This window comes from Stigmatopora nigra, chromosome 2 (genome assembly GCF_051989575.1).
Source record: "Stigmatopora nigra isolate UIUO_SnigA chromosome 2, RoL_Snig_1.1, whole genome shotgun sequence".
Taxonomy (NCBI): Eukaryota; Metazoa; Chordata; class Actinopteri; order Syngnathiformes; family Syngnathidae; genus Stigmatopora; species Stigmatopora nigra.
The window spans coordinates 17,988,198-18,276,555 of record NC_135509.1 but is presented as its reverse complement, the minus strand read 5'-3'; the positions used below and the strand labels follow the sequence as shown (position 1 = coordinate 18,276,555).

Here is a 288,358-nt window from a genome sequence, read left to right as displayed (position 1 = left end):
CGGGTCACCCTGTTCAACATTTAAAGAAGAACATTTATAATTCCATATCAATGTGAAGCCGATTCCTCTAAACCCAAGATGGACTTCATTTAGTCTTCTCAGTCGTTTTAAATACTCATTTTGAGTCAAACCAGCTGTGGCGTTTCTTCACCAACTCTCTCCATTTTCTCCTGCTGCCACTCTACAAGATTTTGCACTTGAGCACTGCGTTGCCTGCAGCTTTTCCCCTCCCCACACCAATTACTGTTTCTGACATGGTACGATACTTTTTCTTTCCTAACTAAAAATGAATACATAAATAAACTTAATTGGGAATTCAGTGCTCTTCAATGTGCTTTTTTACACTACCAACCAACAAATGTTGAATATTACATAACAAGTGGTTAACATTTTTAAAACCTAGCTTTTTGCTCAACTAAATGTTGACTTTTTTAGTTGTAGTTTAAAAAATCAGTAGAGTTAATTAATTTTGCACGCAGTAGGTATTAAGGTTTCACGGTTTGAAATTGACCTTGGATTAACCTGTGTTTTAAAAACCTCCATGATTCATTCATGGCTTCTCAAAATGATGTCACCCCTACACACTATCAGTTGTCCTTATGAATAATTTACAGCACACCATTCGGTACAAAGCCTCATAGATACTAAACATTCATTTTTGGGCAATGAGTAGTACAAGGGGGCGGCCCGGTGGGGCGAGTGGTTAGCGCATCGGCCTCACAGCTCTGAGGTCCTGGATTCAAATCCAGGTCACGTCCATCTGTGTGGAGTTTGCGTGTTCTCCCGGGCCTGCATGGGTTTCTTCCAGGTACTCCGGTTTCCTTCCACATTCCAAAAACATGGATGGCTGATTGGACACTCTAAATTGCCCCTAGGTATAGGTGTGAGTGTGCATGGTTGTCCGTCTCCTTGTTCCTTGCGATCGGCTGGCCACCGATTCAGGGTGTCTCTTGCCTCTGGCCCGGAGACAGCTGGAATTGGCTCCACCAACCACTGCGACCCTCATGAGGATAAATCGGTTCAGAAAATGAGATGAGATGAGAGCAGTACAAAAAAACAATGTTTTCTTTTTTTTAAACAAGAATTTTACAAGATTTTTAGAAGTTGTTCACCATCCACAAATAGTTCATTCATTCTCAAAGCCGGTTATCCTCACAAGAGTTGCTGGGCTGCTGAAGTTTATCGCAGCCAACTTTGGGCAGCAGGCCGGGGACACCCCAAATTGGTGGCCAGCCAATCGGAAGGGCACAAGGAGACAAACAACCATTCACGCTCACACTCATACCTAGTGGCAATTTAGAGTGTCCAATCGGCCTACCATGGATGTCTTTGGAATGTGGGAGGAAACCGGAGTACCTGGAGTAAACCTACACATGCAACATGCAAACACCACACAGGCGCTAACCACTCACCCACCGAACCACCCAGATCTGACCTTGTATGTGACTGATTTGAACAGCACGGAACTTTCTCCAGTTCAGTCATGTTAGCCAGTTCAATCATAATGTAAAGAGCCTTTATTGTAACTTTGTAACTAAATAAATAAATTAATACAGGACTGAATAAAAGAAATACATTAAAATAAAGAATGAATGCTAAAAGAATATAGCGCCGCACACAATACCAACATTTAATAAACTTACACAAAATAATTTTCCCCTCTTAATCATTAAATTCAATTTCATAGATTAAATTTATTATAGGCAGTTGCAACAGAGACACATTCTTACATATGCAATTATGTTTCCTAATTTAGTGTGAGCTGGGTTTTACTATGATTTAAATTCATTGCCAGAAAAGCGTTCATTGAGGCTGAAATGGTTTTTTTTTTCTATCTCCAGATGTATCAGTGAGCCTCTTGTCTCTGCTAGTGACTACCTGTGGTCTGGCTTTGTTCAGTGTCTCCCTATTTGTATCATGGAAGCTGTGTTGGGTTCCTCTAAGTGGCCGATTTCTCCCAGATGTCCTCAAGGGAGCACATTTTTTGGGAGGGGACCAACAGCCTGTCCTAACAGAGGTAAGATGAAACATTTTTTATTTTGATGTATAGAACACACACAAAAAGAAAAAAAAGCTATTAAGACTTTGATCATCAAAAGTAAAGAGTAACACTATTGAGTACAAAATACAGCATAGACATGAGACTAAAAAATCTCTGGAGTTACGTCTTGACATTTTCCATTTTAAAACATATATTACTACACTAGAGATAACAATTGAAACGTTAATTCTAAAATCCTTAACAAATGTAAAAAGAAGTTGTGTTGCAGAAAGTCATTGAAAAAACACTTAATGACTGATATTTTTCGTAAAAGGAGGTTTTATTTTAATATATCTCTATTAATTATACTATATTCAAACATCTTTACCCACAGGTCGATGGGGATGATAGAGAGTATAGTGAGGATGGCTTTATGAAGGAGCCTTCAGGTCATCCCATGGCTGTGTCTGTCCCAGAGTCAGGTCTGAAGATCAGTCACACCTCACCTGACATCCCTCTGGAGACACAGGCCAAAGTGGACCACATCCAAGCTCACACCTTGGCCAGGGATAGAGTGCAAAGACAAATCACTGAACCCACATCATCAGTACGGTCAGTGCACCTTAATTCTGTTGCAAAACTGAAAACGTTATTATAAAGAGAAGCAAATGAATTTGAAATCTGAAAACCACAGGTGTATAGGAGAAACTTTTAAATGATATCTAATTGGATATAATTATTTCATCATGTTACGTATACTATTACTGTCTATTATTACAGTCATTTTATGAACTTACACTTGCCATTCAGCTAACTATCCAAATTATAGGTATTTTTTCGATATCTCAAATGTTATCTTCTCAATCAGAATACAGTGGTACCTCTACTTCCAAAATTAATTAGTTCCAGAAGTGGTTTTGGAACTTGGATTTTTCACAAATCGAGGGGTATTTTACATTGTATTCCCCTTTTTCATCCCACAATCTTTAGTACTAGCCATAAATGCTTTAAAAATCATAAACATATACCATTTTTTTATGAAATACGTATCCAAACATATACATGCAAATAAAGAGAGATATAAAAAACCATTCATTTTGGAAAACAAGGAACATAACACGGCTACAGTCCACTGTAGGCGATGCCAACAACACCCAGCCAACAAAGCCAAAATCAATACATTCAGCTCTTCCGCACGTCTCCCTCTGTCTCTTTCTTGTCCCTCACATGGTGGGTTCAAGAACAGCAATTCAATTACTACTTCAACATTACTCCATCCGATACAATATATATACATATGCGTAACCAGACAACTTAAAATTATGTTATGCACACTCAGAAAAACTCAGTGATAAACGCGGCTTGAAGGCACACAAATAAGGAACTCACTACCGGCCGGACCTGATCAGCTATTGTCCTGGGGAAACAAAAGAAACATTCCCTGACAAGGGGGTTTTGGTCATAACCTCATGCTCGGGTGCAAGCTACTCCGACCTGGTTGGTGCTGTCGTCTGCCCAAACGTTTTAGGGTCGGAATGGCTTTTCTTCCGCCATTCGTTTCTTTCAACATTTACAGCTTTTCGTAAACTGAATATTTTGTATGTACAAGAATTTGTCAGTAGAGGTACCACTGTACTTTCTTAACTCCTTTAACTCTCTTGTTTTGTATGTCCTCCATACTCTCCAACACAATTTGTTTTAAGGATAAAACCTTGAAAATAAATGTTTAAAGACAGATATTTTGCAATCCATCCAAGTTATATAACTGCATCTCATATGTTAATGTTGGTAAAACATTTAATTTTTGTTTCAGTCAAATCAGAAAGTGAAACTCCTGCAGCACATTATATCAAAGAAATTTATAGTACGTTTAAATATTTCAACTGTGATAGGCTGGCCATCAATTCAGGGTGTCCCCTGCCTCTGGCCCGAAGTCAGCTGGGATAGGCTTCAGCACCCCTCACAACCCTAGTTAGGATGAAGCGGTCTAGAAAATGAGATGAGAAATATTTCAATTCTCAGATTCTGATGAAAACCACAAATTGAATAGGTAATAAACCAGGGGTAGGGAACCTATGACTCGGGAAGCCATATGTGGCTCTTTCCGTGGGTGCATATGGCTCTCCTCTAACCTGTGAGGTAAAATATGGAAATCACTGGGGAGAGAGCTGAGTCCCGAAGACACTAATAAGAGCATCACTGTGGCGTTGACACTACTTCTACCACCATTTAAAAAAAATCACACATTATCATGTATTTTTACTTTTCAATTCTAAGAATGGCTCTCAAGAAATTATTTGTTTATGGCTCTCTCTGTCAAAGAGGTTCCCGACTCCTGCAATAAACCTTCATAAGACGGGCTCTGGTGTGTCATCTGCAAAGTCTGGGTAGTTTCTTCGTATTGAAAACTGCCTATTAATTTTCTATGGTGTTGACGTCTGGGGAGTTTGCTGTTTGTCGCTTATGCCTTGTAAGGTCAAGTCCTGCAAGAAAATACTAAAGGCATGAACTCCTTACAATTTCTCAGCATATATACACACAAAGATCTACAGTTCCTAAGTAAAAGGCAGAGGTTTCTTAGCCTGTGAACCCTAACCCTAACCCTAACTCCTCACCAGAAGTGTACAAGATACAAGGCAAGACAGTATAGTCTCCTATGGTTTGGGCTGGATTTAAAAATAATGTGAGGCTAACAACCAGAGACTAAATCTGAAGAAGCACAGATCCAACAAACGGAAAGATACATTGTCAACTGTCATCGATTTGTAGTTCTCAAACATTGCCGGTTATAGTCAATTTTGTAGTTCTTAAATTGTGCCGGTTGTAGTCAAGTTGTAGCTCTTAAACATTGCGGGTTGTGTTCAATTTGTAGTTCTTAAATATTGCCGGTTGTGCTTAATTTGTAGTTCTCAAAAATGTCCTGCTGGTCATAGTCAATTTGTTGTTCTCAAACATTGTAGTGAATTTGGAGCTATCAAATATTGCCGGTTGTAGTCAAGTTATATTTCTCAAACATTGCCGTTCGTATTCAATTCCTAGTTCTGTAACATTATCAGTTGTAGTCAATTTGTAGTACTCAAACATTGCCGTTTGTATTCAATTCCTAGTTCTGAAACATTATCAGTTGCAGTCAATTTGTAGTACTCAAATATTGCCGATTTTAGTCAACCTTTATTTCTCAAACATTGCTGGTCTTACTCAACTTGTAGTTCTCAAACAATCATGGCATGTAATCACAATAACTGCTACTTTTGTGTGAAGATTAAATGATGTATCGCCATGCACAGTGCTTGTTTCAGTCAGTTGAAAAGATTTGTGGAGATACTCTGTCTGACAGGAAGTCAGAGCAATTGTGCAGTTGTTTTGATTTTCTCTCACATTTGGAGCAAGGCTGCGTTGTATAACCGATTAACCTGGCACACCAGCTTGATTGTTCCATATATTTCATATATATATTGCTCATCAATCTGGGCAAGATCTAATTGAGACCTTTTGAATGCGAATAACCTTTATGGCCGGTAATATTACATTACCTCTTCTCATAGCACTCATGAAAACATAATTTCATGTCAAAATGCTTTTAACCCTCTGTGACCAGTTGTCCACATGAGTGGATATCACATTTTTGATTGTCAAAGACTACAAGGTTAAATTTTAGATTACAAGGAACTGGCGAGCACTTATGATGTAGACATACTTTTTCTCAGAAACTACATCTTGTAAAATGATAATTATTTGTTTTTACGCTCATCAGTTCCCAATTAGTCTAAATATCAAAGGGAAAATAAAATTCATGCTTCGCAAGAGTTTGGGTCTTAGATGGTTAAACAAGCTTTCTACTTACTTCTTTCTAAGTACCTCTCATATTTCAACGTTGTATAAGTCAACAGGGCCTACTTTCACCCTAACCCTAACCCTAAGCCACAGCACCTGCAATGCTCACAGTCTTTATCAAACTTTCTGCCGTTCAAAAAGCTTAATGCTTGCTCATAGAAGACATTCATCTAAAAATTTGAAGGTTTCAACCCTCATCTTGAATAAACCTACACATTTTGACCACAATGGGTATCCAAACCCTTCCAGCGAACTGTAAAGTTCTATGGGGGGGCCTAAACAATTCTATGTCAACAGCTGAGTACATTTGCCAAGTAACTCTCCATTATCTGGTAGTCTTGATCTACTAATCCATAGCCGCTTGCAATGCACCAAGTTCTGAGTGTTACTGACATACGTCTCTAGGTGAATTCAAACCACCAGCCTCTCGGTTAACAGCCGAGCGCGCCGACCGATTGCGCCACAGAGACAGTAATTTCCACAAATTGTGTCCATCTGAATAACCAAACAACTGGCTCTGTGGACCATAAAAATTGAATACAATTCCTGTCTTAAAAAAATATTCTGCTGAAATATAGGATCATGAAATAGACAGAAAAAAATGAGTTGTTGAAAGTCAGTGGTACCAAATTACCATTCATATCTCGTGATTTCAGAGGAAAGTTAGGGTTCAACCCTGAATAAGTGTATTTAAAACCTTTAGCTCACAGTCAACTGTTCTCGAGGGTATTTGACAATGCTCTCTGACCTGACCAAAGCAATCCATTGTCAACAGCTGGATACTTTGGCTAAGTAACTCTCATTTTCAACGTCATATAAGTCAACAGGAACTACTTTAATTGGATCTAGACGAGAGGCATGTCTTTTTTCAACATACTAGTTGTTTCAGAATGCAGCATGAAAGAATGGTAAGGTGCTGCTGGGAGTCGAACCCAGGATCTCCTGTTTACTAGACTGGCACTTTGACCAGCTAAGCCACAGCACCTGCAATGCTCACAGTCTTTATCAAACTTTCTGCCGTTCAAAAAGCTTAATGCTTGCTCATAGAAGACATTCTTCTAAAAATTTGAAGGTTTCAACCCTCATCTTGAATAAACCTACACATTTTGACCACAATGGGTATCCAAACCCTTCTAGTGAACTGTAGAGTTCTATGGGGGGGCCTAAACAATTCTATGTCAACAGCTGAGTACATTTGCCAAGTAACTCTCCATTATGTGGTAGTCTTGATCTACTAATCCATAGCCGCTCGCAATGCACCAAGTTCTGAGTGTTACTGACATACGTCTCTAGGTGGATTCGAACCACCAGCCTCTCGGTTAACAGCCGAGCGCGCTGACCGATTGCGCCACAGAGACAGTGATTTCCACAAATTGTGTCCATCTGAATAACCAAACAACTGGCTCTGTGGACCATAAAAATTGGATACAATTCCTGTCTTAAAAAATATTCTGCTGAAATATCGGATCCTGAAAGAGACAGAAAAAAAATGAGTTGTTGAAAGTCAGTGCTACCAAATTACCATTCATATCTCATGTGATTTCAGAGGAAAGTTAGGGTTCAACCCTGTATACGTGTATTTAAAATCTTTAGCTCAGAGTCAATTGTAGAGTTCTCTACGGAAATTGACATTGCTCTCTGGGATGATCGAATCAATCCATTGTCAACACCTGGATACTTTGGCTTAGTAACTCTCATTTTCAACCTCATATAAGGCAACAGGAACTACTTTCATTAGATCTAGACGAAAAGAATGTCTTTTTCCAACATACTAGTTGTTTCAGAATGCAGCATTAAAGTATGATCAGGTACTGCTGGGAGTCGAACCCAGGATCTCCTGTTAACAAGACAGGCACTTTGACCAGCTAAGCCACAGCACCTGCAATACTTGCAGTCTTTATCAAACTTTCTGCCGTTCAATAAGCTTAATGATTGCTCATAGAAGACATACTTGAAATAATTTGAAAGTTTCAAACCTCATCTTGAACAACCCTACACATTTTAAACACAATGGGTATCCAAACCCTTCTAGTGAACTGTAGAGTTCTATGGGGGGGCCCCAAATAATCCCATGTGAACAGCTGGGCACTTTTGCCAAGTTCCTCTCCATTATCTGGTAGTCTTGATCTACTAATCCATAGCTGCTTGCAATGCTCCAAGTTCTGTGTGTTACCGACATACGTCTCTAGGTGGATTCGAACCACCAGCCTCCCGGTTAACAGCCGAGCGCGCTGACCAATTGCGCCATAGAGACAGTGATTTCCACAAATTGTGTCCATCTGAATAACGAAACAACTGGCTCAGTGGGCCATAAAAATTGAATACAATTCCTGTCTTAAAAAAATATTCTGCTCAAATATCGGATCCTGAAATAGACAGAAAAAAATATGAGTTGTTGAAAGTCAGTGGTGCCAAATTACCATTCATATCTCGTGATTTCAGAGGAAAGTTAGGGTTCAACCCTGAATAAGTGTATTTAAAACCTTTAGCTCACAGTCAACTGTTCTCGAGGGTAATTGACAATGCTCTCTGAGCTGACCAAAGCAATCCATTGTCAACAGCTGGATACTTTGGCTAAGTAACTCTCATTTTCAACCTCATATAAGTCAACAGGAACTACTTTAATTAGATCTAGACGAGAGGAACGTCGTTTTTCAACATACTAGTTATTTCAGAATGCAGCATGAAAGAATGATAAGGTGCTGCTGGGAGTTGAACCCAGGATCTCCTGTTTACTAGACAGGCACTTTGACCAGCTAAGCCACAGCACCTGCAATACTTGCAGTCTTTATCAAACTTTCTGCCGTTCAAAAAGCTTAATGCTTGCTCATAGAAGACATTCATCAAAAAATTTGAAGGTTTCAACCCTCATCTTGAATAAACCTACACATTTTAAACACAATGGGTATCCAAACCCTTCTATTGAACTGTAGAGTTCTATGGGGGGCCCAAACAAACCCATGTGAACAGGTGTGTACTTTTGCCAAGTAATTCTCCATTATCTGGTAGTCTTGATCTACTAATCCATAGCCGCTTGCAATGCACCAACTTCTAAATGTTTCCAACTAACACGTCTCTGGGTGGATTGGAACCACCATCCTCCCAGTTATCAGCCGAGCGCGCTGACCGATTACGCCACAGAGACAGTGATTTCCACAAATTGTGTCCATCTGAATAACCAAACAACTGGCTTAGTGGACCATAAAAATTGAATACAATTCCTGTCTTAAAAAAATATTCTGCTGAAATATAGGATCATGAAATAGACAGAAAAAAATGAGTTGTTGAAAGTCAGTGGTACCAAATTACCATTCATATCTCGTGATTTCAGAGGAAAGATAGGGTTCAACCCTGAATAAGTGTATTTAAAACCTTTAGCTCACAGTCAACTGTTCTCGAGGGTATTTGACAATGCTCTCTGAGCTGACCAAAGCAATCCATTGTCAACAGCTGGATACTTTGGCTAAGTAACTCTCATTTTCAACCTCATATAAGTCAACAGGAACTACTTTAATTAGATCTAGATGAGAGGAACGTCTTTCTTCAACATACTAGTTATTTCAGAATGCAGCATGAAAGAATGATAAGGTGCTGCTGGGAGTTGAACCCAGGATCTCCTGTTTACTAGACAGGCAGTTTGACCAGCTAAGCCACAGCACCTGCAATACTCGCAGTCTTTATCAAACTTTCTGCCGTTCAAAAAGCTTAATGCTTGCTCATAGAAGACATTCATTAAAAAATTTGAAGGTTTCAACCCTCATCTTGAATAAACCTACACATTTTAAACACAATGGGTATCCAAACCCTTCTATTGAACTGTAGAGTTCTATGGGGGGCCCAAACAATCCCATGTGAACAGGTGAGTACTTTTGCCAAGTAACTCTCCATTATCTGGTAGTCTTGATCTACTAATCCATAGCCGCTTGCAATGCACCAAGTTCTGAGGGTTACTGACATACGTCTCTAGGTGAATTCGAACCACCAGCCTCCCGGTTAACAGCCGAGCACGCTAACCGATTGCGCCACAGAGACAGTGATCTCCACAAATTGTGTCCATCTGAATAACTAAACAACTGGCTCAGTGGACCATAAAAATTGAATACAATTCCTGTCTTAAAAAAATATTCTGCTGAAATATCGGATCCTGAAAGAGACAGAAAAAAAATGAGTTATTGAAAGTCAGTGCTACCAAATTACCATTCATATCTCATGTGATTTTAGAGGAAAGTTAGGGTTCAACCCTGTATACGTGTATTTAAAATCTTTAGCTCAGAGTCAATTGTAGAGTTCTCTACGGAAATTGACATTGCTCTCTGGGATGATCGAATCAATCCATTGTCAACAGCTGGATAGTTTGGCTTAGTAACTCTCATTTTCAACCTCATATAAGTCAACAGGAACTACTTTCATTAGATCTAGACGAAAAGAATGTCTTTTTCCAACATACTAGTTGTTTCAGAATGCAGCATTAAAGTATGATCAGGTACTGCTGGGAGTCGAACCCAGGATCTCCTGTTTTCAAGACAGGCACTTTGACCAGCTAAGCCACAGCACCTGCAATACTTGCAGTCTTTATCAAACTTTCTGCCATTCAATACGCTTAATGATTGCTCACAGAAGACATTCTTGAAATAATTAGAAAGTTTCAACCCTCATCTTGATCAACCCTACACATTTTAAACACAATGGGTATCCAAACCCTTCTAGTGAACTGTAGAGTTCTATGGGGGGGGGCCCAAACAATCCCATGAGAACAGCTGGGCACTTTTGCCAAGTTCCTCTCCATTATCTGGTAGTCTTGATCTACTAATCCATAGCTGCTTGCAATGCACCAAGTTCTGTGTGTTACTGACATACGTCTCTAGGTGGATTCGAACCACCAGCCTCCCGGTTTACAGCCGAGCGCGCTGACCAATTGCGCCATAGAGACAGTGATTTCCACAAATTGTGTCCATCTGAATAACCAAACAACTGACTCAGTGGGCCATAAAAATTGAATACAATTCCTGTCTTAAAAAAATATTCTGCTCAAATATCGGATCCTGAAATAGACAGAAAAAAATATGAGTTGTTGAAAGTCAGTGGTGCCAAATTACCATTCATATCTCGTGATTTCAGAGGAAAGTTAGGGTTCAACCCTGAATAAGTGTATTTAAAACCTTTAGCTCACAGTCAACTGTTCTGGAGGGTAATTGACAATGCTCTCTGAGCTGACCAAAGCAATCCATTGTCAACAGATGGATACTTTGGCTAAGTAACTCTCATTTTCAACCTCATCTAAGTCAACAGGAACTACTTTAATTAGATCTGGACGAGAGGAACGTCTTTTTTCAACATACTAGTTATTTCAGAATGCAGCATGAAAGAATGATAAGGTGCTGCTGGGAGTTGAACCCAGGATCTCCTGTTTACTAGACAGGCACTTTGACCAGCTAAGCCACAGCACCTGCAATGCTCACAGTCTTTATCAAACTTTCTGCCGTTCAAAAAGCTTAATGCTTGCTCATAGAAGACATTCATCAAAAAATTTGAAGGTTTCAACCCTCATCTTGAATAAACCAACACATTTTGACCACAATGGGTATCCAAACTCTTCTAGTGAACTGTAGAGTTCTATGGGGGGCCCAAACAATCCTATGTCAACAGCTGACTACGTTTGCCAAGTAACTCTCCATTATCTGGTAGTCTAGATCTACTAATCCATAGCCGCTCGCAATGCACCAAGTTCTGAGTGTTACAGACATTCGTCTCTCGGTGGATTTGAACCACCAGCCTCCCGGTTAACAGCCGAGCGCGCTGACCAATTGCACCATAGAGACAGTGATTTCCACAAATTGTGTCCATTTGATTAACCAAACAACTGGCTCAGACAGAAAAAAAAATAGTTGTTGAAAGTCAGTGGTGCCAAATTACCATTCATATCTCGTGATTTCAGAGGAAAGTTAGGGTTTAACCCTGAATAAGTGTATTTAAAACCTTTAGCTCACAGTCAACTGTTCTCGAGGGTAATTGACAATGCTCTCTGAGCTGACCAAAGCAATCCATTGTCAACAGCTGGATACTTTGGCTAAGTAACTCTCATTTTCAACAGGAACTACTCTCATTAGATCTAGACTAGAGGAATGTCTTTTTTCAACATACTAGTTGTTTCAGAATGCAGCATTAAAGAAAGCTCAAGTACTGCTGGGAGTCGAACGCAGGATCTCCTGTTTACAAGACAGGCACTTTGACCAGCTAAGCCACAGCACCTGCAATGCTCACAGTCTTTATCAAACTTTCTGCCGTTCAAAAAGCTTAATATTTGAAGGTTTCAACCCTCATCTTGAATAAACCTACACATTTTGACCACAATGAGTATCCAAACCCTTCTAGTGAACTGTAGAGTTCTATGGGGGGGGGGGGGGGGGGGGGGCCGGTTTCACCCAGAAACGTATGTCAGCAACATGGATTGTTTCGTTCATCCCAGACTGTGAGCTAAAGGTTTTAAATACACTTATACCGGGTTGAACCCTAACTTCAATTGTAGAGTTCTCTTCGGAAATTGACATTGCTCTCTGGGATGAACGAAACAACTGATTGTCAACAGCTGGATACTTTGGCTAAGTAACACTCATTTTCCAACCTCATATAAGTCAACAGGAACTACTTTCATTAAGATCTAGACTAGAGGAATGTCTTTTTTCAACATACTAGTTGTTTCAGAATGCAGCATGAAAGAATGATAAGGTGCTGCTGGGAGTCGAACCCAGGATCTCCTGTTTACTAGACAGGCACTTTGACCAGCTAAGCCACAGCACCTACTACACCAGTGGTCTTTATCAAACTTTCTTCCGTTCGAAAAACTTAAGGCTTGATCACGCAAGACATTCTTCAAATAATTTGAAGGTTTCAACCTTCATCTTGAATAAACCTAACAATTTTCAAAATGATGGGTATCCAAATCCTTCTATTGCTAAAGGAAAATTAAGAACAAAAAGATTAAATCACACAACAAAATTCTCTGAAGAAACACAATTCCAAGTGTGTTTAAAACTTCCATCTCACAGTCAACTGTAGAGTTCTCTCGGGCAACTGACCACACTCTGTGGGGGGACCCAAACAATCCTATTCCTAGATTTTTTAGGTCAATTGAGTCTTCCCTCTCAGTGGACTCAAACAACTAGGCATTGATAACAGCTGGGTACTTTGGACAAGTTACTCTCTATTTTAGATGGTTTCAAACAATCAGCCTATTTAATATACCATCTGGGAGTGCTGTTAGATCCTTGGAAACCACAGTCTCTCATGAAGAACTTAGTATTCCATTTAAATACATATACTTACATATATCTCTGGGTGGAATAGAACCACCAACCTCACGGTTTACAGCTGAGCACCCTGCCCGATTTCACTATAGACACTATTTGCTATGAAATGTGTCCATCTCAAATAATAACCAACCAACTAGCTCAATGGAACATAAACATTAAATTAAACGACTTTGTCTTAAAATAAATATCTGCTGAAAAATCATGTCCCGAAATAGATAGAAAAACATGTCAGAGTTTCGTCGTCAGTGGTAAAAAAAATTGCATTTACATGTCTTGTGTTGTCTGACGAAAGTTAGGGTTCAATCCTGTATACCTCAACTGGAACCACTCTCATTGAGGGATAGAAAACATCTCCTTTCAATGTACAGGTCATTTCAGAATGCAGCATGAAAGGACAATCAGGTACTGCTGGGAGCCTAACCAAGGATCTCCTGTTTTTCGAGACAGGCACTTTGACCAGCTAACCACCACAACACCTCCAATATCTGATGTCATTATCAAACTTCCGTTCATCAAACTTAATTAAAGCTTGTCAATACAAAATACAAGACTTTCTTCAAATAATTAAAACTACCAATTTTAAAGGCTCAGCGAGCCATTGCCAGTCATTTGAGTTACAACATGATTAAGGTGTCACATCATGACATAATATTGAACTTTTCCACAAATTCTTATTTTTGCAAGCCTTTCATGCGCTCATTACTTCTAACCTAGCGGTGACCGAACAATTCCACAATGGAAATGAGTGCAGTTTTTTGTTCACAGAAATTTTAACCAACAAAGTTTCTTCTGAAACCAGCAGCACCTGGCAGCAAACAAATGATTACACTTTTAAGACACCAGACTCGTCACAATTACGAAAACCTGCACCCACTGTTGCTCTTTAGGACCGGTTTGGACAACCCATGTTCTAAATTGCAAGTAACAAAAGCTTCAAAATGTTAAATCTGTGTAATGTTGAATACAATGTGTTTCACTTTCTGAAATGACTGAGAACTTTTTTCTTTTATTATTCAAGATATTTTAATTATATCTTTTTTTGTTTTATTTCATTTTAATTATGAGTTGCATTAATGAAAGTAACAGTTGTTCAACAAAACAAAATATCAACTTTGATGATTGATGAACAGAACATAATAGTTTTAATGTTATCCAACTCCACAGCCACAACTCCATTCGTCGTCAGATGAATTTATCCAATCCAGACTTCAACCCTACTCAGTTCCAGCGCCAGGATAGTCTGACTGGATTAGGTCGGATAAAACCAGAGCTTTACAAACAGCGCTCTGTGGACACTGATGATGGACGTAGAACAGACAACTGTGGGCGTCTCCATTTCATCCTTAAATTTGACTTTGATCTGGAACAGTTAATTGTTAAGATTCATAGGGCTCAAGACCTTCCTGCCAAGGACTTCTCTGGGACATCCGATCCTTATGTAAAGATCTACCTGCTGCCTGACCGTAAAAACAAGCACCAGACAAAGGTGCACCGCAAGACTCTCAACCCAATATTTGATGAGGTGTTCCTCTTTCCTGTGGCGTACACCGAGTTGTCAAATCGAAAGCTGCACTTTAGTGTCTATGACTTTGACAGGTTCACTCGCCATGATGTGATTGGTCAAGTGGTGGTTGACAACTTCCTGGATCTTGCAGACTTTCCACGGGAAACTAAATTGTGCCGGGACATCCAATATGTTACTTCGGTAAGATATTAATATATATTATCATAGAGTTCATCTTTCTCGTAAATTTCTGATTATATTATTGCTTTAATGTCTTCAAACTGTTTGTTCTGTATTATCAGCTGCAGCCATTTTCCTGACCAATGCATTTGAAAATGATTTAGGGCAGAGCTAACCAATTTGGTCGGAAAGCCTCTGAGAGAAACCATCTGCTGATTTTTTTTTAAAAAAAAGTGCAGGAGGCTGTCCACAGAGAAAAGGGGCAAGAGATCTATCATTGGACATGTCAGATTTACCCTCCAAATAGAACTCATCTGTAGTTTCAAGAGACAGAAACACTGAAATATACTCACAGAAAGTTAATGTTTAATGAAAGCTGTATGAATCCTTACGGGTGGTGACCCAGATATATCCAAACACAACGATAAAACGGTGTGACAGAAATACACATATTATATTAATGTATTGAATTATTCATTTGACAGTATCTACGTATAGTATTGGCACACTACCAGACAAAGTGAGGAGGAACGATCACCTGCCAAAGAAGCTCTGCTGTGGTTGCTACTACTTAAATATATAATTATTGAAGAGAATGCCATTTGAAAATGTGCTCCAAACCATAAAACAACTACGTATCACATCAAAACAAAAATAAATCTTTATTTGACTTGTAGTCAACATCCAAATGTAACAATGAATTTGGATAAAAAGTGAATACAGTGGAGAAGGAATTCTCAGTATTCCCTCAGCACTGAACTGTCTTTGTGGGAGAACTAGTTTAGTTTCGTTTACTTTAGTGTGTCTGGCTTATTCAGGTTTTGTAACATTTAATGTTTTTTTGGTATGAAGATGCCTTGCATCACTGACTGGTAAGAAGTTTTCTGAAAAAAAAACACACTTAAAATTTCATGTGTTGTTTATCTTCATCTGTCTGCTGGATGGTGGGTAGAAATATAGTAGGTAACCGTCTGTTCCTAGATGTAAAACTTGTCATTGAAAGGAATGCTCTTTCTTGCATCGAAGTCTGAGAAGCGCAAATTTAATATAAAGTACTTTTAGCATACTATATACATTTACACTTATAAGCATATTTAATCTTTTTATGTATGCCTTATTGTTTTTTTTTTTTTTTGCTGACTTGACTTGGTTTTATAATGTGTAAAGTCACACTAGCCAAAGAATGCACAGTGAAAGGAAAGAAAATATATAAATATATATGTTGCACTGGAGTATGAGTTATATAACATCCATTTACTGCATATCCTCAGTTATACAACAATATACATTAAAGTAATAGAAAAATAAGGAACAACAGTCAAAATAATCAGCTGTTAATGTAACACTTTTTTCGACATACTATATAACTATACCTTAAAAAAACCCACATTATCAAAAGCTGTTGGCGGTCAAAGTGAAACGATATATGTATAAGACGCACTTGGGTAAAGGCAAGGAAATGGAGAATAAAAGTTTGACTTATTGTCTGGAAAATACGAAAGTAAATAAATAAATTTGATTAGGGAATCTGTTACCCAGGCAAAAGTAGGTTACATCCACCGGGATAGCTAGCAAGGACCTTGTGCTAATGTAGTTTTCATACTACATGCATTAAAATAGACAGGCAGAAAACAATACAGATTTAAATAAAAACGTACTGAGGCGGCTATATGGTGAGTGGTTAGCGCGACGGCCTCACAGTTCTTGGCTCGAGGGTTTGATCCCAGGTTGGTCCTCATTGTGTGGAGCTTGGAGGTTCTACCCGGGCTTGTGCAGGTTTTTTTCGGGCACTCCAGATTCTTTCTATATCCTATAATTATGCATAGTAAGCTTCTTGAACACTCTAAATTGTCAAGAGGCATAACCGTAAGAATGAATGGTTGTCCGTCTCCTTGTGCCCTGCAATTGGCTAGCCACCGATTCAGGGTGTCCCCCGGCAGGTGACTGTAGTTAGCTGTGAAAGGCCCCAAAAGCCCCAGTGACCCTCAGTGTTTCCGAAAATGAATAAATTTAGTAATACATACTGACATGGATATGTACGTATACATAGTATGTATAACACTGTTACACAAATGACTCTGAAACAAATGAAATAAACCTACAAACATAGACAGTCCTACAATATATGTATGTGTGTGTGTGTTTTATGGAGAAAGTTGGATTATCTAGAGAAAACACACAGGCATGGTGAGAACCTACAAACTCAGTAAGTCAGAGCCTAAGATTTAACCCTTAAGCCCTAAAATCCAGGGGTGCTGGAGCCTATCCCAGCTGACTTTGGGCCAGAGGCGAGGACACTGAATTGGTGGCCAGCCAATTGCAGGGGCACAAGGAGACAAACAACCATTCACGCTCACATTCAGGCCAATTGGCAATTTAGAGTGTCCAATCAGCTTACCATGCATTTCTTTGGAATGTGGGAGGAAACCGGAGGACCTGGAGAAAACCCACACATGCAAACTCCACACAGATGGACCCACCTGGATTTGAACCCAGGTCCCACACTGAAGCCGACACACTAACCACTCATCCGCAGGGCCGCCCCCAAAGCTCGTTAGCCTGTAAAAATCCAAAGATGAAAACAAAATGATTTTAAATTCCAATATTGTACTTCCACATTATCAAGGGTTCCAATCACTTGAAATTGATATTAACAATTAAAACATGTTCATAGTTATCAGACTGTCATTATTTGGTCAAAATCATCAACATTACCTCTAACGACGATCTGAGCTGTCATCGGGCGCACAGCCCTTTAGCAACTCGATGTATTTTGTTTCACTGGATAGGTCATAGGTGTCAAACCCATTCAGGAAAGGGCCAAGTGGGTGCGGTTTTTCGTTTCAAACCATCAAGATGACATCTTTTCACCAATCAGTTCTCTTACAACTGTAATCAATTGATTGCAGTCAGGTGCTGCTTTGTCTAGCAGACCTGCTATTGGCCTAACTGTTTGTGGTGTTTCAGTAGGGAGGAAAACCTGCACCCTCTCTGTTCTTACTGGAATCAGTCTGACACCTGTGGCACAGGTCATAGTTTACTCTTCAAGTCAGTCGGCCCATTGCGCCTGTGCAGAACGCCGTGCAGGCTTACTACATCCAGTACGTATCACTACCCGATTGTAATTGGCAAGGCATTTGGTCCATCTATCTCTAAATTGTTACTCCTAGATTTGGCTACACAATTGTTTCTGAGCATGTGTGTTGGCTATGTCACTTACTGTTAAATCAGGACAGTGCTATACTAGTTAAATATTTTTAGAAACATAACTACACAAAACAAAGTGAGGAAAAATGTATGTATGGGCAGAACCAATCTTGTAGCCTTCAGGAACTTTTTAAACATCCCATTGAATTGAATTGAATTATTTTGTTGTCATTATAACGACATTTAAAACTTCACCATGAACAGCACAAATACAACAAACGGTGCTCGGACGTTTGGTCGCCGGTCTTTTGGTCGCCGGTCAAATGGTGACAGAGAGTTTACAGTTGAAACCAACTCTCAAAATTATATTCAGGAGAGAGAGTTTAATATCTAAGAGAGACTGTTTAATATCTAAGTACTGTTTTATATCTAAGTACATTTGACCGGCGACCAAATGTCCGGTCACTCAACAGACAGTAATAATAGATAGATAATCAACCAATTTTGGTTTGAGAACTACTGGACGGTAGTAGGCCAGATTTGCGGGTAACTGGGATGATGGTGGCTGATTTTAGGCAGGCTAGGATGGAGGCTTCTTCTAGTCTCTTATCATTCGTCAATATTGTTTTGCACATATTTTCTATCTGTAAGGTCACTGGCCCACAGTAAGTGACAAAGAAAAAGGGGAGAAGAAATGGATGGTTAAACTGTTGTGTTGTGATATCAGAAACTACATACAATACCTTACCATTTGTCCAGAAAATAAGGGAGAGTATTTAAGGTTGAGAAGATGAACTGCTCTGTCTTTCTCTCGGTCTCTTTCTCCGCTGTTTCTATTTCTCTCCTTTATTACTGGGCTACAGGCCACTAGTCTAATTTCATTGACTGACCGTATTATTGACCGCATGCCTCAATTTGAGTGCTCCAAAGACCAGTGACCAGCACTCTGCAGCCTGAAAGCAAACTGAATGAAAGTTGGTGTAGGAGGAAATCACATTAGCTGTAGAGTGCTAAATGGCAGTCAAATCAATTTAAGCTTGCCTGTTTAAAGATCTTTCGGCACATACAGTACATGCAACATTTTAACAGACATCTGGTGTTCCTGAAACTGAAAATAGGGTCATGTCTCAACCATATATCTGTTGTTGTAATAACTATCATCCTTCTTCACTTTTGCGGCTTCACTACATCAGGGATTTTTTTTAGTTAGGTTAGTAGAAATAATCGAAGGAGGTTAAAGTCACTCAATTGAGGAATAATGGTGGGCAGGGGGCGGTGTCAATCATTTTTATCTGAAAATAGTCCTTTCTTAGGGGCCGAGATTCTGTGTGAGGGGGTATTTTTATCAGTAATGCGGACCCCGTGCGACCTTTTGGCGTGGTGCTTATTTGCCAATAAAATTTGTTCGGCGAATTGAACGGCAGAGAAAACCAACGAGGGGAGAGGGGGAAAATTAGAGCCCCAGGTGACGTTACGGTGAATGGAATTGGCCTTGTCCGAAAACAGAGTGCGGTGGGACGTCGAGGTGAAGAATCGTGGAAGTTGAGATAATATTTAAGTCCGGGCAGTGGGCTGATTTCATTGCATTTACACGAAAACAGAGCTCTTTCGACGGTTAATTGATGGTTTGATGGCACTGAGGAGCAAAGTGGAGAAGAATGATACCAACTAGCTTTGAAATTCTAGTGGAATATGATTTTTTTTCCAGGACAACGTTGACCTGGGAGAGTTAATGTTCTCATTGTGCTATCTGCCCACGGCTGGCAGACTCACCATTACCATGATCAAAGCCAGGAATCTCAAAGCCATGGATATAACTGGTGCTTCAGGTATGTTTTCATGTCATTCATTATTTCATTTATTTTATTCAAATTTCTACATTCAGTTAGAAATGGTGCATTCCAGAGAAGGGTTTAATGGCTTCACTTTTCCTTAAATTTCTATTCAAGTACTATTCTTAAAACTTTTCTCTTGAAAATTGTAATATTCTTATTACTCGCTTATTTTGTTCTAGATCCATATGTAAAGGTGTCACTGATGTGTGATGGTCGGAGGCTTAAGAAAAGGAAGACATCTACCAAACGCAACACCTTGAACCCAATTTACAATGAAGCCATAGTGTTTGATGTCCCCCCAGAAAACATCAACCAAATAAGTCTACTTATAGCCGTCATGGACTATGATCGGTCAGCTTGTTACCAATGGTGCTCTTTGGGAAACCAAATATAATTTTCAACACTTTTATTCTTCTTATTCACTGTAGGGTTGGGCATAATGAAATCATCGGGGTGTGCAGGGTGGGTACAGAGGCTGACACTCTGGGAAGAGACCACTGGAGTGAGATGCTGACATATCCACGCAAGCCTGTCGCACACTGGCATCCGCTAATTGAGGTATGACATTAATATGCAATAGCTCTTGGTAAACTAGGAGGGATTCCTACATTATCATGACCTTTATGTGAATCAATAATTAATATTAGCACACTATGATCAAACCAAAACATAAAGAAACAGACAATGCATTAAACAACAAACTCTAGAGATGACTTTGGAGAAGTTAGTGTCATTTGCTGTTGTGATATTAATACATGGATGTATAGTGTTTAATATTTAGAAGGTATAATTTCAGTGATAAAATGATACATATATAACTATATAACTAGAATAATTCAAAGATTCCATTCATGTTTGCTGTTTTTCTGTGCTTTTCACAACAAAGACAGCTTTAACATTGACCATAGCTTTTTATAGATTTGAATTCCCAGCCCACACTCATTAAAATAAACAGAGCATGCCAAAACAGATGCCTGGCTGTTTCATGTAAATTTATATTCTGTTGTGAAATTTACACCTACTGTGTTGACTAAAATAATCCACAAGGTAAAAAAACATAATTAAAGTATTTTCATTTTGAAACAGTGTTGATAAATATAGAGGTTATGCACGTATATAGGTATCAACAATTGGGTAGCCACTTTGTGGTAGGCAAAACAACGATTCAGTCAAATCACTTAAATATTGACACACATTTAACATTAACTAACATTTATATATATATATATATATATATATATATATATATATATATATATATATATATATATATATATATATATATATATATATATATATATATATATATATATATATATATATATATATATATATATATATATATATATATATATATATATATATATATATATATATATATATATATATATATATATATATATACATACACATACATACATACATACATATATATATATAAATATATATATATATATATATATATATATATATATATATATATATATATATATATATATATATATATATATATATATATATATATATATATATATATATATATATATATATATATATATATATATATATATATATATATATATATATATATATATATGTATGTATGTATGTATGTGTATGTATATATATATATATATATATATATATATATATATATATATATATATATATATATATATATATATATATATATATATATATATATATATATATATATATATATATATATATATATATATATATATATATATATATATATATATATATATATATATATATATATATATATATATACATACATATATACATATTTTTCTGTCTCCCCTTCCATGTATTAAATAATGCAAACAGGTCATGTAAGCATGTCAAAGAGGAGAAAAAAATATTTTTGTACTGGTACTGAAGACTTTTGGAGAATGACACAAAAAACAAGATGTTGTTTAACATATTTTTTTATTTACTTACACAACCATTCATAAAATGCTCGTTAAACACATTACATTATTAGCAACTGCTACACTAGCTGTCACACTGGTTAAACATAGGACTTGAAATGTTGATTAGAGGTTATTGATCTTGACTACCAACAGTGATTAAATGAGATCGTGACCGGACATTTCGTCAAAGGACAATTCGTCGCCGGTCAGTTCGTCGAACAGACATATCGTTGCCGGACATGTCGTTGACGGACAATTCGTCTTAGGCTAGGGGATAGGGGTTAAGGTTAGTGGTTATAATTAGGGTTAAAGGATAGTGGTTAAGCTTAGTGGTTAATGTTAGGGTGATTATAATTTTGAGATATTGTTATCGTTTCCTCGCATACGATGCGAGTATCAATTTTCCAATAAGCAAACCAGTTTCTTTCCAGTTAATTTTTCAACGGTTTTAGTTGGAAATTTGCAATATTTAGGGTTACCTTGGAATCTTCAAAAGTTGTACTATCCATCATAAAAATGTCTGTCTATGAAAAAGCATTTATTTCCCCTGGTAGGTCTTGAATTCCTTCTCTTGCATGAAATTAATCCTGAGAATTTTTCCCAACTTCAAGCATCTAATATTTTTGTGAGTTTCATGAAAGTGAGGTTAAATTCAATAGAAAGTAGATGTTAAATGTATTTGATAATTGTTGAAACCACGATTTTGGCATTTTAACATTAAACATGAGGACGATTTACTTAAAAGGGACACGCAAAATGATAATGCCAAGCCTAGCCCTTGGGCCTTGAATTTGACTCCTGTGTAGTCGTGTAAATGGATTGAAGACATCCTTTTTCCTTGTCCAGAAGGCTAATAAAAAAAATCTAACTCCAAAGAGACTATTATACATATAATTTTCTGCTACAAACCTGTATTTGGAAAAAAATTCTACCATTTGCATTTGTATTGCAACTAACTGCATCATCTTTGTCTCCTTTGTTTGTGGTATATCAGTGGGTTGGACAAAGAGCAGCAGGGAGTGGAAGTCAAGGAGGATCAACCACTTCTTTAAAGGCACCGCCATCACCATGATGGCACAAGCACGCGCATACACGCGCTGACACTTGCACAGAAAGCTCCAGTTTGGTAAAATAATTAAGAATAGACCTGGAAAAAGAACCATTAAGGCATATTCCTACTTCTTAGATCTGTCTTATGTAAAACTTAACTACATTCCGAGTCAACTGCTGCTGTAAAAATATATATATTTATATATATATTTTAGCTATTACTAACAGTATTATTTGAAACTTGCTTTTGTAAAAGGCGAAACTTTAGATATTTTAATATGTGATTGTGAAGCTATGGTTTTCTCTAAAGTAATGCTTTAAAAAGTTAAACGTTGGTTTAAACAGAAATTACTTTTTTTTTCATTTCACCTTTCTGAAGTTCTTTTCTCATCTAAAATATATTAATGTATTTGCTTCAAGAATATGTCACGAGGTTGTCAATAATAATATACATATTTTTTTTCTAACTGCATGGTTTAATTAGTATTTTTCACAGTGTGTGGATAAAATAAAGAAAATAGATGCATAGTAGAGAAATGTCAACATGCTACATTTTTAAGAGAAGCTTTTTCTTGCAAAGATTGCCATTTGGTATAATCAAACAGTGTGTGTTCATGGTGGTTATTTACAAATTGTATGTGTTATAACAGTTTTAAAGTAAAAAAGCCCAAAGTCTGAAAAAAATAAATCTCTGATCCTACTTTAAAAAAAATTGCTAATTGTACCATATATTCAAAAATAAAATAATCAATTTCAAAAATAATTGAGATGGATTCATTTCAATGTTATCAATGTTTTTGGACCATACAGTAAATGAAAACTGTTAATTTCTAATCTTTGTTTGAACGGTCATTGGCGTAAATCTTCATTTTCAGGACTTAATAGGTGACACTGCAACCTGTTTTCAAAACAGCTTTCTGTATATTTGTGGAATATCTTTTTACATGGTTGCAAATATGACTAATGATTTTTATTTGTCAAACCTTAATTAAATTCATTCATTTTCTGAACCGCGTATCCTCACAGGGGTCATGGGAGGTACTACGGGCACTTGGAAGGGGAAAGGGCACACCCTCACGCTCACACTCATACATAGGGGCGATTTAGAGTGTTCAATCAGCCTATCCAATCCTGCATGTTTTTTGGATGTGAAATGAAACTGGAGTACCCAGAGAAAACCCACACAAGCCCCGGAAGAACTTGAAACCTCCACACTGAGGAATCACCTGGGATCAAACCCTCAACCCCAATGAGTATACCATCCACATTCACTTCTACTTCTTCATTTATTCAAAATCAACCTGCTCCAGTTTCACCTTCCTTCCTCACCCATTGCTTACAAGACATCAATTGATAACTTCCCTCAAACTCACCACTATTTAACAGGATCACAGATCGGTTTCTGAGTGTCCACATAGAGGAGACATTAACCTAGCACAATAATCTTGAGTTCAATTTTAAGAAGGCACCTGAGATACTGTATTTCCTGAGTGCTCTGCAAAAACACCTCTCTCGGGAACTGCTGTTTGCCTATTGTTACTCCATAGAGAGCATCTTGACGACATTTGTGTGTGGTTCGCCAGCTGTAAAGTAGCAGAATGGAAAATGTTCGATGGAATTCATCATCATTGGAAGCCCTCATCCCACCCTGGGAGACCTGTGCAGTTCCCACTGCTTCGGATAGGCCAACAACATCATCAGGGGCTCATCCCACACATGCCACTTGGACTTTGGACTGTTGCCATCAGTCAAACGTGTCGGGTTACTGAGAGCATGAATATATATTCTCGCAAGTAGTTTCTATCTAAAACCCATAACCACACTTAATAGAGCAGGTTGTTATGCAATAGTGAGTCATGAAAACCTGCAGATGTTAAGAAATAAAATGCTTGTGTGTATGTGGTATGATTTTTTTTAAATCATTCCAATACTCCGACTCCATCGTCTTCCGGGAAATTCAAACAATTAAATCCAAGATCTTCCTTATCATTTTAAAAGGTTTCCACAGACTGGACCCATTCAAAGTATCTGGCTTCATTTGTATTAACACACCTTTTCTACCCTACACCATTTCCAGAAGGCATTTTGTCACTCTTCTCTCCTACTCGGGAACTCCCTTCCCCCTAGCTTCATAATCTCACTGCAGGAGTTATGCACACACACATTATTATCATTTATCATACATTTTGTATAAGCTGTTCATACATTCGAATGCATTCTTGCTTTAGACAAAGTCACCATCATTTCATTTCTTATAATCGAAGGACTTTTTGTTTATCCTTATTAAAAACAAAATGTGCCGGTCGGTGCATCTTTGGAGTCATTGTGCCTTGTGTTTTGACAATAGCGATACACCTTTTGAAAACTCTGACGTCCCAATCGTGTAATCCACCCCTTTCGAGTTGGGAAGTTCATGTAATAAGGGTCTCTGAATGTAATAAAAGTGGACAGAAGAAAAGAAAGGGCAGAATGCCGTTGGGGAATTGGTACATGTGGTCATCAATGTCCTTCCAAAAATCCAAAAGGGTGTATTTCCTCTTTATTTATGCATGTTTTTGTGTAAAACTAAAACTTTACTTTCAAAGGAAAGTTTTTTTGTGTGTGTGATTGGACACCAAAGGCCACCATTTCACAAGCACTTGACATTGTGTGTAAATCAATCTAATAAGCCTGCCAAGGCTTTCATCTTATTAGATTCTGCCTCTGAGGTTTCTCTTTGTTTGAATTATAGCTTCTAATGAGAATCCAGTCCTCTGGCTTTTTTCAAACAATGTTCATCAATATTAAGAATTAAATCAGTGTTAAGAAGAGCTTTTTAAGCATGCAATTTCCAACAGTAAATGCACTAAGACAAAAAAACCCGGTCAAGTTATTATGATTTTTTTTTAAATTTTGAAATTTATTTATTTATCTCTTTAAATTATTGATTTTTATTCACCTTGCATACCACTTATCCTCTCAAAAGTTGTGGAGGATTTCAGAGCCTATCCCAGCTAACTACAGGCTATAGGTGGGGAGACCCTAAATTGGTTGCCAGACAATCACAGGGCACAATAAAACAGAAAATCACTTACACTTCCATCGGGTGAGAATTGAACGTAAAATGCCTGGACCAAAATCAGCCAGAGTAACCACAGAACCATCAGGTGGCTCTTAATATTGATATATTTGGTCATATAAACCTAAGAGACAGCAAATGATTACACACCAATCCCTCAAATATTGCGGATTCACTACATCACAGATTTTTTTTCTGGAAAAAAGTTCATAAAAATGTGAAAATCTACGCTGAAACTCATAAGCCACTCCCATCTTCCGCTTGTCACTAGGAAAATGGCGGAAGACAGAGGACTTAGCAGTGAAGAAAAAAAGAATGTATCCGAAAATAGAGCTTGATGTTGTTTTGCATATTTTTGTTTGTAATACAAAATTCCACCTGCCAGCTCTGGAAAAAAAACAGCATATGTCCATTTCTGGACCAGCTAGACCAGTACAAAAACACAAACCAGCAGAACCTTACTAGCTTTGTTGTGTTTTGGTACTGGTCTTTGGGCAGTGTTATGAATACACTAATAAGACAGCCAAATCTTGTTAAACTTTAATGTATAAACATTCCACTTGGCATGACTTTCCACAATGTCTTACATGTTTTATATAATGAATTCGTCGAATTTTGCACTTAAAATCCTGTTAAAATATACTATGCAATATCCTGTTTTTGGTGTTTTTTCTGAAAGTGGAAACAGATTAATTTGTATTTAGTGGAAATAATTGACAGGAGATACCAGTAAAAAGACATACAAGGCCGGTCCCGGAACACATTAAGCTCGTATCTCAAGGTATTGCATATTTTGCTGATTGTGCGTCATTGCAAATCTATCTTTGGCTATTTGGTGGAGTATTATTCCCATAGAAGACAAAAACAAAGCAGAATAAGATGAAATACAGTCCTTAAATAGATATGTATGTATATATTTTTATTGCAAATGTGGTTTCTTTCAAAGAAGTCACAAAATAAAAATAAAAAAGAAGAAATAAACCTAACAAAAAGCATCAAAGTTGACAAAAGTTTCTCACAAAAAATGCCGTAGTCATACAAGATTTGACAGACATTTTTCAATATGGGAAAAATATGACAATAAACAAGTTCCTAGGTCATGATATATAATACTGCATAGCACAAAAATACACTACAAACCTAAGCTTAATTGAGACCAAAACATTTTCCAATTAATTTGACAAACAACAATGTTAATATGATACTTTTGACATGTTCTGTTTTTTGCAGAAATACTCCACAAACCTAAGCTTAAGTCAAAAATGCATTTTCCAATTCATTTTGCAAACAATAAGGTTATTATGATACTTTTGACACGTTCTGTTGCAGATATAAAAAGGAGGATTTAATATGGATTGTTATGGAGTTTGTCATTGAAAATAGGACTACACGCTAAAATAAAATCGCTTCTGTTATAATTTTAATGGCACTCTGGCTGATTTGAAAGCAGCCAATGCAATGAAACACGCACCTTAACAGTAATTAAACCACATTGTAATTGGATGAATAAAGTAAATATGTTACTCATAAATGATGGTTAGATAACCTTCTCATGAAGAAATATTCCTCCAATTCTAGCATAGTTGATGTGGGGTACTGTGCTTTCAAATGTTTTTAAAATATAACCAATGATTATAAAACTTAATGTGATTCAACCAGCAGAAAATGGAAAAACAGGTTTAAAATAATGCAAGAACAATTCCACGTCAAACTACTGCTTTTTGTTTAACTGAACCATATAGAGGTTTTAAGTACATATAGTGCACACTATATTGTTGAAATATTGAAATTGGTGCCTGTTACATATAAAACCTGGCAGTTTTAATATCGGGTGGAAATCTAATTCCTTCTAAATCATATTAACCCATATAACTTCTAGTCAGTCTTTTTCATGCCCCAGATACCAAAGCACTCAAAATACAAGAAAACTGCAGTGCTAGCACACTTTAATAATTAGTTGGTGCTGTAAAGTATTAAAGTGAGAAGGAGGGTGGGAGGTTATTAGATAAAGGTGCACACAGGCCCCACATTATCATTTTATCATTATTAACCTTACTACATCCAACTAAACAGCGCTCCGCCTGTTCTGTGTACACAGAAACAATATATATATATACACAAAGTATATGTCAACTACACCCATAACAAAACATGAACATATCATAGCTTAGTACTTTCCTGTGTAATACTACAGCGCCCCCTAGCAGGGATTGACATTACAGGCACGTATTTCCTTGCGGTCCTTGCAGTTGGCCATCAGTGGACCTCTTGCTCTTTTCTTCTTCAACATGAAACGCTCCTGGATGCCCCCTCCACATGATTTGTTGCAGTCTGTCCAGCCAGTCCATGGCTGCATCCAACAACCTGGGGAGAAAAAAAAACAAGACTGTATCCTCTCTCATGTACTGTTTTCATGGGTCACGTTGAAAGCGTAAGTAAGTAATTTCAATTTCACCACTAAACTGACTGTCCCTGTAACATACCTGTCAACTTGTACGTTTTCCACGTATTTTATACGTTTTTTTACCATTTCAAATCATGTACGCCGTACACCGACTTTTGAACGGGGAACATTTTTGCTTTCAAAAAAATCGCCAATATATATGAAAACCAATCTCAACAAGACCGTTTTGGCTAAAATCCAGATAGTCTCATAGGCTGGTAGCCAACGACGCAACTGTCATCGATCGTTACCATTGTCACGGTATATCAGCAAAAATTATCCTCAATCGTATGTATTTTTTTAGCGGTGCGTACGGCAATATCGATAAAGGATGACATGCGCATGCGTAGATATACATAGAATAAATATCGTGGAAGCAAGCATGGAGGAGCCACCTAGTAAGAAACGAGTTATCGCGAGTAAACATGCGTCGTACGGTGTTTGTAAGTTTTTTGGGGGCTTTTTACGGGGAATCATAATCATTAATAAGGGCAATTATCGGCAGAGGTTGACAGGTATGCTGTAACAAGCGGTAAGTGAACACCAGGAAGGCTTCTGGCCCCGACGTAGTACCTGGGAAGGTGCTCAAAGCCTGTGTTGACCAGTGGGTGGAGTTTTCACAAAAAAATTCAATTGTTCTCTGTAATAATCCATCATTCCATCCTGCCTTAAATCTACCACCAGTATCCCTGTCCCCAAAAAGCCAACCATTGACAGCCTGAATAACTATAGGCCTGTTGCACTCACACCTGTGATCATGAAGTGCTTTGAAAAGTTGGTCGCCATATCAGGAATACAATCCTTCCCTCCGTTGACCATCACCAGTTTGCTTATAGAGCAAACAGGTCCACTGAGGATGCTTTCGCCATTGCTCTACACCAGTGCTTCTCAATTATTTTCTGTTAGGCCCCCCCTAGCAAGAAGAAAAACTATTCGCCCCCCCCCCCCCCCCACACTTCTCACCGTGACTATAAATAAAATCATTTTATAAAATTGTTATAAGTACAACATTTTATCCTTATTAACATTAAAGAAAAGGAAAAAAGAAAGAAATATAGTCAAACTTACAAAGAATAACTTTATAAAATCTTGTTTTAAGTCTGCAACAGAAAAGATTTTAAGTGCATCAATGCCTGAAATAAAAAATAAATGAGAACGCCACTGCCAGCTACTGTAGTGGAGGCGCAATTACACTTTATACTAGTACGGCCAAATAAAATCCTGTTCCCCAGGGTTACACGCCCCCCCCCAGGTATCGCACCACGCCCCCCCAGGGGGGCGCGCCCCACTATTTGAGAAGCACTGCTCTACACACAGCACTGAGCCACCTGGATCACTATGGGAATTACGTGAGGATGCATTTCATTGACTATAGCTCAGTTTTTCCCCACATCCATCAGGACTCTAAACTTGCGGTAATACGACACACAATCCCTTCTGTGTAATAACTTCGGGGTGAGGTAACATGAAAAGACATTGGGCGGTGATCTGCCTCCTACTGGCTGACTGAAGGTAAGTGAGAAACAGTGAGAGGTAAATGATTCGCTCGGGAGGTGATGCGATGTATCCATCATGGCAGAATGCCAAATTACGAGTCGGAAATGATCACTTATTTGGGTCTTTTGCCTGGAAAACGCACCTTATGGAGAAGGACTACTAATTTCGTCATATACAGTTGGGTATGATGACAATTTGTTTTTTGTCGAGTCAATGATGAAGAAAAAAATCCATGTCCGATTATTATATAAAAAAAGCCTCATTTTCCTGTTTACCTCTTCTCCTCCTCTTTCCTTCCGCTCTCTTCTCCTTTGGCTTTGATCGGCACTTCCTAATTTTGCACTTCTTCCGCTGAATGGTCTCAGGACACACGTTTCCCCCAAACTGTGGCTCCAGTTTCACCATGCGGGTTCGGATGGTGTGGCCTTTACCACAGGACTTGTTGCATTCTGACCACTCTGACCACTCTGAGACCATGCAGTCAACAGCTGAAATTAAAAAAATAAATAAATAGTTTTACACTCATTCGATTGATTGTGTTTTACAAGGGATATTAACAATAGCGCTGTGGTTAATCATCCCAATAGGACCATAAACATACAAACATGGCAGATATGGATTGAAAAGGTTATGTTCAAACTATAATAGTGTAAGGCCCGGTGTGTGAGTGGTTAATGCGCTGGCTGTTTTTTTGTGTTTGTCTGTCTGTTTTGGCAGGGGACTGTGTTGTAGCTCTTTGACTCTCACAGTTTAATTTTTTTTTGCTCTTTGTGTCTAACTTGTTCGCCACTACTGTTCTAAATTGACCCTGTCTCCTGCAATTGGCTGGCCAGCAATCCAAGGTGTCCCCTGCCTGGTGGCGCTAGTTGGCTGGGATAGGCCCCAGCACACCATGTGACCCTTGTGAGGATAAGTGGAACAGAAAATGAATGAACGAATATAATGTGTTTCAAAGTCCCTGTAGTAACCCAAACTATAATTTCATTGAAAATATGTTGCAAAATGGCTATTTACAGTCACCCAATGTGACTAAATGAATAGTATTAGTAATAATGTTTTACAAAGAAAAGGCAATAATACAGAAGAGTCTTATCCTTATTACACTGATTATTTTTCTTATTTTTTTAGTGTTTTTTTTTTCAGTGTCCATCAATCAGACTGCAGAGGGGCAACTTATATCCAAACAGATAAAAACCAGTAGAAACTATTAAAATAGGTATAGGTACGACTGTAGCACATTCACAGTGGAATACTTACGGCATTCTGGCAGCATACACTTTTCTGTTTCCTCCAACTCTTCATTGCACTCTGCAGGGTCAGACTTGAGCATTCGCTGGCGGGTTCGTAAGCCAAGCCCACAGGTGACGCTACATTCACCCCAGTCAGACCATGGTGAAAACATACATGGTATTGCATCTGTAAACAGCACAAATACGCTATTGAAATTAATTTAGAAATAAATCATGTCACTTAGTAAAAAGTCAGTGTTAACTACTATATTTTCTCGCATATAAGCCTTTTTTTGTTGCTAAAAAATGATGACTGATTCCAGAGTGCCGCTTATACGCGCATAAATTAGACATATATGAAAAGTGATGGACATCTATCAGTCTGGAAAAGGTTAAAAAGCAATTTCCAAGGCTTTGGGGCTCCAGCGAACCACCGTCAGAGCCATTATCCACAGATGGAGAGAACTAGGAACAGTGGCAAACCTTCCCGGGTGTGGCCGACCAGGCAAATCTATTAAAGTGAATGTTCATGACTATACTATAAGAAAAATACTGGCCAAAGCTGGCATGGCAAAGTTCCAAGGCGAAAACCATTGCTGTCCAAAAATAATATCAAGGTAAGTCTTAGGTATGCCAACAAGCATCTTGATGATCCTCCACACTTTTGGAAGAACAGTATGTGGACCGATGAGTCAAAAGTTGAAATTAATGGAAGGCTGTTACATTTGGCTTAAAAATGGCACAGCAATCCATCAAAAGAATACTATAGCAAGAGTGATGCAGTGTGATGGTCTGTGTCTGCTTTCCTGCCTCAGGAACAGAACGACTTGCTGTAATTGATTGAAGAATGAATTCTATTGTTTATCAGAACATTTTGAAGGAGAACATCTGACCCTCATCTCATGCACTCAAACTCAAGCACTTTTGGAGCATGAAGCATGACAATGATCCAAAGCACACCAGCAAGTCCACCTTTGGATGGCTAAAAAAAAAAAAATAAGGTAACGTTTTGGAGTGGCCAAGTCAAAGTCCGGATTTAAATCCTATTGAAATGCTCTGGTGTGATCTGAAACGGGGTGTTCATGCTATAAAACCCTCTAATATTGCAGAATTTCAACTATTCTGCACAGAAGAGTGGGCCAAAATTCCTCCAAAGTGATGTGAAAGACTCATCACAAATTATCGTAAATGGTTAATTTCAGTTATTGCTGCCAAAGGTGGCACAACCTGTTATTTCGTTCAGGGGGCAATTACTTTTTCAGAGGGCCAGACAAGTGTGGAACTTTTTCTGCTTTGGTAAATAAAATCATCATTTAGAAACTGTATTTTCTATTTTCTTGGGTTGTATTTGTGTCAAACTAAAATTGGTTTGATGATCTGAAACCTTTGTAAGTTAAATATGCTGAAAAAAAAACAGCAATCAGGAATGGGGCAAATACTTTTTCACGGCACTGTAAACATTTTCAGAGCCGCCGTTATGAAATAAATATTTTAAACTCACAACATTCTGGCATCATGCACTTGTCAACTTCGGCCACCTCCGTTTTACACATTGATCCATCTATTGGAGGCATTTTAACCATACGCTCACGCCTTTTCATGCCCATCCCACAGGAGACACTGCAGGGATCCCACTCAGTCCACTCTGTCACCACACAACTGCTGGTTGCTATAGGTTGGAAATAAAGACACATGATTGCAAAAGACACTTTGTTATTGCAGTGGTTTGGGAAATGTTAGGTTTATCGTTATTATATATTTGCTTGTAATTTAATCATTATATATATATGTGCTTGCAATGAAGAACGCTTTGCCTTATTTTGTATATTAAACATTACATATATGAACGCTTTGCTTATTAGGAATGTTAGGTTCATCATTATTATAAAGGAGACATTAATTCAATGGTGTTTTAATACATCTCTTGCAAAGGAAATGCTCGCTCCAAAGTTAAACAAAACACCTTTGGAGGTCACTTCTCCTTCACACCTGGACTTCTCCAGACTATGGATCAACAACAAGCTCTTGGGAACTGTGGATTTGTTTTAGGAAGCGTGGCTTCTCAAGGTGTTCCGCATCAACTTTCTCTTGGGAAGATTCAACAGACCGACAATAGTTTTGACTCTAAATAATGTTTAGACTTCTGTTATGCATGTTGTTTAAATCTTCATCCTTATGAATTCTATGAAAAAATGGACACCGGGATCTTCAGAATCTCTTCTTGCAAGAATAAAAGGATACGATGTCAGATGCCTCCATTATTGAAAGTTGAACTTGGGAGTACTTATTGGTAAATCTATCAGGAAATTACACCATTGGCATATTATATTTTGAGTATATATATTTTTTTCTTGTTGTGATATCAGACCCCCGCAAGCCCTTGGTGGAAGGATGAAGAAAAATTACAATTTCAATGGGCATTAATTATTGTATTTAAGTTTTTCATTAGTTGCTCAGCATCCTCAGTCCAGTTTACACTATGTTGCTATCGTAATTACAGGAACGGGTGTTCATTGGGCATGCAGAAACTGAAAAAGATTACATCCCGCTTTCAATCATCATTTTGCCTCCAAAAAGTACTTTTCAAAAGAGCAAAGAGATCAAACAAGGACTTTATCAGAACGCTACTTACAGTTTTCTTAAACTACTCCATCAAAACTGCGTACTATATGACCTAAGCATAAGCTATTTAAGGGTACTGATCGTTGACTATTGTACATTGTCTCTTGTGATATGGATCTTTATGTAAAATGATGCAAGTATAAAAACAAAGAACTCATCTAAAATAATACTCTAATTTATGTGGGGGATTTGTGAAGGGTTTAAACGCATTCTGTGATGCTCTGATTTTAAATATTCACAATGAAAAGTAGAGCTTTTGGGGGAAAGTTATTGTTAACAGATTTCTCTAAAATTGCTTGGTGATAATGAAAATGAAAGTCGATGTTTGTGAATAATGGATAATCTCGGCAAAATGGTGCCTGAGCATGAAGATATACACTACTAGGCTAAATTTGGGGTCAGGGCACTAACCATCGAAGTACGTACTAATTAAATGAAAATACAGGGACAGTAAATTCTCAACAACAAAATGTGCACAAATTGATTCATGTCATCAGGGACTCACAGCATTCTTCATTGACGACACACTTCTCAACTTCTTCTGTGTTGAGTTGACAGAGCGATCCATCCTCCGGGTACTGTTTAACATAACGCTCTCTGGACCTCATTCCCATTCCACAGGACAAACTGCAGGCCGACCAGCTGATCCATTCTGACATCATGCATGTCGACGGTTCTGCAAATTAGAAATTAATGTTATTTAAAAATTCCACTGATCTTATTTTTCAGACTCTTACGTTTCACCTGAGTATAAGTCACTCAAACAAAACAACATATGTAAGTCGCATTTTTGAGGGAATTTCATCTTATGTAATCCAAAACAGTACGACCTGGCGGCTGACCTGGGTTCAAATCCAGGTCGGTCCACCTGTGTGGTGTTCTCATGTTCTCCCGACCCTATGTGGGTTTTCTCCATGTACTCTGGTTTCCTTCCACATTCCAAAGACATTAATGGTAGGCTGATTGGACACTCTAAATTGCCCCTAGATATGAATGTGGGCGTGAATGGTTGTTTGTCCTCTTGTGCCCTGTGATTGGCTGGCCACCAATTCAGGGTGTCCCCCCGCCTCATGTCCAAGTCAACTGGGATAGATTCCAGGACCCACCGCAACCCTAGTGAGGATATAACAGTTCAGAAAATGAGAAATGAGACAATCCAAAACAAAAAACAGATGTGATCTTCAAAGGCATTTAAAATACAAAAAAAGAATAGAGGTGACAACATTTGAATGTACTTTTTTTTTTTTTATACAAAAAACGTTTTTAAAATAGCAATAATAATTTTTTGGTAAGCCCTTCTCAGTTATGATTAGAAGTTCCATGTGTTTATTCTATGTAGTGAATACAATATGTTATAAAAACACTTTTAAAAAAGTCATTACCCATTTTTTGTAGGGCATTCTCAGTTGTTTTGGAACATTTCAGGTGGTTCTATAGGCCTAAAACACTCTGGTGGTTCAGTGTAAATATAATTTAGTTGTTAGATGTTTCGGTTTCAAATCTGTATCCAAATAATTAGACTGAGTCATTTTTACAGTCAGTTAACTTCTACTGGTAAATGTCAAATGTAAGCATTTCCCCATAGATTAACCTCCTCAACACCTAAAAAAAATTCACGAATAGCTGCAAATACAACAGACATCACCCAGTTGAGAGGCTAGTGGTTACCGCATCGACCTTAAAGTACTGGGGTCCAGGGTTCGATTCTAGGTTGGTCCTCACTATGAGCAGTTTGCACGTTCTCTCTGGGCTTGTATGGGTTTACTCCAGGTCATTGCATTGTAGGCCAGTTGAACACTCTAAATTAGCCTTAGGTATGAGTGTGAGTGTGAATGTTTGTCTGACTCCATTTGGCTGGCCACTGATTCACGTTGACCCTTGCCGGGTGCAATAGTTAGCTGGGATAGGCTCCAGCACCCCACTTGTGAGAATAAGGGGTTTGGAAAATTAATGAATAAATGAATCATACAGTTGATCAGATATTTGAGGTTCTGTTCATTTGCATGATAATTATTTGGGGATATGTGCCTCTCAAAATAATTCCGTTCATATTTGCCACCAACATGTTAGACAGGAGACAAACTCTCAAAATAACACATGCCCAATTTAGAAACAGTAAAATTGACAGTTATAGTCACCCTGCTTGATGTCGGTGATATATCCTTGTCTACAAGGACAATAACAATCCCCTTTGTTTTCATTTGCCACTGATCAAAATTAGATTCAGCTAATGTCAATGGGTAAATGATAGCTAGTAAATCATAGTTCTTGCAAATGTTTATCCTCATGAGGCCTCATTTGTTTTGCAGCTAACCTTTACCTTTATGAATGATTCACTTAGTTCTTGCCCAATGGACCAGGACTTTTTGATTAGTGAGTGCCGCCCAATTATAATAAAGTGTTCTTGTGTTCTGAAGCCTTGCAAATTAAATTGCATTAAAATGGCTGCATGCCGCTTAGGGTTATTAATTTGGGAATGCCTGTTGGAGAACCTATCAATAACTAATTGTTATTTGCTGGAAAGTCATCATCGATTTTGCGAAAAAGTACAATTTCCAATTGTGGATGTACAGCAAATGGTCAACATTGATTAGTTTTTATTAGTAGTTCATATTAGTTGCATTAGAAGTTCCTCAAAGATATGTATAAGAATGGATTCTGCCAATTAGGTTTCCATTTAGAGACACCAATGCAAATGGTGTGGTGTTTTCTTGTAAAAAAATGAACCTTCTTGCTAAAGGAAATTGCTGAGGGAAAAAATTGCAATAATCCATCTTTTGATAATCCCGTAATTAAAGTGCTGCCAGCATCACTCTTTAATTACCGATCGACAGCATTGTGTGACATTCTCTTCATGGACAATCAACTTCTGGAATGAATCCTGTCACCTCCTTTGACACCTTCACGTAGTGGTCTGTTTATTCCATTTGTAGCATCTGTTTCTTCAAACTTTATTATAATCTTTCAAAACAAACATGGCCCCAATTAAATTTTGGATCAAACAATTCAGACAAGCTGTAAAAAAAGGCAGCAGTTTTCTTGTTGCAGTCCATTGTATTGGTTTAACCAAAATAAACAACAAGGAGTCCACACTGCAGAAGATAAATACAAGTAGCTAGGCTATTGTTGGCACATCAAGGTACTGATGAAGGTGATGATTTTGTATGTTGCTTCTTCTAACTGCATCTTTCAGTCAGTTGCTGTTGTGTTATGTACTATTTAAGGCTGGAACCAACCGCGGAATAAACCCTCTTAGAAATGTGAGGTGGACCTGCTAACCACTCTTTCACTCTGCCACTGTTATGTGTTAGTGTATGTTAATACAGTATATCATTTCTTATTTTACAATCATCTCTGGCTGAACAGTAGCACAGGGAACAATATATATTAACACATTCCGGTCTTATTAGAACGATAAATTACTATGACATACAAAGAAAGAAATACATCTTTTGAGGGCTTTCAGCCCCCCCCCTCCCCAATAATGATCAACCATGCCACAGGGTTAGATAAAAATTGCATAGTTTTATTAATGTACGGAGCAACATGAGCTCACCTTGCATACTGCATCCAGGGCCCATGCAAGGCTGGAAATCTTGGGTGTGGGGACATGGAACGCTGAGATCCAGCTGAGCCTTAAGCATTCTTTGCCTCATCCGTCGGCCTTTATCACATGATGCACTGCTGCAGGCCGACCAGGGAGACCAACCAGAGTAGATGCATGTCTCAGGGGTGTCATCTAAGATAAAAAATCAAGAGGTTGTTTCATGGAGAAAATAAACACCAATGGCCATTTACTAATAGTTTTATTTTATTTTTCATCTAGCAGAATCTTTGTTCCAACACTTGTTTGAAGCAGCTGTTGTTAGAAATAAACTTGGGAATGCATGAGAAATGTACTGTAATAAAGAGCAATACACTAGGAAACACTACAAAGGCCTACTGGACTTGAAATCTTAAAAATAATAAATTAAAGTTAAACCAATTATTTGCAGACTCCAAATTGATAATTAGTTGGCCCCTTTGCTTGGCAGATTTCTCTCATTTGGGTCTGCAAAGTATGTTTGACTTTTTGCGAACAGAGATATTACATGGATGGTATTACATGATATGGCGACCAGGTGACTTGAGTTGTTAGCCTCACAGCTCTGGGGTCCTGGGTTCAAATCTAGTTCGGTCTACCTGTGTGGAGTTTGCATGTTCAATGTGGGTTTTCTCCAGGTACTCCGGTTTTCTCCCACATTCCAGAAACTTGCATGGCAGAGTGATCGGACACTCTAAATTGCCCCTAGGTCAGAGTGTGAGAGTGAATGGTTGTCCGTCGGTTGGCCTCCAACTGAGGGTGTTTCTGAAGATGTCTACAGGGAGTAGTCGTAAGTAATTAAACAGGTAACAATATTGTCTTGTCTTTTAAAAAGAAAATACAATTTGCTATTGAGATTCTTGGAAGACTATGAGTATCCTTCAAAGTGTGAATGAAAGAAAGTTTATTTGCTCAATACAGTTGTGCTGCAGCCTATCCTAATACTTTACCTTTGTCATTTTCCTCCTGACCAATGTCTGCTACAATGTCATCAATGCTGTCTGGCACCACATTACACTGCTCACCCTGAAAGAACAGGAACAAATGGCATTAACATTAAAACTACAAATTTAGACAAAATACATGGTATGTCACTGGGTATCTAAAGCCAAATGGCACAGCATTGATAACAAGTGGCAGGTGCTTATGATGCATGTTTTAAAGTTTGACTTCATATACGTTGTCACTGCTGTTGTAACAGACACCTTTTATTTGCCTAAAGTTTAGCAATATCAGCTGATTAGTTTGAATATAAGAAAGCAAAAGAAATTTAATATAGAGTAAGAAAAACGCATTTTACCTTCCTGGCGATACGCTCTACCACTACCTTGGCCAGTGGGGTAATCGCGCCACCTTCAGGGTCATAAAAGGGGCTAAGAGGATGATCCAAACTTGTTAAGGGTCGAATCTTTTCTTGGGGTACCAGGGGCTTATTTGGAGACTGAGAAGAAAAGGACAAAAACAGTTGCAATGAATTAAAGTTTGTGGTGGACAAAAACAGAGAATGTTATTACATCAAGATTATGGATCTAGCACAGTGGTCCCCAACTACCGGTTCACAAGCTTCTTGGTGCTAGCCCGTCAGAGAAATACTACATATTAATGTTTTAAACTTCAAACACATGAGGCATGCATTCAAGTATGGAGATCAAGAGTCGATGGTGCGCTGCACCCCAGGGTAGCGAGATCACATAGACTCAAAACCAATCACAAAGTCACAAACTAGCACTCCGGTTTCCTCCCACATTCCAAAGACACGCAGGGTAGAATGATTGAGCAGTCAAAATTGGCCATAGGTATGAGCGTGAGTATGAATAGCTGTTCGTCTCCTCGTGCCCTGCAATTGGCTGACCACCAATTCAAGGTCTCTCTTGCCCCATGCTCAAAGTTGGCTGGGATAGGCTCCAGCAGTTCAATAAATGAATGTATTTTTGACAACAACATATAATTTAATGTGTACAAAAACTGATGATAATGGCACTTTAAAGGGCAATAAAATTGTAACTAAATCACATTACTTCATATGTGATACCACTATCCGTGCCGGCATCCCAGGGAATAAGATCTGTCACCAACCGCTGAACCCAACCACACTCCTTGGTACATAGGTCTTCTCCTGACAGGCCCACATTCCAGTCAGGACTGGGCCCGAGCATGGTAAGGAAAGACATTAAGTGGCGGGTCTGGTCGACAGAGAACTCAGCAGAGGGAGCTGCTCGCCTGTTGAGAAAATGAAAGCATATAAGACAACAATGAATGTGTTTATTTTGCAATACGTTTAACCAAATTAATAAATATTGTGTTTGAGTGGTGTACGAAACTTAGCTGGGCTCCAACTCACCCTCTACTTAATTGTTGAGATATTTACTATGGTAACTACTTCATCCTCAAGTAAAAGTGACTACATTGCAACAGGATGACAATGTTACTAATACTATCATTAGTTGTATTTGAGATGCACAAATTGCCTTTTTTAAATTTGGGGAGTGATTAGCACATTGGCCCCACAGTTCTAAGTCAGGTTGTAGGCGGGGCAAACAGAGCCAACCCGGCCAGGAGAAGAAAGGTATAAAAATGTGAAACAAAATTAGAATTAAATTTAGTGTAAGGTTAGATTAAACTTATTTGAGTGTCTGCATCGTAATCCAAGTTCATTTAAATTTGTTTATGTCATATTAAGATTCGCCGGTGCAAAAAGTCTCCCCTGCTCGCCCACCCCCCACCCACCTGGAAATATGTTGAGAGGTTGTGTCAATGGCCGTTCTCCTTGCAAGTGAAAATTCCAGAAGGCTGTCTTTTCCTCTTTATTTGTGTGTGCATTTGGAGAGTGCCAAGTGGTGAACCTTACACTATGCTATTAAGTGTTTCTGTCTACCAGTGTCTTTCAATCAACTAGTTTATTGTTTTCCCTATATTTAACTGGTAACATAACTGTGCATTAATCCCACATATCCCATATTAGATGTGCCTTTACCCACTTGTGAAAGCAACAAAATTGAATACTTACATGTTCAGGGGCTGCCATGCTGGCCATTGAGCTTTGGTTTTAATGACAGTCAGAACTTCATCACCCTGAACAACAAGAACAATAAAAAAGAACATATTTTTTCAGTGACGGAATTAAGTTCAAACTCTATGCACAATCCACTGCCATAGGAGTTGAAACACATTTATTATTTTATATTATAATAAAACCATGTACAGTGTGCTTCAAAAAACAAAATGTTACTGTTGTGAAAAAAATACTGTTTTGTTAACAGAATATTATTGTAAATTACATTTATAGAAAAGAAGCTGAGCATTAAATTACCTTTACCTGTTTGAAAATACTCTGACAATGCCATTTCAGATAGACATTTATTCATTTTCTGAGCTGTGTTCAATCTTTTTAATGCAGAATATTACCAATCCTAGAACTTTTCCATTTGTGGCTCCCAGAATGCTGGAGTATATAACAACTGACCTCGGGCAAAATGCAGGTAGCTACACCCTGAACTAGTTGCTAGAGAGTAGCAGCGCAAATAAATTAATTACAAACATTCACACACACATTTGGAGTGTGTGTGAAATGAACCCACGTTGGCTGGATCAAAGTCACATCCCAGCTGACTTCACATTTGAATTGATGGCAGCCAAATTGCAGGACATGAAGAGATGGACAACCATTTCCGAACACACTCATACCTTAGGGCAATTTAGAGCGTTCAACCAGCCTACCATGCATGTTTTTGGAATGTGGAAGAAAACCCTATTGCAAGTCTGGGGAGAACATGCAAACTCCACACAGGAGGACTAAACTGGGATCAAACCCAGGCCCCAGATATGTCAGACTGATGTGCTAACCACTCAGTCACCATGCCGCACTCTGGTATGTTAATTTTTTTGTCATTGCCCTTGAACATAGTGCTGTAGTGTGTGGTTTATTTGGGCTGCCAAACATTAATGCGTTAGTCATCTAATTATGAAACCAATGTTTTCACATTAACTGGATGGCCACCCAAAAACAAGAAACATTGAAACTTGTGTGAGCTTGTCTTTAAATACATGCTCTTTGCTGGGTGGGGAGAGAAAAAACAAGATCTAGTATGTTTGCTATAAACATCTAATATACTCATGCAGAAGTCGTCTCTTATGGATCATATAATTATATTGTTTGTTACGTACTTTCATGTTGTAAATATGGGGGTCGCTGAGTGTTTTTTAAGCACAGTACATATTTATTTAACGGTAACATGTCTGTTTCTATATCACAGATAGGTCAAGTTTGATGGACTACCAATGCACTAAAGTGTGTGGATTGCATTTGACAGGCAATCCAACAAGTGTCAAATGGTGCCCAACAAACCATGTGAGACATTTGCTTTTGTAGTCTTTGAAAATGCTGAAAGCCACTTTTTTTTTTTGCTACCTCTTCATTATTAGAATTGTTTCTCATTTCTACAATCTACGATATCTCGATCACAAATCTTAAATACACTAATCCCTAGTTTTTCGAGGATAATAATCGAAAAACCGGGAAGTAAGATAACTCGTTATTACTACGTATCATACTACATATTTGTTTTTACGCATATACAGAAATAGTTAACAAGTACAGTTATCAAGAACTTTATTTATTATCACAGTTACAGGCGTATGAAGATTGTACTGTATTAATATCTAAATATAACCTATGAATTAAAAAAAAAGTAAATACTTTTAAGTACTGTACTCACATTGAAAACGGTTTCTATCCACTTGCTTTAAATAAAAAAAACTGGTTATTTGTGCTTTAGTGCAAGTCCTCTTTGTCAGATTCGAGAAGCATGTTTCTTGTGCAAATATTGCTGTTGTTGTCTTGACGCTGTGAAGACGATTGCCAAATTCAATGGTTCTGACCATGCTGTCATCAGTCTCTTTCTGAGTGGCCCCATTCAGCGTCCTATCGCAGACCTTGGGAATTTGGTCCTCGAGGGCTGCTGTGGTTGCAGCTTTTTGTTCAAAGCAATCCAACACAGAGTTTAACTAATAAAATTTCTTCTGAAACAGGAACCTGACAGCAATCCACTGATTGTATATCTCACATACCAGATTGGTGGAAAGGTTTCCTCTTATGAGTTGGAACGAAAACCTGCAGTCACTGCGGCCCTTTGTGGAATTAATTGCCCACCCCTGTCTTATTGTCATACCTGCGCCACGGCCGTATCTACGGTGTAAATCCATCATAATTCTGGTTCATTTTTTTATGCCTTGGAGGCGCGTTTCAGCATGAATTTTGACATTTTTATGATTTGGATACGTAATCTAAAAAAAAAACGTGATGTACTGAAGCCACGAAGTGGTGAAGGATAACACTAGTTGCTGCTGATGGCTCTGCGATTGGCTGGCCACCAATTCAGGGCGTCCCCTCCCTAATGCCCATAGTTAGCTGGGATAGGCCCCAGCAACCCTGACCGCGACCCTTGTGAGGATAAGCGGTTCAGAAAATGAATGAATGAATGAACATTCACAGAAACAACATTTTTATTAATGCTGATTAACTGGAATTTAACTCAAAATGAAAGCCACTCATCAACTAGGATAGTCTCCCCACGACCCTAACAGGATAAGCAGTGTTGGAAATGAATAATAAAAAAAATGTATATATCCTTAATTGGTGATTAGTTCTCATACTTTTTCTAGCTTGAGTTTCAGTTAGAATTGAGAAACTATCTTCTCGGTGCAGAAGCCAGTCAGATCAATGGCGTTGGTATATTTTAATGGTGGAACTCTTTGCAAAACTTTGAGCTGTTTCCTTTGAGTCCCAGGGTAATTATCTTGTCACAGACCTTTCTCGGTGTGCTGAGCATGGTGGAATGATGGACACAAACTATAACTAGCTTCTGAGTACTTAATGAAGAGGGATGGATACATGCATCAATAAGTTCACATGATCTAAATGCCACCACACAAATACGAATGGAGGTTCTTGATTAAAATGACTTTTCCAGAAACAGCAGGGCTAAAAATTGGTATGGTGCACGCTCCATCAATAAAAAAAAAGTAAACACCCCATCGTTTGGAGAAAAAAATATCATCCACACCCACCATAAATGCAGTTTTACGCATATTTAATGAACGTACGAGACTCTTAACATGATCTAACCTGCTGTACAGCTTCAGTTCAGAGTAAAGCGTGTCACCCCATAATAAAGTGGCTAATGTCTTAAGAGTAAGCAACAAGAGTAAATAGTTTCTCCTGGGTTTGAGTCCCTCTATTGACACCTGACTTTATTTTAAAAGAAGAAAAATAAAATAAACCATTGATGTTTTAGCTTTCAAATTCAATGAGAATCAGGTTATTTTATAACGCAGATTTAATCTGTTCTCATCATTAGAATCTGCAGAAACAGCTAATATGACGTTGGATATTTGAAGGAAGGCTATCCCTCGGATGTGGAAGAGTAATGATTATAGAACTGTTCTTCACATTTACCTTTTTCTATGTTCTCGATTGCAGTTCACGAAAAAAAACAACAACAACAGACAAGCACCTGGACTAGAGGTGCCGCCAAAACCTATGAGTCCATTTTCTCTGAACTGAAACAGGTCGCATATATTATTTGTCAAAAAAAGGTTGCAAAACAAAAAAAATATTTCTCTCCCCCATTTTCAAACATTTTTGAAAAGGTTCAAAGAAACCAGTAGGGCAGCGCTAAAGAGCCGCAAGAGCCTCCAGAACCTATGTTTGCCGACCCCCGCTCTAACCAATTAAAGTGAATTTTGAGACAGAACTGTCAAAAGTGCTGTTAAATGCCCAAGAAAAGATTTGATGGTTTTTACTCGAGTGTGGGGAAAGTAGAGTATGTTCTGATGCCATCACTTCAAATATTCCCCATAGAAACAAAGTACACATTCCCACAAAACTAATATACTAACAATAGATAATTCACTCTGGATGTCTCATATCATAAAGCTAGCAAGACACACATGCAAATGCACACCCATGGACACACCAACATGTACACATACACACAGCTTAGACCAGGGGTGGTCAAGTCCGGTCCTCAAGAGCTCCTATCCTGTCCTTTTTCCATATCTCCCTCCTCTACCACACCCGAATCAAATGATCAACTCATCAGAAAGCTGTCCAGAAACTTCATAACGATCCCAAATATTTGATTCAGGTGTGTTGGTGGAGGGAGACATGGAAAACAGACTGGATAGGGGCTCTCGAGGACCGAACGTGGCCATCCCTGGCCACGACCAAGGGTCAGAAAAGCGGTCTTGAGGGCCGCTGTGAGTGCAGGTTTTTGTTCCAACCAATCCAGCACAGACACTTTTACCAATTTCTGCAAAAAACAAGAGGCATCTGACTGCAATCAACTAATTCCATTTAGAGGACACCAGATTGGTGAAAAGGATTCCTCTTTATGGATTGGAACGAAAACCAGCACCTCCTATTGCAATTTGTGAAATACTCTGCCCACACCTGGCCTAGACTAAAAAGTTTGTAATTTCCCACTGCCTCTTTCTGACAAATCTGACAGCGGCTTTCAGAGTAACCTGCCTATTGACCAGCTCAAGAGACACTGTCACTTCAATCCCAATGGCAGCAATTTTATTGAAGCAAGCCAGTGATGGATATCCATAACTACCGTTTATTATTGAGGCACATGTCTCAATCATCATACACACAGCTCCATAACATCCCAAATAATTCAGCATGTGGACACTTAAAGTGTAATCACTTTTAAGTCAGATCAAATGCTCACATGTTGGTGAGGGTGTGTTCCTTTCCAATTCTAATTCAGCCCAGCTGTGGTCGCCTTGACTGTTGGCTCCTGCTTTATAATCATTTGACAATTCCAACACCACAACGGAGGTTAAAAGAAAAAACGGAAAAAAAACACCCTGTTTGTCAGAAAGCTTGCACTCAAGATTCATGACTGTATACTTTTTTTAATTGAATAGGTTATAAGTAAAGTTTTTTTTTTAAATTTCTATTAAAATGAATTAACCAAGTGAACAGTAATTGATCAAATTAATCAAAATATTTTAGGAATAATCGGTTAATAACCTGTAAACATTTTTCAGAACTTTAGAACATTCCAAATCTCTGAAATTTTTAATGACTGTTAAAATGAATAAACTCTCATTCATTTAGTCTTTGAGGATATCAGACTGATTATGCTTACTGTTTGATCAAAACAAGACATATGCTTTTACTTTGGACAATGATGATCAGAAAGACACGTCTTACAAACATGAAACCCACCTTCTGCCGAATCTGTTCTTCCATTTTAATGGGGGAGCCAAATTCAGCAACTTGTCGGACTCCCTCGCTGGCATAACCTCCATACTCCCAAAGCACATAGCTTTTTGAATGGGATGCACCAATCAGTGCAGACCAGTGGTTGGCCCGTCCTGTTGGATAGAAACATAACAAATTCTGAGTAAAAACACTATGTTGTCAGTAATTTGTGCTTTACAAAATTTAAGGAGGACCTGTGGTAAATAGTTAAAATGTATTTCGTTTTTCATGAAAGGCATACCTTATTTTCTTGTCTGAATCCCAATAGGTACGGTAAGACCCTTTACATTATGACATACACTTGCGGTCGAACAGTAGATATCTCATTAGCTGCTTTGGTGTGTTGCTTAAATTTTCATCAAACCGATTTAAATGTTGATGAATAGCAAAGGAAATGGCTAATAATCCAAATAAATTTGATTGCATTGTGACTTTAGATGGCAGCAGTGACACGAACAGATTCATCTCACATTAAATTAAGGTCTTTACATCTTGTCTTTGGTCAGAGGTATATATTTACATATACGAATGTTGTGTTTTAATACCATTTTGTGAGATATTAAGTCAAATCTTTAGCATTCATGACAGTGTGCTTGGTATTTAAACTCACTAGGATAGTCTTTAGGGTGCACCTTTTCTGACCAGTTGCCATAAAAGGTGAGTCTGTATTTGGCCGTCCCACAGGCACAACACTCTAAAGCAGGATCTGCTGTTGCAATTCCTAATGCAGACTCTGCAATAAATACAGCATAGAAAAACAAAAGTCAACAAAACACAAAAGATGGAGCTATTTGGTGTTGTAGGTCAATATAAGCTTTTGGCAATGATATTTTTCTGAATGACAAATTATACCCAAGGTTTTTGACAGATAAATAGGTAAAAATCCAATAAAAACAACAGGGTTGAGTAGGGGTTACTGATAATCAACATTATAACAATAATAATTGATTCTTTTTTAAACAAGACATTGAAAGAAGGCATAACCTGTGAGAAAAGCTATCTGTCACCTTGGAAACAGCCTTTTCACCTTAAAGTGGATGAAAGAGTTCAAACCATAATTTCACACAAAAAAAAGCCTTACCCAAACAGGCAATATTTGATTCAGAGCATTATAGAGGCTAAACTGGAGCTCAGTGGTACAACACAAAATTTTATTTTAATACAGGTTCCAAAGAGATGTCCACACAGCTTTCTCCTTTCGTGTATATTCATTTTAATATCATTGGGAAAATGCAGTTTTCTCATTAAATGAAATGAGACACTAAAGCTAAGCCCCATGTTCAGTGGTCAAAAAATATAATCAGAAAATAACGATGGATAGGACGGTTGTAAATTACCTTTCTCACAGAGCCGAATGGTTAGAGAGCCCTCATCTTGGAAATATATTATTTTCTTCTGCACAATGCTTGCTCTGCAGAAAGATAGATGTACAGGAAAAGTCAGATGGATTTAAAGGCAAACTGAACATTTTGTGTTAAATATAATTTTTTAAATGTCATATTAAAACAAAGAAAGTCAAATGCTTATTAATATTTCTTCAAATTTATTTTGATGACAGGCCATCAAATAACATTTCATGTAACCCAGTTGATGACTGCTGTGGTAAAGAACAAATGGAAAAAAAGAGTCATTTATACTTTAGCAATGCTGTGATAATTAAATTCCAAATATTCACGGGTGCAGTGTGGGTGTCAATCGTAATACAAACAACAGGAACAAAACTAATTAACAAAAGATTCCTTGAGTTGGGAAAAGAATATGATAGCATTTTGGCTGGTGTGTTATGCATGAAGATTCAAGGCACCAATCCATGAGGTAACATGATAGGACTTCAGAACTCATTATCATGCACATTCCTGCGAGCATAAATCACTGTGCGGGGAAAAAAATAGTAAACGAAGAGCCAATGCCACAACTTTAATTGCAACAATTTTACCAAGACATCTGCTACACAGTATATTGTATTCACATTTCCCTTGAAAACAATTTCACCCCCAATACTACATATATCACAAACATGCCCAGAGCCCTGGATGGGTTGTCTTCTCTTTTTTTTTTTGTGCATTCCGAATTCTCTAAGTAGCTTTATATGCACTTGCTATCAGTTTTATGGTGCTATAAAGATCACTTTTTTTTTAAATTCTCAGCATCATTCTGTTTTTTAATTACATTCTAACTTGGCTAAGTGGTCAATTTGTAAATGATTTTGCCTCAATATAATGACTGAGGATCAGATATGTAGGATTCAAGTAAGGTAGCATGATCAGCCCATATTTTGAATGAAAAATAACTTGATTATAATTGTTGTCAGTGCATATTCCATTTAAATTGGTCTTTACTTGTTCTCAAATCCAATAAGTATTATCCACAGTTGAATGTGATTAAATTGCTACATTATTAACTGGATTAATATATACATCTATCAAGCACCTACCTATATCAGACATAGATGTATAACAGTGTATTGTAACTCAGAGTTCATTCAATTTTAGAATAAAAGAATATTTGCAATGAGAGTCCAATATTGTGTCCATATGTTGGTAACGGGTGTCTGCATTTGTTCATGTAGAGACACATGAAATCATGTTTTTAAAGTAAGCAAAAACACATTGATGGGAGGAACTAGAGACATTATATTGAAGTTATTGTTTATATTGCTAGTAAAAATCTAAAAGAACAAATAGTGCAATCGGGTTGACTGCTAAGGTGCCTGCCCGCACCAAAACTAAGGCGAGTGAGTGAACCTCTACACCACGGACATCTTCAGTCTCGTCATTAGTATTCTAATGCTGTTGCTGCAAGAACTACACGTAGGATCAACAAACCATCAGCTCGCCGGGTGGCAGCACATCAAACTGTGAGCTGCTGTTTGACAGTGTGGTTGAAACTCTTATGTCATAAATGCAGAAAGACACATGGCCTAAGTTTTGACCGTGACCTCCTGACTAACAGTAGTTCAAATTTGTCCTCTGTAGAGGACATTTGTAAACCTAAATATCTTTCATCCAGTGCATCCAATCGCATTAACTATTTTTGAGCTCTAAAGAGAACATTCAGAGCTTTCCAATAATACCAAATTTATTTTGCAGTATTCCAATTACTTCACATAGATTGGGAAATTTCAAAATAAATGCAATTGGACAGCACCCCCCGCAATCCTAAGCAGGAAAAAGTGGTTAAGAAAATGAGATGAGTAAAAAAAAAATAATAAAAATAATTATATATATATATATATATATATATATATATATATATATATATATATATATATATATATATATATATATATATATATATATATATATATATATATATATATATATATATATATATATATATATATATATATATATATATATATATATATATATGTATATGTATATGTATATGTATATGTATATGTATATGTATATATATATATATATATATATATATATATATATATATATATATATATATATATATATATATATATATATATATATATATATATATATATATATATATATATATATATATATATATATATATATACATACATATACACATACACACATATATTAATAAATATACGGGTGTGCGTGCGAGTGTGCAAATTTATCAGCCAAGTTACGAAAGAGAGTGTGAGGAAGTAGGACAGACATTTTTGGATGATGGTCTGCTAAATATTTATCTTCTTGTTGATAAGATGGCAGTAAAAAGAGGAGAATTTGCATAGCAGATGTGTCTCATTTTTGCAGAGTTAGATTTATTGGTCAACAAACACTGATGGATGGATGCCATCTGTCAAAATAGCAACCGATAACATAAAACACAGCTGGGAGTTTGCATGGGGGGCATGTTAGCGCATCTCACTACTTGAAAGAGACATTAAAAGTATTTCCATCAGGAATTTAGGTAAGAAAAATGGCAGAGTTGGTAATTTTAAAAGAGGAACGGCTGTTTGCAGTTAACGACAAGTTTCTGACTATAGTTTTACATTGTCAAATTCATTTTTATAGTACCCAAACTGACCAACAAGTGATTGAAAAAGGCTTTCAGGAAAGGCTTTCGGGGCCATATGAATCCAAGATCAGTATTAGATCAGGAAAACCCGTGTTAAAACGAAAAGATCCACCAGTAATTGGAATGGTTTTGTAAGAGATTCTTATAGGGAAATCATATGGTTAATTATTTTCTGGTGAATAATCTGTATGGGCCACTTGGAGTATGTACATACACAAATTGTATCAAATCTCCAGGTAAAATTTATAATTTTTAGTATACGTGAGATTTGTAGAGGAAGAAAAATGCGTATTGATTATTTTTAAAAGGTTAAAACACGCTTTCTTCTTCTTCAGAATTGGATTTTGGCATGGTTTAACGCTAGCAAGTATCAAAAGTGTGACTGACAAGTGCCATAAACACACCTACAGAATCCCATGACTGTCATTTGTATCCTTTTCAAAAGCCTTATTACTCCTCCTTATTACTAATTATTTATTTTATTAATTCAAGTTTGTCAGGGATGTTAACAGCAGTCATTAGATTTACCAAAATCCAACAATTTATTCTTTTTAACTTGACTTTTTTTAACTTGAATTTTTAAGTTTCCTACTCCTTGAATTAGAAAAATAATTCTGTCACATTTTGTTGCAGTTTTGTGATTTGATCATTGTTCCTTGTTTGTCCTGATTACTCATTAGTTTTACCTGCTGTGTTTCTCCTGCTGGCCTTCCCTTGTGTGAAGCGTATGTTTCTAATTGTCTTGTCAACCCTTGTCGGTCGGTGTATTTAAAATCAATTTCTCAGTCAACCCTTTCGGAGTATTGCTTGAGTTGTGTCAAGTTTTGCATTTGCATTAGGTATGGTCATGTTGCAAAGCGTCTTGGTGTTTTTCCTCTGCTTTTCTTATTGAAACCTTTATTTTGTAAACCACCTTTTTGCATTAGAGCTTAATGCACCCGCATTTCTTTGTGTCCGCTGTTTTCCTCTTCATTTTGGTCCAACAATGTTCCACTCATACATAACATATCCTTACATTCTTACAAGGTGGAAACAATTATGCTGCGTGTATTGAGTGTCGGAATACACAATCACTAAGGTAGAGTGCATCAAAGAAAACTGAAGTGGTTGAGATGATTTCAATCGCCCATTCAATAAGAGGCTTGGTAAATTATAATTAGTGGGATGGCAGTGACTAATGAATGTAGCCCTCATTTATTAATTTAAATTTCAATTCTACCTTCATATTAATAGGCAAATGCCAGGTCCTAAACCTTTATGGAGTACATGTCAACCTAGTTCACCATCAGAAACAACTTTCCTTTGAAGTCATTGATTAAACATTTTGTGTTTTTGATGTTATGTTCATTAATGTGGTTGGCAATAATGCTCATATGAGCTGGTTTGCCAACATAAATTCTGAAGAAATAGTGTTGAACAAAGTGGAGATTGTTTATTAAAACAGTACAGGATAATTTCTGTCTGAAACTGTTTGTCAGAAATGTGACTTGAATTGTAATTCAGTCCAAATTGGACTGCTCGATTGATTGATCAATTTCTACTAAAACATAAAAAAGTAACACAGTCACAATTAAGATATTTCTGGATATCTTATGCCGGAACAATACCAGGTAACGGGACTTTAATCTACCTGGTTCATGACTTTCAAACATAAAGTCATGTTGTACAGTGTTCCCCCGCTACTTCGCGCTTCAGCTATCGCAGACTCAGAGCTTCGCAGATTTTTTTTTAGAAAAAAAAAATTAAAAATATTAAGTTAAAATTATAAATTACATCATTTTACAAGAGGTGGAAACAAAATATTCAATAAGAATTAGTAATTGCATCAAAGAAATGGTCAATGACATGGTGAGAGTTCAGGAATCGCATTGATGACGTCATGGCTGTTTACAGGCGCATCTTCACCGCCCAAAAAAAAACAATGTTCACAACTCCCAATAACAATGTTTCTTACATGCAAAAAAACTGCAGAAGATCCTCCATACGGACTACTATGATGTTTTTGCTTGGTGGTGCTTTTGTGCCTGTGTTAGACGTTTCTTTAAGCATTTTTGAAGGGGCACCCCTACTTCGCGGAAATGCACTTATTGCGGGGGGTCCCGGTCCCCATTAACCGCGATAATTGAGAGAACACTGTAGTATGTTATAATTATTCCATTGGAGAAATCAAATCAATATTCAGGGTGGCTTGGTGAGAAAGGGGCTAGCACATGTGCCTTACAGTTCTGGGGTCATGGGTTCGATCCCAGGTGGGTCTGCGTGGAGTTTGTACGATTTTGCCGGGTTTGCATGGATTTTCTCTGGGTACTCCGGTTTCCTTCGATGCATTCTAGATGGTTGAAAACTCTATATTGCCCCCAGGTGTCAGCGTGAATGGTTGTCCATCTCCTTGTTCCCAGCAATTGGCTGGCCACCAGCTCACGGTGTCCCAAGGCTGGTGCCAAAATTAAGCTGGAATAGGCTTTATTGCTATTCTTATTTTCTTACAAACCAGATTGAGTTTTTGGTTGGAAATTTCCATTTAAATACACCATCGTCCTGGTGTGTATAATAAACTTTTGGAAAAAGTATACTCAAACAATTGGAAAACAATACTTACTTGAGTATCACACAACCACTCCCAGTTGGTGGCGCTGTCCATAAAACCTGAATCCTAGTGCGTCTGCGAGGTGTGCTCTCCGTCACTGCGGGGGGACAGTTGGTCATGAACTGTGTGTCCTCCTCATCAATGAGCTGACAAACATAGGAAAAACATGCATCATTTTACATGCAGCAATGTTTTTATCTGCTTAATGAATTTGATCTCTTGCCTACCCTGATTTGGCAATCTTGTGTTTATATCTTCCATTTTAGATTAAGTCTCAGAATATCTTTTAGGTTTATCAACTTGTAAATTAAATCAGAGTGGATCATTTTTAAAATCAGTTTACTAGAGCAAAAGTTGTTTAGGAGTACAGTCTAATAGTTTGTTAGGTCAGTTGTGAAGCCCAGTCCATTGTATCAAATTTTAGCAGATTAGAACATTAGTGTCTCTTGTACATCAATGCATGACTCTCTGGGCCCCCTGGACGAGGGGGTCAGCGGCGACTCTCCAGGGCCCCTGCAGAGGGGGTCGGCAGCACCTCGAGCAGCAAGGGTAAGGTGCCCAAATACTTTTCTAAGATTCGGGTGTCTGTCAAGGACAGGGGGGCTTGGCCATCACTTAAAGGGCCAACGCGGATGCCCGCCGGACTGGCCACTCCCACTCCTCTCAAAATACCGGTGCGAGCTTCCGCCGGATCGGCCACTCCAACACCTTGTGACTGGCCGGCACGGACGCCCGCCGGACCGGCCACTCCCTCGTCTCATCTCAGGCTGGCGCGGATGCCCGCCGGACCGTTCACTTCCCCTGTTCGTCGCAGAGTAAACGCTATTTTGCTGCTGGTTTCATAGCTTGGACGGGCGAGGTCGAGCGAGGAGCTTGGACGGGTGATATCGAGCGAGGAGCTTGGACGGGCGAGGTCGAGCGAGGAGCTTGGTCGGGTGATATCGAGCGAGGAGCTTGGACGGGCGAGGTTGAGCGAGGAGCATGGACAGGCTTGGTGTATCGAAGTCCGAATTGGCTGAGGGAATCACAGTCCGAGTCCGAATCTCCAGCCCACAAATCAATTAGCATCCTCTAACACAGAAAAATCAGAGTCCAAACCGAGATAGCTGAGGCGTTCAACCGGGGTTGATGGAGGCTGGGGATTCTCCCTCCATTGAGAAAAAGAGTAGGTGGAAATCGAAACCAGATAACTCGGGCGATGAACAAGGGGCATCGGAATTAGGGTATTCTCTCTTAGTTCTCTTAGTGCTAGTAGCCCAGCGCGGCGGAGTGAGCGATGGGGCAGGTTATCAGTGACGATTGAGCTGGCTGGCGTCGGTAGCTTCCCGCTGGATCCATGTGGTCAGATCGGACCAGGAAAGAACAAGTCGGATCGCGGAGCAAGGTAGCGTGGCTGCACGGCAATGGAATCAACGCAGACGATCCGACAATGACATTAAACTCAGTGGTGTTTAAATACACAACTCAAAGACTAATTACGAATGACACGCAGCTACGTGAACACAACGGCAGCACAGGAGGGACAAACGAGAGTGGGAAAAGTTGCAGCAGGCTGCTCCTGACAGAATTAACATGTTTATTGTATAGTTTTCAGTGAAGCTAAGAGAGTAGCTGGCAGTCAAATATGAACAATGAAAGAGGTCATTTTAAAGTCACCCATTATCAACATTGTAGAGGTTTCGGTCATAATCCCTACGGTGAGTAGTCGAAGGCTTCAAGGTTTACTACAAACTAACACACAAACATTCACACATAACCTCTGACATTATTGCTACATTTTCCAAGTCACATTCCACCCAAATGTCTTCAAAAGACTTAAGGAGTATTATGTCACTGAAAGCTTTCTCTCCTTTGTCAGTTTCCTTCTTTGGCAATTCAAAAAACACCCACACACTCAAAGCCATCATCTGTAACACAAAGACATCCACATGCAAATTCACAAATGCGCAATTTGTATACAGCAAAAAGGAAACACATACCCGGGAAAACATACATGGTGGTCCTGGATTTCAATGTTGACCTCCCCCTGTCTCTCTCTCTATTCGAGCCATTGCTTTGGTTTGTGTCACTTAGCTTGAATCTGTGTCAGTCAAAAGTCGCTACAAACAAGGGGCTAAAAGGCATTCAAGAGAAACAAAGCAAGCTTAGGAGTGTGAAAAAGGACATGGAAGAGTTGCAGGCAGCAGGGAAATGCAAAACAAGAACAAAAAAAAACTGAAGTTCTCAGAAAGAGTAAAATGTGAAACAAATACAAAAAAATATATGTATGTATTTTTTATTTCAGACTTCTGTGCTGTTCATGGGAAATTTGATTCTCACATCAATATTATCAAGGTTATATTGTTCATATGTTATTTCTTTAAGCTTCGAAGGCACAATGTATTTTTTATACAAAAATTCACAAGTATTGCAACATTTCACAACTAACAAGCAAGTGCATTGTGTTGAAGGAAGAGCGCTGTGTCTTCCTTCTCGGGTTCGATTAATTCCGGATGTGCAAGATATTGATTGTCCAAATACAGGCTGGCACAGGTAGACCACAGGCAAGGCTGTCGTTCACAAATGTGCTCAATATTCTGTAATAAAAGCTTCGAAGTCACTGTTCATTGCCTCCCAGCCTGTATTTGGACAACCAACATCTTCCACATCCGAAATTAATCGAACCCGAGAAGGAAGACATAGCGCTCTTCCTTCAACATTTGGTGCATTGGCCCGGGAACTGCAAGAGCTGCAGCAATGGAAAGATGTTGCTTTAAGCAAGTGAAGTATGTATCTGCTTCTGTGGTCCAACAAAGAGTTTTGGAAAGGTTTTGCATACCCTGAGCATTAACCATCTGGCGGCATGGATGGGTGAGTTCAGTAAAATCGGGAACACAATGTCTGGAGTAGTTGCAAAGGCCAAGAAAATTCTGCATGGATTTGATATTTGTTGGTTTGGATGATGGAGGATATCATCTTTGTGAGAGGGCGACATCCCAGTGCCGTGGCGCGAAATCAGGCAACCGAAAAAGGAAACTTGTGGTCCTGCAATCTGAAGTTTGGATTTGGAAAACTTCAAACCAACAAAGACCAAGTGGCTTCAAGGCAACATGTTTCAGATGGAGCAGCCAGCAAGGGGTCATCCACAAATTGCACCAGGAGAACACCAGGAAGCAGTACAAGTGGAGAGACCAACTGGCGGAAACTCTCGTTGTAGAGTCCAGGTGAAAGTACAAAGCCTTGAGGCAGAAGATTGTAGGAATAACTTACACTATTCCAAGTAAAAGAGAACCACAGGATGGAGAGGTATGCAAAAGAAAGCATTAGCCAAGTAAATGCAACTGAAATGAGTGTGGGCAGATTTGAGACAATGCTGAGTGGGGATTCGGACAGGTAAAGTGAGAGTCACAACGGCCGCATTACTTGCACGCAGGTCATGAACCATGCGAAATTTTCCAGTGCCTTTCTTTTCAACGGGTAAAATGGGCGCCTTCAATTGTGTCCGAAATGCCAATCATCCCAGCCTCTTTTACAGAGAATTGGAGAACATACACTTGTCCTGGTTTCATTTGAAATGCAACATTATTTTGTTGGCGTGAAAGTGAGGGATAATCATTGAAAATAGTTTTTCTTTTCTCCATTATAGTATTTTGTTTTCTCATGCTGCTTTGAAAAATGCATTTCAATAAAATGTTATTTTTGTTGTTGTTGTAAAATATTGGGGCAGTTGCTGGAGACAGAGGATGAATAGTATCCCAGATGAGCCCCAAGAAAACCAGTCAGTAAACGTTTACACAGACCCAGCGTATGCACACATAACAACTCATGTAACTTTAAAAGAATGGCAATGAAATGATTCGCAAACTGCAACCGGTATACCCGTTAAACATCTAGATGGCATTCTCAAATTGCGAGATGCTTTATTGCTCACAACACAGATGGCAGTCATAAAGTGCAAAGGTCACTGTCGAATTAATGACTTTGTGTCGGCAGGAAATGAATCAGCAGATCGAATGGCAAACTAACTGTAGTGGGTCTGAATGTGGCAGTCCACTGAAGGTGCCGGTAGAAACAATAAGATTATGCCAACAAAAAGTAAGTCCACAAGAAAAGTGTGTGGATATCGAATGGGGGCCTCAAAGATGAGGATGGTCTATGGCGAAAAGAAGGTAAATGTATTCCATCTCAGACACAACTGAGAAATCTAATTTCTGAAGCCCATGGAACATGCTATGTAGGTGTGGATGAAACACATGGCATCCTTTCATGGGACAAATTGTTAAAAGTGAGCAACAGTATGCCTACAACAAAACCACCGCAGGGGGTACAGAATCCAGACGTGGATGCTCCTGGCCAGGTGATTTCACTGACATGATTAAAAATGTTTCAGGTAACCGATATTTACTAGTCATAGTGGATTCCTTTTTGGGATGGGTAAAGCCTATCCCTGCAAAACTGAAACAACAAATATAGTGATAAAACATTTGGTTAATCATTGCAATCCAATGCATGGATTTCCTAGAAAATCAGATCAGACAATGGGACTCATTACAATCACCTGCGCACACACACATAATCATATAAAATATACATAAAATATCCATATATATATATATATATATATATATATATATATATATATATATATATATATATATATATATATATATATATATATATATATATATATATATATATATATATATATATATATATATATATATATATATATATATATATATATATATATATATATATATATATAATGTGTGGATATTTTTCAAATATATTTCCATCCTGTTGAGTTTGTGAACAAATGATAAAAGGATTCACACAGGATTTCTCACTCTTTCTGAATAAAGCACCCGTTGAATAATACCAGGAATCAAAGATTTAAGTGGTATGGGAGATGAATGAATGGAATCAAATGGTCTTTGCACACTATTGTCATAGAGGAGTGAGAGTAAATGGGAAACCACATTCAGTGAGAACACATTTGGTAAAGCCCTATGAGGCAACTCTCTCTCTCTGCTGTCGAAAGTCTGTCAAATGAAATCAGTTGCCCGAAATACTTATGCATAACATATGCAACCAGGTTATTAGAAAAACTATGCCGATACTGTAAGCGGTGTTCAACAGGAAATAATCAGGCTGTATCCAAACATGAAAATAAATTTAAATTAATTGATATTCAAATCCAAGCTAGCTTGCCAAACTTTCTTGTGCTGGTTTGTTGTCAGGTACCTATGTGTGACAGACTAAACCTCAGACAGAAAAAAGATTCTTTTTGAGAAAGAAATGGGGGAGGTGTGAGAGATTGGCAAAGGAGCGTTTGTTTTCATTGCAGAGGCTGGCATGTTTGTGTGTGTCCATGGTTTTCCTATCTCAATCTCCCCCTCTCAGTCTCTCGCTCCCTGTTGAGACGGTAAACAGAGGCTTCAGAGCGCCTGCACAAGCAAATTCAGACCTTGTTCAAACACTATCACAAACACACATGAATGCTCACCAACACACACGAAGCAGCAAAGCTCGAGGGGGGCAAATTCAGGATAGAACATATAGCCAAGATCCCAAGAGAAAACATAAGAATGATACAATGTGTAAGGATGTGCACTCATGTTGTTAAGTGTAAACAGAATGCTAGGGGTTGGAACTGAAAAATAGAGAAAATAATTGAAATTACACTTTTTGAGTAAAACCATAGGGAAAGATGGAAGTTTGAAATGCCACGTCAACACTTAATGATGAGCTGACTTTTAAAAGTAACAAAGTCTTGATGAAGACCTGGAGGACTGGCATTTTGCCTTGAGCTGTCCATCAATCAAAGCCCGGCTTTTCATGCAAAAGTCCAAGAACAGTTATTCACCAGTATTGCAGACCTTTACACAAGCCATGAAATGATGCAACGACAAAAATTAGTTATCAGAAAGAAGTAACATTTTTCAGACTGACAAATTACAGCACAGAGCAGCGTGAGAGATTAATTGCTTTACTGTAATACCTTGAGATACAAGCTTAATGCGTTCCCGGGCCGAGCTCGTATGACAATTTACTGGTATCTTAAATAAACCTTTTGAACAAAATACAAATTAATTCATTTCCATGCTATGAAAAAACACCAACAACAGGATATTATAATGGAAAAAGCTTTTTAATGCTTCTAATTCACCATTTACTAACAGAGTAACCAATAACTATCTAGTGGTTATAATGTTCAATACAAAAATGAGACATTATTCAGTACAACGCGGAGTGCGCAGAGGGAAGAGAAAGAGACTTTTTGGTTGACAACCTGCTCATAACATAACAAAAACATAAATTCAACTTAAATTAATTTAGATTACGATACAGACACGTACAAATATGTTTTAATCTTACCTTAGACTAAACTTAACTCTAATTTTGTTATATTATTTTTTGCTTTTCTTCTTCCAGCTTGGGTTTATTCGCCTCGCTTCCACCTTCAGTTTTAGTCAGAGTTTTTAAAAGGAACCTATCTAGATATGTAGATATTAATATGTGCTTGCAACGGAGACAAACGCTCAGTATAACTGTTACCGAAGGACACTTCCCCCTGCAGCTGGCTCCGAGGACGTTTAATTGTTTTGGCCTATTCCGAGGACTATTGACCTGACATCTCACCCAGTCCCGGTGATGTATTTTGATGAACCTAACACCTAACACATGATTCTTCGCAATACCCTTAATTGCACCTGCTTGCTTTGGACTCATTTTTCCTTTAATTCTGCATTGACTAACACAAAATAAAAAAACACTCAAAATTGCAACATTCTTTAAACAAGGGAGATGTGGCAAGAACGACAGTGCATTGTTATCATAAGCAGGCTCTCGCGTCTCGGCCACCTGGCTGTCTCGTATGCTCGTACCTCAAGGCAAATATTTGCTCGGGATTTTACTCGTATCTCAAATTACATGTATGTTGGGGCACTCATATGTCGAGGTATGACTGTATTAATGTTTATTACAAAATACACTTTATCCTGATAAATTGGTGGGATTGTTTTCTGCATTTCTAAAAACTGAAAACTAAATGTAGACAGTGATGTCAGATACTTGTTGGGTACTTCAAGCCAGACCAGCGCAAGTCAAGTTCAACATGACTCCTTGGTATTGTCCTCTGGTTGACTTTTGCGTTTGGATTTTTTATATCTTTATGAAATTCTACCTTTTGTTGTATTTTTGTTCTGTTATTTTTTTTATATCTCTGAAACCTGGCACTTCAACAGGGTGTAATTCCAATTTCTACATCCGCTTCATGTAGACTGTGATTACCATATTTTCTCACATATTAATCACCTTCACGTAAAATTGCCATAAAAGAGTTTAATTTTACAATTTCTCTCATGTAAAATGTCCCCTGATTCACAATTTTTACCGCCTTATTCATGGTTTTGATAGGGAGTACAAGTGTGTTACTTTAAAGAGCAAATCTTAAAAAAATCATTGCACGTGGTATTTCTGAGTTACAGTTTGAATCGAAAGGATCATCTGCTGGATTGCACACTCCGAAAGGGTGTTGCCTGCACGTAGACAAATTCAAAAAGGTAGTCACGTGAGCAGTACAACCAGGAAGTGTGTTCGTAACAGTCTAGTTTGTCATTTCTAGGCAAGATAGCGATGCCCTGAGCGAACAATGGCAGGTACGAGAGAGTTTTTTCACGTGTTATGCAAGATACGTTTTTTTTTTTCTTGAATTTCATTCATAGATGTCTAAATATATTTTGTTTAGTGTTTTATCTATTAATCTTTTCTCTATTTTGAAATAAATGACCGTATCTACCGCATTGTCTTGTGGAATGGTGTTTTGTTTTTATCACCTTGCAGTTTCAAGCATGTCAAGTCTAATTTATGCGTATTCAATCTTTTTATTTTAAGCGACAAATAGAGCGTTTATGCAAGAAAATACAATAATTCATTTTGGAAATGAAAGCAATTAGTGAGCTATTAAGTATTGTTTATTAACAATTATCTTCCAAAATGGACAAGGCATACCAATTTAAAGAAGACCAGTATTCTTCTAATGAATATTTAATATTCACATCAATGCTGTATATCCCATTTATGCGTACACATAAAGAATCTGACCCATGCATGTTAAATTAAGCACTGAAAACAACAAGACTGTTACCTCGGCGGTAAAGGAAATGACCATAAATTATTCTTTGGAAATTCTTGATAATAGGAAAAAAGGAAGTTCTTGCATTGCGTTTCCAACCTATTTTTGTGCTTTTGGGTATTTACCAAGAAGATAATTATTTTCAGATCTCATTCAGATGTGATTATCTTTCTTATCAGTTCACTATCATTCCAACCCTGCAAACATCTGACGTAGCCGTGTCCTCAAAGCGCACTAAGTTCTGTTTAGTCTGTTTAGCTTACTACATAATTGCCTTGGATGCGGCATTTTATAATGATCGTTTGTTTATCCCCAGCTAAACCAAGACTCTTGATAATATGTGTTTGACAATATATCAAGTTTGCTCATCGCTCCCCTAATCCAAACATTTTACATCTTCTTCCCTGAGCAAAAATATGCTGACCTGGATAAATATGACCCATGTCCCTATGTAAGGCTGTCTGGGAAAAACACACAGACAGCCTACACATCTACTTGTGAACATTTACAACACACAGGTTGCCTCTCACCTGCCCCAAAAATAAAATTAACTCATGGTAAAAAGATTAGTTGTAGTAGCTTACTGTTATTTAGCATTGTTGAGTGATTTATATTACTAATAAATAAGTGAAAGACAGGGCATAAAAAATGATTGTTTTATTATTACAGTAATGCCTTGATATACGAGTGTCTCAACAAATTTTGGATCCGACGATCATTTCGAGCACATTTTTGCCCTGAAATACGGGACAAATTTGAAATAGGAGCATATAAGTAAGACCGTTCCTGATAAGGCTGTCGGGTGGCCGGGTATGCAAGATGCAGCTTATGAAAACAGCATCACTGTCTTTCTCGTACATTTTTTATGCATTGATCTGTGCAGAATTGCGTGAAAAAAGACATAGCAATATTATACGGACAAAATCACAAATGGCTTTTTCCTATATGACATTTAAAGTCCAATAAAGTGTACATATGGTGCAATATCGGCGTTCCTCTTCTCTATGCTATTACACTCTAAACCAGCAGATTCCAACAGTTCTTAAAGCTGACAATTATTCTTTCATGTTATAAAAATCAAAGACAACACATTTGATGCAAACTTCTAAAAAAAAACTATTCGCTTAAAATACCCTCACTAAGAAAAGTTGTACTGATCTTTATGAGAAAACTAATATTTTTGAACATTTTCCAGACTAATTATCAACAATAATTTCATAAGGTACAAAAAAATATATATATTTTTAGAACCATTGCAGTAAAGAACTCCATAAAATATAATCAGTTTTATCATGCCTACAAAAGTATGAGATGCACAATAGAAAATACCTGATGGGTAACTCCAATATGTATTCAACTTATTACAAAGCCAGTATGTCAACTTTCATTTTGCTCAAGCTCATCCCCCAGTTTGTCTATTCTCGGCCTCCCATAAGACTGAGGTGTTTGCTATGCACATCCACGTTGACTGTGGTAAGAAGGAGACAATAGAGCTGACGTGTTTGCATTTAGAAATGTTTCAAAAGTATTGGAGCGTGGGCAGCAAAGTGACAGAGTGGGTTTGTACCACTGCCTTTCAGTTTTGGGTCAGTTTTGCTATGCATTCACAAAATGGTTTCCACATTGGTTACTGCACCGCTTGAGGATTTTTTTTTACTACAAAGTAAACGCTCTCATATCTTGGTAACTTGGGTTCCAATCTGGCTGAAACTTTAAAATTAGGGTGGTTGTAGGTTTAGCATTGAGACTTGAGGATGGCTATAAATAATTTCCTGGCAGCCCGGTGCGAAGTGGTAAGAAGGGTGGCCTCACTGTTGTCGGATTGAGGGTTCAATCTCAGGTGAGTCCTCACTATGTGTTTTCATGATCTCTCTGGGCTTGCATGGGTTTTCTCCGGGTACTCCCACATCCCAAAAACATGCAAAATCGCCTAGTTGAAGTTGAAATTAGCCTTAGGTATGAGTAAATAGTTCTGGCTCTGCGATTGGCTGGGTACCAATTCAAGGTGTCCTCCGCCCTGTGCCCATAATTAGCCGGGATTGGCTCCAGCAACCCCCACGACCATTGAGAGAAAAAGCAGTACAGAAAATGAATGACTAACATGCCTGTTTAAAAACAATTTACCTTTAGTTCTATTATTTTTTAAACTTAGCTTCTCTTTCCAACAGCTGTCTGCCTCATAAAAAAAATGTCTTTTTTATGCACTGAAAAATCGTCAAAAGTACAGATGGCCACCTGTTAAACCTTGAATCTAATATGGATTATTTAGTAGTGGTGGATTAACAGAGATTTACCTGAAATAATTCAATACAGAGATGCGTTAAAAAACAACAATTTTTTGTTACTTTTTACTTTACTTTTTTTACGCATAGGATAGTTTAAGAGTGGACTTTCTCCGATTTTTGTGGTCATGTTCATTACGATCACGGGCAATTTAAATACAACCTCTGCTTCATATCCAATGATGCAGTAGTCAGCCGCCAAGGACAATCGCACGGTTGGTTAGGACTCCATTAAGTTGCATAAATAACCAGCAAGCATTGATTACAATAATTGTGACTCTTTTTTACACCACTTTGGACATGACAATACCTTCCCGAGTTGCCAGTGTTAAAATACTATGGTGTTATTAAACATAATGCTTTTGGGGTGTTTTTCAGCCAGGGAACCCAATCACAGGAGACTACTTCATGAAAAAAAATGCAATATATTAAGACTATCAACAACAACATCAGGCATTCTGCAGACAAAGTTGGCCTTGAGCCCCAGTGGACATTTCAGCCTTACAAGGTGAAGAAATGATTAGTAGACAAAAAGGTTTTGCAATCCTAGCCAGAGTACAAACTTCAACACTTCCTATTCTTTCTAACGAGCCGTTTGCATCTTCAGTGTAAGCATTTATACTTTCCGTTCTTGACATTTTATTCAGTCAGTACTGGTACTGCCAAAACTATAGGCTTTGGAGGTTTTTACTAATGTCATTAACAGTTGGTTTGGGACCTTCCTCACAGCTCTAAAGTGTTTTTTGCAGCTACTCCTTGATTTATTGATCCAATATCTTTTATTTGGTACAGTAGGGTTATATGCCCATACGATGTAAAGGTGATGAAAAAAATGATTCTCTCTGGCGACCCGTCATGGGACAAGCCAAAAGTGCAGCAGTAGTAATAGTAATAGGGTACATGCCCAATCTTTGTCCAAAAGCTTCAATTTCTTTTCCATACGCACATAAGATTGTTTATTTTGCACAGGCAGTAGGCAACAGTCAGTTTTTAAAGAAGCTACAAAGAAGAGGTCCCCAAACTATAGCAGTCAGGTAAACTTTTGGCCACTATGGCGCTTTGAACGACACCCAACCCAACCCACCATCACCACTTCAACTGGACCGCCGAAACCACAGGTGTCAAAGTGGCGGGCCAGGGGCCGAGTCTGGCCCACCACATCATTTTGTGCGGCCCAAAAAAGTAAATCAAGAGTGTCGACTTTCTGTTTTAGGATCAAATTAAAACGAAGAGTATGAATGTATATCAAATTTCCTGATTTTCCCCCTTTTAAATCAATAATTGTAATTTTTCAATATTTGTTTCTGTTTTTAGTTCAAAAATCATTTTAGAAGATCTAAAAATACATTTAAAAAAAAGTAAAATAATATTGTTATAGAGCTATAAAAAAACTGAATATTCAGGGCTTTTAATCCAGTTGTTTTAATCCATTTATAAAAAAAAATAAATCTAAATATTATATCTAAAATGGTCCAGCCCACATGAAACCGAGTTGACGTTAATGCGGCCTGCGAACCAACCCGAGTCTGACACCCTTGGCCTAAACTATGAGGATATTGTGTTTGGATTTTATGGCATAACCATGAGCTCATGCCCCTGCTATCTTGCTGACCGTGTGCTTTGTACCATGGCTGCCGACCATGTCTGCCACGACCTTTTTGGTATTTTTAACACCCCTTCTTAAACACGTCCCATTTGACTAATCATTTCAACCTGGGCCTTAGTGAACCTAATCACAGGATCATAATGCTCTGCTCAAGGGCTGTCATGGCACGAGAAGGTGCTGCTGATGTGTAATGACATGTCCTCAGTTTCACTCGACCCATTTGCATCATTAGAGGGTGAACATTTCTTAATATTCCTCCCTAAAAAAAAGAGGCTAGTGCAACAGTCCAAACTTTCTTTTTCCAAGTTGGGCGGCCAGTAGATAGCAACACACCAGAGATGTGTGTTCCTGTTTATGCTTCACAAGGAAGTATTTGTGGATGTATTTTCTTTCTCCGCAGCAGCAATGTTTCAGCTGGAGCTTTAGTGCTACTTATCAAAATCTCTGTGCCTTCTCAAACTCCCTTTATTTAACTCTCTGTCCAGTATAACTTACTCTCTATCATCATCTCCCACTCACACACTTCCTTTCCATCTTCCGCTAGAACTGATACTCTATTGCTTGTCTGGAAGAACACCAAGCTGCACCAAATACTCAACAACATTTTAGTTACTTCAGACAAGCAATTCTGCCTTTTGGCTTTCTTTCACAAAGTGTATCATATATTTTGGCCACACTCTGTCATACAAATTGCAAAGGATATCCTCCAAAATATCTCACCTGAAACCGACCAGTGTAGTCATCATCTGTAGTGCCCTCCTTCCCCTCCTTCAGTGCAATGAGGGTAAAACCTCTGAAATATGCAGGGCTGGTCGCCAAAAGGATCACTGTAGGGAGGACAGAGTGTATATTAACAGCTCAGTCGCACAGGGAAGGACAGAGGCGTTACATTCACACATCAGGGGCAATGATGCGGGATCAGATTGAGCGATACTGGGAGAAACCAAAGTTCTTGTCTTCATTCTCATGATAGGGAAGAGTTAATACTGTAAATAGAGATTTAGCATTTCACTATGGAAGGATAAGGATCCAAATGTAGACTCCTTTAGTAAAGGCAATCTTTTTTTATGTACATTTATTAGTGGTTGTTGTTGTTGTTACTCGCTATATAAGTATTATATATTGTACCTACATCATATCAAAACAGATACAAGGGAAATAAACAATCAAGAGCTTTGCAATCTAAAATCCTCCAAATTTCAAACAAGAATCACATCCTTCACTTTATTCTATTTAATTCTACTTTTCTACTAAAACGTTCAGGGTGTTAAATAGCCCCCTGCTCTCCCAACCCGGTGACCCTCATAAGTATATGCATTTCAGAAAAAAAGATAAATAAATGAAATGTAATCTAATGAAACACGACTGATTCTGTTTAGTTCCACTGCGTGTCAACTGCTAAGTGTTCAAACATCTTGGAGCAGGATGTTTTGAAGGCTGAATCCAAGTAGTCAGCATAATTGGAGACACGCATTTGACTGATCTTCTGTTCTGTGTGTGTGAGTGTGTGTGTGTGGTTGGGTGTGTGTTTGTGTGTGTGTGTGTGTGTGTGTGTGTGTGTGTGTGTGTGTGTGTGTGTGTGTGTGTGTGTGTGTGTGTGTGTGTGTGTGTGTGTGTGTGTGTGTGTGTGTGTGTGTGTGTGTGTGTGTGTGTGTGTGTGTGTGTGTGTGTGTGTGTGTGTGTGTGTGTGTGTGTGTGCGTGCGTGCGTGCGTGTGTGTGTGTGTGTGTTTCTCCATCCACTCGCCTGCCAAAAAGAGGTGAGGAAGTGAATATAGGTCAGGATTCAGAACACCTAATTTGACAGAATTTCTGTGTGACATTCAATAAAAATCCATTTTTCACTGCCAAATGTGAACAATATATTTTTAAATGAATCATATATTTTAGATCCCCCGGGTTCTGACCTTCCTGTGTGGAGTTTGTATGTTCGTCCCGTGCTTGCGTGGGTTTTCTCCAGATCCTCCATTTTTCTCCCACATGCCAAAAACATGCACAATACGCTGGTTGTACACTCTAAATTGCCCCTATGTGATTAGGCGTGAATGGTTGCCCGTCTTCTTGCGCCCTACGAATGGCTAGCCACCAACTCAGGGTGGCCCTCGCCTGGTGCCCGAAGTCAGCTGGGATACACTCCAGCACCCCCTGCTAGTCTCGTGTAAATGCGCGGTTCAGAAAAGGAATGAATGAATGAATGTATGTTGACTTCAGATGCAGATTAAACATGACAATTTTATCATCTCATCTAATTTTCTGAACTGATTTATCCTCATTTGGGTTTCAGGGGGTGCTGGAGCCAATCCCAGCTGTCTCTGCTAATCACAGGGCACAAGGAGGCAGACATCCATGCACACGCACAACCATACTTAGGAGCAATTTAGAGAGTCCAATCAGCCTACCGTGCAAGTTTTTGGAATTTGGATGGAAACTGGAGTACCCAGAGGAAACCCACGCAGGATTTGAACCGACCCGGATTCGAACCCAGGAACCCAGAGCTGTGAGGCCGACGTGCTAACCACTCGCTCCACCGGGCCACCGGAATAAATAATAATTACTTCTTTTTTTTTTAAACAGAAATATATGTAATGTCTGCTGGCCAAATATGTTAGGAAAAATCATAAAACACCTTTAGGTCAATGCACAACATACATTTAGAACAAAGACGAAGTGTTGGGTGCGAGATGTTACAAATAATTATTGTGATTTTAGGCAGAATTTGTTTATGTCTTTTGGCTGGCATAGGCTCCAACACCCCCCGCGACTCTTGTGAGAATAAGAACGAATATCTTTAGATCTCGTGAACTTACAAATGCACTTTAAGTAGGGTCAATGTTACTTGCGCTTCTTTGAACTTGAACACAGACAGTATGTAACTAAGCGCACCCCCGTTTTACCTCTGTAGGTGCTGCCCGGTTGGTAGGTTTCCGGGTCGCCTTCCATTCTGAGACGGAACTCATGGTACCCATCACGCCTGGTCCCGTGGGTCTGTGCCCGTAAGATCCTCCCGCAGTACCCGTCCGCTCTCCCTCCGGATGGTTCCTCCACAAAAGCGACCGCGTTGCACACAAAACCCGTCAGCACATAACACTGCAAAAGCAACAGCAAAAATGCCATCTTGATGCCTCCCACAGTTTGCTTTTTATCGAGGTAAGAAAACGTCGCAAGGCTCCTCTTTTTTCAGGAGAAGGGCGCCTCGACCACGCGGAGGAGCACCATTAACTGACAAGAAGGGAGCGCACACCCTCGTCTCCATGCCTCCGGGCAAAGGAAAGTCTTGACTTGAGCGAGTCTCCTCCCCGACAAACACGCACGAACACTGTCATTGCAGCTGTTTTCTTACAGCCTTTCCCCCCCTAAGATACGACATCGTATAAAATCAGGCCCGTAAAACTGCCTACTGTAGTTTTTAATGCATGTTCTAATATTCAACTTAAACCCCCTGTTATTTTTTTTTCTGAACCATTTTATCCTCACTAGGGTCGCACAGGGTGCTGGAGCCTAAATTGGTGGCCAGACAATCACCAAACAAGCATTCACGCTCACACTCATACATAGAGGCAATTTAGAGTGTCCAATCAGCCTACCACGCATATTCTCGGAATGTGGGAGGAAACCAGAGTACCCGGAGAAAACCCACAGAGCCCCAGGGATAACATGCAAACTGCACACTGGTGGACCGACTTGGATTTAAACCCCGACTATGAGGCTGACGCGGCCATCCACTCATCCACTCATCCACCGGGACACCCCCACTTTGTTATGGAGTGATAAAAAGAACCCAGCACAATAAACTGTAAATTCACCCAGTCATCTTTTCCCCAAATAATTAATTCAGTGTAGTGGGCGGCCCGGTGGGGAGAGTGGTTAATGCGTCTGCCTCACAGTGGGGGTCCTGGGTTTAAATCCAGGTCGGTCGGTCCACCAGTGTGGAGTTTGCATGCTCTCTTCGGGCCTGCGTGGATTTGCTTTGGGTACTCCGGTTTCCTCGAAAATTGCAAAAACATGCATGGTAGGCTGATTGGACACTCTGAATTGCCCCTAGGTATGAGTGTGAGCGTGAATGGTTGTTTGTCTCCTTGTGCTCTGCAATTGGCTGCCCACCAATACTGGGATTGGCTCCAGCACCCCCGTGACCCAAATGAGGATAAAGCAGTTAAGAAAATGAGATGAATTGAGATTAGATAATTCAAAGAAAAAGTGCAAGAGTTGCTAAATGTCACAAGACATCCTAGTCGTGACACACTCACAACACAGAAATAATGTATTCCCAAGAAATATTGAATTTTACTTTAATTTTCACCTCAAAATGTCCATCGCTAATCGTCTGAGAACCCTGAATTTATTAAAGACCACTGCATATTTTAACCAAGACTATGTTTACGGCTTTAAATTCTTCGCTACTATTTGGTAGATTATTGAAGCAACTCCTTCATTCTTCCCACTTGTTTATATTGTGGTATCTAAACAGTTATTGGGCAATTCATTCATTCATTATTAACACTGCTTATTCTGGTCAGGGTTGTGGGGTGCTTAAAACTATCGCTACTGACTTTGGGTGAAAGGCAATCTACCGTCTACACCTTAAACTGGTTTCTATTTGGCAAATATTATTTAAAGTGGCGGCCTGGCAGACTCGGAGTTCTGGGGTCGAAGGTTCGATCCGCTGTGTGGAGTTTGCATGGTCTCCTCCGGCTTGCGTGGGTTTTCTCCAGGTACTCCGGTTTCCACCCGCATTCAAAAAAATCATGCAGGGTAGGCTGCTCTAAAACTCTCAAATGTAAAAATGTAATAACAACCTCGGCCAAACTGTTATTATCATGTTTTTACATTCATTGAAATATTGCATTTTTACAAACTATTGAAAAAGTACAGCATATTGAAAATAAGTATATCTTTTTGTTTGGGTCATTCTACCTTCATTTTACAGTCACTAATTCCACTATGTGCCACACTGAAGTCGCACTTGCATGTTGTGCAATGTGCAAATGTCAGTCCTTCTGAGGATAGCTTCAACATGGGATATTTTGATGAATACAAAAAAAACAACTGTTTTTAAAGATTTGTCCAATTTTTCCGAAACTCTGAGCCGATTCCTGAAAATGCCAAAGTCAAAAATGTCCACACACCTGATTCTGCAGTGGTTGTTTGCTTCAACATGGGATATTTTGTTGAATACAAACCTATCAACTTCTGCGAGTGTCCACTTAGAAGTTTCATCCAAATTTCGATCCAATTTGCCATCGAAATAGCCATCCAAATTGCCATCCATTTTGCGCTTGTTCCTGTAGAACAACATCGTAAATTATAGAATTTGTTTCAAGACAAAAGACTGGTGGTTTAGTCAGCCTTAACAATACTTCATTTGTGAAAAAAAACAAAAAAAATTAAAGTGATAGAAGCTACCTATTCAATTGATTCCGAATCAATTTCCACGATGAAGTCACACAAGACGAATCATTCGCCAGAACTTGTAACTCGGATGATTCACACATTTTTGGGGGATTTCCAGAGATCAGGGAGGGTGTCAGGCATCCCGGAGTTTGCGTTACTTGTCCAGAGAGAATTTTGGAGAATTTTGCAGCTCTGTTGTCTGTGTCTGTATGCTCTGCAATTGGCTGGTCAGCAATTCAGGGTGTCCAAAGCCTGGTGCCTGTAGTCAGCTGGGATTGGCTTCAGCATCCCCCGCGACCCTTGTAAGTATAAGCATTTTAAAAAAATAATGAATTTCATAAAGTTATTCCTGTAGTAGTTAGGTTAACTGGGCTCAAATGTATTCACATGTCAGTTTTAAACACTTTTAAACTTTACATAGTGTGCCACTATGGGCCACACCCACCTATGGGGTGGACACCATTCTGTTGGCCAGGTTGCAGAAGAAGGGAAACTCGAACATTCCTGGGGTATGAAAGGTAAATTAAGTGGGTGGATGTACACTCTCCAAGCCTCCTGGAGAAATACAGCTGTTATATAAGGATAAACACGGTTTCTGTGTAAATAAAGCTTCCACTTGTTTAACTAGAACCATAGTGTACTCTCTTTTCATTTCCACATGAATCCCTTTTTGGGACTGGACGTAGACTCTGCAAAGAACCTTAACATGCTCCAGAAAAAGTAACACTAAAGTTAAAAAGTTAAAAAGAAAAAAAAAGAGAGATAGAGAGAGGGAGACAGCCAATAAATAGCAGCCTAGCAGTTCTCTGGTCAAAGGTTTGATTCCAGGTTGGTCCTCATTGTTTGGCGTTGTGTAGCGTGAATGGTTGTCCATGTCCTTTTGGCCCGCGATTGTCTGGCTACCGATTCAGTGTCCTCTGCCTGGTGCCCATAGTTTGCTGGGAAAGACTTCAGCACCCTCTACAAACCTTACTAGGATAAGCGGTTAAAAAAAAGAATGAATAAATAAAGTTTTAGATGGATCATTGTCTATTTTGGCTGGCTAAAAACTAAACGTGCTAAACTTTGGTTGCTTAGAAATATTTTATTTTATGTTTTAACTTTCTAATAACTTTTAACATCTCAGTGCCTGTGTCTAAACCTTTTACATATTTAAGTAATTGAAACAAGTTCTTAGCTAGAGCTGGAGATGGTTCAACTAAACAGTTCTGACGTGCCTCGCTTTGTGTGATGGAGCCCATCTGGAAGAACTCTTTGCACAATAAACAGATGCGTGACAGAGGTCTGGTGTATAACCTTGACCAATAAATGGAGTCAACAATTCACTCAGCTTACAGTGTAAGTTTTATTTAGCTGCAACTTTGCAACAGTGTAACCTTTGATTTGGTTATTTCAATATAAAACCAACTAAAATATGTATTTTCTCAAATAAGTCTACAATAAATGAGCTAAAAGACACCAATGTCTGGTGCATAATACACAAATACAGTATGTAGTTCAATTTGGAGGGTTAACTCAGCATTGTTGATTTTGAAGGACTCTTGTTTGTAAGGTTTTATTTTGTCTTTGTGTGACTAAAGAAAATATATACACATCTTTGTTTTGGCTGCTTAGTTTAATATCAACCTTAATGGCCCAAAAAATAGCAAATTTAGTTAAAAAACAGGGGAAAATCCCCAACATTCACCAGTGTTTAATATCATAGAGAAGAAAATGACAAGGATAGAATCTCATCATAGCTCTCATAATCTCATCATATATATATATATATATATATATATATATATATATATATATATATATATATATATATATATATATATATATATATATATATATATATATATATATATATATATATATATATATATATATATATATATATATATATATATATATATATATATATATATATATATATATATATATATACATATATATACCGTATTTTCACGACTTTAAGGCGCACTTAAAAGTCTTACATTTTCTCCAAAATAGACAGTGCGTCTTATAATCCAGTGCGCCTTATATATGGAAAAATCTGAAAACCAAAAAACCACCACTGTCGGATATTAAAAAAACACAAACGCCTGAACTGAAACAATACTGTTAAATATGCAGATGCCATCTTAATTTACAAAATCTTCCATCATATAGCTCCTCCCCCAATGCAATATTTTATACAAAAAATCCAAAACATCAACAATGGCTGGCTCTAGAGGTGACTGTAGTGAGTGCTTTATACCTGGAAGTCAATAGCAATTACCGTATTTTCACGACTATAAGGCACACTTAAAAGTCTTAAATTTTCTCCATGTATTTAGTTCAATTTGGAGGGTTAACTCAGCATTGTTGATTTTGAAGGACTCTTGTTTGTAAGGTTTTATTTTGTCTTTGTGTGACTAAAGAAAATATACACACATCTTTGTTTTGGCTGCTTAGTTTAATATCAACCTTAATGGCCCAAAAATAGCAAATTTAGTTAAAAAAGAGGGGGAAATCCCCAACATTCACCAGTGTTTAATATCATAGAGAAGAAAATGACAATGATAGAATCTCATCATAGCTGCCTGAAATATTTTGTGTCATTTGGGATAGTCTATGGCAACCGTAACGAGTATGAAAGATGAATGGACAAAAAAGACTCATCATAAGGTTTGGATTGAAGGAAGGATTGTTTCAGCTTCTATTTAAATGTTCACGAAAATTGGAATTTAACCTGTAAATTAAAATCAACCCATTTGTCAAGGAAATATGCTCAACTCCATCCAATTTAGTCTAAAATTAACACAACCTCATTGTTGATCTATTAAGTTACTGTTATGACAGAAACTCTTTAACAATGTAAAACTGTCAATCCCATATTCATTAGCCCTGATAGCAAATGGCATAAAGAACAATATGAACTAAAATTGGAATATAACCTCGAAATTAAAATCAAACCATTCATGAATGGAATGTGCTAAAATCCAACCAATGTATTCTAAATTTAACTTCACAACATCATTGTTAAAGTATTAAAGCACTGGTAGAACAGAAACAATTTAACAATGTAGTATAACTGTTTACAGAGGTCTGGCATTCTGGATGAAGGTGTCAAAAATGTGGCAGTTCTCTCCCCTAGTTGAAAGCAAAGTCATGTGTGTTCACCTTGTCTTCATAACCTTGATTCAACGTACACAAATGAGCCCATTTCAGTGGTCTGTTTTTCATTTGCATGCCATTTGTGTACTCTTTTGTTCTGTTAGTTGAACATCAGAAACTGCACGAATTGCGTGAAAATTAACCATTTACTCTCAGCACCAGGTAAAATTGATTCTTCTTAAAATCGCCATTTGAAAACTGTATTATGGCCACCTCATAGTGAAGTGGCTCACTTGTGTGACTTCGAATGGGCGAGCGTGGAATCAATTCCCGCTCAGTGGTGGTGTGTTTGTGAGTGTGAATGCTTGTCTGTATCTCTGTGTCCTCCAGCTGACTGGCAACCAGTTTAGTGTGTAGTCTGCCTTTCGCCTAAAGTCAGCTAGGATATGCTCGAGCAACCCCTGGAACACTTGTGAGGATGTGTGGCACGATTGATGAATGAATTAAAACTGTACAGTTAGTTGTGTTCTGTCATGTTTTGTTGGGGTTTTGGTGTTGGGGGGTTTTCCCCTATATGACCTGTCCTTCTGATTGCCCATTGAGTTCACTTTCCCCGCCTTTGGTGTCACTTCTCATGTGACCCATGTTCTGTTCTTGTTTTTTGTCTGTCTATTTAAACCCTGTGTATTTGTCTGTCCCTGTTGGGTCGTTTGCTGTTCATGCCTGTTTCAACCCTGCCCTGTTGAGTCTTGTACCAGTTCTTCATCCAGTGCTCCATATTTTCCCAGTGTTTTCCATGTAAGGTTTGGTTCATTTGTCTTAGATTTTAGTTTGTCACTTTCCATAGTTTTTCTATATAAGGCTATACGTATTGTTTTTGGGAGTAAGTCCTATTTATTAACGTTATGTTAGTGAACCCTCAATCCCCGTGTCTGGCTACTTCCTGCATTTGGGTCTCACTCCACATACCATGTGAAACCGTAACAATTATAAGCTTAATTGCTTTATATTGTTATGATATTCACATGTTTGGTCATCTTAAACAAGGTAAGAATTTATAGTGTATTAAATAAAAATGCCACATTATTTATATATATATATATATATATATATATATATATATATATATATATATATATATATATATATATATATATATATATATATATATATATATATATATATATATATATATATATATATATATATATATATATATATATATATATATATATATATATATAAATGGGGCAGATTATAATTCTTCTTACTTGCCAATATAAGGTCGGAGATGACACAGATATAGATGGGTTCTCTCTAGTAAGGATATGAAGATTATATAGATGGGTAGAAAGTAGAAAATGATAGGATTAAAAAGGCATAAATGGAAGTGAAAAGCTAATTTCTATAGGACCTAAAGTCAAGTGAGGATGAAGGGACACAGATTTCATATTGTTAAGAGAAAGGAAAAACGATTTCAGAAAATGATTACAGTAGCCTAGAGTAATTCACTTTACAATCTCCAAAGGAATCATTTTCTCACTAAACATTTTTGTTCACTCTAAAACGCTTGAGTGTTTGTTCATGTTAACTTTTCTAGCACCCACACACACTAAAATGGCCCAATTCGTGATCATAAATCCACGACTGGATACCATTACGACCCCCCCACCCCATGTTTAATTCCCAGCTGTTTCCTCTTCCCAAAGGCGACTTCCATCGACCACATTGTGATGCACATATTTGACGCAGATGTTGTTCAAGGTTATTCATTTATTTTCCGACCTGCTTATCCTCACAAGGGTCTAGCGCTGATTCATTCCAATTGCTTAAAGGCATATAATTTCCGGCAAAATGTAAATGCCATAGACCCCATATCTCTAATACGTATGGAAATTATGTTGCTTTCCACGACTTGTGAAATAATATTTCTAGTTTGGGAGAATTTGTTTATTATTACTATTGCTAACACATTTCAAGGCAAGATTTCCATTATGTGCCACTCACTGTCTTAAATATGCATTTATGCTTGGGGACACTCAACATATAAACTACCTTATAAAACCTCATGCTCCAAACTATATACTTCCTGCATTTATAACAACGGTTTTAAAATTTTCAAAACATTTAGTACTAAAATCTCAAACAACAACAAAAATATGGTTGTATAGTAGACCTAAGTCAGAGGAAAGTCTGTTACTGTCAGATGCAATAGCTAACGCTGTCAAAACATTGGGTAAATGACATCTACATTTTTTTCTTAACGTGAGGAAACATAGGACAGTGTTGCCCTGGGTGATGCTATGACAGATTGTACACATATACATATTTTTTGCACATTTCAAGAAAGTTTCTTGAACTTTCTACAACTGACTGCCAACTAACTGTTTTAGAAGATAGTCTCCCATTTCCCTAGGGTCAGCTAGGATAAACGTCAACACTCTGGCTGTCTGAGAGGAACAAGCTGTGTTGAAAATGAATGAATATTGAGGAATTCTGCTTTTTCTTTTCGAAATAAACAATGATCCAGAATCCGAGAAGACAAAAAGCCATGAACTGCAGTTTGCTTGCTTCATCTCACTATAGAAAGTGTGTATTTCCGCCTAGGACGTTAAGGTAGATGTTATTTTCAGCCAGCTGTGGTTTGTGATGACAGGAGACTTCTAAATAAAATGACATTCATGCAAATAAAAAAATGTGTTTCATTCTTTTTGAACTGCTTTTGATTTGCAAGAGAAATGCTGAGCCTGCCTGCCTGCCAACATCATCAAAGGAAAAACTATTACAATAGACATTCTATCAGTGATTCAAAACACCCTAATATCTGTTTTTCATTGGTTCATTTTCTTTAATTTTCATTTAAATTGTATTTTTTTAATTAATATTTTCTGGGATCACAGTGTTTTTTCTCTTACCAACCTCTTCAGCAAATATATATATATATATATATATATATATATATATATATATATATATATATATATATATATATATATATATATATATATATATATATATATATATATATATATATATATATATATATATATATATATATATATATATATATATATATATATATATATATATATATATATATATATATATATATATATATATATATATATATATATATATATATATATATATATATATATATATATATATATATATATATATATATATATATATATATATATATATATATATATATATATATATATATATATATATATATATATATATATATATATATATATATATATATATATATATATATATATATATATATATATATATATATATATATATATATATATATATATATATATATATATATATATATATATATATATAACCTTTTTATTTGAAAATGCTACCATCTAGTGGTTTGCTAAAGTCAATTGTGGAGGTGAAATCTACCCATGAATTCAACAAAATATATAATTAAGTCATCTTTATTGTTTCAATTGACCAAAACTTTTCTTTATAACTACATCCAACAGCATTCTAAGTCACTGTGACATTAACAGCAGTGTGACAAAATGTCACATAAAAAAAGGAGAAGAAACAAAATCTTGACAAAACTATTGACAATCGGTTAATCCCAAAGTCCATCTTAAATTATTACATCTTGCCCCAACCCGTCGAAACCACGTACATTGCACATCAGTTCAACACAGCATAGCATCAATTCTCTTTCGTATATACTTGCTTTGAAAAGACCACCCACACACCTTTGTAACTTGAATCAGAATAAAATGAACAATGAAATGGTAAAGGAATATTTTTTCAACTTGTATTATAAAATAACTGGCTTTATATTCAATTTGTGAACCTTTGTATTCATTCTTAACTGCTAATTTGATAATTCAGTAAGAAAAAATAAATCATCAGTCATAATGCACCAAGACACACCCTGATTTTATACTGCAATAATCAAGCAAAGACCAAAAATGTAATATTCTACCTTTTTCATGACATATAACTAGGTTTAAATCATCACGTCATTTGACCGGAATTATGATTAATATATATCGAAAATTTTTGGGTGTTGAGATTTACATTGTAAAAAAAAAAGAATATTTTATGACTTTATGAGTTCAGATAATCAATACTATAGGCCATAGGCTACGGTTGTGCATCTAATTTTGGACTAACTGTACATAATGAAATTTCCTTTAGAAACTAAATGCTATACAATAGCATTTTTTGCATTGATTCTGCCAGTTTTTTTTTAAAGTGCTAATTGCATGTTGAACTATTTAATAAATTTGCTTCTATTCTACCTCTCTCCAGTGGAAATGTTTTATCCTTGCCTTGTAACTCACTATCTGGTACTACACATGCTCTTCTGGTATTCTATTATATGAGAAAAGAATATTGTACATATTGGCTGCTTTATTTTACCATGGTAAATCTATGGCTATTATCTCCTTTGGTAACCATCTGGCTGATTAGAAGTTCTTTGCAGTACCATACCTGTCAACTGGTACGTTCTCGCCGTAATTGGTACAACTGAAAGCCCATTTTTATATTGGTACGCTGTACACATGAAAATGGTACGCTAAACGGTGATTTTGAGAAAAAAAAATAAATTAAGGCACTTTCTAGCCATTTTTCACCATCCGCCATTGTTTCTTCCCGGAAACGCATGTCTGCCAAGTGATATATGTACCGGCGCCTCTGATTGGCTAAAAAAAAAAGATCATGATAAACATTTCGTTTTGTAACACTTTCACCATGTGATTTCCGTTTCCTGTTCCCTTGTTTATGTTTACTTTCATTTTCACTTGTTGTTCGTGATTTTTTACAAAAAAGTAAAGTGGTAAGATTTTCCATGTATTTATACATATATGTAAGGGCGAAAACAAAATTTGGTAAGATCACAAATGGTTCGAGGTTGACAGGTATGCAGTACTCAGAACTCTCCTTTTGAGACAATAATAGTCAATATTTAGACTGTGACATTCTTGTACAAATGATTGCACTATGTTGACTTGTATGGCTATATTAGTTTTGTCTGAACATAAAAAAATGAAGAAAGGGAGACATTACAACCCTAAATTGCCAGACAGAACTCAATATCTTGTGCATCATCATAATTTTTTCACAATATAATATAATTCGGTCTTTTGAGTAAAGATTGACTAAACACTAGGATGAGAAGTTGTAGGGGGTAGATCCTTTACAAAGTCAAGGAGTTTCATAACAAGTCCACCATAAATGTTGTGAACCAAATGATTAGAAAAATGCCAACAAAAGAAAAAATCCTCAACACAATTTGCATAAATCTCTTCAATAGATAATCTGCTTTATACAAGAGTACATTAAAATGGTACACTTACAACTTGCCTAGCAACAGAAAGTGACTTGCACTGCAGTAGTACACCTTTTAGTGTACCTTAGACTTAATATGCCACCATCTAGTTCACTCAAATAATGAAATAGGCCAAAAAAAAAAATCAATCAAACGTCCTTACACAGTAGACAATTCAAGTAAATTAGCATTTACCTCCTTTCCATAATAATGGTGGCAAGTCTTAACTTCAAAGCTGACTTATATGGAAAAATGTTAAATAGAACATCCGTCACCATACAAGTGAAACGACGTGTGAACAAGTTTTGACTTTGCAACCAGGGTCATCTAGTTTTAACAGAGAAAATTCATTAACAGATAGAGCATTGTGAGTAATTTTATGATATCATTGTTCACTCAGGAATGAAGTACAGAAATGTGGACCACAAAGCTTCCGTTTTCTGTTTTTAGGATTTTTTTTTTTGCCTTGAAATACAGCAAGTGAATAAAAAGTCACATTTTTTTACAATAATCAATGCACAAATGTAAGGACAAAAGCACAAATCTAAAACCAAAAAATTGAGACAGATCAAGACAATTCTTTTTTTTTTATCCCTCTATTTTTCTTTTGATTTCTTTCATTTGGGATTAAAATACACAATAACCAGCGTCAAAGGGTTCACAAAGACATTTGGACTTAAATTTAAAAAAGAAAGAAAGAAAAGAAAAAGAAAAAAAAACATGAATTTTAATCCGCCACAGTCCCTACGCTTAATGTGGGATGGCGACCTCGAGCCCAGGATCGCCCAGCCGGTTGTTTAATTGTTGAATAAACTAACTGGTATTTTTCGGTCAACGACTGATAATGTGGCAGCATGATTGTGCTGTGTTCGTGTGAGGCAGTTAACAGTTACCATTTGACTGTAGTTGGTCACCACTACGTTGTTGTAAGAGAGGCACTGCATCACACCATTCACACTCCATGAAATTGTGTGAGGGGATTTTTGCTGTACAGTGTTCAGCACACAGGTTAAATCAGTAGTGACTCACGCTTTACCCTATCAGGTTAAGGGTTCAGAGAGCAGAGAAACATGGCTGTAAATCTGTGACCAAGTGAGGAGGCATATGGGAGGATTGGTTTCAGCAAAGGCGGGATAATAAAGCCCTCTGGACTGTATGTCCAGCCAGCCGAACTGGGTAAATGGAGAAAGGGAAGTATGGGACATAGTTCATGTGGTGGATGGGGGTCCACAGGTGAAAAACACATTTTCTCCAGACAGAATCCATAAAGATTGGAGGCCGGATTTCCACCCATAAAGACACCTGCAGACCAGACAGCAAAGATGTAAATCATGTTTTCTGTCATTATTCTCAGGGGATAAAAAGGGTTTTGTTGGAGGTCTAATAGGCACGAAAGTATTATTCACATTGACTTTAAAAAATTGACAAATGGGCTGGGTCAGCACAAGATACGATACATATAAAAAACTGCATCCGTTAACAGTACATAAGACACATAAACAGAAAAAAAGGACTAAAGTATTAACATACTCATCACTCATCATTCAAGTAGGTCTAATAGGCACGAAAGTATTATTCATCACAGTGGGTAAAATAATTTTACTGGGGGCCACATTGACTTTAAAAATTTGTCAGATGGGCCGGGTCAGCACAAGATACGATACATATAAAAAACTGCATCCGTTAACAGTACATATGAAACATAAACAGAAAAAAAGGACTAAAGTATTAACATACTCATCACTCATCATTTAAGTAAAAACTATAAAGTGCAAAGTAAAATAAAAAGGAATGTATTAAGAAACATTAAAATGTAATTAAAAAAAAGATAGAGTGGCTGTAAAACACAAAAAAACAAAGAAGAGTGGACAGAGCTACTGCCATTGGCTTCCGCGTGACGGCGCCATCTTGGGGAAAAAAATAAAAAATTATTTGGACAACATCGGCGGGCTGGATTAAAACCCCTTCCGGGCCGGATGTGGCCCGCGGGCCATAGTTTGCCTATTTTGTACTAAAAGATAACCATGCAACATTGCAATTATGTATATTCGAGTATAGTTAAGATATATTTAATAGCCATGTTATTTTAGGAATTAAGGTAGTATTTAATTCATAATCTAACATATTTTTTAACAGAATTAAGATATTAATGCATCAGTATTATATTAACCATTTGGATATAGCATCACCAAAATAGGCAATCAATGTGAACTGATAGTTGCATTAAATAAATAAACCAAAAATGCCATTAAGCATTAAAAAATAGGAGGGGCGGGACAATAACATCGCACAACTAAGTTATGAATATGTCTTGGTGTAGCATGACATGATTATACTTACAGAGCTACTTATTGTTTCCACATGAGGTTGGGAAGGATAGCTTCAGCAGATGGTTTCAAGGTGTCGTGAGCTCTGCTGGAAAAAGGTAAATGGACCGAATCATATACTCGTCCACAAATAAGCACATATTATGCAGCAAAAATGTGTCTCTCACAGGTGGGTCATTCCATTGCTGTGGAAGATCTTCTGGCTCAGGCGGGTAGGACATCCAAGATGGACTGCGATACGAAGATGGTGGGGACATGACGAAGTAGTCTGAATAACCTGGGTGGTTTGCTGATATAGCATACACTGCTGTTATTGGGTTTCCTTTAGGCAAAAATAAACACAGAATTAATTGTTGAATGAGCCCACTTTCTGGATTGCTAGACATTTTCTGGGTCATTTTCATGTATTTTTACAGCAATTTATATTGTTATACAAATAACTGTGACATAGCAAGAAGAAATATATTCCGTATTTTACATATATTACAGATACAATTGAATACAAGTCAAAGTTATTTGATTTTGCCAAATTAACATTAAAGATTAAACCAACTAGCGTATTTTTCGGACTCTTAACTGTGAAGAAATAGTGTTTAAGTCGCACTGTTGTATCAGTCTCATTTTTTTTGAGAGGGAAGAACAAACATGTTTTAAAGTAACAGTGGTAAAATGGGGAATAACAGGCTAATTAGGCATTTGTTAACATAACAGGCTTTCAGAAAACTACAAAACTATAAAAAAAAGTTGCCTCAGAAGAGTCCAAACATAGCAAAGACTGATATGTTCAAGTGCATATGTTACTCAGATATTGTTTTCTTTCCAAGACACTAACCAAATTGCAGCTATTTCCTGCCTTTTGTAACAACTGAATTCCAAATTTGATGCAAAGTAACAAGTCAGTAAGTTCACAAATCTGAAAATTCTGTTGTTTATTATTGATTTTTATCTTACCTGAGTAGGTGCTGATGGACTGGTCAACAGTAACAGCAGGGAACGTGGTCCTAGTTAGCGGCAAGTAGGGTGCGCCGTTGTGCTGTTGGTCTTGCAGATCAGAGGCCTCAGAAACTCGAGGTTTCAGACTAACATCGGGAGTAGAACTGGAAATCAAAAACAGTGAAGGGTGTTAGCTGTTGGTTAGTCAGGTGAGCTAAAGGTGATATTGTGAAATATACACCCCTTAAAAGCTTTTAAGCAAGACAAGCCAATCCAAATGTGATACAGACAAGCACCTGAGCTTCCATCACAACTAGAGTATATTGAGTCACAGGTTCAAGGCCAGGGCACAGTGACGGAGTAATTTATGCAAAATTTGTGCTACCCAAATATTGAGTTCATTAAAAATGACCCGACACGGCAGTCGGGTGGTTAGAGGGCCGGACTCAGAGTTCTAGGAGTTAAGGGTTCGACCCCAGGTTGGTCCTCACTGTGTAGAGGTTGCATGTTCTCCCTGGGCTTATGGAAATTTTCCTTCCACATCCCAAAAACAAGCAGGGCAGGCTGGTTGAGCACTCTAAATTGCCCTTAGGTATACGTGGAAGAGTGAACATTTGACCTCTGACCCCTTATGCCCTGTGATTGGCTGGCTACTGATTCCCAGAAACATTTCACATTCTTTCATATTTAGGAGTTTCATTTCTAAAATGTGCTGTGTGTATGTGTGTATGTGTGTATGTGTGTGTATGTGTGTGTATGTGAATGTATGTGTGTGTATGTGTGTGTATGTGTGTGTGTGTGTATGTGTGCATCTGTGTGTGTGTGTGTGTGTGTGTGTGTGTGTGTACATGTGTGTGTGTGTGTCTAGTATGTGTCATTGTTTATCTTCAACCTACACAAGGGACTAAAGATAGGAATTAGCCCTCAGCACCAATCTTACATATTTACATGTTTGTTAACATAAATATAAATATGTTCATTAATATGTGTCCCCTATTAAAAAAAATCTAACTCGAACATGTCTCAGAAGAAATGTTAAATATATTCATGATCCCTATATGAGTTTAACTAACTTAATCGATTACGTATATGAAGCAGCACTGTATTAAATTATTTTTTTTCCCCACTGTAATTTCCCTTCTCTTAATTCCTGACCCTGCCATTATGTTCGTGAAGTGGTTATCAAATGGAATATTAAGCAAGAAGTAGGGGATCCGGCAATACAATTGTGCTGTACTAACTCTGCTATTTGACTTCCAGCCTAATATTTGTGATGTAAAAGTACGACTGTTTTTGAAAACAAATCCAGGAAAACTTAAGGCAACAAAAAATGAATGCAACTTTAAAGGCACTACAGCTTTGTTCCACCAGATGGCAGCATGTGTTCAGTGCAAGTGCTGCAAAAGGTAGGTCGCGTGTTCACCAAAAAGCCTTGCAGCGTAGGATTTGAGCAAAGAAGCTGTTTCTTCAAGTGATACAGACTAATTCAAGATGGAGATAGGTAGATAGGATTGTGGGGAAAGGGTGAATTGGGAATGTATTCAAATGCCACTCTTCTTAATATTCTACCCCATCTTTCCACTCTTCTCAAGCACTTTTTTACACAAACTCTCTGTTGATGCGAAGGAATGATTACACTAAATTCAAAATTTCAATTCATGCCACATTCTTTGTGCCAGTAGTCTATGTGAGGATATGAAAATGATTAATCCTTTGTTTAATTTTAATATTTTTATAGCCATTTTAAAAGATCAAGAGAGGCTTGAGCACATCATTGGCTGGGAAAGATTTCCAACTTGATCCCATAGTCAATTGGGATATACTTTTAATAAGGAAAATATTCTCCTTGTACCCTGCGATTGGTTGACCAACGATTCCCCGCCTAGTGCCCATGGTTAGTTTGGGATAGTCTCCAGCACCCCCCACGGTCCTTGTGAGGATAAGCAGTTCGGATATTGAATGAATGAATTCAATGGATTTTTTTTCCCTTTGCGACATGTCCATTTGATTACCCATTGATTTCACCTTTATTCCTGTCTCTTCAGCTCGCTGAATCTTGTGTTACCCCAGTCTGTCTACATGAACTCATTTGTTAGCCCCTGGTCGGATCATCTGTTCTGTTTTTGCCTGATCACGCCATCTTACTTCTCTTCCCGTATGCTCATTTCTTCTCCTGTCCCTTTGTGTTCTCCTCGTGAGTTTGATTTTTGTGTTCAAATAGCTGCTTTGTTACTTTCCCCTAGCTTTGGTATTTAAGGTTTAATTTATGTGAACATGTCTATGTTATTAAAGATGACGTTAATGCACCCTCGCTCCTCTGTCAACCTGCTTCTCAGCACGTGGCTCCAACTCGCTGCACACGTCAAAATTAGCACACAACTATTAGCATGTAATTAAATGCGATGCCTGCAATGTTTAATAAATAAATAAATAAATAAATTGTATTGTTACATTTTACAGAGTTACAAAGGTAACCCGGCAGATGCGTAGTTAGCGTGTTGGCCTCACAGCTCTGGTGTCCTGGGTTCAAATCCAGATTGGTCCATTGTTGTGGAGTTTTCATGTTCTCCTCGGACGGGCTTACATGGGTTTCCTCAAGGTACCGTATTTTCACGACTATAAGGCGCACCGCATTATAAGGCGTACCCTGAATGAATGACATTTTTTCCACATATAAGGCGCACTGTATTATAAGCCGCACTGTCTATTTTGGAGAAAATTTAAGACTACTTTTAGGTGCGCATTATAGTCGTGAAAATACGGTAATTGCTATTGACTTCCAGGTATGAAGCACTCACTACACAGGCACCTCTAGAGCCAGCCATTGTTGATGTTTTGGATATTTTTTGTATAAAATCTTGCAGTGGAGGAGGAGCTATATGATGAAAGATTTTCTCAACTAAGAGGGCATCTGCATATTTAACAGTATTGTTTCAGTTCAGGCATTTGTGTTTTTTTAATATCCAACAGTGGTGGTTTTTCGTTTTTGGTTTTCAGTTTTTTCCATATATAAGGCGCACTGGATTATAGGGCGCGCTGTCTATTTTGGAGAAAATTTAAGACTTTTAAGTGCGCCTTAAAGTCGTGAAAATACGGTACTTCGGTTTCCTCCCACATTCCAAAACATATGCATGGTAGGATGATTAAATGAATGTTCTCATCTCATCTCATTTTCTGAACAGACGGACATGACCAGGATTTGAACTGAACACCCCAGAGATGTGAGGACCAGACACTAACTACTCGCTCCACTGGGCCACCCTGAATGCATGTTTTTACAAAATATATATTTTTGTATTATTAAATAAATAGGGATATAGAAGTAAAAAACAAAAAAAAAAATAATACCCAAAATCCATTCATTCCTTATTCATTAAATTTTTGAACTACTTATAGTCACAAGGGTCAGGAGCTCATCCAAAATATTTCAGTCATTCATTCATTTTCTGAACCGCTTTATCCTGACAAGGGTCGTGGGTGGAGCAGGAGCTTATCCCTGCTGACTTCGGGCACCGGGCAGGGGACACCTTGAATTGGTGGCCAGCCAATCGCAGGGCACCAGGAGACGGACAACCGTTCACGCTCACGTACCTAGGAGCAATTTAGAGTGTTCAACTGGACCACCATGCATATTTTTTGGAATGTGGGAGAAAACCAGAAAACCCATAAGAAAACCCACGCAAGATTAGGAAGAACATGCAAACTCCACACAGTGAGCATCCCCCTGGGATCGGACCCTCGAAACCCCCCAGAACTGTAAGACCAACGTACTCAACACTTGGTTGCCAGAATAATATAATATTAAATATTAATGACACTTGCTAAAAATGTAACCTATTTGCTTCCATGCCCTCAAAGAAGCTGTGGTGGGAGGTTCAGGCTCGCGGGTAGCTGCAGCCTATCCCAGTTGAAAGGGTGAAACATCCTAAACTGGTGTCCAGTGAATCATAGGGCACACACATGAACAGACAACCAGTTGTACTTGTTGTGTGTTTACGTGTGTGTATTGTAAGAATCAGATCCTCATGTTGAGGTTGTCTTTTGCATGCTGCCCTTGAACACACCATGTGAGTGTCAAGAGAGAGAGAGCGAAACGTGCGGAAGAGTTGAATATTACTATCGGCTTTGGCGGACATTAGCATTGTTATCTTCTTTGAGTTCCAAAATAAATTAAATATTTTAATTTTAATACTTAAAGTTAGTCTTTGTTGATTTAGTATTTTGTTTACCAATTGGCAAATGTCTTTGCATTATTCATTTATTTTAATGGCTTAGTAATTCATTTTGTTATCTCTTATTCCTTATTTTTTCATATATCTAAAATCAAACTAACACGATCATATTCCGGTTTCTGTAGTATATCGGTACAATATAAAAAACTAGCAGAGCTTTCCACAGGCTTCACTTTATATCCGTCAAAAGCAGCGCTTTGTGTGAAATAGGTTATCTTTTCTGCGTTTTTAAGACACCATATGATTGACTATGCAGGCGTTATCATAGTGTCTGAGGGATAATACCAGGCGGACCATTTTTCTTTTAAATGAAAAAGCGCAACTGACGTATTGTAAAAAAAAAAAAAAAGATTAAAAAAAAGACCTGACTGATTGCTATAGTCCAAATATAACTGCATATTGCACATGTAGTACTACCGTCTCAGAGAAAGTCCAGGAGGAGGTCCAGGTCTTGAGGGTACCAGTGGTGTGGGAGACCCAATGCCCATATCAGGGAGTTGAGTGAACCGGAAACCCTGAAAATATGAAAGTATAATTATTTGTTGTGACTATTACACATTCTCCTATGCTTTTTAAAAATGTATGAAATGTGACTTAGGGCTATGTCGATAGATTATAGCTTTATCATAAGAGCAAGACAAATCCCAAAACTCAAGCAGGGTACGTGGTGCAAATTTACTATACAGAATTTCATCTCATCTCATTTTCCGAACCACTTTATCCTCATTAGGGTCGCGGGATGTGCTGAAGCCTATCCCAGCTGTATCCAGGACAGAGGCAGGGGACATCCGGAATCGGTGGCCAGCCGATTGAAGGGCACAAAGAGACGGACAACCATGCATATTCACACCCATACCTAGGGGCAATTTAGAGTGTCCAATCAGACTACAATGCATGTTTTTGGAATGTGGGAGGAAACCAGAGTACCCAGAGAAAACCCACGTAGGCCCGAGGAGAAGATGTGAACTCCACGCTGGTGGACTGCTTTGGGCTTGAGCGCAGAACCCCAGAGCTGTGAGGCCGACGCACTAACCACTCGCTTCACTGGGCTGCCACTCTAAAAAATATATATTCCAAAGGTTGCTTTAATTCTTCTTCATGCAATGACAAAACTTTAAAATAGGTCATTCTCAAGAATGAAAACATATTTTTACAAGACATTGTAATCTTTGAGAAACATATTCCAAGACTTGATAAATGTCATGGAGGGCATAAAGAATAGCTTTGGTTAAGGGTGTATACTCACTTTTGTACTAAACAATATAAATAAAGATTTAATTTTGTGTTCAGTGTTTGACTTAAACTGATATTGAATTAAATGAAATGTTTATTAAAATGGTATTTTCCAAGATTGGTGTAGTACTCAATTAAGTTAAATCTTCAACATAGTTGAAATTTAGAACTACCGCTTAAGAGAATATGAATAGTGTCAAGAAAAATTATACCATTGCATCAAAAGAGGGAATATTCTTTTTCATTAGGTATTTTAGCCACGGCATATATGATCTCTATGCAGTTTAAGTAAAGTGAATACTCCAGGGCATGAACAATTTTAGTTTTTTTGAGGCGTGCAATCCAAAAGTATAGCATTTTGTATTTGTACTATTATGAGTAATACTACACAATATAGGGGTGGCCCGGCGGCTTGAGTGGTTAGCATGCCTGCCTCACAGCTCTCAGGGTCTTGGGTTCAAATCCAGGTTGGTCCACCTATGTGGAGTTTGCATTGTCTCCCAGGGCCTAGGTAGGTTTTATCTGGGTACTCTGCTTTCCAAAAAACATGCATGGTACGCTGATGGGACACTTAATTCCCCCTAAGTATGAGTCGGAGCATGAATGGTTTTCCGTCTTCTCGTGCCCTGCGATTGGCTGGCGACCGATTCGGGCAAAACCTCTGGCCCAAAGTCAGCTGGGATAGGCTCCAGCACTCCCTGCAACCCTAGTGAGGATAAAGCGGTTCAGAAAATGAATGACTGAATACTCTTACAATATATGCTGTGAGAAATTTGAATATCAAATGATCAAACTGGAGACCCCTGCCACAATGAAGTTTGTAGTATGTTCTCACTGGTTTCGGCAAGCTGCACTGGTGCAGATCCTCATAGCCAAGGCTCCTTTGTCTATTTCCACAGGGATGGTTCATGGTTCCAGGGGCGCTTGTCACTCCATCACTGTAGTGACTGGTGTGAGATGGGTTATAGGCGCTGTGGACGTGGTGGTGGTGATGGTGGCGTCTAAGTGTAACAGAGGTTAATATAGTGAATATACCAGCAATCGTGTTGCTTTCCAACTATTCTCCTGCATATTACAGTGTTCCCTTGCTACTTCGCGGTTCAGTCACCGCGGAATCAGAGCTTTGCAGATTTTTTTGTGAAAAAAAATAAAAAAATACATATATTACATTGAGACAACATATTTTACTGTTTTTTTTTGTTATAACATGTATTTCACTCTACCCGTATTCTATATGGTGTACTGTATACAGGGGGCGGGGGGTGGGGGGATGTTAAAAGATATTATTAGTAATTACATTCAAATTAAGCATTTTTGAAGGGGAATCCCTACTTCGTGGAAATTCACTTATCGCGGGTGGTCCCGGTCCCCATTAACTGCGATAACCGAGGGAACACTGTAATTGCGAACAATAAGTTACAAATACTTTGCTTGCTGTGTGAATTTCTTATTTTTCTATTTAAAGTTAAAATCTCTTGAGGGCACTTGTATTTTTTCTTCAACTAGAAAAATATTGTAAAACTTGAAGTTGCATTATTGTGAAAAAAGTAAGAAAAAAATTACGTAAAGCAAACTTACTTAGTAAGAGGGGAAGGTTGGTCATGTTCCCCAGGCGCCAGACTAAAGGCGTTGCCAAGCAACATATGCATTTGTGTGCAGACGTCGTCAATGGATGGCTGAGAACTCAGTGTGGAGGAGTCAGAACCGCGGTGAGCTTTCACCCCCAGGCTACCATTTCCTGTGCCAGTAGATCCACCCCCAAAGCCAATAGAGCTCATCAGACGGTCTACATTGGTTTCCTCAAACGGCTCTTGTTCACCCTGCAAAGTGCAATGAGAAAGGATATATGTAATTCTTCATAATGAGAAGTAAATAAATGTTCTTTGTTAATTATGACAACTTTTAAAATACAACTAGTTCGATTACAAAATTTTCCTTAGAGTTATTCCACTAAAAATGAGAATTAAACAACACAAACAAGATAATTATGTCCAAGATTAAAAAACATAAAAATAACAAAAAAAAACCCATTATTTTTCAATGGGTGGTTTATTTCTATTTAAATGATTCTTCCATTGTTTTCATGTTACAAAAATTTCAATATTAACAGCATTGTTGAGCATACTAAAACTGCTTCTCAGCCAACACAAATTTCTTTCATATTTTACTGTAAAAAGAAAATGTAACGTCTTCGCAATCACGTACAAAGAATTGACAAAAAGTAAATATTCATGTTAACTTATGTTAACACCTGTCCACAATGTAAGATCAACGTGCATCGACTGAGATTCTAGCTTTTTTTATTTCCATTAATTGAAATCTTCTCATCCGTGAAAGATGATTTTATTTTTTTCTCTCCATCTTTTTTTAATTACATTTATATAAGAAAACCATCTGTTAAATTGCTGCTCACAGTAGTGACCGCTGTCCCTGAGAGGACTAATTTTTTAGGTTCAGCTAATGCAGGGGAGCAGACGGAGTGAGGGACATTAAGGGTGCTGTCTTCCTTTCGTCAGCTTCAGCCTGATTATAGTTAAGTCATAGCTTCTCTGCTTTACATTATGCTTTATTTATTTGCTTATTTCGGTATTTTATTTTAATATTTGTTCAAAAGTAATATATTAACCTGCGTGTGTTCGGGTACGTATGGGCATAAATTATTCGAGTCAGAGTGAATTTAAAAGAAAGAAAGATAATTAATACACTGCTCTGGGAAGATATTCTATATCACAAGTGTCAAAGTGGCGGCACGGGGGACAAATCTGGCCTGCCGCATCATTTAGTGTGGCCCGGGAAAGTAAATCATAAGTGCTGACTTTCTGTTTTAGGATCAAATTAAAATGAAGAGTATAGATGTATATTACATTTCTTGATTTGACCCCTTTGAAATCAATAATTGTCATTTTTTAATAACTTTTTTTTGTGTTTTTAGTTCAAAAATCATTTTGTAAAACCTAAAAATATATTAAAAAAAGCAAAATAAAATAAAATTGTTTTAGATCTATAAAAAACAGAATATTCAGGGCTTTTAAGTCAGCCCTTTTAATCGTTTATAAAAACAAGTCTAAATATTATATCTAAAATGGTCCGGCCCACATGCGATCGAGTTGACGTTAACGCAGCCAGCAAACCAACCCGAGTCTGACACCAGTGTTCTATATATTGGATATTCACGCCAAAATATGAGGTTTCATCATATCTTACAGCGATTTTTTGACCTGGGATTTTATGTAATGAATTATTCCCATACTGCACACTTACATCGTAGCCGTTGTTGCGGATGCCTCTTCTGGCTCTTTCTCGAAGAACCAGAAGGTCCATTTCGGTCTCCACTGGGCTAGGGCTGCTGAGGGACTGCCTGCTCCAGTAGGTGGGCTCTCGTGGGTGAGAATACCTGGCATAACATTGAGCGGGAGGATAAAAGATACATATAGGTGTATTGCAAAAAGTTTTAAAATAATAGACAAAATAAAGAGTGAAGTACATTAATGGTGATTTTTCAGAACTATTATTCATTTTTAAAATTATAATATCATATAATAATATATTTTTTTCATCTTTAGAGTATATGAACATTTTTAACCCCCTTTTTCACTTCATTATCCTGCCAAGAGAAGTCGGTTGGATCAAATTTGAATTCTATTGCCTTTTGTTGTTTTTGCTATATGCAAAATAGTACGTGTAAGGTATAATGTTAGGCTACTTTGCATTGCAATGTGTGATGGAATTCACAATTTTATATCATATTTTTTTACTATATTTCCGCTTTACCTCTTATGACAACCAGCAAAGGAGGCCCTCTTTTCCTCTGCTGTCATTGGCTCCTTGACTCCGTTGTCATGCCGACTATGCCGACTGTGACCATAACCGTGGCAGCCTCCTTCCGAAAGAGAGAATTCTCCGTAACCCTTTCTGCGGCCTTTTTGGCGCAGTTTATTCTTGTAGTGCTCAATATCCGACTTCTGCTTCAACCCACCATGATTGGCCTGCAGATGATATATTTGACAAACCAGAAATATTATAATAATAATAAAAATGTGCCTCAAACATGCCTTCACTTTAGATCTTGTGAAAATTTACCTTAGAGCCTGTATGTAGAAATATGTAGTAACGTTAATATAATGAAAGTTAAGTGGCCTTGTTTACATATGCTTTCTCCATCTAGACAGGAGTAAGACTGTACCAAATGAAGGATAAGGATGCTTTAGTAATTGGAAGAAACATCTTTGACTTTTTCCCTTCCAAAAAAATGCTGGGGCGTTTCTTAATAGACAGATTACATGAATTGCATCAAGGGAGATAGATCAGTGGCGTGGGCATTCAGAAACTGGCTTCACTCACATCAAACAAACCAAAGAAAGGGATGAGGCTTGAAATGTAATGGAGAGGATAACACCAATTACCGTATTTTCACGACTATAAGGCGCACCGCATTATAAGGCGCACCCTCAATGAATGACATTTTTTCCATATATAAGGCGCACTGTATTATAAGGCGCACTGTCTATTTTGGAGAAAATTTAAGATTTTTAAGTGCGCCTAATAGTCGTGAAAATACGGTAATTGCTATTGACTTCCAGGTATGAAGCACTCACTACACAGTCACCTCTAGAGCCAGCCATTGTTGATGTTTTGGATTTTTTTGTATAAAATCTTGCAGTGGGGGAGGAGCTATATGATGGAAGATTTGGTAAACTAAGATGACACCTGCATATTTAATAGTATTGTTTCAGTTCAGGCGTTTGTGTTTTTTTAATATCCGACAGTGGTGGTTTTTCGGTTTTGGTTTTGTTTTTCCATATATAAGGCGCACTGGATTATAAGGCGCATTGTCTGTTTTGAAGAAAATTTAAGACTTTTAAGTGCGCCTTATAGTCGTGAAAATACGGTACATTGAATTTACTGTATACAATTGATTCAGGATAGTTCAGGTCAGGTCAAATAATCACAAGTTGTGAAACATTACAGCATTTAATATTTTAAATTGAATGAAATAGCACTAATGATTAAAAATATAGTCTAGTTGCTAGACTCTAGTTACTAGACTTTAGCCTGAGAGATCATAAAAATCGAATAGGAATGTTATTTGATTGTGTATGGGTCAGGATTTGGGTTTTTTCCTACATAAATGAAGGAAGTGTGGGGGTGAGTAAGTGAGAAGGTACGTGTCTGTGTGCGTACATGCATATAGAGTAGGCGTGGACTTACCTCGCCATTCGGCATCACAGAGTCTTGGCTATGAGAGGAGGTTGAAGGGTAGGAATAAGTTGGCTGAGCTGTCATGGGTTTGATGGTGATGAGCCGTAGAGAGCTTGTGTGGTCATCATATGGGTCTGTGAAGAATAGGATGAAGGTGAGCTGTCCCTACAGGCATCTGATATTGCAGTCAGAAAGAATGTCGGCACATTTTTCAAGCTTCAATTTGTCAATGTTTAATAGTGGTTATAGCATAACATAAAAACCAGAATATATGTGTACTTTGTGTCATATATGTCTTCTCAGTTATTTCTTTTTTTTTGTTCCATTATCTGGTTGAGCAGAATGGGTGAGGCAGTGCTGCATTAGGTGCGCTTAGCTCAGTTGCTTTTGTACTGAGGCTTTGCCTGTGTGCATCATATTGATTACTTCTATATTACTATGCATATTATTTCTGTCTTCAGAATATGTTTTGGAATCCACCCCAAATTTCTCACACATTGACATAGTATATGTTGCTCATAAAATCTAAAAAAGATGAAAAGTAGAAAAATAATAGTTTTTTTTATTTTGAAAAGGATCATCATCTGATTTATTCAATACTTTTGGGGATTCTCATTTGAGAGTCCCGATTTCTTGAATTCTTATTACATTATAAGTTGTACTCGCACTGGCATGTGTTTTTATAGATCTGCAGTACTGTGCCTTATTAATAGTTTTAGACTATTTGTTTACTATTTGTATAATGACCCCTAAATCTATTCTCACTCATTTATTGTAATTGTGATTGTAAATTGTGTAAATGGATTTAAATGTCTGTATGTCTTGTGATTGATTGAGTGGCAACCAATCCAGTGTACAGTTTGGCTTGGGTATTTTCCAGCTTTCCCTCAAATTTCAAATGGCACTTTAGTAAGAAATTTGTCAAAGTGGTTAGCCTAATCTACACTCTCCGGTGAAAACTCATTTAAAAAGACCGCTCAGTGTGTTTCTGGATCCTATCAAGAATTAGTACTTAATTAGAGGGATTAGAAGATTGTGATCAAGTGCATTCCAGGAAATAGAATCTTGTTTAACCAATTGAATATTTATTTTATTTTATTTTTTTATGATGTGTTGTCATGGACAAAAACATTGTTAAAAGACAAGAATTCTGGAGAGTAGATTTGTTGTTTACTGCCATAACTTAAAAATAAAGCAAAACCAACCCAAAAGAAACGGAAGAAGGTTTTGCCAGTCCACCACAGTGTTCCACCTTTGCTGTATCAACAGGATGGCCAAAGTTGAAAAGTAAAACAACCATAGTTTACATCCCAGATTCATACCATAGCAGGTATTTCTACAACTGTTTTAGGAGTTTATCGGTTTTCACATGCTGTGTGCTAACAGTACATGTTGCTGTTATAGCCTATGTATTTTGAAAGAGTTCACACAAACATGAAATTATTTGTCATTGATGTACAACGGTGTATTTTATAAGTATGATAAACTATTACTTTTTATATTGATTTATTGCTTTACCAATTCAATTATTCATCTTCAACACAGCTTAGGCTGGCCAATGAAGACACTAAATCCAGTGGTCTTCTTGGCTAAAACTGTTTACCTGCAGACCACAGCTTGCTTTGGCTTTCCAACACTACTTAAGAAAGACTTACTTGAACTATCTGAGTTAGGCACGGCATCAGCCATTTTATTTGGTCTCACAAACCAAAATCAATCAGCCCACAACTTCCTGTGGCTTTTGCACACATCCTGACAGGCAGTGAGTAAGTTACACCCAGTAAACAGCCTGCAATTAATCAACATCACGTCCCAAAATGGCAGCGTCTATTACCTGGGTCAATTTGTGCATTCATGTTGACACATTATTTTCTCAATTATCATAGTTCCAAGAGATATGTGATATGTGATTTGCATATTTAAATTCTTGGAGCAACCATGAAGATCATTTATAGCAAACCTTTAGTCCCTTTAATTGTATGCGTGCACATTATCACAAGAAGACCCAGATGGACAACGTTGTGGTATACTCAGACACATATGACTCATTGCCTGACATTATAGAGCCGACAATTTAATGGCAGGAGTAAAACTGTCTGCCATCATGTATGTGTATATAAATATGAAATAAATACCAGTACTATTTAGTGTTTACTACATGTGTTTGAGTGAGGAAACTCTTAAAAATAAAAATGGTTAAACATCAACATCTATTACTATTTAGTGATTATTTATTTATCATTGCTATTTAGTGATTATTTCACATTACTATGTATTGATTTCTATGTGTTTGCCTGTTTGTTATAGCGTCCATAAACTCAGCAGGTGGTGCGATTTGGCACTGATTGTCTCCAAAACTAACCATGGCACTCATCCTGGACTTCAGACAGAACAAGTTTAATCTGCTGACCTACCGTGGACTAATTATGTCTTGATTTATTTGTCTGTCTGCTGTTATTAGTGCGATATGTGGTGGAAGCTTTGAAATCTCATTGTATTTGTATAATGACAATAAAAGCATTCAATTCAATTCTATTCAATTAATGTACCTGTGCGTGTCTTGAGAACATTTGGTTTCAAAATATTAAACAAATATATTCATGTGTAATTAAATTAAATGTGTATTAACTTAGGGGTGAGGTAATATGAAAAGACATTGGGCGGTGATCTGCCTCATACTGGCTGACTGAAGGTAAGTGAAAGACAGTGAGAGTTAAGTGATCCGCTCGGGGGGGTGATGCGATGTATCCATAACGGCAGAATGCCAAATTACGAGTCAGAAATTATCACTTATTTGGGTCTTTTGCCGAGAAAACACACCTTATGGAGAAGCACTACCAATTTCGTTATATGCAGTTCTGGGTATGATGACAATTAGGCTTTTGTTGTTGATGATGACGACAAAGCCTATGTCCGATTATTATTATTTTTATTATTAATTAACCCCCCAAAAAATTAATGTTGTACTGATCAACGACTCCTGCCAACAAAAGTATTTTAAAATTACTAACCTCCCACGACTTACTACGTACTACCTCCTACTAATTTCACCCACACTATGGTGATAGAACGCATACTGAGTGATATGCTTTGATGAAATTATTGCAGCATAGCACACAGAATAACTTCCTGACTACCAGGAAAAAAAATGTTGTCCAATCACATTTATTTTGAAATTCCCCAATCTATATGAAGGAATTGGAATACTGCACATTGATATCACTGGAAAGGTCTGAATGGCTTCTATAGAGCCCAAAGCGATTGGATGCACTGGGTGGGAAATATTTAGTTTTACAAATGTCCTCTATAGAGGACAAATTTGAACTACTTGTAGTCAATAGGATATGACAAAAGCAGATACAATTACTAATTTACTTTTCATCTTTATGTGTGGGTTATGGGACATATACTAAATCTTTTATGATTAGAAAATGATTATTTGCATAGCAGACCCAAGAAAGGCCTCAAAAGAGATGCAAATCAGAGTAATAATAATACAACAGTATGTTGCAACTAATAATAAAGAAACATAAATCAATTAATGGTCATATTACTAAATAAAAATAATAAAAGGTCATGTTTGTAACCTGTAAAATGAGTAAAATGTTATCCAGTGCAGTAAAAATACTTTGAAACAAGTTGTCAATTATTGTTTAATGCTAAAACTGCAAAAAGAAGAATGTGAAAAAGCATTTTTAAACGGATCAATTTCCCACAGAATCTAACATTCACGTCACGGTTGAGCTGCAATCCTTGCCATTTTAGGTACAGCCTGAAACCTTTTACAATTTTAGATTCATGCGCTTGTATGGCTTATGACTTATCCAGACACCCAATGAAACAATTCTTTCATCCTCCTACTTTGATGTTTCTGAAAAGTAACCTAAGGCAAAAAAATGCACTTGCTGTGTTCCTGTAGAAATGTAAGAAAATTGGATTTTTGTGGTAGAAAGACAAAACATATCCCTTGATATGGCTGTCAGAGTGTGTCATTCTATACAACTAAGCGGTGTCATCAAGCGGGAGACTGAGTCACTGTTTGGCTATTTGGGTTTTCATCATGTACACTTCATTAGGTCACAGAAATTATCCTCCGGGAAAGATGCCATCTGAATTTTGCCCATGGAAGTGCAACAAATGTATGTGTAAGAGATGGCTCAGTCAACAAAGTAATAACTGTACGGAAGTATCATTTACAACCCACTGGTATTGAAAAAAGTGAAGTGGACTACTACTCTCATTTTGGTTGATTTTTTTTATCGTTCTTTACCTCTAATTTACTTAATTAGCGATATATATATATATATATATATATATATATATATATATATATATATATATATATATATATATATATATATATATATATATATATATATATATATATATATATATATATATATATATATATATATATATATATATATATATATATATATATATATATATATATATATATATATATATATATATATAAAAATAAATAAATAATATATATATATATATATATATATATATATATATATATATATATATATATATATATATATATAAATAAATATATATATATATATATATATATATATATATATATATATATATATATATATATATATATATATATATATATATATATATATATATATAAATAAATAAATAAATAAATATATATATATATATATATATATATATATATATATATATTTATATTTATATATATATATATATATATATATATATATATATATATATATATATATATATATATATATATATATATATATATATATATATATATATATATATATATATATATATATATATATATATATATATATATATATATATATATATATATATATATATATATATATATATATATATATATATATATATATATATATATATATATATATATATATATATATATATATATAAAAATATATATTTTATACTTAGTTTTCACTTAAATGTTCCCGCTCACCGTTGGCACTCCTTTTGTGGAGATCATCCTTTCCATTTTTCCAGCTTCCGCCAGTGGCTGTCTTCCTAGCCGAGGAGCTCTTGCTGGCATTCAGCTTTCCTGAGCTGTTACTCGACATTGAACCATCCTCACTTGGCAACCTCCTGTGGTATCCATGGCAACACAGAGAGGAGGTGAGGAATTTAGTCTCAAAGGCACAAACAGAACAACATGTCATGGGTAGTAATTCCAAAATACATTCAATAAATGATTATAAACTGTAATTATGTCGGATTTAAAATGTTTGATGAATAGAGTATCCTATTTTAATGTTATTCATGCAAGAACTAAATGTGAAAATAAAGAGAGAAAAAACTCAAATGAAGGGTTAATAGCCTTTTATTGTTTATTATTAGTAGTACTTTAAACACTTCTGTTGTTCATAGCAATATTTTGTCGTAAGAGCCCCAAACTCGAGATTATTCCTTCAACAACATCCAAGATATCCCTGAATTAGCAAAATCACAAAATAAAAATGCATGTGAATTTTTAAATTGATCTTTTGAGAAATTTTTAATAATACATAATACTACTGAATTTTTCAGCTGATAGGCTTTCTCAGATTTTGAATAGGGCTGCCACCAATGAAATATAATGTTGTTGTTTTTTGCACTCTGAAAGGTTGCTCTAAGCTTAGCCATTACTTCCGAAGTTGGCAGAGTTGTTCAAAAGAAATTCAGAAAGTGAAAAGACATAAAAAGTAATTATACACTACAAAAATGATCTGTTAGTATTCATTCATTATCGGTAGCACATATCCTCACTAGAGTGTTCAACCAGCCTACCCTGCATGTTTTAGGGATGCGAGGAAACCATAATACCTGGAGAAAACTCAAGGAGGCCTGAGAGAAATATGCAAATGCCACGCAAGAAAGTCGGAGTCCACTAGGATTAAATCTTGAGCTCAATCGATTACATGCAAACCATTCTTCCACCTACCCCCTTATCTTAATAAATGTTATGTTAACAAATGCCAGTTTATTACGTCGATAATCAATGGTTGTGAAACAAAATTCCCCAGAAAAAGGAAACTCATCCTTTAACTTATATCATAACCAGTGCGTTTTTCAGCTAATGCAACTTTAAGCATTTTTTATTTATTCCTTTATTGCCCCTGAGCGCATGTGAACTGTGCACAACGCACAAAACATACAGGCGTATTCACCCATAAAAAAACACGCAGATATACACACTGCCTTGAGCCATGTATACCAAAATAGGTACACTATGTGGCAGGCATATCTAGTCTACAAGTGGTGTGATGTGCACATATTCTGTAGATCAGACATCAAGAGCCTCTGGCAAGGCTAACACAAATACACACAAACACACACTATTGCCAGTGTAGCGGTCAATACACAGAGTCACATTTGAAATTATGTGGTCAAAGGCAAAGTGCTGCAAGCTTAAAAGAAAAAATACAATGCATGCTCGATGAAACTTTGAAGAGTGCCAAAAGGGCTGTAGTTACACATAATCAGCTATTTGTCCATGTTTTGAATAAAAGTGTGGAATGTTATTGTGATGATGGGGTCATTTTGTATTCTCATTGCTAGGTGTCAGAAAAGTTATAGAATAATGTGTTAGGATAAAAGCCATGGCAGATGTGTTACTTGCATGATGCAAGACACACGGGAGGCGACGTTCCTTACGTTCAAACCATTTTCTACGGCAGTACTACGCATAACCCCTCGCGGCGAAACGACACGTGGCAAATAGTGCTGGAGCACGTGCAGTAGCAAGTATGTGACAATAATATAATAGGAAACAGTTCAATTTCTGTTGCCATCACTGCAACCGACAAGCAACGGGTTTGTTGATCGACAAATCACCTGAGAGGACACTGGCCAACCCAAATGTTATAGAATAACAGTGTGCATCATTTTAACAATTTTGTTTCTGGACGAGCAAATCAAGTATACTGATATGAGATCGGCTATGTCAATTGGTATAAAAGTAATATATTACCACACCTATGTTTTTATACATCATATATTTATCTAGTTATGTATGTATGTACGTACGTACGTACGTACATACGTATGTATGTATGTATGTATGTATGTATGTATGTATGTATGTATGTATGTATGTATGTATGTATGTATGTATGTATGTGTGTACGTACGTACGTACGTACGTACGTATGTATGTATGTATGTATGTATGTATGTATGTATGTATGTATGTATGTATGTATGTATGTATGTATGTATGTATGTATGTATGTATGTATGTATGTATGTATGTATGTATGTATGTATGTATGTATGTATGTATGTATGTATGTATGTATGTATGTATGTATGTATGTATGCATGTATGTATATATTTTTATTTATTGATTTTATATAAATCCTTAAATATATATTTTAGTTGGAAATGGCCAATGTACTCTTAGTACTAATATTAAAACAAGCAATGAAGCATGCAACACGAGTACATCGATGTTGGTGCAGATCAGTCTGCAAAAAAAAGTGTGGCATGCTCTATAAAGGGAAATAAAATCCAATAACCATATGTCAAGTTTTATGTGGCGATGCTCATTGATGGCCTATCGAAATACAGCCAGACCTGGCAGGATGTTGAGGCTGTCATCGTGACTGGCCTAAAACCAAGTTGTTCCATGCTCTTAGTTTTTGGTTTTTCCATGCTGGCATATGTATTCTGCATGTATTTTGTTTCCCTCCCACATAACCTTAAGACTCTCAATCATCCATAACTTATATGCAAATTGGGAGGCTGGCAACAATTTTAGGCTCCACCTTTTACTCGCCCAAATTTCAATTCAGTTTGCCTTCAGCAAACCGAGAACCCTAACATGTCAAGTGTTATAGATGGATGGATGTAAATCTGAGGGTTATTTTTGTAACGTTCCTGAACAACATAAATACAAACACAAGCATGCTGTTACAGTTACAGTTAGTTTTGAAAATCTAATGATCCAGAAACATCAAAATCCAGTGAATGCTTGGTTTCTGTCGTCAAAGTCTTCTGATATCATTCGACTTTTTGCTAAATATTGATTCTGTTTAGCGTATTTGAGGCTTTTTTTCTATATTAAAAACAAGAATGTTTTTTCCTCTGCTGAAAGACTGGCTTCATATTGGTGTTTTATGGTGATAATCAAAATAGCAGCTGTTGTGACAGAGCCCATTTCACTGAGAACATGTGTATCAAAGAGCAGTTGTTAACTTACCCTCCTTTGTGTATGTCAGCAGATGGTGGCCTCTTGTTGCCAGTCCCATCCTGGTACACTTTCTTATCCAATGACATTGACAGGGGGGCATCTCTTACAGGCAGCCCCAGAACCAAAGTGTCCTTGTTTAAAGAGATGGTCTCATCACCACTTCGGCCCATATGTTTCTTGGCATAGTCAAAACCCTGAACAGGCTAAAGTAATAGAAAAAAACAAGAGTACAAGTAATTATTCATACGGGAGAGGTCATAAAAATATTTGCATTAATTTACTCTAAGGAAATAATGGTCAAAGAAAGACAGCAAAAAGCCCATGCTCTACAACAGGTGTGCCCAACTCCAGACCTCAAGGGCTATTGATTAATGATTATTTTCAACTTTTTATAAGTAATTGTTTGTACAGGTCAGCGTTTGCCATCAAATGCACCATACAGCAGAAATGAACAGTCATATTTGAAATGTGACAGAAATGTGTGCAAAAACTATTTAAACTAAGGCCAGGCTCATGCATTTAGGAACCCTAAAACGAAAATTACACCATTATTTAGTAAATCCTTCTTTGCAGAAATAACCTCTAGATTTTGGTTGTCGGTATTTTTGATCATTCTTTACAAACATCTCAATTTCAGTCAGGTTTGATAGTTATTTTAGCTTGAAAAGCTGACTTTAACTTCACACTAAATCATCTCACAGCACACAGTTTTAATACCATTTTGCTATTGGCCGGACAGCCAGAGTCATTGCCGGAAATAATGTAACGCAAGGTCGTGCTTTATCGTGCATGACTCCTTAATCTAGTTAGTTTCAGTGGTGGCCAATGATTTTACTTCACTCCCCAGGAAATCCAATACTTTTATCAGAAAAAATGGCTAATGTAGGAAATTGCTTCAACATGAACACAGCCAATGTAAGCCTCGTAGTTTTCTGTCGAACAAGCGGTGGTTTTAATGAATTGAGCACAGAGGGAAATGGATAAGCCAGTAAGTATTCTATTATTTTGATCAAAACATTTTATTGAAGACTTCTTTGACCAAGAGACACGTGGCTAATGAAAAGTCCTTAACCATGAGATGGGAAGCCGAAATGACAAGTCTTGGGCCCCAAATCGCTGTTTTAATCATTTCTAATGATAAATTCTTATTTTTCAATCGCTATAGTTGCTTGTAAAGATGTTGCTAATAATACTTGCCAATACAATGGAATGCCATCATTACTGTTTGCCATCTCATTCTAGTAATGAGACAATTTGACATTGTTCAGCTGATGAGTTTTTCCTATTGTCCTAAAAGGTCTGAAATTTTTATACCACATTTGAACCAAAGAGTGTAATTTGATCTTTTGCAAAAAGAAAACCAAACAAAACAACAGCAAAAACTGGAGACATAAATAAAAATAGTAAGAGTAAAAAAACTACTGATAGAATGTATTATTCTTGTTTTTTTATTTATATGGGGTATTAAAATGTCCACAAATTATTTTGAATAATTAGAACAGAATGTGGGCTTCAATTTGTCTTATGAGTCCTGATCTGCACCGGTTTGCACATGCTAACGAACTATGCACAGTTTTGACATTTCAGCACATATCCCAGGTGGTTTTCTGGAGCACTTTACTCTTTCTCTAAAAGCACTGGGCAAGAGAGAAAGAAAATAAATGTCACCGAACAGACACAATATTTCTGGTGCAATAGCAAAATCTGGGAAAAGTTTCCATCCATTACTACTTTTTTTTCAATGAAGACAAGGCTAGGGGATTGGGCTAACAAGGTCAACTTTTGATGGATATGCTTTAAAATTGAATAACCACTTATGAACTAATGAATATGAGGGCTGGCCTGATTGTAGGAGAGTCACTGCATCGGCAAGTCATTTAGCCCCCTATTTGCTCTGGGGCTTTACTCCTAATTGCATTTTTGAGCTGTTTGTGGGTGTTTTTGTCAATTATGTGTATCTTATGGTACCCAGACGTCTGGTCGAACGGACGTTCGGTCTAAGGGACGTTCGGTCGACGGGTTCCCTGCCGGACATTTGGTCGAACTGACGTTTGGTCGCCGGGTTCGTTTGGTGCCAAATTATAATCATGAGAAAGAGAGAGACAGAGTTTACTGTTGAAAGCGATCAACCAGGTGCGAGCCAATCCGGCGATGAATAACATGTACACACCCCCCAATAATAGGCAACCCCCCAATAATAGGCAATTATTGGTAATTTTGATATTAGATATTAATGCTTTGACATTTACAAAGTCTCTCTCTCATGATTATAATTTTGAGAGCGAGAGATTACCTGGTTGATCGTTTTCAACAGTAAACTCTCGGCCTCTCTCATGATTATAATATAAAAAAAGCTGCAATTGTAATGCATTTGTCAGGGTAAGACAGAAACTGGGGAAGAACTATTCAAAATAAAAAGGTGTGAATGACATATTCTTGAGTACCTATTTCCTCGATGGAAGGGGGTAATTGAATGGACTCTCATTGGAGGCTCTAAAATGGCATGGTAGACATCCAATTGTAAGAAAACAATGGAAAATCTACAATACTTCGCAAACACATCACATTCCAAGTCAGGTGTGAAGAATAGAAAAAGAGGCGAATACGTATTTTCCTGAAACCTCTAATGCGTTGACTCATTCTTTGCCTCGCCCCCATTTCTCTACAATATGGCACAGAGAAAGGAAAAAGAAGCTCAGATCATTTTCCTTTTGCAAAACATAGCAGATGAATCCCAGAATTTTTTCTTTGCTTCCTTTTTCTATTTCGAGCCGCTCTAAAATAGGATGCTTAATGTATTCGATGATGCATACTAAATCTTGAGTGCATGTGAGGTTAGGCGGCGTGGGCATCAGGCTGACAGCATTGTTAATAATTCATCCGTAATATACACCACTGTGCCATAAGATAACCTTTTAACACGTGGCTGAGTGTCAGGGAAATTGATACATACTCGTGTAGACACAAGCACGCATTGGTGAGAGCGCTCACAAGGTTTGTTTCTTTTTTATGTGGAAAATGCATTGAGAGTGCAAACATTAATTTGCTTGAGGGTGTTCACTGTTTCTGAGGGTGTTGAGCTTTGTGTGTTTATAACAAATGGAGCACTGTGTGTGGGGGGTGTAGCGGAAAGATACATTTGTATTTCTCAATAATGTAAATCCCATTAACATATAACGTGGTCAAAGTGCATAATCCATTTGAATTTGTCTCCCCTTAAAACTAAATTAAACTGTTTTTGAAAATCTATTCTGATTAATTGATCATGCTGATCAGGCTAGTACAAATACAACTAATCTATGATCTTATCGACTCCAGATGAATATTGGTGTCCAATCACCCTACCATTCATGTCTATGGAATGTGGAAGGAAACCGGAGTACCCGTTGAAAACCAATGCAGGCCCAGGGAGAAAATGCAAACTCCTCACAGCTGGATTTGAACACAGGAAAAAAACAGGATGCCGTTTATACATTATTTTATAAAGCACCACCATTGTAAAACAGTTAGTTTTTCTTGTTTGGTGTGTGGAATGAGTAAGAAAAAGACAAATAACAATAGTTATAACCTTGAAAAAGTAATTTTGTCTTTCCACTGATTCTTCATAACAATGATTATCTTTCTTTACTTCCTTTGCCTTCATAAATTTGTGCACCCCTCGAAGCAAAAAGAAATATTGTTAAATATGTCTGAAAGGCTCCCAATAAATGCCTCTGATACTACTGACCACTTTCTGCATTAAACAGTATTTTTTACGTATATAGAAAAGAAATGGCTGAATGTTCAGACCATCTGTATAAAAACATGTGCATATATATATATATACAGTGTTCCCTCGCTACTTCGCGCTTCAGCTATCGCGGACTCAAAGCTTCGCAGATTTTTTTCAGGAAAAAAAAAATAATAAAAAATGTAAAGATATTAAGCTCAAATTATAAATTACATAATTTTACAAGAGATGGAAACAAAATATTCAATATGAATTAGTAATTGCATCAAAAAAGGCCAAAGAAATGGTCAATAACATGGTGAGAGTTCAGGAATCGCATTGATGATGTCATGGCTGTTTACACCCTCTTGCTACTGTGACAGTGAAATTTCCCGAATACGGGATGAATAAAGTTATCTAATCTAATATAGTGTCAAAAAGGAGCTTCTCTTTCAGTCTAATTTTAACTCAGACAGCAGCTTGATGAGGTTGAGCAGATGAGATGTTCCCCCAGCAGCTATATTGATTTAGTTCAACACTCCCAGTGTTGATGACTGAAGCACACCACTAAGCTGCATGCACTAACACGTGATTTGATGGGCTTGCTCTTAGACAAGATGGTATACCATGCTCAAATCTGTGAATATTAATAGCTGTGGTGTCTGTTATGTTGTTGATCACGTTAGTAACTAATGCAGACTAACATAATCTAACGCAGACATTGGTAAACTACAGCCAGAGATCCCTATTGCCCTTTTATGTGTCCAAACCTTTTGTAGAATTTCATTGTATTCACTTATTATTTGATGCATTAAACAGGCTAAAATTAGTACTACTTCATACATGCCAAAGCCGCCAAGGTTAACCAAACCATGGACACGCTCCCACCAGGGTGTGAAGCCCACTGAAAGATGTTTTTTGATAGTTTCCTTTATTTTAATTCATTTCATGAAGCCATTTAAATTGCAAAGACGAAGACAGTGTTGCATTGGGATTCAGTAACTTGCTCAAGGATGATTAAATGATGTCACCAGGGAGGGGAATCCAACACAAAATCTCTGAATTAGGCAATGACTATCTTAGCACTGAACCACGCCTTCCTAAGTGTCTGTTCACATGAACATCCATCGATAGTTTTCCAGATGTCATATTTTAGGACGCATTGTGGCACTGGAGTCAAACCGTTTTGCCCACCCATGAAGAAGCTTAGGTTTTAATAACTTCCTATGGCATAAGGAGCCATTTCACAGAATGGAGTGTCTCTGCCTATTACCGCTTCATGTGAGTGTACATACACCAGTCTCACAGGGAACACTGTATTGACCTTCAAGTTTAATCGTTCAAACATGATTGATGTACATACTGTATGCTTGTGTGCACAAATATGCCAATGTAATTTCACTGAAGCATAACGCTAAGAGTCAATTGTCTGTCCTATGCTATTATCCGTGGGTATGTAGAATGTGTGACATTATATCGTTCCAATGAAGAGAAACAATGACTGAAATATTGTACTCAATACTGATGCCGGAATGATGATTCCCACTCAGGGGTGCAGTGATTGAGAATGGTTGTCAGTCTTTGTGTGTGCCCTACCAATGGTGTGGAAAAAAATAGTCCTACCACATCTATTTGAGTTTGACTTAATTGTGTTTACGTTTTTAATTTACAGTACAAAAGTGTTGACAATTAGTTCATCTGTATATATTTTTGGAACCATAGGTAGAAAGATCCCTTGATATTAGTCTAAAAAATGTGCATATGTTGGTAGAAAAACAAAAATCTAGTTTAAATAGTTAAAGTAAATGTGAATATGTTAAATATAAATTCTAATTTAATGTTCATTCCATTATGAAATACTACTGATAGTAGCTTTGTATCCCAATTGTGAAGGAAAAGACCCTTCCATGCAGTGAATCAGCTGTACTTTAATTTTAATTTGCCACTAGCTCTTCCTGAGCCAAATTTTAATTAAATATTCATGTCGTCTATGTGTACAAGCTCCATGTTGAAAATGTAGTTAGGTCAATACCACTGTGCAGGAGACAACCTCACAGAAATTCATTAACGTAACAAAATAAATGACATATTAACATAAGTGCTGTAACTGTAATGGTCAAATAAAGCTCTAATAAAGTTGTGTTTTAAACACTCTGTTGGTTAGCTTGACTTGTTTTGACGTACATTTTTGAAAAAGATAAATATTACAGTACAAGACATACATTTTCTGTACATATGCTGGAATGCACTGCAAAGGGAGACAAAAAACACAACGCGAGATATGGAAAGTTGCTCATTTTTTTATCTGTAACCTAAAACTACCATTTCTTTGTGGCTAGTTAATTGATTATATATGGCAATAGTTAAATGGACTTTTTTTGGAGAAAATCCAGGACTACTAGCTGAACCCAAGAGAGAGTAAATCCATTGTCTTAAAAGATAGGCCATGTATAAACAAATGATGCGTATTGGGCAGATATTAGGCCTCAATTCTATTCATGTTTATATGAGGTGGTAAAAAATGACTGTTGACGGTCAAAATTAAACCCATCTGGCTACTTTTACAGGGATTATGTTTAAACCAGACAGTTGACAATAGCCTATAACTTTAAATCTAAAGGAACAGACTGCCAATTTTACACACAATTTACATTCACTTTCACATTTCCTTATGGCCACTCAAAGTCTTTGACACCTGGCAATCTCTTATAGCCACTGAGGGTGATGGATCAAGATGTGTTCATGGAGCGGCAGTCACATGCATGATTTCACTCACTGACAGCAACAAAAGCAGCACAGCATAGCATTATACTACTATTGAATAGCGCACAACATTTACTCTTCAATTAATCCTGTGTCTAAGACAGTACCTGATGGTGGTAACTGCCCTCTCGTCGGTATGAGGTCTGAACAGGAAAGAGTCAAGGGGAAATGGTGTGGAAGGGATTAATAGGTTATAGGAAAGAATAAAATTAAAAACACTCAGTCATATCAAAGATTTCGCCAACAACTTTGAAATAAAAAAAACAAACAAGGAAAACTATGGTTAGACCCTTTCTGAATTGAGCTGGTTTGTGAAATAACAGTGCCGCTAGTGTGCGGACACATTGTGTTTCGGAAAAATAATATAAAAATGTAAATATAACATAATTACAGAAACATTTACCGACAGCACATGAGCTGTAAAACTCTAAAAACTGTAATGGACAACGATTTTTAAAAAATTAAGTTAATTTTGGACGTAGGATTTGGAAAATTAATTTACAAGACATATGTACTATTTAAACATCATGCAAAAACCTACATTATATAAAATAGTCTTTTTTTTTAATGATCCATTTTATTTGTCTAAGTTGAGCCCAAAATATTGGTGGAAGTTTTCAGTAAAGGTAAAGTATTTAGCATACTTGCGATGTACTCATGCATGAACGTGTGACTATAACAACATTTCTCTCATGTGATCAATATGGTATACAATTATCTCTTCAATCATCACTTATCATAACCATAAATAACTGTTTTTGAAAGTCAAGCTGTGTATTGAATACTTTGTTGTTGTTTTTTTTAAATATGTGCAAGTCAAACCAGTCAGTAGAATTTACATAACACACCCGATGCAGAAATGGATTCTTTTAATTAACCTCTGAATGCTGAACGCTCGAGTTTTAAAGGGCAAATATAACCCAAAGGTTCCCTTCTAGTGCAATGATCCTTGCTCATCTCCTCTCTGCTCATTAGTCTTTGCAACATGCATGATTAGCAATGACCAAGGGCTATTGGGCAGTGAGAAAAATAAATGAGCTAAGACCCACACAGATGGGATTCCATTTTCTTGTCCTGGAGGGACAACTTAACACAATCACTCCACTGTGTGATGAGTCACACGTTTAGGTTATGCAATTTTTATGAATTGAGAAGTGAAGCATGTTTTAGTAGTGTTTATCAAAGATGGGGATCAACAACCTCGGGATGTGAATGTAATCTTGAGACTTTCTTACCTTTGAACGGCTTTTGAAGGTTCTAAAGGCACCAGCTTTGAAGATGACCCTGTTCCTCTTACACAAAATGAAGACCACCATGCCGATTACCACAATCAGCAAGAATAGAGGTGTGAGGATTGCTATGATCCACAAGTTACTCTGCGGCATCTTCACCACAGCTGCACATAAATAAGAACCGTCATTAGCATGTGGAATTGGATGAATGTCAAACAGGAAAGGCAGCGCTGGGACAGCCTCAAACACACCGAAGAAAGTATTCTAAGAATATATAAATATATGTATGTATATGTATGTATGTATATATATATATATATATATATATATATATATATATATATATATATATATATATATATATATATATATATATATATATATATATATATATATATATATATATATATATATATATATATATATATATATATATATATATATATATATATATATATATATATATATATATATATATATATATATATATATATATATATATATATATATATATATATATATATATATATATATATATATATATATATATATATATATATATATATATATATATATATATATATATATATATATATATATATATATATATATATATATATATATATATATATATATATATATATATATATATATATATATATATATATATATATATATATATATATATATATATATATATATATATATATATATATATATATATATAAAGCGCTTACACTTCTGAATTTTGGACAGCACTGTGGTGCATGTGTGCGTCAGCCAAACTCAGGTTTCCTATTTAATTTTTCATGCTTCTTTTTACAAGATCTGTAAACCAGTAAGGTAATCACATGAAGATGGAGGTGGGGGGGGCAAAGCCCAGTGATTAAGTGGTTAGCGCATCGGCCTTACATCTCTGAAATTGAGGGTTCAATTCCAGGTTCGGACCATCCTGTGTGGAGTTTGCAAGTTTTCCCTGGGCTTGCCTGGGTTTTCTCTTGGTATTCCGGTTTCATCCCACAAAACATGCATGGTAGACTGGTTGGTCATTTTAAATTGCTCCTACGTATAAGTGTGAGCTTGAATGGTTGTTTGTCTTCTTGTGCCTGTAATTGGTTGGGATGGGCTCTAGCAACCGCACGACACTTGGGAGGATAAGCAGTATGGAGAATGGATGAAAAAAGGGGATGGCGAGATCCTATGTCACGCTTAAGAACAGGGACATACATTTGCATGCCAATTCTATGAGCTCTTTCATTGACTGCATTCATCAGGTGGATTTTTTTAAATGCATACTGAAAAGCCATTAGAGCATTGTATTCAAAAGGGAGTCATAAACTGCACATACTGTGGCTGTGTGCTGTGTTTGGTAAATTGTGTTCAGATGTCTTAAGCAGGCCTTCAAATTGGTAGTATGCATTTTAGGACTGTTAATAATCTAGTCTGACAGAGGCCCTTTACATTTGCATAGGTTCCAAACCTGACCGTTGGGGAAGATAAATGCCTTATTTTTTGTGTTAGGCTCCAGTTAATAAACCATAGCTTCTAAGAAAACAGATGGAGGAAAATAGATTGGAAAGGACATCAAGTACTCTTCAGCTTCAACATGAATAATATTGAAAGAGAACATGAAAAATCTCCGGGACCACTCAATGGCACTATTTCTCCTGAACACAAATACAAAGCAGCTAAATCAGTGGTCCCCAACCACCAGTCCGCCAGCCGACTTGTGCGGGTTATACTTGAAGTGACAAACGTTGTTTTAAAAATAATAATAATAATAATAATTATAATCCTGCATCGACCCAACCCCCACACAATTTTTTCTTTAGTTGTCGTCCTCCCCATTAATCGGTCCGTGAAAAAGTAGAAAGAGCTTTTTCAGTCCATGGTGAGAAAAAGGTTAGGGACTGCTGATCTAAATGATCACTCCTTAGTCTTAGATCATTTTGAGTTGGTCGTATAACAAGGCAAAAGGACCCTTCACCATACTATATATAAAATCCATATATACCAAAAGGCATGAATGATGTACTGTAGCTAGTAATATATTTTGAGAAACATCTGAAATATGATTGAGGATCTGCTTTACCCAATATTTCTAACAGATACAGTATGAGAATATTGACAAAGTTCCCCATTAAAATCGTCTTGAATTAGTGATTTCGATTGAAATAACCTTAAAAATCTGACATAGTGTACATATACAATATGGTCAGACGTAATTGTAAGCAAAAGAGCTCTTTGTGCTTCATCATCTAACAAGATAATCATGTTTTGCATTATTATTGGTTCCCACAATCTCCACCTATAGGTATTGTACCTCACCTTTAAAGAACATCTGCTGTAGAGCCATCTTTGTCATATACATCCGCCCTTTAACTGAACCATTTCTAAATTCAAGACACACTGTATCAATAAATATATAGTGGTTATGGCATGTTTGTTCTTGTTCATTCCTTATCGGTAGTTAACATGATCAAGCCAAAAGTGAGGAACAAGTGATGCAGAGAACTCCTCTCCCTCCTCTCCATCTGCTTAAGCTCATGTTGTATTAATGTACATTATGTTCACAACGCAGCATCTTTCTACTGATTTCTTTGGAGGCTTCTCCTCCTGCCCATCTCTTCAAGTTAAAGATAACAGTGTTTTTATCGACTGGTATGTCTGGGAATTAATGTACCACCGAAGTAAAAGTACTGGGCTCCATATTGTAAGGGTTAGCTATAAGTGAAAGGCTGGTAATATTCAGTTTGTCAAATATGTCAATATATAACTGTCTCCTAAAATGTAAGACTTTTTACAATTACCTTATGTTATTATGTTACAATGAATGAAAATGAGTCCATGTTTTTGAAGGGCAAGTTGAGTTTGTAATTAGCACTGTCACCTGCATACAAACGAATGTTTTCTCCGACGTCAAACTCGTTTACTTCTTTTTGGAGAGCTAACAAGTATGAATATGTCATAAATAAATGTCATAAATGTGTCTGGCCTGGGAAGACGAACTTGTGGAGAAGCACTATACAATTTCGACATACGCTGCTGAGGGTATGATGACTACTAGGCTTTTTGTCAAGTCAATGATGACGACAATGCCTATGTCTGATTTTTTTCATTTTTCATTTTTCATTTTACCAATGCAAAGGGCAAATGAAGTGGGGAAGCGAGACACCGACCTGTTGAATGCCTTATGGAGTTGAAAACCAGTCATTCATTTATTTTCTGAACCGCTTATCCTCAAAATTGTCGTGGGGGGGTGCTGGAGCCTATCCCAGCTAACTAAAGGCACCAGGCTGTGGACACCCTGAATTGGTGACCAGCCAATGGCAAGGCACAAGGAGACGGAGAACCATAAACGCTCACTCATACCTAGCGGCAATTTAGAGTGTTTGACCAGACTACCATCGATATTTTTGGGATAGGAGAGAAAACCGGAGCCCCTGGAGAAAACCCACACAGGATCAGGGAGAACTCCATCATCCATTGGGCCATCAGTTAGGAAATAATATAACACAATAAATGATACAGGTTCCTTATTATTTACATGAACATAAAATATAGCATTACTGAGCATTTTTAATAACAGATAGCTCATTATATCCTAATTAACAGAATCAAGTACTTTCTGAAAACCTATTAAACAGACAAAAGCGAACTTTCCTTCTCGTGCTTTGTTGCAGTGAGTAGAGAATAAGTATTTCTTCTTCCTAAATCTGTTTTGATTGTTAGAAATTAGATTTTTGAATCCAAATAAACCATCAAGGTCGCATTAAAAACACTGAAATGCAGTTCTTGATTGAAATTTCAGTAGATTTAGTTCATCATTTATCAAGATTCTGAGATCTAGCACATGTTTAGTTACAGAATAAACTTGTATCAATCATTGGGGGACAAAAATCTGCTCATAACATACTGACATGACACTGAAATTATGAAGAAATGGAAATAATGTATATTGGATTGGATTGGATTGGATAACTGTATTCATCCCATATTCGGGAAATGTTGTTGTTGCAGTAGCAAGAGGGGGTATCAGCTGTGGTGTTGGAAAGCTGAACTGTTCCCGACTGCATTGCTTGAGTGCTTCATATTTTTAAAGCCCAATTCCAGTGTTGTTTGAACAGAGAGTATTGTTTCGTGTATAAAAAACTGTAATGGGTCACTTCAGTTTGAGCACCAGAACATAAATGGGCACGAGAAGGTGCAATAACTTGACAACTTTCCCCCAAACCAGCTACACTCATTCCAATTTTTATATAGTTCAAGTGCTGCCCAAATCAAAATAGTATTTATAGGTCTTTTTTTTAAAGAAATGTACTCAGTTTCCAGGTGCAGAGCGTTTTTTTAGTAAACAAAACTCAATATACTACATTAATAAATGAACATAAACTTACGTTCAGCCTGCACTTGCACAAAATAACCCAGAGTCAGCGCCATGGTCTGGGAATCAAGACTGCTCAACGTCTTGGCTGCCGTGGTTCCAGTGATGGGCGCACCATTTAATTGTGCATAATATGTCATCTCTGCTGGGTTCTTGGGACCTGGCAGTCGACGCATCTTCACCATCTGAGAAGGAAGGATTTTATTTATTTATCAAATGCTTGATCTTTTGGTATATATGTATTGTAAATTGAAGTCACATCGACCATATACATTTATTTATTTTAGATATTCATCTTTTGCCGTTGTTTTTTTTGTATGGATGTACTTTTGCATGTACATTTGCTTTTACATTTTGACCCTTGGTCAAATGCTTTGAGACACTTTCTCATTGAATTGAATTGAATCAAAATTAATGCTTTTATATTCAATATACAATTATAATGAGATTTAAAGCTCTCACCACAGAGTGCAGAAATACCAACAGACAAACTCAAAATAAATAAATAGATTTAAAAAACAAACAACAACAATATATATATATATATATATATATGTATATATATATATATATATATATATATATATATATATATATATATATATATATATATATATATATATATATATATATATATATATATATATATATATATATATATATATATATATATATATATATATATATATATATATATATATATATATATATATATATATATATATATATATATATATATATATATATATATATATATATATATATATATATATATATATATATATATATATATATATATATATATATATGTCTCAACACTGTACACACCTATATTGCATGGACATGGGCACATCTTCTTTCCAATGGGCCATTTGTAACTTGTAATAATCTTTAATAAACTCAACACATTACTACAACCAAGGGCACCACTATTAAAAAAATGCATTTGTTTTACATAATTTCGTCCATTTGTGGTATCTTTATATTGTGGTGTCCAGCAGGACACTTTGCAGAGCACTTCCAATAACATTGCAACTCCATGTGAAATGACAGAAAAATACTTTTCTATTCTTGTTCTATGGTGTGTTTGTCAACTGTAGCTGAAAAAAAAACACCCTAAAAATACATTTAATAAAATGAAATGAACTGATTCATCCATCAATCCATTTTCTACACCACTTATCCTATTCAGGTTTTGCAATGTGCTGGAGGCTCGGACTTTTTTTAGAAGGTGGTATAAGCTACATGTAGATTTTTCTCAATACTGTATAACCAACCATTTTCCAATGTTTTCACATCAGACCAGGCCCTCTAATATGTATGTTCAATGTAAATTAGATATGTAGTTGTTGGCTCTGGAATATACAGACCAATCCATACACATGCAATATTTATGTCATCATAAAGTGAAATAAAACACCACTGTTTGGCGAAACAAACAAGAGAGGTGATTTAGCAATGGCAGATAAAGATGGAAAAATAGCTTTTGCTTCTTGATACTGCAACTAAAGCTATTAGTCTGAGAGTAATTACGGCTCCGGTAGAATAAGATTGTCAAATTAGCCGTATCTACTTCTGTGAAAAATGCAATAGGTGACGGCTTGTCACACAGCATAAATTCAAGAAATACGAATACCTACACAAAAATCATCCTGAATGTGATTTAGGTCAATCTAATTTAAAAGAAAAGATCATAGATGATGTTATGTTTTTTTTTTTTTTAGCTCAGTTGCAAAAGTTTAACCTAACACTAAAAGTATAAAATCGGTCATCTATGATTGCCCATAAAAGCTTTTGAGTGTGTAAAGCATAATACCAGAAGGAAAGCATTGTCATCCTAATTTTCACAACTTGGAGCACACGTAATAAATAATTCACACTTTTGAGGACCTTTAAGCCTCCTCCCGCTGTGAATGAGGAAGACCATTTTGGCAGGGTGTTTAACAATGTGGTCGTTAAACAAAAGACAAAGCACAATTTTACTAAACTTTCTGACAGTATATTGTCATTACACTGGCGTAAATGCGTATATATATATATATATATATATATATATATATATATATATATATATATATATATATATATATATATATATATATATATATATATATATATATATATATATATATATATATATATATATATATATATATATATATATATATATATATATATATATATATATATATATATATGTGTGTGTGTGTGTGTGTATGCAAGCAAATATCTCATCTCACCGCTTTACCCTCACTATCTCAGCTGACTTTGGGCCAGAGGCGGGGGACACCCTGAATCGGTGGACAGCCGATCGCAGGGCACAAGGAGACAAACAACTATTCACACTCACATCCATACCTAGACGCAAATTAATCTCCAATCAGCCTACCATGCATGTCTTTGGAATGTGGGGGGAAACCGGAGAACACAGAGAAAACCCACGCAGGCCCAGGGAGAAAGAACATGCAAACTCCACAGAGGTGGACCGACCTGGATTTGAACCCAGGACCTCAGACCTGTGAGCTGTGCTAACCACTCAACCCGCCAGGCCGCCCTGTTGTATTTTTATGTTTTGTTTTCTAATTTGCATGTTTAATACAGTCTACTATCCTTTAAAACCTAAATGCAATATGTAATATACAAACACCAGGCCTACCTGTACAGTGTAGCATCCCACTGTTGTTGCGCGTTTGGACCGCAAAGCTTGTGTTCCCTGCCGACCAGCAACATGAAAGAGCTCAGCTAGCCTCTGCTCCATCAAGCTGGCAAAGCTCTGGTAGTTGGCCTCCAGAGAAGCTCTTTCCACATCCTGAATCACTGGGTAGAGAAGCATAAGGATACAGAGGGTTAGGTGATGAAGGCAGTGAAGAAGCAAAAAAGAAAAATGGGCAAGATACATTGAAATTATTTAGGAGATCAAAAAAGTGCATATGAACACTGAATTCTTCTTTTATTGCTGAATTGACAATATACAATCTCATCTAATTTTCTGAACTGCTTTATCCTCATTTGGGTAGCGGGGGTGCTGGAGCCAATCCCAGCTGCCGGGCGGGGTACACCCTGAATCGGTGGCCAGCCAATCGCAGGGAACGCGGAGGGAGACAACCATTCACACTCACACTCATACTTTGGAGTAATTTATAAAGTCCAATCAGCCTAACATGCATATTTTTGGAATGTGGGAGAAAACCGGAGTATACAGAGAAAACCCACGCATGCCCGGGGAGAACATGCAAACTCCACACAGGTGGACCGACCTGGACTTCAACCCAGGACCCCAGAGCTGTGAGGCCAACCCGCTGTCCACTCACTTCACCGGGCCGCAATTGACAATATATTTGATTTATTTTTATCTATTTAACAATCGTGAAGACACACATCCGGAAATAAGCAAACATCAGTGAATGAACTCAAAATATGTGGAAATGTCTCATTCTTGCTCCCACGGGCATCTTCTACCGAAAACGAGGGTTAGAGCTGTGTACAAACGTCAGCATCACTCACACGAGGCCCTGATGTGATGTGAAGCGATCACTTCCTCTGCCCAACCCCTGAATTAAACATCAATAGGTTTTTCACACAAACAGTGTACCTAAAGACACTATGCACACTGTGAAGTGTGAGCTAGCACGCAAGCCAGCCCTTGGGTGAGTTGGCCAGGGGTTGTTAGGACAAATGATCTTTTTTACTCTGTCCCATTTGGTTAGGCTGAGTAAATTTTCATTAGTTTCTATTTTTACTGATGTGTGCCTTCACGCACCTTAACTAGATAAAAATAAATTAAATATACTGTGAATTGCAGCCTGGTAGCGCGAGTGGTTAACGTGTTGGTTTCACAGCTCTAGGGTCCTGGGTTCAATTCCAGGTCATGTCCATCTGTGTGGAGTTTGCATGTTTTCCCCTGAGTGGGTTTCCTCCGGGTACTCCGGTTTCCTCCCACATACCAAAAAAAAATGCATGGTAGACTGATTGGACACTCTAAATTGCCCCTAGGTATGGGTGTGAGAGAGCATGGTTGTCCGTCTCCTTGTGCCCTGTGATCGGCTGGCCACCAATTCAGGGTGTCACCCGTCTCTGGCCCGGAGGCAGCTGGGATAGCCTCCAGCACCCCCGCGACCCTAATGAGGATAAAGTGGTTCAGAAAATGATACGAGATATATAAATGTATACACCCTAATCCTGTTTTTACATAAAACAAAACCAATGCAACAAGAGAGGGAGAACGAACGTTAAGAGGAACTTATAGTCACACATAGCACACAGCGTGCCTTACCTGTCGTAACCCAATAACTTCTGGTTGCAATGGATGTGTTGAGATTGGGGTATTCAAGGGCTGAAGTGAAAGGAAAGTACATTGTTAAAAAGGTTTTAGTTGAAACAGAAATAATATCAACAGTAACTATAATTCAGACTGTTTAAAACATAGTAATTAGTCTTTCAATTTCCCTCTGGACGGGATGTCTACAATTCTAGTGAAGATACTTATTGTCAATCGATTTCTTACTGAAATAGAACATTTGTTTTTTCACTTTATTTTGTGTCTTTTGTACAAAATACATTTCCATTAAACAGTTAAATATACATATACAGTAATCCCTCGATCATCCCGTTTAATGTAGAACAGACATGGCCGCGATAAACAAAACAACGCTAAGTAGAGTCACTCACCACGAATTAAATTGTTTTTTCTTTGTTTTCTTTCTTTTTTACTTCAGCGCTGAGTTTTAGTAACAAGCGGAGGATAGGGGAGTGGGTTCCACTTGCAAAATTCAGCGTGGATTTCATATTTTTATGAAGTTAAAAAAAAATTATAAAAAGAATGTCCCCCAGAAAAAAATGCGATAGTTGAAGCTGCAATAATCGAGGGATTACTGTGGACACACACACATTTATATCCATATCACCCATGCCTAGTACATTGTAAATCAGTACTCGCACCTGTTACTAAGTAGCGAAAGTGAAAGTCAACTGAGTCTCACAAAAGTAATAAAGCCTCTTCATTATTATACAACTAAACTAAAATATACCAATAAAAGCTTTAAAGTTCTTGTTTTTCGGCAATTTACCAAATATTTTGAAGTAATTAAATTAATGAAGTGGCCGGTCAAACATAAACTAGGTCATGAATCATTACAGTGCCCCCCAGCAGGCAGTGGTGTAGAAGGCATGCTACATATGGAGCAAAAGGCTGTCTGACCCCAACAGCACATTGAGCAAAAGAATGACTGAAACAACAACTCTTACATAATAACTACAGGATTTGCATAATTGCAGCAGGCATAAACGAGTCTACTTTAGTACTACAAAACTAGATAAAGTTGCATCATCTCTGTTATTTAAAAAGGTTGGCTCTTTTCACAGACCATTTGCATCCACAATTTCAAATCCAGGAAAATGTGTGCTATCGCTAAATATGTCTAAACTGGCCTTCTTTCTTTCCTCTCTTCTGTTTTTTCTTTCAAGATTCAAACTGAGTCTAGCATTTATTCCCATCGGGGTTTGAACATTGCATTGTTTTTTTTCCTCAAAGTTGAGTGCTTAATAAAACATGAGAAATGTAGTTGCCTAAACTCTTTGAGATCCTCTGTGACTTACTCCACATGCTGTAAAAATAATTGTATTCTTCTAGTGAGCAGCATTGTGGCTAGCATGATCTAACCCAGCCAATCCGAGATCCTGAGGAGGTCCGATTGATTGCTGTCAACCCTCCCAGTTCGAATACATCTGAGGTTCACAATCAACATCAGCCAAGGTAATAGGGGTGTAGATTTAAAACTTTATAATGATACGATACAATAAAAAATGTTCGAAAACAATAGAATATTCGCCAATATTGAAGTCTGCTATCATTCAGATTTAAGTCTAAAGGAATTAAAAAATAAAAACCAATTTTAATATTTTTTATAATTTTGTCAATATATTTCAATAAAAGCCATTATTTTGGCAAAAAACGTGTATATACTATTTGGAAATTAGTATTTATTAATGTTTGCATTTTGATCAATTTCACCTGAAGTTTTTGCAACCCATCAATGCACAGATTCAGATAGATGTACAGAATCAGATCAACATATGCTCACACCCAATTTTATCTAGCAGTGTTGACATCCTTTTAATTATGGTTACAGGTCTTAGGCCATACGATATTTGCCAAATTTCCAATCTGCCACGATTTGATTCGAAACAAGGAACTTTGATCATCGAGCCGTCCCAATCGATTGAACATTACAACCCATGTAGTTAACAGACAAAGTGGGATAGTTTGTACTGTATATTTAGCTTGAGAAAGTACATAATTCTCCACATTCTAATGTCACTTTCCCACCCAAAAAACTAATTATTTATTGTATGTCCTCAAGCAGGAAATTACATTAGTGTGGTTTTTACACTGACCTTTCATTATGTTTCACAAATCATTCATCATTTATAGCTTGAGGTGTTTTCGCTCCTTGTAAATATATCAGATGAAAATAAATGAAAGGCATTTGAGTTTAATAATGTTTAACTAAGTAGCTACTAAACCTTCCGTTGAAATGCTATATGATCACCCAGGTATTCACTCAATATGCACAAACCAAAAGAGAAATAATATGCAGGAGATTTTTCAAAGGACTCTAATCACCTGATATTATCGAGAAGTAACTGCCCGGTGACAAATCAGTACATTTGGAAACTGCAAATGTACATAATGTAACCACATGTCAGAATCTTATTTTATATTATTATACATTTGCTTGCAACAAAGAATGTGATTTGCCCCTGAAAACCTTGATAAGACTAAACAAAGAGAAGCCAAAACACATTGAACTGCTGGGAGTAGACAAAACCAAGAGGATCTAGAACGCCTTGCAGTGCTGGAAATCTGATGTTGGAACTACATCTCCTTGCAACTAAAAATCCAGAAGACTGACTCTTTATGTCTGCGTGAATTTGGAATGTCTAATGGCAAACCTGACATCACAGATCAATATTACTCTATAAAAAGGAAAACATTTGAAAAATAAAATACAGTACAGAAAAGTGTTTTTACGTACGCTCAGCAATGATCAGAGGTGGGTAGAACAGGAAGTAGCCCACTAACTCGGCAGTGAGCTGGTTGAGGAGCCCGCTTGAGATGGTTCCGTTGAGTTCAGTGTCCTGATTCTTGACCACGTACACCAGCGAAATGGAAGGTGAGTTTGGTTCCTGGGCTACGCTTTGGATCTGAAAATTACCAGCAAACACAATAGGTCATTTTAAATGCCTGATAACAAAACGATTACATACAATCAATGTGCATTCCTGGAATCTTGCATGTATTCATATTTGCACTGCACTTTGAGGCAATTTAGAATTCAACTCGACATTTTGTACGGTAAAAGATTGTTTTCTTTTGAATATGTTGCCATAAAGAATGTATAAACCAACACCAAACAGAGTAATGTATTTTCTAGATTAATATGTTTTCATTCGATTCCTATAGAGGGATCTGTGCAGTGATAGCGAAATAACTGAAGTGAATCGCGACACTTAAGTGGGTAGTACTAAAAACTTCCATCAGATTTCACTGTGGTGTAAATAATTCAGAAGATTAATAATAAATGCCTCCTCTATATGTGCCACTTATGGCCTGCATATGTAGTATATCAATGTCAACCAGAGGGAAAGTGATAGGGGAGAAACATGAAATAAAAAATCTGAGAACATAAAAGGGCAAATAGCTCGACTGGTTGAATCAAATGAAAGGACTGAAAAGGGGAATTTAGCTCACGTCAACCAAAGTCCAAAATGATTTGTTAACGCACATTTGATTTGCATGTGGCATTTTTGCAGCATGAAAGAATAAACCACTATACTGTATACCTCCACAGTGAGCTTGTTGTAGGTCTCCAACACTTTGTCCTGAGCCTCGTCAAAAGCGCTTTCCAATCTTTGCTCTAGCATCTGGACAAAACTGCAGGAGTAGATGTTGTCTGTCGGGCTAACAAATCTCAAAACTAGAGGAATGAGATAAGAAAAAGTTAGAGCAGGGTGTAAGTAACATTCAAGGTGTGTTTTCCAATTGCCGGTTCCTGAACATGTTGTTGATCTATTGATTGCCTAAAGCGGGGGGTGGCCAAGTCCGGTCCTCGAGAGCTCCTATGCAGTCTGTTTCATATATCTCCCTCCTCTACCACACATGAATCAAATAATCAACTCATCAGCAAACTGTCCAGAAGCTTCATACCGATCCCGACTATTTGATTCAGGTGTGTTGGTGGAGGGAGACATGGGAGTGTGGATAGCGGCTCTCGAGGACCAGACTTCGCCATCCCTGGCCTAAAGCATAGTCGTCGAACTCATTCTGAAAAGGACCGGTGCAGGTTTTCGTTCCAACCCACCAAGACGACACCTTTTCACCAATCTGTTCTCTTACAACTGTAATCAGCTGATTGCCTCTTTGGCCTAAGTGTCTGTGCTGGTTCAGTAGGGAGAAACACCTGCACCCTCTTGGCCCTTTCTGGAATCAGTTTGACCCTTGTGGCCTAAAGCCTGGAAACCACAGACAATACCAAAGCAGAACTGGGCAATTAATTCCACAAAGGGCCACAGGGAGTGCAGGTTTTAGTTCCAACCCATAAGAGGAAACCTTTGCACCAATCTGGTATCTTAGAAGTGCAATCAGTGGATTGCAGTCGGGTGATTCTTGTTTCAGCAGAATTAAATTGTCTGTGCTGGATCGGTTGGAACAAAAACCTGCACCCACTCCGACCCTCGAGGACCAGATTGCCGAGGTGTGCCCTAGAGTATGGTGGTGAAGACGTAGCTCTCGGCCAAAATGAAGGCGGCTCTTTGCTTCCTGTCATATTTTGTATATACTATGGCTCTTTGCCTCGTTTCATGTTTATCTTATTTTTATTCTCTCTTAAAACACACACATTTATCAGGGCCCATTAAATGTATTATTTTTTGTATGCTGCTTCTTACATAAGGTGTGGCTCTTTGACTCTCACAGTTTAAAATTGTTGGCTGACTGTGTCTAACTTGTTCGCCATCTCTACCCTAGAGGCCTTCAAAGTTGACATCACCATTTTCTGTTGGTTGGCCAGCTTCTGTTTTGTCTTCAATAAGTAAAGAGCATGTTCTCCTGGCTATTGACTTGACATTTGAGAGCATACAGGTACTTTGTGAGCAGTTCCAATGAAAACAAACACCTCTCAGACAGTGTGAAAAGGGTTTTTAAATATGTTACCAACTACATTTTGTTGTTGTTGTTGTTTTTGACATCAACATATAAAATGTGATTGATTGGTCAAAGAAACAATTGTTGTTAACAACCCCACCAAATTTAAATTAGTAATAAAAAATTTAAAAAAATAACAACTATGTTTAATAAGACTTCAATGAATTGTTCCCACTGTTGACCACAGTCGAAGGAAGGATCTGGTCAGTCCATCTCCAGAAATGCATTTAGATTCTTAGGAAAATTACAAGACAGCTACATGTATTGTTTTCCAGAAATGACTGTCATGTGCCACTTATATGTGTAGGCATCTGTTTTTCCACCCTATTTGTTAATCATGTAGATTGTCTTTTTTATCCCCATCTAATTAGACATGACATCCAAGGCCCCATTTGGCATGAGGAATTGTGTTTCTTGAAAAGCTGCCTAAATGGACCGATTTGACTTTGCTTTGATTTAGGAGGGTTTGTATTGGATTTAAGGTATCAAAGAGGCAGTAGAACAGATGTAATGAATAAATCCTAGCTATAGCTCTTCTCTCCTACACTGTGTCCCTTTGGGCATATTCTATCCTTCCCACGAGTTATTCAACTCATTTTCCAAACCATTTATTTTCCATAGGTATATATAATTGTTGCATTTCTGCTACAGACTACTCACAAACAGCTTGAATGATTGCCCCTACATGATTCATGAGGACAAATTTGGGCACCTATAGTGTATGTAGAACATTTTTCAATTCGAATATGATATGTGTATGTATAATCACCAGTTTTCAGCTGGAGGTGAATGCTTGGAAGAGGAATCCATGTTGCCACAGGAACCAGAACAGCCTTAACCAGTGGAATGTGCAGCCTGATGTCAGATAACAACTTGTCGAAGCCATAAACAGTAAGTGCCTCAACCACACTTGAAGAAATATAGACAGTTTTGATACCAGCCACATAATAAACAAGTGTTACATTGTCTGGGTTGGAGTCATCACGTTCCACCTGTAAAAGAACAGGCTAAATTAACATTTGCATAAAAAAAATGATCAGAATGTAAGCACATTTCGCTAATACAGCACTGCATTAAAACCATATTCATTAATTTGAAGGGAAAAACATATCTTACTACATTTCATTACCAACAACTGTAGTATCAGTTGGGTGACACCCTAAATTGGTGGCCAGCCACTTGTAGGTAACAAGGAGACAACCATTCATGCTCACACTCATAGCTAGGAGTTAGTTAAAGTGACGACATTTCAACCTCACTAATCTAATGTAGTAGACACCTACCTTCAATTTAAAACGATTTTGTTGTGCCAATATCCCTGCATGGACAGTGCAAAAAGCCTAGTCCAAATATAGTGTAACATTTAAAAGAAGAGTAAAAACTATACAGGGTGTTGATAACTTTTCAAAGGTGAACAAACAGGTAAATTCAATGAAGTGTTTTGAGTTGCTTTAGGTACCGTTTCCCTTCAATGACTATTTATTCACCTTTAAATGTGGCATGAAGGGGTACTCGTCCTTGACACGACCGAAGAAACTGATTTGCTTGATTTCCCTTCCAGCCTTAATTAAATATAACAAAGCACTGATCAAGGCTTTGAAGTTCTCCAACTTAGTAACATAAAATGTGTTATACACAGATGTTTTTGGATGTTTCTAGTCTTTCATCTTGTTTTCTCTCTCTCTCTCTCTCCTTCCCTCCCTAATGTTTACTTATTAAATTTATCTTGTATTTTTAACGCCAATTTATACAAGGGACGAAAGATGTAAATTAGCCTTCGGCTGTAATGTTAAATGCTTAAGCATATTTATGTATATGTTCATCAATACGTATGTATCGTCCCTTTATTAAATAAATCAAGCTCAGACTTAAGAGGCAAACACTTTCAGGGCCTAAATCAATTTCTCAATTGGATTACAGTAGGTATTCAGTTTTTTTTTACTAAACATTTCCGGGATTTTGCAAACACTATCATTTCCCGTCTGTCTGCTGATATGCGATTGGTCAGATGAGACCTGCAGGCCACAGCGGTTTAGTGTGTCAGCTTGCACTCAGCACTGCATGACAACTAATTTGCAGAAGCAGTGCAGAAGGGAGCATCAAGGTTGTGTGTGTCATGTATCAGAGAGGCACAACATTCTCGGAAGTAATCAAGAAAACGACACGTAGATATCAAAACAACTTCTGGTAGTAATCAATGACGGAGGGCCCGAGTTGTTGCTTTTGTTGTCTTTAAATATGTACAAATGATTAGCCGGCCCGGTGACCTAGTGGTTAGTGCAGACTCGGGCAAACTACGGCTCGTGGGCCACATCCGGCCCGCGATGCATTTTAATATGGCCCGACGATGTTGTGCAAATAATGTATTATTTTTATTTATTTTTTTCCCAAGATGGCGCCGTCACACGGAAGCCAGTGGCAGTAGCTGTGTCCACTCTCATTTGTTTTTTGTGTTTTACAGCCCATCTATCTTTTTATGTTTTTTAAATTACATTTTAATATTTCTTAATACATTCCTTTTTACTTTACTTTGTACTGGGTTAGCGTGTGGGGCTCACAGTTTGGTAGTCGAGGGTTTGATCCTAGGTCAGTCTTCACTGTGTTAAGTTTGCATGTTCTCCCAAGTTGCTTGTGTGTTTTTTCTCTGGGTAGTCCGGTTTACTCCCACTTCCCAAAAACATGCATGGTAGGCATCAGCCTCACAGTTCTGAGATTAAAAAAAAAGATCCCAGTTTCGGACTTTGCAGTGTGGAGTTTGCATGTTCTCCGTGAATTGTGTGGGTTGGTATGTGTGTGTCTGAATGGTTGACTGTCTCCCTGTTGCCCTGCGATTAGCTGGCCATCAATTACTGGGATAGACTTGAGCACTTGTGAGGAAAAGTGATACAGAAAATGAATGCATGAATAATTTGTATTTGTTTAGTTTTTAAATACTACTTTTCACTCATAAAAGCATATAAAATAATACGGCAAATAAAGACAGAGTTTTGGTCAAGATGGCTGGACTGACCTGTGCATAAGCAGTGGAGTCATTGAGGGCTTTCTGCAGTGCATGACTTAATCCTTTAACTAGGCTCTGTTTTATGGCTAGATCAAGTTGGTTCTTTCGAAAATCAATGGACAAAACTGTGTAGGGAGAAACACAACAAATGCAGAGTATGTTGCTTTAACACATAATGGCATAAAAGTTTCAGAACTACCAGTGAGATCAAGTGCTCTTAAACAAGTCTACTGACAACTTTCATGATAAACTGCGAAGCATTTCTAACAAACCCGAAATTGAAGTTGTCTACAGGTTTTTTCTAATTATTTTTTTATGTTCTAAGAAAATGTGTGCTTGCGTGTTTTAGTTAATCCCAGTGCAAGTAATTACATAGCAGACCTTTCTTATGTTCAAATCTCAGTTGCTATAAAGGTCATTGCACCTGTCTATCTTGGGTTCATTATATTTTTTCCAGGAGAATGGTTAAAACCAGTTTATGTAGCAGATATGGGTAGATAAGCCATGGGTCTAGTAATATAGTAACATGACATTTGGAATAAAAAATGTAGCAACATATAAAGTACTGTGTTTATTACTTATTTTATCATGTAGTGATTCAAATCTAAAATAGAAATAAAAAATAAAATTCATTACCACATTTCAGTGTCAGTTTCAATATTTTACTTAATGGTTTTCAGTTGTTTTAAATGTGTGTAAATCGTTATACTACATCAAATCCTACTGTAAAAAGGTTCTTTACCTGTTTTGACCCAGTACTTCTCCGTGATGTTGCAAGGTAGAGGACTTTCTTCATTTATGGTGCTGCTTGGTAGTTCTGTAGTTGTAAGTGGTACCGTTTGGGTTGACATAAACACAGTAGCAGGTACTTTTGTTGTTGTAGTTGTTGATATTGTGGTCGTAGGGATGGCTGTGGTCGTGTCTGGAGTAGTAGTGGCAGGTGTTGTTGTAGTGATCACTGTGGTGGATGGAGCAACTGATGTGGTACTTGTGGGTGTTGTAACAGTGGTGGTTGTGGGCTGTGTCGTGGCTACTGTGGTCAGTTTGAGGCTTGTCGATGGCTGCATGGTTGTAGCATCTGTAACATTTTTTTCGGACACATTTACAGTGACTACAGTCCTCACCGCTGGTGTCGTAACAGCTACGGTGCTCACAGTAGAAATGGTCATTGAGGACTTTGTTGCTCTCAGGGTTTCCACCTGAACTATCTCCTCAGTCATGTTAACCAGGGTAGTAGTGTGTGGAGCCACAGTTGGCATGAGTTGCGTATTTACATTGGTGGTGAGCGATGTAGTGTTGGGTGTATTTTCTATTGTTGTTGTTCGCTGAGAGGACGTTCTGGTGCGCACAGCCATAGTGGTGTTCCATTGATGGGTGGAGAAAGGGCTAGTGACATTGGCAGGAAGGGTAATGTCATGGTCACCAACTGTAGACAAGAGAGACTCAGGAACTGTAGGGAGATCCCAGGCAGGAGGGGTGCTGACTGAAGACTCTGTTGATTGAGCATCATCTACATTGAATACATTAAACAATGGTTTATTTCTCATAAATATTTCTCTCATTTAGCTATGATGTAAAAAGATCAATTGTGAAAGAAACAAACGGGCACAGCAAAATGCTCAAAGTACAAATTTCTGCTTTACTCAGAAGCAAGCGTTTGATCAAAACCTGAACTGCTTAAAATGGTGAGCATGTAAAGATTATGAGATATCATTCCTGAGGCCTTACTGAGATAAGGACACTGGAAATAAACCCAGATTTGCATATTTCACAGGTAGAATCATTCATCTAAACGCACTTGAAAAAATGTAGCATACAATACTGTATTAATATACAGGATACTCTTATAAGACAATTAAATGTCACATATGAGCAAATAGGGAAGTTGCTGATGTGCTTCAACATAAAAGGTGTGCAACTGTTTGGAAGAATAAAATCCAATTTCAAAGGTGGAACGACAGATGAATTGCAATGCAAGCGTGTTGCTGCAGTATTCCATCACAAACATGAGATGCATGCCAATAGGAGGAAAAGAAGATGGTGGAGGGGACAAAAAGGTGTTTGTGTATTGTGACTGGGATTATTTCAATGTATTATAAACTAATACTATATCATATGGAACTGGTAATTTGGATTATTTTGATATATTTTAATGTAATATTGGTTCATATGGAATTGAAAACTGGGGTTGTTTTGGTATATTTTAATGACATTTCATAACATATGGAGTTTCTTTATATATATATATATATATATATATATATATATATATATATATATATATATATATATATATATATATATATATATATAAAAAGAAGCAAATATTTGACGCATATCGGCGTCATCCGTTTTTTAATCTGACAGGTCAATATGAAGAAATCCAGTTAACATTGAGTTATTTCCGCTCAGATGCACCCGCGCTATTCTCCTGCCTGTAGCCTCATGCTCTATTCACAGCCCCGTCTAACATAAACGACCTATCACAGCTGCTAGTTAAGTCAATCCTTTCATTTTGCACACATACAGAGGCTTACTGTAACTATGCTGCAATTTGATGCACTTTTTTTGATAGTGAAACACATCTAATCTGTTTTGCCTCATATCTTGGGACACGATTCGTATCATGATTCAATTCTATCTTGATTAATCCCAATACTGCACTTAAAAACGATTATTGCTATCTTTGTGTCTCATTTTGGCAAAACCTAATTAAAATAGAAGGGCGGCTCGGCGGCGCGAATGGTTAGCATGTCGGCCTCAGAGCTCTGGGGCCCTTTTTCAAATCCAGGGCGGTCCCCTTGTGCGGAGTTTGCATCTTCTCCCTGGGCTTGAGTGGGTTTTCCCCTGGTACTCCAGTTTCCGCCCTTATTCCAAAAACATGCACGATAGGCTGATTAGACACTCTAAATTGCCCCTCGGTGTGTGTCGGAGTGTTGTCGGTCTTCTTGAGCCCTGCGATAGGCTGGCCACCCATTCAGGGTGTCTGCTGCCTCCTGTCAGCTGGGTTAAGCTCCAGCACCCCTGTGACCCTAATCAGGATAAAGCCATTCAGAAAATGAATGAATGAATAATAAAAATAGACGTGGAAGTATATTTATATTAATATATTTCTTAAACCTCATTCAGCACTAAAATAAACATGTTTTGTTTTATGTTTGAACAACATATAGACAAGAGTGGAGTTGTTTATTTCCACCAAATGTACAACTGTAAAGATTCTTCAGGTGGATTTTAAATCTATACGAGAATTGTGCAATGTAGTACCGCAGTATATCGCAGAATCAATTAAAAACACACACACATTTTGTAAATAGAGAGTAGTACTTGTGTAATGGGTTTATTTACATGTAAGTGCAGATGCTCAAATCAGATGTTAATCCTCTGGGGGCATATTGTGTATAGAATCTTGCTCAAGAACACTTTGACAGTGGGCAGAGGTAGCAAGGAATTGAACTGTTGACCCATGGGTCTTAAGACAACTTTAGCCACTAATTGTACCACAGCCACAGTTTATCCTTCTTAAAAAATGATGGCTGAAGATTGGAGGATTTGTTTGTTAGGATTAATAAGCGATTGTTTAAGTAATATTTGGTGCAGTGACCATTCACATTCACTGTTGGCTATCCATTCAGAGATAGAAGTTATATATTGGTGTAGAGGTTCACCCGCCTGACTTCAGGCTTGATTCCTGCTGGTGGCGGTGTGATTGTGAGAGTGCATAGTCGCTTGTCTCTCTGTGTGTTCTACGTCTGACTGGTGACCAGTCTAGGGTGTATAATCTGCCTTTTTAACCAAAGTCAGCTGGTTTAGGCTCCAGCAACCCCCGAAACCCTTTCGAGGATGCGCGGTATGGAAGATGAATGAAATAATGAATTAATGAATGTTAAAAAAGAGTTTGTCTGGGTGGAGGTCTGTGATGGGTGTTGATTTTGTTTATCAAAACTTACCAAGAGTTGTGGTGCTGTTACTGACATCAACAAGAGATACAGTATCTGGCTTCACAGTCTGAATGTCATGGTTAATGGCTGGGATGGTAGATAAGGACGCAGCTGTGGAAGTTAAAGAGGAAGCTTTTGTTGTCAAACTAGAAGAGGAGGATGGTGACGCTTTGGATGGTGACGGAGAGGAGATTTTGGTCCAAGCAGCCTTAGACAACAGTCCTAGAGGCTTTCTCACGACTGGTGTGTATGGTGTCTCAGCCACCATTTTGAGAACGACCTTGCTTCCTTGGGTCTCTTCAGCCACTTGCCTAAGCCAAGTGGTTGACTTCCATGGTAAACTTGATAGGTGTTCTTTCTTTGTGTTCAGCAGTAGAGGTTCTGTCATGATCTTAGTTTTTGAGGAGTCCTTTGTTTCTTCTCTAGCAGCCACTCTATTGTCATTCCACACTGATACTAACGACTCAGTATTAATTTCCTGACTTGCTTCAGTCCTTACTATCGCCTCTTTATCTTTATTCCTATTTCCCCAGGTGGTTAAACTGGGAGCAGTGGGATTTGACGGCAAGTCAGACACCCTCTTTGACTCAGAAGCGTCAGCCACAACTACAAGAAACACAGAAAATAGAAAAATTAGATTCTGTTCTACGAAAGACATAGAGATAGAAATACGAAAAGTAAAGTTTAAGGAAAATGTAGGGGTTGTATCATTTTCTACACAAATTGTGTTAAAAAATGACTATTTTGGTTCAGTTCTCTGCCAATCTCATCTAGAAAACTGCCCTTAAGCACACAAACACATTAGGAAATGCATGTGCATAAGCTCTTTTTTTCTTTCTCTAGTGTGACATAGCTTTGAAGCTCTTAGACTGCAACTCTGGAAAAATAGTAATATCTAAAGTAGGTCGCTTAGCTTTTGGAGGATCAAGCATAGGGAATCTATTTAGATGTTCCAGAGGGAATGTATTATGTTGCAATAGTCCATGCATATACACCACACACCCGCATTTAATTGCTAACTATAGATACTAATCTGATGTGTTAGGATGTTCATACTAGGTTTATTTGCATTCGTTGTCAGGAGCAACCAAGCTGCGCTATTGTTTCAAAAGAAAGAGCAAGCTGAGGCATTTATTACGTATGTGATGCAGGCAGTTTAACAGTAATAGCATTCTCAGTGTTAGCATTTTAAATAATCAAGTGGCAGGTTTAGTACAATATACTCCAAAGTTGTGTAAGGATGTGGATAGGAGAGTGAAGAAGTCAGCTAAAGTTAAACATTTAAGAACAGCATTTTCAGTGGACAGAAGATCTACACAAAATCACAATTGCGGGGAAAATGCCTGTCTCCCATTTTGTTTTTTATTAAGAAAGCTGTTCCATTACAAAATTCCTGAACTCACATCTACTATGCAAATACTTGATTTTGTCAAACTTGCAGTGCTGTGTTTGTACTGACTGGCATCTGCCAATTATTTTCTAAATAGATTTGCGTGGGTGTGCAATGATTAGTTTTTGTTTTTTTGTGTTTTTTTCCCCCCTGCCATTAAAAGCACCCACCTATCGGCGTTAATCTCCTCACCTACACTTTCCTACAGATAATTACCTCATTTATATTTGACCACAAGCCCATATTATCATGTCACCACTTTGTTGTGCCTAATGGCAATCCTCATTTCACATCGTCCCACAAATTCTGTCTAGCAACAGGACGTTAATATGTTATATATGCAAAGGAATATTCTCTTAATTGTTTATTTATTTATATTCAATTCCACAATCAGGGTATCCGCCTCCATTAAAATTCTTTCCCATTTTCAACCATCATTTGTCACAATTTAGACAGAATAATAGTGTTTATAACTCTTCTCAACACAAGTGATCCCAGAAATGTTTAATAAGGGGTAAGAAAATGAGACCAAGATTATTTTTCCCCATTCTTTTAACTTTCAAACTCTGTTGGCAGTCATTGACAAGCCCAGATTTTTCCAGAGAGGTGGCTACCTACATCAACATGTGTACTTCATAGTTGGAGCTGTAACCAAAATATTATTCCCGCATTTATTCTTAGACAGACTGTGATTCTACAGGTTTACTACTGTTGGCAGAATATGGATATATCTTCAACATAACACTCGGAATGTGATGTTAGCACCAGTGAAAATGTGCTTGACCATTTAGAGCTGTCCTCCGGCAGCCTAATGAGACCAGCAATGCACTCTGTGCAGTCTACTACGGTGGATTGCCTTGCAGAAAGATGTCAGCCATAAAACTGCAAATTTGCATAGTCCCTAGGGGCTAAACGAAGTAGTCTTCCAGGCCAATCTTCTACTTTGCAGCCTGTCTCTGACATTCTCCATTTTATGAAACGTGGCCCCATTTGCAAATGCTTTTCCCTCTTACGCCAAATAATATTCTAACTTGAACTTGGCTTTGAGGAGAACCAAGTCTAAAGTTACCCTTTCTTATCGAGCCGATCTAGATCAGTCAAATATGTCATCATGAACCGTGGAGGACACAAATGCATGTTCCTAACAATAAATGTGGCACAATTTAAAAGGAAATACAGGATATATTCACAAAAATCATGAATTAGCAACACACACCTCCCTACTTTTTGTCCTTTTTCGTTCATACATCCCAAAAAAACATCCAGATTAGACTGGTTGAGCACTAAATTGCACCACGGCGTGAGTGTGAGCGTGAATGGTCTCCTTGTGCCTTGCAATTGGCCTGCCACCAATTCAGGGTGTCCTCTGCCTGGTGCCTGTAGTTGTTTAGGATAGTCAATGAATGAATATATATTATTGTGAAGACAATGTATTCTTCCTTGAGTGTTTAAATTTTTTGTTGGTATAAAGAGAATGAGTGCAGGATGAAGCAGTTGATGAAAAGACTGTACCATATGCAAGAATACTGTTTTCTCCTCCAACAGTTTGCCAACTGCTTTGCCTGAGAGTAACATATGTGGCCCAACGACCAACCTGTGACAAAACACTAGGAAAGAAGAACCTCTACTGGGAACAAATATGGACAGGATGGATGATTTCACAGATGGATGGGTTGTAAATCCTAGTTAAGAGTGAGGCCTGACCTGTTTTATTGGAAACTATAAAAGAGACACAATATTTCGATGTGCAGTGATGTAACCTCGTATAATATTCATGCAGCAACATTACATATTGATATAATCACATATGACTGCTTTATTCCTTGTGTTTTGTTGGTGGTGTATGTGTGAGGGGTTGAATAGTTGTGTGTGGTGGAAATTGAAAATATGGAATTTTGGTTCTTTATGGTTGACGATGAGGCATCTTTTAGAATCAGGGTTGAATGTGTGATGGTAAAATATGAATTTATCATGATAGAATTGTTGGATGCTAACGCAATTCTTTACAGCTTTTTCTACAGTCGTTCAAGCATGAATTCTCAAGTGTTATGTGGATGATGCAATGTTAATATTTTAAGAAAGCTGTCTAATTTACAACTTCATATATATACTTTTTTTAACGATATGAAAATGGAAGCCTGCACAGCTGAAGTGCACCGTTACACCTAACATCCCCATGCCAGATCACCTCATTCACCATCTGTTGATGACATCCTGAATAATCTCTTTAAATGCCAGTACAAATGTGGAAATGCTTGTCAAGCCACTACAAGCTCCTTTGTACATAATACATACTAGCTTTTCCCAGGTGTTTTTAGACACGTAATACAGTAATATCTTGAAATATGAGTGTCCCAACATACATGAAATTTGACATACAAGGAGAATTCAAAGCAAAACATTTGCTTGCCTTGAGATACGAGACAAATTTGAGATAAGAGCATACGAAATCGTTACCGATGTAGCCATCAGGGTGGCCGAGTATGCGAGAGGCTGTTTATGAGAACAACATTGCTCTGTCTTTCTCGCCACATCTCCCTCACTTAACGATATCTACGAGCACCGGGCCGTACAGCTTGCATTTTTTTACTGGAGATAGCTAGAGCGAGCCGTTAATCTCCGAAAAAAAAATGTGGAATCTACATGTACTTAAAAGCAAAGCATCTGAAAAGGACTCCAGCAAAATCCTTCAAAGCAAGTTGTGGCTGGTTCAATCATTTTAAAAAACGAACTGGGATACAGTCGGTTCTGAGGCATGAAGAATCTCAGTTTGTGTATAATATGTTTTTTGTTGTATATTATCAATGAATTTAGTTTTATCGAGATAAAAACTACAAAAAGGTAATTTTATTTTTAATATATGGCAAATGTATGCCTATATTTTGCCATACCCAACAAGACTGCTGTGTCTAGAAATCTGGATAATTTTTATTCACTGTGGTATGCCAAGGGTCATAATAATACCTTCTGTCTGTTCCTCAAAAACCAGGTTGCTGTCTCCTAACTAACAAAAACATAACCCACATAAAGCGCTTCATGAGTTTTTTTCTTTTTTTCTTCACTTTAATTAGGAGTTTCGTCTCTCTGGAGGCACTCTTCTTAGGGAGTGTTTCCTTTCATTTCCTCAAATTTTGGCTGCACTGTGCAATTCATACAGAAATGACTCGGTATAAAGGGTTTATGTGGGGGGACACTGGTCTCCACTCCATTTAAATCTTTTAATCTTAATTTTATGTATAACTCTCTTTTAATCTCTGTGTCTTCAAGAAACTTTGCATGCATCTTGTCTTGGTTATTTTATGTATTATTTTTTTCTTTTTTTACTGATGTACCAGAAGGATATCAAAGATGGAGGTGTCAATTGATTCGCTTTGTTACCAGTGACCTAATCTGTTTTCCAAATAATCTCTTTACATAATCTGCACAGCCTCCCCTTTGTCTATTGCACTGTTTAATATACAAGAAGCTATTTGCAGGTTTACATTCATGTGAGTCTGTTTTTTTTTCAAAGTTCTGTCCTACTTTCCATATGTCAGTGATCATGTAATGGAATTACTGAAATGTTGATGAGTTCCTTGATTAAAAATTATTTTATGCAGCCTTAACCTTTGCACACTAACACTGAACCAAATATAGCATTTCCAATAAAATGACAGTAGAGTGCACATGCTAACACTGCACTTTCCATGATTAAGGATTATGAATTTGATAGAGCGGGAGGCCTGGCGGCTGAGTGGTTAGAGCGTCGGCCTCACAGGTTTGGGGGTCCTGGGTTAAAATCCAGGTCAGTCCTCTTGTGTGGAGGCCCCTTATCTTACTTTACATAACCCTAAACCTTTCACACCAGCGTCACAAATAGTGCAGCGAGTGAATACTCAATCATTCTGATTAGTCTGACAGTCGAACATAGGGTCTACACATGCAGCAATTAAGCAGAAACACACAAGCAAGAAGTGGCAGTTTCTCTATCTTCCCAATTGATTGGTCGCCCAGTGTAGAAATTTAATGAGTGTAGAGCAGGGGGCTCTCACTGATTCTCAATATACTTATTTAATTACTTTAATTCAATCCATCAACAAATAATGATTAATGGCTCTCGCATTGTAACGACGCCCCACTCGGAGTGTCGTTAATGATATTAATGTGGCTTAGGTGGAGAAGAAACAATAGTCAACTCTTTTTGAGGGACTGTTCAAAATTTCCAATTTCCATTCATTCATTCATTTAGTCATCTTCCGTACTGCATATCCTTGCAAGGGTTGCGGTTCCTGGAGCCTATCCCAGCGGACTTTAGGCGAAAAACAGACAGGCCGCAGGTCACACAGAACAGACAACCATTGTCAAATGATTCGGTTCAGGAAATGATGAATCCTCTGTTTTCCTCCGTTATTTTTTTCTATTTTCCCCTTGGGATCCATGACCTATCTCTCAGTCACCAGTTTGTTTACAACAGCGACCTGCCTAGCATCCCCCCCTGCTGAAAGAAACGTGTGTCACAGGCTGTAACGCAAACATTTGACATAAATGTTGAAAATGTAATATTTGTTCTACACATTTTGAGAATGTTTGTGTCATGTTTGTCCTCATATAGAAACCATATAAAAACCACAAACATATTTCTCTCCCCCATTTTCAAACATTTTTGAAAAAGCTTCAGGGTGTCACTAGGGCAGCACTAAAGAGCCACATGCGGCTCCAGAACCTATGGTTATAGACCTCCGGGTTAAGCAGTGTTACTGTAAACTACAGAGTGGTACAGATTAAAGCAGATTTGATGTACACACTGTGTCACTTAGTGAAAGCAAAATGAGATCACGGGGGGAAAAGTCAAAGAGGGTTGTGAAAGCAAATAAGATCTATCTTCTGTTGTTAGGCTTTTTGTTTTTAATTAAATTGCCAGGAGCATTTGTTCAACTGTTTTTCTTCCATTCATTTTTCTCCAATGGGTCGCAGGTGGTGCTGGAGCTTATCACAGCCAACTATGGCCACTAAGCAGGGGATACTCTGAACCAATGGCCAGCCAATGACAGGGGCCAAAGAAACGGACAGCCATTCATGCTCTCACTCATACCTAGTGGCAATTTAGAGTGTTCCTGGGATGGAACCCTCGAACCCAGAACTATAAGGTAAACACGCTATTCAGGCCAACTTTATAGCTGTTTTGTTTTTCATAATTATTCCCGTACCTCTAGTTAATATTCCTACAGTTAATACTTACTCTTAATTTACTGGTACACTAGCCAGACTTTGGGGATCGATTGCCCCTCTGTGGCGACCAATCTAGTTTATAGTCTGTCAGTTGGGACAGGTTCTGGCCACCTCACAACTCTTATGAGGATACGTTGTACGAAAGATGAATGAATGGGAAAAAAAATGCTTAAAAGAAGGAAATTGGGATAAACAGGCAATTTATTTGTAAAAACTCATACATTCTTTTTCACCACCATTTATCCTTGTCAGGGTCACAGGGTGCTGGAGTCTATTCCAGCTGACGTTAAGGGATAGGCGGACGACACTGTAGATTGGTCGCAAGTCAGTCATTAGGCACACATGCTAGAGACAGACAACCATTCGCAATCACAATCATAGCAGCACCGAGTGGGAAACAATAAGTTTGTGACTATTACCTATATGTTTATAATTTGCCATGTTGTGTAGCTATTACAAAACTGCAATTTTTAAGGGAGCGATTGCAGCAATAACTATGAAGCAAAGGTGGTCTCCCTGCCTTTCTTTTTCCATATTTATTGTACTTCACCTATTTCAACAACAGATGAACTGCATTACCAAATAATAAGTGTGTTAGCTACAAAATAACACACGTTTTGGATTGGCCATGATTTGTTAAGCCGACTAATGTTCCGAATTGGAAATTCTCCAGCTACATAAACAATGAGTGATTTAGGGAGACTAATGCTGTCTAATTGGCAGCATTCTGTGTGCTCCCAGTACACAACTCTGTTGAGCCAATATCTATCTGTCTGTCAGCTCTGCTCTTAATTGCTGTTTTTTTCCCAGTTTTTCAAATTTTACAAGAGAATTCTTCTTGAATGCCAAGCTGTCTTTTATGTTCATGCTGTAGAGTTGTCCTTGATATCTATTTGACAATGAGAAGCAAATGTCATTGTTTCTTTGCAAAGTTTTCAGGCTAAATGGATTTTCCAAATAACATCAAGGACATTAAAAAGATGTTAACAAGAGGTCATTTGAACTTGATCATATAGCTATTGATGTGATTAGAGTCAATAGGACTGAATACAATATCAAAATAAAGGACTGGCTGGCCCAATAAAGGTCATCCTTCAATTTTTTTTTTTTTGCATGTTTGTTTTCTAAAATCATTTTTCAAATCATTAATTATTTGACCTAAATTGGAATTAATTAAAGCACATATTTGAATGAGAACATAACAATTTCCTGTCCTGCTTAATTAAACATTGTGTAATTAAAGTCCCTTTTGGATGTTTTTTTTAATAATGTTAATTTTATTTATATTTTTATTACCATGATATATTATACCATAAAAATTTTTTTATGATGCCCACTGTATCCCGTGAGTCAAAATTTTCCTCATTTAGTATTAATCTCACCTCTGACTGGAATAGATTGCAAATAAAGTTTTTTGAAATATTGAAATAGAAATGTATCATTTGCAACCTTCAGTAATTGTTGGGGAGAGGTTTGTCTTCTAGACCAGTGGTTTTCAAAGTGGGCGGTACCGCCCCCCGGGGGGTGGTGTGAACTTTCAGGGGGGCGCTGACGAATAAACAGGCGAATGGGGGGCGTTGAAATAGTGAAGGGGGCGATGGAGCAATTACAGTAAAATGTGACGTTGGTGTTTGTAGAAAGACCGGAAAAATTGATTGTCTGTAATAAAAAGTCGACAAAAAAACAAGCTTTATTGAAACAAGAAACGTTGTCTGCTCGAGCGCTCACAAGCAGCGCGCATATACCGTATATCACTAATTGTCGCGAGTTTATCGTCGATGCAGGCGACTGGGGAAACCACCACCATCCAGTCAGCCGCAGAGGAGCACACAATAGCGCGCCGGCAACGCTTAACCACAGACGTATGCGCACAGCGACCGGCTTAATGCATCAGCTATCAATTTTTATGATTCGAGGTGAAGAATAAATGATAACCATTTCTGTTTATTAAAATTGTTTTTTTTAGTCTTCAAACTGTTTGTGATTGAAGAATCAACCAATTCTTGTGACATTTAGCAATATAGTCGTTCTAGCGTTCGTTGGAAAGGGGTAAAGAGGGGGGCGTTGGCATTTTGGCCCGGCGGTGAAGGGGGCGGTGGCCAAAAAAAGTTTGAAAATCACTGTTCTAGACTGTTGTCAATGTGCCCTTGGGTAAGGCTGTGCCCCAATTAAGACATGGCACATGTTTTGTTGACTCGCTGGGACAACAAAATACAGCAGGTTGTGAGTTGATTTTGTCTTGGAATGAATGGTGTTGAGTACAGTATAACGAGTATGAAAACATTATACAGTCTGAAAATGTTTGCTAAAAGGTAAATTACTTTTTTCGGAGCACTAAACACAGGTTCAAATCCAGGTCACGTCCACCTGTGCGGAGTTTGCATTTTCGCCCCAGGCCTTTGTAGGTTTTCTCCAGGTACTCTGGTCTCCTCCCACATTGCAAAAACATGTAGAGTGATTGGGGTAGGGTGATTGGTCACTCTAAATTGCACCTACATATGGGTGTGAGTGTGAAAGGTTGTCCGTCTCCTTATGCCCTGCAATTGGCTGGCCACCAATTCAGGGTGCCCCCTGCCTCTGGCCCTGAGTCAGCTGGGATAGGCTCCAGCACCCCTAGTTAGGATAAAGCGGTTCAGAAAATGAGATGAGTTGAAATGATATGAGTAAATAGTGCATGCTATCCTATCATCCTGGTGTATTATAAACGTATAAATATATATATATATAAAAATATATATATATATGTATATGTATATGTATATGTATATGTATATGTATATGTATATATATATATATATATATATATATATATATATATATATATATATATATATATATATATATATATATATATATATATATATATATATATATATATATATATATATATATATATATATATATATATATATATATATATATATATATATATATATATATATATATATATATATATATATATATATATATATATATATATATATATATATATATATATATATATATATATTGAAATCTCATCAACTCAAACAAAACATTTTGTGTCCCATTCCCACACTCAAACTCATAAGAGTATGATTATATCCAATTGTTTAGACCTCTGCATCATTTTAAATAACATTAGAGGATTTTTAAGAACATCTGTGTTGCCAAAGTACTCAAGAAAGGGACAAATGCTGCACAACGAGTGGGCTTCATGCATGTGATGGGCCTTGAGCTCCTTACATTGCTTTGCCCTTATTGTGTCCCCGCTGGTGGCATGTTAGCTCGAGTAGGTTTGTAAGTGGGTTGCCACAGCGGTGCAAAATTTCTGACTGGAGACTTAAATCAGATTATGTTTGGCTTTGATCACTGCCTCTTTGCAGTAATGGTGAGATTTATAGAGAGGAATTCCCTGCAGTATTAAAACTCACCTAGGGAACGAGGACTACTCTGATTACATGCTACTGTTTATGTAACCAGCGGCAAAGACTTCGTTGTAGATCTGGCCGAACCAGATACGAATAATCCTTTCTACAGGGTCACAATTCAATCAAATTCCGACTGTGAAATTATACAGTTCTAGTTCAAACCAGATTAGGCATGTTTTTTTTAATTAATTCCTTAATTTGACTTCTTAGTGTGACGGTCAAATCCCTCCAGGTTGACTTGATCCAAGCATCAACCCGAGCAATCTTTGTTTTTACTCCGCAATGAGATGCTGGTTCACCAGACAGACATAATGAGAAATATAAAACGTCACATGGAAATTTATTCAATTAATTGCTGATGAATTTACAAGAAATATAGGCAGAGGAATTAAAATTAAGTAGGGGATTTTTGTGCTTGATTGCTGTTTATTTTTGTCTTCCAATTATATGACTATTATTTAAATATGATATTATTAATTGTCTTTTTCTACAGGCTGAATTATTTTTGATGACCCATATTGCCCCAGTTTTGAAGGCGCTTAGACTTATCTGCGATTTACATGCACTGAATTTTCAGGATAATGAGCAAAATCCAAGGATGTGGTCAAACTCTGATGAGCTGTTTCAATGCAGGACAAATGACAAATACACGGCAGGAAAATATATCTGTATTAAAAAATACTGTAAATGTGTTAATATATATGTAAAAAAGAAAATCAAAAGCAGAAAAGACTGATCACCAGCTGCTAAATCACAACAACATATGTTCTTCATGATTCTTTTTCTGCTGCTACTTCAATAGAATTGGATGCACAGCTATATTTAGTGTCTGTTGTGTGATTATTTCATCACAGTTCATGTTTATCAATTAAAGAAACTCAAGTTTTTCATTTAGTGGCGTTCGAAAAAACCATTTCACACGAACACCCATACTTAGGGGCATTTTAGAGTGTCCACTCAGCCTACCATTGATGTCTTTGGGATGTGGGAGGAAACCAGAGTACCAGAAGAAAACCCATGCAGGCCCAGGGAGAACACAGGATTTGAACCCAGGACCTCAAAGCTGTAAGACCATCGTGCTTACCACTCATGTCAACGGGCCGCGTGATGAATATTCTTTGAGTATAATCGAATTTACACATGGGCATTTTAGTAATGTTGCAAGAAGTTAGTTCACATAAATTACAAATGACAATTACATTGTCAAACATTGCAGAATCAATTACTACTTTAGAATTGGCGGTATAAGATATAATAAATAAATGTTGATACTAAAATCACATGCATTGTAATGCGAATTGAGCATTGTGAACAATAACAACAGAAAGATGAAAAAGGTAATTAGCTTTAGAAAGGTTTTCCAAGTTGATTATTTCCATTTTTTACATTATAGTTGACATTTAGTGTTCACTTTTATGGTATCTTATACAAATAGAAAATTTGATATAAGTTGTTAGGTTATTAGATATGACAAACAGGGACTAAATGTTGTAAAAGTTATTTCATTTTTCCCTTGAACAAGCTTAATTTTTCAAATCTATAAACTCTATTGACCTTGCAGACATCAATCCTAGAAAAAGACTATATGGACAAATTTTACTCACTGAAAAGTAGTTGTGAAATAATGATTGCAGGGCACAAGGAGCTAAAAAAAAAAAACATATCTAGGGACAATATAGTGTTCAACCAGCCTACCCTGCATGTTTTTGTGATGTGAGAGGAAGCTGGAATACCCAGAGGAAACCCATGCAAGCTTGGGGAGACCAAGCTAACTCTGGACAATAAGAATCAGCCTGGGATTGAATCCTCGGCCTCAGAACTGTGAGGTTGATGCCACTTATCCATTTTTAAAAAAAAAACAGGATAATATAAAAATATATCTACAATATATAATCATACAGAAAGCTGCATAAAAGGAACAAAAATCAATTGAGATTGAAGTAAGGTCTAACATATATTTTTCACCAAACAAAAATGCACCAAAAAAGGCAAATCAACGAAGGTCAATAAATAGAACTAAGCAGTGTTTTGTCTGCAGTTTTAGCCTCTGGGCCACTGTGGCTTTGTCAGCAGTCAAAGCAATTGATGCGTTAAGGGTCGGACTAGCATATTTGACAGGAAAAGAAAAAAATCTGTCCAAAATAAAAAAACCCATATAGCCACATCTGTGACTCCAAAACCCCACAGACTGTGAATATGTGAGAGAAAGTGCTGTACAGCTGCGGCACGTACATGGTAAAGTGAAGAAGATGGGTCCATGCAGCTCTAAATCCATTTCTCCTCCAGTCAAACCAAAAAGGCCAGGATTGATTCCATTTTTTATTTTAGTCTATCACGTGATTTTTCTCACTCTGAATTGCTCAGCTAGAACGGAAGAATGAAATATCCAATGGAATGAGGTGGAAACGACGCTAATATTACAGGTTTCAAAAAGTGTTGGTTATTTGTCCACATCATTTTACATATTCAATGGTAGGCATTATTGTAGTGAGGGCTTAGTTTTCTTGATGGCTAAATTAAAAAAAATAAAGTACTATCACAATACAAAAAAAGAGAATAGAAGAAAAAAAGGCAATGAATATTTGTGAAAAACATTAATGATTTAAATAAAGTAAAAAATAATTCAGATGATTTGAAAATGTATATCATTCTAAAATTCAAATGTAATTTTTCCAGAATCATTGTTTAAGGAAATATTTTTGTTTCAATGTTACATGTGCAGAGATAGAAGGAAAACATGCGAAAGAGCAGTAAAGTTTTAAATTAATTATGAGCTAGTGCCGTGACTTTAGCTGAGTTTAGAATTTTGGTCAGACTCATAATTTGACTTGACTGTCGGTTAATATGTAGTGATGTCAATATAACACTGAAACATAAAGAACATAATTATCGAGATTAAAAAAATATTTGTGAACGATTGGAAGCTGGAGAATGATTGTGAGTGTGAATGGGGGTCTGTCACTTCGTCCCCTACAATCGTCTGGCCACCGATTCAGGGTGACCCCCGCTGCCATCCCGAAGTCAGGTGGGATAGGCTCCAGCGCCCACCGCGACTCTTGTAAGGGAAAAAGCGGTTCCGAAAATGAATGAATGAAGATAATTGAAGAGTTCGGAATGAATAAAGTGCTTAGGGCTGTGATAGTGTGTGTAAGCGCTTTTTAAATGTAGTCAAATTACCATTTGAGGGGAAAAAAGCTGGAAGCAGGCATTACAAAACCTAGTCTAATAGAAAGAGAAACCATTTTACACAAAAGGAAAAAATCTGTCATGAATGTCTTTGAACAGACATGTATTTTGAAAGTGAGCGATGAATTTGGCAGCGGCTGGTGATGAGGATGAGCAAGCTTCCTGTTTTAGTTAATTCAAATTAATTGCACAAATTCACTGTCCTTGTTGTTCCATGGTCATTAAAACACAGAATGTGTACCCTCTTTATCTACCGTCTCTGTTGGACTCGGCCTGGTAGACAAATAAGTCTTTTTTTTCCCCATTCACTTCCATACCGCGCATCCTCATAAGGGTTGAATTGAATTGAGTTCAATGCCTTTATTGTTATTAGAGTATAATACAAGTACAATGGTATTTAATGTCATCACGTTATATTGGCTGATGGACAGTTAGACGTACCGTATTTTCACGACTATAAGGCGCACTTAAAAGTCTTAAATTTTCTCCAAAATAGACAGTGTGCCTTATAATCCAGTGCGCCTTATATATGGAAAAAACAGAAAACCAACAACGAAAAACCACCACTGTCGGATATTAAAAAAACACAACCGCCTGAACTGAAACAATACTGTAAAATATGCAGATGCAATCTTAGTTTACAAAAGCTTCCATTATATATCTCCTCCCCCACTGTGAGATTTTATACAAAAAAATCCAAAACATCAACAATGGCTGGCTCTAGAGGTGACTGTGTAGTGAGTGCTTCATACCTGGAAGTCAATAGCAATTACCGTATTTTCACGACTATAAGGCACACTTAAAAGTCTTACATTTTCTCCAAAATAGACAGTGCGCCTTATAATACAGTGCGCCTTATAACACAGTGCACCTTATATATGGAAAAAATGTCATTCATTGAGGGTGTGCCTTATAATGCGGTGCGCCTTATAGTCGTGAAAATACGGAACTTTACATGAGCCAGTGAATTAAAGTTAGTAGTATTTTTGCATTATTGTTAATATTTGCTGGATTGATTTCTATAACTCACCAAACATGACAGTTACAGAAAATTGTAGTTCTAAAGGCCAGATCTAACTATGAGCCACAGATTTTCTCATTGTATTATGGGATACTTAAGGCAAAATAAATGCAAATTATTAGCCTGTAAAAATCTACACACTGGTATCATTGATCTATAAGCCACAGGGTATAAAGCTGGGGCAAAAAGTAGTGATTTATAGTCGGAATATTATGTTAATGTTGCTCTAGTAACCGTCTGAACTTTTTGTTTGTTTTAAGATCTAAAAAAAAAAAGGGTGATTTGTTTTAACCTTTGAAGGTTGACTTTGCTGTCAAAAAATAAATAAACAAAATGTCATTTCAACTGATCGGATAGTAGAATAATATTGAAATGTGACCTCTGTGGCGCCATCCAGAATCCATTTGTCTGGTCTAGTCACATTTGTACAATTTATACTCTTGGACATTGAGACAGACTGAGGAAAAAATAAATCTGTAAGTGCATGCATGATTTTACACTGCAGGAGTATATCCAAAGAACCTGGTCCAACCCTCTTGTTTTTGGAAAGTAACTGCTGGAAACAGCCCTGTCACAAAACATTTACCTTTTACATGATTTGGCCTGTGTGGAAAATTTTCAGTGTGACTGTTATTTCACAGACGTTAAGATGCAGTCACCTTTTGTGATCTCTTGCAGATGTTCTGATTGTTAACATTGCGTCCAAAACTTTCATGTGTTCCAAGACATCAAGAAATGAGAATATTATTATATGTGATGCAAACTGCATGCATAATCTGTTGTCTAATCACCTAGCTAACAGCTAAGTACCTATACATTTCGTTATCGGGTGTTTAGTTATTTACATATTTATTCATATATTTATTTATTAACTTATTACCCATCTATTTATGTCTAAAATGCCTTTCCTATCTCTGTATCTTCAACCTCTTGCTACTGCGACAATGAAATTTCCCAAATACGGGATGAATAAAGTTATCCAATGCAATCCAATCCAATTTCTCAATTGGGTCGACCTAATGTGAGTCCCCTGCAGATCTACACTACATGGAATGTGATGTATGAGATGAAAACTACTTCATAATACGTGCTCAGAAACAGACAAGACATTGAGAAAGGCGAGTTGGTCCCAGTGTTTGCCGTATGAGACTTCAGGGACATAATTAACCTTCCCCAAACACAATAATGAAGAAACACGAAACCTGAAAACATCCTCCTTAGATAAGAAGGAATACAAAATGTTACTAATTATGATCACAAAATCTGTTTTCTTCCAAAAGTGCACTGATCATCCTAATTGTAATTCAGCTCTGCCTTGCATGGTATAATTAATCTAACACGGAAATTGTTTTCATCAGATTATCTCTCTATCTTTCTGTCTCTTGCCATTTTATAAACTTTCTAAATTAGTTGGTACAGAAATATCTTTTGAATCTTACTGTAATTGAAGAATAGAAGCTAAGTTTCATTATATTAATGAAAAGATGAGTAGGTGCAACCAAGTACTTCTGGCAAATAAAATTTTTGATGCCAGGATTAGTGTACAGAAAGAAAAAAGTGGGATGGTCACAAGTGAGTTGTCCTAATGCTGGGTTGCCCACCTTCCATTAAGCCTAAACATTCAAATAATGTAGACATTAAAACAATTATAATAATACCCAAAATAATATTAATAGTTCAATTGACTAAACAGTATGTAGCCATTTTTTTATTTCTTATTCATACCAATGTGTTTCTTTGCTTCACAATTGTAACAGTCTTGGGTTGATAAATTCAGGTACTATCTAAAATTTGGAAATTCTATACGGAGAAATGTTCAAGGGTTTGCTAAATGTACAGACTGAGTAGCAATACTGGATGTGTGTGACTTTAAATACTTTTTAAGCATTCATTTTCTGAACCGACACACTGAATCTGTCGCCAGTCAATTGCAGGGTACAAAGAAACGGACAACATTTTAACAAGTATACATTGAGGGCCGACCTGGGATCGAACCCTAGAACTATGAGATCGTCATGCTAACCAATCATCCACCAGGCTGAATTTAAATACTTAATAAATAAAATATATATATTTTCAAAAACATACATCTTAAATTAGGAACTTTGGCCCGTAGTGAGAATTGAGACTAAAAGTTATTTGGTTCTATAGGCCAGTAGAGAGACAGCTTGACTGGAGAGCGTTATTATCAGAGCCTCCACTGCAAGCTGCCTCCATTTTTCTTCCTGGCAACAAAGGAAAAAATAACAACGCGGCTGTTCATCGCATTAGCTGCATGGTAGGGATAAACAAGAGCAAAAAAAATATTTCACTGGCAGAGCGTTTTCTAAAGAAGTAAATCATGAGATCAATGATTTTGTAAGTAATATATACATATATTCTTTTTCATGGAAATTATTCACATTAAGGTAACAATATTTTCCATCCATATTATGTTGGTCTTTTATATAATCAGCCTCTGTCTCATCAGGGTGAGAAAGAATGTGACGAACCCCAGCAGTCCATAATCATGGCAGCAAAAAGCAGAAGAAATTGCAGCTGTACAGAAAGGGATTGAATAACGGCTGCTATAATGTAAGGGGGATGTGCTGGGTGCTTTTCTGGGACCACAGGAAGGTTGGCCTTGGACTGATTCCAAGCTACTAATATATGTTAGATGAAAATCCACACATATGATGATAAGTGCACATATTCATGTACAAGAACCCAATATGGTGTGAACAGTTGGGTATATTTAGGACCAGAGCACCCATCATTGTGAAAGGCTCTATTATTCTTCTAAAGATCAAAATTATCATTAATAGCAAACGTCTTTTTGGAGCACTTAACATCCTCTATTGTTGACCAAATTTGGTGGATGTTGAACAGACATGATACAAATGATCAGGGTGGAATGCGGCGACCAAGTGCCCATTTCACTCCTCACATCGACTAAAAAAGTATTGAAAAATGAACTATTATTACACACACACACCAAAAACTATTGAAATTGTGTAACATAGTGGATCAGTGGTCATAAAAACAATGTAACGGAAAGATAGGACCTGGTACAGGGCGTATGACTCAATGGAAAAAAAGAGTGTTTATCATGAAATGTGTTGAAATACAAAATAGAAAGTGGATCTGAGGAGGAAGAATGTACCGAAAAACCCAAGATTTTACCATACAATTTCAAACCGGAGACTCAAGCACCATAACACGGCCCTGGCGACTAAGAGAAAGAAAAGCCTGACATGGAAGCATCACGGGAGCCATTAATATCGGATCTATTTAATAGGAAGTATTTTATATTTCCGATCCTCATCTATACGAGCAAGCATGACTTTTAGGTAGTCGTTCTGTGATGTTTTGTTGGGGTTTTGGTGTTTTGGGTTTTTTCATTTCCCAGCCCCTGGCGTCTCTGCTGTTTGCTGCCTCTCGTGTCACCCAGGTGTTTCTAATTGTCTCATCAAGCCATGTCTGTCTATTTAAACCCTGTGTATTTGTCAGTTCTTGTTAGATCAGTGGTCTCAAACCGGTTCCACAAAGGGCCGCAGTGGGTCCTGGTTTTTGTTCCAACCGATCCAGTGCCGACATTTTAACCAATCAGGTGTCTTTAAAATAAGTAGCACCTGACTCCAATTAACTGATTGCACTTGCAAAAGGTATCCTTGTTGAGTTGGAATGAAAACCTGCACCCACTGCGGCCCTTTGAGGATCGGTTTGAGACCACTGTGTTAGATTGTCTGCTGTCCGTGCCTGTTTCTACCGTGCCCGTTTCTACCGTGCCCATTTCTACCGCACCCGTTTCTACCGTGCCAGTTTCTACCGTGTCTGTTTCTACCGTGTCTGTTTCTACCGTGTCTGTTTCTACCGTGTCTGTTTCTACCGTGTCTGTTTCTACCGTGTCTGTTTCTACCGTGCCCGTTTCTACCGTGCCCGTTTCTACCGTGCCCGTTTCTACCGTGCCCGTTTCTACCGTGCCCGTTTCTACCGCACCCGTTTCTACCGTGCCAGTTTCTACCGTGTCTGTTTCTACCGTGTCTGTTTCTACCGTGCCCGTTTCTACCGTGCCCGTTTCTACCGTGCCCGTTTTTACCGTGCCCGTTTCTACCGTGCCCGTTTCTACCGTGCCAGTTTCTACCGTGTCTGTTTCTACCGTGTCTGTTTCCACCGTGTCTGTTTCTACCGTACATGTTCAGTCATGTGCTTATTCCACATTCATGTCCAGTGCCCCTCATGCCCCTTTGTTTTCCATGTAAGGTTTGGTTCATTTGTGTCTTAGTTGTTCGTTTATCATTTTCCCTGTTTTTTTATATTTAAGGCTTTGTAGGTTTTGTGGACAAGTCCAGGTTATTGAAGTTATACTAGTGAAATTTCACTTCATGTGTTCGCCTGCTTCCTTGCATTTCAGTCCAACCATGCTCTCCACACACCCCCACATAACAATGACAATTGAATAATTTAAAATTTCATTCATTCACTTTCCATACCCTTTATCCTCTGTACATGGGGAGTACTGAAACCTATGCCAGCTAACTACAGGCATCAGGCGGGAAAAACCCAGAATATGTGGCCAGCCAGTCACAGGGCAACTAATAATTTTTCATCTAAAAATAAAAACTGGATTCTTTTACTGGTGCAATTTTGGCCAAGTTGGTCGGAGCCAACAACCAGCCTTGTTTTGGTGCCTATTTAATTGGTAGCTGAGACAGCTACCCTTGTACAAGAGTTTTGGTTCCAACTGTTTCTCGTTACCAGAAGACAACATTTTGGCTTTGGAATGTGGGAAGAAACCAGAGTGCCCGGAGTAAACCCACAAAGGCCCAGGGAGATCATGCAAACTCCACACAGGTGGACTGACCTGGATTTGAATCCAGGTCCCCCACTGTGAGGCCGACGCGCTAGCCACTTAGCCGCCGGGCCACCCACTATTTACTTGTTCCTTATTTTTATTTTTTGGCTATGTTGAGTACATAAATAACAACATAATATAACCTAATAGCAGGAATAATAGTAATAAAAATGCCTCAACAGAGAATACATTACACATGGCTGAGAAAATGTGTCCTCAAAGTGAGGCTGCAGCAAAGTCATACTTGCCAAGCTTTTGAGGAACAGCTATCTCAATAAATCTGAGGCTTTGACAGGCCTTTAGTGGATTCCAATCAAACATCTTTTTTTAAGCCCTATGAGTAGACGGCACAGCAGATAGTGGAGTGGTTTAGTGCCTCATAATTTTGAACTGAGTGTCCATGTTTGACTGAAGCCGACCAAGTTACAAAAAAATAGATTATGTCCAATCCAAGGTTAAATATGTCTGTAAAGACTTTGTCCAGCAGAGAAAGTGTCTCTAAGATGTCTGCTTTATGTAAAAAGGCGAACGGTGATTTGGCATTAGTAAATTGTAGTTAATTTCATCTAATAAATGATGATATATGTTTTCCAAACCTATTATTATTTGCTTCTCCTCTGTATCATTTATTATTCCAATGATTGTGAGGGTGCTGGAGCAAATCCTAGCTGACGATAAAAAGGAGGGAATAATACCATATTTTAAAAAGGCAAAATAAATGAGAGTAAGGGGATTGATATTGTGCGAGCAAAATGTGGTACACTAGAATTACAAACTTTAATATTAGGTTAATTACAAAATAAACAAGGTAAAGGAAAGAAGACGGGGTAAAAAGAGATGCCTGAGAATCAAATTGTTTGATGGCAAAAAGAGTAAAACATATATGAATATACAATATTTATAGTCAATTTCATGCACAAATTAGGAGCAAGCCAGCTTTTATGATCCCTTGCAGATGTTCTGATAGTTAACATTGCGACACAAACATTCATGTGTTCCAAGACATCAAGAAATGAGAATATTATATTTGTTGCAAACTGCAAATATGGATTTTTTTCATTTATTTCTATTTTAATCCGAAAAAAGGGGAAATTATTAAATCTATCATATGTGTTAACCTTTTGTTTGTATTTAGAAAGGAAAAAAGTCAATATTGCGTTTTTCTGTTTACGCTGAAAAATACAAGGGCAAAGAGGAAACATTTTAGATATAATTCTTAGATATTTTTACAAAATGGACTAAAAGAACAGGATCAAAAGCCTCAAATATTCCATTTATAATAGATTTACAAGAATTTTATTTGAGCTTTTTTCTTAGTAAGGGAAAACATATTTTAATCATTTTTGTTTTTTTATTCTAAAAGGAAAGAAAATCTTTTTTTAATTATGTTTAATAATAAAGTGAAAAAGATAATATTATATTATATATTTATTGTTAGATTTTAAAAATGCATTTTAAACTGAAAACAACACAAACTGAAAAAAAATTGGATTAAAAAAATTATTGATAAAAAGGAATATCCCCTATACATCTATAACATTCATTTGAATCTGATGATAAAAAGGAAACTCGGCACTCATCATTTACTTTCTCTGGCCGCACAAAATGATGCGTCGGGCCAGATTTGGACCCCGGGCCGCCACTTTGAAACATATGCTGTCGAGCATGGAAAATAAAATATTTGTTTCTATCATCAAAATAACTCAAAACCCAGCAATGGATGTGTGAAATGATGCCCAAAAAGGTGAGTACACCCCATGTGAAAATATACATGTTCTTATGCTTTAAGGAAGAAATTAAAGGGAGGTTTTATTTTACTCTCTATCAAACAAACACACAAGCAATTTAATCATCAGCAAGTAGGGTCTGCGTAACCAATGGCAGATAAGGCAAACAAATGAATGCAGCTGTTTAGCAGTCTCTGTTTGATTTATAAACAACTGAGCCTCGGCGACAGATACAAAATAACAGCGCCATGTCACATTCTCAGCGCAAACTGCGTCAAACCTCACAAATTGTATATAATAAACTCAGAACATTGATGAGAATCTCTGGTCACTATTGGGACAGACTATGAAAGAGAAACACGGTGACTGCAATCAAAGTGCTTAGCCATCGTAATGCAATTGCAATGTGCAAGCTTGCACTTCAAATGATTAATCACACAATGAATCACGTTGTGAATAATTCATTGAATAGATTTTGATGTAAACTGAACGGTTTCAATGATTTGTGGCCTTTTGACATTGTGTGGAGGAATATGAAAGAAAATATATTCTGGATGACTGGTCATTTGGAAATAAAACCATGAAAATGTGAATTCAAACATGGTATATGAGATACTTGGCTACTGGAAACAGAATATATGATGGATTTGATTGAACTTTTTTATCGTTGAAGTCCCCAAATTGGTATTCAGTAGCCAAAACCAGAATCTCAATAACTCTAGAATACACACTAGTGATATTACAAACATTGACTGACAAATTGAAATATGCAGTGAGACCACTAAAAACTGCAGATCTGTTCCCATGGTAACTCAGACCAAAAGATCTGAGCTATTGATGGTTCACAAAGATCTCAGTATGAAAAGAAAACACACACGCTGTGTATAAGCCAGCCAGACACTAAACTCCACCGACACATCAATATACGCCACAGCAAACTTTGATTAAGAGGACAAGAACAGAATAACAATTTAATCTCTAGAGCTGTTATCTAAGTAATGTACGTGATCAAATAAGGTACAAAAAAAGCCAACTCTTTAGCCACACCGTATGGCTTTCAAGACAAGGAAATAAAAGAGAATATGTCGAGAAAGGGCAGACGGTTGTGTGCTTTTCCAATTGTTTACCGAGCTTCTGAGTTTTATTCATTCATAAAATATTTCCTAAAAAGTAAAAATCCATCAATGCTCCTCAAATGTCAGGGTGCTGATGAAAACTGTAAGCTGTGAGGTATAACTGCATGAGTATAACCTTGAATTGAAATAATGCTTTTGGACATTAATTCCACTTGTGTGTTGAATCATTTATTTGTCAAAGAAAAGAGCTAAGAACGCACTATGCAGGCAATTGACTTTTTGTAAAAGCACCACTCCCTTAGGTATTATTGCTGCTCTGTCAAGCTTTCTGACTTTGAGAACTCAACCCATGAGAAGAACACATATACAAGAGTCTGCCTAGGATTCATTTTGGAGCGATATTCTCTGGGTCGGGTTAACATTATGCAGTGGTGGCTTGTATTTAAAATATTAACATTTGTAGCAAAGGAGATGCAGGGTGACCCGGCGGATGAGTGGTTGGCGTGTCGGCCTCACAGTGGGAGTCCTGGGTTCAAATCCAGGTTGGTCCACCTGTGTGAAGTCTGCATGTTCTCTCTGAGCCTGCGTGGGTTTTCTCCAGGTACTCCGGTTTCCTCCCACATTCCTAAGACATGCATGGTAGACTGATTGGACACTCTAAATTGCCCCTAGGTATGAGTGAAAGCGTGAATGGTTGTTTGTCTCCTTGTGACTGTGATTGGCTGGCCACTAATTCAGGGTGTCCCCCACATCTGGCCCGAGGTCAGCATGAGATGATATATATGTGTATATATATGTGGGTATATATGTGGGTATATATGTGGGTATATATGTAGGTATATATGTGTATATATGTGGGTATATATGTGGGTATATATGTGGGTATATATGTGGGTATATATGTGGGTATATATGTGTATATATATGTGGGTATATATGTGGGTATATATGTGGGTATATATGTGGGTATATATGTGTATATATATGTGGGTATATATGTGGGTATATATGTGGGTATATATGTGGGTATATATATATATATATATATATATATATATATATATATATATATATATATATATATATATATATATATATATATATATATATATATATATATATATATATATATATATATATATATATATATATATATATATATATATATATATATATACACACAGATACATACAAATACATACAGATCGTTTGTGTATTTTTGACCCTGATGACCCTCTTCAATATATTGATAAAAACTTTGTTTTCCACACATCAAAGAAAATTGACATTTCGTATGCATTAATACTTTTGAGCAACTGTCTTTTATATGAATATAGTTTCACTAGGCGTTGCATTGCACTTTACTGTTTTGATCAAGTTTGTCAAGTTATGATAAAAACATCACAGATTATCAATTAGACTAATTAGTTAAGAGGCAGCATGATGAGCTATTCATTAGAATGTCGCTTCAGAGTTTGCAGGTTTCTGATTGAAATGTTTGCTCATATCTTCCTGTGTGTTGTTTTTATATTTCACTCGTGATTACATCTGGTACATTACCAGACCATCAGTGAAGGGCGGAGGTGGTGATAGTTCAATGGCATGCGCATTTGTGACAGCTAATGTTACTGGTTAACGGGTATTTATTGATGATGTGACAGCTAACATTAAGCTGATGTGTTTTATGCAATGCTATCTGCTCATACTTCAGCCAAATGCTTCAGAATTCATTGGCCAGCACTCCACAGTGCAGATGAACTATAATGTAGAGGACTGTTATGTTATGCAAAGGCCGAGTCAAGTACACAACCTGAATCTGACTGTGGTTCTTGTTGATGACAAAAATGGAAAAATAACAAGAAAATGAAGACAGATACATTTGATGCCTTCGTAAACTATCCCCGCAGATTAAATCTAGCATTTGATGATATCAATGCTCCAGAAATGTTGCTGTAATTGATGACAAAAGGTTGACAACAAAATATTATCAGGTGAAGAAAGTGGAATTGATCATGGTAGTCCGTTTGCCTATATAGGTGCATATACAATTTATTGTAAAACTATACACCATTTATCGGATTTTTATGTAAAAACTATGTAAATTGAACACTTTGCAGTTGAAACCGATTTTGCTTGTTTAATCACATCACAGCTTTGATAAGAGCAAAAAAAGATGAGGATTGTGTCAATACAATAAATATTTTCGGCACTGACAGGCTGCGAAAAAAAGTTATTTTAGGTGGATTATAAAAAAAATTAAGAAATGAACACAGGTAGGAATTTGGAAATTCAAAATAGATACATGAATAATTGATTATAAAAACAAGTGGTATGATCCTGTGATTGACAAATATGTCTGGTTTATCATATAAACACTTTGCTTCACGTAGATAATGCTGTCCAATTGGAATTGTGAGTTTTGCATGTTCTCCCTGGGCTTGCGGGGGTTTACTCCAGGTACTTTGGTTTCCTCCCACATCCCAAAAAACAGGTAGGTTTGGCTAGGTAGGTTGATTGAGCCCTCTAAATAACCCCAAGTGTCACCATTAATGGTTGTCGCCATGCACCCAAGTCAGCCAAAATCCAGCACCTCCCTCACCTTTTTGAGGAGAAGCGGTTCAGAGAATGAATGAATGAATGTATCAATATGGTTTCCAAGTGGTTAGCATGTCAGCCTCCTTACAATTCTGGGGTCGAGGGTTGGATCCCTGGTGGGTTCTCATTGTTAAGAATTTACATGCTCTCCCAGGGCTTGCAGGGTTTTTCTCCCGGGTACCCCGATTTCCTCTCAGATTGCGAAAACACGCATGCTAGGTTGGTTTAAAACTCAAAATTGCTTCTAGGTATGAGTGTGAGGGTGAATGGTTGTCCTTCTCCTTGTGCCCTGCGATTGGCTGGCCACCAATTCAGAGTGTCCCCTACCTGGTGGCCATAGTTAGGTAGGATAGTGTCTGGCTCCAAACCCCTCTTGCAACCTTTGTGAGGGTAAAAGGTGTTGAAAGTGAATGAATGTATGTATCGATATGATGAAGCACAGCTTAACATATAAAAAATCCATCCATCTATAGCACTTGTCCTCATTTGGTTTCAAATAAGGGACCGAGAATGCACTTGAATTTTCGCCAAGATGCTGAGTACATAATGGATTGGTCGCCATCCAGTTGCAGTGTTCATACAGACTAAAAACCATTGACATTTACATCCACACGAATTAAAAAGTAAGAGTCCTCATTAACCTTACATGTGTGTTGCTGAAATGGGACCAAGGAAGAGAAAAGCCACTCAATTTAGGGCGGACATTTTCACAACACTGCATACTACAACCTGAAATATCATCAATAAATACTTCCTGTTTAATACAGAGTACTACTATGTTCTTGTCAGGAGATTAAAGCATGTCATGCTTGAAAATCAGGGGAAAAAAAGTAGTTTTATATGTGGAAATGTAGCTAGACAAGGTCACAATGTCTCCCTTTCTGTCATTTTCTTTTCACCGAATAAGAACTTTGCTAAACGCATGTTTTCAACTTTTTCCGCAGAATATGTCATATATGATCAAATGACTATGCAGGTCGAAGATCTGCTTTCTTTCTGCTTTCCACGTGAAGATTGTAGCTATTTCTGGTTCTTTATTTATTTTGTGGGTGTCTGTGTTTGTGCCTAAGGGTGGGTGGGGGTGTATAGTCGTCGCATTTTGAGGACATGAAGACCATAAATCATTGATTTGCCTCGGCAATGAAACGTCCCCTATGGAAATACGAGATCTTGCTTAGTGCTTTGCAAATGAATTAAAAAAAAAAAAAAGGCTTCCTGGGTGATCGCAGTACAACAACGCGGACAATGTTGTTGTGTTTTATTTGTGCACCCACTGCACTCTCTTCCTGTGTGCCTTTTGGGATGCTGGAAACAATCGCTGTTCAATTGCAGAAGCTTTAAATAGAACTCAAGACAGGGTGGAGGTTGTTTACATAAGCCAAGCATATTTCTATAGACAATAAACCACTGCAATATGATCAATTTCTTGGATTTGTCTTTAGGTAGGTCTATATATTTACATAAAACAACCAAATCTATTACAGCAATATAACTCCCTGAATCCAAATGCTGTCGTTTGAATCATTCATTGCCCAAAAATATATTTACAGACAATATCACCAAATGTCTGTTTGTGTCTTTTTTTAACCGTTGTGTTTCATATTTTTGTCCTCCATAGCTGTATAATACTAAATAATAGGGTAAAATCACCACACAAAAAAAGCCCAAATACATGTTATTTCCAAGATAAGCGACTTGAATCCAAGACTCTAAAGAAGCTCTCCCACTCATGAGCCATCTACTTATAGGTCCGGATGAATATAAGCTTAACCAAAAGAAACAGGCTTTGGAAATCGAACCATGCAACAACAACAACATCTGCCAACAATTTCCAGCTACAAAAACCAATCTTGTTAATCTAATGAAGGTTGTATAAGCATTAAGCATCGGTGTCTCACCCCCAGCAGCCAAGGAGCACTGGATCATCAGCATCAGTACCGCACTGACGCTCACAAAGCGCCGGGCCAGCATCCCGCCCATCGCCGGCGTCCTCTTCCTCTGCCTTGGCGTCCAGACATCCAGGTTCCGAGCCACGAGATACAGCAACAGCTGCTCTATTAGCGGGGCTTTTTGCCCGACCCCGACCCCGCTGCTTGGAAGGGGCACATGTTTAGGAGCCATCGGTTCACCAATGAGTGATGGGGGGAGAACGGCTAACGGCGGCATCCGATCAAGCCGTCCCGGGTACACACAAGCAGGACTCCGCTCTCCATGGACCTTCTGCTGGGTTGCCGGGAAAGAAGACCACTGTAGTTGTTCATCCGTCACGCTGTCTGTGTGTTTGAAGTCTGATCTCCCTTGCTGTGACCGCAAAGACTCGCCAACGCGTCAATATCGGATTCGAGAACAGAAGTAGTCGTTGGTGCTTTCAAAATAAAAGTATTCTCTTACTTGGGAAACGGAAATGCGTATAAAGCAGGGATGGTTTCATTAGTAAATCATCCCTGCAGTGTATACGCATTAACGCAAGGGTGTTCAGCTTGATTTAACATGGGCTGGACAATTTTAGATATAATATTTACATACCTGTCAACTGGTACGTTCTCGCCGTAATTGGTACAACTGAAAGCCCATTTTTATATTGGTACGCTGTACACATGAAAATGGTACGCTAAACGGTGATTTTGAGAAAAAAAAATAAATTAAGGCACTTTCTAGCCATTTTTCACCATCCGCCATTGTTTCTTCCCGGAAACGCATGTCTGCCAAGTGATATATGTACCGGCGCCTCTGATTGGCTAAAAAAAAAAGATCATGATAAACATTTCGTTTTGTAACACTTTCACCATGTGATTTCCGTTTCCTGTTCCCTTGTTTATGTTTACTTTCATTTTCACTTGTTGTTCGTGATTTTTTACAAAAAAGTAAAGTGGTAAGATTTTCCATGTATTTATACATATATGTAAGGGCGAAAACAAAATTTGGTAAGATCACAAATGGTTCGAGGTTGACAGGTATGTATTTAGATATATATTTTTTTATAAATTGATTAAAATAAATGGAATAAAATCCCTGAATATTCATTTTTATAGATATTAAACAATGTTTATTTTAGCTTTTTTTAAATATATATTTTTAGATTTTATAAAATTATTTTTTAACTAAAAAAAGAAAAAAAAGATCAAAAAATTACAATTATTGATTTTTAAGAGGGGAAATCTGGAAATGTAATATACATCTATACTCTTCATTTGAATTTTCTCCTAAAACAGAAAGTCAGCACTTACGATTTACTTTCCCGGGCCACACAAAATGATGCGGCGGGCCAGATTTGGCCCCCGGGCCGCCACTTTGACACAGGCAGTAACGTCAACTCGATTTCATGTGGGAAACAAAAATATTCCCTATACATATATAATCTTCATTTGAATTTGATCATAAAAAGAACGTCGGCACTCATCATTTACATTCTCGGGCCGCACAAAATGATGCGGCGAACCAGATACGGCCCCCAGGCCGCCACTTTGTAATAAAGCAATGTAAATACTGGTAGTTGTGGATGGGGAAAATATCTTTAACCATGATTATTTTTATTACTAATTAAAAAAAACTGTCCATAGTTATTTTGGATAAGACACCCTTGACCCTCGTGAGGATAAGCAGATCGACGATGAATGAATTGAGTTAGCCTCTGACCTGAAGTTCATTTACATCAGTGGTGTACAAACTGCAGCGCGCTAACCAGTTTTTCATGATCCTCAGCAAAGACTGCTGCACTTCTCAACTTTACCACTAGATGTAGCTACTGGGTTACAGTACAGTTCCAAAACCAGAATTTCAGTATGTTTTGTTTTAAATAAACTTGTTACTGTACTCCATTGTACTATCTTGGTTGTGATTTTCTTGACATTTTTTATGTAGCTGGAGTATCCTCCAGAGCACGTGTCAAAGTGGCGGCCCAGGGGCCAAATCTGGCCCACGGCATCATTTTGTGTGGCCCGCGAAAGTAAATCATGAGTGCCAACTTTTTGCTTTAAGATCATATTCAAATGAAGATTATAAATGTATATTATTTTCCCTGATTTACCCAATTAAATCAATAATTGCATTTTTTCAACCGCTTTTCTTTGTGTTTTAGTTCAAAAATCATTTTGTAAAATCTAAATATATATAAAAATATTTTCAGTTTTCCACTTTAATATGGAACATAATGATTAAGAGATTTTCCCTAAAAAAAAGCTCCTATCTGACACACTTGCTCCAGAGACAAGACAGGCCAAGAAGGCTATTTCATAGACGTCTAAACAGATCCAAGTCCATTTTAGAAACAATACATAGAAAGTAATACAAGCTTTACAAGATTTTAAATCAAAAGACAAAGTACAGACCAGTTGAAGCAAAAGATATGTTTTTTTTTATTTCAAAGTGAACCTTGACATCAATTCATAATTTGACAGTCACCAATAAGTCACCAAGAAGGAACCCGCTTTTTGTGACTAAGTACATTAAAGGCCTGGTCACACTAAAACATAGAACTAGAGTGGGAAAGAATCACACACAGCACACGTGACAGCCAAACAATAATCATATCCCCAGTTCCTAAAATGTTGTATATTGCACAGTGCAGTTGCTACATGACAACTAGTGTAGCATTTAAAAACACAGAATCATAAAAGCAAAACAAATATTTTAATTGTCAACAGTAATGGTTTCAACTTGCCAATCAGTTCTACAAATTGACTCTAAACACAGCATTATCCACCAAATAATTAGAGAACTTTTCTTACAAATTATATTTTACATGAGTCTAAAGACTTAACTGAGCATTTATGCATTTCGTTACCCCTCAAAAAAAAAATCTTCACACATCAATATTGATTTAAAACTAGAAATTTAGACAAGTGCCAGCACAAAAAAAGCTTGACAATCTTTAACTAAAATGTATTAAGACATCGGCCCTTATTTGAAAAGAATCTGTTCAACTGATACTTAAGGCGGTCAGGTTCCAAGCGCCTGCGGGAACTAGTTGACCTGTTGGTGTCTTTTATCAATGCAAAAATCCATGTGAGGCAGCATGGATTACCAAATTTAACAACTCCAGACAAAGTAGAAACGTATTATGGAACATGACTGCGGTTATTTATGTTTTTATCGCATTTACAGAAACAATATATTTGAAACGGTGAATGATACCCAGCAAAAGGAGGAGCATAACTATTTCCCTTAACGTGAACGGAGACGTTTGTGCCACAACACATTACATGCGCGCAAAATACAAACTGGAGGCAGCACACCACTTAAACCAGTGCAACCTCTTTGTTTTAGGGTTGTTAACACGGTGGCAAATTATACAGAAAACACATATTATACATAGGAAACATAGCAAAAGCATACCATTAGAATAAATAGGTGAGGGAACCTTTTACCTTTGATTGACTTATAAAGCATTTTGGAAGAACCCCCAAACCAACACGTGATGCGGCAAAAGTTGCATACAAAACCCATCTATGCTCTGATCAAGGCAAATACCTTGATCAGGCATCTTATTCCAGATTTTGCCCTCCCCACAAATACATTCAGTGTGATGGTAAAGCTTTGCATTTGTCTAAAATCAGGTCCTATAATTGTGAGTACTGTGCGGTGATCTTGGTGAGAGCAGTAAACATTCCCTGACGTGTACTATCTTAGGATTCTGTGTAAAAATAAGTTTTCAAACTGTTAGTGATGTCGAGTCAGGGGTGTATCCTCTAAGAAGGAACTAGTACACACATTTGCAATCCAATGACATCCTCCGTTAGCCAGTTTGGAGAAAGGCACTAGTCATACAGTACGAAGAGTTGCAAATACAGCCATTGTGGAAAAAGCCATGTCACAATACATACTAAAATAAAAATAAGTGAACACACCACACGCTGGTTATACAATCTAAAAGTTCACCTCGGATTACATTTCAAGATGAAATAATTGACGTTAAAAAGGCACACACACACACTCACACACGCAGGCACACACACACAGACACACAACAAAAAATTTAAAAATGCTCAACTTCAATTACAGCAGTTTACAAACCACTTCAAAACATTACAGCCAATATACAGAGGCACTAGCATGTAGGATAGCATTTATACTCTATGATTAAAGTAAAAGCCACTTCTAGTCACCAGAACTACGATATACAGACTTGCAGGCTTAAATGAGATTATCATCTAAATTCACAGCTACAAAGTGGCAGATAATCAGTACATAGCAGCTTAATATCTATACATTCCAAATACAATTTGCCAAACGCAGCTCAGAAAAATAAAACCTTAGCCTTATATTCTAAAATAGATCTCTGACAATATTTCATTATTTCAAACGTCAAACTTCAACAGTTTGCTGGAGGTGAAAGCACAAATAACATCAACTGTGCCTTAGAAAAATGATTGATGAACAATGTCTTTGGTGCTGATTGCCATAAAAGACCAGGTGAACACTACTCTGCACAAAAATTGAAAACATGAAGAAAAACAGCAAAGCTATGCATAATCCACCCTGAAGGAATGTAACAAAACGGACGGGTTTCAGTCTAGGACAGATCAGACGTTAAAAGTTAAAATATTTACTGATACACCACAACACAAAAAAGCCAGCAATAATGGTGTAAATGACAACATTACTTCAAACACTGATCCATTTAAAACAAAAACTAAAATCTTTCAGATATACACCACTCCCAAACATCTAAAAACTGCAAATCAATGTAAAACAAAAAAATCAACAACAACAACAACAACACAGCAACCCAGAGGCTATCTAGATTGTATTGCAGTTACAGTAAACAGTGACAATACTGTTATGAATTGAGTACTATAGTGAGTAGAAATTGATTATCAAAATATCAAATCACTCTTTATACATATAAAAAAAATCATTCAGTCAAAGCCCTAATTGTGCAGCATGTAGCTTAAGTAAATTCATTGAGTTAGCAAGCAAACGGAAGCTGCACAATATTGAAACATAACAAAGAATTCTCATATTTATCCCCAAAGCCCATTATATTCAGAATCTGAAGTGCTGCGAATCTACACGAGTATATATGTAGATATATATATATATATAGACACATCCTGTACTCTGCTCTTAAGGCACTAGCTGATGGCAACAGCAGGAGCAAACTGAGAGCCTTCAATCCACAATGGCTTTGACAAGTGGTATGCACATGCTACAAGGCATTAAAAGTTTCGGGTTCACACTGCAGGATAAAATACTCAATCCAGATTTTTTTTGTTGAATCCCATGAAAAAGGTGTCAATTGGAGGTTTCCCAGACTGATCTATGTCAGTGGTGGTTTCCCAGCCAAAATGAATGCAGGTCTTTGCTTGTTATCATGTATATACTGTGGCTCTTTGCCTCGTTTCACGTTTTCCTAATTTGTAACCTCTCTTAAAACACACTCAAATGTATCGGGACCCATTAAAAACAAATACATTATCATTTAAAAATAATTGAGCAAATTTGATTTTTTAAAGATGCTCTTGGCGTAAGGGACTGCCAATCATCTCTCCGTGGGTTACGTCTAATGCCGGGAAATGAAGGCAGATCACTGTGTGATGTGGCTTTTTGACTCTCTGTTTAAGTTTTTTTCTCTTTGTGTCTAACTTGTTCGCCACCCCTGATCTATGTAATATATTGTTAGGGGATAGATATATGGAGGAATAAATCTGGCTGTAATAATAAATCTGCTGCTCACATGCTCCTTCCCTGATTGCTCTGCCCCGATGCATAGCACCTCCCGGGCTCAGACATGCGTACTCTTTAGCTACTCCCCAGAAATAGAGTCCCTTCCCAAAAATGTAGCATCAAACATGATTTGTTGCCAGTTACCAGTATCGGTGCAATTCTAGGTGTAAGCTGAGAAAAACTGAAAAAAAAAATGCATACCAGTTTTTTGTCACAAATTATGGGTGCACGTTATACTCGAATAAATACGGTATGTGTTGTAGAATGTAGCATGTCCGCCTCACTATTCTGAGATCAAGGGTTCATTTCCTGGTGGGTTCCCACCATCCTGTATGGAGCTTGAAAGGTCCATAGTGTTTGCGTGGTTCCCTCCTATATCTCAAAATCATGCATGGTCGGCGTATTGAACACAGTGAAAATTGTTCCTAGGTATGAGCGTGAATGGTTGTTTGTCTTCTTGGGCCCTACGATTGGCTCGCCACCAACTCAGGGTGTCCTTGGCCTATTTCTGTAGTTGGCTGGGATAGGCTACAGTGCCCTCGACTCTTGAGGATAAATGAATGCTTTATAATACTATACGAGAATAATTTTAAATCTCATTATTCTTGTATATTGACAATAAAGTATTCAATTCAATATGCAACATGCCACCTTGAGAGAAGAAACCACTGCCCACCCACTCAATTAGATATGGGCTTAAATAAATTTGAGTTGACCTGCAGTGTGAAAATAGCCAAGGAAAAGTCGCTTGACAGATTATAAAACAACAGGACAGAATTTATGTGCAAAGGACAAAGCCTTAAATTTTGAGTGTGTATATGTATATGTGTATTAAGGATCAATTAATTAAACTTCACACTAGAAAGCCAGTGAATTTATATGTCCTCCTAAAAATAACTTGAGTTCATATTCTGATCATAGATCTTTCTCTCCTAAACACTAGTGTTGGCCTTTTTCGCTGCTGCAAGCACTTCCTGACCATGTTGCAGCTCCACTGAATTTGCCGGTGGCCTTTATTAACCTTGGCGTGATCCAAGGGTGGTTCTGCAGCCCCGTTCTGCTCTTCAAATAAAAGAGAACTGAGGGGGGTGGCCCAATTTGGTGGGACTCAGAGGGAAGCCCGTATAGGTGGCTGTTGAGCCCATGTATGGGTGAGGAGGGGGTGGTGGAGGGTGAAAGGCTGGCTTGAACTGGTGGGGGTGGTGGGTGTAGCCAGGCTGTTGATGTGTGTGGACTGAAGGGGATAGGAGGAGCCTGTGATAGCCAGGATGCTGAGAATGATTGCTGAGGCCCATATTCACCTGGTGGACTAGAGCTCCCCCTTGGGCATGGGATAGGCTGTAGCTATGCTGAAGTAGTGGTGGCGGATGAGAGGTCAAAATTGGGTGGGGGGCTGTTGTAAGGGAGCCGCTGGGAGGATAGGAGATCAGGGTGTGTGGGTGGGGGGCACCTAACTTGTGTGTGGGGCTGCTGTGCGGAAGGTGGGGAAAGTTGTGTGTGTGAACGGTAGGGGGAATAAAGGCGTGAGGTCGTAGTGGCCCGTAGTTGCCTTTCCACTCTTTGATGTTGTGGTTTGTCACAAAAGGCTGCACCTAAAGCAAGACGATAGAAAGAAAAGGTCAAAACAATATTGATAAACTGAAGAAAATATTTAGCAGAATTCCATCAGGAAGCAACGGATAGCAATGATACCCTTCAATAAACACAGTCATACCCTGAGATACAAACTGCGTTCCGGGACCGAGCTCGTATGTCAATTTAGTTGTATCTTAAATCAACATTTCCCATAGAAATGCACTAAATACAAATTAATTTGTTCGCAATCGCATCGTTTTTCTTTCAAACTTGAAATTTCATACTATTTTGTATGTGAAGAAGTTTGTAAGTAGAGCTATGTCTGTAATTGTGTCAAAGGCTTTACACAACTGTAAATTCTGATTGGTTAAGCGATCATGGGAGATGGCGACTAATCAGAATGGAACAATGAAGTTATGCTTCCCATTCGTATTGTTTAAGCAAACATCTGTGTGCTCTGTGACAAACAAAAATAATGTGACAAGGATTTTGCTGTGTTCAATTACATATGGAGGACAAATAACCATACAAACACATCATGAATGGCTTTGGAATGTATCTGGAGGGATAAATGAGGGTTCACAGTAATGTGCACTACTTAAAAATAAAACAGGTGGAAACAACACCTGTCCAAGGCCCAAGTGGGGGTGCTGCTGCTGCAGTTTTTGTTGCCACGACATAAGAGGAGTTGATTGGAGGAAGGGGATAGCAGGAGTACTCTGCTGTCCTGCAATGTTGCAGCGCCCTTTGGATCGGGACCACAACTCTAAGATTAGGACAGAAAATACTTGAGTTAGACAAGTACTGGTGTGTACAATAACTGTTAGTTATGTGATACATTGATCTTTGACACTTCAAACATGTCACAATTATATGCTTCAATCCAGCGCCCTAAGGAGCTGCCTCAGCTATGCCCCCCCCAACCCCCCAGTGCTGTGCTGAATTCAATTTAAGCATTTTAAGAGCAGATCACACTGTCTTTCTCTTATGTTGTATTAACGCACACACTTAGAAAAAAAAACGCAACACTGTACAAAGATGAATTGTAAAGACCCCTAGAGCACTAGTGAACATACATACCTGCTAAGCTTTTTTGGTGGCCTGGAAAAAAAAGGTAAATGCCAAGGGGTTGGCTCCTTGAAAATTTGATTTTGATGAGATTAGATCTAATTCTGATTATGATGAGATCATATTAAATCTAATTCTGATTATGATGAGATTAGAGTAGATCTAATTTCATCAAAATCTTTTTTTTCCACAAAGGTTTGAGCAACCTGTCTACATTAAAACTAGAGGTTAACAATAATAGAAAACTAGAAAAAAACAAGAAACTTGAAAAAAAATGCAATCCGGGTGTTGAATGACAATCTTAAAGTTAATGATAAAGATTTAATATGGGGAAAAGTAACTACATAAAGCACTATATCTGCAGCTATGGCTTGTTTTAAATTCAAGAAAACTAGTTCTCAAGATTTTGATGCGCTGAATCAGGCAATACTAACCAGCTCTGCGGAAACGGTCCCGTGTTCCTTGAATGTTGTTGTTTTGCACTCGCATAGGCGGAACCACCATTGTTCTTGTATCTCGAGGACTCCTCCCATGCATTGCAGGGGAAGGCAATGGTGCTACTACAGCACCTGAAGTTGGCCGACTGTTGTGGTTGCTGTTGTTGAGAAAACTATAGGAACTGTTGCCATGGGGTGACGTTGATGTATTGGATGTAGGGGAGCCCTCTATTGTTTCACAGCCACTTTCCTGACCATCATCCTCAGACATACTGGACAAAAAAATAACACATTGGTGAATAGTGCACATTGTTAACTCCTGAAAAGAATGAACAAATAATTTGAAAAAGTACAAAACAAAAACCTGTTGGGTCTTTTGAAGGGTGATACAGATGGGCTGGAGTGCAGAGAATTGGATGCAAATGAACTGGTGCTGAGACTGCTGTCAGGACTGCTAAGGGAGCATACTCGTTCCATAGTCACACTGGTGTTTTTTCTGCATATCTCACATAGGCAGCACTGCTCTTTAGAACTATATAGAGGGGTGAGGGTAAGATACAGGTTTGTTTAATTGGATGTCAATATTCCAATCTCATGTAGATCACCCATGAAGCATTTGAAAAAAAAGGAAACAGCAACATACTAGCAAAACTGTTTTTATCCCACAAAAATTGCAATTAAATCGTGTGCATGTCAATTTTTCTTGAAAAATCCATATTTCCTTTTTTCGGCAATTTTTTAAAAACTCACTCTCTTGGGCAGCACGAATGTGTTTTGTCATCTTCCACTTCTTCACCATCTGTTGGTTCACTGTGGATACTAATCACACTGGGAGTTGGGCTTGGCGTGTCACCCATCCGAAGCCCGAAATCTTGCTGTAGCTCTTTGTTGGGTGGACGCTCTTTGAGATGCCCCTCCTCTTCGTGGGAATCATCATCCCCTTCTTCCGAATTTAGATGGGTCAGCAGCTGTGGTTCCAGAAGAGGTACCTCCTTCTGAGATCCATTGTTACTCAAGACATCCTGACCAACAAGTTTGACCATTTTGGTGGATTGAACTTGAGATGTGTGGTTTTTGATTGTTTGAGGCAGGTTCCTATTTAAACAAAAGTTTAAAAAAAAATGGTTGAAGATTAAGTAATCTTTGAAAGAACACCAGAGCAGTACGAGCATGCAATACAGTCAGTACTCATGGAAATGCTCACCTGTTGTGTTGCTGCCTGTTTCTTTTATTAGTTGACTGAGGCCAGACTACATGGGCTATTCCAATATTGAGTGGCTGAGGTGCAGAGACAGCTGGCATGTGGTTAGCCAGAAGCGGCTGTTGGATCAATGTATTATAATGCAATTTCCTGTTAGTGAAAAAAAGAAATTAGGTCAAAGAGGGAGCTGATTTTCTGACATACTGCTGTATTTCTCAAATGCAAATGTTCAAGTTTTTATGTATCCTGAATATTCTTTTAATACTATGAATTATTTTTCACATTGGTAACTATAAATGAAGGGTTGTCATTGAGTGCCATGAAGTCTAACCCAATATAAACACGGGTGAAGGATCATTTGCAGTGAAAAAGCAGTGTTTCTTAAGAACAATGCTAGAAAAGTTGTTAGGAAGTTGAAATATATGGAACGATCAACTGAAATACTAGACGGAGGAGCAAATTATTACTAAATAGTAACTCCAAAAAAATCTTTTACCACACTGCCTGCAAATGAGTGGCATTTTCCCAGTCATGCTTTGAAAATAAACGCTGTGCATTTTTAGACTAAATGTTGAAATGATACTCAAATGGTACTTTCCCCTTGCCCTCCATGCTGAATGTAATTACTATTCAACAAATATTCTGTGTCAGAACATACAAACAAGAACAAATAGACATTTCAGCAATAGCCTGCTTGTGACTAACCGCCATTCACTGATTCTTGGAGCACAAATTGTAGTGTCATTTGATAGAGAAGACGAAGTTGGCACAGGGTGAGCTGCTGGCACACCAACTGCAGTCATCTGGGGCCAGGTTGCCTGCAACAGAAACTGCTGACCTCTGCTAGACCAGCCTGGCTGTAAGACAAGAGAGAAATTTGCAATAATCAGACCTCATTCACATTATTATACTTTAAATGTTTATGTTGAAGTAAGAAATTAATTATTAAATTAAAAAATGAAGGTATTGTTAGTGGGGCATTTAATCATACCTGGGTTAGTACACTTGGCCTCACTTGAAGGGTCCGAATTGGAGGAGCCTGATGTACCATAGGAACAGTATATTGGACCGATTGGTTGAGGTTACCTTTGAAAGAGCAAAATAAATAAGAAAATATGTTACTGTAAATCACATTTAAATTTCCAAATAATCACTGGCGATTAGTCTGACAATATACAGGTCGTATGTATTTCCTGGTTGAGCAGAAAGAAATGCTAAAGGGTAAAAAATATAATCATCTAAATGTCTTACTTTCTTAACCGTCCCTACTACTATGTGAGAGCACTTTTTGGGGCTGCTCCTGGTTAGTTAGCGTTTTTTTTATTTTAGCAAGGAATAATACCACCAAGTATTTAATATGCACATTTCCCTGGGTGCCAGAGAGCACATAACACAGGGATGTTTGACTTTGTTTGACGTTTGATTTTTTTTTCGTATCTTGCGACAAAATGGTTCTCATCGAGGCATTTCGTAACCTAAACTGTAGAAGCATTCGTAAGTAGAGACACCACCGTAGAGGTACCATTTACAGTTGGAGTGAGGTTCCAAGTTAGCCAGTAAAGGGCATGAGCGTTCTTCAGGTGTGCTTTCTTTATTTCTGGACTTAGGAGACGATTATGGAGCGAGCTGGGCAGTCGTGGTTTATTTTGAACTTATACCCCCTTATAAAACTGATTTTCTAGTATTTCCTTATGTACTTATAAATGGGTATATTGCTCTTTGTCCGTGGCAGTTCGGCGGACGAGTGGTTAGCGCATCGGCCTCAGAGTTCTGGGGTTCGTTCCCAGGTTGGTTTCCACTGTGTGGAGTTTGCATGTTCTCCCGAGCTTACGTTGGTTTTCTTTGCTTAGTCTGTTTTTTCCCCACAGTTCAAAAATATGCAGGGTAGGCTGGTTGAAAATTCTAAATTGCCCTTAAATATGAGTGTGACCATTAATGGTTGTCCATCTCTTTGTGCTCTGCGATTGGCTGGCCACCGATTCATGGTGTCCCCGCCTAGTTCCCAAAGTTGGCTGGGATAGGCGCCAGCACCGCATGACCCTTGTGAAGATAAGCGGTTGAGGAAATGAATGAATGCTCATAGTCCAACTGTGGAACTGGCATAGTTTAGCTTTGTAATAACGACAATTATGAAAAATGTTGATGCAATTATTGTAATCATTAAATGTTCATATGTACTATATTCACCTTGAATGTTTGGTGGACATAGAAGAATGGGTGGGAAGGAGTCATTACACCTAAATTGACCATTTCTTGCGGTGAGCGTAATCCTTGGATGCATCACTGAAGGAGCAGATTGTGTAATAGCCTGCACCGAAAACAGTAAAAGAATATCATGTGTGTTAGTGTTCACCTGGTCACCCAAAACGAATGATTACCGTATGCAGTAGTAGATCGTAACAATTAACCTGAGAGTGAACTTGTACGTTGTTGTAGCCCACAGGGAGACCAGTGGAAGGAGCAGGACAGACAACGGGTCTTGAAAAATGAGTGGTGTTCTGGTTCATTGCATCAAAAACAGCATTGTTGGTACGCCCATGACACATGTCCATTATGCGAAAGGATGACTGTACACTGAAAAGATGAAATCATCGTAGTAATTGGTAAAGGAATTATGAGGCTAGTCAGTGTAGTGTGTAGTGTTTCGCATTAATTGAAAACACTTTCAGCTTAAAAGATGAGGTAAAAGATTTCAATTTTGATGTGATTTAAGGGATTTGAATTTTTTAGGTGATTAAAAGACTACAAGTGGATTCAAGAAATCTATCTACTGCTTTAACATTTGTGTAAATCCCTTACTTGCAATATTTGCAAGTTTTTCTGATCCACTGACATGTTTTCTTTTTACACTTGTCCAGACATTCACTACAAATTGATATTATCTTGCCGAATGTTTAAGGATAACCCAATTAGTTTGATTGCAATTTTCTGCAAATTGGATTTTTTTTCCTGTAGCTGCCACAATGAGAAACCTAATTGGCTCATATACAAATTATTTAAGTCTAGGCTATGTAAACTTAGTTGTAAATGAAATAATTTCCTACATATCTTTAAGCAGGGGTCCATAAACTGGTCCTCAAAGGACCCTGAGTTCTGGATTTTATTCCAACCCACCCAGCACAGTTCAACCAATCATGTTTCTGCTAAAACAAGCTCTTGATTGCAATCAATTGATAACACCAGTGAGACAGCAGACTGGAATAAATTTGTCGTGTGATTTGGTTGGAATACAATCCTGCACTCACTTTGGACCTGCGTGGAATAGTTTGGTGACTCTTGGGTTAAAGGGAGCGATATCCAAATGTGGACTGCAAGTTACTGTGTCAGAATTAGATATGACAAGCTTACTGGTTACTATGTGGGTGGTCTAATAGATGAGTCATGGTGAGGAAAGGGTGACTCAGAACATTAGATGGAACAGTTCTGTCCTCTGCGTCTATCAGGAGCATGCTCTTCAGTAGGGAGAGAAATTCTCTCCTGTCGGTCTTCTCTGCCTGCATGTCACTGTTGTCTGCACTTAACACGAAGTTCACCTGAGGATAAAGTCAAACCGTCAACCAAGACAAAACAGAGAGGAGAATTGAGGTGTAAAGATAGACTGCTTATTGCTATACTAAATGTGGTACTATGTTATTTTTGTTTTTTTTACTTATTTGGTCAAGACATAGGAATAAAAAAAACACAAGACTCCTTCCTGCATGTAATCACTGCAAACCAAATTACACACGCAACTGAATTTCCATTGATTTTCCAAGGCAGGTAATAGGAAAGTGAAAATAAAGAGAAAATTAAACAGAACTGTCAGTCCAGCATGACTGACTTCTTGAAGGCCAATTATAGCCCATCATTCTGTTGGCCAATCACATTTTGCCTTTCTCAGTGGGAGACTTCTGACTACGGTGCAAAATCATTGGTCCTTATTGATTTAGTCAGAAAGTTCCTCTTATTTGATGAGCAATCTTGTTCTTCGATTTTGTGGTAACGTCAACGAATTTTGAATTTTCTATCCTATCCTCTGTGAATGGTTGGTTAAGACAACACGTTTTGGCAACTCTTCAATTGTACCAGTGAAATATAAAGTTAGTCTTAAGACTCTAAAGGAACTGCCAATGCGGATACCATAATCACCATAAAGCATTTCCTGTGTTTGCAAATGAGTCCATGAACACCCACGCTGTCTGAAAAATGGGAATAAAAATTTCTGAAATTGCATGAGTAGTCATTCACCAGGTACTCCAGTTTCTTTCCTTATCCCCAAAACATACATGATAGGAAGGCTGGTTGAAAACTAAATTTTCCCTAGGTATGTGGTAGGCGTTGGCGTGACTCAATCTGCTCTGCAGCTGGCTGGCACTGTTATAGGTTTTCCTGCATTATCGTTTAACTTAAAAATATCTCGTTAAGGTTGCCGACACATCTAGATCATCACTTTAGTCCACCAAAGGAAATGTAAAAGTGTTTAAACTTACATTTGCAATGTCTTCCAAACTGCTGAAGATATATTTTCTGGCTTCTTTCGATTTTAGTCTGGTCTCCTTCTCGTGCTCTTCTGTTGTCTTGAGGGGGAATAAAATAAAAAATAAATTAAAAAGAAATCACACAAATATATACAAAAATAATACCAACACAAAACAAGTCCGGCTGTTTTACATGGCTTTTCTTCTCTAGTCAATGTGTAAATGTTTTGTGCTTAAAAAACTGCTATTTGAAGACCTACTATGCTTTATATTTGAAGACCTAAACTTTAGGTATGTTATTTTAGCAGAACACAAATTTTAGATAATTATAGCACATAACTTGATTTCACCATACCATAAAAAAGAAAAAAAAACATCAGTTGCGGGTCATAAAACCAAGCACATCGCTGTAATGTCAATATGTAACATTATAATTCAGCTGGCCCAATCAGACCTAAGGTATATTAGAAAAGAGAAGTGTGCTGTCTTTGAATTGAACGGAATTGAAAACAAATACAATTGCTACCTGTATGTCAATTCATGGTATACACTTTGAAAGCTACGATTTTAGTTTGAATTCTAGGACCACAACAACATGACAAAATATTTTAATTTGTGTGCATGTACTTTAAGTCTCCATGAAGGGTAAGCAGATTCTGTGCCTTTGCAGAAAAAACGGGTGGTCTTGGTTCCTTTGTTGAGCAGATGTTCCGCAGGTAGGCCTTGAGTCTGAGAGATATAGCGGATCTGAGCACGAAAAAAGAAAAGGGAAAAGGAATATATTTCGGGTTCGAATATTTCACGAATACCACATAAATCCTGAAAGTACTACTTGTGTCACAATAAAAAATGGTCACATCATTAGACAAAGTGACAATAAAAGTTTAGGATGATATTTTCCCAGAAAATGAAATTGATGAATATGATTTCAATGATTTTAACCACATGCTGATATATTATTACAAAATATAAAGTGCAGCATTTTTTTACTATAGGCACCCCACACTGATATTTTGGAGGAAAAAAAACTTCTCCAACAGCAAGTTTCAATTCCTTAGTTTCAGTTGTATACTGAAGACATTTTGGGTTTCAGATTTTTTTTTAACACTGATGAATATAACACGAATGCATAATAACGAAAACAATCTGGAATGTTTTGAAAATGAAAGAAACGAATGGTGTACTGAACACCAAACCTCCAAAAAGTCAGCCGAGGATGACAACAGGAGTTTGTGAGAGAATCATTTTGAGAATGGTAACGAAAAACCCCAAAACAGTCACAAAAACAATCAGGAGGACAGGGGAGTAGCTTGCGCTTGTAAGTTTTAGAGTGGATTTTTACGTTTATGAACTTTTTTCTTTTCAGTGCCGAGTTCAACTAGTAATAAATAAAAAAATCCCCCAGAAAAAAATCTGTGATTTAGTGAAATCGCGAATATTGAAGCCGCGATATTCACGGGATTACTGTAATGGTCTGAGGAGGCCAATATTTCTCAATATTAAAGTAACACAATCACCAGACCTTAACGCAATATAAAATGCATTTAGCCCACTGAAGAAGAGTCAGCATCCCCAAATACAAACAACAACTGAAACTACAGTAAATATAGTAATTATCTGGATAGGCAGGTGTTTTTGAATAATATTACCTGATCGTATTCCAAAGCACCAGGGTAAAGGGGCCAGCCGAGGAAGAGCTCAGCTATAACGCATCCCAATGACCACATGTCAATCGCTTCACAAAATGGCAATCCCAAAATAATCTCTGGCGCTCTGAAAAGAAAGAAGAAATAAAAAGGTCATCTTTTGGAAATGCTAGCAACACATCAACCAGAGGGACCTAAAAGAAATCCTCTTAAAGGAACTTTCAAAGACGCTTGGCAACATTTGTTGGTTCATTTTCACACTCAGAAGAGAGATATCAATTCTTAGATGTCTTCTAAGTTGGATGCAAATGTAAATCAAGTCGTATATTTCAATGATTATGCAAAAAAAAATAGTAATGTAGCTGAAGATGAGAAAAAAAGACTGAGGGTAGAAGTGAACTCCCAAATGACCTAGAAGTGCATTATGTCTGTAATTATACCATACAGAACTTTAATGGAGCGATTAATTTTGTCAATTGAAAGTCAACAATGTTTTGTTGTTGTAAAAACATTTTAGTGATGCCTGCTTATTAACATGCATTTAATAATTTATTGGCATTCTGCTAGATTATAGAGGGAAGTAATGCCATAGTATTGATATTACTCAACATATCAGTGCCAATAACTCCCATTTAGCAAATATGCAGTCTGTTTGTTGACTTTAAAACATTTTTAAAATAATTTAAAGCCACTAGACTACAGAGGTTTACAGAACAGTGAAACATTTCCAGTAAAATGGAATTATAGGGAAGGGAATGCAGACTTTTTCTGTGACACAACCTCAAAATGAAGATTTTTAATGTAAAAACTACAAAACTAGTCTAAGTAAAGACTGTAAATATTTCCATAAAAACAGCCATATCTGCTCTTACATTTGCGAAATTAAATTTCTTTTCTCTCTTTGAATGGGGCAGAGCGCTTGTTAATACAGATATTCTTTACATGCTTACAAAGAAAATTTAGTACAATACAACAATAGAAGTGTGGTGTTTGACTGTAGTAGTATTTTTTTTAATCAAATACAAAATCCTGCAAGAATATTGTGGGTCAACCTACATCAGCATTCAAAGGCGGCTGTATGACAACTTATTGTTTGTTAGTGCTGGGAAAGTCTCAGAGTAAGAGTGCTACAAATAGAAGCCATTTATGTGATGACAACAGGGGGAAATGACAGTTACCAAGCAACAACTAGACCAATGACTATAATAACAGTATTACACTGTCGTAAAAAGGGCCGTTTCTTGCCATCATAGACGTTTGTCAAGTACTAGGAGAAATCAAATGAATGCTTGTCACCATGTAATAAGAAAACTATTGTTGGAGAGCTTCGATAATAAAATCTTTCTTTTGCTTATTAAACCAGGAAGAAAGAATGTTTGCTTATGTACTTTTGACCGCCGTATGTAGTTCTGTTTTTTGTTGTTGAGTTTTTCCAATTGTGGATAAAGCAGCTGATTCTGTTTTTATCATCATGCTTGCCAAGAAAATTACCAGTGCGAATGAAAAGAATGAAAAGAAGCGGTCAGCGAGGAGGACAAGTTGGTCGAGTTGGTCAAGGGACAAGACCCCTAACCCTAACACTCGGCAAGAAGGCGGACGAGGAGGAAGCAGCGAGCATTCCAGCAGCAAAAATTAAAGAAATGCTGGAGAAATTTCACAAACTTTCTCTTTGTACAAAAAAAAAACATCAAGAAAAAATGTTCACGAAGCGTGCTATTGCCCTATTTGTAAAAAAATGTAAAAACATTATCAAAAGTCAACAAAGGCAATCGTCTTTGCATATGTTTTTTTTTTACCCATAGTTCCTCGCCAGAATAATGAAATGATGTTTGGGCCTGTTCCTGATCATGTATGTAACATCGGTTAAACTCGCAAATGAAATTATTTTTCAGTTTGGTCTGTCTTTGGCTATATGAAAAGAATTGACTACATGAGTCTGGAAAATAACAAGGTTACAAGAGGTCTCAAAGAACCATCTCTACTTTGTGTTTACAGAATTGACTACAAAGATCTCTTCCCTTGCACCTGAGCTGCCTATCTGAATTATTTACATAGCCCAGTATTCCATTTGCATAGAGTGAGCCAGTACGACATCACTGATCCTCAAGCTAGTGCTAGTGTTGTACCCATTGTGTCATGCTCACATGGTAACAATAACAGATTGGGATCCAGAGACATTTGGCAATGTAAGATTGGTGTGATTTGATTTCTGTTGGTAAAAATTCGATATGAATGACATTTATTCGTCATTATTGGTCAAAAAATTTCAGATTGTGGTATGCTTTGAGATGTGTTTCAATTGCAAAAGGCGCACCTCAACTAAAGTGTAAGATTAATTCACCGCATTTTCCACACTATACAACTAAAAGACATCAATTTTCTCCACGTCTTATAATCCGATGCTCCTGATATATAGATCAATATTGGTTAATTATTGTATGAAATTCTGTTTAGAACAGCTTCATTTAGTTGATGCATAACAGAATCTCCTACTAATGCTGTGTTTTACAATCGTGCACCTATTATCAGAAACATGTTCCAAGATACGAAAGCCCCCCAAAAGTACATGCATTCCTTCCTTCCTTATCTGTTAACTTCTGCTTTAAAACTGCTCTGTAGCTCAAATTATTAAAATAGTGATAAATGTTTATAGCAGTATTAATTAGAAGCACTGAGGTTCTTTTCTAGATATTTGTTGCCATTTATAACTGGTGATCAAAGTAGAGCTGTAATGTTGTCAATCACCTCACCTGTAATATCTGGATTGCAAGTAGGTGGAGCAGACAGCCTTTGAGACATGACTAGCAGAACCAAAATCAATAACTTTAACTCTGTATGGCTGTCTGGATGGGTCAACCAGCATGATGTTCTCAGGCTTCAGGTCAGCATGAATTAAACCCAATGACTTCAGTTTCTTTAACGCTGTTGCTACCTGTGGTAAAACAAATCCACCAACTATTACTTTGAATTGAATAATGTAATTACTGAAGTGTATTGAGATTATTTCTCAACTGATTTTATGTGCATCCTTTAACGGTATTCTACATTACCTGGAGCAGTATAGGTCTGATGATTTTAAGTGGCAGTGGATTGAACTTGTTCTGCTTAAGAAAGTCATAAAGATTTTGTTCCAGCATCTCAAACACTAAACAAGTGTGACTGCGGTGCTGAAAGCACTCTAAAGCGCGGACCACATTGTATTCATCTGCGTGCTCACTTCTCAAGCGAGCAAGTATCTCCACCTAGAAACCCAAATGTTGTAAATTTCACATGAGTACATTAAAATAAATGTTCAACTATTTTTCAAAAGAATTTAACAAAAAATTCTAACAAATGCTTACCTCTATTTGACCCTGACGTGCATACGATGGGTGGTTTTTCAGTATTTTGACAGCCACCACTTCATTTGTTCCTCTCTTCCAGCACTTCACCACCTGACCAAAAGTGCCACGTCCAAGAAACTCCAATACCTCATAACTGTGCTTCAAGGAGGAAATAACCTCGTGTTGAACTAATTGATATTCACCATCTCCTGTTCCTGATTTGTTGGCATTAGCCATCACCTCACTTGTGACGTTAGACCTGATTTTCGTCCCATTTAAATCATTCCCAACGCCAGCTGACTCCCCCCGCACCTTGTCATTACAAGGCAAGGTTCCCTTACCATCATCTTTAGAAACCTCACCATTTCCCATAATGGTTTTCAACATTGAAGGGGAAGCAGGCAGCGAATGTACATCCGATACTGCCGCCACTATCTGCATGGTTTCAACACAGTTGCCCTGCTGCAGTTCTACTTTACCTTTCTTCTGTTTGCATCTCTGGGTCACACCAGAGTCTAAGTTTACATGTCCCTCATCTGTTTCATGTGTTTCTCTTTCTCCTTGCAATATTCTCTGTTGCTGTGATTCTTTACTCTGACAATCTTGTATCCTTACGAGGCTTATTCTTCTCCTCTCCCCAGTGTAGGGGCTCAATGGAAATGGAGCCCTCGCCTCATTTTCTTCAACTGCTGATGGCCTGTGTAGTCTTTCTAAGTCATCAACTGTTGATGGAAATACGTTGTTGGGGTATGCTATTCCGTAGTTTACTCCAATAACATAGGTTTTTGGTGGGGGTTGTATGGTAAAGGCTCTAGTGGTGTTGTGAGCTTCCCCTTTGTGGTTGCCGTTACTCGCTCCTAAGGCACTTGTTTGAGCTGAGTGCAAGTGTGATGGCTGAATCAAGACTCGTGAGGCCATACCTAAAAAGAATAGGAAAAAAAATTAAACAAAACATTAACTAGATCAATTGTTGTTGATTTTATTTTTTATTTGGGGGGCAATTGTCATGGAAAAGAAAGCAAGAAAGATCAACGATCTTTCAATTACAGGTTTGACTCATAAGTAGGGGTGTCCTGATACTAACTTTTGAACTTCCAATCCAAAATGCCCCCCCCCCCAAAAGATAGGTTTTGCAGATACCAAACAGATGCCCATATTTTTTTAGAACAGTACAATAATATACGTAATAAACCGTTTGACAAAGGTATTAATGAAAGGGATGGCAAACAATGTGATAAAAGTTCATTATTTTCAACCCATATCACTCTGACCTGGGCTCATCTATCTCAGGGGTAAGGGACCTATGACTTGGGGTCCATATGTGGCTCTTTTGATTGGTGCATATGGCTCTAGGCTGACCTGTGAAGTAAAATATGGAACCCGCTGGTGACACAGCTGAGTCCCGGATGCAACAATAGGACTATGACATTGTCACTGTGGCGCCATACACTACCTCAACTGTGCATTAATCTTTTTTTCCTGGCATCAGTTCTATCTACTTAACTTGATAAATTGATAAAGCCATTTGACTGGTATAAAAAGATTTTCTGCCAATAACAACTTATAAAGTCTTGTCGTTCCAAACAAAGGTATTGCCAGGTTACATTCTGTAGCCTGCTCTAAATAGCTTCTAGCAAACATGGCACTCTTACGGGAAAGGAGAACTAGTACATTACCCTGTAATAGGAGATGAGGGAAGCCTGTTGTAACGCAGTGCGCCAGTTTCACACAACATAAAACCGCAAGGCTAGCAGGATACAAAGAAACTGTACACCAGGTATCAGGTCTGTGCAAGACTTGAAAATTATAAATTGATATTTGAAACCCTAACATCGGAAAATACAAAAAAATATTAAGCTAATCATACTAAAAACTTAGAGGTTTTATCAATGTTTACTTCTCAGTCATTTCAAAAAAACATTCTTTCAGGCATGTCGATTTCCTTTCATGGATCAATTTAAGAGTGTGACCATTGTCATGACCCTTTAAATCGCAATTCATTTACAGTTGCATACATAAGGGAAAAGTCATGCTTTGAATAACAACAAATAAAAAGGGAGTGAAATTTATTTTTCGGTTTCAAACCCTGACACCTGATGATGTAAAATGATACCTCCAGCAAGCTAGTAGCTTTCGCAATTAGTACATCTGTTTCACAGTCAAATTGAGCATTCTTTTTAAATAAAATAAACCCAAAAAGACAGCAGATAGGTAAAATAAAGCGAAACCTGATTTAGAAAAAAATAAAAATAATTAAAAACACTGTACATTGGCTTGACAGTATATTTTTTGCATTTCATTTAGACGGTCAGTTTGTTTGCCTGAAAATGCTTCCGTTGTTGCAATGTTTCTCTGATTTTTGTTTCTCACATCTTTCATACAAAATTGGAACACTGACCAATTTTAAACGGTTTGGTTGGTAGTTGTGTGAAGACCTTGCAACAAATTAGAGAATTTACATATAAAGTACACCTCTACTTACAAAATTTTCAAGTTACGAAAAAAAATCTGAAAGCAATTAATTTCGTAAGTAGAGGTACGACTGCATAAGTATGCATGAATAGAGGAAGCCACACAGACACAAATACAGTGCTCCCATAATGGTAATGACTTATTTTTAACTACATCCACGTTCAACATCATCCGCTACAGATCTGCAAACATAAATAGCGACTTGATAAAACGGACCAAGAAGCAATGTAAAAAGCCTCCCCCATGTGGCTTCTGAGAACCAACTATTTCACCTTGTGCGTCCTTGCCATGCGGCCACGTCCATCAGCTCTTTAAAGGGGCACTTGCTTACTCTGCCATTCTCTGACACACACGTGTGCGTATATATATCACCAAACTGGGTAGCCTGATAGCCCGCTGCTTGGTGACTAGATCTGACCCTGAAATGGAGAGCCACATATCACGACTAGTAGTTGTGGTGATGAACTCTTTCTGGTCAACAAATACCACCTGGATACATTGTTTGTTATTCCAGTGTTTCCCAACCACTGTGCAGTGGCACACTGGTGTGGTGGTCAGGTGTGCCGCTGTAAATTGCGGTACTATACTGCAAATGCAGTAATATACTGATGCACCTATTATCAGCTGTGAGTTAAATTAAAATGTGTTCATTAGTGGAGCACTTTATAATCCGATCCGGTTTAAATCTAGAAAATACGATACCCTGCCACTGTGCCGTGAACAAAGGTCAGGTCTGCCACAGGAAATTGCAAAATGTCATGTAATATTCAGAGAGAAAAAATAATATAGATGTAACGAGATTCAAATTGAATTATTACAAGGATAGATCCAAAATATGATGAACGTTAAATTATAGATTATAAAATATTTCAAGATTCAAATTGTGAAACAGTCCTTGTGTTGCTTATTTTTCTCTAAACATGAACCAGGAGTTGTTTGATTTCTAGGGCATCAACTTTTAGGGATGTGAAGTCTGTGTGAGCACATGCTTTGCGTACTATTAGGAGAAGTACAATTTGGAGAAAAGTAATAACATTTTGCGATTACAAACATTACATTACCGTATTTTGTCATTAATTATACCCGGGTATATTGAACGGCAACTCAGCTTTTTGGGCAAGATTTGTATGGTTTTCATGGGGGCATAATTATAGATACTTAAGTTCATTAAAATTCCAAGTCAGACTTTATTCGGAAGTAAGTAGTTTTAATCTGCAACTCCACTCGAACCGGAAGTTGTTCAGGGTCCACAAACATCAACTTTTGGTGACATTAGGTCAGTGTGAAAGATTCGATTTTGGAATCATTTCGGAGGTTTGTGTGATTCCTGCTGATAAACTTTGATGAGAATGACTATTATTGATATAGGCGACTTTCCATATTGGCGATTTTCCAATGGTGGTGTCTCTTGAGATTTTTTCAATGCAAAAAAGTGTGCAGGAGCAAAAAAAAAAGGTAGGAAAACACTTGGTGATCAATGTAGAACACATTAACCATATGGGAGGAGCTGTGTTAGTGTTTTTGGGGGAGGGGCAGCAAGAGCCTGCACACCTGTTGAAACCCGTGTTATAATACAATGACACCTTGAGAACCAATGTATCTTCCTTCACTGATTGATCGATGTTCAAACAAGTACAGTGGATTCACTGCAGACTATACCCACTGTACTGTACTGTACTTTACTTTGTGAGTTACGTGAGCAGCTGCTGTTGCATAATAACGAGCCAGTTATTCCGCAAGTTAATTACCGATCATTCTGGCATGAAGTTTCAAGTTTTTCTCTTCAAACTAAACGAGACAGAGTCTATATTCTTATTTCTACTTAAATGACGACAAACACTGCGTGTCAAAGCTAGCCAGCTAACCCACACACAAAGTTGGCTAGCTTATCTGTTAGCAAACAAGGCAGCAATGGGCGAAGTCATTTCGGCGCAACAGTCAAAACACGCACAGACAAAGTACATGTACACGCTATATTGTAATCAAATGGCATACCTTCAGTAAAACCCGTACACAAAATGAGTGATCGTATCAAAGGGACAAGCAGCGAGAAGCCACGCCACCGTGAAACCCTGCATCGGTGTCGCTGCTATTGCTGCCATCTTGTTCGACGTCGAGTGCAGCTCACCGACTTTTTGCACATTTCAGTCAGCCAAAACAACAACTAACTATTCACTAAGAAGGTCGGCCATGATCCGTATTTTCCCGGCTCTTCTTATGTTTCGTCGAATGTTGTTATCAAGTCTGCTCAGTGTGAAAAATTGGCGTTTCTAAACTTGTGCATTATAATACGCCTTGTGGGTGACAGGCGTCGGAGCTTCTGCTAGCTGTTGCTTCCTCGCATGTGTGGAATGTTGGGTAGGGGAGTGGGGACGATGTGTCCAAATGTCAGCCAGTGGTTACCGAGTAACCAAACATGACTCCATAGATGTCATAAATATTTTATCAAACACTCAAAAAAACTAGCACGTGTCGAGTATTCAGTAACAAAATTGGTCTGTTAATACTTACGAAAAAAAAGAAAAACATTAATTAACAGATTTCCCAGAGGTATCAAAAGTTTCTACATGTGTGGGTAACAGAAAATATTTATGGTAAAAGTTTTTGTTGTCATTTTTTTCCCATACTCATTTTCTGAACCGCTTTATCTTCACTAGGTTGCGGGGGTGCCAGAGCCTATCCCAGTTGACTCCAGGCCAAAGGTGGGGGACACCCTGAATTGGTGGCCAGCCAATCGCAGGGCGCAAGGAGACTTCATGCTCATACTCATACCTAGGGGCAATTTAGAGTGTCCAATCAGCCTATCATGCATGAGCAACAACAACAAAAATAATTATAGAAATTATTATTGAATACAAAAAATATCGTGCAATCAAATATAGATTTTCAAATTAAAAAAAACGTAATAAAACAGTTTTGGAATGCAAGAATACAGTTGAGACTCAAAAAAAGGAATTTGAACATTTTTTTTCTTTGATTGAAAATGTTTTCTTTTCCAGAAATGCAGGTTCTCATCTCATTATCAACTTACTCCAGCTTGTCCTCAGTATTCTGCATTCTTAATTGTCAAACATGGTGTGGGTTCAAAACCCATGGTAAGAGAGGGGGTGAGTGAGAAAAGGAATAGCAAGGCTGTCATTGCTATAAGGCAGTGCTTCTCGATGATTTGCTCCGTGCCCTCATAGGGGGTTCCGCCCCACCATTTGAGAAGCACTGTTATAAAGACTGGATGCAAATGAACCATAAGCAAATTACAATAAATGTTTCCTGTGATTATTTTCAGTTTGAAAAAACAAAAACTCTGTCCTCTACATTTTTGATTTAATTTTGTTGTTACTTTTCCCCTTCTAATGTATTCACAGTGTTTTTGAATATGGTACAATGATAAGAGTTACAATATCTGAGGCACACACAATGCTTTATTAAAATTATTACTTACATACACAACACGTGTAAATTTATCATGTGCATGAGAAGTCAGTTACACATAACATGTTCAGTATTTTAAACCATTTCTCAGTAATATTACATGGTTCAAGTTGGTCCAAAATCAAGTCATTTTTTCTGCTACCAAATGGTCTGAAAAGTCGATTAATCTGTTATGCACGCTGTGGTGCGATAAAATAAATACACATTAAAAACAGAGACAAAGCATTCTACAATATTTTTATGTCTATTACATAGTCTCCCATTCAATAGCAGATTAACACTTTTTAGTCCTTATTTAACTAAGAATAGCTTGCCAAAACGATACACTGTGCGTAAGCCAAAGACAGTAGTTGAGAGCGATAAGAGATGTTGAACACTGACCGAATGGACAGAATCCTCAGGAGTCTGTGTGAAAGTTGAAAAAAATCTTCTTGACAAAATAATTAAATTTGTGTTTTACTACATCTAGTACAGAAGAAGAGCCATCTTCACAAAATCCTTAATGTTTTAGGAACCTATTGTGAATGAAATAGACTAATAGGTGTTGGTTGAACAAAAGTAAATGGCTTCAAATACATGTATTTATCCAAATAGTTCGACCCACAACTACTAGATAGATACCTCCAATTATTATTATTATTTTTAAAACATGTCAGTGTTGTTTTTGTTATGTGAAAACTAAGCACTTAAAAAACATTGTCCTGTGCAGGGACAACAGATTGACACAGCAATTTGACCACTCAGCGGTACATCATGTACTTTGATGTTAACAAAAGGTATGCTTCACATTAAGCAAGTACTAAAGGTGTGGTAAGAGTTAGTAAATTAATTCATCTTTGGTGCCGGCTATCCTAACAAGGGTCATTGGATTACATAAGAATGCTGTACCAGTTCTATGATTAAGTAACACTTATCATTATCTTATCTTATCATTTTTATATTTTTTTTGGTTTATTTTTTTGTTACGTATTTGGTTTTGCATTTGTAAGTAGTAAGCTAGTTCACAGTAGTAAGCTGGCTCCTAGCGTAAATCGTACATACAAACAATCAGGAATTCATTTTCCACATCACCGACCCTCAGAAGGACCATCACAGATCCTCCAAAGAATCAACTTTATATTAATATTTTTGAAAATGTAACATATTGTAGCTTTGTTATTTTTAATTCATCCCATTAAAAGTAATGGTCACATTAAAACCAATGATTGTATTCTAATTGCTGTAAAATATTTGGGGAATTTATTTTCATTATTATTATTGTCTAGTGCCAGATTTGGTCAGATTTTAGTCATTTCTTAGGGTGAAAGTGTCAGATTACAAGTTATGGTGTCATAAAGTCACACGTGTCTCGGAACGCCCAAGACACTACAAGACCTCCCTCAACAACCAACGTCAACAGGAGGTGGGACAAACAGCTGTCAAAAAGCCACACAAATAAAAGGCCCTTCATGTCATAATAGTCACTGACTGCTGTTCAGAAAAGGAAAAAAATGACATTTTCTTAGATGGGTGGGACAGGACAATATATCCTCCATACATGCTTCGAGGTGAACAATTTGTCAACACATTCGTTATAAACAAGAAGGCAGAATGGGGTTCTCTGTTTATACAAAAAGCACACACAGCATTCAATGTTATACGTTTGGTCAACAATAAGCAAAAAATAGTAGGAATCGGACTTTCATACTATCTGACACTCAGTGAATATGTCACGCTCCAAGGGGCGTCGAGACATCAACACTACATTTAGAAGTTGGCCACCACTATCCGTGCTTCTGTCAAGCCAAAATCAGGTTATAATCGTCCTGTATGAAGCTATGTATAACTTGTACCCAAATGGGGACCACCAATCACAATACCAATAGTTGACCAATATCTGTATACAGTTATCCCTCGAATATCACAGTTAATGTAGACCAGACCGAATCGAAAAATCGCGAAGTAGCGTCAGCCCTATTATAATTAGCTTTATTTTTTTTCAGTGCTGAGTCCTAATAGCAAGCGGATTACATTTTTTTTGTTGAGTACAGGGGGCATCCTGACTCTAATGTATATTACTGGAAAGTTCAATGCTAAAGAATTGAACAATCATGGCTTAACTAGACAATATCCAAAATAGCAGAGAGATGACAGAAGGTCAACATGTCTACTCGATTCTGAAGAACAGTTCATGTTCTTAGCTGTTATTCATTAAGATTGAGAAGACCAGATTGCTTAAATACTTTGAATGTTTGAAAGCTTTTTTTGTGAAATACTTGATAGGGCTCACACTCACCCTGATATGTGAACCCAGTTAAATTGACTTTGAGATCCCTGCTTTGTTTTTCTTTTAAATCCTTTTATGAATATAGAACATCTTTTTGCAGTCATGGTTTAGAGAGAGAAAAAATGTAATACACAAGTTTGTAAAACCATATTTTCAACAGAGCTGCCAACTACTCCAGTATTTCCAGAGTTTACCTGGAAATGCAACGCAAACTCCGGGACTACGGACAGCCTTTCTAAACCCCGGAAATCCCCGAAAATTTCGGAAAAAGACCAGATTTTCAATTGAAATGCCTAGAAATTCACACCATCGCTACAGTTTCCGCAAACTTCATTCGAAGTACTTTGTAAACTGGAAGAATTCGTTGAGTTGAGCGTCTTGTGAATCTTCCGGGTTACAAGTTCTGACGAATGATTTGTGTTGTGCGACTTCAGCGTGACAATCGATTCTGAATCGATTGCGTAGTTAGCCTCTATCGCTTTAACATTTTCGGTTTTTTTTTCATAAGGGAAGTAAGGCTGACTAAACCACCAATCTTTTGTTTTGAAACAAATCCTACCATTTCCGGGGTTGTTTAAAGGAAGTTTGAGTACACCATTTATCAATATGCCTGCTTTAAATAAGCGCAGAATGGATCGCAATTTGGATGAAACATTTAAGAAATCCAGACACTCGCAGAACTTTATTGCTTCTTTTTCGACCCTGCAAATGAGACAAGGGTACTCCTGAAATTGGGTCGACGGAGGTTGGCAGCTCTATTACAAGTATTTAAAATGTTTAAATGTAGTCTTAGTTTTCTTCTGTGCATTGTTACTGTCAAGCACTGCTGATCATTATAATCAGCTACTTTAGTAGAACTTAAGCTTTACCTACGACAAACCACTGTCCACACTATAGTGCTTACGTCTCTGTGCTGCTACAAGTTTCTGATGAGAAGCACTTATGGAGAATCTTTTGGTAAAATGGGGAGAAGACTAGCTTGTTAAAGTTGACGAGTAAACTGAAACGAGCACAAAGTTCTGTTAGTTCCTTGCTGACAGGTGCAAGACCTCCAGGCAGAGGAGGAGGGGTCCTGTGTTGACTGGATTCAAGTGCAGCCAGCAGGTATCCTTGCACCCGAGAGCCTGAAAGAAGCAAGCCAAAAAATGTGAGTCAACCCAAGCTTTTTTTCCGTAAAAGAATTAAACACACTTCACTTACCCATCAGCTGTCGGACTGTGTTGTCTGGCTGCATGGTGGCTGAGATTTGGCCCATCAATGTGTCCTTTTGGACATGAGTTAACATAGCATAGCTATGCTGTATTAAACATTGATTTAGCTCCAAGCAAAGTTTCTCCCCAATGGTCAACAAGGTCTCTTGCAGATTGAAAGACCTTGAAGAAGAAATATGATATTTGCATGAAGCAACACAACTAGTGGAAAATCTCATCAATATTATTAAATAGGGTATAGTTTTTACCATTTCGAATGCAGAAAAAAATGTCTTTCACTGCTGAGACATTATGGAATATCTTTTGACTTGTAGGTACACTCACATTAATCAAAAATATATAATAAGGTCATACCAGCTAGTTTTGAGCAGGCTTGAACATAAAAAGTAGGCTACGAATTTTAACAATTGTATTATTGTGGGTGAAACAATAACTTGATTTACAAGGTTTTAATTTGATAAAAGCCAAAGATTCCGATAGAAGTACCTTTTACAGCCACAATAATATACCTAATGCCATCCAGGATTCAAACCATCATTTAGGTATAATGGTTTATTAAACACATGTAAAAGATTTATATAACAATATCTTTGCTGAAAGCTTCAAACCGATTCGGAAAGTTTGGAAACTACAAATAGTGAATAAAAACGGAATGCAATGATGTAGAACTTCCAAATAAAAAAAAAATATATATAAATAAAATTTAAAAAAAAAATATATATATATATATATATATATATATATATATATATATATATATATATATATATATATATATATATATATATATATATATATATATATATATATATATATATATATATATATATATATATATACCCATATATATATATATGCACCCCTTTATTTTCATTCATTATTTTTTCTTTCTTACAAATGGGGACCATGGGAACAAGTTTTTCTAGTTTAGTGCTGTCTAATACATGGCTCTACCTGTTCAACTGTCTCAGGCCTTATTTGTCACACCTTCGTCTTTATGATGCACCAAATGCCCCAATAGGTGAAAGATCTGGGCTACAGACTGGTCATTTCAATAGCCAGACAATTGCAGTTCCTCAGATTTGATTCACAAGCAAGTCGCAAGTCATTTGGGCCAAGTCTCAAGCAAGTCCCGAGTATTTCCTGTTGTGGGCAGGTCAATTGAGTCAAGTCAAAATATTTGTTGAGTCAAGTCATGTCAAGTTGAGTCCAGTCAAGTCAAGTTTTGTCGAGTCAAGCCAGGTCATGAGGCTCCAGCATCCCCCCCCCCCCCCTACCCTAATGAGGATAAAGCCGTTCAGAAAATGAGACTTTTTTTATGTTCACCGTCCCAACCTTATAAGCTTTGTTGGCAACATGAAATTTTAACATATTTTTCCCTGCCAATTTTACATTTTCACAGTTTAAACTTTAGATCTTATTATGTTTAACTTTAAATAAACTATTGCATTCAGTTTTTATTCACAATTGTTTGGCTTCATAATTTAAAAATTGTATTTATGGATTACAATTTTGAGAAAGGTAGACTTTTCGAGCATCTTAAAAAGTATTTAAGTATTGACTGGAGACCCCAAGTTTTAAGTTGAGGTGAAAATTTCACAGGTGAGACATTGCCTGCACCTAGAGAGGAAATATAATAAATATAAAAGAAATTTATTCATTGCTCATCTAATTTTGATATTGTGCCAATTGTCTGGTTCTGGAGGATTTGCTAATATATGGTAAAGTTTAAATTTCATTTTGATTAATCCCCTCACACTACTAAGGGTCTAAGGCAGTGGTTCTTAACCTGGGTTTGATCGAACCCTGGGGGTTCGGTGGAGCCCCTGCCACGGAAGTAAAGTCACATCCAAGATGGCAGCGCGCACGGGTGCAGCGGTTCTATGCTTTCCAGTTTGGTGTCGTTCGTTATTAACTACCATCTGCGAGGCAAACTTTTTCAACTTTTTTCTTTTTTCTTTATTATCATGTCAATTCACAATAACATGCCCCACTTGTCCATCACCGGTTGCAGATGATCATGTGACATTGCTTGGCCAATCAGTACTGCGAGGATTTTATATATCTTGAAAAAAATCACATTATTTTACACTTAAGTAGGGTTCGGTGAGTCCGCATATAAAACTCGATATCTCAAACAAGGTTAAGAACCACTGATCTAAGGGATGAATGAATGGCTTGTTCAAACCAAACATTTCGAGGCGGTTGTACTCACGGTGTGTGCATGTCGGCAAGATTGGCATGAACGAGGTTTTTAAGCCTCTCAATGAGTCCTGGAAGACCTGTGATGGCTTCCCCCGTAGTAGTGTAAACAATGAGCAATATAGATGAAAGCAAAACCAACTTTTCTGTCTTCTGCTGCATCTCCTGGAACCGAGTTTGATCCATCAAAACTGTCTAGATATAATTATAGAAGGGGGGTGAAAGGGTATCTCAGAGATAATCCAACTGCAGGGCAAAAATAGTTTTTCAAAGAAACAATTGACTGAATAAACATCAAAGTGGTAACCTCGGGAAAGGGTTCTAAGAGGTGTTCCCACTTCAAGAGTCGCAAATATGCTTGATTATGGACATGACCAGGGAGGAGAGTAGGGGGATCATTTGATGCGCCAATGGAAGAAGCCTGGCTCAAGCCATTCATTGTGTCCTTGAGCCATTTTTCGGTGTAGTCTAAAGCATCTGAAAAGGAGAAATGTGTGTTTTCAAATGCAAAATAATTGAGCTCAACATATAAATGTATGAAAAAAGTTGTACTTGAATATTCATTCATTCATTTTCTGAACCGCTTTATCCTTATTAGGGTGGTGGGGGGTGCAGGAGCCTATCCCAGCTGACTTTGGGCCAGAGGCGGGGGACAACCTGAATTGGTGGCCAGCCGATCGCAGGGCACAAGTTGAGGGGCAACCATGCAGACTTACACCCATACTTAGGGGCAATTTAGAGTGTCCAATCAGCCTACCATGCATGTTTTTGGAAGGCGGGAGGAAAACGGAGTACCCGCAGGAAACCCACACAGGCCCGGGAAGAACATGCAAACTCCCCACAGGTGGAACGACCTGGATTTGAACCCAGGACCCCAGAGCTGTGAGCCGCAGGGCTACTTGAATGTTAAAGAAAATTGAGTATGACGAAAACAACGCTTTCTACTAATTCTCTTCCAAACAAGAAACGTTTTATTTCACACTTTGTCCACAGTTTAGTTAGGCAATATGAAACGAAGTAATTTGTTCGATTACAGTGAAAGGCTGCAAAAGACAACTTAGGTATTGCACTTACTGGGCTGTCTGTCCAGAAACTCCTGAAACTTGTTCCTCTCATACTCAACTGACTGCTGCATCAGATGGGGCCTGATGCTATTTACAGCAAAGTTTGCCATGTCCAACTTCATCAGGTCCAACAGTGAGCATATGGCCCTAATAGGAGGATGACAGAAACGTGTTAAGAGGTTATTGGATTGGGTAACTTTATACATCCCGTATTCGGGAAATGTCTTTGCCGCAGTAGCAAGTACCTGTTTAAACAACCCATTTAATCTTTTAGCAATTTTGAACTTGGTCTAGCCCAGGCATGTTTATGGAATGCAGAAGGAAGCCAGAGAAACACAGAGAAAAGCCGTACAAGCATAGGCCAAGGAAGGCCAAGTCACAGACATTCATTCAGCACTGACCCACTATGTGGACCATACAGAGAGGAATTAAAAAAGTCATTGCCAGGCTGTGTAGAACATCATGAAAATTGAGCAAAAGGAAGAATTATGTTCACCATGGTTCTGACTTCATTTAATCTTAAATATAGAAGTCTGTTTTAAGTAATGTATAACAGTTTTTCATAAGGAAAACATATAATACATACGTTTCCCCTACCTCATTTAATAATGAAAATGTTGACTTGAACAAATGTATCTAAGTCACTTACATTCATCACCCATAATCCCATAATGTATATATATATATATATATATATATATATATATATATATATATATATATATATATATATATATATATATATATATATATATATATATATATATATATATATATATATATATATATATATATATATATATATATATATATATATATATATATATATATATATATATATATATATATATATATATATATATATATATATATATATATATATATATATATATATATATATATATATATATATATATATATATATATATATATATATATATATATATATATATATATATATATATATATATATATATATATATATATATATATATATATATATATATATATATATATATATATATATATATATATATATATATATATATATATATATATATATATATATATATATATATATATATATATATATATATATATATATATATATATATATATATATATATATATATATATATATATATATATATATATATATATATATATATATATATATATATATATATATATATATATATATATATATATATATATATATATATATATATAGGGAAGGAAGGAATTCAGTGTCTCAAAAAGTATAATTGGAAAGATAGGGATAATATCCTTTATACTACGTTACCACAAAGCACCTAGGAAAGTTTAAAGAGACTAAACTTTACCAATTAATGGTTCCAAAATTACATTGTACGATAACCATCTGTACTGTAGTGTCTTCTTCTTTGACTTACTTAAGCAAAGGGACAAAATCGGTCATCTCTTTTAATTTTTGGACGTCATCATCCCTAATGGGGGCACAAAGTGATCCCATCATCTCAATAATGAAGTGGGATAAAGCATCAACGTCCACTGCTCCTTTCTCTGCCTGCTGCTGTATTAGCGTCAAGTCAAGGACCTCTTCAATACGGCAGCGCAGGTGACCATGGCCCGGCAGCAAGAAAGATAGCAATGTCTGAAAAAAATGGTAGATAATAATCTGGCTAATAAATTCAAATCAACATTCAGAATGATTTCACCAATTAAAGTTCAAAATGCCAAAGTAAATGACGTTTGGTGAGTGCAACAGATTTCACAGGCACTGGTTTGTCATTGCTTGTGTGCAACTTTCCATGGCTACAATCCCTGACAATATTTATGGATTATGGGCAGACCGGCAGCTAGTGGTTAGCGCGTCGGTCTCACAGTTCTGTCGTCATGGATAGAAATACAGGTCAGGCCACCTGCCTGTTGTTTGCATGCTCTGTCCAGGCCTGCGTGGGTTTCCTCCGGGTACTCCGGTTACCCCCCACATTCCAAAAACATGCTTGGTAGGCTGGTTGGACACTCTAAATTCCCCCTAGGTATGAGTGTGAATTGGATTAGATTGGATAACTTTATTCATCCCGTATTTGGGAAATTTCATTGTGACAGTAGCAAGAGGGTGAGAATGCATATACAGGAAAGGCATAGTTATAAGTTAGACAGTACAATGGCACAGGCTGCAGAACAACAAAGCAAAAGCATAAATTACAGAGCAAATCAAAGGAAATGGGATCATTAAGAATCATCATCAATGGTTGTCTGTATCATCGTGCCCTACGATCGGCTGGCCAGCGATTCAGGCCTGTCCCCGAGTGTGTTTCTTGGGGCAACAGAGGATTAGTAACACTTAACACAATTTAGTAAGAGTTTTCATATTCAACTGAATCTCACCTCTTTAATTTCACCTAGTTGTTGAATAACATGGCCATACTTTGGTGGATCCTCCTTCAACTGACTTTCCAGATAATCCCAGAAAGCTTGGTGCACAATATCCTTCACTCGACGCTCCAAACTGTACATAGGTCGTGCATAGGTTGTTATTATTACAAAAATTAACTCAATGCATCATTCCAAAATCTAGTTGGAAAAAAAATTACCTTCCTTCGGGAAACTCAGAGGGTTTAAGTTGAAAAGACTGGTTAACCATTATTTCGTGTGCCAAAGCCATATTAGTGACTCCTTTTGCTGTCTCCATGAGCTCTTCGGCAGACACAAACCTGGGTGGGCTGGCTGTGAGGTGATAGTAAAAAAAAAAAAGAATTAATATGGTGTAAATCATGTGTCATACCAAATAAAACACTAAAATAAACAAGGGAAGCCACTTATATATTTTTTTGCAGGTAATGATTGTAAAATTGGTTTGTCCTGTAAATTGATGTCTTCCTAACCTTGAGAAAGGTTTGGACTTGGTGTATTTGTCTCTCTTGCAGTTTGCTCAGAAGTATCGTGCATACTCTCTTCGGACTCCTTGTCTTCAGCACCCTCCATGTGATCATTCCCTTTTTGCATGCTCTACTCTGTGGAATGTCAAATATTACATGCAGACTTGATTTGGAAATATGCTCTTTTCATGATGATGACGTTATAGCCACAAGCATATTGTTTCTTGAAGAACAAACTGTAATAAACAACAAAACAAGAAGGAAATGCATTCTAGGCTGGACATGTCATCTTGAATATCAGTGATCGTATAAAACTGCAAGATTAAGACTAAGTTAAAGTGCCAAATTACAAATCATCCACACATATGTAATGATGGCGACGTTACTAACCTTGGATGCAGTTGTTTCGCAATTATTAAACTATTTCAATTTACTTGACGTTAGCATAAAACCGCAATTTCATATCAACAATAACAGAGCTGCTATGCACTCTAGTAGTCTGCCCCTGTGATGATAGTATTTACACGCTCTACGTTCATATGACGTACTTTATCACTTAACACCCTTCGTTTCAAATAATAAATAAAACCGATATTCTTTTTCCAATTGATGGGTTATTTGATTCCAGACCGGGTGTGTCAACAATCCAGGAAGTGATGCCCGAATCATGACATGATTCGTTCAGCGAGTATGACGTCAATGGACAACGTGCACTCACTACTCAAAAAGTTGTTTGTCAATTATGACCGTAAAATGTAGTTAATCTGCCATAATTATGGAGTTTGCGTTTTTGTGGCCCAATGGATTGGGTATTTTAAGATGATTTTCACCTAGGGGTTTGTGTTGAGCTATCATGACGCCACAGACGAGCGAGCCCATTAGATGTCACATACACAGTTAGATGCACAATGCGCGCTTTGGGTCAGACATCACGTCTGTAGCTAGATGCGTAATGCCCTTTTTAGTTAATGAAAACGCCCGTTATTTGTCAGCGGCATTCGATAAGCATAAAAGTCAAAGTAGCGTGTACTTGAAATAGTTATAAATTGTTCGATTGTCATATTTTCGATTGATTTGATTCGTCATGATCATGAGATGTACTTTAGAATACTTTTAGTACTTATTTAAGAACATGTTTACATAAAATGAGATGTACTTTAGAATACTTTTAGGACTGATCTAAGAAAATGATTACATATAATACAATTTTGAAAAAAATATTTAAGGGAAGCAATGCTATATGATGCAGAACACATTTACTATCAATTTGTGATACTTATTAATGGAAATAAATTATTTATTAAATAAATCAAACTCAAACATTTACAAAAAGCCTTGGTCAAAAGCAATTTTGCGATATCGTTTGTGTGACAGAACTTATGTTTTCAAGAAAATTTGTAGTATATTTTTTTTAGCTTTATCCAAGAGGTCCTTGTATCTCTACTGACAAAAATGCAGGGATCATATTTCTCTCCCACAAATGATTAGGTTACAAAAATTGATCCAGAATATCTCACAAACTGTAGTGCTTTTTATTCCCAATCCACGATTACTCCAAAACAAACCAAATGATACATAATCACCAATATATAACAATATAGTACCCAATTTCCAGAAGAAGAAAAAAACTACCACCGCCAGATAAAGAAACCAATTGCAACCAGGATGCTGACCTTAAACAGTTTGGCATTATCTGCAAATGACAGATGCAGACCTAAAGCAGGTTAACCGCAGATTCACCAAAGTAATTATTAAATATTTCAGGATGGGCTAGATAAAACTGCCTCAGTCGACGTTTTTTCTCCTTGGGTAAGAGCTTTGTGTCAAGGTGAATCATGTGAAGCAAGGACCACAGTTCCTGATCAGTGGTTGTCTTTGTAGTGTCAACATAGCTCCTGCTGGATATGCGACAATCTACAAAACAAAATAAGATGTGAGTTGTCCCCAAACCCAATTAAAATGTCAGAAATACATGTTTACCAGGAGAGGCAAGAGTAAATCCAGAAATGATGTTCTTGGGACAAATACAGTATGACACACACCGTAGTCAAACCAAATTACAATTAAAATGATATCATCCAAATAAATTTCTATCTCTACAGTCAATAATTTCCACTATATAGATCCACTGTTGTAAGTGTTTTATTCTCATCATTTCATATTCAAAACATACATTTACCTGTTACATCGGGCTGTTTCCCATGAACAAGTCCAGCCAGCTTGTCACTCACTTCTTTATGTAATGCTCCAGGTATCTGTGATATAAAGGAGAAAAGTCTGTTATAATTTCACACCAGATTATATCTTTTTGCTGAAACAAATTAAAAAGACCTTTGAACAACCAACTATCCATTCCAAGCACATACCCAAATAGTGCTTGATTATATTAAAATTAACAACATCACCAAATTATTACATGCCTGTCTTTTTTTTTTTTTTAATCGCTCGTCATTGTCCGATTTGTGCTTAAGTGTCAAAGTCACATTGAATTGACAAGGATTTTTTTCTAAATACCATATGCAAAGAATTTTAATCAATGACTGCAGTGAATAACTCCTTCAAAAAGTTAAAAAAAAAGATCTTGGCCAAACTGGCTTTTGGAACTTAAAGAACATCTATAAAGGCTATTGAGTCAATGTTTCAAAAATTACCTTTGAGATGATATGTGAACATTTCCACAAGTTCATAAAGCAATCTAAATGTTTCACCCCATTTTGCAGGACAACAGGATTAATGTGTCTGTTACTACGCCAAAATGCACTAAATGTGTGCATTCTAATATTTTCCTACCTTAAAGATGTCCTTTAAGTTGCCGAGCATGAAGGCTAGCATCAGATCCCCTCTCTCTCTTGACAAAGCCTTGCTATTAAGAATGGCTTTGGAAAAAGCCTTCTTCACTGCAAGTCTGTTTTCCACCTACATATTAAACAAAACATTCATATTACAGTGGACATAGAATTATGATCTTTCCCGAAAAATGAATTCAGAAAACAAAAAGCACAAGATTTGTTCTTTGCCACTGGACGCCCCCAATTTAATCAATGGTGGTTCAGAGTGGAGTAATAATAACCATTGCCCTTGCAATTCCATCTCCAATGCTTTGAATAAGTATTTGCCTCTAGCTTATTTCTGATTCTATTTATGTATTTATTGAGGTAATTCGAAGACATTTAACTAGTTTTCTTCGCTTCTCTGGTTTCCTCTTGAAAAGAAGTTAAGAGTACAGAGTTGCAACTGTTCTTCTGACTAATAATTAGTTTAGGAGTCACAGTAATTGGATCACCAATATATAGTGTTAGCTTTTTCTCAGCTTCTAGCTTTTCCTGTCGATCAACAAAACATGAAGTAGACTGACATATGAAAAAAAAACATTTTAGAGCATACCCCAGACATTTTTGGCTTCAAAAAGTAAGCACGACAAGTAATTTTTAAAGCATTGTTGGTTTCTCTCTTCAAGGATTTTGTTAGGAATGTTGATAGCACAACACATAATCACCTCTTTGTCCAGTCTTATTTCTTGTACATCACCAGCGACTGTCATGAACGCAAGGATTCGACTGAGTTCCTCTCTGGAGTTTGGTGGCAGTAGCTTTAAGCACAGCTGCAGTGCTTCAAGCGCTCTGATCAATTTTTCAGTCTCTGGAAAGTGAAAGGACGTGTGAAGGAAATTAACAACAGTAATAAATAAATAAAATGATTCAACATCAAATTATGAGGTCAGGTTTAATGTTTTTTTTTTTTATGCCAAGTTAAATCTCTACCTAGCAGTTCAGTTATTGCTGAATATACATCAGTCATTTGGTCAGGAAGCAGAGGAGGTTTATCTGTGTTGCTGTAGTGTTTCACTAATGTCCCATACAGAAGCATTTTACAATGAGCAGTGCCACTCTGTGAGAGACATTTAATCCCTGGAAAGAGACAGTGACACCATTACTATGTATACCAATTCAAATGCCTTGTGAAATACATCAGCTCCAAAAACACTGACATCCGGTTAATTCTCATTAAAGCACTTGCCTGGCATGATGCCATCAGCTTGCTCTTTGCTCTGCTGATCTTGAGGGAACAAGAGAGGCAGTTCTCGGCTCAGCTTCACCACTGGTTGGTCAGGGAGGAATTCCAGGCAGTCCAGTGCTGCGCTAAGCCACACATCGTCTCTACACGAAGTGGTCAGATGAAACCAATGATACATCTTTAACCAGATCCATCAAATTGGTCCTACCTCATATAATCTTTGTTATACTTCGTAAAGAGACAAAACATACTGAGAATCCCTAAAGGCTTTGAGGATTTGTCTATCGAGGTGGTTGCTGTTGTCTATCAGGTCAGGATTATTGTTAGCCATCGTTAGTGATGGAGCGGAGCATGGTGAGATCTGGCTGATCTGAAGCACCCCCTCCAGTAGGGGAAGGTCCACAAGATTTAATAACCTAAGGAGTGTTTGCTCCTTCCACACCTTATCTACCACTGTCGGAAGTACAAAACAGATGTGTAGCAGGCAAATTGTATGAATTACACTCATTTAGCAGGATATATTTATTGTATGGCAACACTTTCAATGGCACTGAAACATGGTAACTAACTGCCAGCCTTCTAAAGTAAACACAAAAATGAATAGAAATCTATTGGACTGAATGGCAAACAAAATGAGTTCAACTGAGAAAACTAAGTATTTTTTTGCAATTTAGAGCAGGAAAAACAATATTTGACAACAAAAAGTAGAACAGAAAAACTGAACATAGTAGTAGTCAAAACCACTAGCAGCCAACTTCTAATTCCTTACCCGACTGTGGTAAAACTGAATGCATCTGGACACTTTTGGGACTTAGACTCAAATTTTCCACTCTGGTTTCCAATGTTGAACCAGCACTGACAGAACAAACGGACTGAGAAACTTTAGTGGACGTCTGAAGGAATTTGCCAGGTTTGGGGGGCATCACAAATTTGGGCCCAGAGGGATATTTGTGCTCAGCCTCTCTGAAATGACAAAAACAACAAATGGGTAATAATTCAAGCAGTCACACACATTAGATGTTCAAATGGACATTGTACCTCTTAGAGGGAGAACTCAAGAGTTTCTGGATACTGCACAGAAGCAAATCCGTCTCCATGTCTCCCACTGAAAGTGCATGTTCATTAACAAACCTGAAAGGCACAATCGAATTAGGTCCACAAAGTCATAACTTGGATTTTTATTTTATTTTTGCTGTATTCTACATAGTGCAAGGTCAGACCAACCTGTAAAGAGCACTCCTGCTGTCCTGAAATTCTGCTTGTTTCTTGTCTTTGCCAAACACTTTAGTTCCTACTGCCTCAAAAATATTGCAGTTCAGCAGATCTTGGCATACATTTACGATTTTCCCCCGGCTTGCTGTGGCCCCTTATATTTTTAAGGAAAAGAGTAATTGGGTTTATTGGGTGCCATTGACTGTGCTACATAGCCAATCCAGTTTGACTGGGAGAGCTTCCAATCTTTTTCGGTCAGTAGCACTGAAACATGAACATTCACAGGCCATCCTGGCAGTCAAATTGAACTGATCATCTATCGTTATGAATGGCAGGAAATTAGTTAAGATGTGATGCAATTCACGTGTTGCATTGTCTACTTTTTTGGAAGACCATCACCATTTGTTCATTTATTCAACCCTAGCATAGGGAATGTCCCATGCACTTGCATTTTAGGTCATCAAACTGAACACTAGCAATACAATTACATAATTCAGGGAAAAAATAGAAATGAGTAGTCTGCACAAATATTACTGAAGAAAGGTGCCACCATAGCGTGCTGCAGCCTCACCCTCCAAGGCCTTTTCAGATGCAATGTAGTCAGCCACAGCGTCCACAACATCACAGCCCAGGAAGCAGTCATTGTGGGATAAAAGATAAACTCGACGACGCCTCACTTCCAAAGAGTTCTTGAGGTGGGAAATGAGGCCACTTCCCACTGACCGACACTGGGCTGCCTTCACGGTAAACCCTCCAAATAGAAGTACAAGTCATTGATAGTTCACTATCAATCCATCCAATGTCTCTATAGAGGGTTTGCTTATCACAAGCGGATTAATTTTTTTTAAAAAGCTAAAATTAGTCACATTTGTAAAAAGAAAAAAAAGACGTTTTTATTAATACATCATGGTTTGATTTTTTTAAACATACCTGGAGGAGATGTACGTAGTTTCTCTTCAAGATTCAACGCCGCAGCTCTTTCTTTAATCGTTGACATATTTACATATTTTGGGGAAAAATCGGAGAACACGCTTATAGTTAACAACAAACAGGTGGCTATGAAATGGCAATCAGCCTTCCCATTCAGTATTGCCATGCCTTTATTTTTTTAATAAGTGTGAACACTAGATGCCGCTAAAGTACAGCGCAACGATATTGTGACAAGTTACATTAGAAGCTCCAATGAATTCCCTTTGCGTTTGTTGCGCGGATTTAATAATCAATTCATCTTTATTTTTTTAATACAGTCATTTTTCTAGAACTATAGGAAAATTATTTCCTGTTACAAACTATGAAAGCAAGCATATAATAAATTGTATAAATATGTATTTATAGGGAGGGGACAGCTGTAATTAAAAGCAAAATACCCATTATCCATTTTACATTCGGTCAATGAGCATGAGCTTCGTGTAAGGTTTCCACGGTAGGAAGCCTTCTATATTAAATCGGTTATTTGTTATATGAAGTTACAATGTGAATAGCTTCGTTGTGACTTAAATTGTGTATAAACCTGGTACTGCCATTTAATTCAAGGCTTGCATTGGTCATGCTGGCGAAGTCTATTATTAGCATTGCATTAGCAATTTAGGCGGCCCGGTGAATGAGTGGTTAGCGTGTAAACTTCATGATCATTATAAAGTCATCAAAAGTGTATTAAAAGGAATCAAATAAGATATCCAAAATTTATTTGAATTTGTATTTTTTGCACCGACCTTACGTTGCCAAAGGTGGACCCTAAACATCTTACAGTTCAGATGACATAAAAATATGTCCCACTATAATGACTTTGATATCTTGTTTTACAATTTACTTTCTCTAATATTAATTCAATGTCCTAATTTTACAACAGAAGCAGTTTTATGATCAGACATGCATTCATTGGCAAAATTTAAAGTTTGTGGAACCAAACAACTATAGGTTCGTATAACGTGAAAATAAGCAACAATACAACTTTAATTTAGTGTTCGTAAATCATTAACAATTGTTTCTGTGTAAATTTCGATTTTATTCTTGTATTGTATTATTACAATGTATGACTTACATTATGACTTCAATTTTGTAATAGTACAATTTATCTCACAGAATATTCATATGCGTGACTTCTCTCCACACACAATAGCAAGATTGTGATTTGCTTTGTAAAAATCATAATTTGATGTCTTTGCCACATAGACCACTCCTAACTATTAGCTTGGATTAACCGTTTTTCAGGTGTGCTGCGGGAATTTGTCATAGTCATACAAAGTAATATTCAGAGAGAAAAAATAATATGAATGTAATGAGATTAAAATTGAACAACTACAAGGTTAAAATCAAAATATGATGAACGTTAAATTATAGATTATACTATTACAAGATTAAAATTGTGAAATAGTCATTTTGTTGCTTATTTTTCGCTAACATGAACCGGAAGTTGTTTGGTGTCTAGAGCATAAACTTTTGTTGACGTCTATGTGTGCATTTTTTTGCGTAATATTAGGGGATTTAAATCATATTTGTAGAGAAGTCATACATTGCACATCTCATATTCTGAACCGCTCTATCCTAACTGGGTTCAAGGTGATGCTGGAGCCTATTGCAGCTGACTTCAGGCCAGAGGAGGGGGCCGACCATGCACACTCACCTATACCTAGGGGCAATTTAGGGTGTCCAATCACCCTACCATAAATGTTTTTGGAATGTGGGAGAAAATCCACATAGGCCCAGAGTGAACATGCCAACTCCACACAGGTGGATGACACCTGGATTTGAACCCGGGACGCCAGAGCTGTGAGGCCGACGAGCTAACCACTGGTCTGCCCAATCATGAAATCAGATGATTAAAAACATGACATTACTTATTTTTGCATCACTCGAACCGGAAGTTATTCAGGGTTTGCAGACATCAACTTTTGGTGAGATTATGTCAGTGTGAAAAATTTGATTTTGGAATCATTTTGGGGGTGAATGTGATTCCTACTGATAAAACTTTGATGAGAATGACTATTGTTAATTTAGGTGACATAGTTTTAAATGACAAGATTTTCCAATGGTGGTGTCCCTTGAGATTTTTTCAATGCAAAAAGTGTGCCGCAGCTCAAAAAAGGTTGGGAAACACTGCCCAAACTATAACACCTGTAGTCATTCGCACACGCATGAATATGATGATGTATACATAACACAAATGCACACACATAATATTTTGACACATAAGCACACTTGCACTTCACCTCTCTCATCCTGGGGTCATTGTGTTGTTTGATTATTTTAAGTTAGCGGTTTGTAACAGGGATCATTAAGTCCCCCAACAAGATTGATACCTGTGTGGGGAAAATGGGAGAAAAAAAATCTGTTCTATTAACAGATCACTGGTTTACGGTAACCTCCCACTTCTTGCGATATTTTCCTTTTGTTTGTGTCCATGTGTGTGTGGGGGAGTGGGTGTAGGTGTGTGTGTGCGTGAGTGTATAATTTGACTTATGTAGACACGTGCATTTGTACTGAAAATTCTATTGGGTGGATTAAACTACTGAGATAATTTAAAAAGCATAGACAGGGCAAATTGTGTACTCGCAGTAATTGCTTTGACCTCTATTATTGTCAATGGGGTGGTTCATTTTAATCTAGATTGGTGATAAAAGTGTCCTCTCTACAGTATAAATGCTTTAAAACAAAGAAAAGAAAAAGAATGGTCATTTTACAGTCACTGCGTTACATTATAATTATTAGCAAATGCTATGAGGCCTTGAACCTAATATTCAAATCTAATAGTAATTGTTAGAATCTTTGACTATTATTATCCGCAGAGGATAAAATAACTATTAATTAAGTATTAAGTGAGAGGATACACTTGTGAGTTTGAATTAAACAACAGTTTTTTAATTCTTTATTTTCTACATTATATCTATCGCATGTTTAATTCACAGTCTAGATTCTCATTATGGGCAAACTACGGCCCGCGGGCCACATTCGGCCCGCCGACGTTGTCCAAATAATGTTTTTTTTTTAATTTTTTAATTGTTTTTCCCAAGTTGGTGTCGTCACGCGGAAGCCAGTGGCAGTAGCTCTGTGCACTCTTATTTGTTTTACGTGTTTTACAGCCTGGCATAAATTATGTGATTTTGTTGTTTGGTGGCATGTCCTTACATTTTTCTAATGTAAAATGTGTTCCTTTGCTCAGGTGAGGAAAAACAGGCCTACATTAATCCAACATAATTAAGAACAGTATGGATTCTGGACTCCTCCCACTCAGCACAATTGTAAGCTTTACTTTGTTTCTCAGTCCCAATTTTAGACATGTTTCATGATTTGATTTTCAAACTTTGTGTTGGGGCAGTTTTGTGTATTGCAAGAGATCCATCAGTTATGTAATGCTAAATTTTAAAAATGGGTTAAAATTACTTTGGGCAGTAGTCAGGGGAGATACTAAATTGGTTTCAACTCAATCTCTGGGCACAATTAAAAAAAAAAACAACTATCTACGCTAATACTCATACCTTAGGAAAATTTAGAGTATGCAACCTATCTTGCATTTTATGGGATGTGGGAGGAAACTGGAGTACCCAGAGAAAAAACACTGGCACAGGGAGAACATGCAAACTCCACAGAGGAATGTCAGAACTGTATAGGGGCCATGTTAACTACTCTTCCAATGTGCCGCCAACACCTTCATTTGCTTTATCCCTTTTCAACTGTTGAGAATCTGATTTAACAATACCCTCAAAACTTACAATTCTCGATGCATGACAGTAAAATGAAATGTTTCCAATCCTTTTTTTAATGTTGTAAGGTTCTTAAGGTGCTAAAATGCCGATGCAGAGTTGAGAGTCAAATTCTTATTTTGACTGTCTCCAAGTCAATTTGTTAAGTCAGATTCTCATGCAAACAGACACACACACACACACACACACACACACACACACACACACACACACACACACACACACACACACACATAAAGTGGTTAGCACGTCGGTCTCACTGATCTGGAGTCGGGAGTTCGATCCCAGGTCGGTCCTCACCGTTTAGAGTTTGCATGTTTTACCCGGGCTTGGATAGGTTTTCTCCAGCTACTCCTGTTCCTCCCACATCCCATATTCATGCAGGGTTGAAGACTCCTAATTGCCAGAAGGTGTGAGTGTGAGCATGAATGGTTATCAGTCTCCTTGTGCCGTGTGATTGGCTGTCCACCAAATCAGACTGTCCCCCACCTGGTGCCCATATTCGGCTGGAGCAGGCTCCAACACCCCACACGACCCTTGTGAGATTATTGATTGAATGGTATGTATTGAAAAGTTTCAATGTTGATTAATGTTGAATTATGCTCAATTAGGCAGACGAGGCAGTAACCCCAGAAGAGAGATCTTTGATAAGCACTCCGCATCAACCAGAAAAGCCAAGACCAACCATCTTACTGCATTTGCTGGAATTTAAAACACATTTGCTTGAAGCTGTAGAGGAGCTGCATATTCGAAGGGTACAATTAAAGTAGGAGATGACTAACCTACCTTATTTATTATATAATTGAATACAATTGTTATCATGACCTGAAAAGCTATGTATCTTTTAACTTCCTTGGTATGAGTCATATTAGTCTATATCAGACTGAAGGTCACACATGCCATTTGGCCCTTGAACAATAAGTAAAAATTTGAGTTGTTTCTCAATAGTACTGTTTGTGTGTGGAGGGGGCGGTTGACTCCTGATTCCACCCTCTAGCAAACACATTAGACCTGGCTGCACATTGTCAATGTACTTGAAGGTTAAAGTAGCAAAAATTTTATGTTGACTGTTTTCTTGCAATTTCAGTTTTATTGTTATTGTCATGTGAACTGGAAAATCAGTCTGTTCCTCCTCAGGCAGCTCCATTCAAGGCAGAGATTAAGGAGTATTGCCTGTCATCGTTTTGGTATTCCATTGGTTTGACAAGACAGTGAAAACGATATTACGCCTACCTCACTTGTAAAGTAAAGCTATAAATGAAAGTTGTTTATTAGGCTGCAATTCGAGTATGTTCTAATTAATGGTACTATCATGTGACCATGAACCATATTGAAGAGAAAAACTTTACAGTTCAGCTATCGCTGTCAAATAATTGGATTCATTCAAGACACAAGCAGATTCCTTAATTAAAATCTTTAAAAAAACAGGAAGAGTGATTGCTGTCAATTTGACAGTATTTAAAGTTGATCACTGCTTTAATATTACTTTTCATATTATTAATTACGTTTTATATTAATAATAAGGTTTTATGTTATTAATTATGCTAATGTGTATTATCATTTCCAGTATACATTTTTAATATGGTAAATCTATTGTGGTCTTTTTTACTTTTGTACTATACCTCGTGTATTTTGACTATATTGTTCACTGGGGCGCGGCCCGGTGGAGCAAGTAGTTAGCGCGTTTACTTCACAGCTCTGGAGTCCTTGGTTCAAATCCAGGCCACGTCCATCTGTGTGGAGTTTGCATGTTCTCCCCCTGTGTGGGTTTCCTCTGGGTACTTTGGTTTCCTCCCACATTCCATAGACATGCATGGTAGGCTGATTGGACGCTAAATTGCCCCTAGGCATGGGTGTGCCCTGCGATCGGCTGGTCACCAATTCAGGGTGTCTCCAGTTCTGGCCCGGAGTTGACCGTGATAGTTTCCAGCCCCCGCGACCCTAATGAAGATAAAGCAGTTCAGAAAATGAGATGAGATGAGACATGAGAGATTTTTACAGGGTTCTTCACATTGAATCGGTAGCTGAATTTAAGTATCTTTAAAAAAAAATAGAAAGAGCAAGTAACACTTTTATGGAACATAATTTTGTTGAATTTAAGTCTTAATTCTTTTTTTAACCACAAATCTTTTCATGGTTCAGGATGCAGAAACACAATATGAAAACCAGATTAGTAAAGTGGTGTTGGAGAAACAGGAGATCGAGTGGAAGAAGGTTAGACTGGGCGTGAGTGTTTACATGTCAGAATTCAAGATCAATGGTTTTACTAATGCTTTTTTTTGTCATTTTTTGTGATGTTTCTCTGATCACAACAGGAGTCATTACAAAACCAAATGATAACAGCTGCAAAGCACCATGCAGAATCTCTCATCAATGTTGAAAAACAGGCATGTTTCATAATCAATTTCAAAACGTTACTTCTGAATTAAGATAAATTGAAGTGTTTCCATTAGGCTCATTTGGAAATGTAACTGGAACATATCTAACACATTTTACAAATGTACTTTTCTTCACTTTTGAACTGAAAATCGTTATCCACTCGTCCTCATGCCCTGCCATTTACTTATTAAAGAGAACAATGCCAGGCCGACCAGCGGATGAGTGGTTAACGCGTCAGTCTCACAGAGGGACACCTGGGTTCAAATCTGGGTCACTCCACCTGTGTGGAGTTTGCATTTTCTCCCCGGGCCTGCGTGGGTTTTCTCCGGGTACTCCGGGTTTGCTCCCACATTCCAAAGACATGCATGGTAGGCTGATTGGACACTCTAAAGTGCCCCTAGGTATGAGCGAATGGTTGTTTGTCTCCTTGTGCTCTGCGATTGGCTGGCCACCAATTCAGAGTGTCCCCCGCCAGTGGCCTGAAATAAGCTGGAATAGGCTCCAAGACCCCCCGTGACCTTAGTGAGGACTAGCGGTTCAGAAAAGGAGATGGGATAAGATGTACAACTTGTACAGGATTTCTTTTAAAAAATACATTTCTTTTATGACCCTCAGACAACTTATATCTTATTTTTTTTTCAAGTGTCAGATAAAAATAAGACAGAGAGAAGAGGAGAAGGTAAGACCATCCTATTTCCAGTGAAATCAATTACTGTTTTGGTAGTAAATTTTCTCATCCCAATTGCACCCTCTTGGCCCCTGGAACACATTCTTTTGCCCTGAGCTATAGCATTTATTGCTTGTTTGACACTCAGACAAATGATTTCAGGGAAAATTCCAGGTCATTTCTGAGTTAAAAGAGAAGGAGATTAGCAACTTGAAAGAAGAGCTGAAATCACTCCAGGTACTAAACTCTTTGTCCATTTATTCTATTCAGACCATTGCATTTATGACTTCATTTTTTTTCTCATTCCTGTTTAAAAAAAGGAACTCCTGATTTACAGTAGATCTGTTATGAAACAGAAGTCCTCTGCAAAGTCAAGCGCGGATGGACTGAGCCAAATTGGCTCCTATAGCATTTGTCCTCGGGCTCGTCGCCACAGAAGTGACAAATAGTCATAACCCATGGGCCACTGCACTTAAAAGACCAGTCATCCTGTATGGAGACAATTGTGCCTTTTTTTCAGGATATTTTATTCAGGAGACTTTACCTACCCTGCAGTCATATGGGTCACTTACACAGAGACACCTTGACACCACTCTGCAACAGTTGTGTTGTGGATTGACCAAATGTTTTGACATAAATAATGAGACCGTAAAGGTTAGACGTAAGATATGGATCAATTGGATTCTGGCAGTAGTCCGCTTGTTTTTTCCACTAGCTTACACAATTGATTCAAGAACTAAAAGAACTCTAAAGTGTTTCATGGATATTCATGCACTTAGATTAGTTTGGTTCCAAGTTGGTTATATGTTAATATTTTGATGTAGAAATACATCATACAATACATCTTTGAGTCAACTCTAATAATTGGAATAAAAACAAAATAGTTGTACCTTTAATTTTGTTCTGTGTTTAGATATGTTCTTCTATCAGTATGGGATGCTGTGTGTATATTAATGATGATTTTTTTTAATACTAGCAAACAGTTTCTGGGCCAATTCTATAGCAATCATCATCATGATACAGAACTGTCATGTCAATTTTGCTGTGCATTGTCTTGCAGCTTCTGAAGTACAACTTTGAGAAGAAAGCAAATGAGTTGGTAAGGAGGCTTTAAACTTGTTCCAATAGCTGAGAGTAGCTAGGTGGGAGTGAGAAAAATTAAATGAGTGTGGGGAAATAAGATCTGCCTTTAGATGGAGGATCTCATCTCCACTGGCGGAGAGGGAGAGTGTGACACTTGAACTGCCATGACAATATTAAAATATTTTATAACAGGACCTCGCTTCGTTGAACTCTACGGCAGTGGCAGTCAGGGAGTTACAGAAAGGGTGGTTTATTGGGATAGAAGGGAGTGAAATGAGAGTCAAGGGAGTGAATTATTGAAGAACGAGTGATACAGACAATCAAATTGTAATGACAGTCTGAAAAGCGCTAAAGCTCCATGAGGCATGGACTTTGCTGATGCCTTCATCCCTCAAAGACACTGCCCATGTTTACACTTGAGTCTCAACTGTTTTGACTGGAGTATTGTTTCTCAGAGTAGATAATCATTGTGACTTCTTGTTTTGCTTTGTGATGTCAGGCATATAATTGTTTACCGCAACTTCTTTAACAACTTTATTCAAGGGACAAAGTTATAACAATTCCAAGGACCAAATTCTATTTTCTTTTTGTGGCATTGACAAATGAGGACCCTGGCTAGATTTATACAAATTTTCAATGCATTCATAGGGACCTGCATTGGGCCTTATTGTGGTACACCATCTAACTCTAGACATGCCTGAGATTCAAATGACCTAGATCAGCAGTCCCCAACGTTTTTCTCATCACTCTTGCTTTCTGACCAACAATTAAATGAAATTAAAACTTTCTTGTACCTTTTTGCTTTATTTTAGAAAAAAAAACGATTGAGCTGTATCGCTCCGCAAAGTCCAATTTATCAAATTCAATCATGTCCCCCCTGCAGATGTAGTCCGACTTAAAGTTTTGCAGTTTTTTCTTGGGACATAACATCACTGTGAAGTTCCACTTCTAATATTGCTTGAGACTTGTGCACTTAATTTCAAACCACATACACTTAGGTATGTACCAGCAATAAAATATATTTGCGACGTGTTATATGCCAAAGGACACAGGATCAGTCCACAAATAAAGGGCCCATTATGTTGGTTTTATGCAGAGCTGTGGTTAATATTTCTGTTGTATTTCTTCCACAGGAACAGAAGCAAACATTGCAGAGTCGGTCAAAAGACAGTCACCTAATCCAAATAGGAGAGATTGAGAAACGCTTTGCTGCTCTAGCAAGGCAGTGTTCCACACTCAAGAAATCGCATACACAACTAGAGGAGAATGGTAATTAGAGGATATGTACAAATGAAATATAGCTATAAATAGTTTTTTGGTTTTACGTTTATATGAAGTGAAATTGAACATAATAACTGAATCAAAACCTTTATGTACATACTATTAACATTCCAGAATACTGAATTCCGGGACAAAGTTATAGACAACATTTACTCACTATCTTTCCCCTTTGGGAACTTAGTCTGTCACACACACGCCAGTTTGTTTGCGATAGGCACCAATTTATCTTGCCCTACACCACCCTGTAAGAAATGAATTGCCGGCTATGATGCAAATCTTGGTTGACAGATTATTTTTCTACACATTTTAAAAGTATTGCACAGCATTAAAATTGTCTGTTTCGCATTTGCCCTCATTCAGAAACCATATTTAAATTAAAATAATAGTAACTGGTTACCCATAGGACGTATGGTTAGAGCGTCGACCTCTCTGTTCTGCGGTCAAGGCTTCTATCCCAGGTTTGTCCTCACGTGGGTTTTTTATGGGTTTTCTGGTTTCGTCCCACATCACAAAAAGATGCCGGTTAGGCTGGTTGAACACTAAATTGTCAATTACATTCTTTCTGTCCCACTGAGCTCAGATGTGTTTTTTTTGTGTGTGCTTTGTATACCAGTTGATGAAGTCATGAAAAGAAATATGAAACTAACAGCTACAAATGAAAAACATGAAGCAACCATTCAATGTTTAATGAAGGTACCGTATAATTTTTCTTTTATTCAGCAAAAGATGAATAATCCATATGTATGATCATTTCACGGGGTTTAAAATAGGTGACATCTTGGTTGTACAAAATGTATCAGCTTTTTAACTCTTTAAGCATTTAGTTTGAAAGACTCATGCTTTTCAGGAGGTGGAGGAGGTCAACACCAAACTGATTCAGACAAAGTTGTCAATGGTTCAGCAGGACAACTCCAATGGCATAATGAACCAGACAAAGCAGCATTTAAACCAACTGAGCTACAAGCTGAGCATGGTAACCAACAATTTAAAAAAATACAATTGTGTTGGCAAATCGCAGACAAACACGTTTGTCATTCAGTGTTGGACACAAAGTAACATATATTCTCGCATATAAGCCGTATTTGAAACAAACAAAAAATAGACTGAATCAAGGCTACGTATGGCTTGTGCTCACAAGATTTACAGCGTTGCTATACTCTTTGTCACTAGTAGAGGTCGGCAAATTAACATTTACTATTTGTTGGTTATTTTCTGTTTTGCTGTAAGAAAACAACCATTACTGGATGAATTACTAACTTCCTTATGATATTGATACTAATAATGTGGTTTTGATTCATACTGTATCTCAGAAACACCACGTGATCATTTTTCTTAAGATTTTCCTTTGAAAAGTAACACTTTTTTACTCCCTATAACAATCCTGAATATGGAGGTGAAAATTATGAATCAGGGGGTGGCTTATATGCGAAAAATACAGTATGTATAAAAAGGCAAAATACTAAACTGGAAATCAACCAGTGTTGATATGTTTAGGAAAAGGAAATGAATAACAAACTACGAGAAGAGAACGTTGCCAAGAGTTCAGAGAAACAAGTGAGTAATTCAACTAAGTGACAAGATGACAATTATAGTCTACAATTTATGTCAAAATGTCCATGTTTTCATGGCAATACATTGCTATATTGTTAAACAAGATAGGTTGCTCTTGTTGCCTTGCTTTACTGGATATACAGTATTTTTATGTTACATTTGTGTAACTGTCCAGGAGGTCATTAATGTCCTGCAGTACACCCAGCAGCTCTTTTTGAACCAGGTACATGCTGTGAATAGACTAGAGCTGCAGCTGCAGACACAGGAGGGACAGTACAAGGTCAGAACTGTAGTTCCCATGCTATAATTATTTTTATGAACATTTCGCAGCCATTGGCACCCTCTTTGGTTTTATGAATGTTGCTTATTTTTTTGCATCATCCTAAAAAAACCCTGAAAAAAAACACTTTTATTTCTTTCTGTGTATGTTTTAGACACTTTATGTTATATAAATGAACAACTTTTATTCAGAATGTTTTTGTGATTATTTATTTCTCCAGGCCCTTGAGCAGGAACATGAAGAAATGCGAGAGAAAACCAAGTTAATGAAAGAAAAAATTATTCATTTGATGGTAAGCTTTTCTTGTGGTTTGTCCTTATGGAATTGACAAATAGATATTATTCTGTTAAAAGGGCCTTTTTAAATTGTGATTTAAAATGAACTCAACTTGGTGGTGGTATTTGTAACAAAAGACAATTTGTTTTTACGGTCTAGAGAGTACAGCAAGATTTTCAAGCACTGAAAGAAGTACATGATGACCTTCAACAAAAACACAATGAATTGTGTGCACAGGTCAAAGTGCAGGCCCACACTATAAACGAGTTAGAGGTATGCATTATTTTGGCGTGATTGTTATCCATTGGTGAAAATGATCAATTATAGCTGCTGTTCCTTACATAACCTAATTGGGAAACCTTGACAAATAAACTGAATAGCAGTCTTCAAATGCAGAAGTACGGCTTTTTACGGCTGTTTCCTGCAAAGGATGGCTAAAACCTGTGTAACCTGGTTGATGTTTGTCATCAATCTGATTCATAATTCAATTATAATTGATGTAGCAAGGAATACAGCTCTGCAACCAAACATCTTTAAAAGCAGTGAAAGTGTAACATAGGAGTCAGAAAACCAGTTCTCAGGGCCCAAAGTGGGTCCTGTTTAACCAATGAGGTTTCTGTGAAAACAAGAAGCGATTTGTTGATTGCACTTGTAGGACGCAAGATTAGTAGAAAGGATTCCTCTCGATGGATTGGAACGAAAACCCGCACCCACTGCAGTCCCAGTTTAAACACCTCTGGTGTAACGTCATACTGAACACTATGCAATGACGTCTCACTTTTTGATTCTTGCACACTCACTCGCTAATGGTCATGTGAGACCTTAATACAATAAACTTGGCCACTGACACACAGTTTAACTTTAAATGCATTTAAAATTCAATCAGGTACGCCACTCATTGATGAAAATCTACAATCAAATAAAATAGCTGTAAGAAAGGAAATTTTGAGTATTTTTAATATGAATGTTCCTGCATACCAGATAAAATGACATCAGAAGTCGTGAAACATATTTTCATAAATTAATCATTCAAAGTCACCTTTAGACATGTGAATGTTTCTTCTTAGCCGCACGATAGATTGCATTTGAATGTAGCATGTGTCTTTTTACTCAGATTTTCCCAAGTTTAGCTACGGAATCGAGAGGGAGACCTCCTGATGAACCCAAATCCAGCTCCATGCTCTCTTTCTTTGGCAGCCTGCAGAACTCAGCCGTTTCTCAGAACAGAATCCTGGACTGTCTGGAAGATACGAGTGCTAAGACTAAACTGGATGGTGAAATGGGAGGTCAGCCAACATAATATAAACAAAGAGATGAACATGCTTTATCCCTTGTTGTTCTTCAAGGATTTAGCACGTTATAATATTTTAGACACTTTCCAAGAATTTAACAGAAAAATACTGATGCATTTAGGTTTTTTTTCTAATGTACTGGACATATTTTTGTCAAAGCAGTGTATAACTATAAGTTAAAATATATATTTTTCTTTACTTATACAATGTTTTCTTTCAGGACAAGGACCCCTAAAGCTCGATGAGATTTTTGAAACTCAGCTTCAAGTTCAATGTGAGAGGGCCTTTTCAATTCAATCACCCAAAAATCTCTTGGCAGTGTCGGAAAGAATAGACAGCTACCGTGCCCTTTTGAATGCAGACAGAAGCATGTCTAATCAAGTGCCAAATGTGACTAGCTCCATTTCCCATCAGCCAGCCACTAATGACATGGGTATCACTGAAAGCTCACCTGATAGAATCAACCAACCAAATACAGATTTGTTGAGCAATGACCTACAGACCAACAAAAGAAGGCTTAAAGATGGGAGCACAAACCAAAATGAAGCAGACGGCATAGCAAAGGACAACGTGAAAAATACAAGTGAAAAAATTGATGAAGGGTCTACAAATGAAAACCAGTCAAGGAAGACAGATGATAATCTGGAAGAGATATGTGTTGAAGAGCGGGATAGGATTCTTATTTCTCAAACTGCAAATTGTGGGAACATTCAAGAAACAAGCAGTTTGGGTGCACACAAGCCTAAACAAGAAAAGACAGCAGAGTTCAGGTATGGAGAGAATCAAGGAGCAAAGACAGTAACAGAGATGGAGTCCCAGGCAACTTGTAGCATTAAGAGCAACACCTCAACGGACATTGACGCCATTGACGCTACGGTCATTAGTCTGGAAATAGGCACTGTCTGTAAGCTGGAAGAGATATGTGTTGAAGAGCGGGATGAGATTCTTATTTTCGAAACTGCAAATAGTGGGAACATTCAAGAAAAAAGCAGTTTGGGTGCACACAAACCTAAACAAGAAAAAACAGCAGAGTTCAGGTATGGAGAGAATGAAGGAGGAAAGACAGGAACAGAGATGGAGTGCCAGGCAACTTGCAGCATTAAGAGCAACACCTCAACGGACATTGACACTACAGTCATCAGTCTGGAAATAGGCACTGTCTGTAAGCTGGAAGAGATATCTGTTGAAGAGTGGGATGAGATTCTTATTTCCAAAGCTGCAAATAGTCGGAACATTCAAGAAAAAAGCAGTTTGGGTGCACACAAACCTAAACAAGGAAAAACAGCAGAGTTCAGGTATAGAGAGAATCAAGGAGGAAAGACAGGAACAGAGATGGAGGCCCAGGCAACTTGCAGCATTAGGAGCAACACCCCACCGGACATTGACACTACGGTCATCAGTCTGGAAATAGGCACCGTCTGTGAGGCGGACTGTTATCAAAACCTCACAGAGAAGGTTGCTGACAACAGTCTTGTAAACATAAAAGAAGGGCAGATACTTAAAGACTTGAATTGTGCTGTAGACCAAAATCTCAATAGTGGGGATATTTCACTTGCACAAGATGCTCAAGACTCATGTAAATCAGAGGTCCAAACCAATGCAGAGAGAGTCAAGTCCTCACCAACTGGGGACCATTCAGTGATTGAGAAAACTAAACAAGTGGGAGTGGATGAATCAATATCTACTCTTCACACAACATTTTCAGAGCTTCTGAGTGAATCACCTGACTTAGTGACAAATCAGACAATGGCAGAATATACTAATTTTGAGGAGGTCAAGAAAACTATTGTTGATCCGGTAATTGAAACTCCTGATGAGGGTATACAAGAAGAGTCAAAAGCGGTAACAACCATTTTGGAAAGTGATGCATCCCAAAGGGAACCTGTTACTTTTGATGAAGATTTGATAATTTCCAACACAGACAATGGAGAGGCTTCAAAGAAAATTGAAAGTGATTTATCAGGGTCATTTCAATCAAATAATGGTCATGTGGAAACACTTGATGTTGGCACTATATCCCTTCAGCAGGCAGTTATAAAAGAAACCCTTTGTGATGCTGTCAAATTACCCACTTTGCCTGCTTTAAAGACTCATCAGCCATCATTTGACTGGCATGCTTCTAAACAGACAGTGCTATCCATTGGTACTCCTGACTCCATTCTGCAGTCAAATGTTCAGGTACACTTCCAGCAAAATCTGGGTAAAAAATGTATTGCATTCATTCATGTGGGGGTTTGCTGAAACTTATCTCAGCTAACTTTGGGACACCCTGAATTGGTGGCCAGCCAATCGTACGTAGTGCATTTTCAAGTGTATCATTTTAGCCGCTTATATTTCAAGTCCATAGATGTAACTCGTAATTAATAGACTTAGGCTTTGTTGCATGGCACACATTGATTGAATGTACTAGGAAAGACAACTATTTCCAATATAACCATTAGTTGCAGTAAGAAAATTGGTACCTCCATCAGTAGTTGAAACCTACAGAAGCACAGATTATGTATTTGGTCTGTTATTTCTGTTTGCCAGAATGTTTATGTTCATGATTACTCAAAAATAAAGAAAGAGATTTTCAATTTGTATGATATACTTGTAATATCAAACTGAAGAGGATTAAAATTTGCGTTCAAAAGAAAGATAACAGGACTAAACATTTGCTTGCCTGTATTTTTTTTGTTCAAGATAAATCAAGAAAGAAGAAATGGATTCATATCAAACTTAGTTATTCTAATTTCACCTTTGTGTTTTCAGAAGTTCCCTGTGTCAGAGCAAAATGCATGCAATGCTCTCTGCTCAACCCAGCAAAGTAAAGGTAATGATTATATGATCTACAGACTGTTTTTTTGTGGAATAGAGACTGCCTAATGTTCATAACTTTATATACTATTCCCTTCTTCTTAGAACCTTTGATGATTATCAGGGCATCCGACTTGTTGAAGGCCTCCAATGCCTCTGCATCCGCAGGATTTGGACGGAAACATAAAATGACTGGCTGGAACGTTTTTGGAAAAAACTTCAGAGACACAGCAGCAACAGATGTAAGTTACAGAATCATTTTTCTAAATACTAAGGTCACCACTTTGTACGTCAAAATTACTATTACTATGCAGTTTTATCACAAATTTCACCCTAAAAAAATGTGAATAATACATTTTCACACTAAACCACTGCATGAGACATTGACGGGCTTAGATGACATCGTTATATAGATATTTTTTAAATATATAAACATTTATTCGGGTGTTACTAAAGGTAATAAAAAAAAAGGTTGAACTATAATTGTCTGTCTCCTTTTCAATCTTCTAATTTGATTATCTGCCCCTTACATTTCAGTTTTTGGGCTTTTATGCACCTGCATTTTCACTTATACAAAAAACATTTCACACGTTCCCATTCACTCTACTCTTAACCTTGCCTGCCATCGCTTTTGGTTTATTAGAACCAGGTGCACATTATTCAGGGATATGTAGTGCAACATAGTTGAAGTGTGAGAAACAAAATGGTCCAGTAATATAAAAAGACTAAATTCCTAATCCTGGCTGGAGTCTTAATAGTGGGAACTTTACATGAGCTCAGTCTGGGCCTGGATTATCTCTTCGAAGTAGATACTGTTTATTGTCTGCATTTTCTGTGTCCATCAGTTAGAGTTCGACAAGAGGCCTTGTGGAAGGCAAGGTATTACACAACAATGGGATTTACAGTTTTCTTGTTTTTGTGTCTGTATAGAAAGGCAGAGCGTCATTGTCTGCTTCTACATGGCCAGTCTCCAGCACATGGTCAACTCCTTCTGGGTATGTGTGTAGTATATACAGGATAAATAGTATAAATCTATGCAAATATCTGGGAGTGCCTAATTTTAATATTTTGTTCAATGTATAATACAGCCATACCTCTACTTACGAATGCCTCTAGGTATGAAATTCAAAGCTTTTTATATGAAAATGATTACCTCATATACCACCTATACAAAAATGATCCAAGTTATGAAATCCCCCAAAAAGTATTTCCTCATTTGTTATTTTATTTTGGAAATATTGTCACGGATGTATTGATTCTCACTTTATTATACTATACTCTATTGGGCTCTTAGCTAATGCTGACTGTACATTGTTATAGAATACCTGACCTTGTTTACTTACTATACAGTACTAGATTTGTAGTTCATTGCCTGTAGTATTTTAGCAACAATTGTTTTATAGCTGTGGTGTACAAAGACAAAAAAATTAAAAGCCCAAACCACATTCTTTTAAAATTACTAAACAGCAAGGCTTGAAATCTATTTCCAAAGATTTACATCATTTGTGCTATTGTTTGTTTGCTTTCCTCTCTTCATAGGACCTCTGTCCCCACTGTACCTCCAAAACCTGATGTTGATTTGAAATCCCGGGGCTCCCAGGAAGAACATTCATCTATCAGAGCCCAGCTATCAAAAATTGAACAGTTTTTAGAAACAGAAAGTGTCCACCAGTTCAAGCGAAGGCGGACACAGAACTAACCGAATATGATGGTAGTACAGGTTTAAGTGTCCAATATTAAATCAGTAATATTCGCAATGATACTGTTCTACTTTTAGTGTGACCAGTTTTAAATATTGTTGGAATTTCAACTGGTTTTCCTTCTCCATATTTATATTTGCTGTAGCTGAAAGGGGGACATGGAAGTAGCATATATTTTTGTTAGAATGTTTAGTGTTCTTGAGCAAATTAAATAACCTATTGATTGATTGATTTACGTTTACTTACTATGTTTGATCCTTTTTTAAATATTTCTACATATATATAAAAGGTGTACATACATCATACATGTTAAAATCAATTTCTTTTTAAACCTGAAATTTGTTTTACACAGCCTGCTCCGATTAATAAACAACAAAGGATACGCTTTGTTGTATGTTGTAATAGTATTAATAGCTAATTAGCATTTAGTCTTTAATGGCCAACGGGGTTAGTATGTCTCAGAGGCATTCCAACTCAACACATCTTTGCTCTTTCTCTTGCTGCAATTACAATTTAGGACATGGTCGGTCAGGAATAAAAATAACCCACACCAATTAACATAGATTTAGAGACAACAATTAACTCACCCTTGCTCATTGTAATTACAAAAACATCAATTAGCGCACATTAAGTCAAATTAAAACATTTTAATTAGCCTCTTGTTAACTTTATGTTCCCTTTGAGTATAACATTTGGCCCCAGGTTAGCATGAGTTATCTCACCACAGATTGTTGGCCACTAATTGTAGACAAATTGCTCTCGAAATACTACAGTGAAGAAGTGGAATTACTTGCATAGCTAATATTTTCTTTCAATTCAGCTGGTAACTCATATTCACATATTGTAATCAAAGTTTGCGATTAACTATTCAGATGATTAAGGAATAACACATACACAGAGAATTTTGGACTGCCACTGATTCACTTTTATTCTGCTTCTTCCAACCAATTCTCACTTGTCATTTCTTAGGTAGTTGAGCAACTTGTCATTCTGGGACCCTTAGTTTGAGATCAGCATGTTGGTCACCAGAGGAGTTTGTTTACCTGATATAGGTACAGTATATATTTGAGTTGTTTACCCATTATAAATATGTATATTTTGGGAACTTTCTGGGGACTAAAGGATGTGCTTCCAGATCTAAGTTATCTCTGTCATGACTCGCTCGGCTAACCCATTAAAATTAATGATGCATATTTTCATGGTTAGCACAATGTCTCCCCATGGTCCATCTTCCTGCACTTACTGCTAATGAATACATCTGAGTCTTAATGCTCTCATAAAGACATCTGGTGCATTTGAGTGGCTTTGTCCACCACTGCTGACCCGTATCCTTATTGGGATCTCAGGAGTGGGTGGGTCTAAACTGGGGGAGGTGTGGAATGTTAAGGAGTTAATATTTTCACATCTACAGTTTGCTCTCACATCTAATTTCTTTGTATTCCTTTGTCACACAGGCACACACAAACAATGGATTATGATATGGTGCTTTGAAACAGTCAATTACCCTCTCACTAGGGAGGATACCTGCAGTTAATTACTGTTCAGTTTTTTATATGAAGAGTAAATAAGGAGACCACTGACATTCACATTCCATCAATGTGTCCCCAAGCTCACACTTTTTCTTGTTTATATTCTTCTTTATATAAGTATTGGTGCATGGTCATATTTTGGACCATAGGTTCATAGGTAGGAAATTGCTTCACATCTTTCGCTTCATCCCTTGTTTTGTTCCAGCCAGTTGATCCAGATGCTCTGGTCATGATGATCTAGATTATATTTCATATTTGTTGGGTTTTTTTTCCAAAAGAAAAAAAAATGGCATCCCTCGTACAACGCATTAATTGTTTGTTATTTCTGTATTGCCTTCAGCACTTATACTGCACATCCATTGTTTGTCAAGGTGGTCTACGGTTGAGGTGAAGGTTGAACGTCTTAAAAAGTACTGCACAGAAGGACCTGGATTGACTGTGAATCTGTGAATGATTCATTAATAAAATATGGATCCTTGGATCACTGGTTGATATCTAAACAACTGGAGGGGTTATGAAGGTAATGCATCAATTACAGTAATGTTTCATCGTAGTTCCAGCAGAGAGTGAGTATACATTAAGGAGTTCGATATTGTCATTGTTATCATTCATTTGTTTGCCTGTCGCATAGAAATTACAAGCACCACCATACCCCAAACATTGGCTTCACGATTACATGTCATTTCTAGCTCCCTAATGTCATACTTTAGCTGCCCCCTCACTCAGTTAAATCCCTCTTCAATATCACAACCTTGAATAAGTCTTTGGTCCTTCAAAATAGACTGTGAAATAGTGCCAGACATATAAACATTCCCCTCTTATGCAGATTCCTGTACAGAAAGAGAGTATAGTTCAACTTCAGCTGAGATTTATTGGTCCATTTTATTGAAATTCTGTACATAAAAGGGAGTGAAGCAGTATATTTGTCAATCCCCCAGGTAATGCATCTCAGCACTAAACGTTGTTGAATATCCCGGGGTTATAGGGCCATGTTGTGTCAAATTGTACCTCTTGCCACAAAATGCATCACTCTAAATCAAATGGGGAAGTCGTATTATTTGAAGCAGTGCATGGAGTGCAATCTTAGCACTCCGAGTCTACTCAAGAGTCTAAAATTGAAGAAGTGCAGCTGCTCCTTGTAAAACACTTGAATTAGAGGATTACAGTTAAGGGAGTTTTGAATCTTTTTATACCTTGTTATATCTAATTCTTTTAATACCATCTGACACTATTATCTCATCAACATTTTTAAGTCATGCTTCATTGTACGATAAAGTTAGCTGTTTAAAAATGCACCAAACTTGCATGTTCACTCAAGTGATAGATAACCAAGCCATCCATAAAGCTGCTCATCACTTTGAATTTCTTACATCATTTTTTTTCTAAACCAGAAAAGCTAGTTTTTTTCCGATCTGGGCTCTTTTCAAATAGTACTTGCCCCACATACCTTAAAGCAGTGTTACATGGTCTCGCTGAAGTTACATCGTAAGAGTGAATCATTTAAATATCACACATCTACATACTCACATGCTCCTATCTTTCTTCACAGTCAGGAATAGCGCACCACAAGACAATAATCTTCTAAATTATTTCCATACTGTCAAAGGTCAGCATAGGGTAACATTTACCCTGTCATTGAGATGCTTTCGAATGAATGGGGTTAGCTTCCCCTCAAAGTGCAATTTATTTATGATTTGTCAACATCTTAATGTTTTGGTTCTGTCTCGTGTGAATGAGTTATTGCTCCAGGTACACTACCATGAGTAAATTTTGCAATACTATCATAACCACTGGCAAAGCTGTTTTGAACTATCGATCTGAATTTAGAAAATATACACATAGACTTGATGTTTATTGTAGCCTAGTCATTTAATTACAAATCCTTCCTCGCCCAGCCAGGTCAAGTCATACATATAGAAACTAAATGTGGGTGGAGTATCACTTCAATTCATCCAAACCTAACTGGTTAGTTCAGAGAAATGAAAAACGTTTCATATTGGTTTAATTCCCCTAAGGAAGTATTACGGTCACCTTGATAAAATAAATAAATTAATAAATCAACTTTTCAGGCAGGGCAACTCCTTAACATACGCCATTTTTCCCCATCCACATTGGAAAAGACTATATATGGAGTGTTTGTGTGATCATGTTCGTCACTAGGTCACAAAGGTTCTAAGTTTAATTACTTATTCAAGGTTTTATTAAAAAGATAAAACGTCTTGTTTCACATTAGCGAACGGTGCGAGGAATTGTGAATGTAAGGTGTGCAAAAGCACGTCTGCAGTGGCAGGGCCCAAAAAGTTTTTTTTCCTTATTTTTAAAGGGAGATTAAGATTCGCTCAGATGTTTGTCTCAACTGGGAATCTCTGGGACTGTTGGGTTTTATAAAACCAATGCAATTATATGAGACATGAAACAGAGAGAGAGTTCTTACAAAGCAACTTAGCATTTTTGTTTATTTGTTAGTATTCAATTAAGTGCAAACAAGTGGTCTCACTGACAACAAGGTGTAAGGTTTCAAATAAAGTATAAATAGAAATTGAAGTTGCCATTCATTCATCCAAGATAATTGCAAATGAGATCAGAAACATTCTCCATTCCCAACCCCTATTAAGCATTAAAACCAATGTATATTGGCCTCATCATCATGACATTGTGATGTGGAAAGAACTGTCATTTGTAAAAAAGGAAAGTTTAAACAAACAGTGACAAAAAAAAATAATCATAAGGGAGAATATTGATACAGCTGAATAAAATAGCAGAATTTACAGGGAGTAAGAAAAATATATAGAGGTTTTTAAAAAGAACACTAAAAGCCACCTTTTAATGATTAATAATATGACCTAATGCATGTAATATATTATTTGCATGAGACTATGTTAAGCACTCAAATCTATTTTTGTGCTACATCCAAGAAACCTGTTTAATATACAGTTTCTTTTGGCAGAAGCTGGCACGTTATTCACACTGCACACATGGAAAGAAAATGTGTAATGTAAATGTATTTGTGTAAATATATAAAGGTTTGATTTTATAGTACGAATAATAGTGTGTAAAGTACACAATCATAATTTTAGTTTTTTTTATGGTGTGCACAGCTAGAAATGCAGATCCTTATTGAAATAAGCTCCATTAAAATTAGAATTGTGGTCATTGATTTGCAAATAATTGGCAACATTAACTCGACAAGTGACTACAATTCATAAAAGAGAACCAGTCACCAGTAAGTCACTGCCATTAAATTATACTCCCAGGAGGACCACCATGACGGCCAACATAGGTTTCTGATTTCCTAGGAAGGCTTTTACTTATGTGTACATGGTCCTCCCACAGATCGACACTGATACCCATATATCTACAAGAATGTATGTGCGTACCGCAACATGTGTGCCTGGTTGTTCAAGAAAGTAGACCCACTTGGTTATTGATGGTAAACTACTGGGCCAGGGTCAACAATGCGTGCATGAACACATATACTCTACTCTGTACCTGTCAATCAGCAGGCTTACCTTGTTGCTTTAGTCAACAATCTTTTTTCATCAAAATAAAAATCTATTAACCTGTTTATCACTGTTTCTCTTTGGTTCGTGGTGTCTTACCTTCCAATGGCAATGGTACTCCTAGATTTCGAAAAAAAACTAAAAATTCTCATCTCATTTTCTGAACCACTTTATCCTCATTAGGTTCGTAGGGGGTGCTGGAGGCTATCCCAGCTGACTCCGAGCCAGAGGCGAGGGGGGGACGCACACACCCTGAAATGGTCGGTGGTCAGCCCATCAGACGGCACAAGGAGACGGACAACCATGCACACTCACACGCATACCTAGGGGCAATTTAAAGTGTCCAATCAGCCTACTGTGCATGTTTTAGGAATGTGGAAGGAAACCGGCGTACCCCGGGGGAAACCAACGCAATCCTGGGGAGAACATGCAGAACTGGCGACTGAGTGGTTAGTGCGTCGGCCTCACAGTGGGGGACCTGGGTTCAAATCCAGCTTGGTCCACCTGTGTGGAGTTTGCATGTTCTCCCTGGGCCTGCGTGGGTTTTCTCCGGGTACTCAGGTTTCTTCCAACATTCCAAAGACATGCAAGGTAGGCTGATTGGACACTCTAAATTGCTCCTAGATGTGAGTGTGAGCGTGAATGGTCTGTGCTCTGTATTTGATTGGCCACCAATTGAGGGTGTCTTCTGCCTGTGGCCCAAAGTCGGCCAGGAGAGGGTGTAGTTTAAGTAGAGTGTGTTACAATCATAGCAAAACTATAATATTTGATTAAGTAATGAACAAGGAGAAATGTTTTTGATGTTTTTATAATAATTATTTTTAGCTCAAAAGTAAAAAAATTAAATACATTAAACTGATGATCAAAATCACAATTGATTTAGGAATGTCAGTAGCTACAAGATCTACTGATATTACAAATAATGACCATTACCTAATCTTTAATCTTTCCCAAGATCTTCTCTTGCCTGAATTCATTTTTCATTATTTAATCTAGTATTTTAAAGTAGTACATGCTCACATGCTCATACTGTGAGTTGTTATGGTTACACGCTACGTGTTACTGCCTATTTCATTAATGTGTTTTCTTGCTAATATTGTTTTTCCACAGAACTTGAGATTCCAAATCTGGAGGCTATTTCACTTAATGGCTATCATTGCATTTGAGAGATCCTTTTTGTTGTTTATCCAAAATTTCAGGGTAAAAATCTTTAATTACCATAGGTGAATATCCATTCACAACAGAGACTATTCCAGTTGACTTTGGCAATCACCAATCATTTGCAGTGCACATATGATGTAAATGACATTCAGACTCGCTGTCACCATTTCACTGTGTAGGAACTGAACCCATTTTCAACCTATATTCCTGTAGTGTTCTTTTTAATTATTATTTTCTCTAATAAAAAGCATATTATTGTATTATGCAATTAAGCATTCAACAACAGACCTCCACAAATTTCGGTAATAATAATTTTATTACGTTTAATAAGCGTTTTCTCAAAATAATCATTGTGGGGTTTTTTTCAGTTTTTTTTTTTAAATGATGGATGATGGATTATGCGTTTTTACTTTCAAATAACTATTTGGAGGTAGGCAATAAAGTGAGGTGATTGTAATCTGTTTGCTGCTGATTGATGATGTTCAGTCCAGTCTTTAATGAGCTGTCAGACAGCAGGAAAAATGAGGTCACAGTTCATCTGATTCTGACCAGCAGAGGTCGAACCCCACTGGTGCCCACTGCCACTGTGGTCATCTCTCTGTTTCTGTGTCTCATCTTAAAATGTTTGTTTTTTTTTTTTTTCATGTACTTTTTTTCTCAGAAGTAGTTTGGCTCGCGCCCTAAAACCAACAAGTGGACCTCAAAATAGTTTATTTAGAATAGCAAGGAAGTTATAATTCAAAGAAAACGTAAGATGTTCCTGCCTTTCTGTTCTGACTTCTAGGTCTGCCTGTATATATTTATGTATTAGATCAAAATGACTGAGCAGGACTACATGAATATTTCAATTAATTTGATAAAACACCACTTCATCAGAAATCTGTCAGAGAGTAGGATATTTTTTGGAACTATGTAGCATATCACCCAAATTATCAACCCTTGACGAATGAACCCACACCAGGCTATCATCATTCTTTGTCAGCCCATTTGTTAAATATGTGCTGGAATGTGTCTGGTACTTAATCTTGGCTAGCAGTCAACCAGCAAAGCCCTTTTGAACACACAACTGAGTACCAAAAACTGTTTTTCACATGCATATGTACAGTAAACACATACAACACAGATAAATGATGATTGTGCAATTAGTTGACATAATTATGTCTTTGCTGTACAATTGTTGCAGGGAGTCATCAAATCCTTAAGGTTTTAAATCACTGGTATCAGATTAGTAAATCATGGCAATTTGGCACCAGTAATAAAAATTCTGTTGAATTTGAGACTCCCTCACAATTATTATATGTATAATGCAATTTTGCATTTGGTAGACACACTGTATACCAGGCATGAATCAGGCTCTGTGAGTATACAAGCAAATGATCTGAAAAAGCTTGTTTAAAAGTGAATTTTTGCCTAATTCTACTGCTTTAACACTCAGCACTTGTCAAAAACGAGGGTGTGACCTTGTTTGTAGTTTGTCTTCTATGCAACTGAACATGTTTTTAAAAGTCAGACATAGGCACAAAAACAGGTTTAAATTTACTAATGGTTATATGTCATACTGCTCCTAATTATGCAAGTACCTGTCCACTGCTCTCATGCCACACTTCCACTCTTTTCCCAGTAACCGTTTGACAGCTTAATTTGCGTACAAAGTCAGTCAAAATGACACAAGTTTGTAAATGGTTTCAACAACATTGGAGAAATCCTTAACAATTTTGGAACAAAGATTTTACAATGCTCAGCATGTTTGTGAGGACTGACTTCTTAAACAGTATACATTTCCTGGTTCTCTGACATAAGGCTGCTGGCCCATGACCCGCCAATAGAAATACAGTATATTAATGTATACATTTGTTGCAGTTTACTACTATATTTATTTCTATGTGTATTTGTGGATTGAATAATAGAACTTGCAGTCATTTATTTAAGTCCTGTTTTAAGAGGCGAGCCATAGAGGGCAGTGACTGCACCTTAAAGTGGTCGCGCACACTAAGGTGGTTGTACTAAAAACGCTGAGCAGTTAAAACACCTTGTTATTAAGAGGGAAGAAAAATTATCATCTCAACACTTTATACACGTCATCTAGTCCTTGCAAGTTTTTTAACTTTGAAAATGTAGCTTTTCCCATAGTCTGCTGTGGTGCAGTGTTAAAGCTTTTGCCAAAAGTCTTAACACCTGGAACCGTGTTCAAATCCTGTTATCGATGTTTCACCAATTTATTTTAAAAACGATGCCATTTTTTTTTATACAGCTGATCGGGACTAGCAAATCTGCCTTGGACCTGTGCTAATTAGTATGAAAAATGTGTGAATTGGGTATAGTGTCGGGCTATTTTTTGGTAAAGAGCCTGTTGATGCCATATACAGGGTGACCCAAAAAGATGCGTACCCATCAGTTTTGAAAACGTTTCCATTGGCACGCATCTTTTTGGGTATTAGAGTGAATTCGGTGTCAAGTGATTGAATGTGAGCTCCTAAAAAACAATATCAACAAACCATCTATATGTGAGGTACAGTAATACCTTGAGATACGAGCTTAATGCGTTCCGGGACTGAATTAGTATGTCAATTTACTCGTATCTAAAATAAACATTTTACCTAGAAAATAACTAAATACAAATTAATCCATTACCACCCTCTGAAATGTTTTTCCTCGTATCTCAAATTTCTCATATGTAGAGAGACTCTCATGTCAAGGTGTTTTTATTCAAATTGTAACATTTAACATCTGGGACTTCACTAACACCAAATAAGAGCGAAGTCTTTTAATTTATATAATTTGACACATATTGCTGTAGAGGCAAGTAAAAAAAGACAGACTAAAAGAACTTGAATAAGGGCCTATACAAGGGCATTTACACCATAATATTTCTAACCCGATAAAAGGATATCTAAGGTTATAAAAAAATAATAACATTAATAATATTGGGAAAGAACTTTTTTTTTATCTAATTCATTAATTCGGCAGAGTTGTTCTTGCGGTTCGACTTTTCTTATTAATATTATGTAGCGACGAGTAACACTGTTTCCTTCATTTTTTTGACACAATTTCAATTGGCGAGCTGTTGAATTCGCAGGCTGTCCTTCCTCCTGTCTGATATCTACTCTCAGTTCTCTTGCCAGCAAAGTCACCATACCAACTGTTAGTTACAGCTGCTGTTTGGATGAATTACTCATTGTTTATGAGTTGGTGATTAAGATGAAATGAAGACGAAAATAAATGTTTGATCACTGAGGTCTGTGAAGCCATTCATCTCTAAAATTGTTTAATTTCCTGTGCCAACACCACTTTGACTCATTGTGAAAGCGTTGTTTTAGAGCACCCTATGAAAGGGTGAAGAATGTTTTTGGCTTGTTCTTGGACACTAATAACAATAGCTCCTCATCTGCTATTCTTGTATTATCAGAATTAAACTTGGTAAATATAGTTTAAAGTTGTATACCCCTTAATCGTTGCAACCCAATTTTCTGATTTTGGTCTCACGTCAGCTTATTTACCGTATTTTGCGGACTATAAATCACTTTTTATATATTGGCTGCGCTGCGATTAATTCTCAAGTGGGACTATATAGTATGTTTTTTTGCATTCTAGTAGTTACCTGAAAAACTGTTATGTTAACAGAAGCCTATATAACCTGTTCTCCACGTTTTTACTTTTGATACTTTAACATGTTTTTTCTTGGTTCCTGAATTTTTAAAAAAAGGCCCTGCCAAAAATTAAAGTTGTACTCCAATACGACTTACATTTTTCCCCCTCTACATTGTGTATTCTTTGGCTGGTGTGACTTATACTCCAAAACATACGATAGTCAAAGACTTATTGTTGCCTTTACGTTCCGAATTTGACAGTAGAGGTATTATGTGCCCTTCAGGTGTGCTCATCATGGCTGATGATACTGAAGGCAGAGAAGTGCTCTCACGAGTTACTTGTAGTTTGCCCATTTTCCTTTCCTGTAACCATAAATAATCTACCTTTTTATACAATATACCCATGAATAATCTACCTTTTTATACAATATGCAGTCTTGAGTGTCTCTATCGGACATGTTGACTTTGTTTTCTTTGACTTTCTTCCATGTTTCCAATCTTTAACTCTTACTACAATGGTATTCATTCATTCAATTTCCATAACTCTCATCCTCACAAGGGTCGCGGGCCGACTATGGGGGACATCCTGAGTTAGTGGCCAACTAATCACAAGCTAAGGGTAATCCAGAGCTTTCAACCAGCCTTCGTTGCATGTTTTTGGGATGTGGGAGAAAACTGGAGTACCCAGAGAAAACCCATTATTTGAATTACAAGTATCTTAAGTTGGCCAGATATAGGGGATCAAAATCATGCCAGATGCCATTTTTTGCTTGTATAAAAAAAAAAGTGGGGATTGTGTTTAGAAACCTAATTTGTGTTCACAAAGAATATTTTGTTCACTTTCTAAAATATTTGAGATCACAAAAATATTTCTTGTGCTTGCAAAATTAACTTTTCAGGTCGTGAGCAATTGCTATCAGCGGTTGGTTGTATCGGTAGTCAAGGTCATGTTCTGGTTTGACCAAAATGTTATTGTAAAAATGTTTTGTTAATGTTAAATAATTGTGTTCAATTTTTGCAAAAAAAAAATATATTGAAAGAAAAAAAAATATTGTAAGACAAGGACAAATTGAAACCACAAAAACTATATTATTGCAAGCACAAATGTTTCTGCAAATGCACAGTTCTTGTGGGCACATATATTTTTTTTTGCAAGTGCACAAATTATTTTTACAAACACTTTTTGCATGCACCATTTTTATTCTACAATTACAGAATGTCTCTGACATGGTTTTGAGCTCATACAGATGTTGGGATATTTAAAGATATAAAATGTTGAACTCCTGTTTGGGGCTTTATATTGTCTGAATTGGACGATTTGGCACCACATTGAGGAAATACCTTTTATTTTTTACTCCAGTGTCTCTCTGTAAATGTACTTTTGTATTCTCAGATTAAATGCTCTGCCTTCACTTGTCCACCAACAGTCTGATACTATCACTGAAGAATTTAGTTTAACAGCCAGAACATAACTCATACAAACACACTCAGACATAGCAGATAGCAAGCCAACTTATCTTTGGGCTTTTTCCTTCCATTTTTTGGGATGTTTAATTGTCTTGTAAAATGCTGCACTTTCTTTTTTGTGCTGATTTTAGAGTGAGCTGTTCCTATATTATAGTTTTAAATTTAGCAATATCAATGGTTGAATAGTGTTCTGACAAACGAAGCGTTTGTTGTAGTTTGTTGTTATCATTAAGAAACAATACAACAATTATTTATTATCTACCATTGTGCTTGGCTTTTGAGGTTTAAGTGGTGTGTGTGTGTGGGGGGGGGGGGGTTGTAGTTGTCAATCATGACCACAAAATTTCGTTCAATTTTTTTGTGTTTTAGTCATCACAATTTCCTGGAAAACTAATTATAAGTAAACAAACCATATAGCACTTCAATTTTAATTAAATTCATGTTGACAGGTTTTTTTCTCCCTCCATTTGATGTTAAATCAAAAGAACTGCTAACTTTAAAAGCCTGTTTTATTACTTGACAACTTTTGAAAAGTTTCATCCACAATTATTAATCATTACCAAATCCGGCCTTTCATGATGTAAATAGTTTAACTGTTGGCATCAAAACTAGATATATTTTAAGTGTCCCATATTTTTTCTTTTAATGGGAATGTACAATTACAAATCTCCACTCACTTTAACGAATTACAGCATTGTCATGTCCAGTAGGAGAAGAAGCCGATTGTGTTGATGTTGAGTTGATGTTGACTGTGGTTACATGTTTTATTGTTTGAAAGTAATCCCAATAGTGTCTGAGTGCATATAAGTAATTTGTTACATAGATGAGCAGAGATAAATGATGACTCCACCATCTGGAAATCTAGTCTTGCGGTCTCCCTCTCTTTGCAAGGGATTACTGACCCATGATTCAACTCAAGGAGAAACACAAAGAGAGAGAAGGGGGAGGCACGTAGTACTAAATGTCCCTGTCATGAGGAGAAAAATCTGTGTGTTGAACTACATTGTTAAACTGTCAATTAAAGTGCTCAAAATAGAAAGTCATACTGTACATACATGCAAATCTGTACTCACATGATTTTTTTTTAGATAGTTAATGGAACATGTCAAATTCAAGGCTTTGGGCAAATAATTTCAGCCCTCGATGTCTTTCTGGTCTCCCTCTAGTGGTTTGTGGAAGAATTATTGTTGAAGTACATCCATTAATTTATTTACTGTAATATCTACCCCGTTGGGGGTGATGGAGCTGAGTCCAGCTGGCCCAGTTCATGGCGAGATCTCACCGCCTGACAACAGGGCAAACAACAATGTATGCTCTGATTTACACCAACAGTCAATTTGTAGTGTTTAATCAACCTACCATGCATCTTTTTGTGACATGGGAGGGAACTGAAGTACCCAGAGAAATCCTCACAGAAAGGCCCGACTAAAATCTTCTTCTCAGAACTGCCAGCTTTTGTGCTGTGCAGTCCCATAACATGCTTGATAAAGCATATTCCATGTGTATTTATTTATCTTTTATTTTCAACACATCTGAATATAATTTTAAAAAATCCTTTAAATTTTTTTTAGGTTAGACATTTACCCAACATTATCAATTGCATTTTATATATAAGACTTTACCAATTTCGTCATACGCAGCTGGGTATGATGACTATTAGGCTTTTGTCGAGTCAGTGATGATGACAAAGCCTATGTCTGATTATTATTTATAGGGTTAAGCGCAGAGCAAATTTTGAATTTGTGCTTTAAGTTACAGTGGTTTTTGATACCAACATTTTGCCCCTTTTTAAGTGTCAAACATACTGGAGAAGTATTGTCAAGGCATATCTTTAAAAAAGTATTGTAGGTTAAAAAATATATATGTTGCGAAATCCCTAGTAGGCACATCCCTCTAGATAAATAATTTTAAAAACAACATAAGTGTGCCTCTGCATTTGGTGTTTGTTCAATTTAGTGAAATAGCTCTTTCGTCAGCACTTTAGTTCTTGTTTGTTTGTTTGTTTTTGTCAGAGTGGTACAAAGCACCACCAGCACAAAGTGAAGAAAGATTGCAACCACATGCAGAGAATCTTTAATAAAGACACTTCTAAGTTTTGGTTAGCAAGTGTGATTCATTTACAGATGTTATTAAGACAATTAACATGAGAAACAACTATCATTATTATTCCGTGAATTTGTTAAACACTGCAAACTGTATTCCCAATCACCATTTATTTTGTAACTGATACTTATGAGACAGGGTCTAGCAAAGCTCAGCATTATACCTGTACTGTGTTTTCAGCATAAAGTCATAATTGTTTGGAAAGACGGTTTTGTCAGGCTTATAATGCTGAAACGCAATGTCTGTCATTAATTCATATTTAAACAAATATATATGTTTTTTACTTAGGTGAAATTTGGACACTATGACATATCTTTTTTTGTTTTGTTTTTGCTGATAAATGATCCAATGATCCATCATGATAAGTCTTCAGATCTGTGATAGGTCTCAAACTAAGAAATAAACCAGCAACCTCAAATGCACACACTTCTCCTGATCTCTTCACCCCCCATTCCTACATTCACAGACGCTTAGCTTTTCAATATTAACATCATTTCCCATTCTTGAAGAGCATTCATGCATCTGACTGGTCAACCAATATTGTAGAAGATTGATGGCTGTTCTGCAGACAGTGGAACACATTCCTCCTCTGCAAAACAATACTTGATACTCAAATAAGAGCTATTAGTGCTACATATATATATATATATATATATATATATATATATATATATATATATATATATATATATATATATATATATATATATATATATATATATATATATATATATATATATATATATATATATATATATATATATATATATATATATATATATATATATATATATATATATATATATATATATATACACACACACATATATGTATTTTGCTGTGTCTGTGTTCTCACCCTCTTGCTACTGCAACAGTGAATTTTCCCGAATACGGGATGAATAAAATTATCTAACTTAAAAGTTATAGGTATATCACTGTTTATGATTCTCCTGATTTGAGTAATCAAAGGTTCCACCATCTGTACTAAAGAATCCCCTTTTAGTGCACTTTCTTAAATATTACTGCTGCATTGTGATTTTTTTTAAAATAAAAACCGGAGCCTGTGTGGAAAACCTACATTAACAATGTTGCTCTTGGTGGAAGTCAATGTAAAGGGGATAAACACTTACACTTAAATTGCGCGGATGTAATAGTGGGGGAATCAACACGCTCTATGCTATATAGGAGGCCAACGGTATTTTTATGATTAGCATTAATTTAGGACAATGCTGTTAATACAGTGAGCTGATGCACAATCACTCTTGGTATCTTTTAATGTCATCAAGAGCGCAAGAGGAACAAAAGGAGGAACACAAGTTCATGAAGCTAGGTCATGGAATAAGATCGGAAGTCATTTTGGAAAATCATTACTATAATGTGTTTTATGTGTCATATTGAAATTTACTTGATATTTGTAATCGGATCATTTTGTCTTCTTGTTCTGGTTTCTTCTGGTTATCTATGTTTTGATATTTTTGAAAATCTGTGGAAACCCAGGCATGACAACTCCCACCCCCTCCCTCTCAATCTCTACTCATTTAAATTTTCCCTCTAAAGCAATTAGGTGCCCCCTCCATTAGCACCTTAGGCAAACACCTTGCTCTCCTATGCAGAGGGCCGGAACACACCTGTAAATGTCCTCGTGACAAATTATTAATTTTACCAAGGAGTGAGCTTGTCAGATTATTCCTTCATCCATATTCTGTACTGCTCATCTGCACAAGGGTTACGGGGGGTGCTGGAGCCTTTCCCAGCCGACTATGGTAAGTAGGCGAGGCACCATGCATGTTTTTGGGATTAGGTGGATTTTTTTAAATTTATTCATTAATTTATGTATTTGTTTTATTGATTTAGTTAGACATATTTACTTTGAGTTTTCACGACACAACAATCCTTGAATAGGCCTTCTTTTAGCCACGTTGGAAGTGAAAGTACTTATTTTTTCCACATAAGCAATTCCTATATGCAAAGGAACAACCAGACATGCCTTTTTGGTCTAGTAACTGTCAAGGTCAAAAAGCCATAAAATTGACTTATTGAATTTTACTTCACAATTTAATTTTAGCAGGTTAGCGTGTCGGCCTCACAGATCTGAGATCAAGGGTTCTCCTCGGGCCTGCGCAGGTTTTCTCCAGGTACTCCGGATTCCTCCCACATGCCCAAAATATGCCGCATAAACTGGTTGAACACTCTAAATTGGCCCCAGGTATGAGTGTGATTGTGAATGGCTGTCCGTCTCCTTGAGCCGTGTAATGGACTGGCCATCAATTTAGTGTGCTCAGGCACCCCCCGTGACCCTAGTGAGGATAAGCGGTACAGAAAATGAATGAATTAATTTTAGTAGGTTGCATGACATGATGGTAAATGCATGCATCACGGTGCAAACCATAATTTTCTTAACAAACTGGGCCCAGTGAAGCTCTGCACACGACGTCATGAACATTTTAGTTTTATGTAATTTTTAATATTACATTCTGTAAAATGAAAAGCAGTGGGGAAAAATGCATAAACTCAACATCAAGTTTTTACAGTCTAATTTTAATTAGTGTAATGTAGTTATATTTAAGAATAGTTTTCTTATTCTTTGAGGAAAAAAAGTGAATGAATTTCTATTTGGAATGGCAAAGATGACAGAACTCATATTTCATAATACCAAGAATGGTTTAATGTGTTGCATGTATTGGGATTAAAAAAAAATAAAGTCATGAAATTGATGATAATAATATTCCTAATTATAGTGTATATTTGCATGTGAAATACAAAATTGACTGTGAATATTAATATACCGTATTTTCACGACTATAAGGTGCACCGCATTTTAAGGCGCACCCTCAATGAATGACATTTCTTTCCATATATAAGGCGCACTGTATTATAAGGCGCACTGTCTATTTTGGAGAAAATGTAAGTCGTTTAAGTGCGCCTTATAGTCGTGAAAATACGGTAATTGCTATTGACTTCCAGGTATGAAGCACTCACTACACAGTCACCTCTAGAGCCGGCCATTGTTGACTTTTTGGATTTTTTTGTATAAAATCTTGCAGTGGGGGAAGAGCTATATGATGGAATATTTTGTAAACTAAGATGGCGTCTGCATATTTAACAGTATTGTTTCAGTTCAGGCGTTTGTGTTTTTTTAATATCTGACAGTGGTGGTTTTTCGTTTTTGGTTTTCTGTTTTTTTCATATATAAGCGCACTGGATGATAAGGCGCACTGGATGATAAGGCGCACTGTCTATTTTGGAGAAAATTTACGACTTTTAAGTGCGCCTTATAGTCGTGAAAATACGGTACTTGCTTTTTATTTATTTATCACAACAACTTTTAGAGCTCATATTGATCTTGCAACTCAAATAATTATCCAACAAAATATTTAAATCTTAAATTGAGATGATTTTGCATTGCGATGGTTTTGAAATATAGTGTTTAAATGTGTTTAAATGTAAAAGAAAATTAAAAAACTCATCCATGCACCTCTAATGCTGCGTGCAAAACAAACGACTGTAATTTAAAGTATATGTGAGTATAAATATTGTGTCACCTCTTGACTCCGCCTACAAATGCACACAGATGAGAGCATGGAGGGTGAAGAGGGCTACTCCTCCTCAATGGTCCACTCCTCTTCTTTCCATTCACAGGGAAGACTCTTACAGAAGACAACCTATTTGCTCCTTGAATGGACCAAACACTCCTCCACTCCAAAACGAAGAGCTCAGCCATTTGTCCTCCATTTTTCTTTTCAACTCAGCCTGTATTTAAGTTGATCGACTTCACCGTGAATTTCAGGAACTTCCTTTGCCTCTGTAGTATTTTAAAATATCTGATGAACATCTACTTCTGAGGCGAACTTCTCAACATAAAGCTGGATATTTGGGGGCAAAAGGGCCCTCATTGATTAGCGACCACTAAAAATTAAGGGCAAATAACTACTTTTTTTTCTTATATTAGTTTTCTTTCTTTTTTCTTTTTTTTCTTCTTTTAGTCCTGGACCACAATGGGTTCAGATGTCCGTGACCTGAACTCCCTGCTACCTCCAGTCCCAGCCGGGCCCAATCCAAGCTGCCCTTCTTTACCGGTCAGCACGGCTCCCCAGTGGGCCCCCGTCCTGGACTTTCACAATGCCACCTCCCCTTATTCGTCTCTGGGAGCCCCCCATACATCCCTCGGGGCGCACTCCTTCATCAAACAAGAGCCAAGTTGGGGGAGCGCAAGCGACCCTCACCACCTCGACTCGGATCCTCACTGCGGCCTCAGCGCCTTCACCGTCCATTTCTCCGGGCAGTTCACGGGCACGGGAGCCTGTCGCTACGGAGCTGCATTCGGCGCGCCCCCTCCTGCACCGGCGCCCTCTGGCCAACCCCCTCCAGTCGGTGCCCCCCATCATCACCAACCACCCAGCAGGATGTTCAGCAACCCACCCTACCTGACCAACTGCATGGACACACAACCAGCCGCCCGAAGCCAGACAGGTATAATATGTAGTTCTACATAGTATGGGAATGTGTATTCCCCTAATCCATAAAGAGTATGTAGCCCATTCTCTTAACATCACATCTATTTGATTTGTGAATTATGTCGCCAGGCTGCCTTCAGGGCCTTCAGTCGCTTGTTCCCCTCAATTTTCCAATGTGTCACTTACTTTATTGACCGTGTGAGAAGCAAGATAATAACACTCCATATATCTTAGTTTAGGTCAATTATTTTTCACAGCAATAGCGTTTGTTAAGATTTTAGAAAAGTGTTTAATTTAAGACATAATTTCTGCAACAGTGTTCATATGGCATTGACCTAAAGGCAATGAGCAAAACATTAGCTCAACATTAATCTGCAAAACTACTATACAAATATACTGTATACTATAGGTTAGGCTAAAAAATAATTAAAAACACTCATTTTTTTCAGCACGGGATTAAATTCAGCAACGTGCTTGTTAATGTAGATACATTTTATTGTTTTAGCGCTGCTAATTACGCACATTTTGATATGTTGCTGTACGACTACTATATGAGAAATTAGAATCCTTCATTAGCGGGAAATTTCAAACACTAAAAAAACTGAAATAAGAAAAATTACCATTGTAAAGGCAATAAAATGTGATATATATATATATATATATATATATATATATATATATATATATATATATATATATATATATATATATATATATATATATATATATATATATATATATATATATATATATATATATATATATATATATATATATATCTATATTCTAATAACTGATATTTTTTTAGTATGTTCAAGCAAAAATATTTATGATTCATCATCATTTTTGCCAATCAATTGCAAACGCATATGCATTATTTTCATTTTTTTCTTGAAACAAAAGTCTGAATTGTTACTTAATATATCAAGCACATTCTTTTGAATTTTAATAGTATTATTAACATCTCATGTTTTTTACTTACCATGCACTTAATCAACTAGATTGTATTAATTTAGATTTAGATCTTATAATTAAATTTATCATTTGTATTGGAGGCGATTATACATATACAATCTGGACAATGACATTCATATGATGTCATCCTTGATGCGTTTTCATTATTTTTACAGATTCCTCCATGCATGACAATGGATCTGTTTATTTGTGCTCAGTCGATCAATTAGTAATAACATGCTTATCAAGCAGATAATTTAAGAATAACATTAGAATCAAAGCATCGAGCTGACCTCTAACCTGTTTTATCTCCTCCCTGCTGTGGCTGGACGAGCACCACAAGGAACGTAACATCAGTGAGACTCAGGTTAACACAGCAGAGCTGATAGCCACATAAGGTCACTCAGAGACCAACGCATCACTGTAGCTAATTTAGTATGGAAAACATGTGTGTGTCATGGTTTAATCCTCTTCTTTATATTTCTAACTTATTCACATATTCAACCTGTAAGATACAGAAAAGTCCTGGGGAAAAAGGCACAACACACATAGGATTAAAAGAAGAAATACATTTTTTTAAAGGTCGCCTTTTTTTGTTATCCCCATCCGTACCAATTTTACCAAGCCATGAAATAATTTGTAGTTTTTAGATCGCCAACTGCCGATGTTTGAGTATGCGTACACCGCACAGGTGTGTCTGTATGTGAGTTTGATTTATGGGAATGTCTTCTGCCTTTTAATCTGTCCTTGTCATGAATCACATCAGAGTATGAGACACCAACACTGATCAGTGATTTTCGTGTGGGTGTCCGTTTACTTTATTTTGGATCTTAAAAACCAAAATACATGTACTAATAATAATTCTAAGACACTTAATATTTAATCACGTGCATACTGTACATAAAGGACATACAGAGGAATGTTAGTGTTAATAAATTGATTCATTGGTTATGGGCTAATCACAATACGGGCTGAAAACTGGCCTTAATTGGGGACATTTTTTCATTGAAATTTGTCTAGTGCAAATTTTAATTTCCATTTTATTATGGATGTTTAAGCAGTGAATCTATGTACTTAAATGAAATAAACATTTTCATAATTAGATATGGCATTACGTTGCTCAAACCCACTTTTTGAAAATACTCTAATGCAGTGTTTCCAAATCTTTCTGGAGCTGCGGCACACTTTTTGCATTGAAAAAAAATCTCTTGGCATACCACCAGCTGAAAATCTTCCAATTTAAAATTATGTTGCCTAAATTTATTCACATTATAAAGTTGTTCTCATCAAAGTTTTATTACCAGGAATCAAATAATCCACATTATTTTTTTCATACATTTACAAACTTGATGTCCTCGGACCCTGAACAGGTCTCAGTTGGACTGATGTTAAAATAATTAATGCAACCTTTTCTAACCTTGTTTTAATTTTTGACTTTTTCTCCCAATATTAAGCAAAAAGTAAAAACAATCCCCAAAAGTTGATGACCCTGAAACCAAACAACCAATTTAAGCACCATAAAAACACGAAAATAACTTAAATCTTATACTATTATGACTTATTTTCCTCCTAATATCACTTGAAACACCTAGCATTAAGAAAAGAGCCGTTTTGTGCTCACACAGACTTAACGTCTACAAAAGTTGAAGCCCGGAAAACCAAAGAGCTTCCAGTTTATTTTATATATAAAAATAAGAAAGGAAATGACTTTAATCACATAATATTGTTATTTGAATCTTGTTTTACATAATACAATCTATGATTTCATGTTTAAATTTTAACCTCGTGATAGTTTGATTTTTAAATGCACAAATTCAATATGTTAAGCATTGCAGTAATTGACAATGAAATGACATGTATTTTTTTAATAACACAGTGAAACCTTCTAAATTCTTGCACCCTTACATTTCTTACTTTTTTTACCTTTTGCCATGAAATTTTAGATTGGGATCCACTGTGCTTTCAGGAATAAAATAAGTTTGTATGACTTAAATGTTCATTTAACATACATTTTGGACGCATAGTCTTTTCATGTCTTTGTGTGTTGCAGGTTACAACACAGTTGCGTTTGATGGCACCAGCAATTATGGTCACACTCCAACTCATCCCAGCTCGCAGTTCTCCAATCACTCTTTCAAACATGAAGACACTTTAAGTCATCAGAACGCCATTGGTATGTTGGGTATGATGTGACATCACACAAATGTCAATGTGTTACAACTTTAAGAGATTAAATCAGATTTATCAGATTATTTATTTATAACTCCCGAGCGGGTCCACATCTGTAAAGCGGCTGACCTCACCATGGGACCTTTTACAAGGATAAATCAGACACATTCTAAACCACTAACTTCTTCGACTCCTAATCTTTCATCGACCCACCTGTAACCCATTCTGCTTAAAATATGATATTTGTGATGAATTAAAAAAGAGTGTTATAGTTGCAAAGTATTTGGAGGCATGGTTGTAGCAAAATTTAAAACTAGGGACTAAGAGGAATGCAAGGAAATTACAAAGGTAATTTACTTTTGAAAGGTAGCAGACACGGAATTGTGGATAAAAAATGAAATCACGGATAATTATCTTGAATGGTAAAAATGTAATAAGGGAACATTGAATAATTGCGAGGTACTAATCATCCTTTTAATGGCAGCTTTATGCTGTATCTGTTTGACTTTTCCATTCTCAAATGGAAAGCAAAATATAAATTGGTCAGTCATATTTTTAGAATTACATTGTCTTGTTAGAGCAAGGGCAAATGGCTGGTTAAAATATAAATTAATAAATAAAAATAAAAACAAAATCCATAACTTTGCCGATGAAGGTGTAATTTGGGGTTATTGGATGGGCCTTAGTAATTAAAATTGTTCAACCTTCATACAATGTAAAAAGAAAAAGTGAAAGCGGGAGGGACGGGGGGATTCAGGGTCTTAAATAACATTATCATTATCTCTTTCTGATGTTTTGGTTAAAGGTAGTAAAGTTATGAGGCAAACACAAAAAAATAGTGTGCATGCTAAAATGAGCAGCACAAAAAGTAGTTTTTTTAAATTTATTTAAATATTCAATATGTATGGCCTATTCAAATATTCACTGTCATAGTGACATTGATGAATGGTTACATGTACAAAAAGTTATAGAAAAAAAGGAAAAGTCATACAAAAAAAAAAATACATTTGAATTGAATGCCAACTGAAAAGATGCCTTCTGAAGTATTAGTGGAAATTCGAGTACAAAAAATGTTTGTTATCAGCCATTACTTGGTCATTTCTTGCTTTGTTCTGTGAAACAAAAAAATACTAGTCTTATTATTATTTTTATATTTAATTTATTTATTCAATTTAATTTGAATTTGAATGTATTTTTTTATTTAAATTTAAACTTGAAGGCTTTGCCTACTGACATCGCCAACAATAGAAATTAATTATGTATTCAAGTTAAAGGGGTCTTAAAAAACACACAGTAAGTGTTCTTAGCAACCATAAAATTAATTTAGTGAAATTTAAAAAAATCACAAATACTCTAAAAAGCAGTAATTTCCTTTGGTTAAAAATATTACTGTACACATGACAAATTTCCAGTGAGTTTGACGTGCACATAAAACAGAGAACCAAGCATATTTGTGTGGATTTTTTAATTTAACATTATCAAAGGGAATTAAAAATAAAATCAGTCAACAGTAGATGTTTTTCACTTTTACTAAAATACACTGAAAATGTGTAATCAGGTTTGAACTTTATTGCTTGGCAGTAGCCTTTTGGCTCAAGGATCTGAGGAAACAGTGATGTAGTCCCGATGAGAGAATCGGCCAATGACCTGCTGATTTATGATTTTAATTATGTTAGTTATTGTATAAACAATAGCATGGCACTAGGTTGCTAAAAAAAAGTGTTAAGGTCATATCATGTTGACTCTCAAATAATTAAAATTATTTATGACTTTATATGTGATCATTAGTGTATAACATTTTTACTTAGAGTAAAAACAACTGTGCATAGTTTGGATATCACAAAACATCACATGTATATACAAGCTGTCAAAAAGTGATGAGCGACCTGGTGTCTTGAGTATTTAGTGCGTCTGCCTCATAGTTCTGAGATCGAGGGATCAATCCCAGGTGGTTGCCAACCTCATCCTGTGTAGTTTGCCTTTCTCCCTAGGCTTGCGTGGGTTTTCTCTGGGTACTCTGGTTTCCGCCCGCATCGCAAAAATATGCATGGCCAACTGGTTCATTCATTCATTCATTCATCTACCATACCGTCCATCCTCGAAAGGGTTGCGGGGGTTGCTGGAGCTTAACCCAGCTGTCTTTGGGTGAAAGGCAGACTACACCCTAGACTGGTTGCCAGTCAGTTGTAGAGAGAGAGACAACCAACCATACGCACTCCCAATCATACCACCACCAGCGGGAATTGAGCCCGCGCCTCCCCGTACCGAAATTAGGCAAAATTAACCAAATCAGGGTGTCCCCTCCCTGCCCATAGCCGGCTAGGATTGGCTCCAGCACCCCCGCTACCATTGTGAGGATAAGAGATATGGAAAATGAATGAATTAATTAATTAATAGAAAATTTATGCTATGAATGCTCTGAAAAAACATTCAAAATAGCAATGATTAATAATTCCAATATTTTTGTTTGTTGATTTGTTCAAATAGCAGATCTAATTTTTCATATTCACTATTCACATTTTAGTTTATTAGTGAATGTTGTAACATTAGTGTCATCATTCAATCTGGTAGAAGCGAAAACTTGTTGAAGGTTGGCCTTTATTGCTGTACAGAACCTGGAGATGGTAGTTAGGTTGAAAATTGACAATCGTGTCAAAAATAATTCCTTTGCTTGGCACCCCACTAATATGCTGCGGTTCTTATTATTTTTCTGTCAAGTGCTTATTATATTTCCAAGTTTGGAACGACTTGTTTGCATCTAAAATGGTTGAAAACTTGGTTGATGAATTTTCTTTTCATGTCGATTTCTGAAATTGACCTGAAATTTAAATACCAAAAGCAACCTTGTGAGATTAGGTATATTCTCCAATACTATAACTGGTTATATTTAAATAAATTCTCTCAGATGAGACAGCATTTTCTTAAATTAGATTATATCTCCTGAAATATTATTTCTTATTCTACTTTTTTGCGTCTTGTGACCAGTCAGGGGTGTTACAGTGGTACCTCGAGATACGAGCTTAATTTACTCCAGGACTGAGCTCATATGTCGATTTACTTCTAACTTAAATGAACCGTTCTAACTCTTTAAAAAAACACCAAAAAACAGATATTGGATTAGAAAAACATTTTTATTTGTTCTAATTCGCCATCTATTATCAAAGTAACAAGTAACCAGTGGTTTAATAGTACTAAATGTGTTTAATAACACTAAAATGTGTTTAATAGCACTAAAATGTGTTTAATATTACTAAGATTAGACCGATTTTGTGGATGGCATAGAGAGTGACAGAGAGGGGGGGGGGACTTTTTGCACGGTAACGCGCTCGTAACATAACGTAAACACATTTAAATGAACTTGGATTACGATGCAGACACACTCAAAAATAAGTTTAATGTAACCTTACACTAAACCTAATTCTAATTTTGTTTTAAATTTTGATAACTTCTTTCAAAAATGATGCACACAAATGTCCTCACAATAGGATAATGCACGATCACTTGCCAATGAGAAGTTGTATATTCGCCATTCGCACTGACTAACGGGGAAAAAACCTGAAAAAAATGCAGTGCTCCGCCCAGTGCTCATAGAGACATTACACGAGGGAGTTACAACCAGAATGCTCATAGTATATCAAAAATGTTCTTGTCTCTCAAGATAAATATTTGCCCAAAATTTTACTCATATCTCAAATTGATCGTATGTCGGGGCACCACTGTATAAAAAAAGAAAATTAAAGAATGGTAAAGTATATGCAATTGTCCAGTAGTTACTGTGTGCCCATAGAAACATGTTCAAACTCAGGTATTGAGCAACTGGTTCACCTTTTTAGTTTTTTTAAGTGTATTTAACTTCTTTATCATATGACTAACATGCAATTTATATGATCTTTTTCTGCCTATGTATGGTGAATACATGTGTAGCAGAGCAGCAGTATCCTATGGCCCCTTCTATGTATGGATGTCACAACCCTTCAGACAGCTGTGCAGGAGGCCAGGCTTTGTTGCTGAGGAATCCTTACAACAGGTAACATACTCATAAATAAATATCAACTGTTCCACAAAGATTTCCACAGTCGATGCTGGATTTTGTTCCAAATGATCCAACACAAGTAGCACTTGACTGCGATCAACTTAACGCACTTTTAGTATAGCAGAAAGGTGAAAATGTATCCTTTTCATCGGTTGGAATGAAAAGCTGCACCCAACAGCGGCCTGTAAGGATTCTTGTTTTGTTTTGATTCACGCAGACCCTCCCTCATATTTAGAGGCTGAACTGTAGCGCAAAATCTGTTTTCATGAGAAGCAGCAAATTAAAGAAGGAATGTTTTGCAACTATTGTTTCATACAAGGATGCAGTAACTCAGTGAATAGTGGCAGGATGCAGTTTGAACAGGATGTTCACCTTCAGGACAGGTCTCAGTGCCTTTGCTGCTTTCCTCTTAGTTTTGTTCAATTTCCTTTTCTGACATGACCAATGATATTAAAAGTTGTTTACAGTGTGGATTCAAATCGAGACTCTAAAAGAGATTCCACCATCATTGGTGGGAAATTGAAACTAAATAGAGTTGATAAAATAAGATCTTAATAGTGCATAATATTGTTTTTCTCATTCAATTCTTAATTAAACCGCAGGTATGCTATAATGGAAAATATCCTAATAGTAATCTATTACTTGTTAATCAAGTATTTTCCTTTTTTTACTCGAGGATAGGAATTTAAATCGGATTTTCTACCTATATATATTTTTGTGAGTCATAAAATTATAGCATTTTCATTATACCATGAAGCATGTTCAGGTTTAGAAAATGCCGACATGAATTTTACTTTTCTGCTTGTGTGTACTAAGATATGAAGAGTTTGACGACTCTTGTAATTATGTATTAGTCTTTTAGCTTTGCTTTGTAGCAGGTTTTTAAACAACACTTAGAAATATTATTAAATTCACAGAATCAACCCATTTTATTTAAATATTCTTGTGCATTATTCATGAACGATACAAGAATTAGACATTTTGCCTCATAGTTAGATAAGTGTGTCTATTTATAACACGTTCACTTAACTTCAGTTTGACAAAAACATTTAATATAATCACAATAACTTATTGAACAATTAAACTCGTTCACAAAAATGTTACATTTTAGAAATGTAAAATACACGTGTGCATTTACATTCATCCTCGATCGATCATACATGGGCTATCCCCCCATAAAGAACATACTAACAAAAAGTTTAACTCTTGTAATTATGTATTCTTCTTTTAGGTTCACGTTTGTTCTATGTTGCATGTTTTTAAACAACACTTAGATTATTAAATTCACAGAATCAACCCTTTTTATTTACATATTATTATGCATTATTCAAGAATGAGACATTTTGCCTCATAGTTAGATAAGTGTGTCTTTTTATAACACCTTCGCTTAATGTTAGTTTGACGATCACAATTAATTTAATCACCGTAGGCGAGCCGGTGGGGCTAGTGGCTAGCATGTCGGCCTCAACTCTCTGGGGTCCTTGGTTCAAATCCAGGTCATGTCCGTCTGTGTAGTTTTTGCATTTTCTTCCCCGCAGTGTTAAAATGTCTCAAAATATGTCTTAAAGAACATGGTGGGCTATCCCCAGAAAAAAAGAAGATACTAACAACAAAAAATGCAGCATTAAAAGTTAGATACTTTTTTTTCCGGTTGAATATTATCGCTTCCAAACTAATCATTCCTCACATAGCCAGGATAGTGTTTTCTTTTTATCTAAGAGCAGCAAAGTCTCCATAAAATATCATCATGGTATGTGTGCATCCGTGAGTGCTGTGAGATATGGCTTATGTTTATGACAAAGACAACAAGCAGACCTACAAGTTCACGTTCACCCCCATTTCTCTTTCACAGACACGGCCATGCACGAAATACATGAGTGGAAGTGGTTTTCTAATCTTGTAGCCTGGTACGACTAGGACTGTACGTAATCTGCATGTTGTCAAACTGGCCTGCTCGATCCATGTGAAAGAAAAACATGCAACGTAGTTTAGTATACTGTTCTATTCTATTCTATCTAATGCTCTCTATTGGTATGGGCCCTGAAACTGGGCCTCCTGCAATGGTGAACTTCACTATATGTATAACTTTTTGTGCAGTTTCTATTTAGATACATACATTTTTAGAGACTTTCATTAGGATGGAAGTTAAAGTGAATTTTTCCTTATGAGAATTGGATGTTAGGGTAAAGTGTGAACTTCAGACTGATGGTTTTTTCTACTAAATAAATCAATACGCCTGAGTTATTCAGTGTGCTGCTGCAAAATTGTTCTTCAGGACAACTTTGATCTCTTTAAATTGCTCTGGAATTTTGTATCGTTATGTGTTTATCCATTTTATCATTATATACTAGTAATGACATTGTACATTCACAGTCACATAAAAGCTGTTTTAATAGTTGTCAGGAAGAGCAATTTATCTGTTTATTTACACATTGTGGATCATATAACTAGATAATAAAAATAATTAAAAGGCCTCCATCAGCCAATTAGCCTACAATATTTTTGTGAGTACACGAGATGGAAAATTCTACTTTTTGTAACTATTTTGTTTTGGCATAAACCTTTCATTTAGAATAATTATGTTATCAAAATTACTAACCGCATTAGAAGGGAGCCTATTGATTCTTATTGTTGATGCTATTGACCTTTTCTCTCTAGCGCCACCATCTGAGCTGATTATCCAATTGAAAGTTTGAGCAAACTTAATTAGAAGATTTGTGTATCTTCAACAACTTCCTTTATTTTCAATTTATGGGTGTACAGCTGTGGCCTTTAGATGAATGAATTGTTCACATTTATTTGACCTTGAGACCCTTTCACACACCCTCCTTTTTTCTTATCTGGTCTTTGTAAAAGCAGAGTCTTTTAAAGTCTGTTTTTTTTGGGTGTTCTCTGCATATTTAGATCTTATGAACTTAAGCAAAGGCCCGGTGTCCGAGTTGTGTCGGCCTCTCAGTTCTGGGGTGGAGGGTTTAATCTCAGGTCGGTCTTCATTATATGCAGCATGTTTGCCCCGGGCTTGCATAGACTTTTTCCAGGTTTTCTGTTTTCCTCCCACATCCCCAAAGCATGCAGTGATGGCTGGTTTAACACTCTAAATTGCCCCTAGGTATGACTGAAAGCTCAAATGGTTTCTTGTCTTCTTATGCCCCGCAATTGGCTGTCCACCAGTTCAAGATGTCCCCCGCCTGGTGCCTGTGAGGATAAGTGTGATGGAAAATTATTGAATGAACCTCAGTCAAATTGTCAGAATATGAAACAGATGATTGAAATACAGTGCTTTTGTCAGCATGTCCATCACAATAGTTTCAGCCGCTGTTGATGCTATTGAATGGCAACCTTCTCTCAAGATGAGGTTGGGGTTTTTGTCATTTTTGTCAGGCGGTTGTGGTGCTACTTGTCACCGGCTATAACGCAGATGGTCATAAGTGGACATGGCTGGGTTCAAGGGCACAAATTAATGGGTAGGCCTGTTAGAAACAAGATTCAGCATACCATATTTTCACGACTATAAGGCGCACTTAAAAGTCTTAAATTTTCTCCAAAATAGACAGTAGGCCTTATAATCCAGTGCGCCTTATATATGGAAAAAAACTGAAAACCAAAAACGAAAAACCACCACTGTCGGATATTAAAAAAACACAAACGCCTGAACTGAAACAATACTTTTAAATATGCAGATGCCATCTTAGTTAACAAAATCTTCCATCATATAGCTTCTCCCCCAATGCAAGATTTTATACAAAATAATCCAAAACATCAACAATGGCTGGCTCTAGAGGTGACTGTGTAGTGAGTGCTTCATTCCTGGAAGTCAATAGCAATTACCATATTTTCACGACTATAAGGCGCACTTAAAAGTCTTAAATTTTCTCCAAAATAGACAGTGCGCCTTATAATACAGTGCGCCTTATAATACAGTGCGCCTTATAATACAATGCGCCTTATAATAAAGTGCGCCTTATAATACAGTGCGCCTTATAATACAGTGCGCCTTATAATACAGTGCGGCTTATAACACAGTGCGCCTTATATATGGAAAAAATGTCATTCATTGAGGGTGCGCCTTATAATGCGGTGCGCCTCATAGTCGTGAAAATACGGTAAATTGGTTCCCAAAAAATTGTAAGAGCAGCTCACTTTTTTGACTCCTAGCAGAGAAATCCTAAAATGTTACATGTGTTTGACATCTTTGAATTGCATAGTGCCTTGCTTCGGTCTTGTTTGTATATTGAGAAGCTCGTAGGCCTGTAAGAAGCTCTGATTTCTGTGTAATCAGCATTAGCCCCACCAATCGAGCATAGGGGCTCACTGTGATGTTTCTTGGCTTAGTTCCATCTAAAATTGACGGTGTATGAATGTGGTACTCGCAGATGTGTATGTTGAGGGTCATGTGACACTTGAGTGTTTCTTTTTGCGTAGAACATATCATTACACGAAGTTACAAATGGACATGTAACCACCGCCCTTAGTCCTGTCAATTCACAATCATTTACTCAGCTCATTGGTCTTCTTCTACATTTTGTCTGTCGTTCACAGTGGTGAAAATTTATATCAAATGACCTCACAGTTGGAGTGTGTGGCTTGGAACCCTGTCAATTCACTGGCATCAACCATGAAGAGGTAGGAACTCATCCATCGCTCTCTTTACGAAGCAGCAGACTGGCTTTATGGAAATGGGAAATGAAGTCGGAACGGTCGTTTGTGCAAGTTGCTTTTTTCCATTGTGAAATGCCTATGAGCAACACACGCCAGTGTTGTTATTCACATTTAAATAATCATTGCTTAGCAAATGGAGTGATTCATCTGTCTCGCACATGCGATTTTCACCCAAATTCAGTTGGATTTGAATGGCAGTTTAATTACAGTTTGTGTGTCTTGTTATTGCTAGGCAGCCGATCTAGGATGCTTTTTGGAGGATGCTTTTTGAACACGCTTGTGCATTTACTAGTGAGGCTTAGTAGAACAGAAATTTTTTGTAGTGTACAATCCAGATCCTCATGGCCAAAAGAGGATTTACTAAATATATATTTTATTATTTGTATGTTTTGGCGTCGCCGAACAAAATTGTTACCGAATACGAGTTTTTCTCTCTCGATTTACTCACAAATCCACTAATTGTAATAATTGGCTGATCTTGACCTTTTCATTCCATTATTCAGTTATATGATCTACAATGTGTAAATTAACAGATTGATATATAGGAATTGCGGGGGGCCTGGTGTTGAGTAGTTAGCGCGTCGGCCTCACTGCTCTGGGGTCCTGGGTTAAAATCCAGGTCACGTCCACCTGTGTGGAGTTTGCATGTTCAACCGGGCCTGTTGGGGTTTCCTGCGGGTACTCTGGTTTCCTCCCATATTCCAAAAACATGCTTGGTAGGCTGATTCGACACAATTGTGCTTAGGAATGAGTTTGAGAGTTGTTTGTCTCCCTGTGCCCTGTGATGGCCTGGCCACCGATTCAGGGTGTACCCCACCTCTGGCCTGGAATCAGCTGGGATAAGTTTCAGCAACTACCGCGACCCTAGTGAGAAAATGAGATGAGATTGAACTTGCTGATCTATACAAACATTGATTTAATCTATAAAGATACAAAGTTATCAAGGCTGCCCAGATAATTTCAAGTCACTGTATATATGTGTATGTATATATATATATATATATATATATATATATATATATATATATATATATATATATATATATATATATATATATATATATATATATATATATATATATATATATATATATATATATATATATATATATATATATATATATATATATATATATATATATATATATATATATATATATATATATATATATATATATATATATATATATATATATATATATATATATATATATATATATATATATATATATATATATATATATATATATATATATATATATATATATATATATATATATATATAAAACACACTAAAGTTTTAGAGGTTGCAGGCCCAGCCAAACTGTGAAAAAGTGTGATTTCAAATACATTCCCGATGTTCCACTCCACCAAACACCCAAATACATTTTTAGTTGTTGCCACAGACCGACAAACAGTTTCATTCAAAGAGAGTGGGTATCTTGAATTTTCAGGCCCTCAGAATTCCTTGTAGTACTTTGTTAGTCATCACACTCTTTTTTTTCATAATGCAACGTGTGGAATTCTGCACCAATCTCAGCATACCGGAGCAGCAAAAGCGTGACCTTGTATGATCTACTGTATTTTCGCACAGTCTACTAAATCTAGAGCAGGAGTCTGTGTGCGGGGGAGCTTTTCATCCAAGTTTTATTATTTCATTTTGTTTTTTGCCTTAAAGCCTCCCCACTGGCAAATGAATGAAAAAAAAGCGTTAATTTTCAAGATGGAGGTCATTTTGTAGAATTTCTTAAATCTTAAAAAACTACATTTAGAACTATATGCTTTTAATGGTAAACCAAAACAAAATTAAAAACGTGCAATAAAATGCAGTTCAAAGGTCCACCCACACTGTTCTACTGCAACGTGTCATCATGACCTGCAAATGCTTTTAGAGTCAGCAGGCATCCATCATGGTTACTAAATGAATTTCTGTGTGTGCGTGTGTGGGAAGACGGTGTGTGCAAGTGCATGTGTTTTTGTTTATGTATGTGTGTTAAGCAGGGATCACAGTGAAAGCTTGATTGAAATATGCCTACTATCAAGCTTTTCCTATGTATTGCTTTATCAATATCCGTTCGGAGGGGCATGGGGGAGTTAGTTTAAGGAGGAAGCGATGAGAGGTAGGAGGAGATGGGAGTCGATGGAAAGGAATGAGATGAAAAGGAACTGAATTGGGCTGAGGGAGGAAGAGGAAGCATTGGGGAGTTGAGGACCGTTTTAGTATAGGTCACATGAAAACCAACATTTTTATGAATATTTTAGGGTATGAAACATTAAGTGTACTGGGTTTAGCAAAAATGCGTTTCGATGAGTCTAAAATTGTGGCATATTAAGTCACTGTCTTGTCACAAAGGTTTCTTTTGTGATATGGAAATAAACTGAATTAAATCTACGAACTGCATATCATATTTCAGGGGTTTCTTATTCAATTGTATTTAACATATAGGTATAATACATTTCCACTTTAATATTTAGAATGGAGTGTTTTAAACATCTATTAAAATGCAATTGGTATTTTATTGCATGTGTAAGACATTTGGAACTATTAAGTGCTGTTTTCCTTTTCCCGTATTTCATATAAGATTTATCAAGTAGTAGTATATATGACTAGGAGTAAACACATTCTGACAGAGAAATTAATTAATTTGTTCATTTTTTTAACTTCTTATTCTTACAAGGCTTGCAGGGGTGCTGGAGCCTATCCCAGCCAGGCACCGCCATGGGACACCCTGAATCGGGTGCCAGCCATATATGTATGTATTTAATATTTCTTTCTTTTCAATATTGGGTAGTCTGCTGGCCGAAAATACATTTGCAGATAGCATTTGGTGTCAAAAGTTTGAGAACAACCATCACAACAATTGATATTTGATGAAGTATTAACAAAATGGTTTACAGGGGCTTCTTATGAAATATTTGTAGGAGTTGCAAATGGTTTGAATGCAAGGAATGTACAGAATATGGAATTTACTGGTGCGAGAGCTGAGGCCCGAACGCACGAATAGGCGTCGACGTTACCTCTACCCCCACTTTAATCATTATTTGTTTTTTTTCCTACTCTTCTGCATGCATGATATGACTGATACTGATTTATTAGCAACAGCACAATTTTGTCAAAAGAATTCTTTTTGTTAACTGTGGTGAAATGACAAAAAAATCACACATTTTCATGTATTCTTACTTTCCAATTCTGAGAATGGATCTTAAGAAATAACATTACGAAAATTTGAACTGTTTATGGCTCTGTCTGTCCAAATGTTTCAGACCATTGTGATCTGTTTACAATATTCCGGTAATGGCTCAATTAGGAAGTGTCCTTATTATATCGTTTCTATTCGCTATAATAATATTTGCTATATATTGCTATGTTTTATGTGGTATTTGGGGATTTTGTTGTACCTTTATACTCTGCAAATGAAGGGGATCCAGAAGTTAAATTAAAATGAATCCAAGAATTGCTAGTTTTTGCAAAAAAATTGTGTTTTCTTCTTTTCCATGTAGGGGCCTCCATAGAGGATGAGGCCTACAGGACATATATTACACACTCAAATTGTCTGAGATTCTGGTTCATTTGGTCGAAGTCAGTTTCCTCCAGTAGTGTTTTGTTCTAACTCAAGTCTTTTCTTCTCTTTGTGTGTTGTCAGTCATGGAGGGGGCTACGACAGTGACCCCAGCGCCCCCATGGTGTACAGTTGCAGTACACAGTACCGGATACACACGCATGGTGTGTTCAGGGGAATACAGGTTGGTCTCTGAGTTCATTATACTCATCTCATCTCATTTTCTGAACCGCTTTATCCTCATTAGGGCCGTGGGGGCGGCCTGTCGTTCACTCAGCGGCGGTCCGCGCATTTTCTAGTTACGCCTTCACCAACTCTCAAAAACTATTTTATGGCTATAAAACCTCAACTGCAGCTACAGCTGCGACACATATCAATAATAACCTCATAAAATTGAAATATGATTTAGGAATATAGCCATATTTTACTCACCAAAAATCATTTTTAACTGTACACAATATCCATCCTCCTTTCTTACCTCCTTCTTTTCTATCGCTATTTAAGATAATGATGAAAGTCGTTTTTATTCGATTTAGTGCAGAAAATGTTCGTTCCCGGTTGCAACAGGCTTGCTTGCTTAGAAGTTGTCCGACCTTGCTTAATGATGTCCAGCTTTTTTTTTCTTGAAATGTCTGTCTTGAAAATGGCTTTAAATCAACACAACAATATATTTGCTTGTGCAGCTCGCTCCAGATACGGTTTGGTCGCTCTGGCTAATCCACTAGCCAATGATAGTTGGTGAAAGCGATGACGTATCTCTTCGCCTACGAGAAGGCAATGACGTATCCCTACGCCTGCGACAAGGCATTTTGGTGTTGCCAACTCAAAATCTGATTGCTTAAAGCAAAAGTCTTATCAAAGATTGTTTAATGCAGCAGAGCCTTCAGAACTGATTTTGAAGGCCTTGAGACAGACTTCTGACCCTAGCAACAAATAATGACTGAAATGTAATTGGTTAAATGCTTCAATATAAGAAAACACAGATCTGGAAGCAGTGCAACCAGGGGGAAAAGCAATGAAAGGAAGCTAACAGACAATTTGGAATTATTTAATCAGGATTGATGGACAAAATATAATATATGATTCACATATTCCCTAGGCCAGGAGAGAAGGCCTTGAAAGCCCTGACGGCCCGCCACTGCATTCACTATACAATCCTTCAAATTCACTTCATTCTGTGGGAACATACAATACAGTGTATTTCTAGTGGGAAGTAAAAACACTAAACCTGACGACAAAGTACTCTTGTAAACGTATTCTCGCAAGAATTTAAAAAGAAAATGCACAAGTACTCTGTGATGATTAAGCCAATCAGGTTGGTCAACCGGTAAAGGTTTTGTTCAACCTGGTGATGAACTTTGGGGCTCGCCATGCTTTATGATGTTTTATTACCTTTATGATGCAATATGAATAGTGCCTTCATTTATTTGTCACTCTGTTTATTTACACCTCGAGGATTCTGGCAGTCTTTTCATTTTTATAATCCCCTCTCAAGAGTTCTCAGTGTTTTGGACTACAATTTATTTCTTTGCGTATCAATTGTGGACTGTCTTAAACTAGTTGGAGATCTGCTGACCTCCATTTTTGAAAAACTGGTTAATCTTAATGTAGGCATGAATGACTCCGCATCTGCGGGTCAGCATTGTGTTGCCCTGCACGAAAAGAATCGTCCCTCTGGGATAAAGATTAGTTTTATCATCACCGTGTGTACATTTTAAAGTTCAAAAGGGGTTTCCCCCCAAATGAAAGGTAATATGAATGTTAAGTCTGCAAACCTACCAACTGAATCTCAGCCCTCTCAGCAGACTCCTAATCTAGAACCGGAGCAAATCGTAAGTCGCTATGTTGTTTCTGAATCTTGTGGTATCACCAAGGTAAAATAGCTGTGAGCTTCCACCAATAATCGGTTGTGTGAGTTGCTATTTGAAATACTAACTCACATTCTAGGTCAGATATGGGCAAACTACGGCCCGCGGGCCACATCTGGCCCGCCAGTCCTTTTAATCCGTACCGCAGACCTTGTCCAAATAATGTTTTTTTTTTTAATTTCCCAAGATGGCGCCGTCACGCAGAAGCAAGTGGCAGTAGCTCTGTCCACTCTTATTTGTTTATCGTGTTTTACAGCCCCTCTATCTTTTTTTAAATGACATTTTAAGATTTCTTAATACATTCGTTTTTACTTTACCTTGTACTTTTTTACTGATAAGTGACGAGTATGTTAATACTTAATACTTTAGTCCTTTTTTTCAGTTTATGTTTCATATGTACTGTTAACGGATGCAGTTTTTTTTATATGTATCGTATCTTCTGCTGACCCGACCCATCTGTCAATTCTTTTATGTCAATGTGGCCCCCGGGCTCAAAGGTTTGCCCACCCCTGTTCTAGGTGCAAAAGGTAGCTCACAAGTTATTTCATTACCCCTTTAAAAAATGGTGCAAGGTTATTTTTCTGGCATTGAAGATACTACAAGAATGAGTAACTGATAGACAAGTTGAGCTACAGCAGGGCCTTCTGACAAACTGTTTGCTCCTTAAACTTGATTGAAAACAAGAAACAATGTATTCAGCCGCATCAAAATGTGCATTTCTTGACCCTCTGATAAATTTCACGCTAGTCATAACATGGTTATATATGATAATACAGGCTAGTATGCTGTGTTACCTGAAGATTTTATTTTAACTGAATGAGGCACCACCAGTGGCCGTGTGGTTAGTAAAGTGGAGCCTATTCCATCCAACCCTGAATTGGTGGCCAGCCATTCACAAGGCACAAGAAGACGGACTACCATTAGCCTTTTCAATCAGCCTAGCAAGCGTCTTTTTGGGATGTAGACAGAGTATCGGAGTACCCACAGAAAACCCAGGCAAGTCCGGGGAGTACCTGTAAACTCCACACGGGAAGGTCCCGAGGAATCATACCCTCGATCCCAGAACTGTGAGGCCGACACGCCAACCACTCCCCCTGATTTGTTTTAATGTATTTAATATAAATACAAAATTGATGTCTGATTTGTGTTGATTGGTTTTATATCGTTGCGTTTTTTTTCTGGGACCACTTTAGGTTTTTCTTTCATTAACAATTTTGTCCATATGCATAAATGCATTGTATGTGCACACGGGCGCAAAAATCTGGAGCGTTGCAATGAGCAGGGTTCTAATGGGGCACGAGGGGGCGTATCTAAAAGGCATGACAAATAGCTCCCCATGGACTGCAGTCAAAATCGGGTCAGTTTACAGCTAATTATTATCCAATGGGAAAAAAGTGCAATCTATTATAACAATCCCATGGGGCCAGTGCATGATTCAATTATATTATTCATCTATTAAACTAAATAAATTAAGTAATATAAATTATGTTGTCTGTGCATTACAATGTATACAGGTTTAGGTTATTAAATTGTGTGTGTGTGTGTGTGTGTGTGTGTGTGCGTGTGTGTGTGTGTGTGTGTGTGTGTGTGTGTGTGTGTGTGTGTGTGTGTGTGTGTGTGTGTGTGTGTGTGTGTGTGTGTGTGTGTGTGTGTGTGTGTGTGTGTGTGTGTGTGTGTGTTTGTGCAGGATGTAAGGAGGGTACCCAGCATCGCTCCTGCAATAGTTCGATCAGAGAGCAGCGAGAAACGTCCATTCATGTGTCCTCACCCGGGTTGCAACAAGCGCTACTTTAAGTTGTCTCATCTGCAGATGCATGGCCGAAAACATACAGGTGAAACACAGTTTTATTTATTTTATTTTATTCCTCTTTAAGGCCATTTTATAGCAAGTCCCTCCAAAACAAGTCTCATTATTGAAGTAAAACAACTCATAAGGGAATGCATATGATCGCTATTGTGAACTTATGAAAATTAAGGGGGGAGTTCATGAAAATAGTAGTGTTGATTTTTCTTTGTTTTCATTCGTTTGTTTTTTAATTATTTTAAAATGTTGAAAAGATAATGGCAGCAAAACATTTAGAACAATCTGAAAAGTAGGTTTTATATGCGCAGCCAGATCATTTTTTGGTTTGAAGTCTGATTTTGTTTAATTCTAGACTCCTTTTAAAAACAACATTGTTAAACCATGTCTACATTCAACTCCCTATGTTGCATAGTTAAATTATTATTATGTTAAGAATAATTACATTATTTATTTATTGTCTCTGATTGAAAGTTGAACCCCTCCTTAAAATCAATCTGATGTCTCATTTGATGTTATGTGACATGCTGGTTAAAAACACCACAACAAGAATTTTGGACATTTTTTAAATCAATCCACATTTGTGTCATTTAAATTTTGTGGTTTTATCTTTCTACAATTTTGGTTAGGGTTAGGGTTTGGGTGATAGATTTCTTTTTACAGTTTTGACAACATATAAATTCACATGAAAAATATGCACCAAAAATAATAATACCAAAAGTCCAAAAGTACATTACTATAGAGTCTATAGTAATTACAAATAAACAAATTTGAAGTTTATCCTCTATAGTATAGAGAATAAACTTCAAATTGTGTGTTTATTTGTAATTATGCCCAGATTGGGGTTTAGATATTGTTTTTGACATTATTGTTATTTAGAAAATCATGTTTAATACAGTAGTTGCAGATGGGGAAATGTATGGGGAATCAATACTGTTTCTTTGTCTATGTCCAGGGGAGAAACCTTACCACTGTGATGTTGCAGAATGTGGTCGGGGCTTCTCTCGCTCAGACCAGCTCAAAAGACACCAAAGGAGGCACACAGGTTTGATTTCTGCCTGAATTTGATAGTTCATTTTCCAACTGTTTGCTGCATTCATTTGATCCTATTTGCTTATTTGCATGACTGCCATTTTGAAGTGATATCCATAGATAAGACATGTCCACTGTACCAGGGTGCGGTATATTTAAACACCCTTTTTTTATCGATTGTTGATGGGTCGCATGAAGCTTTTGCTTGTATTTCTTACTTTTGACACTGGATGATGCTGTTCCAACAAATTGTCAGCAAGGGAGGTAATTGGGTGTCCCATTTATGGTTTTAATATCAATGTATTGGGTTTATAGGTTGTTCAAAAACGGGTGACTGTTCAACATGCAAGGGTATTAGTGCAGCTATTTAAAATGATCACTGTACTCAATTTAAACTACAAAAAGTGTTTTAGAACTTCAAATAATTGAGAACAGCTTTGAAGCGTAATACTATATAACTCAATCCTCAACCCTTCAATACCTTATAATGTACAAACATCATCCAGAATCTAAATCTTGACCTTCAACAACAACATTCTTGTGTTCTACCTCATTTTACTTATTGGCTGTAATTGACAGTGATAGACATCCATCATGTGATCCCGGTGGCTGAGTGATTAGGATAGCTCTGGGTTTCTGGGTTCAAATCCAGGTCATGTCCATCAGTATGGAGTTGATATGTTCTCCCCAAGCCTGTGTGGGTTTCCTCCGGGTAATCCAGTTTCTTCCCACATTCCAAAAACATGCATGGTATGCTGATTGGACACTCTAAATTGACCTTAGGTATGAGGGTGAATGGTTGTTAGTTAGTCTCCTTGTGCCCTGTGATCGGCTGGCCTCCGATTCAGGGTGTCACCCGTCTCTGGCCTGGAGTCAGCTTGGATAGCCTCCAGCACCCCCCGCGACCCTAATTAAGATAAAGCCATTCGGAAAATTAGACAATGAATCAATGAATGAAAGAAAGAACAACAAACCTACGTTAAAATAACTAATAAAATGGAGAAAACTGTCTAAATAGATGACAGGTTTTCTAGTAATTATACAAACAACCCCCCCCCCCAAATGTAACAGGGGGTCTGAGAGAAGAAAAACAACAAAACATGAAAGTCACTATTTATTATTAGTTGCAGGCCCAGCGAACATATGAAAAGGTCACTTATAGTGCGGTAAATACGGTAATCAAGATTTCCTCACAATTATGAATACTATTTCTTACAAATACCACTTTTAAACATATCACAGGGTGAATAGTTTAATTGTAAACATCACCGAAGGCTCAGTTAGATGCTATCAAGTATGGATGGGATGATGTTCACCACTTTGTGAACAATTTTTGCGCAAAAAGTCCAACCATTTGTGGACAAAAATTCTCTATGTAAGGCCCAAACGTATTTTGGGCAGCACACAGTGGCAAAAGTGTGGACACCTCCAATCTTGGATAAACTTGAGAAAAAAAACCTGACAAAACTTTGGGGATTGGCTTTCCTGCAAGCCTCAGCTGTACTCTATTTTTTCTGTCTCCCTCTCTGTGTGTATGTGTGACAAATACGTATCTCGTGTGTGTGAACTTCCATTTGTGTGCATGCAAAATGTACATGTGTTTAGGTGTTAAACCCTTCCAATGCGAGACGTGTCAGAGAAAGTTCTCTCGATCTGACCACCTTAAGACACACACCCGGACTCATACAGGTAAAACAAGTGCGTAAACTTTTATTTTTTCTTTTATACCTCCTCAATTTTTACCTTTATATACATTATGAAAGGTTTAATACATATGTTATAAAAACAAATCCCACTAAAATAAGGATAAATAGCAATGATGTTCTCATAATTATTTCATTTTTAAACCGTCTGCTTTTTTCTGTCTTTTTCTCCCACTCATTTCTCAGGCGAAAAGCCGTTTAACTGCCGTTGGCCAAATTGTCAGAAGAAATTTGCCCGTAGTGACGAGTTGGTGAGGCACCATAACATGCATCAGAGGAATCTCACCAAGCTCCAACTGACCATTTGAATCTGTGTTCACTCACTGTCTCAAAACACAGATGTTTCATTCTTTTCTTCTCACAAATACAATTTATTGTCAAATTAATGTGAATTTATGTTGTTGAGATTAAAGTAACATGACTGCTATATTGCGCAAATTAAAATTATATCCAATAAGGACTAACTGTGTGCAATGAACTAGATTCCATCACATTTTTCAGCCATGTACCGGGGGACCCAAAAAGATGATTGATTAAAAAGATATTTATTTCAAATTACAACCACACATTATTCAGTTTATGGAAGACCATTCACCAGAGTTTCAGCTATTTCTGTCCATTTTTAGTCAATTTATGACTTTCCCAAGATGTGTTCCAAATGTCCACCATTCCGTTGGAAGCAAACCTGTATTCGTCTGACAAAGTTGTCAATCACTTTTACACACTCCTCTTTCGGGATTGCTCTTATTTTTGCTGTGATGGCAGTTTTCAGTTCCTCAATTGTTATTGTCATTCGTTAAAAAATGTTTTTTTTTTATCGAATAAAATATGGATACACATCTTTTTGGGTCACCCTGTACTTCCCAAAAATATTACTCATGATTTAATGAGCAAAGAAAAAGTTGCCTTTTAAAGAAACTATTTAAACCTGAAACAAATTTTACTGTCTAATCTAAAGGGTCCAAAACATTTCATGTTACTAAAATAACACTTTTTGCTGAGTAACCAACTAAAATGCTTCAGGATAGAATAGTAGTAGTGTTTCTGAATTAAAAATTGATTTTCTTACCTTGAAAATCAAGGATTTATCAAATAAATTAAAATGGAACCGACTTAATTGAGTTGGACTCAATTTGTAACCATTTAAAATGTTGTGAATAATCATTTCTGCCTTGTTTATTCTACAAATACCTTAACAAGATTTATTCGATGGTGACTAGAAGGTTGCATTTAATCATGTTACCGCTATTCTATCCTTTTAACAACCGTTGTCAAAGTTCAGGATTAGATTACAATAAACACAATTGCCCTACAATTACGTGTAAATGATCCTGTTGTAAATATCTCATGTTATTTATTTTAATTTCATGGATTGATTCACTGGAATTAAAGGGATGGAGGATATATATATATATATATATATATATATATATATATATATATATATATATATATATATATATATATATATATATATATATATATATATATATATATATATATATATATATATATATATATATATATATATATATATATATATATATATATATATATATATATACTCTTACCTTTGTAATACTGTCAAGAATAAAGTCATTAAAGATCATGTTTATAAAATAAATGTGAAATGTAGTTGATGATTTGCATCAGGCAGTGTTAATGTTTTTTTAGTGTTTTTTTTAGGTCCTATAATGTTAACAAAAACGTTCTTTGTGTGTGTGGTCGTGTTTTTAATGTGAAGTTTTTTTCTAAGTATTTTGGGGTAGCAACACAAAGTGTCTGGTGTGTAGGGGTGTAAATAATATGGACTTGGCTTTTTTTTTTTGTCAAACTGCATGTCCTCAGATGTCTGCTAGGTCACACTGGCTCTGTGACCAGGACAAAGTCAAGATGTAAATAATTCTGCTTCGCCATGGGAACTGAACTTTCCATGCGGGAAAACATGTGACTTAATATTTTTTGGGGGGGAGGGGCTCTCTGAATGTATCCTTGAACTATTTTGGTTTCTTCCTTTGACATGTAATAACAATTAAGCTGTATAAAGTAAATGCCAGTGAAATATTACACTCATTTGTGTAAATGTTTTATGTGGGCCTGTATGCACCAAGGCAGTTTGTCTCATATTCTTATTTATTCAGTTTTAAGTCATTCTGTAATAGAGATGAATGAAATCCATGTTGTTAAAACTTGTCTTTATTACCATAGAATAATCCAAACATAGAAACTATTGTACAGCTGTACGTTCTTTTTAACAAAAAAGTACTCTCTTGTCTAAATGACCTTTTGATGGAGAGCCATAAACAATTCATATTTCCAAATATTATTCCTTGAGATCCATACTCAGAATTTAAAAGTGAAAATACATGAAAATGTGTGCATTTATTAATCATTTCACCACTTTGAAAGTAAAAAAAAATTGAATTCTGATGAGAATGTTTTTTTACTGTTGCTAATCAATAAATATCAATGAGAGTATTCATGCACAAGAGTCTAATGAAGAAAAATTATGATTAATAAGGCACTAGAGATAACATGAGGCTCCCATTGGTCCGTTCGGGACTTGTGGTTCCCACATTATTACGTTAGCGAAGAACCATATACACCCATCAAAAGAACCACCTATGGCTCATGAGCCATAGGTTTCCTACCCATGCTAGGGACACTATTGCTGTATCAACCCTACAAAGAACCTCTTTTGTGTACAAGTGTATTACATCATAATCCAGCTGTTTTTATTAAGGTGGCTGTCTAATGTAAGAAAAAAAAATGAATTATATTGTGTATTTCTAAACCACAGCAAACTGCAGTTATGACAAAAAATGTGTATCTACTTTCTTTTTATGCAGCTACTATTGAATTACAATGAACGTAGATATACCTAAAAAAAAAAAATGTGTCCAGCGAGTGTTTCTTTTAAATTTTTTTCCATAAATTATTGTCGGATTCATTATCACACACACACACACACACACACACACACACACACACACACACACACACACACACACACACACACACACACACACACACACACACACACACATGCATAGTGTAGTACTGTACCAACCACTTTTCTCTGTATCTCTTGCCAGATTCTTCGTTGCATTCCTTGACTCCCCATTGGGTGAAAAGGGCTGATAAAAATGAACATGTTTTCTTTCAGTATCTTTCAACTGTCTTTCACTCCCCTCGTGTTCCTTCCTCTCTTCTCCCCTCCCTATTCTTCTTGTACACTTGGACGCATAGTTCTACTTTTCTTCAGGCATAAATTTAGACGCTTGTACTTCACAATAGTTATATTTGCAGTTTTACCCAACAGCCACTTCATCTTCAAGAGCATACAAAGACAGTAAGAAAACAGAAAAGGAACTGCGATAGAGGGCAAGATGAATCAAGGCAGATCCGGCTATGTTTCTTTTGTGAACTTTTATCGTAAGTTTAGCCAAAGTGTTAGTGTAAATCAGACATGTCCAATTCTCTCAGTGGAGTTCCCCTGAAACTCCCCAGGGCCTTTGTGCTATATTTCAGCTGTCGGACAAGGCCACTATCTCCCATCTCCTTGCTTTGTACGTGTTTATATGTGTGCTTCACTGTTTCATCTTGGTCCAGTCTTAGTGATGAGTGCCTTTGAAGCAAGGTAACTGCTTAGTGTAAATGACTTGGACCATGTTAACATTCAATGTCTCATTGTGTGGTGGTACTGTATTTTGTATACATTTGTTACAGAAATGGTTTCATAACTTGGATTTTTAGAGGTATTTTAAATGTAAAAGTTGTTACTATTATTCTAAGGTCACAATACTATCCTAAAATACTTTAAAAATTATAAAAATGTACCAATTTAGTATGAACTATGTGCGAAACATGAGGAATTATCAACCCATAAAAATTTAGACTTTCATTTTTTTTTCGAAAGGGGTGTTAGGTGAGGGATTAAGTGAAGGCAAATGTTTGGCAGCTGAGTAAATATACGTACAAATGCAGAAATGAATCATTTCAAATTATATTACGTTTCATGAAATATCGATCCGACAATGTTTGCCTTTTCAGAATTTTCCTCAAATGTGCAATGACTTTTTTTGCCCCCATGATCAACAGCATAGACTAAAAATGCATTAAAAACATGACGAGAAATTCATAAAGTAAATGTGTATTGCAAAATGTGTGTGTAGATTTTTCACCCTTTTTAAAAACAATTACATATGACCTTTTTAACCATCAGCTGACCCTTAGAGTTAATTACTTCAGAAATTCATTGAGGCATGATATGTGTTTCCGTGAAGAACAGAGAGAGCACCAAAGGGTGAGGATAGCTTCACCAAGGCCATCAACTGTCTGGAAATAATGGCCTTTAAAAAAATCCCCTGCCACCATTCCCAAATGTTATCTATGGGATTAAAATAGGAAAACATGGGAAGGCCCTAAAAAAATTCTTTATCAAGGCAGGAGTGAATAAAAAAATAACCTAGGCCATGATTGACAGCCCACAATTGGTAGAAAACATATTTTTAAAATTAATACTGTGTTTAAATGTGACTCAAAATATTTTATACATGGGTAGGATGTGTTAATTGCATGCTGAGTATTATAGAAAAGTGCAAAGTGTAAGATAAGATAACAGTGAGAGCTAAGAGGGGCTTTTTTTGTGCTATAGGTCAATTAATATGTTCCAAAATGTTGTAAGGTTTGAATCAGTTTAAAAGTGATCTGTTAACGGTCAGTCGCCTAATCTCTACCGCCATCGTGTGGTGGTTCTGTGCTTTCATCGTGGCAAAATAAACATCACTTCAGAGGCTATTGAATGCAAAAAAAGTATCCCAGGTAAAATACTCCAACCCATAACCATTACATTTCTCTAAATATTTGCATAATGAAGGACCACTCTCAAAGGAAAAGTCAATGTGGCCCAATAAGAAATAAGAAAAAAATAATAATTATATTATATATATATAAATATAAATATATATATATATATATATATATATATATATATATATATATATATATATATATATATATATATATATATATATATATATATATATATATATATATATATATATATATATATATATATATATATATATATATATATATATATATATATATATATATATATATATATATATATATATATATATATTTATTTTTTTATTTTTTTTTATTTTTAATTTTTTTATTTTTTTTTATTTTTTATTGGGCCGCATTGATTTTTCCTTGGGAGTTAGGAATTTTAACCACTTGTACTAATACACCACTAGAAACCGCCAAAGTAAAAACTAAATTAATAACTATAGTAATAGAGGAAATCCAAACTGATTCTAAATTAACAATTGAAACGCCGAATCAAAGCTGCCGTAACATTATACTCGTAGGAATACTATATTTAAATAGTGAACATTTCTAATATGACAGATATAGTAGCATCTTATTTTTATGTAGGCTGTAATGCAACATAATATGATTCTTTGAATTTCCGATGATTTAGGGATACATAAATGGAAACTCTATCCTCATCCTAAACCCTTTAATCCTTCTGTGGTGTCAGTCGACGCGAGAGAGGCATCTCGGGAATGAAAGACAACTCAAGTCCTTGTACTGCTTCTCTGTTTGGAGAGAAAACACAGGGACATGTTACATAACCAAGCCATTTAGCCGGCAGGAGCGAAATGGAATGTATTGACGTCACAAGGAAGGAAGGAAGGAAGGAAACTCTCTCCCTTGCTTTCTAGATCTCTCGCTCTCTCTCTTTCCCTCACATGGAAAGCTTTTTAAGCATCCTTGACATCCAATTAAAGGTCCACGTACTTGTCTGACCTTTGTCCTCACTAGTAAGACAATTCAGTGCAGTTCTTACATCATGAGGTGTGCCCAGTAGAACTAAGACGGCTTATCAGTAAAGTTTCACCCAGCCACTATGACGGCCTCAATTGACCTTATAATAGGATATCACATTTTACAACTGTTAACATTTCAAGGGCTGACTTAGAATAGAATTGAACAAATATTCTAGCAATCCACAGTAGAGCAGTTTTGTCATAAATGAAATTGTCCTATTAGGACATACGAAATGCCACAATAATTCAAGAATGAAGTTTCATTGCATAAGTGGGACTATCGCAAGAAAAATCTTCTAGTTAAACCCAATAATTGCTCATACTTTTTATTTTTCGACATAAGAAATTATGTAGAAGACACACCAAGTATGCAAGAGTGCAATACAGCTTTCCAGTAAGTAGTTTTTTTGCACACCAATTCAATGACAGAATCTTCTCAAAGAGTATTAAAAAAGATTGACTCACAAATATCCATGACTATTGAAATTGTATCAAAAAAATCATTTTCTGAACTGCTTTATGCTCATTAAGGTCGCGGGGGGTGCTGTCACCTATCCCAGATGACTTCGGGGCAAAGGTCGAGGACACCCAATCGCAGGCCAGCCGATCACAGGGCACAAGAAGAGTAACAACCAATCACGCTCATACCTAGGGTCAATTTAGAGCGTCCAATCAGCCTACCTTGCATGTCTTTGGAATGTGGGAGGAAACCATAGTACCTGGAGAAAACCCACACAGGCCCAGGGAGAACATGCAAACTTCCCGCAGTTGAACCAACCTGGATTTAAACCTGTGTGGCCGACACGCTAACCACTCAACCGCCGTCAGGGTGTCCACCACCTAGTGCCCGAAAGCAGCTGAGATAGGCTCCAGCACCCTCCCTAACCCAATTGATGATAGAGCGGTTTAGAAAATGAGATGAGACGTAGCCCGGGGGATTCAATGGTTAGCACGTCAACCTCACTGCTTTGGGGTCCTGGGTTCAAATCCAGGGAGTTTGCAAGTTCTCCCTGTGTGGGTTTTCTCAGGGTACTCTGGTTTCCTCCCACAAATCTGCATGATAGGCTGATTGGACACTCTAAATTGCCCCTAGGTATGAGGGTGAGCATGAATGGTTGTTGGCTGGTCACCAATTCAGGGTGCCCCCTGCCTTTGGCCCGAAGTCAGTTGGGATAGGCTCCAGCACCCCCTGTGACCCTAATGAGGACAGAGCGTGCAAAAAAATGAAGAAAACATCTTTCAATGAATTCAATGCATTAAAATAAATTAATTTTTTTTATAAGTTTGAGACAGCTGTTGATTAAGAATGTAATAAAATTTAAAGGAAAAAATTCCTATCTCGTGCATGAAAATCTTAACCTGCATATCAAATGAATTAATTCATGCTAAAAATGGCTTTTGATGCATTCTTTCTCAAAACCACCCCTGCCCCTCCTCTTTTGCGTTGTCTCCGCCCCCATTGGCGGATGAAGAGGGAAGTGTGCAAAAAAACCAACATGGAGCTAAATGGAGCTATCGTAGGTCTGACGCTCGTCTACGTTATCTGTTTTTGACTTCGGCAGTGGAGTTAATCCCCCACGGCTTGAACGTGCGGGATGCTACCTCTGACGGTAAGTCTTTTTCATAATTTTAGCCGTTGCTGTTGAATTTTCGCCTTCATTAGTACGGCTCGTCTTCGCTCGGAAGTGTACAGCGGAAAGGGAGCCAGGCATCGGGATGGCGGATGGGCCAGGTCGGGACCGCAGTTGTCGGCTCGGCCAAGTACGAACAGCTGCGCTCGGCAGCTCCGTCGGCGACAACACCGCGTCCAGACATAATTAATACGACGCCTATTAACGCGACATGGCCTCCATTTAAGCCGGTTGGCCGCTTTAGCCTCATGTAAACAGTGAGCCGGGTTGAGATGCATTAGTGATGAGAATGGATGGAGATGATGAGATGCTCGTCCGAGAAAGACAATCGCGATTGCAGAAAGAGTGACGGACGCTGATGTCAGATGGACTTGTTACCCTTGGGAAGATCGCATGATGACATCATCCGCGTAAATGACACATTTTTATACACACACGCATGCATAGAAACACACACGGGTTCATACAACTACACGCCCATACACAACTAGTGGCATACATTAAGGTCTCCTCTTACAATATTGATCAAGCGTGCCATTTGTGCAGGGTGAGTGTAATTTGAGAAAGCCTAACATTGTTGTCTCTTGGCATATGAGATCATGGAAAATGTTCGACTCTGGAGCAAGACATGTTTACTACAGTGCTGTACTTTATTTTAACCAGTATGTAAATTGGGTTCAGTGAAACAATATTTTTCTTCTCTGCTTTACAGTACAATGTTTTTGTCTGTTGTCTTTGACTGCCATTGGGTGGCAAGCAAGCATTTGCCATCTCATCTCATCTTATTTTCTGAACCACTATATCCTAATTAGGGGCACGGGGTGCTGGAGCCTATCCCAGCTGACTCCGGGCTAGAGGTAGTGGACACCCTGAATCTATGGCCAGCCGATCGCAGGGCACAAGCAGACGGACAACCATGCACACCCACACTGATGCCTCAGGTCAATTTAGAGTGTCCAATCAGCCTACCATGCATATATTTGGAATTTGGGAGGAAATCAGAGTACCCGGAGGAAATCCACGCAGGCACAGGGAGAACATGCAAACTCCACACAGGTGGACCAACCTGGATTTGAACCCAGGACCCTAAAACTGTGAAGCCGACGTGCTAACTATTCACCCGATGGGCCGCCTTGGATACTTTGTTTTTAATCCCTTTATGCACGAATTATTATTTCGTTTTTGGACCCCAGATTTCTTTTACATTCCTATAGGACAAGAGCCTCAAACATGCGCGCCAGGGCTCAATTGTGGCCCCCTGGCCAATATTTTGTGTCCCCCATTTGACATCCATTTTTACCAATCTTGTTGCCTGTATGTATTTTGCAATGGGTATCACTTTCCCTATTTTACGATATACAACAACACGCACTCTGTGACCTGTGCTGGCAGTGAATGCTTTTCCTGAAAGGGTTCATTTGAAATCTGCTAACTACCACAATATATAGTGTATGAGTACTATAAATATACATAGGCTGGCAATGAATGAGGTCGTGGAAAAATGTAGCCCTAACCATAACATGTATGCAATATGGCTAATGTTCTTTGTCTCTAAACTACTTCCATAATAAACTAGACAACATGTGTTCACTGTGATTACATAAAAAAATCTTGGGACTGGAACACAGAGGATCACTTAGCAATAGAAAGAACACTTGTTAAGTTGGATTGGCACAATAATTGCTTTTACCCAAAAAGTTAAACATCAAAGTGGTATGATGGATTTTCTACTTTGTAATGTAAGGTCATTTTGTGGTCCACAGATTAACTGTTGAATCCTTGTTGTAATGCTTTTTAGTACTAGAGGCAAGTATGCCTCGGTTGTAATTCATTCAACACTTAACCATTAACTGAATTTTGGAGAATGTATAATATCATCCCGATAATATATATTGGATATATAGATATCTTCCCGTCTGTGTATATCTGACCAGAACATGCAATGATCTCAACTTTTTAGGGGAATTGTTAGTCGCCAAATTTTGGTCGTCTTAATACCATTCATTTATTAATTTTCTGAACTGTTTATCCTCACAAGGGTTGCAGAGGGTGCTGGAGTCTATCCCAGATAACTTCAGGCACCAAGCGGGGGATACCTTGTGACCAACACGCAAACCGTGCACGTTTTTGAAATGTGGGAGGAAACCGGAGTACCCGGAGAAAACCCACATGAGCCGGGGGGTGTGGGGGGGGGGGTACATGTAAACTTCACACAGGTGGAACGACCTGGTTTTGAACCCACGACCCCAGAGCTGGAATGGGATTCAGCAACCCCTGCTACACTTCTGTGGATGCGTAATACGAATGGATGAATGAATTTTAGCATTCAGGCTTGCACTCTGAATGTAGCCAAACATTTGCAAATTTGGACAAAATGAATTATTAACATGGTTTCTTGAATAGATAGGTACTTATCTGGTTAGGCCAGCTTCTATAAAGTGATGTCGGGCATGGTCGATTTTATGATCTTCAGATTGTAATGAAAACTTTGAAACTGTATTACGAATGTTGTCACTACTGCAAAATACTAAACTGACATATTTCCACATTGTTTTTTTTTGCACTGCTAGGCAACCCCCATGCAGTAAGCTTTAGGTCCTGTAAAAATACCAAGCAAGCCCTTCTCCTGCATTCATAATCAAATCAATTTTGACATCAACATGGACTGTGGAGAGAATATCCCGCCCCTCGATGAACATCTCAAATCAAACCGCTTGAATCTCAACGGACTTTACCATGTGGGTCGAACCTTGGGAAGGGGCCACTATGCTGTGGTCAAACTAGCTCGACATGTCAACACTGGGCAACTAGTTGCTATCAAGATGATTGACAAGACCAAACTTGATGTCATGGCAACTAGCCACCTCTTACAGGAAGTCAGGTATCATGTTTTCTTCCTATAGAAAATGAATTGAATTCTCTTACCTTTTATATAAAGCTCAAATTGGATTCCTATTTTTTTTCAGATGCATGAGGCGTGTGCAACATCCAAATGTGGTTCGCCTTTATGAAGTCATTGACACGCCTACCACCCTTTACCTGGTGATGGAACTGGCGGAGGGGGGTGACTTGTATGATTACATCCTCCGCCATGAGACCGGTGTTGCAGAAGGCACTGCCAAACGCCACTTTGCCCAGATTGTGCGCGCCGTGGCTTACTGCCATGAGCTCCACGTGGTCCACCGAGACCTAAAGCCAGAGAATGTGGTGTTCTTTCCTCAGCAGGGGGCTGTGAAACTCACAGACTTTGGCTTCAGTAACTTATTTAAACCTGGGACAATGTTGGCCACCAGCTGTGGGTCCTTGGCATATTCTGCACCTGAGATTCTCCTGGGAGAAGAGTATGATGCTCCAGCTGTTGGTAAGAATCTTTTCAAACTCATTTTGCTGTTATGAATGATCAATATGATAGATGTGTAACAGTTGAAAAATTACTTCAATGCAGTGTAGTGGGTGGTCAACCTTTTTTTTGCCCCTATCAAAGACTTTTGAAACGACTCAGATTGATAAACCTATGTTATATTTCTAAAACCTTTAAAAAGTATTCGGCAAGCTTTGCTTTGTAACTTTGTATTGAACACAGCTGCAATAGACCAAGGGTGTCCAAACTTTTTCATACAGGGCTGCAATGGATGCAGGGTTTTGTTCCGACTGATCCAGCAGAAGTAGTTTAGCCCAGGGGTTGGCGACCGAAGTTCTGGAGTCGCATGCGGTTCTTTAGTGCTGCCCTAGTGGCTCCCAGGAGCTTTTTCAAAAAAGTTTGAAAATGGAATATAGGGGAGAGAAATGGAATATAGGGGAGAGAAATATATGTTTTGTTTTAATATGGTTTCTGTAGGAGGACAAACATGACACAAATATTTCTTAACTTAACTAGGATTTGCGTTATAGCCTGGCACACATGTTTCTATCAGCAGGGCGGGATGTTAGGCAGGTGGCTGTTGTAAACTAACTTGTGACTGCATAATGGGCCATGGATCCCAAGGGGAAAGGAGAAAAATTACTGAGGAAGACCAGAGGTTTTCAACATTCCTTGGATCGAATCATTTGCATTTATTGCTAATGGGGAAAGATTGCCTGCATGTTTTCTTTGTAGCAAGTAGTTGTCAAATAACAAAAAGACAAATGTGGAAAAAGATTTCCAGGTAAGGCATTATACATTTGCAGCTGAGTACCCAGTTGGAAGAATGAGAAAAAAAATGGACTTGCATTACTTCTAGAGAAATTAGGAGTGCAAAAAATGGATTTATGAAGTGGATTGCATCTCCAAATTACACAGCTCCTGCAAATTGTATTGAAACCTGAGCGACAAAGCGAGAAAAGCTGAACAGATGCTGAATTGGCACTTTTTGCATGTTCGTTTTTGTTGTTTTGTCGAACCCTCAAAATTGAAATGACATCATTAATAGGATTTCTTTAATTTCCTCAAAGCAATGAAACTCATTCTTTAATATTGTGATAAAGTTAAACTTGAGGCGTTATCATATCAGAGCAGTCACATGGTACGTCGTTCTCTACAGAATGCACTGCAGGCAAAATAAACATTTATTTATAGAATTAAGTCACCAGATTGGTCAAATGTAAACCTGTGGCCCTTTAGGACCGGTTTGGACGCTTGTGTTCTACCCCATAATACTTTTACACTTTGCACATTGAAATACTGTATTTTGGTACACAAAATTAAGATTTTTTTCGTCATCTTCCGATGTCTTCCATTGAAAGGAAACCTACTCTGAATTAAGCATTTGCTTGAAAAAATCTGCCTTCCCCCCAAAAAAATGACTGGTCTCCAAACAACTGTGATTTCCACTCCCTTGCTCTTTTGTGTCTCAACTTCATCTTCAATCGTGTCATTGTGTGGTAAAAATTCTAGTTGTGCATCAATCTGACATTATTGTGGCATTGTAACATGTAGCTGTGCTTGTATTTTACGCTCGACAATGGCAGTGTTTTGCAGTCTCAGAAAAGGTTGACTGCATGTGATGCGATCTATGCAAAGACTTTCTGTTGTGTATGTCAACCAAAGGACAAATTAAAACAGGAAAAAAATATAATGTAGAACTTTTTCCCCTTCCTTTCTTTAGTATTATCTTTGAATTTGACCAGCCAATTGCAATTGACGCGTTAGGCACCTTTTGCTCTTGGGAGTTGAGTCTATAGATGGACTGCCCACCCATTGATTGTGTACTGTTAATTAGCCAATGTAAGCAAGAGTGCATTATTCACTCTGGATGCAGAAGGATCATTATCTTCTGCGAAGGGAGTCCAAAGGTCTACAAAACACCTAAATACTCCAACAGGTTATGATGCACATTCACCCGAAAAAAATAATTAATCTGCCATTTCCACTTTTCCAACACCCGCATTGAAATTTCCCTTTCTTTTATTTGCATTTAATTAAATTAATTGCTAACCACAATTAACTATTGGAGATTTCCAGTAAAATGGTAACATTGCTCATCTTGACATATTACAAAATCACAGGATTGATATTGCTGTAATTCTTGAGCCCTTCATGGCAAAAGTACTGTATATCAGGCCCATTTAATGAATATTCACTATTTAGAGTTCATGAAAATATGGTACAGTTTTAATTCTTTGGTCGGCGATAAAATGTTTGCTGATATTTCAGTCTGGTATGCATCAACTTCAATTCATAAACCTTTTTCACCAATAGCAATAAAAAGACACAGCACTGTTGTTGACAACAGCGTATCTTAACGATGATAATGTCGATCAAGTGTTTTCTGTTGTGATTGATTCTATTACATTTTTGGCCTAATCACCTCACATACTGTCGATCTAGATCGAAGTTTCATTCCAGTGCTGCTTGCTGTATTTTATTTTTTATTTTTTTGCAAAGGTATCACTGAGACTGCTAGTTTCATACCAATAATGTTCCCACTATGAAATTTGCTTTTGCGAAAGAGATAATCTATAGAATCGTGCACAATTGAGGAGATTGCACATTGGTGAGGTTACATGATAGATTTAACCCCCCCTCCCTCCTTTTTTAGCATGTATTAGCACCTATCTGTGCCAGTGCGTCTCTCAGATACCATTAAGTAACCTTTCTCAGTGCCTCCTGTCCCAAATCATGAGTTGTTCTATTTGTCCTTTCACATTTTTCTGCCTGTGTGGTTGTGTGTAATGTATGTTATGAGTATGGGTGTGTGTGTGTGTATGACTGCAAAGGATTAGCGTGTGTAACTGGGTCAATCTCAGAAAGCCAGCCAACTGGGCACGTTCTGCAGTGAAGCTAACACTGCGGAAAGTGTAAGTGTGTGTCATCTTTCTATTTCTCATCTTCAGGGTACTCTTGTGGTACTCGACTCACTATAAGAGCACAAGTGATAAATGTCTATGTGTTTCCGTGTTATCTGGCCTCGTCTAATTTCCACTAGGGTAGTACTGGAAATACATATAACAATGTGAATATGAGAAATTGCTCTAGTGTTCATCACAAGTCATCCAGACACGGCCCTTCAATAGCGCATTCACACATTCACTGACTAGAAAGTTTGGAAGAGAACCCACGCTGCCTGCCAGGCAAGTACAAGTCTTTGACTCGTCAAGAATAAGGAGAATACTGTAGAAACGATACCTTCGATCCATTGTAATTCTACCATCTACAAGCATTTTTTACTGTAAGATGTGAAAATGTTCAACTGTTCAGTTCAATGTTATGTTAAATCTTGATGAGATTAAAATGATACAACATCTCAATTTTACAGATGAATGGCAAAGGCAGCATTTATCCTTCGACGTCCGGCCCACTAAACCGCTTGCGACCAATCATAGTATCGATAACTAAGAGAGAAAGGCCTCGCAACCTTTGCTTTCTAAAACATGGGTCTCCAACCGGTCCTGAAAGAACTGCAGTGAGTGCAAGTTTTCATTCAAACGGAACAAGAGGCCAACTTTTGCACCTAGAGGACGCACCACCTGAAAGGGCGCTGTTCGTCTCAGTTGCGGGTGTATTTTCATTTTTTTTTGTCCCATAGAAAAGGCGCTTAGTTTCACACAATGAATGAAACCAGTAGGTGAGGTGGTCAGGGTTATGCAAAATTTTGAATTTAGTATATAACCAAGGCGCACTGATTGATTGGGCACCTTGTCCATTTCAGAGAATTTTTTTTACTTTTGACTGCCCAATAGGTGTGAAAATATGGTGCATATAATCAGTTGAGTTGCAGCAAAGACTACTGCGGCCCTTTACAGAATTGGTTTGATAGCTGATTCAGTGATAATTTTACAATTGGCACACTGCGAGTCCCAGGGATTCGCTTGTCTGAAAACTGTGCGTCCCAGGAAACTTGTCACGAGTCCCAACATACTACGGATGCAAATAAAACATAAGCAACGATATATAAACATTCAGATTTAATTTATTTATTATATGGTTTAGGGTTAGGGTTTATTTATCATTGTACTAGTCTTTCAGCTCGTAGATCCTCCTCTCTTTGCAGCCAAAAGTCTTTTGAAATGTGCGTATTTTTCCTTGCTTCCCCCGTTTTGCTTCATGATCATCGATCGAATCTTCTGCAGTTCTTTTCTTACTAGTTGTATTTTTTAACTGCGAAATAACTATCCAGACTGTTTTGCTTTTTCTGAAACATTTTTTATCTTTCTTACACTATTACGAAACTCTTGCTATCGCTTTCTCTCCTTCGTCTGCTAGTGTCTGCTAGTCTCGTTCACGCGAGAATTATTTCGCAAAGATTATGTGGAATAAATTGGTTTGCTATCGGATATGTGTTTTTTTTTTTTTTTTGATAAAAATTTCTTTGCGTCCGAAAAAAGCACATTACTTGAAATTGTGCGTCTGGAAGAAAAGCTGTGCGTATCAGACGCAGGACGCAGAGGTAACGAGAACACTGCTGATTGCTGAAACTTTGCATTCTGTAATCTTACTTTCCCTGTTTAGTGGCAGTCAACAGGTCTTTGTGTACGGTCATTATTGGGCCTATTTTCAAGTAGCCATTTCTTAAAGACAAGACTGACATAGGGTTTTTGTCTCAATCTTTCAGGTGTTAAATTAGTCCTACACTGTATTTCAGTTCCTCATTTGAGTACTGTGTACTACAACAATTGCATTAAAGGTAAAATAAGTAGTGAAGGTTCAAATGGAACAACACTAAAGAGAAAAGTATATCAGTGGAATCCTCTGAGATAAGAGTAAAAGTAATCTATATACACATTAGAAAATGTACTGTTTAAAAGCATCACCATCAGTGAATGAATTAAGTCTGGTGTATTCTATTAGAATATTGTGCGCTTTTACTAGCAGCGGGTGAGTCATTACTAGCACAGTTGACTCACAGCATGAAGGTAGGGAATGGTAATCTTGTCTCTCTTTCTGTCTTGTGATTGACATGTGATTAGTGCAAGAAGTACCATACTTTGGAATCAGGCCATATTTGTTCACGTATAAAATAGAAAACAGATGTTGATATAAATGAATAGAAACAGTCCTTGTCCACAGGGCCTTTTGTCGTTAACAAAGATAAACATAGCTTCCTGTTATATAATTTTTACCCATTACTTTGTGTACTGTACTCTAAAAAGGATGTGCTGTTATTGATGGTGCTGGGCTTTTTTATTTCCATTTTCAGTTTTTGTGATGAGACCAAATGTTATATAGTAAATACAATGATTCCTAGTAAATCTGTTAAATGAAAATGAAATATATATTAAGTGCATCTTCAGACTGATCATTGAATCAGGAAAATATTACAGTTAGCGCTGAGTGATATGCTCTACATTTCATGTCGGTAGTTGATATTGTTTTCCCAAATTGATGTGTCCTGCCTTAAATCTTTGATTTGACTGTGTAGGAATAGCCTACAATGAAATGGACAATAATTCACACTCACCTTTATACCAATGGGCAATTTAGAGTGTCCAATTAGCCTACCATGCATGTTTTTGGAATGTGGGAGGAAACCGTAGTAGCCGGAGAAAACCCACGGAGGCCCGTGGAGAACATGCAAACTTCTTGTTGTCATATATGGGAACAGTAATATGAATATCAAAGGGTTTCGTAATCCGAACATTTTGTAGTTAGGTACTACTGTAAATGGACAAAAGTATTGCAATGCATGTCTTGAAACCATTTTAAGGGCTCACAGGCAATGCTTATTTAAATGCTTCAACGAATCATCAAGGATTCTTCACGAACTTGGTTGAGAAATCAGTTTGGAAAAGGCCATTTTCTAGCTACCTGTGCTAAAGAAAAACATGTTCTCAAAACACATGTTCCGGGATAAATTGGGACAGTGATTGTGGATCAGACTATCTTGTCCATAGAGACTGGCACTTCACCAGTGTTCTGCAAAAAAAAAATACTGGGGGGGAAAAAAATAGTTTTTGTTATGCAAGTCCCAAGAGCATGGGTTAGTTACCCTATTGCCCAGAAATGGTGGTTTTGCATCATCCCATTTGGTCTGACATAACAAATTTCTCTCCTCTTAGGCATTATATAACAAGGACTCTCACATAAGACACATAAGATAAAATGGTTCCTTTTCTGAGTTAAGAAACATTTTCTCAATTTCTTGATCATGCTGCACACTGCATGACACACAGTCCCATTCAGTCTATAATGAGACAACACAGCGGAAAATTCCCCCAAAATTCAAATTTTTCATTTTAGCAAGCGTCATCAAGTTCATTTCCAAGTCCATATTTTATCAATTACTGTGAAAGATCATCTTCATACTTGGATTTCAAAAGTTTGGGCTTTTAATATGGCCAAATCCAACTTCATAGCAGATTTTAGTTTTATTTTTCTTGTGCAGCCCTCACAAAAATTTTGTGTGGCACATCAAAAATGGTTTACTTTAAACAAAATATGTTGGACAAAGGCTGCAATGCCAAAAACAGTATGATTGACCAGCATGTATGTACATTTCAGGCCAAATTTTTGGATAGACCACATTCAATGCAATACCGTAATTATCGTGAACACCAAGTATTTACTTCTACGTGGGTTCATTCATAATTTTGATTCCTTCAGTGAGAATCTAGAATTTTTAAAAAATGCTTTGAATTAGTAAAAATAAAATGAAATCACACAGGCTTTGTCATCATTAACTCGACAAAAAGCCAAATTGTCATCCTACAAAGCTACGTGCTAGTAGGCTTGTCCAAACTATTGCCATGTATTAGATTCATGCATTTATGAATGTTTGTTTAACTGTAACAAAGCAGAAATACATTTGTCATTTTTTTCTAAATGTCTAGCATACAGCAATATACATTATCTAGATGTAGTTTATTTGAAGTTAGGTATATTGCTCTGAAACCCATTGAATGTCTAATATGAATATTATATAGAAAATAATGTCTAGTCTCAGTGATGAGAAGGCCACAAATGGTTGCTACAGTATATGCAGTACATGTTACATTTCCTAGTGAGCTGGGAAAAGTGCTTTAATTCATAGCTTGGCCGCCCTGTTGCATAAGTGTTCAAAACAGAGCCGAGCGTGACTGTGTATATTGTGTGGCGACAACTGAGCACAGTTGTTTGGACTGTAAGGGCACACAATGGCTGTATGTTTATTAGACATCAGAGTGCTATCACTGCATGGACAAGAGGCTCAATGATGTATTTTTACTGTAGTTTTTCGCATCCAATCAACATATTTGTTTTACATTGAAAATAACTCACTAAAATTCAAACCTTTGTTTCCGTAACTTGCATAAATGTTGTTTTTTTTTGCGGATTTCTTCCAATCCAACATTTGACATCATCACCTCAGCTATGATGCACTGTATCACTGCAGTGCATCATAGCTGAGGTGATGATGTCAAAGGTTTTAGAGTTTAGCATAATTCCTCTGAAATGACAACCACTTATATATATAATAAAAGTACTAGTTCAGTCTATAACTTTTTGGCATGATTTCTATAGAAATTAGAGAAATCTGATGATCAAGCTTGAGTTAAACTAAAGCATTTCTAAGCCCACACTAGAAATAAACAAAATTAAAAAATAAACTAGAGTATACATTTGACATCGAAGAAAAAAATGCGACCTAATTATTCAAGTTAATCCCTTCATTTGACCAGCATGCTGCACTGACGCTTTCTAACTTGTGTTGTATTTAAGTATGGAACTGTTCTATTGAGCCCAGTTATTTCACATGCATAAGCATTCAGAATGAGAATAATTAAAGCCATGTTTTTTTAAATACTCAAAAACATCCTTTTTTAACCTACCTTATGAATGTTGATTTAAAAAGTGGAAGGGAATACAGCCTACAATAACACAGGGAACAATAAATAACGTGGCAGGTTCGTCCTAAACAATGATTTTTTTTTTTTTTTGGGGCCTGGTGTTGTATTAAAAAGGAACAGATTAAAACATTACAAAAAAAATGAATTCAAGACATGCACATTTGTGTTGTGTCCGTCCGTGTATGTGAAAGGAGTTAGCTGTTATATCATTTGCATTTTTTGTATATTTTCATATGCTGTAATATAACACTTTATTTTAGGTTTCCTTAGGTATGCCCCAGTGGACAAAACTTTGTTTTCTGTCTAATCTGTGCTTTGAAATCTGTGTATGATTTTTATAAGCCTTTTATAAGTTGACCCTTTGGCAAGAACAGACGCCACCACTTTCTGCATTTTACATTTCATGGAAATAAAATCAACTTTAAAGGGCAACATTATGACAGTTCATATTATATGACCGCCATTTTTAAGCTTTTTCTTTTCACCCCCTTGTCGATCTGGACATAATCTAAAATATATCCGACTCAACGTTCGATTAGCTCTTTCTTGCTGAAGGAAGGACAGAAAACAAAGCAATAAAAGATCATTTTCAAAAAAAGCCAACATCCACAACAGGCAAATGTGCCTCTGGATGCGTGCCCGTAAATATAATTGCCAGTCTTTTGGTCTGGCTGTTGATGTGTCTGAAGAGACAAAGTGTAAGGGAGGAAAAGGGAGGGAGACTACAGCAGGAAGTGCATAACACCAGGAAGTGTGTGTGGGTGTGGGGTTTGTCTGTGGGTGTAGGTCACAAGTCAAGAGTACCATAAAGCTTTGCCATCTGCAGTCTCACACTTGAACATGGATGGCCCATTTCCTGACGTCATATTTCAGGGTCTTCCCGTCGTGCAGGGCTATGAAACCTATACAGTGGTACCTCGAGATACGAGCTTAATTCCTTCAGGGACTGAGCTCGTATGTCAATTTACTCTAAACTTAAATTAACATTTCCCATAGAAATGAACTAAAAACTAATACATTTCTTCCAACCCTCTGGAAAGAAAAAACACGATATTGTATTGGAAAAACATTTTTATTGGTGCTAATTCGCCATCTATTAACAAAGTAACAAATAAATAGTGGTTTAATAGTACTAAAATATGTTTAATAGTACTCAAATTTGACAGATTTTGCGGAGGGGGAGAGAGACGGACAGAGAGAGGGGGACTTTTTCCATGGCAACTCGCTCATAACATATAAACAAATTTAAATGAATTTGGATTATGAAGCAGACACAAAAATAATCTAATCTAAATTTACTCTAAACTTGATTGTAATTTTGTTTTAAATTTTGATACCTTTCTTCTTCCGGCTCTATTTGCCCCACCTCCACCCTGACTTTCATATGCAAACTACTGGGTTGTTTGCTTTTGTACTCCCTTCAAAATATTCCGAAAATGATTCACACAAATGTCCTCACAATAGAATAACGCACGACCACTTGCCATCGAGAAGTAGTATATACACCATTCGCATTGACTAACGGGAAAAAATACACTGAAAAAAATGCAACCTCCACTCAGTGCTTGTTGAGACATTTCACGAGGGAGTTGCAAACAGAGATATGTTTTTATGAGCAGCCTCTTGCGTCCGTTGTATGCTCGTATATCAAAGTTTGTCTCGTATCTCAAGACAAATATTTGCCTGAAATTTTACTCGAATTGCAAATTGCTGGTATGTCGGGGCACTCGTATGTCGAGGTACCACTGTACTACAAAAGGAGAAAATGGCCCTGGAATTTGTTCAAACCAATGTAGTTTAAATAATGAATTTTCTACTGAAATTAGCACTTCTAACAGATCGGATTGCTGAAAACGTGTCTTCATTTGGTTGGAACGAAATCCAGTAACTGGCCCGTTATGAAATTGGTTGACACTAGTGATGTTGTGTGTATATTTATTTTGTTGTATGTTTTTGTGTTGCAGATATCTGGTCTCTGGGTGTGATCTTGTATATGTTAGTCTGCGGGGTTCCTCCTTTCCAAGAGACCAACGACAGCGAGACTCTGGTGATGATTCTGGATTGCCGTTACTCCATCCCTGAACGCCTCTCAAGCGACTGCAGAGAGTAAGTTTAACCGCCAAAGAAAATGATGCTACACAATGCAACACAATTACTTCCTCATTGTTTTGCTTCTTCAACTAAAAAAGCGTGTAATTCTTAAGGCTTATAGAATTTTGCTGACTAGATGTGGTGAGTCACTCTGTGTTACATAGCTACTGACCGGAAAAGCATCTCATTTGTTTCGGTGAATAATTTTGATGGTCTAGTTGGGACTCTGCCCTAAAGCGCTTCATTAAACACGCTGCACTCATTTGCCGGAGTTAAGCTTACTGGGTTGGCTTACCTCAATTGGTAGAGTGGTTTGGGCTTTAAAAAGATGAAGATCCATTTGCTAAAGACATTTCGTTCAATTATTCTTGCCTATTTTTAACTATAGACAAACACTATGAAAATAAATTGGCATTCCAACCTACACTAATAAAATGGAAATTATTTTTTTTACATTTTAAGTTCTAAAAACTCCAACAATGTGGTAGGTTTGCTTGTTTTCATGTGGTGGAGGTGAGATAGAGTGGATTCAATGAGGCAAGTTGGTGGTGGTTTATAGGCGCAAATGAAGTTAATTTATTATTAAACTTGAAAAAATACAACAAAGCAACGTGGGGGGGGTGGGGGGGGGGGGGTTTGATAGGCAAAGCAGGATGAGCACAATTCAACACAACGTAATCCGCCGCCTGAAAATCCCCAAAAAACAATGGACCGGGAAGTGCGTACGCCACATTGAAATCCAATAAAACAAGGGAATGCAAAGTGCTGACACCACATGAAAATTCCAAAACACAAATAAAATGATACATACAAGTCACATTCATATTTTGGAGAGTTAAAAAAATACAATAGAAAAGTAGAACAGCAATAAAACTAATCATTCAATAAAAAGCAAGTCATAGAATTTGAAATCTGAACTATATAGGCAATTATCAATGCACTGTGGTAAAGAATTGTGTGTTTAGTCCTTTTTCCAAAGAACTAATGATTTAAGCGTCCTCGTAAATTGTTTCAATGAACCGTAATGTGCAAAATAACTAGCAAACATCTATTACTAGGCACAAATGTGACACATTAAGGGAACAAAGTCAATGTAAACCAAATCGAAATGTTTGTCATTTAAGAGTTCTAGAGTCCAGTCAGTGTATTGCCTTCAAAGAAAGTTTTGATTATGAGCGAGAAAAAAATGGACGAGAGTTGAATGTTCATGACAACGATGATGTTTGGAAGTCACTGTTGGTTAATTTTCCCACTGAGTAAGCACAAGTACCCAGTTGCTGGTTGTTTTGGCCACAAACACTCGCAGGGATGGGTTACAACACAAAATGCGCTCACATGATTTTGGATTTGAGCTGAACAGAACAACCTTGAGGATATTCCTAACGCACCTCGTGTATTGGCGTGGCACCCCTCCAAGCAGTGGACCACATTTATAAAAAGATCCAAAATTAGACTGCCTTTAAGAGATGCCCTTTAATTTTTACAGATACATTTCTAGGGTTTTCTTTTACCCAAAAGTCTTAAAATTTCTCAATAAGCTTACAACATATGGAGGCTCAATTTAATTGACCATTATTGATATGATCAAGTTATTCTTGAGACATTGTTTAATTCAAATTCTCTGAATTGTAGCATCTCAACAGAAAATATTCTGATTTCTCGCTTTTTCTAAAATGGCAAACGTTATTAAACTTTTTTTAAATGAAAGTATGAGATTGTTTTTAGCTTGTCAATATTGATTCCTGATTTTTTTATTATACAGTAATACCTCTACATGCGAAAGGCTCTAGGTACGAAATTTTCAGGTTACGATTTTTTTTGTATGCAAATGGTGACTCGAGTTAAGGAAAAAAATCCAAGTTACGTAATCCCTACAAAAGTAAATTAATTTCCTTATCTGTTATTTTATTTAGAATTTCTCTTTTTGAGCGATCAAAAACTACTAATGCAACGTGCCACGTATTTTCACACACACACACAGGCCACAAAGTAAAAGTCTAAAATGTACTACAAAGTGGACAGCTTTTGGCCCTGGTAGAACGGGTGCTTGCCACCACCTGGTGGACAAACATCGGTATAACATGTATAATGGCTGCAGGGGGACATATTTCAGTGGCGGCAGGTCACATTTTCAAATGCTTTATTTATTTTAAGACATTAAGAAATAATCTCCTTATAATTCTGTATCATTTTTGTGTTTCTTCACCTCTTTCATTTAAAATTGGGACCAACATAAGGGTTTTAGTTGAAAGTTGTGCGAGGACCATGGAACGAATTAGAGAAATGACCTAAAGTACACATAGTTACGAAATTTTCAAGTTACAAAAAAAGTCTTGACGCATTAGAGAACCAATTAATATTGTCAGGTGAAGTACGACTGTACATAGGATGGAAATTTAAATAATATCTTCAATTTATTGCTTGTCGTAGTTAAATGAACTCTTTTTTTCAACCTGCTCTATTTTGTTTGTTTGTCAGTCTGATCTCAAGGATGCTCCAGAAGGATCCTTCTCTGCGAGCTTCGCTGCAGGAAATTGAGGCTCATCACTGGCTACAAGGGTTAGACAATGTTCTCCTAAGTCCAGAGGCCCCTCCTCATTGGCTCTCAGGGGCACTATCCTCGACCTTGCCACTCTCCCGAACGGTCGAGTCCGGCGACCTGCTCGCTGCCAAGCCGCAGTCTTTACCGGTGCGGCGGCAGGTCAACCTCAGCTACTCCATCCACCCGCCCCCAGCCGAGGAATCTCCAGTTATCAAGAACCTCCCAGCTCTCCTGCGGATCTGTGAGGAAGAGGAAGAAGAAGAGGATGGAAGTAACTTGGCCAAAGAGAGTGAAGGTTTGTTGTCATTGTCAGCAAGTGAACAGCACAAGGACAGTCTGGTCGTACTGGAAGGAGGGGACAATCAAGAGGAAAGGGCGGCAGAGCAAGAAAGAACGGAGGAGATGTTGGAGGGAGATGAGGACCGGGTTGAGACAGAAAGAGGACACACCCAGAGCGCTTGTGTGATTTCATACCAACCCATCAGTCACGTGGAGAATCTCGTGAGCCGTGCTCCAGAGCCCCCCACTCCCCAGGAGGATGAGACAGGCTTGAGGGTGCCCTGCTGTCAGGGCTGGACCGAGCCCGCCTGCCCTGAGAAAACCGACCCCCGGGAGATGGAACCAAACAACAACAGAGCGGCTGCCTGCGCGAGCCCCCAAAAGCAAAAAACAGGGCGCGTCGGGAGAAAGGACCAGGGCGCGAGGGATGACTTTGTGACGGACAGGTCCCACTCCCACAATGCCGCGGGGTCCTGGGAGGAGGGTGCTTCCAGGGTGGAGCCGGCGGGGAAACGGCACAACCTCAAGCTGCGCGAGCGACTCTTTCAGCTGCCGCTGTGTGAGAAAGCGCTAGCCTTTAACATCCCCACCAATAACAAAGCCAAGATCCTCCCGCTGGCCCAGTACAACTGTTGCCATGTGCTCTGAATGACACCGCTTAGGACACGCAAACACGTACGCACACTCCCAGCTGACCGAGCGTGACCACAGGACACACTGAGTGAAAAAAAACACGGTTTAAAGCAAACGCTAGTTTGTTGACCGCACTGTGACTTTTAGCGTAGTACGATCTTCACGTTGTTGCGCACAATAAGCGAGCACACGAGCCGCACCGAAGGAGAAGAAGATTGTGTCAATGAATCCACGGATAAAGAGCACTCCTTTCTCCTTCTTCCCTTTGCACAACTCGCTTCTCCGGTTCCAAAACGTCTAAATATAAGCTGAGAGACTGTTAATATGTTATATGCTATATGCTCTAATATGCCTCAGACTGAGATGATTGTATCATTCTCCGTCCTCTTGATGTTCCGTCCGTTGATCACTCGGCCTCATCCTTTTTTGTTGTTGCGACAACACTAGTATTTTGGATGTACAGGTCACTCACAGTCATTGGGGCCACGTGACCCACTGTGCATGCTATAGTTGCTACCATTTACCTCCAGATTGTGTCAGTGTGGCACTCCTGTTGTCCTTTTGTTACATTGAATGGACACAATACTACTGTTCCTCTAGGAATATTACGTTGCATATAAGCCGAGGAGTTAGACACTCCATGTAGATTTTTTTTTTCTTCCATCGACAGTGTATTTCCCATGACTGGACGTTTCGTCGACGGACATTTTGTCGAATGGACGTTTGGTTGGCGGACACTTCGTCGAACAGACACTTCGTCGAACAGACACTTTGTCGAACAGACAATTCGTCGAACAGACACTTCGTCGAACAGACTCTTCGTCGAATAGACTCTTCGTCGAACAGACACTTCGTCGAACAGACACTTCGTCGAACAGACACTTCGTCGAACAGACACTCCGTCGAACAGACACTCCGTCGAACAGACACTCCGTCGAACAGACATTTCGTCGAACAGAAATTTCGTCGACGGACATTTCTTCGCCAGATTTAATTGCTCTCAAAATAATAATCATTAGAGAGAGTTTGTCATTGCATTGACAATGTCAGAGCATTAATATCTAGATATCTAATGTCAAAATTATTAATAAATTGCGTAAATTATTGGCGTGTGTACATGTTTTTCACCATCCTTTTCTCGTGTGTATAGACAAAGTTGCCTAGCCCGTGCCCATCCCATATTTTATACTATTGTCATGTCCCAACACCTCTGTTAAAGTGGTTGGATCAGAACCTCCACGTAAGCCTCTGATACACTGAATTATATTATTTTTAACCCTTATGTCCGGTGACGAATTGTCCGTCGACGAAATGTCTGTTTGACGAACTATCTGTTTGACGAACTGTCTGTTTGACGAATTGTCCGGCGACCAAACGTCCGTTCAACGAAACATCCGGGGATTAAGTGTACGTTGACCAAGTGTCCGGCGACCAAACGTCCGGGTACTGTATTTCCACTTACACTTATGTCTTATTTCAAGCTGAGATGATAAATGTAGATACATTTTGTACAGTGACAAGGGCCAAAGCTGTAGAATAAGCTACTGTACATATATTACATCGTTCCCATGTAGCCTGCAGGTCAGCTAATGTGTTTCTTTCTGCAGTTTAATGCTCAAATCAGGGGTGATCCAAGAAAGTGAAATCTGATCATCAATTGTATTTCAGTAGCAATGGAAGCGGCAAATTTGGACCAAGAGCTGATTACTGTCTTTAATGTTTTCATATTCAGAATCACTTCTGAACAACTGCACCTAATTTGATAGAGGTAAAATATCAAATAAAAACATGTCGCAACGGAGTATAATTTGGTCTATAAAATAACCTGGAAAATACAATTCCGCCCACTTAAAATCATTGATTATTCCTCAAAATTGACTACTAAAATATCCAGTGGTATTTATGTAGTCATTCTAGTTGTGCTTAATGATATCAAACCTATTTTGTTTGATCAACAGTATTCTCCAGTAATGTGCTTAAAACATTCATCCTGATCAAACCATAATTAAAAGAAGTTTATGAATAAGATAAATACGTTAATGAACGACAATACTAAAAGCCCAAATATGAACATGTGACAAATGCAGTATATTGATGCACTAATGCTCCATACAATCAAACGCGCCTTATTTATTAAAGCTAACTCACTCATTTATGGTGCGCTTTATGATCCGGTGCAATTTAAAATCCAATATATAGAGTAAATATCGCCATTATTCATGTACAGTCGCAGCCTGCCTCTCCCTGGTGTGTTTATGTCCGCTGCTTTGTAATCATAGGACCTATAGTCTCTCGGAAGCAATGTATACTTATTTTTCTGTATTTATTTATTAAAATTGATTCAATCAATAAAATAGATGTGTCCTGTGTCGTTCATAAAAAGAATGAACAAAGCTATGTTGACATTTTACTTTTATTGGTACATAATCTGCAGTTACAGCTGCTTTTAAGGAGAAAGACAATCTTAACGTGAAATTCACACCAGGAAAATCTATAGTTCACTCGCGTTGGTCTGGGACATTATCATACCAGAGTTTGCTAGTTTCTACCTGACCAAAAGGTGCTCATCATAGACTTTTTAGGTTTGGTTCGTGACTATGCTTTAATGAACACTTGCAGACACTGAGCAAAAACATTGCCAACTGATGGTTAGAAGTGGGATAAATACTTTGTTGTAAACAGAGAGGCGACTTAGTTGCGCAATGTTTTGGAAGATAACCCTCCCAAGTGCATGATTGCCATATTCATTTGCTGAATGCAATAAAGAATGAAAAGCAACATGTGCCTAAAGGCATCTTAGTGGTAATATTGCCGAGTTAAGCAGCTATTAGAGGCACAATGGAGTGTATAAAGGGTTTAGCACCGCAAATTATGACGACAAAAAGTGGCATAGAAGCAAAGGTTAAATTTTTCACAATTGCTTATAACAATAACACTAACCAGAGAATATTCTTTACTTTAAAAAAAATGGCAGAATCTATATTTCTTAATATTCATTCATTCATTTTCTGAACTGTTTTATCCTCATTCGGGTCACGGGGGTGCTGGAGCCTATCCCAGCTGACACCAGACCAGAGGCCGTGGCCAGCCAATCGCATGGCACAAGGACACATACAAACATACATGCTCATCTAGGGGCAATTTAGAATGTCCAATCAGCCTACTACGCATGATTTTTTAATGTGGAAGGAAACTGGAGTACCCTGAGGAAGCCCACGCAGGCCTGGGGAGAACATGAAAAGGTGGGCTGACCTGGATTTGAACCCAGGAGCCCAGAGCGGTGAGGCCGACGCACTAACCACTCATCCACCATTTCTTAATATTTGGCTCCAATTTACTATTAGCGAGTACTCTTTAAATAATCTTGTCAGGGGGCTGATTCCCCATTTGTACCAATTTCCTAAAACGGGAAAAGGGAGCAAGAAACTAAATCGTTTTTGTGTTAATTCACCTGATACTGAGACAGTAGTCACTTTTAACAAAATACAAATAAAATCTTGATAAGAATCATAAATATTCTGCCTATCCCTGATAAATTATTCTCTTTAACCGCTCCCTCATACATATGTACTTACAATCTATTTTCCTAAACAACAGTTTATACTGTACATTCAGTTCGACAACATGGCGCAAAAAAAGGATGAAATATTCTATGTATGCTTGAATTCCATTCCAACTTATGATAGGAATGTGTACATTGTACAAGCACCATTTGGCTTACTAGCAAGAAGCTTCGCGTGATCAAAAATGCCATTTGGAACCTTGAAAACAAAAATACTATTGCTGTCAACTATACTAGCAACCGACAATTGTGTTATTAATAACGAGCCTGGTAAAAAAAAAAAAATTAAAATCAAAAAATTAATCTTTTGCTCGCCAATGTTGGCTCAGTGTTGACAATATATTATAAAACAAATAAATATTTTTGTTTTACTGTATCTACTCATCATGTCTAGGTTCAAGACAGAGAATTTTAAATTATGAATTTTTAAAAATGTTGTTTTCATTTTCAATAGCATTTTTCCACATTTTGACGTCTTCTTAATTTGAATCAACTCAACAAACCACGACTTGTTTTCAAAGTATAAAATGGCATCTTTGAAAGCATCTGGTAAAAGGATACACGGGCACAGCAATATGATATTGAAACTCAAAAACTCCTGCTGATCCATTGCCTCACATTTTGTTACAGTTCAAGACTCCTCAGATGACCGATTCTGAAAGCGAGACAAAAAGCACATTTTACACAATATATCAATGGCCTCCAAAAGGTAAATGCTGTGTTTTCCGGACTATAAGTCGCACACATTATATTTTCCCACCTGCAATATTTATATTAAACCGCAAGACGGCCAGCTAGGCCTGTGTTGTTAATTTACTTTGGGGGGTGGGTGGACTCTTTTTGTACTGTCATATTTTAACTATAGCAGTTGATCACTTCCAAGACCCTAGGCTTTGTTCTTATGAAAAAAAATGGCCAAAATAGCTTCCAAACAGATAATATTCTTATGATTTTATTTTTTAATTTGTTAAAATCCATTGCTGTCTTACTAAAAGTAGTGGAAGACATTCTACTAATGTGAGTCTCGTCCTTCGTGATAAAGCGAATTACTGTAAAATTGAGCGAGATAAGATAAAGTAATTGTACACCTTCTTTGCCATATTGAGAACTTGCACCTTCCCGATGAATGACATCATTCTCGGGTGTCGTTTAGACATGGTAACAACTAACTTGTGAGGCATAGCAGGCGTGAAGCGATTTGAGCTAGTGTAACATTGACAAAGGAGTTTCTAGCTTTGTAATTAGTTATTTGTGTTTCAAAACCAACACGGCAATTGTCTACCATTCAGACTATGTATACACCTAAGGATAAGTCGCACCACAGGAACAATGCACAATGACGAAGAAAAATTTAAATTCAAGTTGCACTGGAGTATAAATCACATTTTTGGAAGGGCAAAGTTGTATTTGAGCAGAAACCAATAACAAAAATATGTCAAAATGAAAATGCTCAAATCAGATCAGGCTGGATCTATATCAATATCTGATATCTATTAACATAGGTTTTTCAGACAACTACAACCCACCCACCCAAAAAAAAAATAAAAAAATAAAAACAGTCTGTCGGGGATCAGAAAAAGAAAAACATTTTTTTGTAGTTAGTTGGCTTATCTTGTGACTAAAGTTTTTTCTCTCTGGCCACATGAGCCTGTTATGTTGTTGTTTTTTAGGTGATTGTTATTATTGTAACTTTTATGTTAATAGAGGCCTATTCAGCCAGTTTTTCTCCATTTTACTATTAGTACTGTATCTGATTTTTTTTTAAAGCCCTCTCAAAAGTGCAACTCGTACTCCGGTAAGACTATTTTTTTTCTATTTGTTGTTCATCATTTGACTGGTGCGACTTATAGTCCGGAAAAAAATGGTATTAGTCCCAGGCCTATCCAAAATGTTGAAGAAGAAAAAAAACTGACTTACATTCTAAAGAATAAAGTAGTTCAAATAACTGTCTGATTAAATGCTGACTGAAAAATCAACTTTTCAATGTTACCAACGTCAGGCTTTGGTCTGCATTCGCCACACAAGAATTGTTCTGACCTGCTGCCGTATCGCCTGTAGGGATGAGTACTGCATGCAGGCTCTCTTAATTCTGATCCAATCTGGTTCATCTGGAATCACGGCAGCCACGGTCAGCTTGACAATGATGAGAAGGTACTGCATAGATGAAGAATGCGCGTTTAACATACAGTGTTACGGTCACATATCTTCGATGTAAGAAGACCCCTAGTACCTGAGCAAAAATGGCAAACATCACAATGTCATTGCTGCTTATTTGGCTCTCGTGTTGCATCTTTTGCAGCTGTGGCGACAGCGTCAGCAGCCAGCAGTTTGACACAACCGAGACGTAGCTCAGGATCTCGAACGCCGTCTGGACGACAAGACGATGTCTACGGTTATCTACTCACAATGGCACACATTCTATGCCATGCTCTCTGATAACCTGCCACACGCCCATGTTGGCCGTGGGGGCGGAGAAAGGCTTGCGGAACAGTTTGCAGATCTTGTAGGCGTCGGAGCGAATCTCTGTCACGTTGTTGATGAGTAGAAGCACGGCCGTCAGAGGGTAGACGCACGAGAATAAACTCAGATAGCCGAATTGCACCAGTAGTTCAATGTACTCTGCAAACAGGCCCTGGTTTAAAACATGGAGTTGTTAAAAACTCAATAGCTATCTCAGACACTCCATGCCACCAATGAGTGGTATAAAATCAGAGTACATTATTTTTTTTGGGACAAAACCTGACTGAAATCGCTTTGTTGGTTTTGTACTCATAATCACGTGTCGCAGAGATGCTGGAATTTACCTGAGAACTGACATCTTTGTACATATACATATGTACATGTACATCTTTGTACATATACATATGTACATGTACATCTTTGTACATATACATATGTACATGTACATCTTTGTACATATACATATGTACATGTACATCTTTGTACATATACATATGTACATGTACATCTTTGTACATATACATATGTACATGTACATCTTTGTACATATACATATGTACATGTACATCTTTGTACATATACATATGTACATGTACATCTTTGTACATATACATATGTACATGTACATCTTTGTACATATACATATGTACATGTACATCTTTGTACATATACATATGTACATGTACATCTTTGTACATATGTACATGTACATCTATGTACATATACATATGTACATGTACATCTATGTACATATACATATATACATGTACATCTATGTACATATACATATATACATGTACATCTATGTACATATATATGTAAATGTACATCAATTATATATGTACATGTACATCTATGTACATATATATATGTACATGTACATCTATGTACATATATATATGTACATGTACATCTATGTACATATATATGTACATGTACATCTATGTACATGTATATATGTGTATATTTTTGTGTATATATTTGTGTATATTTCTGTGTATATATATGTGTATATGTGTGTATATTTTTGTGTATATATGTGTATATGTGTGTATATTTGTGTATATTTTTGTGTATATTTTTGTGTATATGTGTATAATATATATGTGTATATACGTGTATATATGTGTATACATGTGTTTACATGAAATTTCCCGAAAACAGGTTGAATAAAGTTATCAAATCCAATCAAATAGTTGTAGTTCACATATTGATCATCTCATCTCACATTCACACCCATGCTTAATCAACCTATTGAAACTTGGATTGAACCCTTGATCTCAGCACTGTCAGACATCATGTAAACCACTCAACCATTGTGCGCCCCTCCCAAAAACCGAGAAAAACAGAATATAATCCTGTCCAGATAACTGACTTCTTTTTTTTTTCTTTTGCCGAGCTTCACTTGCGCCAGACGGTGTGTGGGACAGTAAGTGAGAACTCAGCAGGCTGTTCCCTGGTAACCAGAGCATAGCCCAGACTTGACAGTGATGTCATTCACATTTTGCCCAGAATCCATTATTCCCTTTGCGTGTAAGATATACAATTATTCCCCTTAAAATTAAGCACCAACTTCAATCAGCACACTAGGGTCAATAAACAAAAACTGAAGGTATCACTCATGTCCACACTGTACTACTTGAATCTATACCGTAGTTCCCCGAGGCTACACTGTTACCTATGACTGACTTCTACACACTCCTAACCAATGCCTTTAACCAGTAAAACAGGATTTTCAGTATTTTTCAGACAAAGAAATGATAATCTCACTCCATTTAGTTACTTCATTTTCCATATTGCTTATCCTCACAAAGGCTGCCGGGGGTGCCGGAGCCTAACCCAGCCAACTTTGGGCACCAGCTGGGGGACACCTTGAATCCAATCGCAGGACACAAGGAGACGGACAACTATTCACGCTCACACTCATACGTAGGGGTAATTTAGAGTGTCCATCCAATCTACTATGCATATTTTTGGGATGTGGGAGGAACCCAGAGCAGCCGGAGAAAAACCACGCAAGCCCGGAGAGTACATGTAAACTCCAAACCTGATGGTCCGAACCTTGGATTAAGCCCTCGATCTCAGAACAGTGAGACGAACGCACTAACCACTTTGTCGCCAGGCCTCCCCATTTAATTCAATTTCAATTTATTCCTAACTATGTATTCTACTATTGTTGTAATATAAGCAAACACACTTGTTATACAAGTGCACACAAAGTACGTTCAGTAGTACAGGTTTTATTTTTGCAACTTTAGTTTAGGTAAACCTCATAATTGCCTGATTGGTGGCGGGAATGGCATCGGTTGAAAAAATAGAATCAAAACAGTAGCAACTTTTAGAGGCAGACAATTGACACTTTAAATGGGAAGGAAAACCTAGGCTTAAACATTGAGGACTGTGTTAGAAGTATGTTTTATTTGACTTTAAATTACTATTGAAATATTAGGGGGCATTTAACGAATAATTGAAGTGCAAAAAAAAGTCTAAATATTACTGCTTTAAATTTTCACTTACGGGGAACACTGGCAGGGTGATCTGATTCCTGAATTTATCCTCTTCTGGGTCATCTTCAGTCTCAGTCCTGTGGGGAGCACTAATGAAACGGTCCACCAAGAAGGGTATCACCACTTCAGTCACCTGGTTCACCAACTGGCTTATGATCAGCAATGAGGCCAGGCGCTACACACATCCAGGAGTAAGTAATGTGGTCACAACTCTAGTTTGGTGTTGTTTTAGTTTTAGAGTTTGTAGTATTTCAAGAGGATCTGTTTTTGTTATTTTGAGGGTTACCTTCCTAAGCAAAGGCACATCGTGCTTGACGAATGCAATGTGGAAGAGCACTGCAAAGTAGTTGAAGAATGTGAACTGAGGATAAGGATTAAAAAAAAAAAAAAAAAATCAAGTTGTGATCAGCCTGTACGATGTAGTACTCTTCCAAAAGAAAAAGCCAAACTTACCACCAATACTTTTGCTGTTAGGTGGTTCTGGAAGGCAGACTCTTCTCTGTGGTTCTCTGAAATGACACATGATTTAGATACAGTCAGTTTATTAAGTTCAATACGTACTTGAACACACTGCTATATTCCAAGTTCCTCTAACTTAAAAATCATGGAATGGCCACTGTGTGAGAAGTAATCACAAAAGAAAAATCCAGAAATCAAAATGCATGATTTAAGAAAAAATCATTTATTCGTGTGATACTTCTGCAAATAAGTATTTGAACACATTTCTATTGGCTAGAATTCTGACCCTGAAATAATTGGTTAGTCCACCGCCAATGCATGTATTTTCCTGAATCAGATGGACCTGTTTGAGGTCATTAGCTGCATAAAGACACCTGTCCACGCCATATAAAGAGTAAGACTAAAACTTGTAACATGGCCAAGACCAAAGACTGAAAAGGGCACTGGCGAAATTGCCAAGCAGCTTGGTGAAAATTAGGTCCACTGTTGAAGGAATCATCAAAAATAGAAGAAACTGACCATGATGGTCAATCGTAATCGGAGTGGAGCTCCATGCAAGATATCACCTCAAGTGGTCTTATTGATTCCAAGATGACGAAGAATTACAGAATTACACGAGATGACCTGAAAAGAGCTGGGGCCACTGTTTCCAAGGTGACTGTTGGCAAAATACTAAAACATCGTTATTGGAAATCATGCATAGCAAAAAAAAGGTTCCACTGTTTAAATCATGACATGTCAAGGTCTGCCTTAAGTTTGCCAATGACCCTTTAAGAGGAGTCATGGGAAAACATTTTATGGTCAGATGAAACCAACACAGAACTTTTTGGTCATAGTTCCTCTGACAGTTTTTGTACGAAGAATGATAAGTACCATCCCTGTGAAGTATGAGGGTGGGAGCATCATTATTTGATGGACAGCACGTCTGCACTGTATTAAGGAGAGATGACCAGGGCCATAATGGGATTTTTTTTTGGGGAACAACCTAGTTCCCTCAGTCAGAGCATTAAAGCTGGATAATGGCTGGGTAGAAGTATAATCAAGGTTCTGGCGTGGCCTAGCCAGTCAATAGACCAAAACCCAATAGAACATCTTTAGACCTCAAACTCCGTGTTTCTCAGTGACAACCCAGAAACCTGATTGATCTATAGAAAATTTGTGCAGAGGAGTGGGTCAATATCCCTCCTGCAGTGTGTACAAACCTGCTGTATAATTACAGGAACATTTTACCTCTGTAATTGCGAAAAAAAGGCTACTGCACTAAGTATTAACATTGGTTTTCTCAGGTGTTCAAATATTCATTTGAAGCTTTATCACACAAATAAATCGTAAAAAAAAAAAAAAATGCTCTGTGATTACTGGATTTTTCTTTGTAGATTACCTTCGTCACAATGGTGGGCGAGTGGTTAGCGTGTTGGCCTCACAGTTCAGAGCATAAGGATTCAATCCCAGGTATGATTTCACCGTGTGGAGTTTGCATGTTCTCCTGCATGGGTTTTCGCCCGGTACTCAGGTTTCCTCCCACAACCCCAAAACATTCATGAAGGCTAGTTGCCCCGAGGTATGATTATAAGACTCAATAATTGTCTGTCCACTCATTCCTTGGAATTTGCTGGCCATCAATTCAGGGCATCTGCACCTGGTGCCTCAAGTCAGCTGGGACAGGCTCCAGCACCCCCTGCAACCTTTTAGAGGATAAGCGGCTTGGAAAAGGAATGAATGAATCTCCCACAGTGGATATACACCAATGGATTTCAGACCCCTCCATGTTTTCTAAGTGGCAGAATTTGCAAAATCCCTGACTGTATGTCAGTGGTGACTTCACGCCAACTGTAATTCATTTGCAGTGTGGACACAGAAAGCTTTGTTTCTTCAGAAATTGTATACTGTACTTGGGTGAAATAATAAATTGTACAATGATAGTCATATTGACTACTCACCAAATTCAGTCAATGACTGTGCCACCGTTTTGTAAACTGTAGCCAGCACATTGGTGTAGACAATGTGAAGCACAGAGGGCAAATAGAGTAACGTCTGCGATACCACTGAGTCCCACTCAGAGTGGATCCACATCACTAGGCTCTCGCCCCAGTAGAAGCCCAGCATACCAAGAACCACCATCCCTGTAGGCAGATGTGTCGACAAAACATCAGGTTTGTATTGAATCCTCACCTCCAAATAAAACCGGATTCATGAACACATTCTGCAAAATCATAATTCAATTGACTGTGAGGCTATGGATTGACCAGTGGCTTCAAAAATATAGACTTATTTTGGCCAACACACTCTCCACCAGGTTTGGCAGAATCTTGCAATGTATAAATTGATAATTTTGTTGTGACATGGGCGGCCTGGGGATAAGTGGTTAGCGTGTCAGCTTCACAGTGGGGGACCTGGGTTCAAATCCAGGTTGGTCCACCTGTGTGGAGTCTGCATGTTCTTCCTGGGCCTGTGTGGTTTTCTCCAGGTACTCCAGTCCCCCCCCCCAACTCCAAAAACATGCATGGTAGACTGATTGGACACTCTAAATTTCCCCTAGGTATGGGTGTGAGTGTACATGGTTGTCTATTTGCTTGTGCCCTGCGATTGGCTGGCCACCAATTCTGGCCTCTGGCCCAAAGTCAGCTGGGATAGCCTCCAGCACCCACCCCTGTGACTCTAGTGAGGATAAAGCGGTTCATACAAGATGAGATGCTGGGACATTATAAGCATTGAGAAATCTACAAAGCCACATT

General features: G+C 37.4%; 10 protein-coding genes and 12 non-coding genes across 32 annotated transcripts in view; 4 read left to right on the top strand and 18 right to left on the bottom strand.

The window, feature by feature from the left end:
• Positions 1-24,811, top strand: part of syt9b (synaptotagmin IXb) — a 35,455-nt gene extending 10,644 nt beyond the window's left edge. The window contains exons 2-8 of the mRNA XM_077710926.1: positions 1,842-2,017; positions 2,376-2,593; positions 14,290-14,830; positions 19,665-19,785; positions 19,971-20,142; positions 20,220-20,349; positions 22,723-24,811. Of these exons, the coding sequence (XP_077567052.1) occupies positions 1,842-2,017; positions 2,376-2,593; positions 14,290-14,830; positions 19,665-19,785; positions 19,971-20,142; positions 20,220-20,349; positions 22,723-22,800 (1,436 nt within the window). The 3' untranslated portion in view covers positions 22,801-24,811. The remainder of the gene's footprint in view (positions 1-1,841; positions 2,018-2,375; positions 2,594-14,289; positions 14,831-19,664; positions 19,786-19,970; positions 20,143-20,219; positions 20,350-22,722) is intronic.
• Positions 6,727-6,800, bottom strand: trnat-agu (transfer RNA threonine (anticodon AGU)). The gene has a single exon. It is a non-coding gene; the product is annotated as a tRNA-Thr (tRNA).
• trnan-guu (transfer RNA asparagine (anticodon GUU)) lies at positions 7,100-7,173 on the bottom strand. Its single transcript has one exon. It is a non-coding gene; the product is annotated as a tRNA-Asn (tRNA).
• Positions 7,622-7,695, bottom strand: trnat-ugu (transfer RNA threonine (anticodon UGU)). The gene has a single exon. It is a non-coding gene; the product is annotated as a tRNA-Thr (tRNA).
• trnan-guu (transfer RNA asparagine (anticodon GUU)) lies at positions 7,996-8,069 on the bottom strand. Its single transcript has one exon. It is a non-coding gene; the product is annotated as a tRNA-Asn (tRNA).
• Positions 8,513-8,586, bottom strand: trnat-agu (transfer RNA threonine (anticodon AGU)). The gene has a single exon. It is a non-coding gene; the product is annotated as a tRNA-Thr (tRNA).
• On the bottom strand, positions 8,887-8,960 carry trnai-gau (transfer RNA isoleucine (anticodon GAU)). Its single transcript has one exon. It is a non-coding gene; the product is annotated as a tRNA-Ile (tRNA).
• trnat-agu (transfer RNA threonine (anticodon AGU)) lies at positions 9,402-9,475 on the bottom strand. Its single transcript has one exon. It is a non-coding gene; the product is annotated as a tRNA-Thr (tRNA).
• Positions 10,297-10,370, bottom strand: trnas-uga (transfer RNA serine (anticodon UGA)). The gene has a single exon. It is a non-coding gene; the product is annotated as a tRNA-Ser (tRNA).
• On the bottom strand, positions 10,672-10,745 carry trnay-gua (transfer RNA tyrosine (anticodon GUA)). The gene has a single exon. It is a non-coding gene; the product is annotated as a tRNA-Tyr (tRNA).
• trnat-agu (transfer RNA threonine (anticodon AGU)) lies at positions 11,189-11,262 on the bottom strand. The gene has a single exon. It is a non-coding gene; the product is annotated as a tRNA-Thr (tRNA).
• trnat-ugu (transfer RNA threonine (anticodon UGU)) lies at positions 11,991-12,064 on the bottom strand. The gene has a single exon. It is a non-coding gene; the product is annotated as a tRNA-Thr (tRNA).
• On the bottom strand, positions 12,540-12,613 carry trnat-agu (transfer RNA threonine (anticodon AGU)). Its single transcript has one exon. It is a non-coding gene; the product is annotated as a tRNA-Thr (tRNA).
• A 1,923-nt stretch (positions 24,812-26,734) lies between the features above and the next one.
• spon1b (spondin 1b) lies at positions 26,735-67,368 on the bottom strand. The gene is made up of 16 exons (XM_077710587.1): positions 66,971-67,368; positions 64,799-64,905; positions 52,087-52,220; positions 46,820-46,893; positions 46,093-46,215; positions 45,447-45,595; positions 40,218-40,282; positions 39,229-39,430; positions 38,511-38,651; positions 38,161-38,236; positions 37,184-37,366; positions 34,133-34,303; positions 32,507-32,674; positions 31,034-31,192; positions 30,052-30,264; positions 26,735-28,200 (listed from the first exon to the last, which is right to left on the bottom strand). Exons 1-16 carry the CDS (start codon positions 67,188-67,190, stop codon positions 28,037-28,039), a joined length of 2,349 nt encoding a protein of 782 aa, XP_077566713.1. The 5' UTR covers positions 67,191-67,368; the 3' UTR covers positions 26,735-28,036.
• Positions 67,369-77,468: 10,100 nt separating this feature from the next.
• On the bottom strand, positions 77,469-155,012 carry kiaa1549la (KIAA1549-like a). Of its 4 annotated transcripts, none has more exons than XM_077710216.1 (24): positions 154,586-155,012; positions 128,250-128,846; positions 125,042-125,809; positions 124,309-124,424; positions 122,068-122,290; positions 119,939-120,072; positions 119,131-119,299; positions 116,370-116,429; positions 114,753-114,913; positions 112,110-112,281; positions 107,716-107,876; positions 106,588-106,623; positions 100,018-100,211; positions 96,780-96,922; positions 91,805-91,929; positions 90,368-90,582; positions 89,858-89,990; positions 88,175-88,416; positions 87,432-87,597; positions 85,781-85,878; positions 81,150-81,295; positions 80,366-80,520; positions 80,212-80,286; positions 77,469-79,173 (listed from the first exon to the last, which is right to left on the bottom strand). In XM_077710216.1, the coding sequence occupies exons 1-23, from the start codon at positions 154,851-154,853 to the stop codon at positions 80,254-80,256; spliced, it is 4,515 nt and encodes a 1,504-aa protein (XP_077566342.1). In that variant the 5' UTR covers positions 154,854-155,012; the 3' UTR covers positions 77,469-79,173; positions 80,212-80,253. The 4 variants fall into 4 exon arrangements, with proteins under 4 accessions (XP_077566342.1, XP_077566343.1, XP_077566344.1 ...); XM_077710217.1 differs by having other exon boundaries at positions 80,212-80,283; XM_077710218.1 differs by having other exon boundaries at positions 125,042-125,791.
• Positions 155,013-157,018: 2,006 nt separating this feature from the next.
• Positions 157,019-178,900, bottom strand: hipk3a (homeodomain interacting protein kinase 3a). The gene is made up of 18 exons (XM_077743592.1): positions 178,527-178,900; positions 174,078-174,979; positions 173,787-173,978; positions 173,487-173,668; positions 170,740-170,863; positions 169,718-169,837; positions 169,103-169,189; positions 167,982-168,166; positions 167,042-167,207; positions 166,821-166,941; positions 165,625-165,719; positions 165,339-165,490; positions 164,637-164,783; positions 164,183-164,527; positions 163,797-163,964; positions 163,430-163,704; positions 162,554-162,693; positions 157,019-161,944 (listed from the first exon to the last, which is right to left on the bottom strand). Exons 2-18 carry the CDS (start codon positions 174,975-174,977, stop codon positions 161,417-161,419), a joined length of 3,927 nt encoding a protein of 1,308 aa, XP_077599718.1. The 5' UTR covers positions 174,978-174,979; positions 178,527-178,900; the 3' UTR covers positions 157,019-161,416.
• A 1,030-nt stretch (positions 178,901-179,930) lies between these two features.
• tcp11l1 (t-complex 11, testis-specific-like 1) lies at positions 179,931-190,235 on the bottom strand. Of its 3 annotated transcripts, none has more exons than XM_077710569.1 (10): positions 189,958-190,235; positions 189,574-189,803; positions 189,283-189,415; positions 189,077-189,197; positions 188,116-188,336; positions 186,714-186,850; positions 185,947-186,116; positions 185,653-185,834; positions 183,427-183,599; positions 179,931-183,350 (listed from the first exon to the last, which is right to left on the bottom strand). In XM_077710569.1, exons 2-10 carry the CDS (start codon positions 189,692-189,694, stop codon positions 183,127-183,129), a joined length of 1,482 nt encoding a protein of 493 aa, XP_077566695.1. In that variant the 5' UTR covers positions 189,695-189,803; positions 189,958-190,235; the 3' UTR covers positions 179,931-183,126. The 3 variants fall into 3 exon arrangements, with proteins under 3 accessions (XP_077566695.1, XP_077566694.1, XP_077566696.1); XM_077710568.1 differs by having other exon boundaries at positions 189,574-189,702; XM_077710570.1 differs by having other exon boundaries at positions 189,574-189,697.
• Positions 190,236-191,078: 843 nt separating this feature from the next.
• Positions 191,079-195,913, bottom strand: LOC144186706 (DEP domain-containing protein 7-like). The gene is made up of 12 exons (XM_077710567.1): positions 195,724-195,913; positions 195,365-195,544; positions 194,806-194,947; positions 194,620-194,712; positions 194,351-194,544; positions 193,833-194,034; positions 193,585-193,724; positions 193,329-193,475; positions 193,064-193,206; positions 192,358-192,483; positions 191,747-191,822; positions 191,079-191,481 (listed from the first exon to the last, which is right to left on the bottom strand). The coding sequence occupies exons 1-12, from the start codon at positions 195,887-195,889 to the stop codon at positions 191,282-191,284; spliced, it is 1,809 nt and encodes a 602-aa protein (XP_077566693.1). The 5' UTR covers positions 195,890-195,913; the 3' UTR covers positions 191,079-191,281.
• A 268-nt stretch (positions 195,914-196,181) lies between these two features.
• Positions 196,182-213,182, top strand: ccdc73 (coiled-coil domain containing 73). Its single transcript, XM_077740102.1, has 21 exons — positions 196,182-196,216; positions 198,953-199,031; positions 200,105-200,248; positions 201,636-201,707; positions 201,809-201,880; positions 202,516-202,551; positions 202,702-202,776; positions 203,600-203,638; positions 204,756-204,891; positions 205,517-205,596; positions 205,751-205,876; positions 206,398-206,457; positions 206,630-206,734; positions 206,955-207,026; positions 207,170-207,283; positions 208,125-208,296; positions 208,523-210,480; positions 211,054-211,114; positions 211,204-211,340; positions 212,029-212,093; positions 212,638-213,182. Exons 2-21 carry the CDS (start codon positions 198,999-199,001, stop codon positions 212,795-212,797), a joined length of 3,717 nt encoding a protein of 1,238 aa, XP_077596228.1. The 5' UTR covers positions 196,182-196,216; positions 198,953-198,998; the 3' UTR covers positions 212,798-213,182.
• Positions 213,183-229,790: 16,608 nt separating this feature from the next.
• Positions 229,791-253,693, top strand: wt1a (WT1 transcription factor a). 5 transcript variants are annotated; one of them, XM_077710436.1, is made up of 9 exons: positions 229,791-230,615; positions 233,604-233,726; positions 237,647-237,749; positions 242,295-242,378; positions 246,059-246,158; positions 249,530-249,674; positions 250,599-250,688; positions 252,281-252,364; positions 252,565-253,693. In XM_077710436.1, the coding sequence occupies exons 1-9, from the start codon at positions 230,141-230,143 to the stop codon at positions 252,684-252,686; spliced, it is 1,326 nt and encodes a 441-aa protein (XP_077566562.1). In that variant the 5' UTR covers positions 229,791-230,140; the 3' UTR covers positions 252,687-253,693. The 5 variants fall into 5 exon arrangements, with proteins under 5 accessions (XP_077566562.1, XP_077566561.1, XP_077566564.1 ...); XM_077710435.1 differs by having other exon boundaries at positions 252,281-252,373; XM_077710438.1 differs by lacking the exon at positions 242,295-242,378.
• A 5,969-nt stretch (positions 253,694-259,662) lies between these two features.
• Positions 259,663-278,989, top strand: snrkb (SNF related kinase b). The gene is made up of 5 exons (XM_077737798.1): positions 259,663-259,828; positions 262,420-262,730; positions 262,816-263,210; positions 273,055-273,196; positions 275,660-278,989. The coding sequence occupies exons 2-5, from the start codon at positions 262,510-262,512 to the stop codon at positions 276,648-276,650; spliced, it is 1,749 nt and encodes a 582-aa protein (XP_077593924.1). The 5' UTR covers positions 259,663-259,828; positions 262,420-262,509; the 3' UTR covers positions 276,651-278,989.
• Positions 278,990-279,030: 41 nt separating this feature from the next.
• The window catches only part of ano10b (anoctamin 10b), a 22,099-nt gene continuing 12,771 nt past the window's right edge, over positions 279,031-288,358 (bottom strand). For both annotated transcript variants that reach the window (XM_077737785.1, XM_077737775.1), the window contains exons 9-16: positions 287,564-287,746; positions 285,618-285,673; positions 285,451-285,525; positions 285,175-285,339; positions 282,638-282,829; positions 282,428-282,565; positions 282,235-282,351; positions 279,031-280,852 (exon numbers count right to left, since the gene is read on the bottom strand). In XM_077737785.1, coding sequence (XP_077593911.1) covers positions 280,829-280,852; positions 282,235-282,351; positions 282,428-282,565; positions 282,638-282,829; positions 285,175-285,339; positions 285,451-285,525; positions 285,618-285,673; positions 287,564-287,746 — 950 coding nt within the window. In that variant the 3' untranslated portion in view covers positions 279,031-280,828. The remainder of the gene's footprint in view (positions 280,853-282,234; positions 282,352-282,427; positions 282,566-282,637; positions 282,830-285,174; positions 285,340-285,450; positions 285,526-285,617; positions 285,674-287,563; positions 287,747-288,358) is intronic.

Bases quoted from the DNA above. Each gene is read 5' to 3' on its own strand.
- spon1b (XM_077710587.1), bottom strand. From the start codon at position 67,190: ATGGCATTTTTGCTGTTGCTTTTGCAGTGTTATGTGCTGACGGGTTTT. The intron at 46,894-52,086 runs GTAAGTATTGTT...ATCTTTCTGCAG, and splicing joins AGTGGTTGTGTGATACTCAA to AGCAAGCATTGTGCAGAAGA. The intron at 28,201-30,051 runs GTAAACAGGAAA...TTTTCTCCCCAG, and splicing joins AGGAAAGAGGAGGAGAAGAG to GTTGTTGGATGCAGCCATGG.
- kiaa1549la (XM_077710216.1), bottom strand. From the start codon at position 154,853: ATGCCGCCGTTAGCCGTTCTCCCCCCATCACTCATTGGTGAACCGATG. The intron at 119,300-119,938 runs GTATACAGTATA...GGTAATTTTCAG, and splicing joins ACAACAAGCTCACTGTGGAG to ATCCAAAGCGTAGCCCAGGA. The intron at 112,282-114,752 runs GTAGGCCTGGTG...CTTCCTTCTCAG, and splicing joins TGGGATGCTACACTGTACAG to ATGGTGAAGATGCGTCGACT.
- hipk3a (XM_077743592.1), bottom strand. From the start codon at position 174,977: ATGGCCTCACGAGTCTTGATTCAGCCATCACACTTGCACTCAGCTCAA. The intron at 167,208-167,981 runs GTAAGCTTGTCA...TCATCTTTTCAG, and splicing joins GACCACCCACATAGTAACCA to TGTACAGTCATCCTTTCGCA. The intron at 161,945-162,553 runs GTGTTGTTTCCA...GTCTTGCTTTAG, and splicing joins CCCACTTGGGCCTTGGACAG to GTGCAGCCTTTTGTGACAAA.
- tcp11l1 (XM_077710569.1), bottom strand. From the start codon at position 189,694: ATGCAAAAAGGGAATGATCACATGGAGGGTGCTGAAGACAAGGAGTCC. The intron at 189,416-189,573 runs GTTAGGAAGACA...ATCACCTCACAG, and splicing joins AAGTCCAAACCTTTCTCAAG to CCAGCCCACCCAGGTTTGTG. The intron at 183,351-183,426 runs GTAAGTGAAGTG...TGCTTCTTTCAG, and splicing joins CACAGTCCGACAGCTGATGG to GCTCTCGGGTGCAAGGATAC.
- LOC144186706 (XM_077710567.1), bottom strand. From the start codon at position 195,889: ATGGCAATACTGAATGGGAAGGCTGATTGCCATTTCATAGCCACCTGT. The intron at 194,713-194,805 runs GTTGGTCTGACC...TGTGCCTTTCAG, and splicing joins AGCAGGAGTGCTCTTTACAG to GTTTGTTAATGAACATGCAC. The intron at 191,823-192,357 runs GTAGGAAAATAT...TTTATATCACAG, and splicing joins ACTTAAAGGACATCTTTAAG to ATACCTGGAGCATTACATAA.
- ccdc73 (XM_077740102.1), top strand. From the start codon at position 198,999: ATGGATTCTGGACTCCTCCCACTCAGCACAATT. The intron at 203,639-204,755 runs GTAAGGAGGCTT...TTTCTTCCACAG, and splicing joins AGAAGAAAGCAAATGAGTTG to GAACAGAAGCAAACATTGCA. The intron at 205,877-206,397 runs GTAACCAACAAT...TGATATGTTTAG, and splicing joins TGAGCTACAAGCTGAGCATG to GAAAAGGAAATGAATAACAA.
- wt1a (XM_077710435.1), top strand. From the start codon at position 230,141: ATGGGTTCAGATGTCCGTGACCTGAACTCCCTGCTACCTCCAGTCCCA. The intron at 246,159-249,529 runs GTTGGTCTCTGA...GTGTTTGTGCAG, and splicing joins GTGTGTTCAGGGGAATACAG to GATGTAAGGAGGGTACCCAG. The intron at 249,675-250,598 runs GTGAAACACAGT...GTCTATGTCCAG, and splicing joins GCATGGCCGAAAACATACAG to GGGAGAAACCTTACCACTGT.
- snrkb (XM_077737798.1), top strand. From the start codon at position 262,510: ATGGACTGTGGAGAGAATATCCCGCCCCTCGATGAACATCTCAAATCA. The intron at 262,731-262,815 runs GTATCATGTTTT...ATTTTTTTTCAG, and splicing joins CACCTCTTACAGGAAGTCAG to ATGCATGAGGCGTGTGCAAC. The intron at 273,197-275,659 runs GTAAGTTTAACC...TTTGTTTGTCAG, and splicing joins CTCTCAAGCGACTGCAGAGA to TCTGATCTCAAGGATGCTCC.